The sequence below is a fragment of the Ovis aries genome, chromosome 2 (assembly GCF_016772045.2).
Source record: "Ovis aries strain OAR_USU_Benz2616 breed Rambouillet chromosome 2, ARS-UI_Ramb_v3.0, whole genome shotgun sequence".
NCBI classification, from domain to species: Eukaryota; Metazoa; Chordata; class Mammalia; order Artiodactyla; family Bovidae; genus Ovis; species Ovis aries.
Window position 1 is genome coordinate 115530638 of NC_056055.1, and position 288358 is coordinate 115818995.

A 288358-nucleotide genomic window follows, 5' to 3' on the forward strand; every position below is an offset into this window, starting at 1 on the left:
GTGTATACTTGTCAATCCCAAATGCCCCATCTATCCTGGTGCCCCCACTCTAAACAGTGATAGGCATAAGTTTGTTCTTCAAGCCTGTGAGTCTGTTTCTGTTTTGTAAATATGTTTATTTGTGTTATTTTTATTAGATTATGCAACGGCACCCCACTCCAGTACTCTTGCCTGGAAAATCCCATGGATGGAAGAACCTGGTGGGCTGCAGTCCATGGGGTTGCTAAGAGTCAGACACAACTGAGCGACTTCATTTTCACTTTTCACTTTCATGCATTGGAGAAGGCAATAGCAACTCACTCCAGTGTTCTTGCCTGGAGAATCCCAGGGACGGGAGACCCTGGAGGGCTGCCGTCTATGGGGTTGCACAGAGTCGAACACGACTGAAGTGACTTAGCAGCAGCATATAGTTATATGATATGATATTTGTCTTTCTCTATCTCAGTATGATAATCTATAGGTCCATCCATGTTTCTGTAAATGGCATTATTTTATTGTTTTTAATGGCTGAGAGGTTTTCTATTGTATATGTACCACATCTTTATCCATTCATCTACTGATGGATATTTAGGTTGCTTCTATGTCTTGGCTTTTGGAAACAGTGCTGTAACAAACATTTGGGTGCGTGCATCCTTTCGAAACAAGGTTTTCTCTAAATATATGTCCAGGACAGGCATTGCTAAATAACACAGTAGCTCTTGGAAATGGAGATGGCAACCCACCACAGTATTCTTGCCTGGGAAATCCTATAGACAGAGGAGCTTGGCAAACTACAGTCCATGGGGTTACAAAGAGTCAGATGTGATTTAGCAACTAAATGAAGGTAGCCCTATATTTAGTTTCTTAAGGGAGACCAGAACTGTTTTCTATAGTGGCTGTACCAATTTACATTTCAACCAGAAGATTTCTCTACACACTCTTCAGCATTCATTGTTTGTAGATTTTTTGGATGATGACCGTTCTGGTGTGAGATGTTAGATCATTGTAGTTTTGGTTTGCATTTCTCTAATAATTAATGATGTTGAGAATCTTTTCATGTGCTTCCTGGCCATCTATATATCTTTGGGGAAATGTCTTTTTAGGCCTGTCTCTTATTTGATTGGATTTTTTGTTTGTTTGCTTGTTTTTGATAATGAGACACATGAGCTTCTTGTAAATTTTACAGACAAATCCTTTGTCAATTTTATCATTTGCAAATGTTTTCTCCCATTTTGTAGGTTCTCTTTTCATTTTGTTAATTGTTTCCTTTGCTGTGTGAAAGTTTTTGAATTTAATTAGGTTTCTTTAAAAGATTTTGTTTTTATTTTTGTTGCTCTAGGAGACAACAATATATTTTCTTATATATTTCTACTGTAAAAAAATGTTCTGCTCACATTTTTCTCTAAGAGTTTATAGTATCCAATCCTACATTTAGCTCTTTAATCAATTTTGAGTTTATTTTTGTGTATGGTGTTCAAGACTGTTCTAATTTCATTTTCTTTAACATGCAGTTGTCCAGTTTTCACAGTTCCATTTATTGAAGAGACTGTTTTTCCTACATTGTATAGTCTTGGTTACTTTGTTGTAGATTAATTGGCCATAGGTGGGTAGATTTATTTCTGGACTTTCTATCGTCTTCCATTCATCTGTATTTCTGTTTTTGTGCAAGTATTATACTGTTTTGATGATGTTAGCTTTGAACTGTAGTCTGAAGTCAGTAATTTCTCTTTCATTTATTTGTGCTTTGATCTTTATGATACCTATACATCTACTAACTTCAGGTTTGGATTTCTATTCTTTCTCTTGTTGCTTTAAGTGTAAGCTTAAGTTGTTTATTTGCGATTATTTTGTTTCCTGAGGTAAGATTTTATTGGTACAAATTTCCCTGATAGAAATGTTTTTGCACCATTGCAAACATAGCTTTTGGATCATTATGCTTTTGTTTTCATTTATCTCTAAACATTTTTTGACTTCCTCTTTGGTTTATTCAGTGGTTCATTGGTTGATTAGAAGCATGTTGTATAGCCTCCACAAGGTTGTTTTTTCTTTTGGCATTTTTTCCCTTGCAGTTGATTTCTAATCTCTTAGCTTTGTGGTCAGAAAAGATGCTTGACAGGGCACCCAAAGCCAGTGCTCTAAGACAACCCAGAGGGATAGGGTGGGGAGGGAGGTGGGTTCAGGGTGAGGGGGGACACATGCATACCTGTGACAGATTCATGTTGATATATGCAAAAACCATCACAAAATTATAAAGTAATTATCCTCCAATTAAAATAAATTAATTAATTAAAAAAGAGAACATACTTGATATGATTTCACTTTTAAAAAATTTATTGAGGCCTACTTTGTGTTCCAGCATGTGATCAATGCTAGAGAATGTTCCATGTGTGCTTGAGAAGAATGTATATTCTGAGGATTTCAGATGGAATGCTCTACAAATATTAATTAAATCCATCTGATCTAATGCACCATTTAAAGTCTGTGTTTCCTATTAATATTCCATCTGTATGATCTGTTTGTTGATGAAAGTGGGTTGTTAAAGTTACCCACTATTACTGTGCTACTGTCTCTTCTTTTATCGCTATTATTATTTGCCTTATATATTGAGGTGCTTATATGTTGGCTGTATAGACATTTACAATTGATATATATTCTTGGATTGACCCTTTGATCATCATGTGTCATCCTTCTACTCTTTTAAAAGTATTTCAAAGTCTATTCTGTTTGATTTAAATATTTTTACTCCAACTTTCTTTTGGTTTCTATTTGCATGGAATAACATTTTCCATCCTCTCACTTACCCTGTGGTTGCGTCCCTCTATCTGAAGTGGGTCTCTTATAGACAGCATGCATACAGGTCTTTTTTTATATCCATTCAGCCAATCTACCTCTTTTTCGCTGGAGCATTTAATTCATTTACATTTAAGGTAATCATTTACATATATATATATATATATGTATGTATGTATGTATGTATGTATGTATGTATGAACCGATTGCCATTTTGTTGTTTTGGGTTTGTTTTTGTAGCTTTTTTACCTTTCTTCCTCGTTTGTGATTTGATGACTAACTAGCATTATATTTTGATTCCTTTTTCTTTTTCTGTGTGCATCTATTGTAGATTTTTGTTTTGCAGTTATCATGAGGTTTTGATGTAGCAGTCTTTTATGTAGGTTCTTTTATGTGGCTGGTCTTAATTTCTAACGCATTTTCAATATCGTGCATTTGTGCTCTCCTCTTCTCAAAATTGCTGGTTTTGAGATCATATTTGTGTGTAGACCATTTCCTACATTCACTTTATGGTTTCTTTCTTTATTTTTTTTTATGGTTTCTTTAGTGGTGAGCTTTTTCATTTGTAACTTTCTTGTTTCTAGTGGTGGTCTTTTCAGCTTGGAGAAATTGCTTTAGCATTTGTTGCAAAACTGGTCTCATAGTTCTGGATTTTCTTAACTTTTGCTTGCCTATAATTCATTTGATTTCTCCAATGAATGTGAATGAGAACCTTACTGGGTAGAAAATATTTCATTGTATTGAAGGTAGGTCCTTCTCTTTCATCACTTTATATATATATTGTGCCACTCCCTTCTGGCCTGCAGAATTTCTGCTGAGAAATCAGCTGATAATCTTATGGGAGCTCCCTTGTAACTTAGTTGTTACTTTTTCCTTGTTACTTTTAATAATTCTTAAACTTATTTTTTATTAGTTTGACTGATATATTCCTCCTTGGGTTTATCCTGTCAGGGACTCTGAACTTCTTGCACTTGGGTGACTGTTTCTTTCCAATGTTAGGAGATTTTTAATTTATTACCTCTTCAAATATTTCTCAGGTCCTTTCTATCTCTTCTCTTTTTCTGGTACCCTTGTATGTGAATATTGGTGCATTTAATGATGTCTTAGAGGTCTAATAGACTATCTTCATTTCTTTACATTCTTTTTTTCTTTATTCTATTCTTTGGGAGTGATTTCTAGCATTCTTTCCTTCAGGTCTCTTATCCATTCTTCTGCCTCAATTACTTTGCTTTTAATTCCTTCTATTGTATTTTTAATTTCAGTGTATTTTTCATCTCTGTTAGTTTCTTACTTATTTCTTCTAGGTCTTTATTAAATATTTCTTATATTTTTTTCAGTCTTTGCCTCCATTCTTTTTCTGAGATCTTGAATCATCTTTACTATCATCACTCTGAATTCTCTTTCCTATAAATTGTCTATCTCCACTTCACTTCCCTGGAGAAGGAAATGGCAACCCATTCCTGTATTCTTGCCTGGAGAATCCCATGGACAAAGAAGTCTGGGAAGCTACAGTCCATGGGGTCACAAAGAGTTGGACATAACTGAGTGACTGAACTGCCACTTCACTTAGTCACTCTTCTGATATTTCATTTTGTTCCTTCATCTGAAATATGTACCTCTGCTGTCTCATATTATCTAATTTTCTGTGATTTTGAATCCTATTCTGCAGGCTGCAAGATTGCAGTTTTTCTTGCATCTACTCTCTGTCCTGTGGTAGATAGACTGTATAAGAGGCTTGTACAGGTTTCCTGCTGGCAGGTTCTTGCTGGAGGCAGAAACCTGCTGGCAGGTTCATGGCCCAAGCTGTTCCCCCCCTCCCCCCACTGGAGGGTCAAATCATGCTCAGGAAGACTTCAAGTAGCCTGTTTGCTGATGGGTGCTGTGTTCCCACTCTGTTTGTTGTTTGGCCTGAGGCATCCCAGTATTGTAGCCTACAGCTGTTAAATGGGACTGGGTCTTGAGGAGGCAATGTTGGCCTCTGGGAAGTCTCATGCAAATTAGTATTCACCAAAAGTACCACTGCCAGTGTCTGTCCCTGCTGTGCATCACAATCACCTCCATCCTTCACAGGAGATCCTCTTTTACCAGCAGATAAGTGTGGCCCAGTCTTTTATGTGGTCACTAGTTTTTTTCCCTGAGCCCTGATGCTCACTGGACAATGCATGTGCCCTCCTTGAGTGGAATTTCTGTTTTTTTTTTCTAGTCTTGTGGAATTCCTGTGATTGAACCCTGCTGGGTTTCAAAGCAAGATTCTCTAGGAACTCCTTCTTCCATTACCAGGCCCTCAAGCAGGGAAAACTGATGTGGGACTCAGGACTTTCACTCTGGTTAGAGAACTTTTGTAATATAATCATATTCCAGTTTATGGGTCCCCAACCTGGTGGTATAGGGTTTGAGTTTGTTGTGATTGGGTCCTTCCTACTGTTACACTGTGGCCTCTTCTTTGCCTTTGTATATAAGATATCTTTTTTGGTATGTTCTAGCATTTTTTTTGTCAATAATTTTTCAGTAGTTGCAATTTTGGTGTTTTTGTAAGAAGGGGTTAACTCAAATCTTTCTGACCTGAAATTCTGTTGACCAATCTCCTGAATCACTCTTAATATATATCTCATTTGTAGATAGATTATGGGTAATTTAAATTGGAGAAAATTGGTAAAATTTTAGAGAATTTTCATTATACACAACTATTTCAGTGCTGCCTATAAAAATAAAATTAAAAGATAAAAAAATATCTAATGGCTAACATAAGAATTTCCTTAATTTAAATCAAATAAGATTTGGAAAGCACTGTCATGTTCTTGGTGTTAGGGAAATTAAATGGAGATAGTCTTGTTCTGTCTACAGAAGTAGAGGAACAGAATTCTGATTGATTTATGGCACTACCTGGACTACACGCCTGCCTGTAAGCACACCAGTTGTTACCAGGAAGTCTATAGCTCTTTAGATAAGAAAGGGAACCTTGGAATTTCTTAAGCCCCTGGGAACCTGGCCAGTCCCCAGAGTTTAGGACCTCTATGGCTCACCAAATGAAGCAAACAGCATTGTAAAAATTAAAGAAAAAACAGTTGTATTTTTTGCATGAAAACAGTTGAAAATATCCATCTGTGGCCTGGGATTATAAGTGGGAACCCTCCAAATCTGCAATTTGAAGTCTCACCAGTACAATGGACACAATGCCCAAGACCTTTTCCCAACTGGGACTCCAGATTGCTCTTATATGGGACTTCCTAGTGCTGTTCAAATCTGGATGTAGGTGTCAGCCCAGTTTTGTGATGTATAGGCTTTAGTTCTCTCTACTGTTTCTATTTATTTTCTTTTCATGACTGTATATTGAAATTAAGTTAAATAGTCTTCTATTAAAAATTGAAGCTATTTATGTGTGCATAACAAGTGGTTTATTTGATCACTGAATACTTTAAATCTAAAACAAGAATAAAACTTTTGGCAAAGCATTCAACATCCCTGAAATGGCTCTTATCAGTTCAGTTCAGTTCAGTTCAGTCTCTCAGTCATGTCCTACTCTTTGTGACTCCATGAATCACAGCATGCCAGGCCTCCCTGTCCATCACCAACTCCTGGAGCTCACTCAGACTCATATCCATCGAGTCAGTGATGCCATCCAGCCATCTCATCCTCTGTCGTCCCCTTCTCCTACTGCCCCCAATCCCTCCCAGCATCAGTCTTTTCCAATGAGTCAATTCTTCACATGCGGTGGCCAAAGTACTGGAGTTTTAGCTTTAGCATCATTCCTTCCAAGGAAATCCCAAGGCTGATCTCCTTCAGAATGGACTGGTTGGATCTCCTTGCAGTCCAAGGTATTCTCAAGAGTCTTCTCCAACACCACAGTTCAAAAGCATCAATTCTTCGGCACTCAGTCTTCTTCACAGTCCAACTCTCACATCCGTACATGACCACAGGAAAAACCATAGCCTTGACTAGACGGATCTTAGTTGGCAAAGTAATTTCTCTGCTTTTGAATATGCTATCTAGGTTGGTCATAACTTTTCTTCCAAGGAGTAAGCATCTTTTAATTTCATGGCTGTAGTCACCATCTGCAGTGATTTTGGAACCCCCCAAAAATGAAGTCTGACACTGTTTCCACTGTTTACCCATCTATTTCCCATGAAGTGATGGGACCGGATGCCATGATCTTAGTTTTCTCTTATAGATGCTACCGAAAACATTAGAATAATTAATGTTGATCAGGTTGATTAACAGAAACAAACAAACAAACAAACAAAAAAACTGTAGGGAAAGTCTAGAGACTTTTTCCCCAACAAACAAGAACTCTTAGAGAGACTTATCCAAAATAAATAAAGAATCTTAGATGGTTATTTAAAATGTGATAAATAAAACAAACACTTAAGAGATTAAAGCACAAGGTTTTGATATTACAGTACTAAAATTGCAATGGTCCAAAAGGGACCCCCTACTGGTCCCCAACATTAAAGGCCAAACAGGTCAGCTCAAGCCATTCATAGCTTAAATATATATGTATACTTATATATTTTATATTTATATATTTTATATATTCACATATTATATATATTAAATATTTATATAATATATATTATATACATATTTATTGTAAATATGTATATATATTTAAAGGGTAAAGAGAAAAATAAAATTACACTGAGACACCTGACCATCAAGTATTTGAGGCAACAATCAGGCCAAGTAATCAAAACTGGTAACTCAACTTGAGTTCCTTGGCTCAAGCCCTCTGTGGGGATCCCAGAGCTTTTTATATAAAAATAGATAAAATGGAAATAAAAAGAAAGAAAAGCTTCCAAGATTTCTCCTGTGATGTGAAAAATTGTTCACTGGGTCCTAAAGAAAACTAAAGTTTATAGTATAAAAGTTGACAGAATTGAGATTTTATATGTATGAAAGAAAAGTGAAGTCGCTCAGTCATGTCTGACTCTTTGTGACTCCATAAATAATATTTATAATCATTTATAATTATTAGAATAATTAGAATATTTCTACTTAATTAGAAATAATTAATTTCAAGTAATTATAATTAATATTTTAAACCATAATTAGAATAATATTTATATAATTTAATATTAATTTAGAATTCTAAAAAAATAATTATTTTTAAAAGTTAACTTAAAATAATCTCTCCAGATACTTGGTAGCTTGAAACTCTAGAGTTTTGCTAAAAGAAGTTAAAAGATAAATGTTTTTGAATAGTTAGGTCATTTCCAAAGAAAATAAGATACTGGAACATTAATTGCTAAATAAGCTTACATTTTTCTACTTAAAATAGGGAAACTAAAGATGTTTGGGTTTATTAGATACATGTCTTGTACTACAGTGAAGAAATAAATGTTTTGTATTTCATGGGGCTGTCTCATGGGATGTTCCAATCAGGAAATGATGCTATGAAAAACAGTTTACAATTACTTATTGCTTGTCTGTTTTTGCGGGAGATTAAGGTTTTTATAAGTTAAATTTGTAATATGTGTCTAAAGCTACTAGGAATAACAAAGGAACTTTTCCACATGCAAGGCAATTAGGATGAGCTATTTCAACAAAAGTATGTATGAGGAGTGAAAATATATTTTGCTAAGGAAAAATAATTTGTCCTAGAGCTGATTATTTTGAGTGTCCCTATTTTTAGGGACAAACTAATATAGATACAGAAAGTGATAGAAGACTGTGAAAAAGAAACCTTGAGAAAAGTTTTATGCATGATCAGGATTAGCTAAATTTATACTGAATTTAATTAAGTGAATGTATTTTGTGGTTAAAAGAAAGTTGAGGCTTCCAGTTCAAGAATGGAGGAATAGAAGGATGTTTGCTCATCTCCTCTTGCAAGAACACCAAATTTTCAATTAGCAACTTTGAACAACCATTGACAAGAGGACACTGAAACCCACCAAAAAAAGATACCCTATGTTCAAAGACAAAGAAGCCACAGCGAGATGGTAGGAGGGGTACAATTACAATCAAATCAAATCCCATACCCGCTGGGTGGGTGACCCACAGACTGGAGAATGATAATGCCAAAGAAGTTTTTACACTACTGTGAAGGTTCTGAACTCCACATCAGGCTTCCCAGCCTGGGGATCCTACAAAGGGATGGGAATCCCCAAGGAATGGCCTTGAGGGCCAGCAGGATGACTGAGGGAAACAGAGACTCCAGTCTTGGAGGGCAAAAATACAATTTTGAGCACACCAAGACCCAGAGGAGAGGAGCAGTGACCCAACAGGAGACTGAACCAAAAGTACCTATTAATATTGGAAGGCCTCCTGTGGAGGCATGGGTCAGCAGGGGCTCACCACAGGCATGGGTGTACTGGAAGGTCCCCCTTGGCATAAATCCTCTTGGAGTTCACCATTAATCCTACCATAGAGCCCACAGACCCCAGGGCTGGGTCGCCTCAAGCTAATCAACTAGGGAGGGATTGCAACCCCACCCATCACAGATAATTGAATTAAAGCTTTACTGAGCTAGTCCCTGTTGTTTTCCTCTATTTCTTTGCATTGATCACTGAAGAAGTCTTTCTTATCTCTTCTTGCTATTCTTTGGAACTCTGCATTCAGATGCTTATATCTTTCCTTTTCTCCTTTGCTTTTCTCCTGTCTTCTTTTCACAGCTATTTGTAAGGCCTCCCCAGACAGCCATTTTGCTTTTTTTCATTTCTTTTCCATGGGGATAGTCTTGATCCCTGTCTCCTGTACAATGTCACGAACCTCAGTCCATAGTTCATCAGGCACTCTATCTATCAGATCTAGGCCCTTAAATCTATTTCTCACTTCACTGTATACTCATAAGGGATTTGATTGAGGTCACACCTGAATGGTCTAGCGGTTTTCCCTACTTTCTTCAATTTAAGTCTGAATTTGGCAATAAGGAGTTCATGACCTGAGCCACAGTCAGGTCCTGGTCTTGTTTTTGTTGACTGTATAGAGCTTCTTCATCATTGGCTGCAAAGAATATAATCAATCTGATTTCAGTGTTGACCATCTGGTGATGCCCATGTGTAGAGTCTTCTCTTGTGTTGTTGGAAGAGGGTGTTTCCTATGACCAGTGCATTTTCTTGGCAAAACTCTATTAGTGTTTGCCCTGCTTCATTCCGCATTCCAAGGCCAAATTTGCCTGTTACTCCAGGTGTTTCTTGACTTCCTACTTTTGCATTCCAGTCCCCTATAATGAAAAGGACATCTTTTTGGGGTGTTAGTTCTAAAATATCTTGTAGGTCTTCATAAAATGATTCAACCAGTTTCTTCAGCGTTACTGGTTGGGGCATAGACTTGGATAACTGTCATATTGAATGGTTTTCCCTGGAGATGAACAGAGATCATTCTGTCGTTTTGAGATTGCATCCAAGTACTGCATTTTGGACTCTTTTGTTGACCATGATGGCTACTCCATTTCTCCTGAGGGATTCCTGCCCCCAGTAGTAGATGTAATGGTCATCTGAGTTAAATTCACCCGTTTCAGTCCATTTTAGTTTACTGATACCTAGAATGTCGACATTCACCCTTGCCATCTCTTGTTTGACCACTTCCAATTTGCCTTGATTCATGGACCTGACATTCCAGGTTCCTATGCAATGGTGCTCTTTACAGCATGGGATCTTGCTTCTATCACCAGTCACATCCACAACTGGGTATTGTTTTTGCTTTGGTTCCATCCCCCATTCTTTCTGGAGTTATTTCTCCACTGATCTCCAGTAGCATATTGGGCACCTAATGACCTGGGGAGTTCCTCTTTTGGTATCCTATCATTTTGCCTTTTCCTACTGTTCATGGGGTTCTTAAGGCAAGAATACTGAAGTGGCTTGCCATTCCTTTCTCCAGTGGACCACATTCTGTCAGGCCTCTCCACCATGACCCACCCATCTTGGGTTGCCCTGCAGGCATGGCTTAGTTTCATTGAGTTAGACAAGGCTGTGGTTCTAGTGTGATTAGATTGACTAGTTTTCTGTGAGTATGGTTTCAGTGTGTCTACCCTCTGATGCCCTCTTGCATCTTACCCAAGTAGCATCTTACTTGGGTTTCTCTTACCTTGGCATGGGGTATCTCTTCACAGCTGCTCCAGCAAAGCACAGCTGCTGTTCCTTACCTTGGACAAGGGGTATTGCCTTACTGCCACCGTTCATGACCTTCAACATGGTATAGCTCCTCTAGGCCCTTCTGTGCCTGCGCAGCCACCACTCCTCGGGTTGCTCCTCCTAGCCGCTGGCCCTGGCCTCGGGCATGGGTAGCTGCTCCCAGCTGCTGCCCCTGGCCTCGGGCTCGGGGTGGCTCCTCAAGGTCACCACCACTGGCCTCGGGCACGAGGTGGCTTCTCCTGGCTGCCCCTGATTTCAGACACGGGGTGTCTCCTCCCAGCTGCCACTGGCCTTGGACGCAGGTTAGCTCCTCCTGGCTGCCGCCCTGACCTCGGACACGGGGTGTCTCTTCCCAGCCGCTTCTACCTTGGACGCGGTGTAGCTACTCTCAGCTGCCGCCCCTGACCTCGGACAAGGAGTATCTCCTCCCGGCCGCCGCCCCTGACTTCAGACGTGGGGTAGCTCCTCTCGGCCGTTCCTGAGCTGTCACAGCCTGGCACTCTAGGCCACTGCCTCTGACCTCGGACGTGGGGTAGCTCCTCTCCGCCGGGCTTAGTGGGAAAGACTAGTGATCTCTTCAAAAAATTAGAGATACCAAGGGAACATTTCATGCAAAGATAGGCTCAATAAAGGACAGAAATGGTCTGGACCTAACAGAAGCAGAAGATATTAAGAAGAGCTGGCAAGAATACACGGAAGAATGGTACAAAAAAGGTCTTTACGACCCAGATAATCATGATGATGTGATCACTCATCTAGAGCCAGACATCTTGGAATGTGAAGTCAAGTGGGCCTTAGGAAGCATCACTATGAACAAAGCTAGTGGAGGTGATGAAATTCCAGTTGAGCTATTTCAAATCCTGAAAGATGATGCTGTGAAAGTGCTGCACTCAATATGCCAGCAGATTTGGAAAACTCAGCAGTGGCTACAGGACTGGAAAAAGGTCAGTTTTCATTCCAATCCCAAAGAAAGGCAATGCCAAAGAATGCTCAAACTACCGCACAATTGCACTCATCTCACATGCTAGTAAAGTTATGCTGAGAATTCTCCAAGCCAGACTTCAGCAATACGTGAACTGTGAACTCCCTGATGTTCAAGCTGGTTTTAGAAAAGGCAGAGGAACCAAAGATCAAATTGCCAACATCTACTGGATCATGAAAAAAGGAAGAGAGTTCCAGAAAAACATCTATTTCTGCTTTACTGACTATGCCAAAGCCTTTGACTGTGTGGATCACAATAAACTGTGGAAAATTCTGAAAGAGATGGGATTACCAGACCACCTGACCTGCCTCTTCAGAAATCTGTATGCAGGTTAGGAAGCAACAGTTAGAACTGGACGTGGAACAACAGACTGGTTCCAAATAGGAAAAGGAGTACATCAAGGCTGTATATTGTCACCCTGCTTATTTAACTTATATGCAGAGTACATCATGAGAAACGCTGGACTGGAAGAAACACAAGCTGGAATCAAGATTGCTGGGAGAAATATCAAAAACCTCAGATATGCAGATGACACCACCCTTATGGCAGAAAGTGAAGAGGAACTAAAAAACCTCTTGATGAAAGTGAAAGAGGAGAGCAAAAAAGTTGGCTTAAAGCTCAACATTCAGAAAACGAAAATCATGGCATCTGGCCCCATCACTCCATGGGAAATAGATGGGGAAACAGTGGAAACAGTGTCAGACTTTATTTTGGGGGACTCCAAAATCACCGCAGATGGTGATTGCAGCCATGAAATTAAAAGATGCTTACTCCTTGGAAGAAAAGTTATGAGCAACCTAGATAGTGTATTCAAAAGCAGAGACATTACTTTGTCTACTAAGATCAGTCTAGTCAAGGCTATGGTTTTTCCTGTAGTCATGTATGGATGTGAGAGTTGGACTGTGAAGAAGGCTGAGCACTGAAGAATTGATGCGTTTGAACTGTGGTGTTGGAGAAGACTCTTGAAATTCCCTTGGACTGCAAGGAGATCCAACCAGTCAATTCTGAACAGATCAGCCCTGGGATTTCTTTGGACGGAATGATGCTAAAGCTGAAGCTCCAGTACTTTGGCCACCTCATGCAAAGAGTTGCCTCCTTGGAAAAGACTGATGCTGGGAGGGATTGGGGGCAGGAGGAGAAGGGGACAACAGAGTATGAGATGGCTGGATGGCATCACAGACTAGATGGACATGAGTTTGAGTGAACTCCGGGAGATGGTGATGGACAGGGAGGCCTGGCGTGCTGCAATTCATGGGGTCACAAAGAGTCAGACACAACTGAGCGACTGAACTGAACTGAACTGAGCTAGTCCCTAGTATCAAGAATCTTACACAAGCTTCTTAGTTTCATCCATCAGAGTGCAGACAGAAGCAAGAATAAGCAGTCTGACAATGGCTAAAACAGAAAACTATGTTACAGAAAGTTAAGCACTGTGTAAAAGCAAAAATTGTGTCCCAGATGAAGGGACAAGATAAAATCCCAGAAAAACAACTAAATGAATTAGAGATAGCATATCTTCCAGAAAAAGAATTCAGAATAATGATAGTGAAGATGACCCAGGATCTCTGGAAAGAATGTAGGCAAAGATTGAGAAGATTCAAGAAATGATTACGAAAGATCTACAAGAACTAAAGAACAAACAAGCAGAGATGAATAACACACTAAAAGGAATCAATAGCAGAATCATTGAGGCAGAAGAACGGATAAATGACTTGGAGAACAGAATATTGGAAATCATTGCCACAGAATAGAATACAGAAAAAAGAATGTAAAAAATGAAGACAGCTTAAGAGACCTCTGGGACAACATTAAACACATAAGCACTCACATTATAGTCCCAGAAGAAGAAAGGAGAGAGACAGGACGTGAGAAAATATTTGAAATGATAATAGCTTGGGACACAATGGGAAACAGGAAGTTCAGGAAATTTGCCTGGATGTGGGAAAGGAAATAGTTAACCAAGTCCAGGAAGCATGGAGAATGCTAGGAAGATATTTAAATCAGCTGATAAATCAAAGGAGGAACACACCGAGACATACAGTAATCAAACTCACAAAAATTAAAGACAGAGATAAAATATTAAGAGCAACAAATAACATACAAAAGAACTCCTATCAGACTATCAGCTTATTTCTCAACAGAAACCAGAAGGGAATGGCATGATATATTTAAAGTGATGAAAGAGAAGAACCTACAGCCAAGAATACTCTACCCAGCAAGACTCTCCTTCAGATCTAATAGAGAATCAAAAGCTTTCCAAACAAGCAAAAGTTAAGAGAATGCAGCACCACCAAACCAGCTTTACAACAAAGGCTAAAGGAAATTCTCTAAGCAGGAAACATGAGAAAAGGAAAAGACCTACAGAAATAAACCCAAAACAACTAAAAAAATGGTAATAGGAGCATACATATTGATAATTACCTTATATGTAAATGGATTAAATGCACCAGCCAAAATACATAGATTAGCTGGGTTGATGAAAACATGTGTTTGTATGTTCTCCCACTTACCACGTCACTCTGCCTGACACCCCAAATTTTATGTAATTATTTTATATTGTTAAGATACTCATGTTCCCATTATGGCTTGGAATTGTAATTATCTTTAATTATTTGTCTGGCTACTGACTGTGAAAAATGATAAACATCTTTTACTGTTGTGATTATGTAACTATTAATCACTTAATACCGTTGTATCATGATTGGTCAAAAGAAACAATAGAAGCATAGATCACCAAAACTAGGATTTAATAGACAAACCTATAATCATTTTTTAAAAGCCAGATGCATATCAGAATTATCTTGAAATTTTTTGAAAAGTGCAAATGCTCAGATATTGCTTCTTTCTCCAGAGCTCCAGAAGTTTTTAGTAAGCAGTCATGTTTAAAAGCAACTAGAATATATTATGATGTTTTAATTTTATCTAGTTTATTTCACCTTTTCTATTTCATATTCAGTGCACCCATTTCATTTAGTTTATGTCCTCTACTTTCTTCATCTCTTCTTTTTTAATTTTGATATTATTTCTCAAGACTTTATCAAGTGTAGTAGAAAAGCTTTTGCATATATATTATATAAATATGTTTATAATACATATATTATAGAAAGTATAAATTTTTGCCTAACTAAAAAAATTATGACATTTTGATTCCACTTGTTTGACTAAATATGAATAGAATGCTAGATTTCTAACTAAAAATAGATATGCAACAGGCAACAAAGGTTTACTGTATAACATATGAAACTATAGTCAATACCTTCTAATTTATGATAGAAAAAATTTCAAAAGTAATATATGTATATTTATACAACTGAATCACCTTGCTGTGCACTTAAAACATTATAAGTCAACTATACTTAAATTATATATATATGTGTGTGTGTGTGTGTGTGTGTGTGTGTGTGTGTGTGTGTGAAAAACCATAACATTGACTAGATGGGGCTTTGTTGGCAAAATAATGTCTCTGCTTTTCAATATGCAGTCTAGATTGGTCATAACTTTCCTTCCAAGGAGTAACCATCTTTTAATTTCATGGCTGAAATCACCATTTGCAGTGATTTTAGAGCCCCCCAAAATAAAGTCTGACACTGTTTCCACAGTTTCCCCATCTATTTCCCATGAAGTGATGGGAACAGATGCCATGATCTTCATTTTCTGAATGTTGAGCTTTAAGCCAACTTTTTCACTCTCCTCTTTCACTTTCATCAAGAGGCTTTTTAGTTCCTCTTCACTTTCTGCCATAAGGGTGGTGTCATCTGCATATCTGAGGTTTTTGATATTTCTCCCAGCAATCTTGATTCCAGCTTGTGTTTCTTCCAGTCCAGCGTTTCTCATGATGTACTCTGCATATAAGTTAAATAAGCAGGGTGACAATATACAGCCTTGACGTACTCCTTTTCCTATTTGGAACCAGTCTGTTGTTCCATGTCCAATTCCAACTGTTGCTTCCTCACCTGCATATGGGTTTCTCAAGAGGCAGGTCAGGTGGTCTGGTATTCCCATTTCTTTCAGAATTTTCCACAGTTGATTGTGATCCACACAGTGAAAGCCTTTGGCATAGTCAATAAAGCAGAAATTGATGTTTTTCTGGAACTCTCTTGCTTTTTCCATGATCCAGCAGATGTTGGCAATTTGATCTCTGGTTCTTCTGCCTTTTCTAAAGCCAGCTTGAACATCTGGAGTACATGGTGCACGTATTTCTGAAGCCTGGCTTGGAGAATTTTGAGCATTACTTTATTAGCATGTGAGACGAGTGCAATTGTATGCTACTTTGAGCATTCATTGGCATTGCCTTTCTTTGGGATTGGAATGAAAACTGACGTTTTCCAGTCCTGTGGCCAGTGCTGAGTTTTCCAAATTTGCTGGCATATTGAGTGCAGCACTTTCACAGCATCATCTTTCAGGATTTGAAATAGTTCAACTAGAATTCCGTCACCTCCACTAGCTTTGTTTGTAGTGATGCTGTCTAAAACCACTTGACTTCATATTCTATGATATCTTGCTCGAGGTGAGTAATCGCACCATCGTGATTATCTTGGTCATCAAGCTCTTTTTTTTTTTTTTTTTTTACAGTTCTTCTGTGTATTCTTGCCACCTCCTCTTAGTACCTTCTGCTTCTGTAAGGTTCATATCATTTCTGTCCTTTATCGAGCCCATCTTTGCATGAAATATTCCCTTTGTATCTCTAATTTTCTTGAAAAGATCTCTAGTTTTCCCCATTCTGTTCTTTTCCTTTGTTTCTTTGCATTGATTGCTGAAAAAGGCTTTCTTATCTCTTCTTGCTATTCTTTGGAACTCTGCATTCAGATGCTTATATCTTTCCTTTTCTCCTTTGCTTTTCACTTCTCTTCTTTTCACAGCTATTTGTAAGGCCTCCCCAGACAGCCATTTTGCTTTTTGCATTTCTTTTCCATGGGGATGGTCTTGATCCCTGTCTCCTGTACAAGTCACGAATCTCCATCCATAGTTCATCTGGCACTGTATCAGATCTAGTCCCTTAAATTTTTTCTCACTTCCACTGTATAATCATAAGGGATTTGATCTAGGTCATAGTTGAATGGTCCAGTGGTTTTCCCAAGTTTCTTCAATTTAAGTCTGAATTTGGCAATAAGGATTTCATGATCTGAGCCACAGTCAGCTTCCGGTCTTGTTTTTGCTGACTGTATAGAGCTTCTCCATCTTTGGCTGCAAAGAATATAATCAATCTGATTTCGGTGTTGACCATCTGGTGATGCCCATGTGTAGAGTCTTCTCTTGTGTTGTTGGAAGAAGGTGTTTGCTATGACCAGTGTATTCTCTTGGAAAAACTCTATTAGCCTTTGCCCTGCTTCATTCCATATTCCAAGGCCAAATTTGCCTGTTACCCCAGGCCTGTTTCTTGACTTCTTACTTTTGCATTCCAGTCCACTAAAATGAAAGGGACATCTTTTTGGGGTGTTAGTTCTAAAAGGTCTTGTAGGTCCTCATAGAACAGTTCAACTTCAGCTTCTTCAGCATTACTGTTGGGGTATAGACTCAGATTACTGTGATATTGAAGGTTTGCCTTGGAAATGAACAGAGATCATTTTGTCCTTTTAGAGATTGCATCCAAGTACTGCATTTCAGACTCTTGTTGACCATTATGGCTACTGCATTTCCTCTAAGGGATTCCTGCCCACAGTAGTAGATATAATGCTTATCTGAGTTAAATTCTTCCATTCCAGTCCATTTTAGTTCGCTGATTCCTAGAATGTTGATGTTCACTCTTGCCATCTCTTGTTTGACTACTTCCACTCACTCCTCCAAGTTAAAGAGCAGTGGCTGCATTTTGCTGGAGCAGCCGTGAAGAGATACCCCACGCCCAAGGTAAGAGTAACTCAACTAAGATGGTAGATTTTGCAAGAGGGCATCGGAGGGCAGACACACTGAAACCATAACCACAGAAAACTAGTCAATCTAATCATACTAGGACCACAGCCTTGTCTAACTCAATGAAACTAAGCCATGCCGAGTGGGGCCACCACAACGGGTGGGCATGATGGAGAGTTTTGACACAATGTGGTCCACTGGAGAAGGGAATGGCAAACCACTTCAGTATTCTTGCCTTGAGAACCACATGAACAGTATGAAAAGGCAAAATGATCAGATACTGAAAGAGGAACTCCCCAGGTCAATAGGTGCCCAATATGCTAGTGGAGATCAGTGAAGAAATAACTCCAGAAAGAATGAAGGGATGGAGTTAAAGCAAAAACAATATGCAGTTTGGGATGTGGCTGGTGATAGAAGCAATATCCGATGCTATAAAGAGCAATATTGCATAGGAACCTGGAATGTCAGGTCCATGAATCAAGGCAAATTGGGAGTGGTCAAACAGGAGATGGCAAGAGTGAACATTGACATTCTAGGAATCAGCAAACTAAAGTGGACTGGAATGGGTGAATTTAACTAAGATGACCATTATATCTACTACTGTGGGCAGGAATCCCTTAGAGGAAATGCAGTAGCCATCATGGTCAACAAAAGAGTCCGAAATACAGTATTTGGATGCAATCTCAAAAACTATAGGATGATCTCTGTTCGTTTCCAAGGCAAACCATTCAATATCACAGTAATCCAAGTCTATGCCCCAACCAGTAACACTGAAGAAGCTGAAATTGAATGGTTCTATGAAGACCTACAAGACCTTTTAGAACTAACACCCCCAAAAGATGTCCTTTTCATTATAGGGGACTGGAATGCAAAAGTAGGAAGTCAAGAAACACCTGGAGTAACAGGCAAGTTTGGCCTTGGAATACAGAGTGAAGCAGGGCAAAGACAAATAGAGCTTTGCCAAAAGAATGCACTAGTCATAGCAAACACCCTCTTAAATAACAAAAGAGAAGACTCTACACATGGACATCACCATATGGTCAACACCAAAATCAGATTGATTATATTCTTTGCAGCCAAAGATGGAGAAATTCTATACAGTCAACAAAAACAAGACTAGGAGCTGACTGTGGCTCAGATCATGAACTCCTTATTGCCAAATTCAGACTTAAAAAAAGAAAGTAAGGAAAACCACTAGACCATTCAGGTATGACCTAAATCAAACTCCTTATCATTATACAGTGGAAGTGAGAAATAGATTTAAGTGACTAGACCTGGTAGATAGAGTGCCTGATGAACCATGGGCAGAGGTTCGTGACACTGTACAGGAGACAGGAATCAAGACCATCCCCATGGAAAAGAAATGCAAAAAAAGAAAAATGGCTGTCTGGGGAGGCCCTACAAATAGCTATGAAAAGAAGAGAAGCAAAAAGCAAAGGAGAAAAGGAAAGATATAAGCATCTGAATGCAGAGTTCCAGAGAATAGCAAGAAGAGATAAGAAAGCCTTCTTCAATGATCAGTGCAAAGAAATAGAGGGAAACAAGAGAAAGACTAGAGATCTCTTCAAGAAAATGAGATATACCAAGGGAACTTTTCATTCAAAGATGGACTCATTAAAGGACAGAAATGGTATGGACCTAACAGAAGCAGAAGATATTAAGAAGATGTGGCAAGAATACACAGAAGAACTGTAGAAAAAAAGATCTTCACGACCAAGATAATCATGATGGCGTGATCACGCACCTACAACCTGACATCCTGGAATGTGAAGTCACGTGGGCCTTAGAAAGCATCACTAAGAACAAAGCTAGTGGAGGTGATGGAATTCTAGTTGAGCTCTTTCAAATCTTGAAAGATGATGCTGTGAAAGTGCTGCACTCAATATGCCCGCAAATTTGGAATACTCAGCAGTGGCCACAGGACTGGAAAAGGTCAGTTTTCATTCCAATCCCAAAGAAAGGCAATACCAAAGTGCTCAAAGTATCGCACAATTGCACTCATCTCACATGCTAGTAAAGTAATGCTCAAAATTCTCCAGGCCAGGCTTCAGCAATATGTGAACTGTGAACTTCCAGATGTTCATACAGTTTTTAGAAAAGGCAGAGGAACCAGAGATCAAACTGACAACATCTGCTGGATCATGGAAAAGGAAGAGAGTTCCAGAAAAACATCTATTTCTGCTTTATTGACTATGCCAAAGGCTTTCTCTGTGTGGATCACAATAAACTGTGAAAAATTCTGAAAGAGATGGGAATACCAGACCACCTGACCTGCCTCTTGAGAAAACCATTTACAGTGAGGAAGCAACAGTTAGAACTGGACATGGAACAACAGACTGGTTCCAAATAGGAAAAGGAGTACGTCAAGGCTGTATATTGTCACCCTGCTTATTTAACTTATATGCAGAGTACATCATGAGAAATGCTGGACTGGAAGAAGCAAAGGTGGAATCAAGATTGCTGGGAGAAATATCAAAAACCTCAGATAGGCAGATGACACCACCATTATGACAGAAAGTGAAGAGGAACTAAAGAGCCTCTTGATGAAAACGAAAGAGGAGAGTGAAAAAGTTGGCTTAAAGCTCAACATTCAGAAAACGAAGATCATGGCATCTGTTCCCATCACTTCATGGGAAATAGATGGGGAAACAGTGGAAACAGTGTCAGATTTTATTTTTTGGGCACCAAAATCACTGCAGATGGTGATTGCAGCCATAAAATTAAAAGACGCTTACTCCTTGGAAGAAAAGTTATGACCAACCTAGAGAGCATATTCAAAAGTAGAGACTTTACTTTGCCAACAAAGGTCCGTCTAGTCAAGGCTATGGTTTTTCCTGTGATCATGTATGGATATGAGAGTTGGACTGTGAAAAAAACTGAGTTCTGGAGAACTGATACTTTTGCACTGTGGTGTTGGAGAAGACTCTTGAGAGTCCCTTGGACTGCAGTGAATTCCAACCTGTCCATTCTGAAGGAGCTCAGCCCTGGGATTTCTTTGGAGGGAATGATGCTGAAGCTGAAACTCAGTATTTTGGCCACCTCATGAGAAGAGTTGACCCATTGGAATGGTTTTGATGCTGCTTGGCATTGGGGGCAGGAGGAGAAGGAGACAACAGAGGATGAAATGGCTGGATGACATCGCTGACTTGATGGAGATGAGTCTGAGTGAACTCTGGAAGTTGTTGATGGACAGGGAGGCCTGGTGTTCTGCGATTTGTGGGGTTGCAAACAGTCGGACACAGCTGAGAGACTGAACTGAACTGAACTGAATTTGCCTTGATTCATGGATCTGACATTCCAGGTTCTTATGCAATATTGCTCTTTACAGCATCTGACCTTTCTTCTATCACCAGTCACATCCACTGCTCGGTATTGTTTTTGCTTTGGTTCTATCCCTTAGTTCTTTTTTGAGTTATTTCTCCACTGATCTCCAGTAGCAATTTCGGCACCTACCGACTCGGGGAGTTCCCCTTTCAGTATCCTATCATTTTGCCTTTTCATGCTGTTCATGGGGTTCTCAAGGCAAGAACACTGAAGTGGTTTGCCATTTCCTTCTCCAGTGGACCACATTCTGTCACACCTCTCTGCCGTGACCCACCGGTTTTGAGTGGCTCCACAGGGCATGGCTTAATTTCTTTGAGTTAGACAAGGCTGTCGTCTGTGTGATTAGACTGATTAGTTTTCTGCAATTATGGTTTGTGCGTCTGCCCTCTGATGGCTCTCACCACACCTACTGTCTTACTTGGGCTTCTCTTACCTTGGACGTGGGTATCTCTTCACGGCTGCTCCAGCAAAGTGCGACTTCTACTCCTTACCTTTGACGAGGGGTATCTCCTCACAGCCACCCCTCCTGAACTTGAACGTAGAGTAGCTCCTCTGGCTCTCTTGCACCCGCGCAGCCACCGCTCCTTGGACATGGGATAGGTTCTCTCAGCCTCTGCCCTTGACCTTGGGTGAACCTTCTTTGCGGTCCATCACAGTGATCTGTATTTATTTATTTGAAATCTTCATCAGATTAGTTGAGTGGATGAATATTACCTCATGTGTTTTAAAACCTTTTTGATATTATTAACAGACTTCTCAAATATCAAATTCTAACTAAACATTTTTTAGACTCCAGCTAACTCTGGGATATTTCAAAGGAACCCTGAGACATCTCAGGGAGGAATAGTAAGCCAGTTAGGTTTATTTGATATGTTAAATTACTTGAGAAACATTGTCAAGTGACTGAAGATGAAATTTACATTATAGTATATGGGTAAATGCCATTAACATAGTTATTTCAAAATTTATATGAAATTACTGTTATTAGTGTTACCAGTATCAGTCATACTATAGTTTCTTAAAATGTATGTCATAGAAATAACCAAGTTTTGTGCCAATTGCATCATAATCAAATTCTTTAACCATACCCTTTTAAGTTTTACCCTTTATAGACAATCATTATTTTACATTGAGGCTTTTTTAAAATTAATATCTTCAAGAAAATTCATAAAAGGATTAAAAAAACCAGATATGAGTTTCTAATAGTTTTTAGATCATACCACTAAAATGGGAAAACCTGATGACTTCATCCAAATCAATAAGGATTAATTAATTACATGAGACTGAGTGAATTGATAAATATGATTTTAACTTTCACTTTTTATAGAAATATACTGGTTTTTAATCTTTGTTTTCCAAAAAGACCTTTCCCCTTATGCTATGACCTATGACAAATTGATAATGTATACCTTTCTGAAAAAGATGAAATATTTATGTTCCTCTTTACTCGATCCTTTCGAAAACTGGCTTCTTTAACTGGCTGTCCTGCGGACTTCATGGCTTATTGCAACTGGATAACAACTAGTTATACAAATTTTTATTTTAATTTGTTCTTTGTTTCCAAATAGCTTATCCTTTATGACTCTATGCTATACTATGACTTCATTAATGCTACTAGCTGTGTTACTTATATTGTGTTTATTTTATAAGATTGTTCCCTCTTAAAATACCCAGTGTCAAAACAGGCCTCCAACAACATTGATAATGGCTAAACAGGATCACATTTATGACTCTTTATAACATAATTATAATTTATATATGTGTTACAATTATATATACATATATATGTATTACAATTATGTTGTATAGAGTCATAAATATGATCTTGTTTCTATCCATTCCACTTCCAAAGGAGAAAGAGGTAATTTCTGTGATAGGTCTTTGCCCTTTACCCAAAGGTGACAGAGTCTGAGATAATCCTGTTTTTTCTTTTGTTAATCATTTACTTGCAACCTGCCTTCTGCCTATAAAAAGTTTCCATTTTCTACAACCCCTCAGAGTGCCTTTCTATTTACTAAATGGGATACTGCCCAAATCATGAATCATTGAATAAAATCAATTTGAGTTTTAAGTTCATTTAGTTAAAATTTCCTTTTTAACATAAAAAATATGTTTTTGGACCAATATATGTTTCTCATGTATATGAGAAATGTCTTTATCCACAGTTCCTGGCTCACAGCTTCCAAAACTCTTAGAATTTCCTAAGTGATAAAAACAATGGGACTGTTGTCAAACCCAAGTTCATGTTCCCAATTAACAGTGAGGTCAAGTAAACCAAAAATCTCAGAGTTTGGAGCAGAGAGAGGCTTATTTGAGCAGGGTCAAACAAGGAGAATGGGCAGTTCATGCTTAAAAGAACTGAACTCCCTGTTGCTCCTCAGGGAAAATATTTTAAAAGCCAATTTTTGGGTGAAGGCTCTAGGGTACATCTCTTCTTTTTTATTGGTTTGGGGTAAGGTAACAGGATGGTGTTTCAGGAATCTTAGTCATCAACTTTCTGTTTCCAAATAGTCTGAGGTTTAGTGCTTATGCTCACTCTGAAGTTACCATCTTTCACCTGGATGGGAAACCTAGTTTCTGCTGAACAACTTAAAGATATGCATCAGATAGTAATACATATCCCCCAGGAGGAATTAGAGCTGTTTTATCACTGTAATTTTTCCTTGGTTGTGCCTTCCCTCCCTTCTCCCTACTAATTAGTGACTGTTTGAATTCCCCCTTTGGAACTTCAGGAAGTTTTAGGAGACTGAAACCTTTTACCACAAACAACAAACAAGGGATATGGAAAGGTTTTTGTATCTGGGAGGGCCCTGTAGAGCTCTTTGAGGTTTTAATCCACTCTTTTCTTTGATATTCCTCAATCTTCATGGAAAATAGATGTGGGACTAGAGAAGGAATGACCTTTTGGATAGAAAAAATAATCATAAACTCAGCAGAGAAACTTAATTTTAGAAGACTGGGCTTTAAGGGGACTCGGATTTAAGGGAACTAATTTTCACCAGTATGGCATCATTCTCAACATGTGCTTTTGAACAAATTATTTCTTCTGTGCTCTAAGTCCTTGTCTTTCGTTTCTATTTGGAAAAATCTTTCAAAACCATGCTTTGTCAGTAATTCTTCTTTAAAGACTACAGCTTTTCTACAGATAATCTTACAGAATACGGAGTATGCTAAATATGCTCTGCTAGTCACCACAACCTAGAGGGAGGGCTCTGACCATACATCTAAACTTTACAACCTGCCCCACTAATAAAGTGTATTATACACAACTTTCATTACCAGTGTATCACAAATGTTATATTGCATTACAATGATAGAAACCTCTGACTATGTTTTTGTGATGTGTAAGACTCTTTGACAAGTGCATTTTAGAAAGAGAGAACTTACAATCACCTAACTCCCCATGTCTGCCTCAAAATATACCCAATACTCTTCCTCTTCCTCTGTTAAATATGCTAGAAACAAGAAAAAGTTGCTTAAGTCCTTATTCTAGGAGATATTGACTCTTAGGAAATATAGGATATAAAATCAAATAATCAAATCCATTATGATTATGAAACAGGAATCCAAGTTCATATTCACGGAGCTGAAGAATGAACTTCACAGATATGCAGACATTCACGGTAGCAAGCAAACAAAATTTATTTCAGAGAGAAGAAAAGTACAAAGATCTCACCCTAGACACTGAGAGGGGGGTGAAGTGCCCCAAAAGGTGGGACTTAACAGCAGTTTATGTCATTACTAGTATTGATTTGTACACTTTTGATTGGTTCTTACTTTTTTTCAACATATGTCATTTCTAACAAATCACCTTAAAAGTCAGAATGTTTAACTTGACATCCTTATAGCTTCTTTTGATCCTCAGATTCTTAGTTGTCCTATACATTAAATCACCATGCCACAACATTTTCCCATGAATACCAGCCATTTTACAATGGACCAGATGTATGGGCTAAAGATTAAGGATCACCAGTTGCTTTTCCCTTGGGCATATGGAAAGGTATATGGAGCAGAAGTTAATTACTACCCTTTCCTGGATCTGAGTGCTGATAATTTATCAGTCCAGGAGCACATTCCTCTGAGAGCCAGAAACTTGGGACAAAGGGTATAGTTTTAGGTTAATGGAGCAGGAAGTTTATTGAAACAGGCTGAGATCTCAGAGTTCCTACACTAATGCCTAACAATTTCTACCTCAATTATATAGTGGAGGTGACAAATAGATTCAAAGGATTAGATCTGGTAGACAGAATACCTGAAAAACTATGAATGGAGATTCATAACATTTAACAAGTGGCAGTGACAAAAATTATCCCAAAGAAAAAGAGACACAAGAGGCAAAGTGATTGTCTGAGAAGCCTTTATGAATAGCTTGAGGAAAGAAGAGGAGTGAAAGACAAAGGAAAAAGGGAAAGATATACCCAACTGAATGCAGAGTTCCAAAGAATAGCAAGGAAATATAAGAAGGCCTGTTAAAATGAATACTGTGAAGATATAGAAGAAAATGATAGAATGGAAAAGACTAGAGATCTCTTCAAGAAAATGGAACTATCAAGGCAACATTTCAAGTATGGACATGACAAAGGACAGAAACAGTAAGGATCTGAAAGAAGCAGAAAAGATTAAGAAGTGACAAGAATACATAGAAGAACTAAACAAGCAGTGTCTTAATGGCTCAGTAACCACAATGGTGGTCAGTCACCTAGAGCAGGACATCCTAGAGTGTGAAGTCAATTGGGCCTTATGAAGCATTACTGTGAACAAAGCTACTGGAGGTGATGGAATTCCAGCTGAGCTATTTCAAATCCTAAAAAATGATGCTGTTAAAGTGTTGTACTCAATATGCCAGCAAATTTGGAAATCTAACAGTGGCCACACGACTGGAAGAGGTCAGTTTTCATTCCAATCCCCCAAAAGGGAAATGCCATGTTCAAGATACCATACAGTTGCACTTATTTCACTTGATAGCAAGGTTATGTTAAAAATCCTTCAAGCAAGGCTTCAGTAGTATAGGAACTGAGAACTCCCAGACGTACAAGCTGGGTTTCAAAAAGGCAGAGTAACCAGAGATCAAATTGCCAACATCTATTGGATCATGAAGAAAGCAAAGGAATTCCAGAAAAATACCTACTTCTGCTTCATTGACTATACTAAAGCCTTTGACTGTGTGGATCACAAAAAACTGAAAAATTATTGAATAGATGGGAGTACCAGACCACCTTACCTGTCTCCTGAGAAATATGTGTGCTGGTTAAGAAGCAAAACTTGAACTGAACATGGAACAACTAACTGCTTCAAAATTGCAAAAGGAATATGACAAGGCTGTATATTGTCACTTTGCTTATTTAACTTATATGCAGAGTACATCATGTGAAATCCCTTGGCTGGAAGAATAGCAAACTGAAATCAAGATTGCTGGGAGATATGCAGATGATATCACTCTAATGGAAGAAAGTGAAGAGGAACTAAAGGGTTTCTTGATGAGGTTAAAAGAGGAGAGTGAAAAATTTGCTTGAAACTCAAATTCAAAAAACTAAGATTATGGCATCTAGTCCCATCACTCCATGGCAAATGAGTCAGTGATAGTCGCTCAGTCATGTCTGACTCTTTGCAACCCCATGGACTGCTAGGTTCCTCTGTCCATGGAATTCTCCAGGCAATAATACTGGACAGGGTTTCAGGGTGGAAAAATGGAAGTAGTGATAGATTTTATTTTCTGGGCTCCATAATCACTGTGGATGTTGATTGTGTCCATGAATAAAAGATACTTGCTCCCTGGAAGGAAAATTCTGACAAAACTTTTCAACATAAACGTCTGTATAGTCAAAGTTATGCTTTTTTCCAGTAATCATGTACGGGTATGAGAGCTAGATCATAAAGAAGGCTGAGCACCAAAAAATTGATCCTTTCAAATTGTGCCGGAAAAGACTCTTGACAGTCCCCTGGACTGCAAGGAGATCAAACCAGTCAATTTCAAAGGAAATCAGCCTGAATATTCATTGGAAAGACTTGCTGAAGCCAAAACTCCAGTTCTTTGTCACCGTGTACAAAAAGCCAACACATTAAAAAGATCCTAATACTGGAAATCAAGACTGAAGGCAAAAGAAGGGAAAGTCATAGGATAAGATGATTACATAGCATCACTGTCTCAATAGACATGATTCTGAGCAAATTCTAGGAGATAGTGAAGGAGAGGGGAGCCTGGCATGCTACAGTCCATGGGACTGCAAAGTCGGATAAGGCTTAGTGGCTGAACAACAAACAACAGAAGACTGTGAGCAGGCTAAAATAGCCCACTTACACCATCCAGGCCCACTTGTGACCCCTCAGCTTACCACCAATTAAAAGTTACTGTTATTAACTCTTCCTGATACAAATCAGTTGCCTGCCTTACAAGGTTCCAGCCTGAATCCCCGCCCATTTACCATTTCTGAAACTCAGTCAGGGTGATTTCCCTTACTGTAGCTGGTTTAACAAACTTAGATTTGCATGATCCGTAGGTTTTATGGTTGTCTTTGGGGAAGATAACATCAAAAATAGGAAATAATATTTTACATTGTCAAGTAGCCATCAAAACACAGAACCTTGTGAAGCCCAGGCCTGCCTGAGGCAACATCAATAAAGTTCCCTTTCAATGGACTCTTCATCAACTATTCATGTGTCTGACTGTGTCTGAAAAGTTTTTGAGGGCCACGGAAGCATCTCCATAACAAACCTTGTTACAGTGTGATTTGTATCAGTGTTTTCAAGAAGCAATTGAATGACTATGTAACCCTGAATAGCATCAAAACAGCTTGGATATTTCTGCTTCTTGTAATACTGTGTCATCAAAAACATCATTTGGCATGGAAACAACCTAGATGTCCATCAGCAGACGAATGGATAAGAAAGCTGTGGTACATATACACAATGGAGTATTACTCAGCCATTAAAAAGAATACATTTGAATCAGTTCTGATGAGATGGATGAAACTGGAGCCGATTATACAGAGTGAAGTAAGCCAGGAAGAAAAACACCAATATAGTATACTAACACATATATATGGAATTTAGAAAGATGGCAATGATGACCCTGTATGCAAGAGAGCAAAAAAGACACAGATGTGTATAACGGAGTTTTGGACTCAGAGGGAGAGGGAGAGGGTGGGATGATTTGGGAGAATGGCATTGCAACATGTATACTATCATGTAAGAATCGAATCGCCAGTCTATGTCTGACGCAGGATACAGCATGCTTGGGGCTGGTGCACAGTGATGACCCAGAGAGGTGATATGGGGAGGGAGGTGGGAAGGGGTTCATGTTTGGGAATGCATGTACACCCGTGGTGGATTCATGTCAATGTATGGCAAAACCAATACAGTATTGTAAAGTAAAATAAAGTAAAAATAAAAAATTAAAAACAAAAAACAAAAACACCATTTGGGAATTACCTGTGATCAAATGGTTAGGACTCAGTATTCTCACTGTAAGGGTCCTGAGTTTGATCCCTAGTTGGTGAACTAAGATCCCTCAAGCTGTGAGGTGTGGCCAAAAAAAAAAAAAAAACAAAATAAGAAGAAAAAAAGAAAAACTTCATAACGTGTTAGTTGTTTAAACAATTCAACAGGTAGTATTAGTTTTTTTTTTTTTTTTTAAAAACTAATACAAAAGGAAGAGAAATTAACACTATGTAGCAAGAGGTATTGGTTTTAAGAGTTCACTGATAGGTGAATTATGAAAACTGAGAGAAAGGAAAAGTTTAAGAGAGCTCAAAGTAAGCTTTGTAACTCTTCTGATACCAGTGAATGATTCTGCTACCAATTCAAATGTGTGTTGTGGGGCTAGTATCTCTCCTTACCTCCTGGGTGTCCTGTAATTCTTGTTGTAAATAATAAGACACTTAAAGGTGAAATGGCTCTAAGGCATTTTTCAAGAACTGAGAACAAAAGATCTCTTGAAACCAAGTCCCCCTAAAGCCAAGTTCCTCTGCTCAGTTTATGTTTAATTCAAGCAGTTAATAATTAGAGAAGCAAGAAAGTACAGAAACAAAGGAACAGCAGTCAAGAGATAACAGTTCAACCATAAAGGACTCACAGGACTCCTAGTTCCTCCTTTTTTATAGGTAAAAATGTGACACATATACTTGAGTTATTTTCCAGAAAGTAAGACCCCCAACAAGATGGAGGATGGTGACTATATGCTAGCCACAAGGATGTAGATTCCACATTAGTTAGAACTAGAAGGTTGATGACTAAGATTCTGAAGCACCACCCTGTTCTCTCACCACCAATCAGTCAGAGGAAAGTCCATGAGCTGATCATACACCCTGAAACCCTCGCTTCTAATGTTGTCTTTAAAAAATCTTTCCTTGTTGTACAGCAGAAACCAACACAGCATTATAAAGCAATTATCTTCCAAATTAAAAAAAAAAAAAAGAAAAAAAGAAAAACAAAACAAAACAAAACAAAGAAACTCTTCCCTGAAAGTCTCTGGGGGTTTGGGTCTTTTGAATGCTAGCTACCCATTCTCCTGACTTGGTCTTGCAATAAATGCTGTACTTTCCTTCACCAAAACCCAGTGTCAATAGATTGGCTTTACTGCATGTCAGCTGATTGGACCTGAGCTCAGTTCAGCAACATTGGAAAGAGAAAATACATTTTGACTAAAATAGAGCAGAAGATTGAGCAGAAATGTTGGGCTTCTCAGCACAGGTATCAACTTTAACCTGTGGTTACTGTTGAGGTTGCTGAATTCAGAAGACTCTTGTTGAGTCACAGAAGTGTGACCCTCGAGTGGAAAAGCATGTTTCTGCATTAGAACCCATAGAAATTAGAGCCTGGACCAGCTTGTTTTTGAGTGTGTTTGGTCATTATATCCCCCTGAGAAAAGAGGGCCTTAAAAGGGCAGAGTCATGTCTGGTGGCAGAAAAGCCCAGTTGCCTCCTGGGCCTGAGGGGGTATTCTAACCATGCATAGAAAGAAGTAGAGAAGTGGCAACAGTAAAATCTTTAAGCAAAGGTATCCTGAAGGACTGTATATATATTTATATATAATTTGGGATGGTCTGGCATTACTAACTCAACTGGCAGACCTCTGTCAGAGGAAAAAAAATTAACCAACAGTCAATCTAAGAAAGAAATGGACAATTTTATTCACATCACCCTTATGCTTATGACTTGAGAGCACATTAGAGGTCAGAGCACAGTTATATAAGTTTTTGAGACACAAGGTTATACATCAAAGTAACACACTGACAGTTTACATAGTCTAATAAGAAAGTAGTGGGCTTCCCTTTTGGCTCAGCTGGTAAAGAATTCACCTGCAATGTGGATGATCTGGGTTCGATCCCTGAATTGGAAAGGTCCCCTGGAGAAGGGAAAGGTTACCCACTTCATTATTCTGGCCTGGAGAATTCCTTGGGCTGTTTAGTCCATGGGGTCACAAAGAGTTTGACACGACTGAGTGACCTTCACTTTCACTTTCAGTGGGTCATCATGACCTCTTACATGATTGAGAAAGGAATGCTATCTCTTAAGGAGTCCCCTTGCTGGCAACAGAAAAAAATACTTGCTCTTTTTGGTGAGCAGGCATTCCTGTATCTTCTTAAGGAATCTAGTTAATGTGTAATGCAGATGCACAATGTGCTCTAAAGGGGAGAGGTTGGTGGCTAAAATGGGAGAGAAGATTTTATGTCAAATTTTTCTTGTCCTAACAATTTTTTCTTCACCTCTCTTAGGATCATTTCTCCTTTAGTGTATTTTATTTTATTTTATTAAAATTTTAAAATTTTATAAAGGAGCAGAATTGATTAATAATGTTGAAATTGTCTCAGGTGTACCGCAATGTGATTTAATTATACATACATATGCATGTAATTTTTTCAAATTATTTTCCCATGTAGGTTATTACAGAGTAATGAGAAGCTTCTTGTGCTATACAGTAGGTCCTTGTTGATTATCTACTTCAAACATAATAGAGTGTACATGTCAATGCTAAACTCTCAGTCTGTCCCACCCCATTATTCTTTCCTAGGTAACCATAAGTTTGTTTTCTGTGTCTGCTTCTGTTTTGTAGATAAGATCATTTGTATCATTTTTTTTTAGCTTCTGCTTGTGAGAAATATGATATATTTCCCTTTCTGTCTGACTTACTTCATTTAGTATAATAATCTCTAAGTCTATCCCTGCTGCTGCCAATGGCATTATTTTTTTTAATGACTGAGTAATATTCCATTGTCCATATGTACCATTTCTTCTTTATCCATTCCTCTCTTGATAGACATTTAGGATGCTTCCAGTTCTTTTCCATGGTGTCTGGAAACAGCACTGCAATGAATATTGGAGTGCACAGATCCTTTTGAACCACGTTATGCCCATGAATGGGATTGCCGGATCATAAGATAGTTCTATATTCAGTTTCTTAGGGAAACTATATACCCTTCTCCATAGTGGCTGCATCAATTCATGTTCCCACCAACAGTGTAGGAGAGTACTCTTTTCTCCACACTCCAGCATTTATTGTCTGTAGACTTTTTGATGTTAGCCATTCTGATGGTTTGAGGTGATACAGCATAGATTTGATATGCATTTCTCTAACAATCAGCAACATTGAGCATTTTTCATGTGCCTGTTGGTCATCTGTATATCTTCCTTGGAGCCCCCAGCTCCATCTTAGAGAGCTCTCTTAGAAATATGGACTCCATGGTGATTTTCCTTTCACATGTGGCATCAGGGATTCAATACTAGCAGAATTCAGGTAACATCTATTTTAGGAACGTGTGTACTTTGCATAGGGACATATTTTCTGTTGTTCTTTTAGGATGTTCTGGGAGTGGCTCTTAATTTGATCTAAAAATTGATTACATAGTGGAGCAGAATTTGCAACCCCAAAATATCTCTTTGATTTGTCAATTATTTCAACTTGGTTGTTTTCTTTTCTTTTGGCTATGCTGGATCTTCTTTGCTGCCTGAGCTTTTCTTTAGTTGCAGCAAGTTGGGGTTAATCTGTAGTCGCTATGCACAGGCTTCTCATTGCAGGGGCTTCTCTTGTTATGGAGCATGGGCTCTAGGGGCATGTGGGCTTCAGTAGCTGCTGTTCCCAGGCTTCAGAGCACAGGCTCAATAGTGGTCACACATGGGCTTAGTTGCTCTGTGGTATGTGGGATCTTCCTGGATGAGGTATCGAGCCCATGTTTCCTGCACTGACAGGTGAATTCTTTGCCACTGAGCCACCAGGGAAACTCTGGTTATGTTCTAAGAAACAGTAGACACAGGACAAACAAGTATGAGTTACTCCTTTGAAGGATCTCCCAGGTGGCGCTAGTGGTAAAGAATCCACTTGCCAATGCAAGAGACATAACAGCCTCGGGTTCAATCCCTGAGTTGGAAAGATCCCTGGAGAAGGGCATAGTAACCCACTTTAGTATTCTTGCCTGGAGAACCCCATGGACAAAAGAGCCTGGCAGGCTACAGTCCATTGAGTTACAAAGAATCAGGCATGAATGAAGCAACTTGTAGGCATGTACTCCTTTGTAAGAAATATTCATATCTGTAAGTGAAGTCTCTATGTGTAAGGGTGTCTCCCTCTCTACAGACATAAGAGGAGGATGACTGACTCTCTAGAAACTCATATCAATGGAGAAGGCAATGACCTGGTTCTGCAAGACAACCTTATTCAATGTTTTTTATTTACAACCTTGTTTATCATGCTTTTTTGGTTACCTCCCAGAACCAACTCTCCCCACCCTCAACATCCTCTTTTGTTTCTAGCTGAGGATGGTATTTAAGGTGAGAGCTTTGGTTATTTTGTTGAATTACTCAGTTTTGCTGTTTGATTTTGATTTGTTAACCAATCTCATGTTTATTTTAATTCTTAAACCAGTGAAAAGAATGTAGAAGAGTAGGGAAAAATTTCTTCTTCCCCAACAATTATGTATAGATGCATATATAGTCTATGTGTGTGTAAATATTGTATATATATATGTGTGTATGTGTGTGTGTACATATATATGTATATATTTTTAAACATTTAGACAGATATGATTTTATCATATACATTACTTTACAATGGATTAACATTTTAAAGTAAACATTGATTAAATAAATGAGTTAACTGCAATGCTCTTATTGGATGATTCCCATAAGATTATTAGAAGACCTGTTGTTTAATGAAGATCTATAAAAATACCTTTGAAATCTTTAGTTGACCTTCCACTTGCCTGAAAGATTTTTATGAAACAAAACACGAGATCACTGTGAGATTTTAAAGGAAAAAAAAATGCTAATTCTAACTTGGAATTGACCTGTCTCAGACATTTCATACTTTGAAAATTACTTGTCCTCCAGGAAGTACATGAATAAGGAACAACTTATTTGTTTTTAAAAACTGCAAGTCCTAACTCATTTGAATTTAACAGTTAAAATTTTTTTCTCATCTCTGCCTTTGGCATTTTGTCATAGGTCATGTAAAGAAGCTGAGTAAAACTTTTGATTTTTTTGTAGAAATCTCCATAGTTAGGTCATTGGGTTTATTAAGAACACCTCCTATTTTATATATTTTCACTATCAACTATGTTGTCAGAGTTTCTGCTGCCACATAACAAAGATTCCCTTTCTTCCAGTTCCAGTTATAATTACTTTATGTTGCTTTAACCCTCACTGCCACCTATCTGAGGCCCTCAGGTTTACATTAACAGTCTACACAATGCCCTTCCAGCATCCACTCACCATTTCACATTTGGGTAAAGAAACCTTATCAGTTACCTATTGTTTTGTAACAAATCACCCCAAGCTCAGTGACTTTAAAAAGCAGTTTTTATTATATATAAAGAACATTCCATCTGAAAGCATCAGAATACATATTCTTTACAAGGGCAAATGGAATATTCTGCAGGACAGATCACACAGTAGGCCACAGAAGGCTCATTAAATTGAAGAAAACTGAAATCATATCAAGAATATTTTCTTATCACAACAGTATGGGACTAGAAATCAAATTAAAAGAACAAAAATACAAGAAATACAAAGACACAGATGTTAAACAATATGCTGCTAAACAACCAATAGGGGAATACTGAAGAAATCAAAGAGAAAATTTAAAAAAAACACCTAGAGACCAATGAAAATGACAACATGATGATATAAAACCTATGGATCAGAGCAAAAAGAGTTCTAAGATGGAAGTTTATAGGGATATAAGCTTATTTATATTATAATATATTATATTATATATATAACATATATGTAATATATATATATTGCTTATTTAACTTATATGCAGAGTGCATCATGAGAACTGCGGGGCTGGAAGAAACACAAGCTGGAGTCAAGATTGCCGAGTGAAATCTCAATAACCTCAGATGTGCAGATGACACCACCCTTATGGCAGAATGTGAAGAGGAACTAAAAAGCCTCTTGATGAAAGTGAAAGTGGAGAGTGAAAAGTTGGCTTAAAGCTCAGCATTCAGAAAACGAAGATCATGGCATCTGGTCCCATCACTTCATGGGAAATCAGTTCAGTTCAGTTCAGTTCAGTTCAGCCACTCAGTTGTGTCCGACTTTTTGCGACCCCATGAATTGCAGCACGCCTGGCCTCCCTGTTCATCACCAAGTCCCAGAGTTCATTCAGGCTCATGTCCATCGAGTCCGTGATGTCATCCAGCCATCTCATCCTTGGGGGTCCCTTTCTCCTAGCCCCCAATCCCTCTCATCATCAGAGTCTTTTCCTATAAGTCAACTCTTCAAATGAGGTGGCCAAAGTACTGGAGTTTCAGCTTTAGCATCATTCCCTCCAAAGAAATTCCAGGGTTGATCTCCTTCAAAATGGACTGGTTGGATCTCCTTGCAGTCCAAGGGACTCTCAAGAGTCTTCTCCAACACCACAGTTCAAAAGCATCGATTCTTCATGCTCAGCCTTCTGCACAGTCCAACTCTCACATCCATACATGACCACAGGAAAAACAATAGCCTTGAATAAACGAATCTTAGTAGACAAAGTAATGTCCCTGCTTTTGTATATGCTGTCTAGGTTGGTCATAACTTTTCTTCCAAGGAGTAAGTGTCTTTTAATTTCATGGCTGCAATCACCATCTGCAGTGATTTTGGAGCCCCCCCCAAATAAAGTCTGACACTGTTTCCACTGTTTCCCCATCTATTTCCCATGAAGTGATGGGAACAGATGCCATGATCTTCGTTTTCTGAATGTTGAGCTTTAAGCCAACTTTTTCACTCTCCTCTTTCACTTTCATCAAGAGGCTTTTTAGCTCCTCTTTACTTTCTGCCATAAGGGTGGTGTCATCTGCATATCTGAGGTTATTGATATTTCTCCCAGCAATCTTGATTCCAGCTTGTGTTTCTTCCAGTCCAGCGTTTCTCATGATGTATTCTACATATAAGTTAAATAAGCAGGGTGACAATATACAGCCTTGACGTACACCTTTTCCTATTTGGAACCAGTCTGTTGTTCCATGTCCAGTTCTAACTGTTGCTTCCTGACCCGCATACAGATTTCTCAAGAGGCAGGTTAGGTGGTCTGGTATTCCCATCTCTTGAAGAATTTTCCATAGTTTATTTGGATCCACACAGTCAAAGGCTTTGGCATAGTCAATAAAGCAGAAATAGATGGTTTTCTGGAACACTCTTGCTTTTTCCATGATCCAGCAGATGTTGGCAATTTGATCTCTGGCTCCTCTGCCTTTTCTAAAACCAGCTTGAACATCAGGAAGTCCACGGTTCACGTATTGCTGAAGCCTAGCTTGGAGAATTTTGAGCATTATTTTACTAGCATGCGGATGAGTGCAATTGTGTGGTAGTTTGAGCATTCTTTGGCATTGCCTTTCTTTGGGATTGGAATGAAAACTGCCCTTTTCCAGTTCTGTGGCCACTGCTGAATTTTCCAAATTTATTGGCATATTGAGTGCAGCACTTTCACAGCATCATCTGTGAGGATTTGAAATTGCTGTACTGGAATTCCATCACCTTCACTAGCTTTGTTCGTAGTGATGCTTTCTAAGGCCCACTTGACTTCACATTCCAGGATGTCTGGCTCTAGATGAGTGATCACATCATCATGATTATCTGGGTCATGAAGATATTTTTTGTACAGTTCTTCTGTGTATTCTTGCCACCTCTTCTTAACATCTTATGCTTCTGTTAGGTCCAGACCATTTCTGTCCTTTATTGAGCCCATCTTTGCATGAAATGTTCCCTTGGTATCTCTAATTTTCTTGAAGAGATCTCTAGTCTTTCCCATTCTGTTGTTTTCCTCGATTTGGGGAAACACTGAAAACAGTGTCAGACTTTAGTTTTTTGGGCTCCAAAATCACTGCAGATGGTGACTGCAGCCATGAAATTAAGATACTTACTCCTTGGAAGAAAAGTTATGACCAACCTAGATAGCATATTCAGAAGCAGAGATATTATTTTGCCAAGAAAGGTCTGTCCAGTCAAGGCTATGGTTTTTCCAATGGTCATGTACGGATGTGAGAGTTGGACTGTGAAGAAAGCTGAGTGCTGGAGAATTGATGCTTTTGAACTATGGTGTTGGAGAAGACTCTTGAGAGTCCCTTGGACTGCAAGGAGATCCAACCAGTCCATTTTGAAGGAGATCAGCCCTGGGATTTCTTTGGAAGGATGGATGCTAAAGCTGAAACTCCAATGCTTTGGCCATCTCATGCAAAGAATTGACTCTTTGGAAAAGGCTTTGATGCTGGGAGGGATTGGGGGCAGGAGAAGAAGGGGATGACAGAGGATGAGATGGCTGGATGGCATCACTGACTCGATGGACATGAGTCTGAGTGAACTCCGGGAGTTGGTGATGGGCAGGGAGGCCTGGCATGCTGCGATTCATGGGGTTGCAAAGAGTAGGACACGACTAAGTGACTGAATTGAACTGAACCTTACCCTAGTAAATAAGAAAAATAACAAATAAACAACTCTTACACCTAAAGGGTATAGGGAAAGAATAACAAGAAAGCCCAACATTAATGGAAAAATAAATCATAAATATCAAAACAGAAATAAATTAAACACACACACATATTCACACACAGAGGAGAAAAAAAATAAATGCAACTAAAAGCTAGTTCTTTAAAAGGATAAACAGATGTGATAAATCTTTAGCCAGATTCAAAAAAAAAATAAATAAATAAAGGGAGGGGATAGGACACAAATCAATAAAATCAAAAATGAAAGAGGAAAAGTTACAATAGACTCTACACAAATACAAAGATGATAAGAGACTAACATGAAGATATGTATGCACAGCAAAATGGACAGCTTTGACAAAACTGACAAATTCTTAGAAACGTACAAGATTGAACCAGGAAGAAATATTAAAATATATGAATGGGCAAATTACCAGTAATAATATTGAATCAATAATTTAAAAACTATGTTCCAACCAGTAATATTGAAGAAGTTGAAGCTGAACAGTTCTATGAAGACCTAAAAGACCTTCTAGAAATAACAGACAAAAAAGATGTCTTTTTCATTGGAGAGAACTGGAATGCAAAGTAGGAAGTCAAGAGATATCTGGAGATACAAGAAATACCAAGCAAACTTGGCCTTGGAGTACAAAATGAAGTGCAGAAAAAGCTAACAGAGTTTTGCCAAGAGGATTCACTGATCATAGCAAACACCCTTTTCCAACAACACATGAGAAGACTCTACACGGACATCACCAGATGGTCAATACTGAAATGAGATTGATTATATGCTTTGCAGCCAAAGATGGAGGAGCTCTATACAGTCAGCAAAAACAAGACTGGGAGCTGCCCATGGCTCAGATCATGAATTCCTTGTCACCAAATTCAGACTTAAATTGAAGAAAGTAGGGCAAACCACTAGACCATTCAGGTATGACCTAAATCAAATCCTTTACAATTATACAGTGGAAGTGACAAATAGACTCAAGGGATTAGATTTGATAGACAGAGTGCCTGAAGAACTATTGACAGAGGTTCATGACATTGTATAGGAGGCAGTGTTCAAGACTATCGCCAAGAAAAATAAATGACAAAAGGAAAAATGGTTGTCTGAGGAGGTCTTACAAATAGCTGAGAAAAGAAGAGAAGCAAAGGCAAAGGAGAAAAGGAAATATACACCCATCTGAATGCAGAGTTCCAAAGAATAGCAAGGAGAGATAAGAAAGCCTTCCTCGGTGATCAGTGCAAAGAAATAGAGGACAACAATAGAATGGGAAAGACTAGAGATCTTGTCAAGAAAATTAGAGATACCAAGGGAACATTTCATGCAAAGATGGGCTCAATAAAGGACAGAACGATATGGACTTAACAGAAGCAGAAGATATTAAGCAGAGGTGGCAAGAATACACAGAAGTATACAAAAAGATCTCCATGACCCAGATAACCATGATCACTCACCTAGAGCCAGACATCCTGGAATGCAAAGTCAAGTGAGCTTTAGGAAGCATCAGTACAAATAAAGCTAGTGGAGGTGATGAAATTCCAGTTTAGCTATTTCAAATCCTAAAAGATGATGCTGTGAAAGTGAAGCACTCAATATGCCAGCAAGTTTGGAAAACTCAGCAGTGGCCACAGGACTGGAAAAGGTCAGTTTTCATTCCAATCCCAAAGAAAAGCAATGCCAAGTAATGTTTAAAGTACCACACAATTGCACTCATCTCACATGGTAACAAAGTAATGCTCAAAATTCTCCAACCCAGGTTTCAACAGTATGTGAACCATGAACTTCCAGATGTTCAAGGCAGATTTGGAAAAGGAAGAGGTACCAGAGATCAAATTGCCAACATCCATTGGATCATCAAAAAAAATCAGAATTCCAGAAAAACATTTGCTTCTGCTTTATTGACTATGCCAAAGTCTTTGACTGTGTGGATCACAACAAACTGGAAATTTCTTCAAGATATGGGAATAGCCTAACATGGCAGAGGAATAAGACAGGGAGGCCACTTTCTCTCCCATAAATTCATCAAAAGTTCATCTGAATGCTGAGCACTTCCACAAAACAACCTCTGAACACTGGCAGAGGACACCAGGCACCCAGAAAGGCAGCTCATTCTTTTGGAAAGGAGGTAGGACAAAATATAAAAGACAAAAAGAGACACAAAATAGTTAGGGATGGAGACCCTTCCTGGGGAGGGAGTGATGAAGGAGGAGAAGCGTCTGAACATCAGGAAACCCTCTCACCGGCTGGTCTGTGGGGAGTTTTCAAATTTCAGAGGGCAACATAACCGGCAGAAGAAACAAACAAACAAACCAGAGAATAAGCACCTAACTGCAACTCCCAGTGGAGAAGTAGCCCAGACACTCGCATCTGCACCAGTAAGCAGGGATAGTACAAGGTGGCACAGGTTGCATGCTTAGGGTAAGGACAAGGCCTGAATGTCTTGAGGCCAATCTGAGGGAGCTAACATGAGATAGCAACACAAACTGTGAGACAGACAGAGAGAGAGGAAAGAAACAGAGAGAGAGAGAGAGAGAGAGAGAGAGAGAGAGAGAGAGAGAGAGAGAGAGAGAGAGAGAACTTTCCCTCAAAAAGCTCTAACCTAAGGTGCAGCCTGACCCACTCATAGAACAAAGGATTGAGTGGACACCAAAGGAGAGCTAGCCAGCTGCGGACTGGCCCATCCCCCAACTAGAGGCAGAGAGGCAGGTGTGCGACAACCAGAGCCAGAAGATAAGGGGCACTCTCAGCCCCAGAGACTGCATCCTCCACCAAACTGTGAGCAGTCTCCCAGTTGCTAACCAAGTCTTCCTGGGATTCTGGATGGTTGACATCCTCTAGGAGGGTCGCAGCCAGAGATCACCTCCCCAGAGGAGACACATGACACCTGAGACGGTGCTCTCATGGCTCACCCAGGAGACTGAGCAGCGGGGACTGGGGAGGTGATTAAGGTGCACAGTCCCAGGTGCACGCTAAGCACCTGGTCACGTGAGCTGCTCAGATGTAGGAAGGGGAAAAAAACCCACGCCCAACTGAGTCTGTGCCTTTTTGGACTACCTGAGAAGCTTAGACCTGGGAAGTACACAAAATGCAGGGCCGGCTTTGGACAGTTCTCCTGCAGAGCAACTTGGAGCCTGAGTTAGACCAGAAAAGCACATGCTGCTGTGAGCTGGGGCAAACCCAGTGTGGTCCATACACTGCAAGCACTCCCCACAAAAGCCAGTGATTTGTGTTTGCAGTGTTCCCCTCTCCCCACTGCACAACTGAACAAGTGAGCCTTAATAAGTGACCACCTTCACCCCATTGTGTCAAGGTGGAAATTAGACACTGGAAAGACTTGCAAACAGATGAAGCCAAAATAAACAAAGAAGGAACCACTCTGAAAGTGACAGGTGCAACAGATAAAACCTTGTGGTTAACACTGACTAAGCATTGTATTGACTAAGCACTGGAAAGGGCCTATAGAACTTAAGAAGAAGTACAAGCTGGAACAAAGAACTATCTGAAACTGAACTGACCCCATACTGCCCACAACAACTCCAGAGAAATTCCTAGGTATATTTTTACTATTATAATTTTTAACTAAAAAAATTAAGTTGTTTATTACTCCTTTAATTTTCATCTTTATAACCTACTATTACCTTGCCGAAAAAGACCTGGTTTTAAAGTAAATTTCATATACATTTTTATATTTTTTGTGATTGATTTTGTTTTGGTGTTTTTTTTTTAATTAATGAATTTATTTTAAATGGAGGGTAATCACTTTATAATATTGCAGTGGTTTTTGCCATACGTTGACATGAATCAACCATGGGTGTACATGGGTTTCCCATCCTGAACCCCCTTCCCACCTCCATTCCCATCCCATCCCTTAGGGTCATCCCAGCGCACCAGCCCTGAGCAACCTGTCTCATGCATTGAACCTGGACTGGTGATCTATTTCACATATGGTAATATACATGTTTCAATGCTGTTCTCTCAAATCATCCACCCTCACCTTCTCCCACAGAGTCCAAAAGTCTCTTCTTTACAATCTGTGTCTCTTTTGCTGTCTTGCATATAGGGTCATTGTTACCATCTTTCTAAATTCAATATATATGCATTAATATACTATATTGGTGTTTTTCTTTCTGATTCACTTCATTCTGTATAATAGTCTCCAGTTTCATCTACCTCATTAGAACTGATTCAAATACATTCTTTTTAATACCTGAGTAGTATTCCATTATGTATATGTACCACAGCTTTCTTATCCATTCATCTGCCTATAGACATCTAGGTTGCTTCCATGTCCTGGCTATTGTAAACAGCACTGCAATGAACATTGGAGTACATGTGTTTATTTCGATTATGGCTTCCTTAGTGTGTATGCTCAGCAGTGGGATTGCTGAGTCACATGGCAGTTTTATTTCCAGTTTTTTTTTTTTTTTTAAGGAATCTCCACATTGTTCTCCATAGTGGCTGTACAAATTTGCATTTCCACCAACAGTAATCAGAAAGCCTACAAACAATAAATGCTGGAGACGGTGCAGAGAAAAGGGAACCTCCTTACACTGTTTTGTATTTTTAATATTGTATTTCTGAGAGTCTAACCTCTACTCTATATTTTTAATCTTTGCTTTTTGGTATTTGTTATCAATTTTGTACCTTTAAGAATCTAGTCTTCAGTATCCATTTTCACTTGGGATGTGAATACTGGCTTGATTGCTCTCTCCCCTTATGACTCTCCCTTTTCTTCCCCAGGTCACTTCTATTCCCTCCCCACCCTTTCTCTTCTCTACTTAGCTCTGTGAATCTCTCTGGGTGTTCTGGGCTGTGGAGAACACCTAGGAAACTGATTACTGGCTACATTGGTCTCTCCTCTTTTGACTTCCCCTCTTCTCCTTCTGGTCACCTCTATCTCCCACCTCCCTCTTCTCTTCTCTATGTACATCCATGAACCACTTTGGGTGTTCTAGACTGTGGAGAGCACAGAGGAAATTGATTATGGGCTAGATCACTCTCTCCCCCCCGACTCCCCCTCTTCTCCTCCTGGTCACCTCTATCTCCCTCCTCCCTCTTCTCTTCTCCATGTAACTTTGTGAACCTCTCTGGATTTCCCTCACTGTGGATAATTTTTTCACCATTAACCTAGATTTTTATCATCTGTGATGGATGGATGGCTAAGTCTAGAGGCTACTGAAAGAATAAGAGTGAAAGTCAGAAACAGGAGGCTTAAATACAAAATTGAGACCACTAGAGAACTCCTGATTCCAGGGAATATTAATAGAGAAGAGCTCATCCAACAGCCTCCATACCTACACTGAAACCAAGCTCCCCCCAAGAGTCAACAAGTTCCAGAGCAAGACATACCATACTAATTCCCCAGCAAGACAAGAGCACAGCCTGAGCACAGGCTGCCCAAAGCCATGCCAAAACCACACCCTAAAACTCACTACTGGGCTCTTCATTGCACTCCAGAGAGAAAAGATCCAGTTCCACCCACCAGAACACAGATGCAAGTTTCCCTAACCAGAAAACCTTGACAAGCCACTAGTCCTACCCCCCTACACACAGAGTAAAATCCATAATAAGGAGGAACCACAAACTTCCATTCTACATAAAGGTCACCTCAAACACAGCAATCTAAACAAAATGAAAAGGGAAACAGGCAAAGGTGTATGATAAATGCTGACCAAACCAAACCAAAGAGGAGGAGATAGGGAGTCTACCTGAAAAAGAATTCAGAATAATCATTGTAAAGATGATCCAAGATCTTGAAAACAAAATGGAGTTACAGATAAATAGACTAGAGACAAGGGTTGAGAAGATGCAAGGAATGTTTAATAAGGACCTAAAAGAAATAAAAAAGAATCAATCAATAATGAAGAACACAATAACTGAGATTAAAAGAACTGTTGGAGGGAACCAACAGTAGAATAACTGAGGCAGAAGATAGGATAAATGAGGTGGAAGATAGAGTGGTGGAAATAAATGAAGGAGAGAAGGAAAAAGAAAAAAGAATGAAAAGAAATGTGAACAATCTCAGAGAGCTCTGGAACAATGTTCAGTTCAGTTAGTTCAGTCACTCAGTCATGTTCAACTCTTTGTGACCCCATGAATCGCAGCATGCCAAGCCTCCCTGTCCATCACCATCTCCCAGAGTTCACTCAGACTCACGTACATAGAGTCCGTGATGCCATCCAGCCATCTCATCCTCTGTCGTTTCCTTCTTCTCCTGCCCCCAATCCCTCCCAGCATCAGAGTCTTTTCCAACTCTTCAAATGAGGTGGCCAAAGTATTGGAGTTTCAGCTTTAGCATTATTCATTCCAAAGAAATCCCAGGACTGATCTCCTTCAGAATGGACTGGTTGGATCTCCTTGCAGTCCAAGGGACTCTCAAGAGTCTTCTCCAACACCACAGTTCAAAAGCATCAATTCGTCAGTGCTCAGCCTTCTTCACAGTCCGACTCTCACATCCATACATGACCACGGGAAAAACCATAGCCTTGACTAGACGGACCTTAGTCAGCAAAGTAATGTCTCTGCTTTTGAATATGCTATCTAGGTTGGTCATAACTTTTCTTCCAAGGAGTAAGCGTCTTTTAATTTAATGGCTGCAGTCACCATCTGCAGTGATTTTGGAGCCCCCCAAAATAAAGCCTGACACTGTTTCCACTGTTTCCCCTGTCTCCCCATCTATTTCCCATGAAATGATGGGACTGGATGCCATGATTTTCGTTTTCTGAATGTTGAGCTTTAAGCCAACTTTTCCACTCCCCTCTTTCACTTTCATCAAGAGGCTTTTTAGCTCCTCTTTACTTTCTGCCATAAGGGTGGTGTCATCTGCATATCTGAGGTTATTGATATTTCTCCCAGCAATCTTGATTCCAGCTTGTGTTTCTTCCAGTCCAGCGTTTCTCATGATGTACTCTGCACAGAAGTTAAATAAGCAGGGTGACAATATACAGCCCTGACGTACACTTTTTCCTATTTGGAACCAGTCTGTTGTTCCATGTCCAGTTCTAACTGTTGCTTCTTGACCTGCATACAGATTTCTCAAGAGGCAGGTCAGGTGGTCTGGTATTCCCATCTTTTGAAGAATTTTCCATAGTTTATTGTGATCCACACAGTCAAAGGCTTTGGCATAGTCAATAAAGCAGAAAGAGATGTTTTTCTGGAACTCTCTTGCTTTTTCGATGAGCCAGCAGATGTTGGCAATTTGATCTCTGGTTCCTCTACCTTTTCTAAAACCAGCTTGAACATCTGGAAGTTCATGGTTCACGTTTGCTGAAGCCTGGCTTGGAGAATTTTGAGCATTACTTTACTAGCATGTGAGATGAGTGCAATTGTGCTGTAGTTGGAGCATTCTTTGTCATTGCCTTTCTTTGGGATTGGAATGAAAACTGACCTTTTCCAGTCCTGTGGCAACTGCTGAGTTTTCCAAATTTGCTGGCATATTGAGTGCAGCACTTTTAGATCATCATCTTTCAGGATCTGTAATAGCTCAACTGGAATTCCATCACCTCCACTAGCTTTGTTTGTAATGATGCTTTCTAAGGCCCACTTGACTTCACATTCCAGGATGTCTGGCTCTAGATGTGTGATCACACCATCGTGATTATCTGGATTGTGAAGATCTTTTTGTACAGTTCTTCTGTGTGTTCTTGCCACTTCTTCATAGGTGTCTCAGAAGAAGACAAAATGAAAGGCCATGAGAAAATATTTGAGGAGATAATAGCTGAAAAGTTCTCTAAAATGGGGAAGGAAATAGCCACCCAATTCCAAGAAACCCAGAGAGTCTCAAATAGGATAAACCCAAGGCAAAATACCCCAAGACACAGATTAATCAAATTAATGACGATCAAACACAAAGAGCAAATATTAAAAGCAGCAAGGGAAAAGCAAGAAATTACACACAAGAAGATCCCTGTAAGGATAGCAACTGATCTTTCAATAGAAACTCTTCAGGCCAGAAGGAAATGGCAGGACATACTTAAAGTGATGAAAGAGAAAAGCCTACAACCCAGATTGCTATACCCAGCAAGGATCTCATTCAAATATGAAGGAGAAATCAAAAGCTTTACAGACGAGCAAAAACTCAGAGAATTCAGCACCACCAAACCAGCTCTTCAACAAATGCTGGAGGATTTTCTCTAGACAGGAAAGACAGAAAAGGTTTATAAACTCAAACCCAAAACAACAAAATAAATGGCAATGAAATCATACTTATCAATAATTACCTTAAATGTAAATGGGCTGAATGCTCCAACTAAAAGACAAAGACTGGCTGAATGGATACAAAAACAAAACCCCCTATATATGTTGTTTACAAGAGACCAACCTTGAAACACGGGACACATACAGACTGAAAGTGAAGGGCTGGAAAAAGACATTTCACACAAATGGAGACCAAAAGAAACCAGGAGTAGCAATACTCATATCAGATAAAATAGACTTTAAAACAAAGGCTGTGAAAAGAGACAAAGAAGGACACTACATAATGATCAAAGGATTAATCCAAGAAGATATAACAATTATAAATATATATGCACCCAACATAGGAACACTGCAATATGTAAGGCAAATACTAATTAACAGTAACACAATAATAGTGGGAGACTTTAAGGCCCCACTTGTACCTATGGATAGATCAACCAAGAGGAAAAGCAGCAAGGAAACATAAACTTTAAATGATACAAGGGACCAGTTAGACCAATTAGACCTAATGAATTTCACCTTTTTCTCAAGTGCTCATGGAACATTCTCCAGGGTAGATCACATCCAGGGCCATAAATCTAGCCTTGGTAAATTTAAAGAAAAAAATTGAAATCATTTCAAGCACCATTTTTTATTATAAAGCAGTAAGATTAGATGTCAATTACAGGAAAAAGTAACTATTAAAAATACAAACATATGGAGGCTAAACAACACACTTCTGAATAATCAACAAACCACAGAAGAAATAAAAAAGGAAATCAAAATATGTATAGAAATGAATGAAAATGAAAGCACAACAACACAAAACCTATGGGATTCAGTAAAAGCAGTGCTAAGGGGAAGGTTCATAGCTATACAAGCCATTGTGTTTGTATATATATATATATACAGGAACGGCGCTCAGTCGTGTCCAACTCTTTGCGACCCCATGGACTATAGTCTACCAGGGTCCTCTGTCCATGGGATTTTCCAGGCAATAGTACTAGAGTGGATTGCCATTTCCTTCTCCAGAGGATCTTCCCGACCCAGGGATCAAACTCGGGTCTCCTTCATTGTAGACAGACGCTTTACCGTCTGAGCCATCAGGGAAGTCCATATATATATATATATATATATATATATATATATATATATATATGATTGAGGACAGGAGGAGAAGGGGATGACAGAGGATGAGATGGCTGGCTGGCATCACTGACTTGATGGATGTGAATCTGAGTGAACTCCGGGAGTTGGTGATGGACAGGGAAGCTGCAATTCATGGGGTTGCAAAGAGTTGGACAGGACTGAGCAACAGAACTGAACTGAAAGATATATATATATAGAGAGAGAGTCACTTTACATATATATACACGTATATATGTATATACATATTGTATGTATACATATGTATATATTGTATGTGTGTATATATATACATATATATACATACACATATACATACACATAATGGTTTTAAATTGAAGCTACCAAATTTATTGTTAGCAACATAATTCCTGAATTGTGTTTAGGATTTCCTTGTAGTTTCTTATTTTATTTTTATTTTGTAATTGAGGTATACTTGTTGTGACTATTATATGTTATAAGTGTACAATATAGTATTTCACAGTTTTTAAAATATTGGCTATCTTTCCTGTGTTGTACAATATACCCATGTAGATTATTTTATCCATAATAGTTTGTAGCTCTGAACCCTCTACCTCCAATGTTGCCCCTCCTGCCTTCCTTTTCCCCACTGGAAATCACTAGTTTGTCCTCTATGTCTGTGAGTCAGCTTTTTTGTTGCTATAGTCGCTATTTTGTTGTTTTTTATTTTTTAGATTGCACATATAAGGGATATCATATAGTACTCATCTTTCTCTTTCTGATTTATATCACTTAGCTTAATACCTTCTTAGTCCATCCATGATGGACTATATATATACATACATATATATATATGTATAATATAAGAAAAAAGTGACAATTTTAATGACATTAGGTAGCACAATTTTCAGCAAAAGATAAAATATACAAAAATTAGATCAAATGTTTATAAAATTAACTTGAAAATATATAAAATGTAACAAGATTTGTTTATGTTGGCTTCTCAGCCTAAGGTTTTTTTTTTTTCTTTTTCTTTTTTTCCCTCTCTGGCGATAAGGGTGTCCTTCTAACTTCAGATTCAAGGAGTGTACCTTTCATATGAGAGAGTTATTTTTTTGCTTTTTTTTTTTTTTAAAGAAAAGCCCGTTAATTGGAAAAGTTGCAGTTGAAATTACTTCATTTTAAAGACCACATGAATGTAGACATTGAAAAGTGCTCACAAACAGTGCCCAATTCCCCAACTTGTTTCCTAAGTGCAGAGCAGGAGTGTTAGGCAGCCTGCTCTCCATCCTTCCCCCTTCTTTCCTCCTTGTACCTGCCCTCATGTTGGCCATTTCTTGTGTAACTTTAATTCAAAATAATCAATATGTGATTAAGGCACATTTTGAGGTTACCTACTTTGGGCCATAACAAGTGTAAGTCAAATAATTATGCTATATGCCTTAAAATTATACAGCACTGTAAGTCAGTTAAAACTGTATGGAAGATAGAAAAAAGATGGAGTGGAGGTGGTCTCTGAAAATGATGTCCTGTCCCCATCAAATGTTGAGACACCTAGGCAAACAGAAACCCAGAAACCCAGAAATTATTGGAATCTGTGATATGTGTTCTTTTAGTAAAATTAGTAAATTTAGTAAAATTGATAATTCCCTTCCTGTAAAAATGGTGGTTAGTTGGAATTGTTTCGTTTGTTTTGTTTTTGCTTTTGGCATATCTGTAGAAAGGGAAAAGTGTTTCATAGCAAAGTCTGGAGAGAAAGTAAAAGATGTGAGAATAGAGACCTTTTCACTAGCCTAGGGCTGAGCAGGGAAGATGGGAAGCCCATTTTGATGAGACCATGTGAGGTGGCACAGGAAGCACCCGTGATGTGTGTGCCTGGCCCAGAGGCAGGTAAGGGGTGTGAAAAGATTGTTAAGACTGTGGGTATCATCTTCTAGGGTCCTCCTTAGGTAGGTTCTCTGTCTCTAGAAGCATTAGCTGTGAAGGCTGGCCCCTTGGGATCCTCATCCTTGCTAATCTTCCCTGTGTTACTATCCATGGCAACACCAGAAGCCCCATCAAGAAGGCTGGGGCATCAGCCTTTCCTCTTCATTTTTCTTCAGTTCAGTTCAGTTCAGTCGCTCAGTCATGTCCAACTCTTTGCAACCCCATGAATCGCAGCACGCCAGGCTTCCCTGTCCATCACCATCTCCCGGAGTTCACTCAGATTCATGCCCATCGATTCAGTGACGCCATCCAGCCATCTCATACTCTGTTGTCCCCTTCTCCTCCTGCCCCCAATCCCTCCCAGAATCAGAGTCTTTTCCAATGAGTCAACACTTCGCATGAAGTGGCCAAAGTATTGGAGTTTCAGCTTTAGCATCATTCCTTCCAAAAGCATTCCAGGGCTGATCTCCTTCAGAATGGACTGGCTGGATCTCCTTGCAGTCCAAGGGACTCTCAAGAGTCTTCTCCAACACCACAGTTCAAAAGCATCAATTCTTCACAGTCCAACTCTCACATCCATACAAGACCACAGGAAAAACCATAGCCTTGACTAGACGGACCTTAGTCGGCAAAGTAATGTCTCTGCTTTTGAATATGTTATCTAGGTTGGTCATAACTTTTCTTCCAAGGAGTAAGCATCTTTTAATTTCATGGCTGCAGTCACTATCTGCAGTGATTTTGGAGTCCAAAAAAATAGTCTGACACTGTTTCCACTGTTTCCCCATCTATTTCCCATGAAGTGATGGGACCGGATACCATGATCTTTGTTTTTTGAATGTTGAGCTTTAAGCCAACTTTTTCACTCTCCACTTTCACTTTCATTTTTCTTAGGAGACAGAAACCAGCCCTGAGATGGGGAGCCCTGCAGATGAGAGGAAGAGGCTCCATTCAACTGACCAGTAGCCCTTCAGGCTGTCTTCAGGAACTCTTCCAACTCCTGGACTGACACCTGGACACTGTTCCATGGACTCCATAAATGTCAGACTGAAAGCCCACAGTAAATTTGAAGGAGGTTGCTGGGCATTTGGTTACACAGCTATCAAAGCTGTTGAAGAAAATGGCACAGATAAATCTTCATGCATCTCTTTGAAACCCACCCACCTAATGTTATGATAATGTTCCTTTACATTCTTTCTAAAAGACCACAAAGGAATATCAAAGGAGGAATGACACTTTGGGAAGAGAGTTCTGTGCCTCTTCAATACCAAATAACTGTGTTCACTTTGTATTGCCATAAACTGTTATATCTAGTTTAATAAATCTCAGTTGATTTGAATCAACAGATTGGTTCTAAATTGGGAAAGGAGTATGTCAAGGCTGTATATTGTCACCCTGCTTATTTAACTTATATGCAGAGTACATCATGCAAAATGCTGGGCTGGCTGAAGTGTAAGGTGGAATCAAGATTGCTGGGAGAAATATCAATAACCTCAGAAATGCAGATGACACCACCCTTATGGAAAAAAGGAAGAGGAACTGAAGAGTCTCTTGATGAAAGTGAAAGAGGAGAGTGAAAAAGTTGGCTTAAAACTCAACATTCATAAAGCAAAGATCATGGCATCTGGTCCCATCACTTCATGGCAAATAGATGGGGGAAAAATGGAAACAACGACAGACTTTATTTTCTTGGGTTCCAAAATCACTGCAGATGGTGACCACAGCCATGAAATTAAAAGACCCTTGCTCTTTGGAAGAAAAGCTATGGCCAACCTAGACAGCATATTAAAAAGCAGAGATTAACAACAAAGGTCTGTTTTGTCAAAGATATTGTTTTCCTAGTCATGTATGGATGTAAGTGTTGGACCAAAAAGAATGCTGAGCACCGAAGAATTGATACTTTTGAATTGTGGTGTTGGAGAAGACTCTTGAGAGTCCCTTGGACAGCAAGGAGATCCAACCAGTCCATCCTAAAGAAAATCAGTCCTGAATATTCATTGAAAGGACTGATGCTGAAGCTGAAGCTCCAGTAATCTGGCCACCTGATGCTAAGAAGTGACTCCTTGGAAAAGACCCTGATGCTGGGAAAGATTTAAGGCAGGAGGAGAAGGGTACAACAGACGATGAGATGGTTGGACAGCATCACTGACTCGATGGATATGAGTTTGAGCAATCTCCAGGAGTTGGTGTTGGACAGGGAGGCCTGGTGTACTGCAGTCCATGAGATTGCAAAGAGTCTGACATGACCATGTGACTGAACTGAAACTGGTTATTTGTAGGTATAGAAAAGCAGAAATGTTCAGACTATTATGCTGGATAGCACTGCTCATGACACTAACCTCCCTCCTAAGCCCTTCTTTCGCTCTCATACCAAGCGGAGGAGAACACCTCTATTTGGAAGGCAGTTTGTTTTAATGATGCTTCTTAGGGACAGTAATAAGACAGAAAGTTTGGTTTAAAAGCACTTCTAGTGCTTCATCCTTCCTCATAAGTCATAGCAGGAAAGAGTTCAAAATTGGTTGGAAGAGTATGGCCATCAAGAGGCAGATTTTCAAAAATGGCACAACTGTGAGTTTGGACAAATGCTTAATAATGTCTTCTCTCCAAGAAAAGGCTAATAGTATCACTTCTTTGGCTACAGAGTAGGAATTTTTCCTCAGGATACTGACATAGTGAAGGTCAGTCTCCTGATGTATGGTCTTCCTTAGCATTAACTCTGCTGTCCTGTCAGGCTCAAGGAGGGAAGGAGCTCTTTATATGGCCATACTGTAACTCAATGAGGTCTGTTGTCCCTGGGAACTTCACATGAACTCCTCCTGTAGTTTCAATGTCTCTTGAAATGAGATGCTCTGTAGATTTCTCTGCTGCATGATCAGAGATGCCAAAAATAGCATATGCACTGAAGAACCGAATCTGGTGTAAACTATTTGCACCTTGTAGTGCTCTCTGACGACCCACAGGTTGTGATCCATGGAATCTCAGCCCTTAGCATCAGGCTCAAGCTCCTGAAATGGGAGAGGACATCCACCACACTGGCTGCCTCACATAGTCAGTAGCCAGCCTTTGAGAGCCTAGGGTGAGGACGCACAGGCAAAGAAATCAAAATCTTCAAGATAATGGAAAGAAACTCAAGATCTCATGGAGAACGTGCTATGACAGAGGTACACATAGAGAAGGCCAGGGGAGAAGGAGCAGATTGTGCTGAGAATGTCTGGGGCTGAATTGACGCTAATCCACTTCTCAGGCTTTGGAAATTTTTTCAGTTGTCTTTCTCCTAAAGTTTTGATGATGAAGAAATTTCTATCTAGAAATTCCCTCTTAGTACCTTTACAATATTAAAGTTCAAGAAATGATTGAAGAGAAAGTATGCTTTAGCAAGACAACATTATAGTATCTTAAGAAGCCCCTTATCCTGAGTGTTTTACTTGTGGGGCTCAGAATTACTCTACTTTGGAAAATGCTCATTGATTCAAGAGGAGCACTGAGCATCAAGCATCATGTACAGCTGCTTTCCTGTGATGGAGGGTGTCGGGGAAAGCTAGGAAAATGAAACCGTAAGACTAGGATAAAATTCATCCTTCACATCCTGAACCCCTGTGGAGCTTACCAGATCCAGGACACACTCAGATGCTATGAGTTCAGTCATTGTTGCCAGAACTTTATCAGGGATTATAACTCCAGTACCCCTGTGTCATCAGTACATCATCCCTTACCTACAATCAAATTGACTCAAGATGCTGGGATGATGTATTGTATTTAAAATGAAAGTCATATATTTCAGTGGCATCAGACCAAATGAAGAAGTGATTACCAACCCACCTACCTATTTAAGGCATACAACACACAATGAACATCAGAGGCTGCTGCTAGTGATGGCAGAACCACTGCAAATGGAGAATTTTCATGTATTCCTAGATTCTTATGTTTGCAATTTATTTTTACCAGGTTCCATCTTTAAGTATAGATTAATTTATGGATGTAGCTGAAATGCATACAGATATATTTATTTAAATAAACTTTTATTTTAGAATAGTTTTAGATTTACAGAAAAATGTCAGTTTCTTAATACCTCACACTCAGCTTCCATTTCTATTAACACTTCACATTAATACAACACATTTGTCACAATTGGTGAACCAATCCTGAGGTATAATAACCAACTAAAGTACATACTTTATTCAGATTTTCTTAGTTTTTACCTAATCTCCTTTTTCTGTATCAGAATCTCATTTATGATATAAATTGTCATAGTTCCTTGATCCCCTGGGCTATAAAAATGTCTCACATGTTCCTTGTTTTTGATGACCTTGACAAATTTGAGGAGTACTGGGCAGGTATTGTGTAGAACGTCCTTCAAATGGATTTTTCTTATAAACTTTTTTTCATGATTAGGCTGAGTGATGGATTTGAGGGGATGGATTTGAGGGAGGAAAATCTAGGTATGATATAATTCTCATTATATCATGCTGCTGCTGCTGTTGCTGCTGCCTCTAAGTCGCTTCAGTCATGCCCGACTCTCTGCGACCCCATAGATGGCAGCCCGCCAGACCCCCCTGTCCATGGGATTCTCCAGGTAAGAGTACTGGAGTGGGGTGCCATTATATCATACCTAGAAGAAATTCTATCAGGACTTCCCTAGTAGTACAGTGACTAAGACTCTCCTCCCAATGCAGGGGACCTGGGTCAATCTCTGCCCAGGTAACTAGATTTCACATGCCACAACTACGTGTTCCATGCTGCATGCAACTAAATATCCCACATGCCAAGATCAGGGTCGAAGATTCTGCATCATGAAACTAAGTCTGGCACAGTCAAATAAGTAAGTAAATAAATAAATAAATACTTTAAAATAGTTATTAGAGTATCAACTACAGGACCATTACACAAGAAAGCAGAAGGAATAAATCACACTGCAAATATAAGTTCAATTCAGTTCAGTCACTCAGTCGTGTCCAGCTCTTTGTGACCCTGCAGCACGCCAGGCCTCCCTGTCATTCACCAACTCCCGGAGCTTAATCAAACTCATGTCCATCGAGTCAGTGATGACATCCAACCACCTCATCCTCTGTCATCCCTTTCTCCTCCTGCCTTCAATCTTTCCCAGCATCAAGGTCTTTTCCAATGAGTCAGTTCTTCGCATCAGGTGGGCAAAATACTGGAGTTTCAGCTTCAGCATCAGTTCTTCCAATGAATATTCAGGACTGATTTCCTTTAGGATGGACTGGTTGGACCTCCTTGCAGTCCAAGGGACTCTCAAGAGTCTTCCTCAACACCACAGTTCAAAAGCATCAGTTATTCTGTGCTCAGCTTTTTTTCTAGTCCAAGTCTCACATCCATACATGACTACTGGAAAAACCATAGTCTTGACCAGACAGACCTTCATTGGCAAAGTAATGTCTCTGCTTTTAAACATGCTGCCTAGGTTGGTCATAGCTTTTCTTCTGAGGAGTGAGTGTCTTTTAATTTCATGGCCGCATCCATCATCTGCAGTGATTTTGGAGCCCCCCCCCCCAATAGTCTGTCTCTGTTTCCGTTATTTCTCCATCTATTCACCATGAAATGATGGGACCAGATGCCATGACCTTAGTTTTTTGAATGTTGAGTTTTAAAGCCAATCTTTTCACTCTCTTCTTTCACTTTCATCAAGAGGCTCCTTAGTTCTTCTTCACTCTCCACCACTAAAGTGGTACTATTTGCATATCTGAGACTGTTGATATTTCTCCTGGCAATCTTAATTCCAGCTTATGCTTCATTCAGCCCAGCATTTCACATGATGTACTCTGCATATAAGTTAAATAATCAGGGTGAAAAAATACAGCCTTGAAGTACTCCTTTTCCAATTTGGAACCAGTCTGTTGTTCCATGTCCAGTTCTAACTGTTGCTTCCTGACCTGCATATAGGTTTCTGAAGAGGCAGGTCAGGTGGTCTGGTATCCCCATCTCTTTAAGAATTTTCCAGTTTGTTGTGACCCACAGAGACAAAGCCTTTGCTGTAGTCAATAAAGCAAAAGCAGATGTTTTTCTCTGGAACTCTCTTACTTTTTCAACGATCTAATGGATGTTGGCAATTTTATTTCTGGTTCCTCTGCCTTTTCTAAATCCAGCTTGAATATCTGGAATTTCATGCTTCACATACTGTTGAAACCTGCCTTGGAGAATTTTGAGCACTACAATTTCAAATATAATTGTATATAAAAAAAGAATAAATATTATTAACATGGCTTACATTAGGAAGAGAGAAATTTCCCCCTCTTTTGATGTTGTTGTTCAGTTGCTCAGTCATGTCTGACTCTTTGCAACCCTCTGGACTACAGCATACCAGGGATTCCTGTCCTTCACCATTTCCTAGTGTTTGCAGAACTTCATGTCCATTGAGTCAGTGATGCCATCCAACCATCTCATCCTCTGTTGTCCCCTTCTTCTCCTGTCTTCAATCTTCCCCAGCATGAGGGTCTTTTCTGATGAGTTGTTTGTTCACATCAGGTGGCCAAAGTATTGCAGCTTCAGCTTCAGCAGCAGTCCTTCCAAAGAATATTCACAGTTGATTTCCTTTAGGAAATCAGAATATTCAGGATTGACTGGCTTGATTTCCTTGCAGTCCAAGGGACTCTCAAGAGTCTTCTTTAACGCCACAGTTCAAAAGCTTCAATTCTTTGGTAGTCAGCTTTCTTCATAGTTCAACTCTCACATGCATACGTGACTACTGGAGAAACCATAGCCTTGACTATACTTTGCCTTAGTTGGCAAAGTAATGTCTCTGCTTCCTAATATGCTGTCTAAGATTGTTATAGCTTTTTTTTCCCAAGGAGTGAGCGTCTTTTAATTTCATGGCTGCAGTCACCATCTGCAGTGATTTTGGCAAGAAAATAAAGTCATCACTGTTTCCACTGTTTCCCCATCTATTTGCCATGAAGTGATGGGACCAGATGCTGTGATCTTAGGTTTCTGAATGTTGAATTTTAAGTCAGCTTTCTCACTCTCCTTACCCCTTCATCAAAAGGCTCTTTAGTTCCTCTTTGCTTTCTGCCATTAGGATAATGTTATCTGCATATCTGATGTTACTGATATTTCTCCCAGCAATCTTGATTCCAGCTTTTGCTTCATCCAACCCATGCTTGAGCTTCATTCCTCCTTAACAATTGTTAATTTCTTGTGGCTGGACTAATAAAAAATTTGACACTAAATAGATTTATCAGAGAAATAGAAATAAATCTTAATCATCTGTACACAGAGGTCCTATAGAAATGAAATTTAAGACATAACCAAATCAAGCAGCTTTTACAATTTTCAAATAAAGAAAGAAAGAATTTGTGATAAATTGACAGGACAAAGTAACTTTGGTTTTGGGAGACCAATTAGTGAGAACTATGAACAGAATTTGGGCTGGGGTAGGCAATTAGAGAAGTAACAAGGTTTGTTTATATAGGCTTTTCAGCCCAAGTTTTTAAATCTTTGGTGATAACGGGATCCTTCTACTTCAAGATGCAACTTTCACATAAGCGATTTATTTCTTGTTTGTAGTGAGACAGAAAGGACAGTCAGAGTCAGAGTATTCCTCTTGTATTGGCTATGTCTTAAGTGACGTAATTCAGAATAATCAGCACACCACTGAGATACATTTTGGGGCAGCCTACCTTGATTCCTGACACTTATCAGTGTCAACTCTGACCTTTTCAGATACTGGTTTCATTCACTTAACAATATGTATTTAACATTCGTCCATGTCTTCATGGCTTGACCACTCATTCATTTTTATGGTTGAGTAACATCCAATTACAGATGGAACTATATATATGATGTGTCACCTGGTTGAGGTGGGTTTGGCAGAGTTTTCTGCTACACAGTTATTCTTATTTCGTCTTCTCCATATTGTTACTTTTCGGAAGGGGTCACTATTTAAACTCCACACTTAGGGGTAGGGATTTACACTCCATCTCTTTGAATAGGAGTATCTGTATTTTTTGCCATTATAGGATGACCCAGGCTCATTATCCCAGTTTTAGAATCAGCCATTTCTCCAAAGATTCCTCATAGAAATCAAGACCTTATCATAAAGTTTGAAGGATGCTACTGGTACATATGTGTTTGTAGGCCTTCTCAGTTGACAGAGCAAGGAAATACATTTATGTACTGACCTACTTATACACATATCTACAAATATATCTAAATGTATCCATTTGATTCTATATTAAGCTCAACAAGAGGTCACACTCATGTCTCCATTATCTAAGGTTCATTCTAGTTTTCTTCCAATGTTAAAACTTTTATCTGTGCAAGAATACAATGATTGGGGCTTCCCAGGTGATGTTAGTGATAAAAAACCTGCCTACGGATGCAGGAGATGTAAGAGATGTGGGCTCAATCCCTAGGTTGGGAGGATTCTCCTGAAGGAGGGTATGACAACCCACTCCAGTATTCTTGCCTGGAGAATTCCATGGACAGAGAAGCCTGGCGAGCTATGGTAAATAGGGTCACAAAGAGTTATACATGACTGAAACGACTTAGCATGCACATGCATGGATTATGAAAAGTGTCTTTTACATTTAGTCGCAAGGTCTACTTATTTCCAAAGTTACTTAGGTCAGAATCTTTCTTTCCCATCCTCTTTAGTAAGGTTATATCGTACACTATAATAGTAAGGAGTTTTGGTCATAGTCTACATTTCATCCTGGGTTTTTCTGACCACCTAAATGTTGTTTTTAAAATTTTCATGTATGAAGCTCCACTCTTTGTGCTACAAAGTTCTAAAGATTTTGACAGATGCATGATGGCATGTTTTTACCAATAGAGCATCATACACAACAGCTTCACTATTCCAAAAAGTCTCTGGTGCTTTACCTAGTCAAACCTCTCTTTTCCCAAAACTGTGGCACCTGCTTATATAGTTTTGCCTTTTCAAGAATGTCTTATAAATAGAACAATAAAGTATATAGCCTCTCCAGAAACTGGCATCTTTCAGGTAACAGTATGCATTTAACCTTTACCCATGCCTTAGTATGATTTGATAGCTCATTCCTTTTTTATTGCTGAATAGCACCCATCTATGGATTGAATCATATGAATAGATGTATCACAGTTTGAATATCCATTCATCTGCTGAATCTTGATGCTTCCAGTTTGGGGAATTATTAATAATGCTGCTGTAAATATTTATATACAGGTGTTTGTGTTTTCAAATCATTTGGGTGAATGAATTTCCAGTAGTGGATTTCTGGATCTTTATGGTAAGATTTTGTTCAGTTTTGTAAAAAAGTGCCAAACTGTCTTAAAATTTTATATTCTAATCAACAATGAATGAGTGTTTCTGTTGCTCTGCATTCTCACTATCAGCTGGTATTGCCAGTTTAAAGAAAAAAATCAGTGAATGGCTCTAAACATATTTTTCTCAGGTGCACATACAATATTTTTAAGGATAGACCATATGTTAGGTCACAAAAGAGTCTTAATAAATTGGAATAGATTAAAATAATGTAAATAATAAATATCACTGTCTTAAAAAATCCCCAGTTGAAATTTCCAATCAAATAGAATGAAAAAAATCAATCACAGAAGGAATCTGGAAGATACAAAGTTTATAGAAATTAAACAACACATTTAAGAAAAATAAAAATTGCATAAATTTTCAGTGTGCAGCATATGTTTACATAAATATATTTAGGTTTCTCAGGTGGCTCAGTGGATAAAGAACCTACCTGAAATGCAGGAGATGCCAAAGATATGGGTTAGATTACTGGGTTGGAAAGATTCCCTATAGGAGGGTACACCAATCCACTCCAGTATTCTTGCCTGGAGAATCCCAGATAGAGGGATAGAGGAGCCTGGCAGGCTACAGTCAATAGGTTGCAAGAGTGGGGCATGACTGAAGTGACTGAGCATAGCACAGCATATAATGATTACTACAGTCAATTTAGTTAATATGTATCTATTTCTTCACATAGTTATCATTCTTTTTATTTTGGTCATGAGAGTACCTGAAGTCTCCCTTTGCATGTTTCCAGTATACAATATAGTTGTATTAATTATAGTCATCATGCTGTACGTTACATAAACTTATTCATCCTACAGAACCTCAACTTTGTACCCTTTGACCAACATATCCCCATTTCACCTACCTCTGTGCTTCTGATTCCACTGTTCTATTCCCTTCTTCTAAAACAGCATACTTTTAAACAAGCAATAGGCCAAAAGAAATCACAAGGGAAATTAGAAAATACCTAGCAACCAATGAAAATGAAAACTTTTAGGATATAGTATAAGCAGGGCTAAGAGGAAAATTTATAGCTGTAGATTCATTTATAAAGTAAAAAGACCTGAAATGAAAACCAAACTTTACACCTAAGGAACTAGCAAAAGAGGAACAAACCCAAAACAATAAGTCAGAGAAGTAGAAATATTATGTAACATCCCTTATACATGGAATCTAAAAAGAAATGATACAAATGAACTTACTTACAAAAGAGAAGGTGTCTCAGATGGTAAAGAATCCATCTGCAATGCAGGAGACCCAGGTTTGACCCCTGGGTCAGGAAGATCCCCTGAAGAAGGAAATGGTTATTCACTCCTGTATTCCTTTCTAGAGAATTCCATGGACAGTGGAGCCTAGCGGTCTGTAGTCCATTGGGTCACAAAATGTTGAACACAGCTAAGCAGCTAACACTTTTACTTTCGCAAAATGGAAAAAACCCTCAGACTTAGAGAATGAATTTATTGTTGGCCAGAGAAAGAATGAGGGAAAGGAATAGTTAAGGAGTTTGAGATAAACATGTACACATTGCTATATTTAAAATGATTAACCAACAAGGATCTACTATATAGCACATGTAACTCTTCGCAATGTTATGTGACAGCCTGGATGGGAGGGGAGTTTGGAGGAGAATGGATACATGTATATATATAACTGAGTTCTTTCCCTGTTCACCTGAAACAATCACAATATTGTTAATTGGCTATACCTCAATACAAAATAAAAAGTTAAAAATGAAAAATAAAATAAGATTTTAAAAGACAAAAAATGAGCAGAAGAAAACAATAAAGATTAGAGGACAGATAAATAAATTACAGATAGAAAAACAATAAAATTAAAAATCGGTTGTCAGAAAAATTTAACAAAGTTGAAAAAGCTGTAGCTATATTGACTCAGAAAAATCAAGAAAGAATACTCAAATTACTAAAATCAGAATGAAAAGTGAAGATATTACTACCAATATTACAGAAATAAAAAGGGTTACAAGAGAGTATTATGAAAAACTATACACCAATAAATTGGACAACCTAGATGAAATGAACAAATTCATACAAACATTCAACCTATTGACATTGAATTATGAAGTAGAAAATCTAAATAAAGCTATAGCTCATAAGGATATTGACATAATTACAAAACAGTAAAAATATCCTGCATGCACAAAAAGCCCTGGACAAGATAGCATTGTTAATGAATTCTGCCGAATCAAACCTGTAGAGAGGTAATACTTGATGCCCGTTAAGATGAATTTTTTTTTTTTAAAGAAGATAAGTATTGGCAAAGCCTGTGACTGTTTGGATCACAATAAACTGTGGAAAATTCTGAAAGAGATGGGAATACCAGATCACCTGACCTACCTCTTGAGAAATCTGTATGCAGGTCAGGAAGCAACAGTTAGAACTAGACATGGAACAACAGACTGGTTCCAAATATGAAAAGGAGTACATCAAGGCTGCATATTGTCACCCTGCTTATTGAACTTCTATGCAGAGTACATCATGAGAAATGCTGGACTGGAAGAAGCACAAGCTGGAATCAAGATTGCCGGGAGAAATATCAGTAACCTCAGATATGCAGATGACACCACCCTTATGGAAGAAAGTGAAGAGGAACTAAAAACCCTCTTGATGAAAGTGAAAGAGGAGAGTAAAAAAGTTGGCTTAAAGCTCAACATTCAGAAAACGAAGATCATGGCATCTGGTCCCATCACTTCATGAAAAATAGATGAGGAAACAGTGGCTGACTTATTTTGGGGGGCTCCAAAATCACTGCAGATGGTGACTGCAGCCATGAAATTAAAAGATGCTTACTCCTTGAAAGAAAACTTATGACCAACCTAGATAGCATATTGAAAAGCAGAGACATTACTTTGCCAACAAAGGTCTGTCTAGTCAAGGCTATGGTTTTCCAAGTGGTCATGTATGGATGTGAAAGTTGGACTGTGAAGAAAGCTGAGCACCAAAGAATGGATGCTTTTGAACTGTGGTGTTGGAGAAGACTCTTGAGAGTCTCTTGGACTGCAAGGAGATCCAACCAATCCATCCTAAAGGAGATCAGGCCTGGATGTTCATTGGAAGGACTGATGCTGAACTGAAACTCCAATACTTTGGCCACCTTATGCGAAGAATTGACTCACTGGAAAAGACCCTGATGCTGGGGGGGATAGGGGGCAGGAGTAGAAGGGGACGCCAGAGGATGAGATGGCTCGACGACATCACCAACTTGACGGACATGAGTTTGCGTAAACTCTGTGAGTTGATGATGGACAGGAAGGCCTGGCATGCTGCGATTCATGTGGTCACAAAGAGTCAGACATGACTGAGCGGTTGAAGTGAACTGAACTGAACTGAACTGAACTGAAGTATTGGCAAGGATGTGGAGAAATTTGAACCTTGGTCCATTACTGATGGAATGTAAAATGGTGCAGCCATTGTGGAAAACAGTTAAGCAGTTCCTCAAAAAGTTCAACCATTTGATTGAATTACCATTTGATCCAGCAATTCCACTGCTAGCATGTATCCCAAATCATTGAAAGCCAGGTTTCAACCAGATAATTATACTAATGTTCAGAGCAGCATTATTCACAATAGACAAAATGTGAAAATAACCCAAGTTATTCATCATTAGTAGAATGGATAAACAAAATTTAGTATGCACATGCAATGAAATAGTCTTCATCGTTAAAAAGAAATTCTGATACATATTACAATATGAATAAGCCCTAAAAGCATTATGCTAAGTGAAGTAGTATAGCATATGTGTATGCTTATTTGTGTCCCACTTTTTGTGATCCCATGGACTATAGCCCTGCAGGCTCCTCTGTCCATGGGATTCCCTAGGCAAGAATACTGGGGTGGGTTGCCATTTCCTCCTACTGGGAATCTTCCTCACCCAGGGATCAAACCCACATCAGCAGCATCTCCTACATTGCAGGCAGATTCTTTACCACTGAGCCACAGGAGAAGCCCACTAAGTGAAGTCAGCAAGATACAAGAGGACAGCAAATGGTATGATTCCACATCTGTGAGGTTCTTAGAATATATAAATTCAAAGGTACAAAAATAAAAATAGAGATGACCAGGCCTGAGGTAGTGGGGGGCTCAGAGTTACTATTTTATGGGTATAGTTGCTGTTTAGGGTGATGAAAACATTCTATAATGGACAGTGGTGATAGTTGTGAATGTACTTAATGCCCCTGAATTGTAATTGGTTAAAATAGTAAATAGCAAATTTTGTGTTACATATATAGAAAACAATAAAAAATGAAGAGAAACTCTCTAACACCTCCCAAGTGATGCTAACTTTCAGCAGGGTTGATAACTACTGGTTCTGATCCTTGATACCTCTTCACCAATAGATAACTCTCCTTTAAATGAGGCTCTACACATTTCACTCTTAGTGTGGTGGTATAGATGGTGGATTTAAATGTATTTGGTACCTATGTCCCTTGGGCACACATGACTTAACTTCTTTAAGAATCAATTCTCTCATCTGTAAAATTAGAGTGTTCCACAAATTTTTTTAATTTAATAAAATTATATAGGAAGCTTATATGACAACTGATTCACATAAGGGTGATGATGAAGTTTCCCGAAATCAAAGGTTGGGATTGTATGGTTAAAAAGGAACTTAGAGCAATTGTTCTCACGTTTGAGCAGCACCAGAATCACCTGGAGGCTTGTTAAAATATATTCTTAGGTCTGGGTTCAGGACTAATTCTAACAAGTAATTATCTCAGGTGATATTAATGTTGCTTGTCTAAGATCCACACTTTGAGAATCATGGATTTGGTGCTATCACTGAGATCTCCATCCCTTGAATAACCCAATGCATCCTCATAGATCCTGATCCAAGAACCTAATTTTAAAAGCGGTTCCCTATTTTATTAGAGACAATACTGCTTGGCCTGTCAGACATATATAATCTTGACATTTAGAATTTATCAATCATCTCAAAAATGCATATGCATATTAAGCAAAGTAGTCAGAATTTGAACTAAGTTTAAAACTAATTCTAAAAGTTTGTATTTTAAAATTCAGTAGTTTGAATAATGAAATTTCAGAAAACCTAGAGGATTATGTAAGCATGCTTTGGGAGAACAAGCCAGTGAAAAACCACTTCTGTAGACTGTGGGTCTTGCTTTAGCTATTAGAACCTCTGCTATCTCTGATGGTGAATGAGCATCTGAATCAGACTTCCTGCCAGATGTCCTTGTCATAGCTTTCTATAACACCAACTTGGACTATGAAAAAATGTTAACAGAACAAGCATTTGAAGATGCACTATCATCAGAAACCAGTGGATCTAAGGAATGACTGAAGCCCCTTTCCTGTAAAAGACAGGAAAGAAAAAAGTGAATTTAGATTTTGAGGATTGAAACGCCTGCTTATGGGCTGGGGAAACAGAAACAAAGAACAAAGAAAAGGGAGAACTGAAACGGAAAACAGGGCTCTGAAGGGCCCTCCTGGATACAAAAGCCCCATTTCTTTTTTTGAAGTAAAAGGCTTTAGTCTCCTAGCTTTACCTGAGTTTCAAAGTGCAGACTCAAGCAGTTACTAACTACGGTAGTAAGGGAAGGCAGGAAGAAAGGAAATGCTGCCAAGAAACAATACTGCAGTGATAAAACAAAGTCCTTGAGTCCCTCTGCAAAGGATGTAATAACAATCTGAAACTACCTTTGAGTTCTCCTGCAGGAACTAAGGCTCCCACCCAGATGGAGGACGGTGACCACCTGCTGAGACACCAGACTGGTCGGAACCAGAAGACTGGTGATTGAGATTCCTGGAACACTACCCTGTTACCTCACCAACAACCAATTAGAAGAAAGTCAGGCATTTTGCTGCCCTCACCCCAAACTCTTCCTTGAAAACCATCAGGGAGTACAGGTTTTTTGAGAATGAGCCACTCATTCTCCTTGCCTGGCCCTAGCAATATTCTTTCCTCTGCTCCAACCTCAAACCTTTAGGTTTCTTTGATCTCACTGCACTGGGCACACAAACTTGGCTTTGGCAGCACTGTATTTCTCCCTCCTTAGACCCCATTAGGAGAGGCAGTCTTCTACAAAGTTACTCTAATTCCACTTGAGGATCTCTAAAATCAGTTAAGCCTATTCAAGTGGCATCCCATGCAGCCTCATTGGTATGCCACTCTAGCCAAGAGTGCTGGGCACTGTGTATGGCAGATAAATTATGTATACTGGGGCTCAGAGAACATTTAGCATGCCTGAAGCAGTGTGCATTTTGAAAGAAAGTCATTTTGATTCTGTGATATATTATAGATCCACAGCCTTCACAGGACTCAGGGCCCCCATGCTGATGTCTGAGAGTTGTTGGAGTGTGACTGTAAGGTGTGACTGTAGCCCTCTGCCCCAGGTCCTATGGCCATTGCCCTCAAATCCTCAACCCAGAGTGGGAGGCTGCTCTGACATTTGTCCCTCCTTGTTATATCTTTAGGTTTCAGCTCATTCTTTTGCCTTGGAATATGCTAACTTCCCAAGCTCTAAGTTGAAGTTCAGTTAGTTGAAGTTCAGCCTCTCCCTCTGAGCCACCTTCTCAGTCAATCTGATCTCAATAGCTCACTCTGCTCTCTGCACTACAAGACTCTCTGCAGGACTCCCCATCATGGAATCTTCCATTTATGGCACCAAGCTATTCTGCACAGGTGGGGACTTCTATAGGGAAAGTCATCCATAGAAATGAGCCAAATCACTCCTGGAGAATGTAATGCCTTGAAATCGCCAATACATCTTAAGGTTTCATACAATAGTCCCTTTGCCAGGAATGCCACTTCTTTCCTTCATTATCTGGGGAAATTCAGGCATTCCTTTCAGAGTCCATTACAGCTGAATCCTCCACTGTGCTTTCCCCATTCTTCTTATCTGTTTTCACAACAACCACCACCCCTGCCACCTCCACCCCTGAATACATATACACACATACAATATAAACAATATTTCAGGTGGACATGCACTGGGTCTGGAAAACACAATCATTGCATGAGTCACTTCCACAGTAATGATTTCTCTGTCACTAGGCTCCTAAATTCTAGAGGCACAGAATACGGTACTTTTCTTTCTTCATCACTGGCCTCTAGCATGGTGCCTGGTGCTGGGAAGTTGTACAAGAAGCTATCATCTTGATTTTGTGAAGATGTGGTTTATTCTAAAGATCATGCTTACACAAGTGGTAATGGCTGAAGGCTGTGGAAGAACCAGGGGCTTGAAATTTGAACAACTTGACTTCAGTGTTGACTTTATTAAAGACCTTACCAGATGAACTGACATTGACTTCTGAACCCAAGCCATCTGAACTCCTAGGTCACTGGAAGGAACAAGTCAGCATAACTTAGTACACGAGTCTTGTCTAATTAACAAGATAAATGTAAACTGCTCTGAACTGTGCAGATATATTATCTGGAAGAAAGCATTTACTTTTCAAATCACTCTTACTTAACATTTAATTTTAATTATCCTAAAAAGCTCTGTAATAGTTAGATATGGAAACTGTACACAAAGAAACATGTACAACCTAAAAGTTGGAAGCTGTGTTTTGTTCTAGTCATTACTGAGGACTGTAGCCTGGGACACAGCCTTTCAGATCACTCCTAGGAACACTTCTGAAGAGGAAAGGGAGGGGCCAGGATATATGAGAGTTTTTGCTAAAAACAAAAAGCAAGTCAATATAAACAGATTACTGCTAATTACAAAAAGAATAGGCATCTCAAGTTAATGATTTTAACATTTTTCTGTGTATGTGAAGATGCCAGAATCTGGGTTTATTGAAATTATTCCTTAGATGTGTATCTTAACTATCTAGGGGCAGTATCCTGTTTTCCTCCATCCTGATTTCCCCTCAGGGTGCACCATCGAGGGCAGCTGACGGCTTGATGATGGACAACAGTCATTGTTTACTGGAATGACAGGCAATACTTTTTTGTCCCCATACCTAGGGCTTTCCTGGTGGCATGCAGGACATCTGGGTCTAATCTCTGGGTCAGGAAGATCCCCTGGAGAAGGGAATGGCAACCAACTTCAGTATTCTTTCCTGGGGAATTCCATGGACAAAGAAGCCTGTGGGCTATAGTCCATGGGGTCACAGAGTTGGACACAACTGAGTGACTAACACTTTCACCTGAGAACTGTAACCAATGGCTTTCTTGTTTTCAATATTAAACAGTATTGGACCAAGCAAACATAATTCAGCACTTTGCTTTGAAAAGCACTTGCTCTTGGAAAATAAGACTGGAAGTTACACAAAATAGATTACTTATCAAAACTAACTTCTTGATACATCAATATTCACTTTAAGACCCTCGTCTATCTGTGACTGCTAACTTAAATCTATTTGCAAAAATTCTTTCTAGTACCTACCAGTTTCTTTCCTTGAATGGCTTGTGTTAAAGTGATCTGACTCTTATCCTAAAAACTTATAATTATCCCACTGGGTTTCTCTTTTTGAGATGTTCCTAGAATTCTTTCAAGGTGGTGTTCTCCTTTACTGCGATAAATTAATAAACTTAACTTTGCTTGATCTGAAGACTCTCCAATGGTTTTAGGGGCAGCTCTCAGCTGTCAGCCTTTGGTTCAAGTGAGTAAAAATGCTATACTTATTCAGATGTCACATGATATGCTCAGCTCTCTAAAAATCACTTTAGATGACAGAGAGGAAGAACCTCTAGGTTCTTCTGGTCGTTCTAAGAAATAAATTGCCATGAGGCAGATTAACAGAAGAAAATCATACAAAAGTTCAATGACATGTTTACATGAGAGAAGCCCAGGAAAACTGAGTAACTCACCTAAATGGCCAAAATCCGCACTTTAAATTCCATCTTCAGCTAAAGACAAAAGAGTACATTGTGGGAAGGGTTTGGGACTTCAAAGGGGAGAAAGGCAATTGACATGGAGATAGAAAAGCAAGGGTTTTGTAGATGAATATTTGTTGGGCCACACAGAGACAGCTTGAGACACAGAGAGAAATGTTAACAGACAGACTTTGGTGAGTTCCTCCCTGTCTGCACAGCCAGTTTATACTGTAGTTTTCTATGGGGATAGCTTCCTGGAACAGACCCTTTACCTATACATTCATTTAGGCAGTTAGGGGGGATTTCAAAGTTTCTTCCTTAGTCTTTTGGGCCTTGATTATTCTCATTTCTAAATAATCCACCCTCCAAAGAGACATTTTGGGGTGGCAAATGTTGCTCCCTTACCAAGATCAGTATGTAAACAAATTAAGAAACAAAACCCAGCCAAACAAGAACAAAACCATTAAGTAGGAAAAAAAAAAATAATAATAGTAAGATTCACATATCGTATTCATGGTTTTACTCACCAGGGAGAAAATATCTTTATTTTCCTTCAAGACAGTTTGCTCCTGTTTTCAGTGTAATTCTAACAGCATTGGTTGCTTACATCAAATTAAAAACTGCCAAGCTTTTAAGGAAGTGTAGAAATAGAGTCTCTACTCAGAACCAGAAAGCAAGGGACTGTATGCCTTGTATCTTGCTTTGAGGACCACCTGCCCATTTCTGGGGTATCTGTGAAGGTGTTTCTGGAAGAAATTAGCATTTGAGTCAGTAAAGAGAGTTAGGAAAAACAACCTCACCAATGTCTTTCAATCTGTTGAGAGTCCAAATAGAACAAAAAAGCAAAGGAAGGACCAATTCCCCCTCTCTCTTTTTGACCTGGGATGTCCATCTCGTCCTGCCCTTAGACTGAATTACACCATCAGCAACTAGAATTGCAAATTGTGCAAAGGGTGAAACCCCAACAACTTGTGGTCACTCCATTTTACCAGTGCCTGGGTACCCATGCTCCCACTGGGCCATGCTGGGTGTAGATCCTCAAATACTCAGGAGGCCCTTTTCTCCTTTCCTTTCCAACTTCACCATCTGCTGAATGCTCACCTGCTTCTGTGAAAATGCAGTGACCTTCTCAGTTCTATAGTCCCTTCCTGATGTGGCTTATTGTTTCTTCCTTAGTGTTCTCTCATATCTGTCTTCATTGACTCACCAGGGACACTAGAGATACTCATTTCCTCATGTGTCCAGTGCATGCTTTCAGAGTCAGCTCCTTGTCAAGTCCGTGCTAGTGATGACTGTCCATTCTAGGAATGAGTGAAAGAGGTAGAAATTAAGTAAGAAAACAACAAAAAAATATGATTGTAATGTGTGAGGAAGAACCCAATGCTATGAATATAAACTGATGTGGTGGTGGCTGAGGGGTGGACAGGGTGATTATCTACTGTAAGATTGATTATCAGGGAAATTCCACTTCTTGGTCTCTCGGTCTCACTGCAGTGTGCGCTCCAACTATGTAGGAGGGTGGGATGAAACCAGACATGTTGGCAAAGCAGGAGAAAAGGTCTCCACGTGGCTGGCCAGAAGATCTTATGAGGGCAGAGAGTCCTAAAACAGGTCTTAAAAATACCTGTTCTACATTGCACTGTCTAAACTCCCATCATAATGCCTAGTTATTTGGTTTTTCAGTAAAAGGTATGACTATCTCAATGCCTCATGTACTCAAATCATTAACATTTAGACTTATGCAGTAGAAACATCCTTGCAAACAAATGCCTAGGGACTGGCAATCACAAGCAGGGATCCAGCACTGAAGCCCCAGTTGTTCTATGACTCCAAGTTTGCATCAGGCAAAGCCAGGAAAATGAGCATATTGTGGTTAAGCAGATGACTTGACTCTTTCATTTAAAGGTTATAGACTTTTGCTTGCAACTCTAAAACTTGGATTAAAGTAAGTAAGTATCTAACTCAGGTTTTCAAAAAGCAGAGCCTGAAACAAAAATCTGCATAAAGGTAGTTCTTTTGGGAAGAAATATCAGGTAGCAAGAGAAAGAAGCAGAGGGAGGGCAATAGGGAAAGCCAATATAAGGAAGCATTATAAATTCGGCCATGACCACCATCAACTGAGGCTCAACTCACCGGTCTTCTGTGTAAACTTTTGCTGTGATTGTCCACTTGGGGGACAAATGGGTCCACTGGTTCTCACCTACCATTGGTGAGTTCCAAGGTAAGTGAATGCCATAGTGCAAGAGCTTAAGAACTAATTCAAATTCTGCCTCTGCCTCTGCCTCTACCATATACTACCAGTACAAACTTTAGTTTATAAGTTATTTAAAGCCTCTGTGTGTCTATTTCCTCACAGCCAAATGGACAAATTATAGCTATGTATTGATTTGATGTGAGTATAAAACAGAACAATAGTGTAAAGTACCTGAAATCATGCCCAGCATGTCTAAGAGGCTTTATCCCATTTCAGTTGTCTGGTTGGTGTTTCCCAACCTTTCCTAAGGACTCATCTGAGAGCTTGTTAAAAATTCAGATCCCTAGGTCTTTACCCGGCAGAGGTTCTGAGATCAAAATTTCCTTAGAGCTACTTTTGCAGTCTTACTTGAAAAGAGCTTGCTGCGGGGTGTGCGTGTATGTGTGAGTGTGATTTGCTCCTTTGTCTTGAAAGAGGAGAATAGAAAAGCCTTCTAAGGAGTTGAGATTTCCAGGATATATTCATTCTGGTTAGTCAAAGTCAATATAGAATTCATTATATAAAAAACACACACACACACACACACACAAAAAAAAAAAAAAAAAAACCTTTTCTCTCAAAATTTGGAATGCCCAGGAATTTGGTCTCTAAATTATCAGCAAGTCATGGGTGATTGGAGCAGGATAAGATTCAGCTAGAATCTGAAGCCAAAAGGATAAATGAAAATAAATGTATGTCTTTCCTCAGATGAGGTCACAAGCTAATCTAGAAGAAAAGACAACAGTCTAGGAAGAAATAAGAAATGGATCAGCAGGAATGTCAGGCATGACCCTCTTCATGGGAGATGGATAGGGACATACAACGATGACCCACTGTTTGGTTCTCATCTCTATGGTCACCTCTGCCTGGGATGCAGGTGTTTGAAGAGACTGTCTATGCTTCTTGATCTCTCCTCACCATGCCTGGAAAACTGAGAATTTTCTTTGGGAAAATTTTGCCCTGGTAATGAGAGGCTGAGGTACCTGGAGTAACAAGCAAGTTTGATCTTGGAGTATAAAATGAAACAGAACAAAAGCTAAGAGAATTGTATCAAGAGAACACACCTGTTATAGCAAGCCCCCTTTTCCAACAACACAAGAGAGGACTCTACAAATGGTCATCTCCAAATGATCAGTACTGAAATCAGATTGAATATATTCTTGCAGTCAAAGATGGAGAAGTTCTGTATAGTCAGGAAAAAAACAAGACCTGGAGCTGACTGTGGCTCAGATCATCAGCTGCTTACTACAAAATTCAGGCTTAGATTAAAGAAAGTAGAGAAAACCACTAGGCCATTCAGGTAAGACCTACATCAGATTCCTTATGATTATACACTGGAGGTGTTGAAAAGATACAAGGGATTAGATCTGGCAGATGGACCACCTGAAGAACTATCAACAGAAGTTTCTAACACTATATGGGAGGCAGTGACCAAAACCATCCCAAAGAAAAAGAGATACAGAAGGCAAAGTGATGATCTGAGGAGGCTTTACAAATAGTTGAGAAAAGTAGAAAAGCAAAAGGCAAAGGAGAAAGGCATATATACCCACGTGAATGCAGAGTACTAGAGAATAGCAAGGAGAGATAAGAAGGCCTTCTTAAATGAACAATGCAAAGAAATAGAGGAAAACAATAGACTGGAAAACACTAGAGATCTCGTCAAGAAAATTGGAGATATCAAGGGAAATTTTCATATAAGGATGGGCATAACAGAGGACAGAAATGATAAAGACCTAACAGAAGCATAAGAGATGAAGAAGAGATGGCAGGAATAAACAAAAGAACTATAAAAAAGAAGATCTTAATGACCCATATAACCATGATGGTGTGGTCAGTCACCTAGAGCCAGACATCCTGGAATATGAAGTCACGTGGGCCTTAGGAAGCATTACTAAGAATAAATTAGTGGAGGTGATGGAAGTCCAGCTGAGCTATTTAAAATCATAAAGCATGATATAGCTTAAAGTGCTGCACTCAATATGTCAGTATATTTGGAACTCAGCAGTGACCACAGGAATGGAAAAAGTGAGTTTTCATTCCAATTCCAAAGAAAGGCCATGCCAAAGATTGTTCAAACTACTGTACAATTGCACTAATTTAAAAAAAAAAAACACACACACACACAACCAAAAACTGGAAAATTCTTAAAAAGATGGGAGTACCAGGCCGCTTTACCTGCCTCCTGAGAAACCTGTATACCAGTCAAGGAGCAGCAGTTAAAACCAGACATGGAACAATGAACTGGTTCAAAACTGAGAAAGAAATACAACAAAGCTGTAGATTGTCACCCTGCTTGTTTAACTTACATGCAGAGTACATCATAAGACATGCTGGGCTGGATGAATCACAAATTTAAATCAATATTGGCAGGAGAAATATCAACAACATCAGATATGCAGATGAAATCACTAATGGCAGAAAGTGAAGAGGAACTAAAGAGATTCTTGATGAGCGTGAAAGAGGAGAGTGAAAAAGCTGGCTTAAAATTCAACATTAAAAAAACTAAGATCATGGCATCTGATCCCATCACTTTATGGAAAATAGAAGAGAAAAAAGTAGAAGCAGTGACAGGTTTTATTCTCTCAAGCTTCAAAATCACTGTGTATGGTGGCTGCAGCTGTTAAATTAAAAGACATTTACTCCTAGAAGGAAACCTATAATAAACCATTTAGTGTATTAAAAAGCAGAGACATCACTTTGTCTGCAAAGGTCTATAGAGTCAAAGCTCTGGTTTTTCCAGTAGTCATGTATGGATGTGAGAGCTGGGCCACAAAGAAGGCTGAATGTTGATGAATCATGAATTGATGATTTTGGAATTGTGGTGCTGGAGAAGACTCTTGAGAATCCCCTGGGCAACAAGGAGATCAAACTAGTCAATCTGAACGGAAATCAGTCCTGGATATTCATTGAAGGACTGATACTGAAGCTGAAACCCCAATACTTTGGCCACCTGATGTGAAGAGCCAACTCATTGGAAAAAACACTGTTGCTGGGAAAGATTGAAGGCAAAAGAGAAGAGGGTGGGAGAGGATAAGATGGTTAGATAGTATCATTAACAAAATGGACATGAATTTGAGAATACTCTAGGACATGGTGAAGGGCAGGGAAGGCTGGCGTGCTCCAACCTATAGGGTCACAAAGAGTCGGACATGACTTGGTGACTGAACAAAAGCAACAAATGAGAGGCTATGTAATTCCAGCTAACATGCTGGGCAGCTCTGCAGGGAGTTTCAGGACCCCTGGAGGTTTATGCAGGTGAAAGAAGAAGATAGCAGTACAGGCACCTGCAGTGAGTGATCCTGCCCCAGAAGGACACTACAGGTAGTCTTCCCCTGAAAGGGGCAGGCCTCACAAGGTTTCCACATTAGTGGAGGAGAGACTTGGGATGCAGGGTGTTGCTTCTGCCTCACCTGTTACAGCTCAGGCTGTGGATCTGCCTCCTGCTTTTGTGCCAGCCTAAATTCCTCTTTCTTAAGTCAGCTAGTTAGCCTTCTTCACATCCTCTCCTTTACCTCCCTATCTCCATCTCCTTAACTCTCCTCCTCCTCACACATCCTTCCCACCCACCCTCCAATGTGGGTCTTCTCTCAACATCTTCCCCATGGGTCTTCTCACCCAGCCCCAGTGAAGTCATGCCACCCATCTGATCCTGAAAACTTTTGGTTTGATGTGTGCTATGTGCCTTGACCACCCACTTTTCCTGATACAGCTCTGTTTCTGATAACTCTGCCCAGCTTGATCTGAACTCAGGCCTGAACATATCTCTTGTCTGAGAAATGTGGAGTGTTTGCATCACCTACTTCCTGGCCTCCCTGTGAAAGATGCTAGGATTGGACAGGAGACTTGCAAGGCAAACAGGAGTTAGTCTATACACGTGACACCCTTGGGAGGCGCTGGCAGTTCAGGAGTCCTGCAAAGCATATAGGAGCTTGGTTGGGTAGATGACATCACTAGGAGGTGCTAGTAGTCCAAGCTGTTAAATCCAACCAGGCCCAGGAAACATGGGGATTTCCAAGAAGAATGCTAGCACAAAGCCCTGATGTGGAATGAAACCTGACACACGGTATGTGATCCTGAAATCAAGCAGGATCCTGTGGGGGTCCTAGGTATGGAAGCCTTTAGTTACTAATCAGGGAAGGGAAGGGATACTGAGATGAAGGAGAGCAGCCAAGAAACAACAGTGCAGTCAAGAGGCAGGGTCCTGGCTCCCCTTTAAGGGATACACATAACAATATCTTTGAACTCTTTGCAGAACTGAGAAAGAAAGAAAGTGTTAGTTGCTGAGTCATTTCCAATTCTGTGAACCCATAGACTGTAGCCCACCAGGCTCCTCTGTCCATGGATTCTCTAAGCAAGAATATTGGAATCGGTAAATGGGTAACCTTTCCCTTCTCCAGGGGAACTTCCCAATCCAGGGATCAGACCCAGGTGTCCTGCATTGCAGACAGATTCTTTACCATCGGAGACACCAGGGAAGCCTTTACAGAACTAATATCTCTAACAAATGGAAGATATTTGCATTCCTCATTCCAGAGAAGACCATCTGAGGCCAGATTCAAAGAGTGCAGTCCCTTCACACACTCTAATCCTTATCAGAAAACCTGCCCTTAAACCACTGCTATAAAATTCTTCATGAAATATGACTGGGTTGGGACACACAGTTTTGAAGGACACACACTTTTTACTTTCCTTGATAAAAACAATTTAGCAATTCTTTTCTGTTTCACCCAAGCCTCTGTCTTTGAGACTTGATTCAGTACCAGTGCACAGAGGTTGAGTTCTCAATACCAGTCCCTGAAAGAAGACTGGCAGAAACAAAACCCCAGGACTAGAGTGAAGGCTATCAGGTAGGACAGATAAAATACAGAAGGCCTAGCTAAATTTGAAGTTTAGAGTAACAGTGGATACATTTGTGTATAATTATGCCTCATGCAGTTCTTAGGTGATATTTATAGTGATGGGCAGAATAAAGCCACCAAGGAGATATCCTAATCCTCAGAAAACTGTGAATGTGTTCAAAAGGGAATTAAGATTGCTAATAAACCTAAAACAAGAGCATTATATGGGTTAACTTAGTGAGACCAGTGAAATCACAAGGAATAGGGGAAGAAGGAAGCAGAATAGTCAGTGTCAGAATGATGCATGGTGAAAAAGGATCAACTGGTTGTGCTTTGAAGATGGATAAAGAGCCACAGGACAAGGAATGCTGGCAGCCCTTAGAATTTGGAAAAAGCATATAGATGGATTCTCCTCCAAGGCCTACAGACAGGAACACAGTCTTGCTGACACCCTGATCTTAGCCAAGGAGACCCATTACAATCTTCTAGCCTCCAGAACTGTGACATAATAAATGTCAGTTCCTGTAAGCCAGTAAGTCTATAGTAATTTGTTGCAGTATTAATGGAAAACTATCATGCTTATACATTTTTAAAAAGTTGTTTATTTTAAATTTAAATTAAATTGGTTGACTTGTATTTTATCTGACAACTCTAACGAAAACCCTAGTAAACATCTGTCAGGGAGGAAGAAATTTTCCTCTGTCCATCTAGGTTTTCTAGCTGGTCTAAGAATTAAATTGACATGAGACAGATGAAAAGGAGGAAATCAAACAACATTTAACAACATATATACATGGGCTTCCCACATGGTAAAGAACCCTCCTGTCAGTGCAGGCGACATAAAAGACTTGGGTTAGATCCCTGGGTTGGGAAGATCCCCTGGAGGAGGGCACAGCAACCCACTCCAATATTGTTGCCTAGAGAATCATATGGACAGAGGAGCCTGGCAATCTATGTTCCATAGGGTTGCAAAAAGTTGGACGTGACTGAAGCCACTTTGCACAGCACATACATGGGAGAGACCCAGAAAAATTGAGCAATTCACCAAAGTGGCCAAAACCCTCACCTTATATACCAGCTTCAGCTAAAGACAAGAGGATGTTGAGGGTGGGAAGATTCAGTTCTGGAAGGTGAACAAGAAAAGACAGTAAATAAGGATGATTGCGATGCAGATATAAGTCACTGCTTTCTCCACTGATAGGGTAGAGATCTGGTCATCTTACTTCTCTTCTAGTTATGACAAAGGAGACTCCCTGTCTTTGGAGCTTTCCCTTACAAGTGTAAACTTTCATACAAAAGAGTAATCGGTTTTCAGGGTTTTCCCCATGTCTCTTTTTTAAATTTTTTAAAGAAAATAGCCAGCTTAAAACAATTAATATGCCAAAGAAGCATTTGGGGATAATAAATTCTACACACTGAATTTGGGCCAGAGACTAGGTGAAAAACCCTGTCGGGGGCAGTAAGTCTGTGTGGTGGGGGTTAGGCAGGAGCCCCAGTGTTCTTATTTATAGAAAGGAGACAATATAAATTTATTTATTTCAATTGGAGGTTTATTACTTTACAATGAAATAAATTTACATTAAAAATAAAATTAAATTTAAAAAAGGGGGAAATAGCAAAAATGTTGATAAGAAAGGTGTTCATATTCTGTCCCATGGGTGTCTCCCGAGTACATTTTATGATAAACTTTGGAAAAAAATTGTTATGTCCCTATCCCCTCATCTGTCCTGATAAAAACTGAGCAGGACACTGTGGGGCCCTCAGTACACAAAAACCCTTCTCTGTCCCCTGTCTTTTGTTTGTAGGAATAAGGCTTCAGACTCCTAGACCTTCCTGAATTCCAAAGGACAGATCGAACAGTTACTAGATAGGTAAGTGAGGGAAGGCGGAAACAAAGGAAGAGCAGTCAAGAGACAATAGTGGGTCCTAGTTCCTCCTCAAGTATTTTACATAACAATATACCTTTGAGCAGTAAGTAAGGCCCCACCAAGTAAAGAGAATAGTAACTTCAGACTGAGCACATGATTTGTGGAAAACCACCAATCAATCAGAGGAAAGTCACACTCCTGCAGCCCTCACCTCAGATGTTGCCTTTGAAAACTCTGCCTGAAAGCCATTGAAGAGTTCAGATATTTTGGCATCAGCCATTATTCTCCTTGCTTGACCTTGCGATCAATGTTTCTCTGCTCCAAATTCTAACACTTTGGTTTGCCAGGCCTCACTGTGTATTTGGGTACACAGACTTGTGTTCAGTAACACAAGGCTGGGGGAAGTGTCAACTGAAACACACACACACACACACACACACACAACATGAGAGTTGTAAGTTAAATTTTATTGGTAATAAATGAGGACAATAGCTCAGGAGATAGGTTCTCAGAAAGCTCTGAGGAACTGTTCAGGAGAGGAGGGGGAAGGTTAGTATACATGTGATTTTGGTGAAGGGAGATAAGCATACTCAAGCACACATTTTGGCAGATGCTTGCTGCAAATCATGAAGAATAAATGTCTCCATTAATGATTTTAGTGCATTTATAGATATGAAAAAATGCAATAAATTGAGCTCATACAATCTCCTCCTGAAAATATCTTAATATCTGAAAATTTGTTCTGACAGTTTTTCCCAGAGCACAGAGTACTTCATTCCTGAACTCCACCCTGAACATCTTTCAGGGTGTTTTAAAAGTCAGTGACTGCAATAGTTAGTGACCTCATCTTTGTAGAGGTGTTAAAGCAGGCAGGTAGCCAGATATGAGCAGAGAAATGAGGGCAGGGATCAGGTAGCAGAAAACCACACATTGTGTGAAAAGTGGGGGGGTCCCTGGGCGAAGAAAGGCAGGAACCTTCGGACAGACACGAAATCATACATTTTGAGTGATAAGTGTTCTGGAGGCAGATAAAGAAAGGTGGGAAAATGTAGGAAGGAATCTCTGGTGTTTGAATGTAACCTTTAGCTCATTATGCTCTTATAATGCAATTAGCCTTGCAGATAAGAAGCAACCATTATGCACTGAGGCCATGACACTTCCCTTCAAGGTTCGGTTCAGTTCAGTTCAGTCGCTCAGTTGTGTCTGGCTCTTTGCGACCCCATAAATCGCAGCATGCCAGGCCTCCATCACCAACTCCCGGAGTTCACTCAGACTCACGTCCATAGAGTCCGTGAGGCCATCCAGCCATCTCATCTTCGGTCGTCCACTTCTTCTCCTGCCCCCAATCCCTCCCAGCATCAGAGTCTTTTCGAATGAGTCAACTCTTCTCATGAGGTGGCCAAAGTACTGGAGTTTCAGCTTTAGCATCATTCCTTCCAAAGAAATCCCAGGGCTGATCTCCTTCAGAATGGTCTGGTTGGATCTCCTTGCAGTCCAAGGGACTCTCAAGAGACTTCTCCAACACCACAGTTCAAAAGCACAAGGTTAGATAAGGACAAAAATCCCTCCCCACCTTGGAAAGGTGGAGCTGGTATGAAAATCAGAAGAGTCCTAGTCCAAGGCCACAGATGCAAGGCCTTGCACCAAGGCCATAGAGACAGAGCCCAGAACCAAGGTCATCTCTGGAACTGACTGAGCCTCACTGTAACCATTGCCAAAAGCCTCCCTGATCCTTACCATGCAGCGTCCTGGCCCTAAATTGGGCAAAAATGCCCACCCCAGTACTTACCCTATAATGTTCTAACCAATCACCTAATGCCACACTTACAGCAACAGTTTTCTTTGTTTTTAGACTAAAAAAATTGCCTACAAACCCATGGAAAGTATTGGCTCTCTCCTGAGTCAGTCCACTGTTCCAACAATGTCCTATTGGCTTTCTCTATCAGGTGGTTGGCCCACTGTGCTCACAACACCCACATTATCTCTGTTCTTTATTTTTAATTAACTCACTCCTTTCTGCAGTACTGTGTCTGGAAATTCTTTTCCAACCTGTGCTCATGTTGCCATGACAAATATGACCCCAAACCTTTCCCTCCCCAATGAGTATCCCTTCATTTGTAAGTCCACTTAAAATAGTCACAACCTAGAAGTTGTTTTATTTGGTGGGAATTTTTAGAACTTCAAACACGGGAGACAGCATTTCAAGTAACCTTGAAAGAACTGAGCAACCTCTGGGGAGGCAGGTGAGGGGGGAGGAGTAAGTTTATAAAGAAGTTTGCAGCAAGGGGCAGGTAATCTGAACACCAAAAGATTATTGTTAATTAAGGAAAATCAGATATCTCAAGTTAATGAATTTAGCACTTTTCTCTGTATGGGAAGATGCAAGAGTCTGGACTTACTGAAGTCATTCCTTTCATATGTATCTCAGCTATCTTGGGCCAGCATCCTGCAATTTAATTATTCATATCCCTAGTTCCTCGTTCACCATAGGGAATGGCTGTAGCTTGTGGTAGCAGCTCAATGGCTGCTGGATAGCAGGTATTGTTCTTCCTGTGTTCAGAAATTCACATTTGGTGGGTTGAAATTACAGATGGCTATAACATCCTTGTATTTTGATATGGCAGGAAATACTCCATTTCACATGTATGTCCCACAGGACTGGCTTGCCAAGAAACTCAGCTCAGCTACTCATCTGTTTGTCCGCTCTCCCTTTGAGAGCATGAAAATGAAAGTGAGGTCTCTCAGTCGTGTCCGACTCTTTGCGACCCCATGGACTGTAGCCCACCAGGCTCCTCCATCCATGGGATTCTCCAGGCAAGAATACTGGAGTGGGTTTCCATTTTTTTGCTCAAGTAAATCCTCACTTTACTTTCTTGACCTCCCTGTCTTGCTTCTGAATTCTTTCTGCAATGAGACAAGAACCTTTCCTGCATGTGAACTGAAGCAGATGACAAGTTAGAAATTTTTAGTTGGCAGAAGGGTCTCACTACTTTGCCTTGGCTTGACTCTCCTGAATTTTCAGATGAGGGTTAGGGGTGTGGCATAGTCAGGTACAGCACGGTGAGGTGCTGGCAAGAGGTGGTGTGTTTTGTGGGAAGTTATGTTACTTCATGAGAAATAGATGGGGAAACAGTGGAAACAGTGTCAGACTTTATTTTGGGGCCAAAATCACTGCAGATTGTGACTGCAGCCATGAAATTAAAAGGCACTTTCTCCTTGGAAGGACAGTTATGACCAACCTAGATAGCATATTGAAAAGCAGAGACATTACCAACAACGGTCTGTCTAGTCAAGGCTATGGTTTTTCCTGTGGTCATGTATGGATGTGAGAGTTGGACTGTGAAGAAAGCTGAGTGGCAAAGAATTGATGCACTTGCACTGTGGTGTTGGAGAAGACTCTTGAGAGTCCCTTGGACTGCAAGGAGATCCAACCAGTCCATCCTAAAGGAGATCAGCCCTGGGTGTTCTTTGGAAGGACTTATGCTAAAGCTGAAACTCCAGTACTTTGGCCACCTCATGGGAAGAGTTGACTCATTGGAAAAGACTCTGCTGCTGGGAGGGATTGGGGGCAGGAGGAAAAGGGGACAACAGAGGATGAGATGGCTGGATGGCATCACCGACTCAATGGATGTGAGTCTGAGTGAACTCCAGGACTTGGTGATGGACAGGGAGGCCTGGCGTGCTGCAATTCATGGGGTTGCAAAAAGTCGGACACGCCTGAGTGACTGAACTGAAATGAACTGATGTTACTTCCAATATATCAACTGTGGGTAGACCTCACACCCAGAATTCTACTGCCAGGAAAATACTAAGGGCCTTCCAAAACATCTCACAGACCTCTAACTGCAAGACACAATTAATGAGGTCCTTCCCACTAAGGCACCCTATGATTTGTGGTGTCATATACTGCCCTCGATGTTCCTTCTGACTTTCTCTAAACCACATATAAGAGGCCAAGGATGAGTTGCCCAAGGCTGAGAGCATATCTGCTACAAACTGCAAATGGAAGAGGGGCTTTACAGGGAAGCAATATTCCTTTCTCATGGATCCTATTGCTAGAAGACTTCTGAATACTAACCCTCAAAACAGCTTCAGGCAATGCTAATCCTGCTCCCAACCAGTTCTTATCAAGAAATCTGTTGGATAAAATGCAGGAGGAAACTGCAGCTTGTGGGAGCTGACTTCTACTTTCTGTTATAGTGAAAGCCAGAGCAGCTCTCTCCTTTCTCCCTTTCCTTCTTGGGGTCCTTGACTCTGAGGCTGAATTTACATACAAAATGGCTGTTAAACCAAGAACAAATACCAGGAAATTCAGCAGTGGTTTCTCAGGACTTTACATTAATAGGCCTGGCAGCAAACTTTTATTTACATAATTAAACTGTGGGAGAGTTAATGTGGCCCAGGGCCTCACATACCTTCAGAGGTACCCCTTAGAAGTCCTATCCAGGCCTCATCTGTTCCTCCTGACAAAATAAAACATGTCGCTAATATGATTATGCAGAAGGTGTTCCGCTAACCTTGTTTTCAAGCTTAAATCTTACCAAGCCTTTCACTTCTCTTACTAAAGTGCCAGGATTGCTAACATGCCATGTTCAGTCCTCTGCCCATTTTCCTTGATCCATCTTCCCTCTCCCTTCCTGATTTTCTGTTCTGGCTTCACAAGCACACCACACCCTTTCTTTTGGATTAATGACTGCAGCCTGTTACCTCTGCTGTGTACTTGGAATGTGAATGTTTGTTCAGTACCAGCCTCTCAGTCCACCCCTTGTTCCTGGCCAAGTTCACTACTATTGATCCTTTGGATTCTGGCTGAGCTGTAAGCGCCCCTAGGAAGTGGTGGGCTACTCCTGTGAGTTAAGACTCCCTCCTTAATGCTTACAAAGTACTTTGCGTGCCTCATTCCTGACACTGGTCATCCCCTCATGGGACTGGATTATTTTCTTGGTTGCCTTCCTCTTCTCCCTGACAGGAAGCAGTTTGAGGGAATGGATGCTCACTCTTGTGTTTCACTCAAATTCATACGGAATAATAGTAGATTGTTCCTTCTGCTGGAACACACCACTCTCAGATGCCCAGAAAAGAAGGGATAATCATTTAGATCAAATGAACTATCTGATAAGTAGGTGATGGATATTCATCTACAAATTTTGGTGAGTAGATGATATATATGTTTTTCTCACTGAGTTTTCAATTTATTGCACAATCCTACAGCAAGGGCACTCTTCCTACAGAACTTCTGTCCTTCTTTTCTCTTCTTTCCCTTCCCCTGGGCTGCAGTGCTGGGCACAGAGATGGTCTGGCTTTCTTCCCTTTACTTTTTAGTGCTCACTCTGCAAGGCTGAGACAGGATCCCACAACTGACCTTCGCTGTTTTGCAATAGGCTTGCAGTGGTCCCTTCTCTCCAGTCACCAAGGTCATCAGTGCTCTGTGCTCTACCATCACCAGTGTCAAAACCTGGAGTTCCCTATCTGTGATTAAAGCAGCCTCCTGGGCAATGTTAACACCCTCTGAGAATGTGTTGGCTTGGCTCCTTCTCAGACAAAATGGCATTGCAGTTACCTGCCCTGGGCAGGCAGCTGTGGAGCTTGGGTCACTGTAGCCCCTTTGCCTGGCCTATGACTGCCCTGCTGCTGATGCCCTGTGATTGGGGTCATCTCTAAGGCCTCCAGAGTCAGGCACAGTGGGGTTATATTGGGTTTCTTCCAGGTAGTCACTAAGGAGAAGGTCCAGATGCCCAGGAATCCCACCAAGGCTCCTGTTCCCTTCTCCATGGATCTCTATGGCCGGTGTCAAGAGGGTCACAGTGAAGAAACAAGCAAGGAAGGGAAGACAGAAAGTGAAACAAGAGCTGCTCCCCTCCCTTCCTGAAAGCTCAAGGACTTATAATTGGAAGACTCTCTTTGACAAGTATGTGGTGGAGATTCCTCCATCAAACAAGAGACTGGATGGGATGATTTTAACAGTCTCAGTGCCAGGGAGAGCATTAATACAATTCCTCCATGAACACCTTAAAACACATTGTTTTACACAGTTGTACAGGTATTTCTGAAGAAGAAATTCCTAGAAATGGAACTGGGTATGCTCATTTCCCATTTTGATACCTACCAACTGCACATTTATACACACACTCTCATACATGTTGTACATGCACACCAATAACACGTGGCAGTTATGAGCTCAAATGAATAAAGATCTTTCTAGCAAAACTGTTCCTCAGTAGAATGGACTGCCTGGATTGCAGCAAATGCTCACATGCTTGGATGATGAGACTACCATAAAGGGAATTTCAACGTGGGCTACAACAGTCAGAATAGCTGGCATCCAAGGGACACCTGACACTTACCTGTGGAAAACTCTGAACATCACCAGGACCTTTCCCTGAGTGGAGTTCCCAGCAGCAGTTCATTTGGCCATGAGCCTTTTGGATAGGGACAGAGTAACGGTAGAAAACAGGTGATTAAATAGTTAATTCCACTAAGGGATCAAGAATAAAGAAAAAATCATGAAACCCATGTATGTTCATGATTACTCAGGAAAGCAAGTTTGCTTAACAACAAAACCAAACAAGCTTGCTAAGCAAGAAAACCATGCAATGGAAGCACAAGACATGCCCCAAAACAATAAACAATGATGGAATGAGACCCACATGCTGCCCAGTGAGCTCAGTAAGTTAATGATCCCTAGGACATGCTTCTCTGCACACAGTAAGAGCAAAAATAAAGGAAAGTGACATTATACTGAAACGTGAGATGATTTACCAATTTTAGTGTATTCTACCACCTTTCTGTTAATTTGAATAGTACCGTAACAGTCCTTATTTGACCATGTAGGGACAAGAAATTTTCCCCACCTGACATAGAGGAAGAACTGATGATGGAGGCTTGCTATTTGTTCAAAAATGAGGAATAAGGTGGACTTTCCCCCCTCCCACTTTTTCCTTTGATTATAAAACCATAGCCCACCAAGTCCTCAGGACAACATCCTCTTGCCTGCCTGCTTGCAAGCTTCACAAGCATTCTACTCTAATAAATCCCTTCTTATCTATTGCTTTGCTTCTAGCTAAACTCTTTCTGACTGAAAAATAAAGACCCATAGCTCCTCAGAGCCTTTCTCACCACCCCCTCCCATGCATTTCTGTGGTTTCACTTTGGGAGACAGTGAATTTTCCAGACCAGCCTCAGAGAACATGGGGCAGGAGAGAGGAGTTGTAGGGCAAGGTTATGCCCCCACCCCAACCCAAATCCCCTTTCTCAAGTCTCTGCATTGCTTTTCTGCTAGAATCTGTTCATTCTCTCCTCAAACTGAGGCTTATCCGCTGTGATTTCAGCCAAGAGGGCCAGAGCACTGTTTGTGACTGTGCTGGCTATCTCAGGAAATAAATAAGGTTTTTTTTTTTTTTTTTTTCTCAATAGTCAAGAAGGCATCCTGTGAAGCTGGAGGGGGTACACTTGAAAGGCCAGAAGAAAGTTTCAAGACTTGGATGGAGTCCTATGAATACCTCAGGGAAAGGAGCCTGTTGGCTCTAGGGTCTCAAAAGCCTTGTAGTCTGTCTGGCATGCTTCTCATAGCCTATGACTGCTGGGCCAACATTGTGACATCAGAGGAGGATGGGGAATGTAGGTGGCATGCTATGGATACCATTCAAATATGTTTGCACTTGGCAGCCATCTCTCCTTTTGTCTTGGTCTGGGCAAAGTCATCACTCTGTTTCCTATGCTGTTGTCACTGCAGGTTCCCAAAGGTGGCATTGGACATGTCCACTATACTGTAGGAAGCTGAATAATACAGCAACAGGGCCTGAGTTTACTGTTGTCTTTGATCAGGTCAAGTCTGCCACTGGTTGTTGGACTTCTAATAAGCACAGAACCAAGCAAAGAAGAAGTTGTAGCTGAGATCCCCTCTAGCACCTCCACCATGACCTACCCATCCTGTACAGCCACAGTTCTTCTTCCAGTCTTTTGTGATACACCCTCCCCAAACTGCACACTCAGGATAGGACCAAGAGCCCGTTTTCCAATATGTACACCAAATACAAGGCCAAAGATGCAATTTGAAGCCAATGATTAGGTTAAATCTCAGAAGGAATAAATGTAAAGAAAATTCTCCCATCCTTCATCATTTGGAGCTTGGACTAAGGACAGGAAGTGGACACAGGAAGCAGAGGAGGGGAGAGTTCAGGGAGATATTTGGGGCTGAATTGTGCCACCCCCATTTATATGTTGAAGTTCTAATCCCCAGGACCTTGTATTGGGGCTGTATTTAGATATAGGGACTTTATTATTATTATTTTTTAATTTTCTTATTTATTTTAATTGAAAGTTAATTACTTTACAATATTGTGGTGGTTTTTGTCATACATTCACATCAATCAGCCATGGGTGTACATGTGTTCCTCATCCTGACCCTCCCTCCCACCTCTCTCCCCATCCCATTCCTCAGGGTCACCCCAGTGCACCATCCCTGAGCACCCTGTCTCATACATTGAACCTGGACGGGCAATCTATTTCACATATGATAATAGACATGTTTCAGTGCTACTCTCTCAAATCATTCCACCCTTGCCCTCTCCCACAGAGTCCAACAGTCTGTTCTTTACATCTGTGTCTCTTTTGCTGTCTCGCATATAGGGTCATTGTTACCATCTTTCTAAATTCCATATACATGTGTTAGTATACTGTATTGGTGTTTTGCTTTCTTTTTTTTTTTAAGAGACATAATTTTTATTTTACTTTTTAAAATTTAAATTTATTTATTTTAATTGGAGGCTAATTACTTTACAATATTGTATTGGTTTTGCCATACATCAACATGAATCTGCCATAGGTGTACACGTGTTCCCCATCCTGAACCCCCCCTCCCACTTCCCTCCCCATACCATCCCTCTGGGTCATCCCAGTGCACCAGCCCCAAGCATCCTGTATCCTGCATCGAACTTGGACTGGTGATTCATTTCTTATATGATATTATACATGTTTCAATGCTATTCTTCCAAATCATCCCACCCTCTCCCTCTCCCACAGAGTCCAAAAGACTGTTCTATACATCTGTGTCTCTTTTGTTGTCTCACATACAGGGTTATCGTTATCATCTTTCTAAATTCCATATATATGTGTTAGTATACTGTATTGCTGTTTTTCTTTCTGGCTTACTTCACTCTGTATAATCAGCTCCACTTTCATCCGCATCATTAGAACTGATTCAAATGCATTGTTTTTAATAGCTGAGTAATACTCCAGTGTGTATATGTACCCACAGCTCTCTTATCCATTCATCTGCTGATGGACATCTAGGTTGCTTCCATGTACTGGCTATTGTAAACAGTGCTGTGATGATCATTGGGGTACACATGTCTCTATCAGTTCTGGTTTCCTCATTGTGTGTGCCCAGCAGTGGGATTGCTGGGTCATATGGCAGTTCTATTTCCAGCTTTTAAGGAATCTCCACAGTATTCTCCATAGTGGCTGTACTAGTTTGCATTCCCACCAACAATGTAAGAGGGTTCCTTGTTCTCTGCACCCTCTCCAGCATTTATTGTTAGTAGACTTTTTGATAGCAACCATTGTGACTGGCATCAGATGGTACCCCATTGTGGTTTTGATTTGCATTTCTCTGATAATAAGTGATGTTGAGCATGTTTTCATGCGTTTGTTAGCCATCTGTTTGCCATCTTTGGAGAAATGTTTAGTTCTTTGGCCCATTTTTTTGACTGGGTCATTTATTTTTCTGGGATTGAGCTGCAGGAGCTGCTTGTATATTTTTGAGGTTAATTCTAGGTCAGTTGCTTCATTTGCTATTATTTTCTCCCATTCTGAAGGCTGTCTTTTCACCTTGATGTTTCCTTCATTGTGCAAAAGCTTTTAAGTTTAATTAGGTCCCATTTATTTATTTTTGCTTTTATTTTCATTACTCTGGGAGGTGGGTCATAAAGGATACTGCTATGATTTATGCCAGAGAGTGTTTTGCCTATGTTTTCCTCTAGGAGTTTTATAATTTCTGGTCTTACATTTAGATATTTAATCCATTTTGAGTTTATTTTTTGTGTATGGTGTTAGAAAGTTGTCTAGTTTCATTCTTTTAGAAGTGGTTGACCAGTTTTCCCAGCATCACTTGTTAAAGAGATTGTCTTTTCTCCTTTGTATATTCTTGCCTCCTTTGTCAAAGATAAGGTGTCCATAGGTGTGTGGATTTATCTCTAGGCTTTCTATTTTGCTCCACTGGTCTACGTTTCTGTCTTTGTGCCAGTACCATACTGTCTTGATGACTGTGGCTTTGTAGTAGAGCCTGAAGTCAGGCAGATTGATTCCTCCAGTTCTATTCTTCTTTCTCAAGATTGTTTTGGGTATTTGAGGTTTTTTGTATTTCCATACAAATTGTGAAATTATTTGTTCTAGCTCTCTGAAAAATATCCTTGGTAGCTCAATAGGGATTTCATTGAATATATAGATTGCTTTGGGTAGTATACTCATTTTCACTATATTGATTCTTCCTCCATGAACATGGTATATTTCATCAGTGTTTTAGAGTTTTCTATATATAGGTCTTTTGTTTCTTTAGGTAGATTTATTCCTAAATATCTTATTCTTTTCGTTGCAATGGTGAATGGAGTTGTTTCCTTAATTTTTCTTTCTGTTTCCTCATTGTTAGTGTATAGGAATGCAAGGGATTTCTGTGTGTTGATTTTATATCCTGCAACTTTACTATATTAATTGATTAGCTCTAGTAATTTTCTGATGAATCTTTACGGTTTTCTATTTAGAGGGTCATGTCATCAGCAAAAAGTGAGAGTTTTACTTCTTATTTTCCAATCTGGATCCATTTTATTTATTTTTCTGCTCTGATTGCTGTGGCTAAAACTTCCAAAACTATGCTGAATAGTAGTGGTGAGAGTGGACACCCTTGTCTTGTTCCTGATTTTAGGGGAAATGCTGTCAATTTTTCACCATTGAAGATAGTGTTTGCTGTGGGTTTGTCATATATAGCTTTTCTTATGTTGAGGTATGTTCCTTCTATGCCTGCTTCCTGGAGGTTTTTTTTTTTTTATCATAAATGGATGTGGAATTCTGTAAAAGGATTTCTCTGCATCTATTGAGATAATCATATGGTTTTTATCTTTCAATTTGGTAGTGTGGTATATCACATTGTGATTTTGATTTGTGAATATTGAAGAATCCTTGCATCTCTGGGATAAAGCCCACTTGATCATGATGTATGATCTTTTAAATATGTTATTGGATTCTGTTTCCTATAATTTTGTTAAGGATTTTCACATCTATGTTCAGCAGTGATATTGGCCTGTAGTTTTCTTTTTTTGTGGCATCTTTGTCTGGTTTTGGTATTAGGGTGATGGTAGCCTCTTAGAATGAGTTTGGAAGTTTACCTTCCTCTGCAAATTTTTGGAAGATTTGAGTAGGATAGGTGTTAGCTCTTCTCTAAATTTTTGGTAGAATTCAGCGTGAAGCCATCTAGTCCTGGGCTTTTGTTTGTTGGAAGATTTCTGATTACAGTTTCAATTTCTGTGCTTGTGATGGGTCTGATAAGATTTTCTATTTCTTCCTGGTTCACTTTTGGAAAGTTATACTTTTCTAAGAATTTATCCATTTCTTCCAAGTTGTCCATTTTATTGTCATATAAATGCCGATAGTAGTCTCCTATGACCCTCTGTATTTCTGTGTTTTCCGTTGTGATTTCTCTATTTTCATTCCTAATCTTATTGATTTGATTCTTCTCCCTTTGTTTCTTGATGAGTCTGTCAAGTGGTTTGTCAATTTTATTTATCTTCTCAAAGAACCAGTTTTAGCTTTGTTGATTTTGGCTATGGTCTCATTTTTTTTTTTTTTTTCCGTTTTTTTTCTGCCCTAATTTTTATATATCTTTCCTTCTACTAACCCTTGGGTGCTTCATTTCTTCTTTTTCCAGTTGCTTTAGGTGTAGTGTTAGGTTATTTATTTGATTGCTCTCCTGTTTCTTGAGATAGGTTTGTATTGCTCTGAAACTTCTGCTTAGCACTGCTTTTACTGAATCCCATAGGTTTGGGGTTGTTGTGTTTTCATTTTCACTCGTTGCTATGCATATTTTGATGTCTTTTTTGATTTCTTCTGTGATTTGTTGGTTATTCAAAAGTGTGTTGTTTAGCATTCATATGTTTGTATTTTTAACAGTTTTCTTCCTGTTCAGTTCAGTTCAGTTCCGTCGCTCAGTCCTGTCTGACTCTTTGCGATCCCATGAATCACAGCAAACCAGGCCTCCCTGTCCAGCACCAACTCCTGGAGTTCACTCAGACTCACGTCCATCGAGTCAGTGATGCCATCCAGCCATCTCATCCTCTGTCGTCCCCTTCTCCTCCTGCCCCCAATCCCTCCCAGCATCAGAGTCTTTTCCAATGAGTCAATTCTTCAAATGAGGTGGCCCAAGTACTGGAGTTTCAGCTTTAGCATCATTCCTTCCAATGAACACTCAGGACTGATCTCCTTCAGAATGGATTGGTTGGATCTCCTTGCAGTCCAAGGGATGCTCAAGAGTCTTCTCCAACACTGCAGTTCGAAAGCATCAATTCTTCGGTGCTCAGCCTTCTTCACAGTCCAACTTTTACATCCATACATGACCACTGGAAAAACCATAGCCTTGACTAGACGGACGTTTGTTGGCAAAGTAATGTCTCTGTTTTTGAATATGCTATCTAGGTTGGTCACAACTTTTCTTCCAAAGAGTAAGCGTCTTTTAATTTAATGGCTGCAGTCACCATCTGAAGTGATTTTGGAGGCTCCCCCCTCAAAAAAAAGTCTGACACTATTTCCAGTATGTCCCCTTCCATTTCCTATGAAGTGATGGGACCAGATGCCATGATTTTTTGTTTTCTGAATGTTGAGCTTGAAGCCAACTTTTTCACTCTCCTCTTTCACTTTAATCAAGAGGCCTTTTAGTTCCTCTTCACTTTCTGCCATAAGGGTGGTGCCATCTGCATATCTGAGGTTATTGATATTTCTCCCGGCAATCTTGATTCCAGCTTGTGTTTCTTCCAGTCCAGCGTTTCTCATGATGTACTCTGCATAGAAGTTAAATAAGCAGGGTGACAATATACAGCCTTGACGTACTCCTTTTCCTATTTGGAACCAGTCTGTTGTTCCATGTCCAGTTCTAACTGTTGCTTCCTGACCTGCATACAGATTTCTCAAGAGGCAGGTCAGGTGGTCTTCTATTCCCATCTCTTTCAGAATTTTTCACAGTTTATTGTGATCCACACAGTCAAAGCCTTTGGCATAGTCAATAAAGCAGAAATTGATGTTTTCCTGGAACTCTCGTTCTTTTTCCATGATCCAGTGGATATTGTCAATTTGATCTCTGGTTCCTCTGCCTTTTCTAAAACCAGCTTGAACATCAGGAAGTTCACGGTTCACATATTGTTGAAGCCTGTCTTGGAGAATTTTGAGCATTACTTTACTAACATGTGAGATGATTCCTATTGTGTGGTAGTTTGAGTACTCTTTTGCATTGCTTTTCTCTGGGATTGGAATGAAAACTGACCTTTTCCAGTCCTGTGGCCACTGCTGAGTTTTCCAAATTTATTGGCATATTGAGTGCAGCACTTTCACAGCATCATCTTTCAGGATTTGAAATAGCTCAACTGGAATGCCATCACCTCCACTAGCTTTGTTCATAGTGATGCTTTCTAAGGCCCCCTTGACTTCACATTCCAGGATGTCTGGCTCTAAATAAGTGATCACACCATCGTGATTATCTTGGTCATGAAGATCTTCTTTGTACAATTCTTCTGTGTATTCTTGCCACCTCTTCTTAATATCTTCTGCTTCTGTTAGGTCCAGACCATTTCTGTCCTTTATTTTGCCCATCTTTGCATGAAATGTTCCCTTGGTGTCTCTACTTTTCTTGAAGAGATCTCTAGTCTTTCCCATTCTGTTCTTTTCCTTTATTTCTTTGCATTGATCGCTGAAGAAGGCTTTCTTATCTCTTCTTGCTATTCTTTGGAACTCTGCATTCAGATGCTTATATCTTTCCTTTTCTCCTTTATTTTTTGCCTGTCTTCTTTTCACAGCTATTTTTAAGACCTCCCCAGACAGCCATTTTGCCTTTTTGCATTTCATTTCTATGGGGATGGTCTTGATATCTGTCTCCTGTACAATGTCACGGAGCTCATTCCATAGTTCATCAGACACTCTATCTATTAGATCTAGGCCCTTAAATGTATTTCTCACTTCCGCTGTATAATCATAAGGGATTTGATTTAAGTCAAACCTGAATGGTCTAGTGGTTTTCCCTACTTTCTTAATTTTCAGTCTGAATTTGGTAATAAGGAATTCATGATCTGAGCCACAGTCAGAGTCTTCCTGTAGTTGACATCTAATCTCACTGTATTGTGATCAGAAAAGATGCTTTAAATGATTTCAATTTTTTTTTTTTTAATTTACCAAGGCTAGATTTATGGCCCAGGATGTGATCTATCCTCGAGAAGGTTCCATGTGCATTTGAGAAGAGGGTGAATTTCATTGTTTTAGGGTGAAATGTTCTATAGATATCAATTAGGTCTAATTGTTTCATTTTATCATTTAATATTTGTGTTTCCTTGCTAATTTTCTGTTTAGTTTATCTATCCATAGGTGTGAGTCAGGTATTAAAGTCTTCCACTATTGCTGTGTTTATAATTGTTGTATCTTCTTCTTGGATTAATCTTTTGATAATTATGTAGTGTCCTTCTTTGTCTCTTTTCACAGCTTTTATTTCATAGTCTATTTTATCTGACATGAGTATTGCTACTTCTGCTTTCTTTTGGTCTCCATTTGTATGAAATATCTTTTTCCAGCGCTTTGCTTTCAGTCTGTATGTGTTCCTTGTTTTGAGGTGGGTCTCCTGTAGAGAGCATATATAGAGGTCTTGTTTTTGTATACATTCAGCAAGTCTTTGTCTTTTGGTTGGGGCATTCAACCCATTTTCATTTAAGGTAATTATTGATAAGTAGTATCCCGTTGCCATTTACTTTGTTGTTTTGGGTTTGAGTTTATACATCTTTTCTGTGCTTTCTGTCTAGAGAAGTTCCTTTAGCATTTGTTGAAGAGCTGGTTGGTGGTGCTAAATTCTCTGAGCTTTTGCTTGTCTGTAAAACTTTGATTTCTCCTTTATATTTGAATGATATCCTTGCTGAGTACAATAATCTGGGTTATAAGTTTTTCTCTTTCATTGCTTTAAGTATGTCCTTCCATTCCCTTGTGGCTTGAAGAGTTTCTATTGAAAATTCAGCTGTTATCCTTATGGGGATCCCCTTGTGGGTTATTTGTTGTTTTTCCTTTGCTGCTTTTAATATTTGTTCTTTGTGTTTGATCTTTGTTAATTTGATTAATATGTGTCTTGGCGTGTTTTGCCTTGAGTTTATCCTGTTTGGGACTCTCTGGTTTTCTTGGACTTGGGTGGCTATTTCCTTCCCCATTTTAGGGAAGTTTTCAACTATTATCTCCTCAAATATTTCCTCATGGCCTTTCTTTTTATCTTCTTCTTCTGGGACTCCTATGATTCAAATGTTGGCACATTTAACATTTTCCCAGAGGTCTCTGAGGTTCTCCTCATTTCTTTAAATTCTTCTTTCTTTCTCCCTCTCTGCTTCATTTATTTCCACCATTTTATCTTCCACCTCACTATTCTATTTTCTGCCTCAGTTCTACTGTTGGTTCCCTCCAAAGTGCTTTTGATCTCAGTTATTGCATTATTCATTATTGATTGACTCTTTTATATTTCTTTTAGGTCCTTGTTAAACTTTTCTTGCATCTTCTCAATCCTTGTCTCCAGACTATTTACCTATTACTCCATTTGGTTTTCAAAATTTTGGGTCATTTTTATTATCATTAATCTGAATTCTTTTTCATGTAGACTCCCAATATTCTCCTCTTTTTTTTTTTGGTTTGGTGGGCTTTTATCACGTTCCTTTACCTGTTGAATATTTTTCTGCCTTTTTATCTTGTTTAGGTTGCTGTGTTTGGGGTGACTTTTCTGTAGAATGGAAGTTTGTGATTCCTCTTTATTGTGGAGGTTCCTCCCTGTGGATGTGGTTGGATGAGTGGCTTGTCAAGGTTTCCTGGTTAGGGAAGCTTGCATTGGTGCTCTGGTGAGTGGAGCTGGATCTCTTCTCTCTGGAGTTCAAAAAAGTGTCCAGTAGTGAGTTTTGAGGTGTCTATGGGTTAGGTGTGACTTTTGGCTGTATTTTTGTGCTCAGGGTTATGTTCCTGCTTTATTGGAGAATTAGCTTGGTATGTCTTGCTGTAAAAGTTGTTGGCTCTTGGGTGGAACTTTGTTTCAGTGTAGATATGGAGGCTTTTGGATGAGCTCTTGTCGATTAATGTTCCCTGGGAATAGGAGTTTTCTGGTGTTCTCAAGTTTTGCATTTAAGCCTCCTCCCTCTGGATTTTATTTATTCTTACAGTGGCCTCAAGACTTCTCCATCCATACAGCACTGATGATATAACATCTAGGTTAATGGTGAAAGATTCTCCACAGTGGGGGATACCTAGAGAGTTTCACAAAGTTGCATGGAGAGGAGAAGAGGGAGAAGGGAGATAAATGTGACCAGGAGAAGACGAGGGGGAATCAAAAAAGGAGAGAGCAATCTAGCCAGTAATTATTTCCCTATTTGCTCTCCACAGTCTGGAACACTCAGAGAGGTTCATGGATTTCCATAGAGAAGAGAAGAGGAAGGAGGGAGATAGAGGTAACCAGGAGGAGAGGAGGGAGAGTCAAAAGGAGAGAGACCAGTCTAGCCTGTGATCAGTTCCCTAAGTGTTCTCCACAGCCTGGAACATCCTGAGATTCACAGAGTTAAGTAGGGAAGAGAAGGGGACGGAGGAGATAGAGGTGACCTGGGGGAGAAAAAGGCAAGTCAAAAGGGAAGAGAGCAATCAAGCCAGTAATCACATTCCAAAGTAAAAATGGGTACTGAAGATTGGATTTTTAAGGGTACAGAATTGGTAACAAATACCAAAAAGCACAGATTAAAAATCTAGAGTAGAGATTAGACTCTCAAAAATACAATATTTTTAAAAAAATCTCAAAAGTTATAAAAAACATATGAAATTTTCTTTTAAAATAAGGGTCTTTTTTTCAAGGTAATAGATCTTTTAAATGAAAATTTAAGGAGTAATAAAGAACTTAAAAATTTTAAAAAATTAAAAAATGATAATAGTAAAATATACCTAGGAATATCTCTGGAGTTATTGAGGACAGTGTGGGGTCAGTTCAGTTTCAGATCGTTCCTTGTTCCAGCTTATACTTCTCAAAGTCTATATGTCCCTTCATATGTAGCCAGTGTTAACTACAGGGTTTTAATCTGTTGTACCTGTCACTTCCAAAGCAGTTCCCTCTTCTTTGTTTATTTTGGCTTCCTCTGTTTGCAAGTCTCTTCAGTATCTAACCTCTGCCCTGACACAAGGGGGTGAAGGCGGTCATTTATTTAGGCTCACTTGTTCAGTTGTGCTGCAGGGAGAGAGGAACACTGCAAACACAAATCACTGATGTATGTGGGGAGTGCACACAGTGTCTGGGCCACACTGGGTTTGGCCCCACTCACGGTGTGTGTGCTTTCCTGGTCTATACTGATCAGGCTCCAGGTTGCTCTGCAGGGGAACTGTCTAAAGTGGGCCCTGGGTTATGTGCATTTCCCAGGTCTAAGCTGCTCAGGTTCAGGTTCTCAGGTACTCCACAAAGGCACAGACTCTGTTGGGCCTCCGTTTTGTGCCCTTCCCAGGTCTGAGCAGCTCAGCCGACCAGGTGCTTGGCAAGTGCACATTCCTCAGATGCGGCGGTGTGTCTTATCACCTCTGCAGTCCCAGCCTCTCGGCTTCCTGGGTGAGCAACAGGAGCACAGTCTCAGGTGTGTTGTGTGTCTCCTCTGGGGAGCTGATCTCTGGCTACAACCTTCCTGGTGAATGTCAACTGTCCAGGATCCCAGGAAGACTTGGTTAACAACTGGGAACTTGTTTGCAGTTTGGTAGGGGATGACGTCTCTGGGGCTGATTTTGCCCCATCTGGCTCTGGCTGTCACCCGCCTGCCTCCCTGCCTCTGGCGGGGGGTTGGCTGGTGTACTGCTGGCTAGCTCTCCTCTGGCATTCACTCAGTCCTTTGTTCTGTGAGTGGGCCAGCAGTACCTTAGGTTAGAGCTTTTCCCAGGAAAGTTCTTTCTCTCTCTCTCTCTTTTTCTTTCTTTCTTTCTTTTTTTCCCTCTCTGGGTATCCCACGGTTTGGGTTCCTGTCTCAGGTTAGCTCCCTCAGATTGCCCTCAGGGCATTCAGGCCCCATCCTTACCCTAAACAATGCAGCCTGTGCCTCCCTGTTCAGCCTCCTCTTGCTGGTGGTGGACGCGAGTGTCTGGGCTACTTCTCCACTGGGAGTTGCAGTTAGATGTGTAATTTGTGGGTTTTATTAATTTTTTTTCTTTCCAGTTATGTTGCCCTCTGAGATTCCAAAACTCCCCACAGACCCACTAGTGAGAGGATTTCTGGGTGTTTGGAAACTTCTCTTTTACGACTTCCTCCCCTGGACAGGTCTCCTTCCTTAACTCTTTTATCCCTCTTTTTATCTTTTATATTTTGTCCTATTTCCTTTTGAAGACAATGGGCTGCCTTTCTGGGTGCCTGGTGTCCTCCACCAGCATTCAGAAGTTGTTTTGTGGTATTTGCTCAGCGTTCAAATGATCTTTCAATGAATTTGTGGAGGAGAAAGTGGTCTACCCATCCTATTCCTCAGCCATCTTAGCTCTGCTTCATAGGGACTTTAAAGAGGTGATTATATTAAAGGATTTCTTCCTAATTCAAGAGATAAAACAAGATTAAGATGCAATCATGCAAAGAAAGACCATGTGAGGACACAGACAGAAGATAGCCATCTGACAGGAGATCCTGAGAGAAACTAACCTTGCTGGCCAGCACCTTGATCCAGCACATCTACCTTCCAGAACTGTGAGGAAGTAAATTCCTGTTGTTTAAGTTACCCAGTCTGTGGTATTTATTTTGGTTGCTGCTGCTGCTGCTGCTAAGTCCCTTCAGTTGTGTTCGACTCTGTGCGACTCCATAGACGGCAGCCCACCAGGCTCCCCTGTCCCTGGGATTCTCCAGACAAGAACACTGGAGTGGGTTGCCATTTCCTTCTCCAATGCATGAAAGTGAAAAGTGAAAGTGAAGTCTCTCAGTCGTGTCTGACTCTTTGCGACCCCATGGACTGCAGCCTACCAGGCTCCTCCGTCCATGGGATTTTCCAGGCAAGAATACTGGAGTGGGTTGCCATTGGCTTCTCCGATTTATTTTGGTGGTCAGGTCAGAGGTAGTTAATACGGGTGGGGGAATGAAAAGGAGACACAGTCAAGGAAGTCAAACGGGTTTCAATTCATGGAGGAGGCAGTGGTTGGTACAAATCCCATTTGGATTAGGCACAGGGCATCACTAGCAAATCCTGTGGTTCCCACCCCCACACCATTGTCTGGTTTTTCTAAAAAGAAATGTCCTATACATTTTACTCACTCTCCAGTTTTTGGAATGCAACTCTTCATTATCTCCATTCAGCAGCCAAGGAAACTGAGGTTTATATCTTTTGTGACTTGCCTGTAACTTTGTAAATATTTAGGGCAGATCTCCTGACCCTCTTCTTAAATTCCTGCAAGGCAATTCTCCCAGGTCACTCTGGCCAGAATCAGAGAGATTCTGAAACTCCACAATTACTTCAGGAGCTTGTTTGCAGCAAGTTAGCTCAGTTGGTAAAGAATCTTCCTGCAATGCAGGAGACCCAGGTTAGATTCCTGGGTCAGGATGATCTGCTGGAGAAGGGATAAGCTACCCACTCCAGTATTCTTGGGCTTCCCTTGTGGCTCAGCTGGTAAAGAATCCACCTGGAATGCAGGAGACCTAGGTTTGCTCCCTGGGTTGGGAAGATACCCTGGAGAAGGGAAAGGCTACCCACTCCAGTATTCTGGACTGGAGAATTCCATCGACTGTATAGTCCTTTGGATCACAAAGTGTCAGACACGACTGAAAGACTTTCACTTTCATTTTCTTTCACTTTCAACTCTGGGCTGATAGAAGCAAAGTGAAATACAAGCTAGATTGTCATAGATGGATAGACACAGGGTCTCCTCAGCAGATGGCCTGGCAATCCTAATTGGCAAGCACTTTTGATAAGCCAGCTGAGGATGGCAGCCTCAGGCTGGAGCTCTTGTTCTTGGTGATAGAAGCCAGATTCTCTGCCAGCACAGAGGGAGAGAGTAGGGATGCAGAGGACAAGACTCTCAGGAGAAACAGAGTGACTGAAGACAGTGGATGGAGGCAAAAGCTTCCACTGCAAATGTCACTATGGCATGTGAGTTATTTCAAACCGAGAGCCATCAAAGCCCAAAAGACTCTGGAAGAAACTTTGAACTTCTCCCTAATGCCTAGAAGAATATACCTTTAGGACCTGTTCCAGGAAGTGAGTTATCGGCATAGGGTCACTATAATGTGAACTAGGTGTGCAGACTGGGAGGAACCCAGCAAATCTGTTTGTTAAGAGTCCTCTCTGTGTCCCACTGTATCTGATGGCCCAGTAAACATTTGTTTACCAAACATTTGTTTTCCTATTTTTATGTCACAGTCCCAAACCACTTTTCTTTTCACTGGAAAAGACTTTGATGCTGGAAAAGATTGAAGGCAAAAGGAGAAGAGGGTGGCAGAGGATGAGTTGGTTAGATAGCACCACTGACTCAATGGACATGAATCACAGCAAACTCTGGGAGATAGTGAAGAACAGGCAAGCCTGGCTTACTACAGACTACAGGATTGCAGAGATTCAGCCATGACTTAGTGACTGAACAACAGCAACCCAAACCCCTGATGCAATATTCTTTTCTGTCTTTAGCCACGGGTGATTTTTAAGATGAGGATTTCAGCCATTTTGGTGAATTATTCAGCTTTCCTGTGTTTCTCCCATGTGTGTGTGTGTGTGCATGCTACATCATTTCTGTCATGGCTAACTCTTTGGAACCCTGTGGAGTGTAGCCTGCCAGGCTTCTCTATCCATGGGATTCTCCAGGCAAGAATACTGGAATGGGTTGTCATTTCCTTCTCCAATGCATGCATGCATGCTAAGTCGCTCCAGTTGTGACCAACTCTGTGCGACCCTATGGACAGTAGTCCACCAAACACCTCTGTCCATGGGATTCTCTAGGCAAGAATACTGGAGTGGGTTACCTTTCCTTCTCCTTTAGCAATTTGTGTGGAGGTCTCTAATGGTTAGAACAGTTGGTGTGTGTGTCTGTGTGTGTGTGTGTGTGTGTATGCACACACATATGTTTTGTTTCAGGACTGGTGGAAACTCCAAGAAGAGGATGGAAAGTTGAGATTTTGATTAAAGACAAACCAGTGACACAGAAGCAGAGACACCAATTCTGTAAGCTCCCTCCTCTCTCCAGGGCACCTTATCTGAATGTACCCCATCCCCCATAATCCTACAACACTGACACATCTTGCCCAGTTGCCCTGACTTGGGCTTCCTCCTTGGCATGGCCATATCATGTGCCTGCTTCTCCATATTTCCTTCCCTGGGATCAAACTTTCTTCAGAAGATCTACTGTCCATTTGTTGGTCTAACCACTACCTTAGTTTGACAATCATTTCATAAACCTTCTCAAAATGCCTTTTCTCACCTGGACACACATCCTCCACCCCTAGTCACCCCCAAGACTTTGTTTCTATCTAGTTTCCTCCTTGGGTCAGTGGCAGCATTTTAGAATGGTTCCACCTTTCACTTCTTGTGGAAGCCAGAGCAAAAGCCTGGGATTGCAGAAGTGGGGTTGGGGTTGTTAGCAAGAGCAAAGATTCTTGTTCTGTGTGTGTGTGACTGGAGGAATCCTGCAACTTTCTGCCTTGGAGAGGGCAGGGTCTTGGAAAGCCCCTTGAATCATGGATTAGAGCTGGGTCAAGACTTGTAGGTGAGTTGTTCGGGTGCTCTGGGGATGTGTGTAAGGTGGGGGATGACCACTTAACCACAGTAGATGCACTGTTTGGGAACAACATTTTAAGGAGTCAAACTTATTCCCTGTGAAAGATGGCAATTCAAACACATTATATCTGAAAAGAAAAAGTGCGCAAAAATAAGATAAAAACTTGAAACAGGAACAGGAAGAGTTCTCTGTTTGCTTTTTTTCCCTTTCAGAATTACCAGTATAAATGATCCCTTTTTACATTACAAACTAGTGTTGACATATAGAAACTTAATTGTGTATTTGTTGTGACAAAATGATACTCATAACTGATAGAACTGCAGAGTTTAATTGGGAAGGGAGAATCAAATATCACCTGTGTTAAGCTGAATGAAAACCAGTTGTAAATACTGACCTCAACTTAGGGAGAAGCTGCACTTGCTGCACTTAGCCTTAGGCTGGGTCTTTTGGCCAGTGGAGCTCACTCCTTCCTTTCTTCAAGTGGAACTAGTGTCTGCCTGCTATCCACACACCCAATGGGTGGCAGTCTTTCTCTCAGACCTCTTCTGTAAATGCCACCTCCAACCCTCTGCATTTTGCAAGGCTTCTAGACCCTTTTCTAAAGTTATCCAATTTTCTCAAGCTCCACCTACCTCCATGAGGAGGTGAGACTGAGGAGAAAAAGGAGAAAGTACAGGATCTTTGTACCAAAATCCTTTACTAGTTTCCTTGTGCAGCATCAATTAACCTCATTTACTTGCCTCTACTTATATGCAGGTCAGGAAGCAACAGTTAGAACTGGACATAGAACAACAGACTAGTTCCAAATAGGAAAAGGAGTACGTCAAGGCTGTATATTGTCATCCTGCTTATTTAACTTCTATGCAGAGTACATCATGAGAAACGCTGGACTGGAAGAAACACAAGCTGGAATCAAGATTGCCAAGAGAAATATCAATAACCTCAGATATGCAGATGGCACCACCCTATGGCAGAAAGTGAAGAGGAGCTAAAAAGCCTCTTGATGAAAGTGAAAGAGGAGGGTGAAAAAGTTGGCTCAAAGCTCAACATTCAGAAAACTAAAATCATGGCATCTGGTCCCATCACTTCATGGGAAATAGATGGGGAAACAGTGGAAACAGAGTCAGACTTTATTTCTTGGGGCTCCAAATCAATGCAGATGGTGATTGCAGCCATGAAATTAAAAGACACTTACTCTTTGGAAGGAAAGTTATGACCAACCTAGATAGCATATTCAAAAGCAGAGACATTACTTTGCCAGCAAAGGTTGGTCTAGTCAAGGCTATTGTTTTTCCAGTAGTCATGTATGGATGTGAGAGTTGGACTGTGAAGAGAGCTGAGCAGCAAAGAATTGATGCACTTGCACTGTGGTGTTGGAGAAGACTCTTGAGAGTCCCTTGGACTGCAAGGAGATCCAACCAGTCCATTCTAAAGGAGATTAGCCCTGGGTGTTCTTTGGAAGGAATGACGCTAAAGCTGAAACTCCAGTACTTTGGCCACCTCATTCGAAGAGTTGACTCACTGGAAAAGACTCTGATGCTGGGAGGGATTGGGGACAGGAGGAGAAGGGGACGACAGAGGATGAGATGGCTGGATGGCATCATCGACTTGATGGTCATGAGTTTGAGTGAACTTCAGTAGTTGATGATGGACAGGGAGGCCTGGCATGCTGTGATTCATGGGGTCGCAGAGTCAGACACGACTGAGAGACCGAACTGAACTGAACTAAAGATGTGAAGAACAACGCTTATTCTAAGGGATATTTTTATGATTAAATGAGTTTATAATAATATAAATTTCTCATCTTAGATGTATCCCTTCTTTTTTATAGAGTACTTTATAGGGCGTTCATGCACATATGCCATATCTTATCACTTTATTCATTCATATTCCCCAAATTTACCTGTGTGTGCTTTTTTTTCTGGGGGGCGGAGGGGAGGGCACAGTTTGCAGGCTGTGAGATATTCGTTCTCTGACCAAGGATTGAACCTGTGCCCCCAGAGCTGGGAGCTGGGAGTCTTAACCACTGGATTGCCAAGAAAGTTGGTTTACTATTTAGAAAGGCAAGATGCTGCCTTTTTCATCTGTATCTTCACAGTACTACAGGTCTTACTGTAAAATGCAATTGGTTTTAGTTGTCCTGGGCTAGCCATCCCACTTGACTCCACCCTCTTTCCTGCCCCTTAGAAAATGATCTCACCAAAACATTGACTTCATTACAGTGGGTTTATATTAATTAACTAATATAAAGCATTAATCCTAATTAATTAATGTAAAGCATGATTAATCCTAAAGCATGCTCAAACTTTCAGGAGAGTAAAGGCAAGTTCTTGACCTTGTGGTTTCCATAGACCAGTCACACACAGGATAGTCCTGACAGGGTGTCTGATGAATAGGAAAGAGGTGACACTCTTCATCTGAGTTTTTCTCATATATTCATCTGGTGCACAACAATCATATCTGGATTTAAAAAATGTCAGTCTTGAAAGGTAAACCAGTGGGTTGACAACCAGGAGACTTGGGTTTTCACTGAGTTATCACCTAACCTCCAATGAGGGTGTACTTGCCTAACATTGTGGGTATGAATTCATCACATTTCTTCTCTAATAACTCAAAATCCTCCTGTGAAATGAGGGGGTGGTCCTGCACCCTCAATGACCTTTGAGCAAATCATGCCATGCCTTAGTTTGTTAAAATGGAACATATGAACTATGTTTCCCTCTTGTCAAACATCTGGTCTTTTTCTTCATGTATTTTGCTTTTGGTGACTCATATTACTGAAAGATATCATTTCACGTTTTACTTCAGAAGTTTAGTTTTGCTTTCCTCTCATAAGTCTAACATTTGGCAACTGTCCTAGCATCATCTACTGGGACACACAGCTTTCCCCACTGATTTGTAATGACACTACTGCCATAGATCAAGTTTTTGTCTATGTGCAAGACTATTTCCACCCTCTCTATCTAATTATATTATTATTTCTGCTTCTGCTGAGCTTTTTAAAAAAATTATTATTGCTTTATAGCAAATCTTGACTCTAACACAGTATTCAATTTTTTATAATTCTTTTGTTAAAGTCATCCTTGATCTTCTTTGGCATTTGAAATTTTACATACATATTAAGATCAGCTAGCAAATTTCAGAAACAAATCCGTTGGGATTCAGGTTAGATTTACATTGAATTTTAAAATTAGTTTTGGGAGAACTGACATGTTTAAACTATTGAATTTTGGTATATTAGCATGATATAGCTCTTAGATTATTCAACTTTTTCTTTTGCCATTCAATTAACTTGTAATTTTTATACAAAAATGACTTGCTTATAATTATATAAACCCATTTTATATTAAATTATTTTATACTTTTTAATATAACATTTCTTTGCTATTATGATGTGCATCACTAGATGGTCAACCAAAATCAGATTGACTATATTCCTTGCAGCCAAAGATGGAGAAACTCTATACAGTCAGCAAAAACAAGACCAGGAGCTGACTGTGGCTCAGATCATGATCCCCTTATTGCCAAATTCAGACTTAAATTGAAAAAGGTAAGAAAAAACACTAGAAAATTCAAGTATGACCTAAATCAAATCCCTCCCAATTATACAGTGGAAGTGAGAAATAGGTTTAAGGGACTAGATCTCATAGAGAGAGTGCCTGATGAACTATGGATAGAGGTTCATGACATTGTACAGGAGACAGGGATTGAGACCATCCGCAAGAAAAAGTAATGCAAAAAAGCAAAATGGCTGTCTGCAGAGGCCTTACAAATAGCTGTGAAATGAAGAGAAGTGAAAAGCAAAGGAGAAAAGGAAAGATATACCCATTAAATGCAGACTTCCAAAGAATAGCAAGAAGAGATAAAGAAAGCCTTCCTTAGTGATCAATGCAAAGAAATAGAGGAAAACAATAGAATGGGAAAGATGAGAGACCTCTTCAAGAAAATTAGAGACACCAAGGGAACATTTCATGCACAGATGGGCTCAATAAAGGAAAGAAATGGTATGGGCCTAACAGAAGCAGAAGATATTAAGAAAAGATAGCTAGAATACACAGAAGAACTGTACAAAAAGATCTTCATGACCCAGATAATCATGATGGTGTGATCAATCATCTAGAGCCAGACATCCTGAAATGTGAAGTCAAGTGGGCCTTAGAAAGCATCACTAGGAACAAAGCTAGTGGAGGTGATGGAATTCCAGTTGAGCTATTTCAAATCCTAAAAGGTGATGTTGTGAAAGTACTGCATTCAATATACAAGCAAATTTGGAAATCTCAGTAGTGACCACAAGACTGGAAAAGATCAGCTTTCATTCCAATCCTAAAGAAAGGCAATGCCAAAGAATGCTCAAACTACTGCACAACTGCACTCATTTCACATGCTAGTAAAGTAATGCTCAAAATTCTCCAAGTCAGGCTTCAACAATACATGAACCATGAACTTCCAAATGATCAAGCTGGTTTTAGAAAAGGCAGAGGAACCAGAGATCAAATTGCCAACATCTGCTGGATCATGGAAAAGCAAGAGAGTTCCAGAAAAACATCTACTTCTGCATTATTGATTATGCCAAAGCCTTTGCTGTGTGGATCACAGTAAACTGTGGAACATTCTGAAAGAAATGGGAATACCAGACCACCTGACCTACCTCTTGAGAAATCTGCATGCAGGTCAGGAAGAAACAGTTAGAACTGGACATGGAACAACAGATTGGTTCCAAATAGGAAAAGGAGTACATCAAGGCTGTATATTGTCACCCTGCTTATTTTACTTATATGCAGAGTACATAATGAGAAACGCTGGGTTGGATGAAGTTTAAGCTGGAATCAAGATTGCTGGGAGAAATATCAGTAACCTCAGGTATGCAGATGATACCACCCTTATGGCAGAAAGTGAAGAGCTAAAGAGCTTCTTGATGAAAGTGAAAGAGGAGAGTGAAAATGTTGGCTTAAAATTCAACACTCAGAAAACAAATATCATGGCATCTGGTCCCATCATTTCATGTGAAATAGATGGGGAAACAGCAGAGAAAGTGGCAGACTATTTTCTGGGGCTCCAAAATCACTGCAGATGGTGACTGCAGCCATGAAATTAAAAGGCACTTAATCCTTAGAAGGAAAGTTATGACCACCCTAGACTGCATGCTATAAAGCAGAGACATTGCTTTGCCAACAAATGTCCATCTAGTCAAGACTGGTTTTTCCAGTAGTCACATGGATGTGAGAGTTGGAGTGTAAGGAAAGCAGAGTGACAAAGAATTAAATCTTTTGAACTGTGTTGTTGGAGAAGACTCTAGAGAGTCTCTTGGACTGCAGGGACATCCAACCAGTTCATCCTAAGGGAAATTAGTCCTGAATAGTCTTTGCAAGGATTGATGTTGAAGCTGAAACTCCAATACTTAGGCCACCTGATGCAAAGAGCTGACTCATTTGAAAAGACCCTGATGCTGGGAATGATTGAGAGCAGGAGGAAAAGGGGATGACAGAGGATGAGATGGTTGAATTGCATCACTGACTCAATGGACATGAGTTGAGTAAACTCTGGGAGTTGGTGATGGGCAGGGAGGCCTAGCGTGCTGAAGTCCATGTGGTGGCCCAAAGTGGGACATGACTGGGTGACTGAACTGAACTGAACTTATGTTTAGCCTATTGTTGCTATTGTTCATTTGCTAAGTCATATCTGCCTCTTTATGACCCCATGGACCACGGAATACTAGGTTTTCCTGGCCTCCTCCATCTCTCAGAATTTGCTCAAGTTCATGTTCATTGAGTCAGTGATGCTATATAACCACCTCATCATCTACTGCCCTCTTCTCCTCCTGCCCTCAATCTTTCCCCAAATCAGGGTCTTTTCCAGTGAGTCAGCTATTCACATCAGGTGGCCCAGGTATTGGAGCTTCAGCTGCAGCATCAGTCTTTTCAATGAATATTCAGGAATGATTTCCTTTCGGATTGACTGGTTTGATGTCCATGCTGTCCATAGGAGTCTCAAGAATCTTCTCCAGTATCAGAATTCAAAAGCATCAATTCTTTGACATTCAGTTTTCTTTATGGTCCAACTGTCACATCTATATATGACTACTACAAAAATCATAGCTTTGACTATATGGACCTTTGTTGGCAAAGTGATGTCTTTGCTTTCTAATACACTTTCTAGGCTTGTCATAGCTTTCCTTCCAAGAAGCAAGTGCCTTCTTATTTCATGGATGCAGTCACTGTCCACAGTTATTTTGTAGCCCAAGAAAAGAAAACTTGTCACTGCTTCTACTTTTTCCATTTTTATTTGCCATGAAATGATGGGGCCACCACTTGGGAAGATCACCTGGAGAAGGGAAAGGCTACCCACTCTAGTACTCTTACCTGGATAATTCCATGGTCTCTATAGTCCATGGGGTTGCAAAGACTTGGATATGACTGAGCAACTTTCACTTTACCAGTATAGGAAATTAGTGCAATTGTCTGATAGTCTGAACCTTCTTTAGCCCTACCGTTCTTTTGGACTGGAATGAAAACTGATCTTTTCCAGTTCTGCGGCCACTGCTGAGTTTTCCAAGTGTACTAGCATATTGAGAGCAGCGCTTCAACAGCATCATCTTTTAGGATTTTAAATAGCTCAGCTAGAATTCCATCACCTCCACTATCTTTGTTGTAATTCTTCCTAAGGCCTTATTGGCTTCACACTCCAGGATATCTGGCTTTAGGTGAGGGACCACACCATGGTGGATATTTGGGTCATTAAGAATGTTACTGTATAGCTCATTTGTGTATTCTTGTCATCTCTTCTTAATTTTTTCTGCCTCTGTTAGATCCTTACCATTTCTGTACTGTATTGTGCCCATCCTTGCAAGAAATGTTTTCTCGATAGCTCCAATTTTCTTGAAGAGATCTCTAGTCTTTCCATTCTATTGTTTTCATCTATTTCTTTGCATTGTTCCTTTAGACTGACTTTTTAAAAATCTAACCTTGTTATTCTGCAGATTTCTGCACTCGGATGCATATATCTTTTCCTTTCTCCTTTGCTTTTCTCTTCTCTTCTTTCCTCAGCTATTTGTAAAACCTACTCAGCCCTACTCAGTGGCTCAGATGGTAAAGCATCTGTCTGCAATGCAGGAGACCCGGGTTCGATCCCTGGGTTGGGAAGATTCCCTGGAGAAGGAAATGGCAGCCCACTCCAATATTCTTGCCTGTAAAATCCCATGGACTGTGGAGCCTGGTAGGTTCGCGTACACGGGGTCACAAAGAGTCGGACACGACTGAATGACTTCACTTCACTCAGACAACCACTTTCCTTCTGGCATTTCTTTCCTTCTTCTTCTTCTTCTTTTTTCTTTATGATGATTTTATTCAGTGCCTCTGTACAGTGTAAGGAACTTCTGTCCGTGGTTCTTCAGGCAGTCTGTCTACCAGATCTAATCCCTAGAATCTATTTGCCACCTCCACTGTATAATCATAAGGGATTTATTTAGGCCATACCTGAATGGCGTAGTGGTTTTCCCTACTTTGTTTAATCTAAGCCTGAATTTTGCAGTAAGCAGCTGATGATCTGAGCCACTGTCAGCTCCAGGTCTTGTTTTTGCTGACTGTATAGAGTCTTCTCCATCTTTGGCTTCAAAGAATATAATCAATCTGATTTTGGTATTGACCATTTGGTAATGTCCATGTGCAGAGTCATCTCTTGTGTTTTTGGGAAATGGTGTTTGCTATGACCAATGCAAAACTTGGCAAAATTCTGCCAGCTTTTGCCCTGCTTCATTTTGTACTCCAAGGCCAAACTTGCCTGTTACTCCAGGTAACTCTTGACGTCCTACCTTTGCATTCCAATCCCCTATGATGAAAAGGATATCTGTCTTTGACGTTAGTTCTAGAAGGTCTTGTAAGTCTTCATGGAACTGGTCAACTTCAACTTCTTTGGCATGAGTGGTTGGATAGACTTGAATTACTGTGATATTGAGTAGTTTGCTTTGGAAGTGAACCAAAATCATTCTGTTGTTTTTGAGAATACACCCAAGTCCTGCATTTCTTTTGTTGACTGTGAGGGATTCTCCATTTATTGCCTAGACTAGTTATTAGAAATGTTATTAAATTTTGTATCCATCTTACATCCATCAATTGACTCAAATTAGATTTAGCAATTAATAACCTTTCTTGGATTTTCTAAGTAAGTGACTAGAATATTTCTGCCTTTTGTTGTTTGTTTATTTTATTTGACCTCATGGTGATCATGGCTTCCATGTTGAAGGGAAAGTTTTAAATGGTCAACAATTATATTAAGTGTTTGCTATAGATTATTTTTTATCAAACTAGGAAATTTCATTTTTTTCTTACTTCCTTAAATTGTTTATTTATAAACCATAAATAATATATGGTAATATTGATTAAATCTTTTCTATTAGATTATTTTCCTTGATTATATGTACACCTGTGACTGATTCATGTTAATGTATGGCAGAAACCACCATGATTGTAAAGTAATTAACCTCCAATTAAAATAAATAAATTAAAGAAATGTATGTTGAAAACAATCACAATATTGTAGTTATCCTCCAATCAAAATTAATGAATATATTAACAGATTTTCTCTAATTTATTTAAACTACTATGTAACATCTTTATAGCATACACTTTTTATGCATTTACATGCATTTTTAACATTTTTGTAAACGTGTCTTACAATTATAGCCTGTTAGACTACTTGAGAGGCTTTCCTGGTGGCTCAGAGGTTAAAGTGTCTGCCTCCAATGCGGGAGACCTGGGTTCGATCCCTGGGTTGGGAAGACCCCCTGGAGAAGGAAATGGCAACCCACTCCAGTATTCTTGCCTGGAGAATCCCATGGACGGAGGAGCCTGGTAAGGCTACAGTCCACGGGGTCGCAAAGAGTCGGACATGACTGAGCGACTTCACTTACTTACTTATTTAGACTACTTGAATGGAGAAGTTTTTCTTTCTTAGTGGTAGATTAAATTTGATGTGAATTTTATTCAACAGCATTTTATATTAAGTGAGCTGCATTTTAGGTTTTCTAATATTTAACTATTTAACAGTTTTGGTATAAACCCACCTTAATATAATTTATTTGGTGTCTTTGTATTTATTTCATTATATAGGACTATAATTTTTGCTTACTTCTACCTACCTTATTTTATTGTATTGTATTTCATTGAAATATAACATAATTTTCAGATGTATGACATAATGGTTAGATATTTGTATGTATTGCAAAATGATCACCATAAGTCTACTTAGCATCCATCATCATATGTGTTGTGTGCGCTGTGTGTTCAGTGGCTCAGTCATGGCCAATTGAACCCCAGTCTCTTGCATTGGCAGGTTGATTTTTTACCACTGCGCCACCTGGGAAGCATGCATCTATCAACGGCCATGTGAAAAGAGGAAACCTTGATGTTTCAGACAACATGGATGAATCTTTGGGGCATTATGCTCAGTGAACTAAGTCAAAGACAAATGCCATATGATTTCATTTATATGTCAGAATCCCTGACAATATGCTGGATGTTTGAGCACAGTGAGTCCAAGCTAACTGTGTGTCACAGCCATTACAGAGCTGACTGCTTATATGATCAAGCTAATATGATCTCATTTACATATGGACTCTTCAAAAAATAAATAAATAAACTAGCTCATTGATACAAAGAACAGATTGGTGGTTGCCCAAAGCAGTGGCAGGGAATGGGGGAAGGGCAGCTAAATGGGTGAAGGGGGTTAAAACAAACTTCCTGTTACAAAATAAGTAAGTCCTGAGGATGTAAGGTGTAGCATGTTGAAAATAATTAATGTGTATGTTAGTTGCTCAGTCGTGTCTGACTCTTTGCAACCCTGTGGACTGTAGCCTGCCAGGCTCCTCTGTCAATGGAATTTTCCAGGCAAGAATACTGGAGTATGTTACCATTTCCTTCTCCAGGGGAATCTTCCTGACCCAGGGCTCATCCTGAATCTCCTGCATTGCTGGCAGATTCTTTATCATCTGAGCCACCAGGGAAGCCCCCAGTAGTTAATAATACAGTATTATGTATTTGAAAGTTGCTATAGTTACAAGTTTTTCCCTTTTGTGATGAGAATGTTAAAGATTTCCTGTTAGCAACTTTCAAATATATAATATTGTGTTATTAACTATTGTCAAGATACTGCACCTTACATCCCCTCATGTGTTTCTTATCTGTCAAGGTTTTTTTTTTAACCTAACAAAGTGTTCATGTTATAACTTATAAATTAAGTGGTATGAAATAGTTCACTTATCTTATGATTTAAAAATCACTCTATAGTTATAGCTCTATTTTCTTCTGAGTATTTTATTTCTATTTTTTAATATTTAGAGTTTGTCCATGCTATTAGTTCTTAAAATAGTATATACTTTTGTTTTTCATGATCTTCTCTATCACTATTTCTTTATTTTATATCTTGTAAATTTTAACCTATCAACTTTTTCATTGTTCTGCAGTTTAAGTTTTATGTTCTGTTCTTTTTCTGATCTCTTGTTTTGCAAGTTTGGATAATCTTTTTCTTTTCTAATATATACAACTCAACTAGTCCTTAGACTTTGACTATCTATTGTTCAGTTTTTACTAATTGGTAATTTTCATTAAGGTTTTTTTATTTCACAAATATATGTGTTTTTCACATTTCTGAGGAAATGTGAAGGCTACTTTGTGCTGTTTCTTGCTTATTTGTCCTTGATTTATATGTTACAACAAGAAAAAATATAGTGTAAATGATTTGATATCTGGTTATCCTTGCTCTGCATGTGGTCTATTTTTTATTTTTTAAATTTTTATTTATTTTTTAAAATTTTAATTGGAGGCTAATTACTTTACAATATTGTGGTAGTTTTTGCCATACATTCACATCAATCAGCCATGGGTGTACATGTGTTCCTCATCCTGACTCTCCCTCCCACCTCCCTCCCCATCCCATCTCTCAGGGTCATCCCAGTACACCAGCCCTGAGCAGCCTGTCTCATGCATTGAACCTGGACTGGACATCTGTTTCGCATATGATTATATACATGTTTCAATGCTATTCTCGCAAACCATCCCACCCTCACCGTCTCCCACAGAGTCCAACAGTCTGTTCTTTACATCTGTGTCTCTTTTGTTGTCTCACATACAGGGTTATCTTTACCATCTTTCTAAATTCCATATATATGCATTAATGTACTGTATTGGTGTTTTTCTTTCTTACTTACTTCCCTTTATATAATAGGCTTCAATTTCATCCACCTCATTAGAACTAATTCAAATGCATTCTTTTTAACGGCTGAGTAATACTCCATTGTGTATATGTACCACAGCTTCCTTATCCATTCATCTGCCGATGGACATCTAGGTTGCTTTCATGTCATGGCTATTGTAAACAGTGCTGTGATGAACATTGGGGTACACGTGTCTCTTTCAGTTCTGGTTTCCTCAGTGTATAATGCCCGGCAGTGGGATTACTGGGTCATATGGCAGTTCTATTTCCAGCTTTTGAAGGAATTTCCACATTGTTCTCCACAGTGGCTATACTACTTTGCATCCCCACCAACAGTGTAAGAGAGTTCCTTGGTCTCTGCACCTTCTCCAGCATTTCTTGTTTGTAGACATTTTGATAGCAGCCATTCTGACCAGCGTGAGATGTTAGCTAAATTTTTTAAAATGAAGCATTAAAAAAATTATTGTTTGTGACATTCCGCATGTCTTATATTATTCTATATTTCTACTGATTTTTAAAATAATATTGAGTGCTCAGATTCTAAGAGATGAGTTAAACATTAACACCTATGTTTTTAGATTACTCAATTTATCCTTGTAATTTTGTGTGTTTTACCTTTATATACTTTAAAACTATCTTAGGCTTTGGGTTGCTATAGTTTTCCAGTGAATTCATTCATCATTTTTATGTTCAAAATAATTTTTCTCAGTAACAATTGTCTTTTGCTTTAAAACATATTTTATTAAACCATTTTAATTAATGCTTTTCCTGATATATCTTTTTATATTCATTTCTTATCTTTTCTTAATGTTTAATATTTGTGAGTTAATCTAAGCATTGTTTAAAGGTTAAAGTAGTCACAAGGGAGTGAAATGATGAAATTCTGATATCCTTACCCCAGAATCATGATGGTGATTATATCTCCTGTCTTCCCGTCACCCAACTTGTCTCAGAAATTATGATGGATAGTAAAAATTGTAGACTCCTCAGTTGAGTTTTGAAGAACTATCATAACATAGCCAAACTTATCATAACATAATCTATATTAAAAAAAATTTTTTTTGCTACTGTTTTTTTCAAAACACTTTTTGACCCATAAACAAGCATCCTTGACAATATGCTAGATATTTGATTACAGTGAGTCCAAGGTAACAGGGTCACAGCCATTACAGACCCCACTGGCGGATTCTTTCTTTGTGTGGTCTGTGCTCAGTTGCTTCAGTTGTGTCCGACTCTTCAACGCCATGGACCATAGCCCACCAGGCTCCTCTATCCATGGGTTTTCCCAGACAGAACACTGGTGTGGGTTGGCATTTTTTCTCCAGGGGATCTTCTCAAACCAGGAATGGAAGCCTTGTCTTCTGTGTCTCCTGCTTTGTAGGCAGAATTTTTGCCCAGAGCCATAGGGGAAGCCTGATTCTCTCTGTCCCCGTAACCAAATGTTACTCTTCCCTTCACATTTCTTGAATTAGTTTCCCTGTTATTTTGCCTCCACCCTCTGCAAACCCCAACATTCCACCTACCTACTTCACAGAATGCTGAACTGGAATTGTCCATCATGAGCCTCTAACATTTTGTCTTATGGATGGGGAAATGGAGACTCTGGCAGGGAAAGAGGATGGCTCGGGTTGATTAGAGCCCGAGCTCTAATTCCCGAGCTCACGATTCCAACTCTGCCTGTGGTATACACACTGTATCTTTCTTCATTGTTTTCTGCCACTAGCAAACTTCTATTGTGTAATTGTGTGTGGGTTTTTTAATTGTTTTCCAAGGATGCTGTTGTGGATAAGGAACAGCTTTCTCTGCCTCTCCATGTTCACAGTGCCCTGTAGATATAGATCATTATTTGCTTTTCATAGGTTTTTGCCTTGTCTCCTGCTTTCCACAATGAGATACTGAGGACTATCAGAGGCAGAGCCTTGGGCTTGGTTGTATTTTCCCAGCTCCCATCTTAGCAGCCCTTACCTAGAAGTGGTGGCTACAGTAAATATTTGTTGATTTGAAGAGCTAGTGCAATTCATTTCCTCTCCTCCTCCACTTCTGCATTTAGACGGCTTTCTTTTCCCAGGGTGCCCTGCCTTCATTACGACTGCAGGGTTTCACAGAAATGCTGTTGTCTCTGTACCAAGACAGCACAAAGCCTTGGGGAAACCACTTCAGTGATGAATACACCCAGAGACACTTCAAAATTGCCATCCCAAATATTTTAAAAATTCTCCAAATTATTAATCAAGATATAACTTTTAATGCTTCTTTTTCAATATCCCACATAAATTATATTCTTTCCTTTGTTGTTATTAAAGAAATCTCTCCTGGTTCATTTCTGAGCCTGACATGTTCTGCATATAAAATTAATAGCTGGAATTTTTTAATAGTCATCAAGATTATGGCTGTGCTCTTGCATTTTCTTTTGCCCTTCTTTCTCAGCTTGAGTCATTTTGCCTCTTCTTCCAAACTTGGCAGACAAGGGCTTCTCCAAATGTAGACTCTGAATTATTAATGATGCTCAGGCCACCAACAGTGCCCACACAGCTTGTGCACAGCTCATTCTGAAAGGATGTACCAAATCATTAAATGCTGGCTGCCCTCTATAAACCCTGGGACCACACACATCTAGAGATGTTATTTTACTAAATTATTTCCCTACTGCTAGTTTTTAGATTATTTAGGCTTGGTTCAGTTACACTTATTTTAACATACATTTGTTAGCCACAAATTGTCCCAGGAGATTGGGTCAAAAGTTGTGTTCTCAGCAGCTCTCATAAATTAATGAGAAAGGCACGCATACAAACAACAAGGTCAGGGCATAAAGAGTATCAAATACAGAGGGAAGGTCAGTTGCTCAGAATATAGGAAGAGAAGACTCCTTGGAGAAGAAATGATTTCATCTGCTTCTGGAAAGAAGAGAACCTGGAGAATGATGGGAAAGTGTTGGGTTAGAGGGCATTTCAGACAAAGGGAAGGCTATAAGCGATATCAGTTCAGTTCAGTTCAGTCGCTCAGTCGCGTCCGACTCTTTGCGACCCCATGAATTGCAGCACACCAGGCCTCTGTGTCCATCACCAACTCCCGGAGTTCACTCAAGCTAATGTCCATCAAGTTGGTGATGCCATCCAGCCATCTTATCCTCTGTCGTCCCTTCTCCTCCTGCCCCCAATCCCTCCAAGCATCAGAGTCTTTTCCAATGAGTTAACTCTTCGCATGAGGTGGCCAAAGTACTGAAGTTTCAGCTTTAGCATCAGTCCTTCCGAAGAACACCCAGGACTGATCTCCTTTAGGATGGACTAGTTGGATCTCCTTGCAGTCCAGGGACTCTCAAGAGTCTTCTCCAACACCACAGTTCAAAAGCATCAATTCTTCAGCGCTCAGCTTTCTTCACAGTCCAACTCTCACATCCATACATGACCACTGGAAAAACCATATCCTTGACTAGATGGACCTTTGTTGGCATAGTAATGTCTCTGCTTTTGAATAAGTAATATAGCCCATGTGAAAGCAAGTGATGAATATTAAATATGAAGCCCAAAGTTGCCAGGACAAGGGGGATGTTTCATAGTGCAACACAGGAATCCTTTCCATCAGGAAGGGGTGTCTCAGGTTAGGTTCACTCAGGGTGTTCCTTTAACTATAACAAAGTGAACACAGTAAATACCTGCTTACTACTGTTAGAGCAAAATTGTATGCATAAGTGAGAAAATTCAGGACAAGAAACACCTTGATAAGTCAGGGCTGAGCCCTTTTAAGAGTGACAAACAGCCAGTTTGGTGGCTTCTCTCTCTAGTTGTGACAAATGGTGGACACAAGGCAGTATTAATTCTGCAAGACCCTAGGAAGAGCTTGGTCCTTGGCAACATGGGTTATACTCTTAAAAATTACTCCAAACTTAATCAACTTTATGACAGGAGGCTGTGACTGTATATTTTTAATCTAAACATTACTAGAACCATGTAAAATGGAAATGAAAATTCAGTGCAGAGCTGTGGGCAATTGCAGAACCTGATGATACAAAAGAAAAAGATGCAGAGCAGACTAGACAGTCTTCTCTTAGACACATTTAGATAAGCGTTTGCATCAGCTTTTCCCTTAGAAGCAGTGGAAAGTGTCTGTTCAAACACACTTGATGTCTTTGTCCTTCAAAGTTCTGTTCAAGAAAATCTCACTCAAATTGGATTGATTTTGTTTGCTGGGATAACTGAATAGTCCAAAGTCAAGCAATGCTTGGTTATGTCTGGATCAGGCTCCATGATGGGTCAGATGTCTTTCATCTCCTACCTGCTAGTCTCAGTCTCCTGAGTCTCCTCTGGGGCTCTGTGCTGACATCCCTCACTTGTTATGTCCAGAAGAAAGAGCCTCTGTTTCCAGCAGTTCCAGCTGAGGCCCACACATCACTCTTCTTGGCCCTGACTGGGACATGTGCACACCCCAGGAACAAACACTGTGGTAAATGAGATAGATTAATGGGATCAAGGGGCTTGCTGAAGAAAAATTAGAGTGCTAGGAGGGAAGATGGGTACTGGATGGCCATAGACTCACTCAGACAATGCACAGCAATCAGGTGACATTTTAAGACCCATCTGAAATCTCACCTCTTTTTGGGAAACCCTGTCTTACTCATTCTGCAGCATTTATCTCTTCATCTGTTGCAACTCTCTTTCCGCAACTGAACCAGGTGCTCCTTCAGAGTTTGCACCCACTTTTGCAGGGTTCCAGACCAAGAACAGGGTATGCTGAGGTGAAAGACATAGACTTGGGGTACACACAAGTATACTATATATATGCTAGGGACATGCACTTGTTGGTAGTATTTTTTCATTGATTCTTTTTTATCTTTTTTTATTTTTTAGAGTTATAAATGATTATAAAATTGCATTAGTTTTAGGTATAGATATTAATGATTTGATCACACTACTAATTTTACCAATACTTATAATATATGTATAATTTATTGTAGGTCATTGTTTTTGTTGTTCAGTCACTAAGACATGCCTGACTCTTTATGAACTCATGGACTGCAGCATGCCAGTCTTCACCATCTCCCAGAGTTTGTTTAAACTCATGTCCATTGAGTTGGTGATGCCATCTAACCATCTCATCTTCTACTGTCCCCTTCTCCTCAATCATTCCCAGCATCAGGGTCTTTTCCAATGAATTGGCTATTCAAATCAGATGGCCAAAGTAATGTACCTTCAGCTTCAGCATCAGTCCTTCTAATGAATATTCAGGGTTGAATTCCTTTAGGATTGACTGATTTGATCTTGCAGCCCAAGGGACTTTCAGGAGTCTTCTCCAGCACCACAATTTAAAAGCATCAATTCTTCAATGCTTAGCCTTCTTTATGGTTCAACCCTTTTGTGCCCAGGAGCACCACAGGGGATTGCTTAGTTTCACTAGGAGGACTCACTGATGAGATCCTAAGCCAAGCACCTAGATTAACTTGGACCTTGATGTTATTGATCTGGTTATCTTCTATTAAGAAACACTTATAATTAAGATGCTAATAATAAATTGAAAAATAAGAGATGAGTTGCACATGTTAAGGAGGCTGTGGCCACTCTTCATATTCCTCCTGGGTCTGGAGTTGTGGACACATTGTTAAAACACTTGTCAATGAAGCCCACTGAGTTCATTGCTAATGTGAATTATAATCCTTACCCTCTTCAGAACATATGCCCTCCATGTCAGGGCAAGAACCAAGAAAACATTCTTCATAAAAGAGGAGGAACAGTCACAAAGAGTTCATATCCTTTTATTCAGGTAAGAGAAACATGATAAATAGGAAAACATGTTTTTTGATGGAAAAATATATTTCATTCTTTTTTTTTTTCTGTTCAGAGTAAGGGGTCCAGAATAAATTCATGACTCATAAGTATATTTCTTTTCTAGATTTCTAATGAATCATTGAAGTCTGAGGCCCTACAGGGATTCCACCTTTCCAACACATGGCTTGGGCTTGGAAATACAAATCTTTGGGCTCACCTATGTGTTCTTTTTCTTAAATAAGCCCAAGTTTTGAATGCACACTCCAAGTCAGAATTGAATACATGTGGGGGTGTGGCTGTTGCAAGTCCTCTGCTCAGAACTTAGTATGAAAGAAGGAGAGCATTCACTCAGAACATCACTACAAGAGAGAACATAGTTGCTGGGGAGCCCATCAGGAGACAGTTTGGGCAGACAGGTATGCGTGAGGAAGCCCCACATCTGGGTCCTGTGTGAGGACACATTGGCTGCCTGGACTTCTTGGGGCTCCACATGAAAGGCAGAGGGGAGGCCACAAGAATTCCAGAACCAACTAAATGCCCATCTCCTAGCCTTTCTGGCTGTCTTTGAGCCTCTTAGGTCAAAGTGAGAGTGGAGGAAGACAGCAAACGTTAATTGACCATTCTTATTCCTGGCTGAGGAGGCTAGAGGCAAGTCTCCAAAAGAAACCAAAAGATCCAAATCAAAAAACATTCTCTGTCATCTTGTGTTTATTTACATATTTAGCTGCACCCTGAGTCTTGTGGGATCTTATTTCCCCAATTAGGGATTAAACCCTGGGCCCATGGCTTATCCTCTGCAGAGAGGCAGCCAGCCCCCAGCTATCTTTCTCAGATATTTGGTCATCTTCTCACCAAGTTTTAAGATGCCCATGATAATGTTCTGCTGTTTGTGAATCTGGCCCCTTGTAAGGTATTTGGAAATATTCAAAATTCATTAGAAAGACTGCAGACACAACATAATCAGATTCCCTATTTTTATTTTTTAATCTTTTATTCTTTTTTCTCTTGTAGTGTTATCTCTTTTTAGTTTTTAATTTAACTTTTCTTTCATATTGGAATGTAGATTTCCAATGTTGTGTTAGTTTCAAGAGTACAGCAAAGTGATTCATTTATACATATATCCATTTTTTTAAGATATTTTTCCCATTTAGGTTATTATAGAATATTGAGTTCCCTATGCTACACAGTAGGTCTTTGTTGATTATTTTATATACATTAGTATGTACATTTTACTAAATGGGACAAAGGGGAGGAGGGGTAAATTAGGAGGTTGGGATTAACATATATGACTCCCTGCTTTTATACAGAGGATACCCAGAAGCAGAGTAACCACACATGAGCTCTGGCAGAGCCTGGGTGCAGTTGGTCGGTCTCCAGCTTAGCTTCCCTATTCAGCTCAACCCTGAAGTCTCAGGATAGAGTGAGGGCAGGCATAGGGAGACAGGGAGGGCTAGGATTACAGGTGAGTGTACCTGCCTCCAGCCAGTGCAGACAGAGAAGGGTGAGGCTCTCAGAGCAGAAGCCCCACCCAGCATTTCACCTGTTACATTCCTGCTCACAGCCAGAGTCTTCTGATCTTTCTGAAACTCAGTACTCTCAGGGAAACATGGTTGCTGGGCAAACATTCTTAACTTTATTTGCTCAAAATTATTTGGGCTTCCCAGATGGCGCTTTTTGCCATTTCATGCTTTTCATAGGGTTCTCAAGAAAATAATACTGAGGTGGTTTACCATTTCCTTCTCCAGCAGACCAAGTTTTGTCAGAATTCTCCACCATGACTGCTCCATCTTGGGTGGCCCTATCTGGCCTGGCTCATAGTTTCATTGAGTTAGACAAGACTGTGGTCTATGTGGTCAGTTTGGTTAGTTTTGTGTGATCATGGTTTTCATTTTGTCTGCCCCCAGATGGATAAGGATAAGAGGCTTATGGAAGCTTCCTGATGGGAGAGACTGAGGGGAAAACTGGGTCTTGTTCTGATGGGTGGGGCCATGCTCATTAAATCTTTAACCTGATTTTCTGTTGATGGCCGAGGCTGTGTTCCCTCCCTATTGTCTGACCTGAGGCCAATCTATGGTGGGAGTAATGAAGATAATGGTGACCTCCTTCAAAAGGTCCCATGGACACTGCCACACTCAGTGCCCCTGACTCTGCCCCCAACTCTCATCGACCCACCACTGTGCAAGAGACTCCTGGACATTCACAAGCAAGTCTGGGTTGGTCTCTTGTGGGGTCACTGCTCCTTTCTCCTATAAAGGAGAGTTGGACTATAAAGAAAGCTGAGCACCACAGAATTGATGCTTTTGAACCGTGGTATTGGAGAAGACTCTTGAGAGTCTCTTGGATAGCAAGGAGGTCCAACCAGTCAATCATAAAGGAAATCAGTTCTGAATATACAGTGAAGCTGAAACTCCAATACTCTGGCCACCTGATGTGAAGAACTAACTCATTTGAAAAGATCCTAATGCTGGGAAATATTGAAGCCGGGAGGAGAAGGGGATAACAGAGGATGTGATGGTTGGATAGCATCACTGACTCGATGGACATGAATTTGCTTAAGCTCCAGGATTTGGTGATGGACAGGGAAGCCCGGCATGCTGCAGTCCATGGGATCGTAAAGAGTTAGACACAGATGAGCAACTGAAATGAACTGAGGTAGTGTTTAGTGGTAAAGAATCTGCCTGCCAATGCAGGAAACAAAAGGAGACATGGGTTCTTTCCCTGGAGGTTGGTAAGATCCCCTGGAGAAGGAAATGGAAACCCACTCCAGTATCCTTGCCTGGAAAATCCCATGGATAGAGGAACCTGGTGGGCTATAGTCCTTAGGTTCTCAGAGTCAGACATGACTGAGTGACTTAGCATGGATGCTCGCCAAATGCTCTTGAGAAAATAGTGTCACTTCTGGTGCGTTTTTAGTGGGAACATGTACACATGGAAGAAAGCTACATCTTCCCTCCAGCACCTATTCTGCCTCCATCCCACAGGTCTGCTTCTTCCCCCAAGCTGCTGCTGCTGCTAAGTCACTTCAGCCGTATCCGACTCTCGGTGACCCCATAGACGGCAGCCCACCAGGCTCCCCCATCGCTGAGATTATCCAGGCAAGAACACTGGAGTGAGCTGTCATTTCCTTATCCATCTTCTTCCAGGCACCAGGACTCAAATCTCCTTCGATCTTCTTCATTCAGCTCTACCCTTTTCTAGTTACAGTCAGGCTCTCTTGTGAGTCTTGGCCTCCCATAAGACCCTACATTCCCCTCTCCACGCCCCAACTACCTCTTCTCTTCTCTCTTCCATGGTCTAAACTGTATTCTACCTGGATAGAGGATCATCTCACAGATTTCCCATCTCATTCTGCCTCTCTGTACCCCTTAATGCTGTGGCCAACCTTTATAACATGTAATTTTGATCATGTCATTTAATCTCCCTTATCAAATATATTTATCAGTTTCTCATTGTCTGAATAATCAAGCCAATCTTCACAGTCTCTCATCTCACACAGAGTGCGATTCTCAGGGTCTGCCACCTGGAGGCCATATCCTGTGAGGGCAGGAGGGGAGGACCACAGGCCGGCTTCCAGTCTGCTCTGAGACTTCCATGATGTGTGACTGGTGCAGGTCCCTGACCTCTCTAAACTCAGTGCCCTCATCAATAACACCCACTTTACAGCCAGCCGGCTATCCTCACAGGGACATTGGAGCTGGAAATGCCTCCTCACATGCAGGCAGCCACTCCACAGCCCTGAGCCTTTTCTCCTCCTAACGCAAGTCTCTACTCTGTTCCTGTCCCTTCCCTGTCCTCTAGTCTTACTTGCAAGAACTTCTCAGCATTTGTGCTTTGAAATGTGTCAGGCTGTGTGCCTTTGTCTCATCTTCTCATCTAAAACCCCCTCATTTGCCAAGATCTGATTTCATACTTATGTCTACCTTGGTGACTGCAGGCCAGGCCCCACCCACTGAGGTCATCCTGCAAGCCAGCAGCTCCCTGCCCCACCTTGAGTATTGAGCTGTGTTCCCAGTCTCCTGGCTTAGTATACATATGGACAACAGCTTTGTCTTCCTTCGCTGAAGCAAGGGCAGTGCCTCATTCCTGAGTAGGGGCCAAGTTATCCCCATGGTGTGAGTGCTCTGAAGGAAAGACTGTTCTGTCTCACTTCATCCTAATGTCTGACATGTTGCCTGGGGCTCAGCCAATCCTCACACGATGCTGAAACTGAGTAGCAGGTGGGCCAGGAGGAGTCTGGGGCTTTGCAGACAGCTGACTCCAAACTCCCTCTGCTTCTTCCCAGTTGTGGATAATGACAAGCTGCTAAGTAGCTCTCTGGGCCCCATTTTTGGCTGTTTTTAAACAATAAGGGACTTTGTTATTTTTTGAGCTGCTGGGAAGAATAGTGACATAACCTTGGAGATTAGTGACATAACCTTAGCCCCAGACACAATCCTTAACCCTGTGGGCCCTGCCTCCATGTAGTCACAGCTGCCTGGGGGTGCATGGAAAGGATTCTAGGTCTAGGTCTGGAATACAGGGAAAGTTGGAATGGTGATTCACGTGCCTGGTACCTGCATGTATCAGTTCCCTCTAGAACAACATGCTTTTAACAGCTCAGAAAAATAATGTTTGTGGTTCTTCTCCTGGAGAGAGTGAAGAGAAGCTTGACAAAGTCTCTGTCAGGCTTTCACTCTTGCTTTGAATCTGGGTCTCCCTGTTCTGTGGCCCTGTCATCCCCTGTATCAGAACAAATTGTCCAGTTAATCAGATATGGAAGGAAAGCTAGCAAGGGAACTGGGTCCTGGAGATTGACAAGGAGAGAGACATTTTTCACTTTGCAACTAGTTGCTTTGGCATTTTGTAGACACAGCCTCGGGCTCTCCCAGTTTTGTAACACACACCAGTCCATTAGAAACAGAATTTTTTTGTGTAGTTTATAAAATATTGATTGTCCATCTTCCTTAACATTTTAATTGCATTTCAGAGAGCACTGAGCTGCTGTAAATGTGGGGCAGCCTGGTTTCCATTTGCTCCCAGGGGAATAGGCAATCTGGAGAAGTAAGACTGCAGAAAGCTATCTTATAAATAAACCAGAGGACTTATAAGGAGGACAGCCACACATGGCCTGGTTGGAAAGGAAGCAAGTTAGTTTTGGGGGTACAGGAGAAAAACCAAACCAACTTTCTGGTGTGAAGAGATTCAAGGTATGGCTGAGCACATGTGCTTATTCTCTTATACCTCAAACATATCTAGGCTGCCCAATGCTGTCTAGGTACTTTCTGCTGAGCCCCCTGAGCATAGGGTAGGTGGTGAACCTGGGTCGCCAACTCAGTGGTCATCAGGACAGACCAAGCAGAGGGCAGCAGTCACCACTGGGAAACAGACTCCTGTGAGCCGTGTGTGCCCCACTGGAAGTAGCTGTGGGAGAGAAGCCAGAAGGGCTGACAAGCCTGGGGCTAATGGGGAAGCATAAACCCAGCTCCTGTTTTGTTGGAAGAATATGTGCTGGTGTCTGGGGAGACATGGGTTTCTTATTGTCTACAGGAGGCACCACAATGATGGAAAACCAAAAGCCTCCTGCATCCTTGGAACTGGTTGTGCTTGGAACTGGGCATACATTCTGTTCTCCCGCTATGTCAGCACCATCTCTGGGTTCTAAATGTGCCTCCCCCCACCCCCTAATCCTCACGTCTAAAGCAGACTGCATCAATCCAGTTTTAAATCGTAGCAAAACAAGCCTAGGGTTGTAAATTAAAGACAACTAAGCAGAAGTGTTTCCAGGAGCTGCCCTAAGTGTTCCGAAAGCTTCCCCAGCCCCCTCTGGGCCATGTGGTCTCTCCAGGCTTTGAGGGCAGGAATTGTGGGCTCCATTTACTCCACACTTACATTTTCTGATTTTTTATTTATTTTGTGCTGGTATCTTTTATAGCTGTTTAACTTTTTTTGAGTTGCATGTCTCATCTTTCTATCTGTGTTACAAGTGCCTCAAAGTAGTGATTGAACCAAGAGTTTTAGAATCAACATTAGATCTCAATTCCTGAAAGGGGCTTTTCTCACTCAGTTTTACTTTGTTGTTGAGGGAACTGGCTTGAGAGTTTAAAGGAGTCCCCTGAGGTTACCCAGGGTGTGGGCCATGGCTTCTGTACAGATGAACAATTGTCAACACTGAGTTGCACTGCAAACACAGGTGGTGCCTTGCTTCCATCCTCTGCTTAACAAAATTATTGTCATCTTGTAACTGGGAAAAGTTAATTTTGAACTAATGCTGGATCTGCTTCTGTGACTTTAACTCTCATCCTATCCCTTTCTTGTTGCTGTAGGCATACATAATGGCCTGCCTCAGGGAGATAACCTGAGCAGCTCACCAGTGAATGACTGTAAGGAAGTGAAACTCATTCCCTTGCCATTCTAGGGGACATATGCGAAGACTGAATAGTCTTTTTACTTCGTATCCTCACTCATCCCCATCTTTGATCCTATAAAAAACCTGGCAACCAGCCCCCTGGTTATTTTGGCTATTTTGAGGTGTTAGCTGACTGTTCTTCTCAGTCAGCTGGTCAGCTGGCTCCTAAATGAAGCCCCTTCCTGATCCCAACACCTCCTCTAGAATTCATTGACTTATCTTGTGGTGGGTAGAGCAAGTTTGGACACGGTAACAATCAATAATCCTGTTGTACCCAGTAACACTATGTTCTTGGATTTAATTTTATATATGTCATTACATTCAATGAAGTATTACATATGAAATGAATCTTGCACCAATATTATGCCTTGTCATCTCTACTCTTTCACTGTTTTAAATTTTCCACACATACGTAAACTCCGTGTTGAACAATATTGAAATAGCTTTAGTTTTGTGTATTGAACTTTGTGCTTTCATTGATTATTTTAAATGTGTTGTCAAAACACAAGGGTATGAAGTACCACATAGGTTAGAGCTGCAAGCTGCCCCTTAGGAGAGTCTGGAGGTCTCTCATCTTATGACTGACACACATAGGGGTGGCTGAGTTGCTGTGTGTTGGGACATACTCTGAATCAACTGCCATGTCGAATACAATGTTTACTTAAGGATAAGTCATAAAAATATGCTTATTTGAGGCTGACATTTATATTATTAAAACTTAGCAGTAACTACAGCAGTTGTTTAGGACTTAGACCAACATAAGATTTTTAGAGGTGAAGAAATATTATTGACTTTCTTCAGAATGGTGATAACAAAAAGCAGATCAACTTTTAGTAAGTTTTTTTTTAAATTGTTTTATAGTCCTCTACTGTCACTCCATTATTCTTACTGGAAATCCCATGGACAGTGTAGCCTGGTGGGCTACAGTCCACGGGGTTGCAAAAGAATCGGATACAATTTAGTGACTAAGCAAAAGCAACACCTGACAATGCTATCCTATTACCTACACCTGGAGTAGTCTACCACCATCCACAATAGTTTGGTGCTATTGCTACGGGTTTGTGAAAACAACTATATTTTGCCAGAGACATGGGTATACAAACTCATGTTTCTCCTGGTCTAGCTGTATCTTCCTATCAGGTTCCTTACAGATGGAAAGAGTGATTAGTAAATGAATAATTGTTATGAGGTTTTGAGCCTAACATCCTAAATAGAATCACAGAGAGTGTGGCTGGGCCTCTGGAGGCTTCCTGTCTAGATCAAAGGGGCTCTAGATTTTAGAGTAAAACCCTCTGAATGAACCCTTTTTCAACTACATGGACATGTGTGACTTTTAACTTTGCAGGCCAGGAGCCTACTGACCTTTGCAAAGCAGGTCAGCTGTTGAGAAGAGTGGAGATCAAAGGGAGGGATGTGGAGCAGCTGCCATGTCTGGAGCTTCATCCTTGGGTTCTCAGGTCCCTGAAGCAGTCCTGCACCCTGACCCCAACCACCAATACTGAAGAGGGAGTCAGGCAGAGAGGGGTAAAGTTTTCCAAATGAGAGTTTGGGAAATTGCGTGAAAAATATTTGTACTTAAAGGTTGCAAATGTTGTCACTTCTGTTGTGAAAGTAATCTTTCCTTAAAAAAAAAAAAGTATTACTGTTTTATAAAGAAAAGGAAAACTGGGTATTCTTCTTTCTTCTTCTGGCAGTGCTCAGAGGTTCTCAACTGCAGCTGCAGGTTGGATTCACTTCTTGTGGACTCTGAGATAAATTAGATGTCTGAACCAACTCCAGACTAATTACTATACCAAATGCGTGGCCTAAGATATCACTATCTGTATCTTTAAAGTGCTCCTCAGGTGGTTGCAGTGTGTACTCTGGCTGAGCATGACTGAGATACCCAATAGGAAATGATCTGATAAATCAGACAGCTTCTTTGGAGCCATTCCTGACAATGCCACCCACCACATTCATGTGGCTGGTCGTTGAGGTGCTGAATATGTGAGCTGTGTGCACAAGATAAATAATAAATATTCCATATACAAAGCTGTCAAATACATTACTGCTTAGAGGCAAAGGAATGAATAGACCAAAGAAATTTCAGATAATTAAAAAAAAGTCTGAGGCCCTGATGAAGCACAGAGAACTCAACGCCACTCTGGGGGCACTGGCTTGGACCACACCCTTGATCGTGGTACTGTTTAGCTGAGTGGAGAAAACCTCTTGCAGTTACAGGGGCAGTATCTTTTTTGGCAAATATATCAATAACTTCAGATATGCAGATGACACCACCCTTATGGCAGAAAGTGAAGAGGAACTAAAAAGCCTCTTGATGAAAGTGAAAGAAGAGAGTGAAAAAGTTGCCTTAAAGCTCAACATTCAGAAAACGAAGATCATGGCATCTGGTCCCATCACTTCATGGCAAATAGATGGGGAAACAGTGTCAGACTTTATTTTTGGGGGCTCCAAAATCACTGCAGATGGTGACTGCAGCCATGAAATTAAAAGACACTTACTCCTTGGAAAGAAAGTTATGACCAACCTAAATAGCATATTCAAAAGCAGAGACATTACTTTGCCAAGAAAAGTCCGTCTAGTCAAGGCTATGGTTTTTCCTTGGTCATGTATGGATGTGAGAGTTGGACTGTGAAGAAAGCTGAGCGCAGAAGAATTGATGCTTTTGAACTGTGGTGTTGGAGAAGACTTGTGAGAGTCCCTTGGACTGCAAAGAGATCCAACCAATCGATTCTAAAGGAGATCAGTCCAGGGTGTTCTTTGGAAGGACTGATGTTAAAGCTGAAACTCCAATACTTTGGTCACCTCATGCAAAGAGTTGACTCGTTGGAAACGACTCTGAAGCTGGGAGGGATTGGGAGCAGGAGGAGAAGGGGATGACAGAGGATGAGATTGCTGGATGGCATCACTGACTCGATGGACATGAGTTTGGGTGAACTCCGGGAGTTGGTGATGGACAGGGAGGCCTGGCATGCTGCAATTCATGGGGTCACAAAGAGTCGGACAGAATTCAGCAACTGAACTGCACTGATGGAAGTGAAGATCATACGAGGAACTCTTTTTCCACACTCTTTATTCTTGTGTTGCAGAATGTTGCTGATTCTAAATGAACCCGCTCTTATTCTTTAATTCTCTGTTGAGATCATGTACAATAATTCTTTTTTATCTCTTTGGATAACCACAAAGTTTCATCATTTTTTAAAATGATCTCTTTAAAATTCCTTAGAGTTACCAGGAGCCAAGGTGATCTGAGTATTCCACTTTAGGAGGACTTGCTTTGTTACCTTCTATGAAGTATTGTAGGATCTCCCCTCTCTTGGGAATTTCGAGAAAGCTTTATGCAGTTTAACCAAATAACCTGCTGAAACTGCTCTCAGCTTTTCCTGGGCCATGTTATTGTATGTTACTTTTGCCATTTATGAGTAAAAAGTGCTGTTGTAGCTACGCGTTCCAGGAAACGAACTCACTCAGAAGGACAATGCAGATAGTGGAGTGCAGTTTATTACACTGGCTGGCCCAAGGCAGAGTCTCCTCTTAGCCAAGGACCTCAACCAGTTTTTGTGAAAACCTTATATACCCTAAGTGTTAAACCCACCTCCCTAAATTCCCTGAAACTAGTCTGAACAAAGGAGAAAGAAAGATACAATCAAAGTTAACCCGTGATTCATATGCCTTAAACCTAGGTAGTTAACAATGGACAATTATCAATAAGCTTGTGGTCATTCCCCAATAAGCATAGTAGAATGCATTATTCTTTTCTGTCACACAGATAATTAGGGTATTCTTTTAGGTGATGGAGAGTCCTAAGGCTCTTCCTTCCGGGGGCCTGATTTTCCAGTTGGTATGTTGTTTCCATAGATACTGGGCATATAGCTCAAAATCCACAGTCCTGCCCAAGATGGAGTCCTGCTTTCAAGATAGGCCCTGTTCTGTTTCCTCCTTCAGTGCAACAGATGTTCCACTAATGCCTGAGGTGTCTTTCCTTGGCACATTAATTTGCAATTCAGCAAGATGCGTGTGACAAAGGCCTCTTGCGTCCTTAATCTATGATCAAGCAAGACTATGACAAGTGGCAGCTTGCACTGTCCTGTCACCAGGAAAGAGCCAAAGAGCTTTCCTGGTTAAGATTGGAATTTGGAAATAACAGATGAGTCAAGGCATAAGGGTCTTCACTGAGTTCTGCTCACCACCATCTTGTAAGAGATAGTAATACACAAAGCATTCATGGCTTTATTTCTTCAATAAGCCAAAAACAAAACAAACAAACAAAAAACCCTGAGATAGACTTAATCATGGTAATAACCACCAGAAGCTGTATTTGTGTGATCAGAGCAACAACTCTAACACATCTATGAGAAAAAAAAGATTTCTTCAGGGCAGCACTAATTCTGTTCTAAACAAGAAGCCACTCATCTCTGTTGAACTGGGTTCCACATACAAGCAGTGACATCAGAAGACACCACTTGCCAGAATTGAATATTCTATATTCTAAAATAAAAATTACTCACAGGGACTCCCCTGGTGGTCCAATCATTACGAATCCACACTTCCACTGCAAGGGACATGGTTTCCATCCCTGGTCAGGGAACTAAGATTCTGCATGGCACAAGGTGTGGCCAGGAAAAAAAAAAAAAAATATATATATATATATATATATATATATATATATATATATATAATAAAGAGAACTCGCAAACTATCCATAGCCTGCCACATGAGGAAAACATGGCACACAGAGGTAATACACACAAGCAAGAGGTACACTAACACTTAGGCACGTGTGAGGGCATGGTGCTGGCCTTTAGTTGGGCTGCCATAGGTCTGTGTGTATACTGTATGTCCCTGCTAAAGGATGCTGCCATGCTCAGACCCCTGGAAAAGATGGATTTCATTCTGGGAGATATTGCCTCAGAGGCTAAGGTGAGGTTGGAAGCTGGTGAGAAATTAAGTAGGGATCCAGTTGACAGGTCCAGGAATTTGAAACCATGGGAATGAAAGCAGACTAGAAGAGAAATGCATTCCATCAGATCCAGTAAAGAGAAATTTCACATGGACCATTAAGTGGAAGGTGCCAGCCGTTTCAGTGTGCATGTCTGGACAGAATTCTATTCTGGAGGAAACTGACTTCCCTCCGGGGCTGGCAGCCAATGTGAGTGATGTCACCAGTTGGTTCGCAACGAGGTGACAGTGTAAATCGACTGTGAAGGAGTGGAGACAAGCTTGGGCCAAGGACTGACTGGCGGAGAGGCTGGCGGGGAGAGCTCTCACCCGGGGAGGGAGAGGAGCTGAGTCCTGGGAAGCAGATGGTGGATGGGGCCCCAGGCGACATATTTCAACAGAACAGTATAGCGATATAGCTTCATTTTCAGGACCACTCTGTGAAGAGACGGTTCTGGGAAACAGGTCTACCTCCCAACAGGTCCTCTTGCCTCCTGAGATGTTTTCACAGGAAGACAAATCTTGAGTTCTGGCCCCAAAGTGCTGTAAGAAAAATTTGGTCTCATTACTCTCAGTTCTATTCTTGTGTGTTATCCAAGTGATTAAACACTGTTTTACAGCCTGTGACATCCCAAGCTGACAGCATACATCAAACCTAACCTTGGTACCAGAGTTCCCCATGGTGCAACTCCTGCTCATCTCCAATCTTCTCTGCCAGCTATCCACCCATTGCAGGAAAGCAGTTCACAACAACAAGCTAGATTTCTTTCTACTTCTGCAGGACCACAGGAGCCCCCCCCCCCCACTTGCCCCTTGCCCAGCCAACTCTTATCCAATTATTCCTTGGCTTTTGCCAAGGAAGTTTTCCCTGACACATTTCCCATGGTTGCTGCTCCCAGAGCCCCTTGTGTGAACTTGAAGGCTCCCATCTTAGAATCCTGGTTCCATTTTTTCTTACCGTCCAGACTGAAATTTCCAAAGTAAAGGGCAAATTCTGATTAATTTTAATAATTTTCTTTTTAAGAAATTTTAGCACTTTTTAAGCACTTATTAAGTTCATTGATGTTTAAGTATTTTCTTATTTGTGGTCAAATTTAAGCTATTTTATTTTGGCATTTTTTTCCATTTGCGGTGTGTGAAGTCACTAAAGAAAAACTCAAAAGCCACTCGTTGATCAGAGCTCTAATGACAAGGCATTAAATTATGAAATATACCGATTGTGACCAGTTATAAATACCAGCAGGAAAAGTCAAGAGTGTTCTCTCAGGAACTGTCATTCCTTCATCTTCTGATTCTTAGTTCTACTTAGGGAAGTTAGATGATACTCTTGCAGGCTTTGGAAAGTGTTTGTGATACAAACACAGCTCCTGTAGTCTTCTGTGCCAGATGCACAGCTGAGCTGATCAAGGAGATCCAGCAAAGTGTTCAGGGATCTATAAATCAGGCTCTAGAAGCCAGCTTCTCCAGTTCAGAGGCATTAAAAGAAAGAAGAGAGGGATGCTCTGTTTTTCATCATTGCATTCCTAGACTTGGCTTATAGTCAGATTCAGAGGGTAGCTAACATTTACACTATAATTTATTGCTACATACCATAACCTTGGCATTGTATTCCAAGCTTGGGGAATGGACTCTTTCCTAAACTACAAGTTTCAGGGTTCCTGCAGGGATGCTGGCCCTCTCCCTACACATGGACTAGAAAGTTGCCCACCCAAATCTTGTTAGCAATTATGTGGAAGGAAGCAGCACTTTAATACTCAATGACTTCATCTTTGGCACTGGTTACCTAATTACAGAACCTGTCACTATTACCTAGTGGGAGACATGTTTTCATCTCATTTATCTCAACCATAAGGATAAGGACAAGGAATTTGTCTTATTCATTATTGCATTCTCTTCCATTAGCAGAGGGTAGATGTCTAAGAAATGACAACTATATGAATGAATGAAGTTAGGTCAACATCAGTGATTTTTCAGGGATTTAATGCATATTGATTATAGTTAAATGGTTAATAACTATGGGATAAATAAAATATAAAGGGCTTTGCAAATACCATCTTCATAGCAGAAGGGGAGGAAAGAGGCATTGTTATCTCCATCTATGGATGAGGATGATCTAAGGGTGCATATAATAGGACACAATGTAGCTTTCCTTTGTGTCCAAGCCAGGTCTACCCATGTGATCATTTTCCTCCTCAAAGCCATGCTCATCCCCAGAGAAAACAGTCTGATTGCATACACACATGCACAGCACATATTCCTAAGGCACATCACAGCGTGTTGTGTTTCATTAGTCTTTCTAGGTGGTGAGTTATTTTTAAACACAGACCTTCTTCTATAGTTCCTAGGTAGTCCAGGGTTGGCTCTGGTTGGGCAGGATGTTAGAAGGATTCCTGGAGCCCCCAAGAGGAGGGATTGTGAGACCTGAAACTGTGGTTGGAAAGAGGCACTGAAGGATGGGACATTATACAGCATTATTCTTGTACAACGTGCATTATTTGCTTACTCAACATGGGTATAGGGTGCATATTCTATCACAAAGCACTATTCTAGGGAACTAGTCATTAATAAAATTGTTCCTGAATAAGAGATATTCTACAAGAATTATTTCCAGATATCACTTAATTCTTCTTGACTGATATTATCACAATTCGAAAGCAAAAGGTTCTGAAGTTGGACTAGGTTGAACATCTTGTCAAGGTATCATAGAAAGAAACAAATAGAGTACATTTAAACCTGAACCTTTCTAAAGTTCAAGCTCTAAACATGTCTGCAATTTATGAAAAAAAGAAAAAAAACTTTAATGGATATGCGTTCTGACTAAATGGACAAAAGTTAGTACATCTGATATGATGGCACAATAAAAATAAGTCAAGATGTAAGAGAACTGCTAGAGCTAATCAGCGATACGTATAAGACCAGTGAAACTTGCCACAGGACAGAGAGCTGTTTGGGTGGTCAGCATAGTGTGAAGAGGAAGCCTGAGTGTCTGTGCACTGAGCCTACTGGGTACCTTGTTAGCCTTCAGAAATGACACAGGGCCAACTCAGAAACAGTTCTCTAAAGACATCCCCCTATCTGATGTGGGCTAGACAAGGACAGGGCTGCTTTGAAGGTGTCCTGAGGCTGGAATGTGTCATGGATAGGGTTTTATGGACCTGAAGCTGTAAGAAATGGAAGTAGCAAGTGAATACCAGAGAATCTCATGGGAAAGTCACAGTGTAAAGTTTTCCTTTCAAAGTATTGTATATAGAGAGAAGCCAAGAAATAGAGCCAAATGAGAAGCAGAGTCTTTGGATGAGAAGGGAAATGAAGGAGTAAAAAGCAATATATAAAATTTCTGGACACTATGTTGAGACTATTTATAAATTTTGCACAAAATCAATGAGTAGGCTTTCTGGGGAAAGTTCTTTAGATATAGAAGTGTTGACCATTTGTGGTTTGGCAGGGTAGGCAGGCATGAGCTCCCTTAATATATAAAGCATTGAGGCCTTTGGCAGTTTTAGGGAACCTCTGTACCATGATAGTCAGAGGCATTAGTGATGGTGAGTGGCTCCTGTCACCAGGTAAATGAGCACCTTATACAGGTATGCTGAAGTTCTGGTAAGTGCCACCTCACAGAGCATGACACCTGGGGAATGTAGACTCTGTATTTAAATCATCTGCATAAAAATTTTGCATTCCAAGTCTTATCTGTGTTCTTCTCTTCAAACAAAAACAATCAAAATGCATTTTTTTAAATCCCATGGTAAGGCTACAGTCCATGGGATTGAAAAGAGTTGGACATGACTGAGAGACTAAAAAGCAACAGCAATTATGAACAGCAGAATGGAATCAAACTGACACCTGAGCCCAAGATCATACACAGGTTGCCAGGGAGGGGATTTGTGTGGATGTCTATGTGTGTGTGTGTGTGACAGAGAGAGAAAAATATATTAAAAAAAATACTATTACCACTATGTGAAGTGAATCAACACAGAGCAATCTCTAAGATGATATTTAAAAGAAATAAGCCTAAGTTTCTCCAGGATTAATTGAAATGATATCCTAAGTGAGAATGTTGAAACATTTTATCAGTTTTCCACTAAAATAACTATTGTAAAAGGCAACATTCTATATCACAGTGAGTGCCCATAAAAAATTGAACACTGATGTACAAAATCTCAGAGTTCATCTTAACTCTCAGTATGAATGAAGCAGGTCTTTCCTGTGTGATATTTGCACAATCAATCAAACAACCCAGGAAAACAATTCCCAAATTACAGCAACAGTGTGAGCATTTACTGCAAATTATTTCCTGTAAAATAAAGATAACATAATACCAATACACTAAATTCTCCAATCATAAGACATAGATAGAGTGGCTGCATGGATACAAAAACAAAACCCATCTATATGCTGCCCATATGAGATTAACTTTAGATGGAGAATACACACAGACTAAAAGTGAAGGTATGGAAAAAAACATCCCATGCAAGTGGAGACCAAAAGAAAGCTGGAGTAGCTATACTTATATCAGACAAAATAGACTTTAGAAAGACTGTAATAAGAAACAAACAGAAGCATTGTACAAAAATTAAGGGGTCACTCCAATAAAGCAATATAATACTTATAAACATTTATGCATACAACATAAGAACTTCTAAATATATAAAGCAAATATTAACAGACCTAAAGGGAGAAACTGACAGCAACAATAATAGTAGAGGACTTTAATATCCTGCTTACATCAATAGGTAAATTATCTGGGCAGAAATAACAATAAAGAAACATGACCCTTAATTGACATAATAAAACATATGACCTTAATACACATATGCACAGACAAACACAGATACATACACAGGACATTCATCCAAAAGCAACAGAATACCTATATATAGAAAACTATAAAACACTGATGAAAGAAATCAAAGAGGACACTAATAGATAGAGAAATATACCATGTTCATGGGTCAGAAGGATCAATATAGTGAAAATGAGTATACTACCCAAAGCAATCTATATATTCAATGCAATCCCTATCAAGCTACCAACGGTATTTTTCACAGAACTAGAACAAATAATTTCAAGATTTGTATGGAAATACAAAAAATCTTGAAGCCAAAGCAATCTTGAGAAAGAAGAATGGAACTGGAAGAATCAACTTGCCTGAATTCAGGCTCTACTACAAAGCCACAGTCATCAAGACAGTGTGGTACTGGCACAAAGACAGACATATAGATCAATGGAACAAAATAGAAAGCCCAGAGATAAATCCACACACCTATGGACACATTATCTTTGACAAAGGAGGCAAGAATATACAATGGAGTAAAGACAATCTCTTTAACAAGTGGTGCTGGGAAAACTGGTCAACCACTTGTAAAAGAATGAAACTAGATCACTTTCTAACACCACACACAAAAATAAACTCAAAATGGATTAAAGATCTAAACGTAAGACCAGAAACTATAAAACTCCTAGAGGAGAACATAGGCAAAACACTCTCAGACATAAATCACAGCAGGATCCTCTATGATCCACCTCCCAGAATTCTGGAATAAAAGCAAAAATAAACAAATGGGATCTAATTAAAATTAAAAGCTTCTGCACAACAAAGGAAAATATAAGCAAGGTGAAAAGTCAGCCTTCAGAATGGGAAAAAATAATAGCAAATGAGGCAACTGACAAACAACTAATCTCAAAAATATACAATCAACTTATGCAGCTCAATTCCAGAAAAATAAATGACCCAATCAAAAAATGGGCCAAAGAACTAAATAGACATTTCCCCAAAGAAAACATACGGATGGCTAACAAACACATGAAAAGATGCTCAACATCACTCATTATCAGAGAAATGCAAATCAAAACCACAATGAGGTACCACTTCACACCAGTCAGAATGGCTGTGATCCAAAAGTCTGCAAGCAATAAATGCTGGAGAGGGTGTGGAGAAAAGGGAACCCTCCTACACTGTTGGTGGGAATGCAAACTAGTACAGCCACTATGGAGAACAGTGTGGAGATTCCTTAAAAAATTGCAAATAGAACTGCCTTATGACCCAGCAATCCCACTGCTGGGCATACACACCGAGGAAACCAGAATAGAAAGAAACACATGTACCCCAATGTTCATTGCAGCACTGTTTATAATAGCCAGGACATGGAAGCAACCTAGATGTCCATCAGCAGATGAATGGATAAGGAAGCAGTGGTACATATACACAATGGAGTATTACTCAGCCATTAAAAAGAATTCATTTGAATCAGTTCTAATGAGATGGATGAAAGTGGAGCTGATTATACAGAGTGAAGTAAGCCAGAAAGAAAAACACCAATACAGTATACTAACACATATATATGGAATTTATAAAGACGGTAATGATGACCCTGTATGCGAGACTGCAAGAGACACAGATGTGTAGAGCGGACTTTTGGACTCAGAGGGAGAGGGAGAGGGTGGGATGATTTGGGAGAATGGCATTGAAACATGTATACTCTCATGTAAGAAACGAATCGCCAGTCTATATTCGATGCAGGATACAGGATGCTTGGGGCTGGTGCATGGGATGATCCATAGAGATGATATGGGGTGGGTGGTGGAACTGGGGTTCATGTTTGGGAACTCATGTACACCCGTGGTGGATTCATGTCAATGTATGGCAAAACCAATACAGTATTGTAAAGTAAAATAAAGTAAATATAAAAATAAAAAAACACACACACACAAAAGCAACAGAATATATGTTCTTTTCAAATGCACTTGAAACCTTTTCCAGGATAGATCATATGATAGGCCAAAAAACAAGTGAATAAATTTGAGGATGGAAATTATATCAAGTATATTTTCCCACCACAGTGGTATGAAACCAGAAATTAACTTCAAAGAGAAAACTGAAAAAATCACAAATATGTAAAGACTAAACAACTTGCTAGTGAGCAACCAATTGGTCAAAGAAGAAATCAGAAGAGAAATTTAAAAAATGCCTCAGGACAAACAAAATGGAAATGTACCAAAATATCTCAGGAGAAAAAAAAAATGGAAATGTACCAACATTTGTGGGATGTAGCAAAAAAAAATTCTAAGAGGAAAATTCATAGCAATAAATGCCTATATTATGCATTAGTGATGGGAATATAGAGCAGTGAATTGGCTTTGTAAACAGTTTGGCAGTCGTCAAAAACTAAACTGATAATTAGTCTATGGTCCGGCACTTGTGATATTACAATTATGCTAAAAATAACTAAAATCATATGTTTGCATAAAGACTTATACATTGTGCCATTATTCATGGTAGCCTCAAATACAGATGACCCAAATGTGCATCAAAAAAAGGGCAGATAAAATTTGATGTATCCATACAATGGAAAATTGTTTAGTCATTTAAAAATGAAGTACTGATACATACTGGAACATGAATTAACTTTGACAACATTGAGCTAAATGAAAAATAACAGATACATTAACCACATATTATACAATCCCACTTCCATGAAATATCCATAATAGAAAACCTGTGGGCAGGATTCTCTCAGAAGAAATGGAGTAGCCATCATGGTTAACAAAAGAGTCCAAGATGCAGTACTTGGAAGCAATTTCAAAAACAACAGAATGATCTCTGTCCATCTCCAAGGCAAACCATTCAATACCAGAGCTATCCAAGTTTATGCTCCAACCAGTAACACTGAAGAAGCTGAAGTTGAACGGTTCTATGAAGACCTACAAGACCTTTTAGAACTAACACCCAAAAAAGATGTCCTTTTCATTATAGGGGACTGGAATGCAAAAGTAGGAAGTCAAGAAACACCTGGAGTAACAGGCAAATTTGGCCTTGGAATGTGGAATGAAGCAGGGCAAAGACTAATAGAGTTCTGCCAAGAAAATGCACTGGTCGTAGCAAACACCCTCTTCCAACAACACAAGAGAAGACTGTACGCATGGACATTACCAGATGGTCAACACCAAAATCAGATTGATTATATTCTTTGCAGCCAAAGATGGAGAAGCTCTATACAGTCAACAAAAACAAGACCAGGAGCTGACTGTGGCTCAGATCATGAACTCCTTATTACCAAATTCAGTTGTAAATTGAAGAAAGTAGGGAAAACCGCTAGACCATTCAGGTATGATCTAAATCAAATTCCTTATGATTATACAGTGGAAGTGAGAAATAGATTTAAGGGCCTAGATCAGATAGATAGAGTGCCTGAAGAACTATGGGCGGAGGTTCGTGACATTGTACAGGAGACAGGGATCAAGACCATCCCCATGGAAAAGAAATGCAAAGAAGCAAAATGGCTGTCTGAGGAGGCCTTACAAATAGCTGTGAAAAGAAGAGAGGCGAAAAGCAAAGGAGAAAAGGAAATATATAAACATTTGAATTCAGAGTTCCAGAGAATAGCAAGAAGAGATAAGAAAGCCTTCTTCAGTGATCAATGCAAAGAAATAGAGGAAAAGAACAGAATGGGAAAGACTAGAGATCTCTCCCAGAAATTTAGAGATACCAAGGGAACATTTCATGCAAAGATGGGCTCGATAAATGACAGAAATGGTATGGATCTAACAGAATCAGAAGATATTAAGAAGAGTTGGCAAGAATACAGTGTGAAGAGTGAGAGTGAATTTGCTCAGTCATGTCCGACTCTCAGTGACCACATGGAGTGCAGCCCACCAGGCTCTTCCATCCATGGGACTCTCCAGGCAAGAAGAATACACAGAAGAACTGTACAAAAAAGATCTTCACGACCCAGATAATCATGATGGTGTGATGACTAATCTAGAGCCAGACATCCTGGAATGTGAAGTCAAGTGGGCCTTAGAAAGCATCACTACGAACAAAGCTAGTGGAGGTGATGGAATTCCAGTCGAGCTGTTTCAAATCCTGAAAGATGATGCTGTCAAAGTGCTGCACTCAATATGCCAGCAAATTTGGAATACTCAGCAGTGGCCACAGGACTGGAAAAGGTCAGTTTTCATTCCAATTCCAAAGAAAGGCAATGCCAAAGAATCCTCAAACTACCACACAGTTGCGCTCATCTCACATGTAAGTAAAGTAATGCTCAAAATTCTCCAAGCCAGGCTTTAGCAATATGTGAACCGTGAATTTTCTGATGTTCAAGCTGGTTTTAGAAAAGGCAGAGGAACCAGAGATCAAATTGCCAACATCCGCTGGATCATGGAAAAAGCAGGAGAGTTCCAGAAAAACATCTATTTCTGCTTTATTGACTATGCCAAAGCCTTTGACTGTGTGGATCACAATAAACTGTGAAAAATTCTGAGGGAGATGGGAATACCAGATTGCCAGGGTCCAGCCCCGGTGGATCCAGGGTGATTCGAAGTTGGGGACAGAGTCAGCATCCTTGGAAATAACTTATTTAATTACAGATAGAGGGATTTGAAAATTATCAGAGAAAAGAGGCTGAATAACTTGGTTTACATGGAATACAAATCACCACCTACGTAGGTTGCAGGCATCTTTCTGTTCTCCCAAAGGAGAGGAGGCACTGAGGTCCCACCAGTCCGATCTTAGAAGCCCAGGCAAAATTAGCAGGCTTGGTGAGTACCCATGCACCAGATAGGGATTCGGCCAGAAAATAGTAGGAGAGAAAAAGAGGCTGAATAACTTGGTTTATGTGGGATACCAATAAAATTCCAAGACAAGGAATTTGCACCATCTACGTTGGGCCACCGGTGCCAATTGAATATCGGAAGGTGCCCCTCCTTGGGCTCTTTTTCACGTGGAACTTAAAAACCGGGGCAAGTAAGTAGACATGGCGAGTACCTATGCTCCAGATGGGAATTCAGCCAGAAAAACAGAGAGCAAGAAAGAAGCGACATGGGGGAATCAGTCTTTCCAGAAACTGATCCAATCCCTTTATTTTTAGGTTTGCTTATATACCTTTTGTTATACATAGGGATGAATACACAGTCATGTGGGGGTAAGCAGTCCTGACCTTTATCAAAATCAGGTGCTCTGCATGAAAAAAGGTCTTACGGGTTTTACATCATCTTCTGGCCATGAGGCCTGCTGACATTTTACAACTGTTTCTTTCTGATAACAAAAACCTTATTTTTCCAAGGGTGTTTTTTCTTAAACCAGGCACCACCCTTCAAATAAAGTTGCATTTCTATAGGGTGGGGGTGTAGTGAGTTACAATCAAGAAAGGAATTTATTTAACCCAAGGTTAACATGATTAATCTTAAAGGTTAATACTTATTTCTCCTATATGTTAGTTGTATTCATTATAAGGTCAGGGAACATGGAAATTTAGCAGCAAACATCAGCCCAACAAATGAAAACCCTTCACCAATGTTCCCCTTAAGATCTATTTAGTCTTAAGATAGTGATAAAGTTACATTTTTACATAGCAAAGACACAGTGATTTATAATAAAGTACAGTGATTTATAACAAAAGAGAAAATTCATTAACTCACAAGGTCTAGTATTGCTAACCTTAAAAACTACTATATTTCCTTTTCTATATTCTAAATATATTGATTAATATATTCCCAGGTGCCTAAGAATATGGAGGCCTGGAGGCAATCATTGACTCAACAATGAGAAAAGCCCTATGCTAATTAAGACTCTCAAAATGCTCCAAAACTCTCTGTGCTGTTTATGGTTGAGAGGTAGTACACAATCATGAGCATAGTGGCAGGAGTATGGATAATCCTGTCACACAAGCTAGTTTGCCAGCAGAGAGGTTTGACCTGAGACACCCTTGTCACACTCAGGGCAGGGAATTAGCAGCAATTATTGGCACAACAAATGATAAAAAAACCCTTCACCAATATAATTCCTAACCAACCCACTATACTAATAATTTCTAACTTCCCAAAAGAACTTGCCTTTAGTAAGTCTAAAACATCTCGTGCCTCTCAGGTTGGGAGGCTGTAAACAATCACATGTGGCTAGATAACCTTCAGAGGAGTCCGTAAGTTGAAACACTCTTGTCATGCCCAGGAATTTTTATTGACTTGGAGCTGCAAGCTAACTCCTTCTCCGAGAGAAATGGTGATGGGGAAGAACCCCCTGTAAAGTCAGAGGTGTAGGGGAGAGCATAAAACAGACTCTGGTTTTGGGGGTAGATGCTCGGGAACAGGGGGTTTCCTGAGGCTTGATCATGCTTTTGCATATGCCAAGTCTCCTTCCTCATGACCTTTGCCATGGGCAGAGTTCCTCACACTGGCTCCCAGCACCAGACCACCTGACCTGCCTCTTGAGAAATCTGTATGCAGGTCAGGAAGCAAGAATTAGAACTGGACATGGAACTACAGACTGGTTCCAAATAGGAAAAGGAGTACGTCAAGGCTGTATATTGTCACCCTACTTATTTAACTTCTATGCAGAGTACATCATAAGAAACGTTTCACTGGAAGAAACACAAGCTGGAATCAAGACTGCTGGGAGAAGTATCAATAACCTCAGATATGCAGATGACACCACCCTTATGGCAGGAAGTGAAGAGGAACTAAAAATTCTCTTGATGAAAGTGAAAGAAGAGAGCGGAAAAGTTGGCTTAAAGCTCAACATTAAGAAAACGAAGATCATGGCATCTGGTCCCATCACTTCATGGGAAATAGATGGAGAAACAGTGGAAACAGTATCAGACTTTATTTTGGGGGGCTCCAAAATCACTGCAGATGGTGACTGTAGCCATGAAATTAAAAGATGCTTACTCCTTGGAAGAAAAGTTATGACCAACCTAGATAGCATATTCAAAAGCAGAGACATTACATTGCCGACTAAGGTCCGTCTAGTCAAGGCTATGTTTTTTCCTGTGGTCATGTATGGATGTGAGGCTTGGACTGTGAAGAAGGCAGAATGCCTAAGAATTGATGCTTTTGAACTGTGGTGTTGGAGAAGACTCTTGAGAGTCCCTTGGACTGCAAGGAGATCCAACCAGTCCATTCTGAAGGAGATCAGCCCTGAGATTTCTTTGGAAGGAATGATGTTAAAGTTGAAACTCCAGTACTTTGGCCACCTCATGAGAAGAGTTGACTCATTGGAAAAGACTCTGATGCTGGGAGGGATTGGGGGCAGGAGGAGAAGGGGACGACAGAGGATGAGATGGCTGGATGGCATCACTGACTCGATGGACGTGAGTCTGAGTAATCTCCAGGAGTTGGTTATGGACAGGGAGGCATGGCATGCTGCTATTCATGGGGTCACAAAGAGTTGGACACGACTGAGCGACTGAACTGAACTGAACAGAAACCAGAAGTTGTTGCTGGTTGTCAAGAGATAGGGGAGGGGGAAAATGGGGAGTTATAGTTAATATGTATGAGGCTTCATTTTGTAATGGAGTGGTAAAATATTCTGGAATTAGGTATCGGTGATGGTCAGTCAACCTTGTAAATACACTAGAAAGTACTTAATTTTATACTTATAACACTTGAATTTTTGATAATTTTGATTTGTTAATTATATCTCAAAATGAAAAACCAAAATAGGAGATAAAATGGAAAAGCAAAGATAACTCAGAAAAAAAGACTTCAAAATATTAAGTGAGAAATTATCCCAGTTAATCCAGAATATTCATAAATGGTGTAAACCACCAGTAGAACTCATGGAGATTTCATTGTAGAATAAGAAACTGTGTGGAGAGATAAGATGATGGGGTGTTCTGCTGCTACTGAAAAATCCAGGGGTTACTAGCGGTTGTTCCCATAGATTAGAGAGGAACCTATTCTAAGGACTGATCTGAGACAAGCAGTGAAACTCTGAAAATGTATCCTGTGCTCTGATTTTCTCAAATACAGTCCAAAATATTTCCAGAAGTGCAAGAAATGAGCCAGTATGAAAAATAGTCAAAAGAGAATCCAAACCTAGCAAAATAGGAACAATAGGATTAATAAAAGAGAAGGTTCTAATATAAAGGATGAAACATAAAGGGGAACTGTGGAGATGACCACATAGACAGAATGTTTGAAAACTGGAAAAACTTCCCTGTCCCATCCCTCTGATGAGGCATGGACTCCATCTAAAAGTGAAGAAACCACCTCATTTTTGGTAAGCAACACTAAATGACAAATAAACTTCATGTACTGATATTATCAAACAAATGATGAAAATGATAAAGTTAATAACTGAATTATAATTTAATAGATAATGAAAGCATACCTTAAAATTATGGTTCAGAGTAGATAACCCATGATATAAAAAAAAAGATAAAATTTTAAAAAATATGAAGAGAAGAAAAAAATGCCAAAGATGAGATGTAGAAAATTTTAGAATTTAAATTACTAAGCAAGTCAAGTATATGAAGAAGAGCAGACATGCTAAAAATTGTAAATAAATAAATAAATAAATATATATATATATGCTGCTGCTAAGTTGCTTCAGTCATGTCCAACTCTGTGCAACCCCATAGACAGCAGCCCACCAGGCTCCCCCATCCCTGGGATTCTCCAGGCAAGAATACTGGAGTGGGTTGCCATTTCCTTCTCCGATGCATGAAAGTGAAAAGTGAAAGTGAAGTCCCTCAGTCGTGTCTGACTCTTAGGGACCCCATGGACTGCAGCCTACCAGGCTCTTCCATCCATGGGATTTTCCAGGCAAGAGTACTGGAGTGGGGTGCCATTGCCATACATACATACTAATGAAGAATGAATTAGAAGGAAATGAATAGGTGATAAAAATAAAAGTATAGTAAGGGAATTGGAGGAATAAGACAATGAAAAAATACAGGAAAATAAAATTTTAAATTAGAGAAAATGATAGATGTAGAAGACAAAAGTATATACCATCTATATTTATATCCATATCCAGTATTCCCAAAGGAAAAAAAAGGGGTAAACATAAACCAAAACTATAATTCAAGAAATATTTTATATATGAAATGACATCAGATACTTATTGAAATGCCACACTGTGTAACTGAAAATTAAGGCAGAAAAATCAATCCTGAGATATATTTCAATAAAGTTGTAAGACCTTAAATATGTAGAAAAAACTTTTTTGAAAAATGATGAAAATATTCAATTTACAAGGAAAAAAATGTTATTATCACGCTTCTTGAAAGTAAGATTTCATAAAAGAAAACAATAAAGAAACATATCTAAGATGCAAAGGAGTGAAAATAAGAATCAAGAATGTCATATTCGGTCAAACTGACATGCAAGTATAAAAGCTAAAATTAAATAAGCATGTTATTTTCAGGAGTGCATAGAATTTCTTTTCTTTCCCAGGTGACGCTAGTGGTAAAAAACTTGCCTGCCAATGCAAGAGACAAGAAATAGAGATTTGATCCCTAGATTGAGAAGATTTCCCTGAGCAAGGCATGGCAACCAACTCCATTATTCTTGCCTGGAGAATCTAATGGACAGAGGAGCTTGGCACACTTCAGTCCACATGCACACAAAGAATCAGAAGAATAAGGCTTAGCCAACCAAGAAATCAGGAGAGGGTTTGGATTAAAGTGTGATATTAAATATTAAATATATTTAATTTTAGATCTAAAGCTCAATGATGGTGATAAAGTGGGGAGTAAGGATATCACTTTATAATAATAGAGAAGAGAAAAGGAATATGGCTTGGGGATTACAGTTCACTTCATTATTTATCATACAAAGAGAACCGTAGACAGTACCCAGGGAAACACAGGAGTTCAGGATACTATATGCAAAAATATAAATTTCCTGTTACAGTCACGTTTAAGTACAGTTAAGGACAAACAGAGCTCTTATCCAGAATATATAAAGAACTACAAATCAGCAAACAGAATAGAGACAAACTCATTGAAAAACAGTCAAAATTCTATAAAGACATTATAAAAGAAGACATATAATACATAAAGAGCATATAAAGTTGATCACCTTCATTCAGTTCAGTTCAGTTCAGTCGCTCAGAGATCACCTTCATTAGTCCTGGAGAAATAGAAATTAAATACAAATACAAATTAAAACAATAATTTAATACCACTACACACATACCAGAGAGGCTGAAATGCAAAAGAATTGGCAAGCATTAGAAGAAAGAACATTTGAAGAAATCATAATTGAAGACTGCCCAAATTTCATGAGACACATAAATCTATATACCCAAGAAGCTAAATGAACTTCAAGTAAGATAAACTAGAAGAGATTCACAGAAAGAAACATTGTCATGAAACTTTCTGTTATGGACTGAGTTGGGTCCCCCTTGCCCAAATGATATGTGAAAACCCTAACCCCTAAAATTGGAGAATGTGGCAATAATTGGGGAGAGGGACCTGAAAGATGATTAAACTAAAATGAGGCTGTTTGGGTAGGCCCCGATCTAATCTAACTCATATCCTTATAAGAGAAACAGATTTGAATACATAGAGAAGCAACAAGGATGTACACACAGAGGAAGGACCCTGTGAGAACACATGAGAAGATGGCCATCTGCAAGGTAAAGCAAGAGGCTTCAGGAGTAGCCAATCATGCTGACACCTTGATCTTGGACTTCTAGCTTCCAGAATACGAGAGACTAAATTTTGGTTGTATAAACCACCAAGCCTATTTTGTTATGTCAGCCCTCAAGATTGACACACTATTTCGAGCCAAAGACCAAGATAGAATCTTGAAGATAGAAAAATAAAAATAAGAAAAACAAACAAAAAAATCATACAAAGGATTTTCAAAAATTAACTGCTGATTTCTCTGTAGAAATCAGGGAGGCCAGATAACAAGTTTAAAATACTGAAAGAAAAAAGTCAAATGAAAATTCTATATACAACAAAACTATATTTCAAAAATGATGCAGAAATTAAATCATTCCAGTTAAAAAATGGGAAGAGTTCATCACCAGAAGAACTGTCCTATAAGAAATGATTCAGAGAATCCTTCACTCTGAAGTGAATGAACACTAGATAGTAACTTGTATCTACATGAATAAATAAGACCACCAGAAAGTTGACTACACTGGTAAATATAAAAGACAGTATGCATATGTTTTTGTTTTTATCACTTTTCTGCTATAATTATTATAATTCAAAAAACTGTGGCATAAAGCAATAAATGAGCTTAGAGAGAAAAAGAGGGGGGATATTTTAAGATAAAAAGGTCAATAAATCAGGTAAACATAAAAAATTACAATCATATATGAATATGACTACATGAAACATGAGCTGATAGAAGGATGTGAAGGAAGAAATTGATAATTCAACAACAAAGTTGGAGACTTAAATATCCAACATTGAATAATGGATATAACAACTAAACAGAAAATAGACAATGAAGTAGAATATTTGAACAAAAGTATATAACAACTAGACCTAACACAATTCTATAGAACTTTCACCTCAAAACAGTGAAATACATATTCTTCTTAAGCTTACATGGAATATCCTCTAGGATAGACTATATGCTCAGTTCAGTTCAGTCTCTCAGTCGTGTCCGACTCTTTGAGACCCCATGAATCGCAGCACTCCAGGCCTCCCTGTTCATCACCATCTCCCTGAGTTCACTCAGACTCATGTCCATTGAGTCCGTGATGCCATCTAGCCATCTAATCCTCGGTTGTCCCCTTCTCCTCCTGCCCCCAATCCTTCCCAGCATCAGAGTCTTTTCCAATGAGTCAACTCTTCTCATCATCCCATGTTGAAGGTCAGGAACAGCGGCGGTAAGGAGATACCCCTAGTCCAAGGTAAGGAGCAGCGGCTGTGCTTTGCTGGAGCAGCTGTGAAGAGATACTCCACGCCCAAGGTAAGAGAAACCCAAGTAAGATGGTAGGTGTTGCAAGAGGGCATCAGAGGGCAGACACACTGAAACCATACTCACAGAAAACTAGTCAATCTAATCACACTAGGACCACAGCCTTGTCTAATTCAATGAAACCAAGCCATGCCTGCAGGGCAACCCAAGATGGGTGGGTCATGGTGGAGGGGTCTGACAGAACGTGGTCCACTGGAAAAGGGAATGGCAAGACCATATGCTAGGTTGTAAAATAAACCTGAATAAATTTTAAAATAATTGTACTCATATAAAGACTATTCTTTGACCACATTGGAATTAAATTACATATAAATAACAAAGCAATTTGGAAAATTCACAGAAATATAGGGAAATGTGAAAACTAAACACCATACTTCTAAAATAACTAATGGATTAGAGCAAGAAAATTACAAAATATTTTGATATGAATGAAAACAAGTAAACCACATACACAAATTTAGGGGATGCAGCTAAAGCAGCACTTAGAAAGGAATACTATGAACAATTTTGTGACAATAGTTTAGATTACCTTCATGAAGTGGACACTTTTCCTTGAAAGACACCAACTCCAATCTCTGAATCAAAAATAAATAGAAAATCTGAGTGTCTGTAACAAGCAAAGAGATTGAAATAGTGACCAAACATCCCTTGTAAAGGAAATCCCATAGCTATAGTTTCACAGATGAATTCTATTAAAGTTTTAAAGCAGAAATAATACTGATTAACCACAGATGTTTTCCAAAAATAGAATATTTTTCAAATTATTCTATGAAGCCAATATTATCCAAATACAGAAACTGAATAAAGACCTCTAAAGAAAAGAAATTACTGACTAGAGTTTCTAATGAAGATAAATGCAGAAATCTTCAACAAAGTACTAGTAAATTGAAAATAACAATATATAAGAGAGATTATATATCACAAGTAAGTAAAATTTACTCCAGAAATGTAAGGTTTATTTAACATAGCAAGATCAATCAACCTAATATACCATATTCATAGAATAAAGGACAGAAAACATAAAAAGCAACTCAGTAGACACAGAAAACGTATTTGATAAACACCATTACTCCATGATTAACAAAACAAAATCAAAACTGAAATTCAGCAAATTATAAGGGAGCCTAGTGAAATAAATCTATAAAAACTCATCAACTAACATCGTTTTGATGGTGAGGAATGCTTTCCCCTTCATTTAAGGAAAAAGACAAGGATGACTCTTCTGTTTTTTTTTTTTAATTTTTTTTTTATTTTTTAGTTTTTTATTTTTTAAATTTTAAAATCTTTAATTCTTACATGCATTCCCAAACATGAACCCCCCTCCCACCTCCCTCCCCATAACATCTTTCTGGGTCACCCCATGCACCAGCCCCAAGCATGCTGCATCCTGCGTCAGACATAGACTGGCGATTCAATTCACATGATAGTATACATGTTAGAATGTCATTCTCCCAAATCATCCCACCCTCTCCCTCTCCCTCTGAGTCCAAAAGTCCGTTATACACATCTGTGTCTCTTTCCCTGTCTTGCATACAGGGTCGTCATTGCCATCTTCCTAAATTCCATATATATGTGTTAGTATACTGTATTGGTGTTTTTCTTTCTGGCTTACTTCACTCTGTATAATCGGCTCCAGTTTCATCCATCTCATCAGAACTGATTCAAATGAATTCTTTTTAACGGCTGAGTAATACTCCATTGTGTATATGTACCACAGCTTTCTTATCCATTCATCTGCTGATGGACATCTAGGTTGTTTCCATGTCCTGGCTACTATAAACAGTGCTGCGATGAACATTGGGGTACATGTGTCTCTTTCAATTCTGGTTTCCTCGGTGTGTATGCCCAGCAGTGGGATTGCTGGGTCATAAGGTAGTTCTATTTGCAATTGTTTAAGGAATCTCCACACTGTTCTCCATAGTGGCTGTACTAGTTTGCATTCCCACCAACAGTGTAGGAGGGTTCCCTTTTCTCCACACCCTCTCCAGCATTTATTGCTTGCAGATTTTTGGATCGCAGCCATTCTGACTGGTGTGAAATGGTACCTCATTGTGGTTTTGATTTGCATTTCTCTAATAATGAGTGATGTTGAGCATCTTTTCATGTGTTTGTTAGCCATCCGTATGTCTTCTTTGGAGAAATGTCTATTTAGTTCTTTGGCCCATTTTTGATTGGGTCGTTTATTTTTCTGGAGTTGAGCTGCATAAGTTGCTTGTATATTTTTGAGATTAGTTGTTTGTCAGTTGCTTCATTTGCTATTATTTTCTCCCATTCAGAAGGCTGTCTTTTCACCTTGCTTATATTTTCCTTTGTTGTGCAGAAGCTTTTAATTTTAATTAGATCCCATTTGTTTATTTTTGCTTTTATTTCCAGCATTCTGGGAGGTGGATCATAGAGGATCCTGCTGTGATTTATGTCTGAGAGTGTTTTGCCTATGTTCTCCTCTAGGAGTTTTATAGTTTCTGATCTTACATTTAGATCTTTAATCCATTTTGAGTTTATTTTTGTGTGCGGTGTTAGAAAGTGATCTAGTTTCATTCTTTTACAAGTGGTTGACCAGTTTTCCCAGCACCACTTGTTAAAGAGATTGTCTTTACTCCATTGTATATTCTTGCCTCCTTTGTCAAAGATAAGGTGTCCATATGTGTGTGGATTTATCTCTGGGCTTTCTATTTTGTTCCATTGATCTATATGTCTGTCTTTGTGCCAGTACCATACTGTCTTGATGACTGTGGCTTTGTAGTAGAGCCTGAAGTCAGGCAAGTTGATTCCTCCAGTTCCATTCTTCTTTCTCAAGATTGCTTTGGCTATTCGAGGTTTTTTGTATTTCCATACATATCTTGAAATTATTTGTTCTAGTTCTGTGAAAAATGTGGCTGGTAGCTTGATAGGGATTGCATTGAATTTGTAAATTGCTTTGGGTAGTATACTCATTTTCACTATATTGATTCTTCCAATCCATGAACATGGTATATTTCTCCATCTATTAGTGTCCGCTTTGATTTCTTTCATCAGTGTTTTATAGTTTTCTATATATAGGTCTTTAGTTTCTTTAGGTAGATATATTCCTAAGTATTTTATTCTTTTCGTTGCAATGGTGAATGGAATTGTTTCCTTAATTTCTTTTTCTACTTTCTCATTATTCGTGTATAGGAATGCAAGGGATTTCTGTGTGTTGATTTTATATCCTGCAACTTTACTATATTCATTGATTAGCTCTAGTAATTTTCTGGTGGAGTCTTTAGGGTTTTCCATGTAGAGGATCATGTCATCTGCAAACAGTGAGAGTTTTACTTCTTCTTTTCCAATTTGGATTCCTTTTATTTCTTTGTCTGCTCTGAATGCTGTGGCCAAAACTTCCAGAACTATGTTGAATAGTAGCGGTGAAAGTGGACACCCTTGTCTTGTTCCTGACTTTAGGGAAATGCTTTCAATTTTTCACCATTGAGGATAATGTTTGCTGTGGGTTTGTCATAGATAGCTTTTATTATGTTGAGGTATGTTCCTTCTATTCCTGCTTTCTGGAGAGTTTTTATCATAAATGGATGTTGAATTTTGTCAAAGGCCTTCTCTGCATCTATTGAGATAATCATATGGTTTTATTTTTCAATTTGTTAATGTGGTGAATTACATTGATTGATTTGCGGATATTGAAGAATCCTTGCATCCCTGGGATAAAGCCCACTTGGTCATGGTGTATGATCTTTTTAATGTGTTGTTGGATTCTGATTGCTAGAATTTTGTTGAGGATTTTTGCATCTATGTTCATCAGAGATATTGGCCTGTAGTTTTCTTTTTTGTGACATCTTTGTCAGGTTTTGGTATTAGGGTGATGGTGGCCTCATAGAATGAGTTTGGAAGTTTACCTTCCTCTGCAATTTTCTGGAAGAGTTTGAGGAGGATAGGTGTTAGCTCTTCTCGAAATTTTTGGTAGAATTCAGCTGTGAAGCCATCTGGACCTGGGCTTTTGTTTGCTGGAAGATTTCTGATTGCAGTATCAATTTCCGTGCTTGTGATGGGTCTGTTAAGATTTTCGATTTCTTCCTGGTTCAGTTTTGGAAAATTGTACTTTTCTAAGAATTTGTCCATTTCTTCCACGTTGTCCATTTTATTGGCATACAACTGCTGATAGTAGTCTCTTATGATCCTTTGTATTTCTGTGTTGTCTGTTGTGATCTCTCCATTTTCATTTCTAATTTTATTGATTTGATTTTTCTCTCTTTGCTTCTTGATGAGTCTGGCTAATGGTTTGTCAATTTTATTTATCCTTTCAAAGAACCAGCTTTTGGCTTTGTTGATTTTTGCTATGGTCTCTTTTGTTTCTTTTGCATTTATTTCTGCCCTAATTTTTAAGATTTCTTTCCTTCTACTCACTCTGGGGTTCTCCAACTCTTCCTTTTCTAGTTGCTTTAGTTGTAGAGTTAGGTTATTTATTTGACTTTTTCTTGTTTCTTGAGGTATGCCTGTATTGCTATGAACTTTCCTCTTAGCACTGCTTTTATAGTGTCCCACAGGTTTTGGGTTGTTGTGTTTTCATTTTCATTAGTTTCTATGCATATTTTGATTTCTTTTTGATTTCTTCTGTGATTTGTTGGTTATTCAGAAGTGTGTTGTTCAACCTCCATATGTTAGAATTTTTAATAGTTTTTCTCCTGTAATTGAGATCTAATCTTAATGCATTATGGTCAGAAAAGATGCTTGGAATGATTTCGATTTTTTTGAATTTATCAAGTTTAGATTTATGGCCCAGGATGTGATCTATCCTGGAAAAGGTTCCATGAGCACTTGAAAAAAAGGTGAAATTCGTTATTTTGGGGTGAAATGTCCTATAGATATCAATTAGGTCTAACTGATCTAATGTATCATTTAAAGTTTGCGTTTCTTTGTTAATTTTCTGTTTAGTTGATCTGTCCATAGGTGTGAGTGGGGTATTAAAGTCTCCCACTATTATTGTGTTATTGTTGATTTCCCCTTTCATACTTGTTAGCATTTGTCTTACATATTGTGGTGCTCCTATATTGGGTGCATATATATTTATAATTGTTATATCTTCTTCTTGGATTGTTCCTTTGATCATTATGTAGTGGCCTTCTTTGTCTCTTTTCACAGCCTTTGTTTTAAAGTCTATTTTATCGGATATGAGTATTGCCACTCCTGCTTTCTTTTGGTCTCTATTCGCGTGGTATATCTTTTTCCAGCCCTTCACTTTCAGTCTGTATGTGTCCCTTGTTTTGAGGTGGGTCTCTTGTAAGCAGCATATAGAGGGGTCTTGTTTTTGAATCCATTCGGCCAGTCTTTGTCTTTTGGTTGGGGCGTTCAACCCATTTACGTTTAAGTTAATTATTGATAAGTATGATCCCGTTGCCATTTACTTTATTGTTTTGGGTTCGGGTTTATACACCCTTTCGTGTTTCCTGTCTAGAGGATATCCTTTAGAATTTGTTGGAGAGCTGGTTTGGTGGTGCTGAATTCTCTCAGCTTTTGCTTGTCTGTAAAGCTTTTGATTTCTCCTTCGTATTTGAATGAGATCCTTGCTGGGTACAGTAATCTGGGCTGTAGGTTATTGTCTTTCATCACTTTAAGTATGTCTTGCCATTCCCTCCTGGCCTGAAGAGTTTCTATTGACAGATCAGCTGTTATCCTTATGGGAATCCCCTTGTGTGTTATTTGTTGTTTTTCCCTTGCTGCTTTTAATATTTGTTCTTTGTGTTTGATCTTTGTTAATTTGATTAATATGTGTCTTGGGGTGTTTCGCCTTGGGTTTATCCTATTTGGGACTCTCTGTGTTTCTTGGACTTGGGTGATTATTTCCTTCCCCATTTTAGGGAAGTTTTCAACTATTATCTCCTCAAGGATTTTCTCATGATCTTTCTTTCTGTCTTCTTCTTCTGGGACTCCTATAATTCGAATGTTGGAGCGTTTCATATTGTCCTGGAGGTCTCTGAGATTGTCCTCGTTTCTTTTAATTCGTTTTTCTTGTTTCCTCTCTGATTCATTTATTTCTACCATTCTATCTTCTATTTCACTAATCCTATCTTCTGCCTCTGTTATTCTACTATTTGTTGCCTCCAGAGTGTTTCTGATCTCATTTATTGTGTTATTCATTATATTTTGACTCTTTTTTATTTCTTCTAGGTCCTTGTTAAACCTTTCTTGCATCTTCTCGATCCTTGTCTCTAGGCTATTTATGTGTGTTTCCATTTTGATTTCAAGATTTTGGATCATTTTCACTATCAATATTCAGAATTCCTTCTCCGGTAGATTCCCTACTTCTTCCTCTTTTGTTTGATTTGGTGGGCAACTCTCCTGTTCCTTTACCTGCTGAGTATTCCTCTGTCTCTTCATCTTGGTTATATTGCTGCGTTTGGGGTGGCCTTTTTATATTCTGATAATTTGTGGAGTTCTCTTTATTATGGAGCTTCCTCACTTTGGGTGGGGTTCTATCAGTGGCTTGTCAAGGTTTCCTGGTTAGGGAGGCTTGTGTTGGAGTTTTGGTGGGTGGAGCTGGGTTTCTTCTCTCTGGAGTGCAGTGGAGTGACCCGTAATGGGTTATGAGACATCAAAGGTATTGGGATAATTTTGAGCTGCCTGTATATTGAGGCTCAGGGGAGTGTTCCTGTGTTGCTGGAGAATTTGCGTGGTATGTCTTGTTTTGGAACTTGTTGGCCCTTGGGTGGAGCTTGGTTTCAGTGTAGGTATGAAGGCTTTGATGAGCTCCTATTGCTTAATGTTCCCTGAATTCAAGAGTTCTCTAATGTTTTCAGGCTTTGGGTTTAAGCTTCCTGCTTCTGGTTTTCAGTTTTATTTTCACAGTAGCCTCTAGACTTCTCCATCTATACAGCACCGATGATAAAACATCTAGGTTAAAGATGAAAAGTTTCTCCACCTTGAGGGACACTCAGAGAGGTTCACTGAGTTACAAGGAGAAGAGAAGATGGAGGGGTAGTTAGAGGTAACTGGAATGAGATGTGGTGAGATCAAGAGAGGAGAGAGCAAGCTAGCCAGTAGTCACTTCCTTATGTGCGCTCTATAGTCTGGACCGCTCAGAGGTATTTACAGAGTTATACGGGGAAGAGGAGAGGGAGGAAGTAGACAGAGGTGACCAGGAGGATAAGAGAGAGGAATGAGTAGGAGAGAGACAAATCCTGCCAGTAACCAGTTCCTTAGGTGTTCTCTACCGTCTGGAACACACAGAGATTCACAGAGTTGGATAGAGAAGAGATGGGGGAGAAAAGAGACAGAGGCCACCTGGTGGAGAAAAAGGAGAGGCCAGAGGAGGAGAGAGTGGACAAGCCAGTAATCTCGCTCTCAGGTAAACTTGGGTAGTGAAGTTTGGGTTTTTAAATGTACAAAATTGACAACAAAGATTAAAAATCTGGAGTAGAGGTTGGATTTTCAAAGATACAATATTAAAGAAAAGCAGAAGGAAAAAGGAAGAAAGAAAAAAAGAATTATTAAAAACAAACAAACAAAAACAAACAAAACAAAACACCAACAAGCATCCAAAGAGTATATATGGTGTTTGCCTTAAAAAAAAAAAGTCTTTTTTTAAAAAAATAGTAATACTAGGTTATAGAAATAAAAATTAGAGGAGAAATAGAAGATTTAACAATTTTAAAAAAGCTCGGAAAAAAGAAAAAAAAAAGCAAAAGGCAAAAAAAAAGAGAATGATTTTAAAAATATTAAAAATTAAAAATATATCTGGCTCTTCTCTGATGTTATGGGCCGTGTGGGCTCACTTCCAAGGTGGTTCCCTCTGTTTAACTTCTTCTGTTTGCTGGTTTTAGGCTCACTAGTTCAGTCGCGCTGTGGGGAGGGGGATGCTGCAAACAAATAGCACTGTCGTGTGTACACAGTATCTCTGCCCCGCTTGACCTGTCCTTCCTCGCGGCGCACAAACCGCTCCGGCTCTACGATGCTCAGCCGGGAACCGTCTGGGGCCGGCCCTAGGCTGCGTGCACTTCCCCGGTCCAAGCCGCTCAGGTTCGGCCCTCAGGCAGCCCTCAGAGGCACAAATGCGGCTGGGACTGCGCTTTGTGCCCTTCCCAGGTCCGAGTAGCTCAGGAGTTTGGCGAGCGCAATCGCCGCGGCTTGTCACCTTTTCCGCCGCTGCCGCTCAGCTCTCTGGGTGGACCGCTGGCGCACCCCGTGAGGCAGACTGTGACTGTCCAGCACCCCCAGAAGTCTTAGCAAAGGAGCCTGCTTGCAGTTAGGTAAGTAAAGTCTCTCCGGGTCTGCAATTGCCCCTTTCCAGTCCTTACGGCTCTGGCTGCCTGTCCCCGGCGGGGAATGGTCTGCAGCCGGCTTTTTCTGTTCCGTCCTTTGTTCTGTGCTGGGTCCTGGCGGTGTCTTATGTTCGAGCTTTTCGCGTGGTAGCTATCCCACAGTCTGGTTTGCTAGCCCAAGTTAGATCGTTCTGGTTGCGCGTGGGGCGTTCCTGCCCGATTCTTGCAAAGCTCTGCAGCCCGCGCCTCCCGCGCGTCCCTGCCCTGCCCCCACTTCCCAATGGCAGATGCAGGCGTCTGTGCTGCTTTTCCGCTGGGGGAGTTACTGGTGGGCTTGTAATCTCTTGGTTTTAATTATTTCTTTATTTTTCCTTCCTGTTATGTTGCCCTCTGTGTTTCCAAGGCTCGCCACAGACTCGGCAGGGAGAGTGTTTCCTGGTGTTTGGAAACCTCTCTTCTTAAAATTCCCTTCCCGGGACGGGCTTCCCTTCCCGGGACGGAGCTCCCTCCCCACCTCCTTTGTCTCCTTTTTCGTCTTTTATATTTTTTCCTACCTGATTTTGAAGACAATGGTCTGCTTTTCTGGTTGCCTGATGTCCTCTGCCAGCCTACAGAAGTTGTTTTGCGGAGTTTGCTCGGCGTTGAAATGTTCTTTTGAGGAATTTGTGAGGGAGAACGTGATCTTCCCGTCCTATTCCTCCGCCATCTTTCCCTCCCTCCTGTTTTTTTTTTTTAATTTTTTTTTTTTTGGAAATTGTAGCCATAATAATTAGGGAAGAAAATTAATAAATGACATTTACATTGGGAAGGAAGGAGTAAAACTTTCTATATTCCCAGAACACATGATTTCATACATACATAAAACTATAAGTGAAAGTCCAACTCTATGCAACCCAATGGACTATACAGTCCATGGAATTCTCCAGGCCAGAATCCTGGAGTGGGTAGCCATTACCTTCTCCAGGGGATCTTCCCAACCCAGGGATCGAATCCATATCTCCTGCATTGCAGGCAGATTCTTTACCAGCTGAGCTACCAGGGAAGCTCATATAGAACCATAAGGAATACACAAAATACTAAAACTAATAAGGAAGTCCAGCAAGGTGGCAGGATACAAGATCAATATGCAGAAACAAGTAGTATTCTATACACTAAAAGTAAACAATCTGAAAATTAGTTAAGAAAACTATTTCACTTATATTTTTATCACAGAGAATAAGTAATTAGGAATAGATTTAACAAAAATTGCAAGAGCTTTACACTCAGAAATACAAAGCATCATTTAAGAAATTGAAAATCTGAATAAATGGAAAGACTTTCAATGTTCATAGATAAGTTTGATATTGTTAACTTGGAACTACTTCCCAAACTGACATACAGATTCAGTTCAATTCAAAAGTTTCTGTTTATGGAAGCTAACAAATTAATCCTAAAATTCATGCAGAAATACAAAAGATCCAGAATTACATGATCTTGGAAAAATAAACTTGGAGGGCTCATATTTTCTGATTTTAGAACCAACAGTAAATCTATAGTTACTGTGTTACTGGCATAAGGCTGTAAACAAATATCTGCGGAGTATAAATGAGAATTTGGAAATAAATACTTAAATGTATGATCAACTACTTTTCTGCAAGAAGGCCAATATATTTCTGGGGGAAAAATATTCTCTTAACAAATGGTGCTGGGACAACTGCAAGCCACATGCAAAGAGAGGATCTGAAGCTCTACTCACATGTACAGAAAAATTAACACAAATTAACCAGAGACCTAAAGTTAAGAGCACTATAAAACTTTTAGAATAGCAAATAAGATTTCAACTTTATGTACTTTGATTTGGCATTTAAACTTAGATACAATACTAAAGCAAACATAGATTAGAAAAATGAGACTTTATCAAAAATTTAAAGCTGTTTTGCTTCAATTAATGCTATCAAGATTCTAATAAAATAGCAAAAAGAATAAGAAAAAAATCAACAAATCATTTATCTGATCAGAGACTTCTATTCAGAATAAATAATGGACTCTTAAACTTCAATAATAATTTACTGCTAATGATTAGTAGCAAACCAAGACACCTACTGCTGTAGAAGAGAATGGCAAAACACTTCAGCATTATTATCTTGAGAACCCCATGAATACTATGAAAACGTAAAAGATATGACACTGAAAGATAAACTCCCCAGGTCAGTAGGTGACCAGTATACTACTGGAGAATAGCAGAAAAAATAGCTACAGAAGGAATGAAGAGCCTGAACCAAACCAGAAATGATGCCCACTTGTGGATGTGTGGATGTGTCTGGTGGTGAAAGTCCAATGTTGTAAAGGACAATACTGCATAGGAACCTGGAATGTTAGGTCCATGAATCAAGGTAAATTGGAAATGGTCAAACAGGAGATAATAAAGAGTGAACATCAACAATTTAGGAATCAGTGAACTAGAATGGACCAGAATGGGTGAATTCAATTCTGATGATCATTATATTTACTACCGTGGGCAGGAATCTCTTAGAAGAAATGGAGTAGCCCTCTTAGTCAACAAAAGATCCCAAATGCAGTACATTGGTACAATCTCAAAAATGACAGAATGATCTGTTAATTTCTAAGGCATACCATTAAATATCACAGTAATCCAAGTCTATACCCCAACTACTAATACCGAAGAAGCTGAATTTGAATTTGAATGGTTCTATGAAGACCTACAAGACCCTCTAGAACTAACAGCAAAAAAAAAAAAAAAAGTCCTTTTCATCATAGGGAATTGGAATGCAAAAGTAGGAAGTCAACAGATACCTGGAGTAACAGGTAACTTTGGCCTTGGATTACAAAAAGAAGCAGGGCAGAGGCTAATAGAGTTTTGCTAAGGGAATGTCCTGGTCACCCTCGTCCAACAACAGAAGAGAAGGTATCACACGATGGTCAATAGTGAAATCAGATTGATTATATTCTTTGCAGCCATAGATGGAAACTCTACAGTCAGCCGAAACATGACTGTGGTTGAATCATGAATTCATTATTGCAAAATTCAGACTTAAATTGAAGAAAGTAGGGAAAACCACTAGACCATTCAATCAGTTCAGTCACTCAGTCATGTATGACTCTTTGTGATCCCGTGGACTGCAGCATACCAGGCTTCCCTGTCCATCACCAACTCATGGAGCTTACTCAAAGTCATGTCCATCAAGTTGGTGATGCCATCCAACCATCTCATCCTCTGTCATCCCCTTCTCCTTCTGCCTTCAATCTTTCCCACATCAGAATCTTTTCCAATGAGTCAGTTCTTTGTATCAGGTGGCCAAAGTATTGGAGCTTCAGCTTCAGCATCGTCCTTCCAATGAATATTCAGGACTGACTTCCTTTAGGATTGACTGGTTTGATCTCCTTGCAGTCCAAAGTACCATTCAGGTATGACCTAAATCAAATAACTTACAATTATACAGTGGAAGTGACAAATAGACTCGGGATTAGAAATAATAGACTGCCTGAAGAACTATGGATGAAGGTTTGTAACATCGTATAGGAGGCGGTGATCAAAACCATCCACAAGATAAAGAAATGTAAACGGGTGTTTGAGGAGGCCTTACAAACAGCTGAGAAAAGAAGAGAAATGAAAGGCAAAGGAAAAAGGAAAGATACACCTATCTGAATGCAGAATTCTAAAGAATAGCAAGGAGAGACAAGAAAGCCTTCTGAAATGAACAGTGCAAAGAAATAGAGGAAAACAACAGAATGGGAAGACTAAAGATCTCATCAAGAAAATTACAGATACCAAGGGAACATATCATGCAAGGATGGGCATAATAAAGGATAGAAACATAATGTTCCTAACTGAAACAGAAGATATTAAGAAGAAGTGGCAAGCATATATAAAAGTATACAAAAAAGAGCTTCATGATCCAGATAACCATGATGGTATGATCACTCAGATAGACACAGACATCTTGGAGTGCAAAGTCAAGTGGGCCTTAGGAAGCATCACAATAACCAAAGCTAGTGGAGGTGATGGAATTCCAGTTGAGCTATTTCAAATCCTAAAAGATCATGCTGTCAAAGTGCTGCACTCAATATTCCAGCAAATTTGGAGAACACAACAGTAATCACAGGACTGGATTTATCCATTTCATTCTAATCCCAAAGAAAGGCAATACCAAAGAATGTTCAAACTACTGCACAATTGCACTCATTTCACATGATAGCAAAGTAATGCTCAAAATCCTCTAAGCTAGGTTTCAAGAGTATGTGGACTGAGAGCTTCCAGATGTACAAACTGGATTTTAAAAATGCAGAGGAACCAGAGATTAATTTGCCAACATCCGTTGGATCATAAAAAAAGCAACCAGAGCGTTCCAGGAAAACATCTATGTCTGCTTCATTGACTACACTAAAGCCTTTGAACATGTGTGTCACAACAAATTGTGAAAAAATCTTAAAGAGATGGGAATACCAGACTATCTTACCTGCCTCCTGAGAACCCTGTATGGAGGTCAAGAAGCATCAGTTATAACCAGATACGGAACAATGGACTGGTTCCAAATTGGGAAAGGATTATGTCAAGGCTGTATACTGTCACCCTGCTTATTTAACTTATATGCAGAGTATATCATGCAAAATGCTGGGCTGGTTGAAGCAAAAGCTGGAATCAAAATTGCTGGGAGAAATATCAATAACCTCAAATATGCAGATGACACCACCTTTATGACAGAAAGCAAAGAGGAACTAAAGAGCCTCTTGAGGAAAGTGAAAGAGGAGAGTGAAAAACCTGGCTTAAAACTCAACATTCAAAAAACTAAGATCATGGTATCCAGTCCCATCACTTCATGGCAAATAGATGAGGAAAAAATGGAAAGAATGACAGAGTTTATTTTCTTGGGCTCCAAAATCATTGCAGATGGTGATTGCAGACACAAAATTAAAAGACACTTGCTCCTTGGAAGAAAAGCTATGACTCACCTAAACAGCATGTTAAAAAGTGGAGACATTACTTTGCCAAATGGTCCATATAGTCAAAGCTTTGGTTTTTCCAGTAGTCATGTATGGATGTGAGGCTTTGGATCATAAAGAAGACTGAGCATAGAAGAATTGATGCTTTTGAACTGTGGTGTTGGAGAAGATCCTTGAGAGTCCCTTTAACTGTAAGAAGCTCAAAGAAATCAATGCTATAGGAAATCAATCCTGAATATTCATTGGAGGGACTCATGCTTAGGCCGAAGCTCCAATACTTTGGCCACCTGATACAAAGAGCTGACTCATTGGGAAATACCCTGATGCTGGAAAAGATTGAAGACATGAGGAAAAGGGGATAACAGAGGATGAGATGGTTGGATAGTATTACCAATTCAATGGACACGAATTTGAGCAAGCTCCAAGGACATGGTGAAGGACAGGGAAGCTTGGTGTGCTGTTATCCATAGTGTCACAAAGAGTCAGACACGACTGAATGACTGAACAACAACAAAGACATCTACCATGCAGAGGAGAAAAACAGGCCTTAGAGTGGATGTACAGGTGTGCTAGAAAGCCAAAGTCTTCTGGTGATCCTGGCCATGGCACAGATTAAGGCCAAAGGAATGAGTCAGAGATGAGTTTACAGGGATTTATATTCCCTAGAGTTAAGTTATCATAGCCAACTCTAGGCCATTCCCATCAGTTGTTTATATAATCAGCATTTTTTTACTTAATTTTTCTTTAAATATAACTTAAAAAAATATCATTAAAAAGGGGAGATTTGAGTATGTATTTCTCCAAAATAGGAATATAAATGACCAGTAAGCAAATGAAAAGATGATAAACATCGTTAGTTATTAGATAAATAAAAAGAAAACCATATTAAGCTTCCATTCACTTGTGGTAAGGTGGCTACAGTAAAAAGGTATACAATGACAAATTTTTGTGAGGATGTGTAAAAATTAGGACCATTACTCATTGCTTTTGGGAATATAAAATAGTACATCTATTTTGGAAAATAGTGGTATTTCTTCAAAATATTAAAGATTGAGTTATCATATGACTGAACAATTCAACTAAAAACCTACAATCACACAAAATCTTTTGCACAATTGTTTCTAGTGAGAATATTTGGTAAAGCCCCAAATAGAAGTAACCAAAATGCCTATAAACCAATTAATGGATGAATAAAATGAGACATATCCATGATAAAAGTTCTGATCAACCCAATTTCATTTGGAAAGGGTTTTCCTACATCACCAAGCAACGCTCTGATATCAGATGGATGTCCTACCATTCAGCTCAATTCTTACACAACCTACATGGCGGTAGCATCAGATCCCACAAGTTAAGGGCTCAGTACCACAAGATTGCCCTGTGCTTCTAATGTGTGTGAAGTCACTCAGTCATGCCTGACTCTTTGTGACCCCATGAACTGTAGCCTACCAGGCTCCTTCGTCCATGGGATTCTTCAGGCAAGGATACTGGAGTGGGTTGCCATTGCCTTCTCCAGGGGATCTCCCTGACCCAGGGATTGAACCTGGGTCTCTTGCATTGAAGGCAGATGCTTTACCCTCTGAGCCACCAGGGAAGCCCTAATAGGATGCTTCTAATACCAACCACACACACAAAAAGGTGTTACCTGTGTGACTGACTGAGCAGCTATAGACTGGAGTTTCAACCACTCTCTCCTTGGGTTTGATTAATTTGCTGGAGTGGTTCACAGAACTCAGAGAAACATTTTACTTAGTAGATCACTGATTTATTATTAAACGCTGTAACTCAGCAACAGCCAGATGAAAGAGACACAGAAAGCAAGGTTCAAGGAAATGGCTTGGAGCTCCCATGGTCTCTTAGTGCACACTATTCTCCCCAAATCTCCATGGATTCAAGCACCCAGAAGCTCTCTGAGTTCAATCCTTTTAAGATTTTTTTTTTTTGGAGGCTTTATTAGATAGGCAGACTTGGTTAAATCACTGGCCACTGATGCTTAAACTCAGTCCTTATTCTTAGTTGCTCAAAGAATAAAAAGCGACTGCATTAATGTAACAAAAAGCACATTTAGGTTTTAGTAGCTCTGTGCTGTAAAGGGGATGAAGGCCAAATATGTGTTTCCTATTTTAAATCATAATATCACATGTACAAAGGAATTGTCAAGGAAAAGAAATGGAGCACGGATACATACTCTGACATGGATGAACCTTGTAAACAAACATAAGTGAAAGGAGCCAGTCATAAAAGACCACATATTATATGATTCCATTTTTATGCATTGTCTATAATAGAGAATTCTAGGAAAATATAAAGCAGATTAATGGTTTTCCTGGATTGGAGGGAAAGATTTAGGAGTATTTGCTAAAAGGTTCAGAGTTTTATTACCTCAAAAGGTGATGAAAGTATTCTAACATTAAATAGTGGTAAAGGTCGCACAATTCTTTGAGTGTACTAAACATCCATAAACTGTATAATTTAAAATGGAGAATTTTTGGTACATGAATACAGATGTCATTTAAAAAATTAGATTGTCTACTTTTGGAATTTAAATTCAGTTTAGATACTAAAAGATCTAAAAAAAATCATGATTTGAAGTCAGGTCAAGAGGTCCAAGGGCTTCCCAGGTGACTCATAGGTAAAGAATCTGGCTACCAATGTAGGAGAAGCAGGAGACACAGATTGGATTGCATTAAGAAGATCCACAGGTGGATGAAATGGCAACCCACTCCAGTATTCTTGCCTGGAAAATCCCATTACAGAGATTTTCCCATTACGTTTTCCCAGAAAATCCCATTACTGGCAGTCTACAGTCCACGGGGTCACAAAGAGTCAGACATGACAGTACACAAGCATGCCAGAAGTCCAATAACCACCTCTTTGTATCCATCAGTAGATAACTAGGCTTGTGGTCCACCTCTCAGAAGCAGGCTTCCCCTTATGTGCCACTTGCACCCTCAGGCTCTAAGGTCTACAAAGTCAGGGACTCTATATGTATATTTTTGTATTTGTCATCCTGTACTTAACATGTAGGATGGTGCCAGGCATGCAGAGATTGGTCATATATACTCATTAAATAAATGTCTTTTCTCTCACTCACTCATCCCACCTATACATATGTATACAAAGTATTATACATGTACTAGTCTTTGTATATCACATATACAAAGGAATTGTCAAGGAAAAGAAATGAAGCACTGATACATGCTATGACATGGATGAACCTTGTAAACAAACATAACTGACAGAAGCCAGTCATAAAAGACCACATATTATATGATTCCATTTTATGCATTTTCTGTAATAGACAATTCTAGTAAAAGTTAAAGTAGATTAATGTAGATTAATAAACTAGATGAAAGTAGATTTTCCTGAATTAGTAGTAACCAGTCCTCCTCCAGTGAATCTTCTCAATGCAATCCAATTTCTGTCTCCTGCTTTTCTTACATTGGTAGGTAGATTCTTTACCTATGAGTCACCTGGGAAGCCCTTGGACCTCTTGACCTGACTTCAAATCATGATTTTTTTTTTTTAATCTTTCAGTGTTTTAAATTGAATTTATTTTTCTTTTTTTTAAAAAAAATATTTATTTTAATTGGAGGCTAACTACTTTACAATACTGTATTGGTTTTGCTATGCATCAACATGAATCCACCACAAGTGTACATGTGTACCCAGTCCTGAAGCCCCCTCCCACCTCCCTCCCCATACCATCCCTCTGGGTCATCTCAGTGCACCAGCCTCAAGCAGCCTGTATCCTGCATCAAACATGGACTGGCGATTCGTTTCTTATATGATATTATACATTTTCAATGCCATTCTCCCAAATCATCCCACCCTCACCCTCTCCCACAGAGTCCAAAGACTGTTTTATACATCTGTGTCTCTTTTGCTGTCTCACATACAGGGTTATCATTACCATCTTTCTAAATTCCATATATATGTGTTAGTATACTGTATTGGTGTTTTTCTTTCTGGCTTACTTCACTCTGTATAATCGGCTCCAGTTTCATCCACCTCATTAGAACTGATTAAAATGTATTCTTTTTAGTGGCTGAGTAATACTCCATTGTGTATATGTACCACTGCTTCCTTATCCATTCATCTGCTGATGGACATCTAGGTGGCTTCCATGTCCTGGCTATTATAAACAGTGCTGCGGTGAACATCGGGGGTACGTGTGTCTCTTTCAGTTCTGGTTTCCTTAGTGTGTATGCCCAGAAGTGGGGTTGCTGGGTCGTATGGAAGTTTTATTTCCAGTTTTTTAAGGAATCCCCACACTGTTCTCCATAGTGGCTGTAGTAGTTTGCATTCCCACCAACAGTGTAAGAGGGTTCCCTTTTCTCCACACCCTTTTCAGCATTTATTGCTTGCAGACTTTTAAATCACAGCCATTCTGACTGGAATGAAATGGTACCTCATTGTGGTTTTGATTTGCATTTCTCTGATAATGAGCGATGTTGAACATCTTTTCATGTGTTTGTTAGCCATCTGTATGTTTTCTTTGGAGAAATGTCTGTTTAGTTCTTTAGCCCATTTTTTGATAGGGTCGTTTATTTTTCTGGAATTGAGCTGCATAAGTTGCTTGTAGATTTTTGAGATTAGTCCTTTGTCAGTTCCTTCATTTGCTATTATTTTCTCCCATTCTGAAGGCTGTCTTTTCACCTTGCTTATAGTTTCTTTTGTTGTGCAGAAGCTTTTAATTTTAATTAGATCCATTTGTTTATTTTTGCTTTTATTTTCAATATTCTGGGAGGTGGATCATAGAGGATCCTGCTGTGATTTATGTCTGAGAGTGTTTTGCCTATGTTCTCCTCTAGGAGTTATATAGTTTCTGGCCTTACATTTAGATCTTTATTCCATTTTGAGTTTATTTTTGTGTATGGTGTTAGAAGTGTTCTAGTTTCATTTTTTTTTTTTTTTACAAGTGGTTGACCAGTTTTCCCAGCACAATTTGTTAAAGAGATTGTCTTTTCTTCGTTGTATATTCTTGCCTCCTTTGTGGAAGATAAGGTGTCCATAGGTGCGTGGATTTATCTCTGGGCTTTCTATTTTGTTCCATTGATCCATATTTCTGTCTTTTTGTCAGTACGATACTGTCTTGATGATTGTGGCTTTGTAGTAGAGCCTGAAGTCAGGCAGGTTGATTCCTCCAGTTCCATTCTTCTTTCTCAAGATTGCTTTGGCTATTCGAGGTTTTTTGTATTTCCATACAAGCTGTGAAATTATTTGTTCTAGTTCTGTGAAAAATACCGTTGGTAGCTTGATAGGGATTGCATTGAATCTATAGATTTCTTTGTGTAATATACTCATTTTCATTATATTGATTCTTCTGATCCATGAACGTGGTATATTTCCCCATCTATTAGTGTCCTCTTTGATTTCTTTCACCAGTGTTTTATAGTTTTCTATATATAGGTCTTTAGTTTCTTTAGGTAGATATATTCCTAAGTATTGTATTCTTTTCATTGCAATGGTGAATGGAATTGTTTCCTTAATTTCTCTTTCTATTTTCTCATTATTAGTGTATAGGAATGCAAGAGATTTTTGTGTGTTGATTTTATATCCTGCAACTTTTCTGTATTAATTGATTAGTTCTAGTATTTTCTGGTGGGGTCTTCAGGGTTTTCTATATAGAGGATCATGTCACCTACAAACAGTGTATTGAATTTAAATTCCATAAATAGCCAACTTATTTTTAAAAATGATGTCTGTATTCACATACCAAAAATTCTCCATTTTAAATTGTATAATTTATGGTTGTTTAGTATACTCACAGAGTTATGCAACCTTTACCACTACTTAAAGTTAGAATCCTTTCATCACCTTTTGAGATAATAAAACTCAGAGCCCTTTCCTGGATTAGTAGTAACCCAAGCTATCTACATGTATGGATGTGAGAGGTGGACTGTGAAGAAAGCTGAGCACCGAAGAATTGATGCTTTTGAACTGTGGTGTTGGTTGGAGAAGACTCTTGAGAGTCCCTTCGACTGCAAGGAGATCCAACTAGTCCATTCTGAAGGAGATCAGCCCTGGGATTTCTTTGGTAGGAATGATACTAAAGCTGAAACTCCAGTACTTTGGCCACCTCATTGAAGATCTGACTCATTGGAAAAGACTCTGATGCTGGGAGGGAATGGAGGCAGGAGGAGAAGGGATGACAGAGGATGAGATGGCTGGATGGCATCACCAACTATATGGACGTGAGTCTGAGTGAACTCCAGGAGTTGGTGATGAACAGGGAGGCCTGGCGTGATGCGATTCATGGGGTCACAAAGAGTCGGACATGACTGAGTGACTGAACTGAACTGAACTGAAGCTATCTACCAGGCAGGAGAGGAGAAAAAACAAACAAACAAACAAACAAACAAAAAAAAACACTAGGTCACAAAGCACAAGCCAGAAATGATTCGGAATCCAAAGTCCTTTGGTGAGTCTCAGACAAAGGCATCAGAAATGAGTCAGAAATGAATTTACTTGGGACTTTCGGTTCCAAGATTTCAGCTACCCTAGCCACATTTAGGCCACTTCCACTATCAACACTTATTATTTAATTTTACTTTAAATGTACATTTAAATGATGTTGCTCTTCTCAATGAAAAGAAGGGAACATACTTTCCCCCCACCCCTGGAATCAATTGGTACCATCAAATGGTACTTATCCATCCTCCCTAGGGAGAAGAAATTTAACATCAGTAGAAAAACCTTTTAAAATCTGTTTTATTTTTCCATCAATCAAGTGTCCATTTTATACTACACTGCAATGTTTTAAATCTCTTTCATTCTTGGACCATATCAAACTGGGAGAAATTATAAAACTGACTCACTCAAGATACCAACAGATATATTCATCCTGTTTTACAAGTTCAGAATGCAAATAAAAAAGAATAGTTTTTTTTCCCTCAATAAAGTGGTGTTTTCAACAGAGGGCTATGGTTCAGTTCAGTTCATTTCAGTTGCTCAGTCATGTCCAACTCTCTGTGACCCAATAGATTGTAGCATGACAGTTATCTCTGTCCTTCACCATCTCTTGGAGCATGCTCAAACTTGTGACCATTGAGTCAGTGATGCCATCCAACCAACTCATCCTCTGTGGTCCTCTTCTCCTCTCACCTTCAATCTTTCCTAGCATCAGGGTCTTTTCCAATGAGTCAGTTCTTCATATCAGGTGGTCAAAGTATTGGAGCTTCAGGTTCAGAATCAGTCCTTCCAATGAATATTCAGGACTGATTCCTTTAGGATTGACTGGTTTGATCTCCTTGCAGTCCAAAGGACTCTCAAGAGTCTTCTTGAACACCACTTCAAAAGCATCAATTCTTTGGCACTCAGCTTTCTTTATAGTCCAACTCTCACATCTATATATTACTACTGGAAAAACCATAGCTTTGACTATATGGACCTCTCTTGACAAAACAATGTCTCTGAGTTTTAATATGCTGTCTAGGCTGATCATTGCTTTCCTTCCAAGGAGCAAGTATCTTTTAATTTTGTGGCTGCAGTTAACATTTGCAGTGATTTTGGAGCCCAAGAAAATAAAGTCTGTTACTGTTTCCATTGTTTCCCTATCTATTTGCCATGAAGTGATGGGACTGAATGCCATGATCTTCATTTTTCAATGTTGAGGTTTAAGCCACCTTTTTCACTCTCCCCTTTCACTTTCATCAAGAGGGTCTTTATTTCCCTTAGCTTTCTGCCATAAGGGTGGTGCTATCTGCACCTCTGAGGTTATTGATATTTCTCCCGGCAATCTTGGTTCCAGCTTGTTTCATCCAGCCTGGCATTTTTCATGATGTACTCTGCACAGAAGTTAAATAAGCAGGGTGTATACAGCCTTGACATACTCCTTTCCCAATTTGGAACCAGTCTGTTGTTCCATGTCCAGTTCTAACTGTTGTTTCTTGATCTGTATACAGGTCTCTTAGGAGGCAGGTGAAGTGGTTTGGTATTCCTGTCTCTTTAAGAATTTTCCACAGTTTGTTGTGATCCACAAAGTCAAAGGCTTTGTTTTCAACAGAAGGCTGTGGTTACTTACTAAATTAAAGAAAATGCAAGAAGCATGAAAATGCAGTGTTGGTCATAGAACAGAAGTAAGACCAAGCAAAGTGAGAGGCCAGAGAGGTTGTTTTGGGCCTAGAGCTTATAGGCACTTTGGAATAGGGATCATTCACTCTGCGCCTCTTCGAACCTCCAGTGTCCTGAGTCCACCCTGAGAGATCTTTACCTGAGTGTGCTTGGTGACCTCCCACATTGCCACTTTGGCTATTACATGTGGTGCCAACTTTCTTCCTTCGCCATATTCTAATTCAGTCCCTATTTCTGAGTTCCTGTTTTCCCAAGGCACTTCTGGATGACAGTTAGCTACTGAGTTGATATGACACCTCTTCCTTCAGGAAAGCCATTATCTTTTAGAAAAGAACTCCAGCACTTCTGATCAGTAGGTGACAGTGGATTGCAGTACTTGATGTCAACAGGGCTTTCACCACACCTGGAAAGTGGAGTGTGATTAATCACCACTGTCTGCAGTGAATGCTGGGATTGAGAGAATGCTACATGTTTGTCATATGTGATGCATCCCAATGCTCTCGTTTAAAGCTAAACTCACTTTACACAGGAAGGCGCCCCTCACATACTCCATAGCAGTCACAGTGGTACTTGCGGCTGTTCAGACTGCATTGCCTTTCAAGAGTCCATATTGTTCCTCAAAGACAGCAAACACTTTCAGACCCCAAGATTTTGCCCCTGCTCATCCTCCAGCCTGTCTTTCCTTGTTCAAATATTAGTTTCCAGTGAGACCTTCTCTGAAAACTTTTGTAAAACTATTACCTCTCCTCTCCCATCCTTATTCCTTCTCCATGGAGCTTACCATCAAGTGATCCACCATATTACTCACTGATGTTACTGGTCTGTCTTCCTACCCAGTGTATTGACATTTTGGGGATGTGGTGGTTTGTCTGATTTCTTCTGTGTTGTTTTCCCAGTGCTAGAGTATTGTCTAGCACAGAGTGGTCCCACACTATTTACCTGTTGAATAAAATAGTGAACTGACTATTAAACTGGCTTTCTCCCTCTTCCCCCATAGAGTCCCCACATTTTACATTTTTCTTTATTTTTGGCTTTGATTTTTGTTCTTTTTCTGTGCCTTTGTGTTTCCTTTCCTTTTGTTTTTCTGACTGCTTGAATTTTACCTATGTCTGTTACATTATTGAAGTTTTAGCACATTTGTAAGGAGTGCTGAGAGGGTGTTTTGGAGCATGCCCTTTATGGAAATTTATCTAATGTTGTTCTCACAATAAGACTGAAGTTTTGAGTTTTGGAAAGGAAGACCACAGAGGCATATCACATTCCAAGGGTCTATCCTAAGAGCTTGATTTACCACTATTGATGTTAAACTTGATCACAGGGCTGAAGGTTTCTTCATTAGCTTTCTCTACTGTAAAATTATTCTTCTCCTCACCCCCTTCTGTACTGAAATCTCTGATAGATAGTCACTCTGTCTTCACAACACACATTTAAGGGGACAGTGACACTCCACATAATTGAGAGGGGAGCATTACATACATTGTTTGGAGACTTCTTCTGCACAGGAAATTAGACTGTCCTCCTTTATGTTTATTCAATAATGTAGTTAAATGAGTATGGACTGGTGTATGTTTATTTTTCACTTTGGTCTAAAATAATATACTACTTTATTTATTGAGTTACTCAGATTGTTCCAGCTTTGGCCACTTGGAGTTCTTTCAGTTGAATCCTGTGTCCCATTGACTTTCTTCACTAATGTGAGCTTGAATTTATTTTATTATTTTTTTTCCTGCTTACTTCCTTAGTCTGATTCTACAAGCTGCTCCAAGCCAATTTTTTTCTTCTTACTTCCTTAGTCTGATTCTACAAGCTGCTCCAGATATATTCTCTGCCTCAGCCCTGAAATCCGTCATTTTTCCAGAGAGTTCTGATTTCTTTGATAGAAGATCTACAGTAAAGGTGCAAATACTAGTTGTATTCATACTAATGGGGTATGTATGGTTGCCACTAGGCCCTCTCAGTTGACATAGCAAGCAAAAATGTGTGCATATACTATCCAATGTATGCATACACTATCCAATGTGTGCATACATATCTATAGATGTTTTAGTATGAGTCTATTTGTACCTATATCAAGTGAAATGTGAACTGATACTGACACATCCAAACACAATATAGTATCACACTGATCATTTTGAAACAAGAGGGAAAGGGGCAGACCAAAACTTCTGAAAGAATGACACAGCCCAGGTATACAACATAAGCTGATTAGAATCAAATGGGTCCAAGATGGCAGTCAAGTCAACTTTGACTAGAACTTGACTCTCAGTCAGTAAGCTACATGACACATCCAGAGGCACCATGACAGTTCCAAAGCAATATCAAAAGACCTTCTCTCCTGCTTCCCCTAAACATTTGGATTAATCCTCCCACTCATTAGCCTATAAAATTACCCAGCCCATAAAAGCTAACCATGACATATTTTGAGGCTGCCAGAGTTGCCATCTGCAATGGCTCACACTCTGTCTGTGGAATGTGTTTTGTTTCTCATTGAATTCTTTCTGTGATGAGACATTAAGGAACCGAGCTTCATTAGGTCCTAAAACCAAGTACCATGGTTTTGGCTGGGTTTGAGTTCCAGCTATGTGGGTTAGAGTCCCAAACTTGGCTTTGAATAGGTTTGAGTCCAAATCTGAGGAAAATGATTTCAATTCTAGCCTCTTGCTTATTTGTAATCTTCCACTTCCAAAGTAAGAAATCCTCTCACAGTCTGTCAATCATTTATATCAACTCTAGCACACATGATAAAACGGCTCTTCTCCCAATTTCAGATGTGGAGTTGCTTCATCACCATCAAGATGCTCTGGACTTCAGCTGGATATCCTGCAATCAGCTCAATTCTGATACTATCTACCTGTGGAGAACATCAGTTCCCATGTGTTAAGGGCTCAGTCCTACAAGATTGTCCCTGTAAAGTGTTAGAGCTGTTACTGAGTCCAAGTGTGTTCTGCTCAATGCATGACAGGCCAATAAATCCAGGAAACGAGGTGTAGAGGCAAAGGATACAACTTTATTTGGAGAGCCAGCTGACAGAGAAGATGGCAGACTAACATCTTAAAATAACCATCTTGTCAGAGTCTGGAAGCCAAGTTCTTTTACAGGACCAGAGGGAGGAGCAATGAGGAACTAAAGTCGGAAGGCAAAATAGAGAGGGAGAGGCAGTGGGGAAGTAAAGTGAAGATTTTCAGTGTTATGAAACATCTCTGTGAAGGGCAAACCTTTGGAAGAGGTATGTTAATCTCCTTTTTCTTACAGTCATTCACATGTCTGTGCTTAGTTGCTCAGTCGTGTCTGACTTTGCAACCCAATGGATTGTAACCTGCTAGACTCTTCTGTCCCTGGGAATTTTCCAGGCAAGAATACTGGATTGGGTTGCCATGCCCTCTTCCAGGGGATCTTCCCAACCCAGGGATCGAACTCAGGTCTCCTGCATTGCAGGCAGATTCTTTACCAGCTGAGCTACCAGGGAAGCCCCTTTCACAGATAGGCAGGGTCAGATTATCTATGAGCTGAACAAAGGAACTTTAGTTTACAGTCAGGCAGAGGGGTAGGGTGCAGAGTGTATAATTATAATACAAAAACAATGGAAAGCAAGTTAACAAACAAAACAAAACAAAACAAAACAAAAAAACAGTTTCTAACATGGAACCAGAATTGGCTTCTTCTCTGCAAAAGAGCTGCTCACAGAACACAGAGAAACACTATACTTATAGATCAATAACTTGCTAATAAAAGAACATAATTCAGGAATAGCCAGATGAAAGGTGCTGTCTTCTAAGAGAGTACACTTTTCTTCTGTGAGGACATCAAAATTGCAACTAGCTGCTGAAAAATCATTGACAGGAGGATGTGGGAACCCACTAAAAAAAGATACCCTACATTCAAGGACAAAGGAGAAGCTACAAGACTGTAGGAGAAGGTGGCAATCACATTAAAATAAAACCTCATACCCACCAGAGACTCTTGGAGGACACAAACAAAATCTAGAACACACCAGGAACCAGAAGAAGGGAGCAGTGACTCCTGCAAGAGACTGAGCCTGATTTTCCTATGAGTGTTTGAGGGTCTCCTGCAGAGGCATCAGTAAGCACAGGCCTGCCATGGGGACAGGAACACTGGTAGCAACAGTCCTGGGAGGTGCAGCATATTGGCATAAGTCCTCTTGGAGGAGGTCACCATTATCCCTACCATAGAGCTGCCAAGTGAGTGATCTGCAAACTGGAGAACAGTTATAATGAAGACGCTCTCACACTGTTGTGAGGTTCTAGGCTCCACATCAGACTTCTCAACTTGGGAATCCAGCAAAAAGACTGGGAATCCCCGGGTAATTTGACTTTGAAGGTCAGTAGGATTTGATTATAGAACTTTTACAAGACTGGGGGAAACAGAAACACTAGGAAGGCACAAACAAAACTTTGTGTAGACCAGGACACAGGGGGAAAGGAGGGTGACCCACAAAAGACTGAGTCAGACTTGTCTATGAGTGTTTGATGGTCTTCTGTGGATGCATGGGTCACAGAAGTGGCCTGCTGCAGGGTCAGGAGCATTGGCAACAGCAGTAATGAGAGGTCCATGATGGCATAACTCCTTTTGGAGGTCACCTTTCACCTTACTATAGAATCTGCATACTCCAGGACTAGGCAGCCACAGGCCAGTCAACTAACAAAGAGTCAGTACAGCTGCACCCATCAACAGAAAACTTGATTAAAGATTTACCGAGTATAGCCCTGCCCACAAGATCAGGATGCAGTCTATTCCATAGCCAGCCCTTCCCATCAAGAAGCTGGCGCAAGCCTCTTATACGAACCAAGAAATATAATTGCATTCTCTCCAGAACAAAAACTACCATCACAGAAAACTAACCAGAATAATCGCATGGATCACAGTCTTGTGTAATTCAATGAAACTATGAACCATGCCGTGCAGGGTCACCCAAGGCAGATGAGTCATGATGGAGAGTTCTGACAAAAGGTCAGAAGAAATGGGATGGAGAAGAAATGGCAAACCTATTCAGTATTCTTGCCTTGAGAACCCCATGAACAGTATAAAAATGCTCCAATATGCTATTGAGAAAGAGCAGAGAAATATCTCCAGAAAGAATGAAGAGGCTGGACTAAAGCAGAAGTGAAAATCTATTGTGGATTTGTCTGGTGGTAAAAGTAAAATCTGATGATATAAAAAACAATACTACATAGGAACCCTGAATCTTAGGTCTGGGAATCAAGGTAAATTGGATATGGCAAGAATGAACATTTGCATTTTAAGAATCAGTGAACTAAAATGGATGGGAATGGGTGAATTTAATTCAGATGACCACTGTATTTACTCCTGTGGGCAACAGTCCCTTAGGAGAAATGGATTAGCCCTCATAGTCAACAAAGAGTCAAAAATGAAGTAGTTGGGTGCAATCCAAAAATGACAGAATGATCTCTGTTCATTTCCAAGCCAAGCCATTCAATATCACAGTAATCCAAGTCTATGCCCCAAGCAGTAATGTTGAAGAAGGGAAAGTCACTAAGTCGTGTCCGACTCTTTGCGACCCCATGGACTATAGCCTACCAGGCTTCTTAGTCCATGGTATTTTCAGGCAAGAGTACTGGAGTGAGCTGCCATTTCCTTCTCCAGGGGATCTTCCCGACCCAGGGATCGAACCCGGGTCTCCCGCATTGTAGGCAGACGCTTTACCCACTGAGCCACCAATGTTGAAGAAGCTGAAGTCAAATGGTTCTATGAAGACTTACAGGACTTTCTAGAACTAACAGCAAAAGGATGTTCTTTTCATCACAAGGGATTGAAATGCAAAAGTTGGAAGTCAAGAGATTCCTAAAGAAACAACAAGTTTAGCCTTGAGGTACAAAATGAAACAGGGCAAAGGTTAATAGAGTTTTCTCAAGAGAACAGTCTGGTCACAGCAAACACCCTACCGCAACAAAACATAAGACAACTCTACATATGGACATCACCAGATGATCAATGCTGAAATCCAATTGATTATATTCTTTGCAGCCAGAGATGGAGAAACTATTCAGTCAGCAAAAACAAGACCTGGAGCTGACTGTGGCTTAGATCATGAACTCCTTATTGCAAAATTCAGACTTAAATTGAAGAAAGTCGAGAAAGGCCTGGGCCTTTCAGGTATGACCTAAATCAAATCCCTATGATTATACAGTAGAGGTGATAAATAGGTTCAAGGGATTAGAACTGATAGACAGAGTGCCTAAAGAACTATGGATGGAGGTTCATAACATTGTATCGGGGGCAGTGACCAAAACTATCCCAAAGAGATAAGAAATGTAAGAAGGAAACTGGTTGTTGGAGGAGGTCTTACAAATAGCTGAGAAAAGGACAGAAATGAAAACCAAAGGAGAAAGGGAAGGATATAACCAACTAAATGCTGATTTCCAGAGGATAGCAAAACAAAGCAAAGAAATAGAGGAAACCAATAGAATGGGAAAGGCTAGGGATGTCTTGAAGAAAATTGGAGATATCAGGGGAATAATTCATGCAAAGATGGGCGCAATAAAGGACAGAAGCAGCAAAGATCTAACAGAAGCAGAGATATTACGAAGGGGTGGAAAGAACACACAAAAATAATGATCTCAGATATCCTGAAGTGTGAAGTCAAGTGGGCCTTAGAAGTATTACTATGGACAAAGCTAGTGGAGGTGATAGAATTGCAGATGAGCTATTTAAAATCCTAAAAGATGATGCTGTGAAAGTGCTGCACTCAATATGCCAGCAAATTTGAAAAACTCAGCAGTGGCCACAGGACTGGAAAACGTCAGTTTTCATTCCAATCCCAAAGAAAGGCAATGTCGAAGAATGTTCTAACTACCACGCACTTTTTTCTTATTTCACAAGTTAGCAAGCAAGGTATTGCTAAAAATCCTTCAAGCTAGGCTTCACCAGTGGGTGAATGAAGAACTTCCAGATGTTCAAGTTGGATTTAGAAAAGGCAGAGGAACCAGAGATCAAATTGCTAACATCTGTTCAATCATAGAGAAAGCAAAGGAATTCCAGGAAAAAAAATACACTTATGCTTCATTGACTATAAGAAAGCATTTTACTGTGCAGAACGAACTGTCAAAAATTCTGAAAGATGTGGGAATTCTAGACCATCTTATCTGCATCCAGAGAAATCTGTATGAAGGTCAAGAAGCATCAGTTAGGACTAGACATGGAACAAGAGACTCGTTCAAAATTGTGAAAGGAGTACATCAAGGGTGTATATTGTCACCCTGTTTATTTAACTTACATGCAAATTTCAGTTCAGTCACCCAGTCATGTCCGAATCTGTGACCCCATGGACTGCAGCATGCCAGGTTTCCCTGTCCATCACCGACTCCTGGAGCTTGCTCAAACTCATGTCCATCAAGTCGGTGAAAGTATATCATGTGAAATGCCAGGCTGGATGAAATTCAAGCTGGAATCAAGATGGCTATAAGCAATATCAGCAACCTCAGATATGCAGATGATACCATCCTAATGGAAGAAAATGAAAAGGAGCTAAAGAGCCCCTTGATGAAGGTGAAAGAGGGGAGTGGAAAAGCTAGTTTAAAACTCAACATTCAAAAAAAAAAAATCATGGCATTCAGTCCCATCACTTCATGGCAAATAGATGAGGAAAAAGTGGAAACAGCTTTTTTTCCCCAAAAAACAACAGTGACAAACTTTATTTTCTTGGATCCAAAACCACTGCAGACAGTGATTACTGCTATGAAATTAAAACACACTTGCTCCTTGGAAGGAAAACTATGACAATCCTATATAGTATATTAAAAAGCAGAGACATTACTTTTCAAAGGTCTGTATAGTGAAAGCTATGGTTTTTCCAGTAGTCATGTATGGATGTGAGAGTTGGACCATAAAGAAGGCTGAGTGCTTAAGAATTGATACTTTTGAACTGTGATGTTTTAGGAGACTCTTGAGAGTCCCTTGGACAGAAAGGAGATCAAACCAGTCAATCCTAAAGGAAATCAACATTGAATATTCATTGGAAGGACTGGTGCTGAAGTTGAAGCTTCCATACTTTGGCCACCTAATGGGAGAACTGACTCACTGGAAAATACCCTGATCCTGGGAAAGACTAAGAGCAGGAGGAGAAGGGGATGGCAGAGAATGAGGTGGTTGGATGGCACCACTGACTTAATGGACATGAGCTTGAGCAAACTCTGGAAGATAGAGAAGAATAGGGAAGCCAGGCATGCTGCAGTCCATGTCTTCATGAACAACTGGATACTACAAAGAATTGGACTCATTTTATTATTATTATTATTTTACTTTTTTCTTTATTTTTTTCATCTTTTTTTAAAAATTATTTTTACCTTATTTTACTTTACAATACTGTATTGGTTTTGCCATACATTGGCATGAATCCACAATGGGTGTACATGAGTTCCCAATCCTGAACCCCCCCATCCCACCTCCCACCCCATATCATCTCTCTGGATCATCCCCGTGCACCTGCCCCAAGCATCCTGTATCCTGCATCCAATATAGACTGACGATTCGTTTCTTACATGATAGTATACATGTTTCAGCACCATTCTCCCAAATCATCCCACCCTCTCCCTCTCCCTCTCCCTCAGAGTCCAAAAGTCCATTCTATACATCTGTGTCTCTTTTGCTGTCTCACATACAGGGTTATCATTACTATCTTTCTAAATTCCATATATATATTGTATTGGTGTTTTTCTTTCTGGCTTACTTCACTCTGTATAAAGAACTGGATATTACAAAGAACTGGACTCATTTTAAAGGTTAGTTAAGTCAACACCTTTTCCCAACTTCCCTTCAGTAAGGATGCATCATACATTTGTAAAACAGTTTGATTCAGTTGGCTATCTGTATCCCACCCTGGATTCCCCAAATCATTCCTAAATGATTTTTAAATTTGTACACATCAAGTTTCATTATTTGTGCTACAAATTCTATGAGTTTTGACAAAAGCATCTTGTCATCTATCTGTCTATTCTCATGGTATCAAACAGAATCAGACAGTATTGTACTATACAGTGGCAATTCACTCCTTTATTCTTGCCTAGGATATTCCATGGACAAGGGAGCCTGGTGGGCTACAGTCCATGAAGTTGCAAAAGAGTCAAACACAACTGAGCAACTGAGCTCATACAGATGCTATACAGATATATGTGCTTTCCCAATAAATTGCTTGTCTTTTCTCAAAATCACTTCTTCCAGATAATTAGCTTTTAGTTTTAATAAAGTATTACACATCTAATTATTATTTTATGGATTATATTTTAGTGTTTTTTCTAGAAGCTCAATACCAAATCCAAAGTCATATAGATTTTTTTTGTGTTTTATGCAGGAAAGTTTATGTTTGCATTTTACCTTTAGATGTATGATTCATTTTCAGTTCATATTTGCATAAGGGTCTGTGTCAAGGTTTATTTTATTAATATTTGCAGTTTTTATATATAGATCCAATGAATAATTTGTTAGATTTAGACTTGAGCACTACTTTTTCTGACACTATTATAAAAATTAATGTTTCTTTAATCTCAGAATCTGGTTACTTATTACTAATATACAGGAAAGCAACTAAGTTTTGTATATTGACCTTGCATCCCACAAATTTGTTATACTAGCTTATTATTTCCAGGAAGTTTTTGTAGATTCCCTGGGGCTTTCTATATGGCCTATAACATTACCAAGGAATAAATGCAGTTTTCTTTTGTCCTTTTCAATCTATGTTTCCTTTATTTCTCTCTCTTGGCTTATTACTCTAAATAGGACTTCTGGGACAATGTTGAATTGGCCTGGTGACATAAGACATCCTGTCTTCCTCCCTGTCTTAGGAGAGAAAGTATTCAGTTGCGGATCTTTGAATATGATGTTAGCTCTATGTTTTCACATATTCCTTTATTAACTTAGAGCCTTTTTTAAACGTATGTTTTTAAAAGTTGGTTTTATTATTATTATTAATTCATGCAGAGTATTTATAGAATTATTCAATGAAACTCTCTGGGCTTTGAAAAATTATAATTATTAATCCCATTTCTTTAATAGTATTTATATATATTATACTTAATAGATAGTCAAGTTATTCATAGTTATTCAATAGTTATTAATTTCTCCTGGAATAGGTTTTAGTTGTGTGACTCTTTTTAGGAATTGGTCTGTTTCATCTAAGTTTTCAAATTTGTGACCAAGAAACTGTTCATGCTATTGTTTTATTAGTTGCTGTTGTGTCTGATTCTTTTGTGACCCCCATGTACTGTAGCCTGCCAGGCTCTTCATTCAATGGGATTTCCTGGGCAAGAATATTGGAGTGGGTTGCCATTTCTTTCTCCAGGAGATATTCCTGACCCAGAGATCAAGCTCATATCTCCTGCATTGGCAGGTGGATTCTTTACGACTGAGCCTCCTGGTTATTCCAAAATTGTTCATAATGTTCCCTTTTTATCGGTTTAGTGCCCATGGAATCAGTGATGATGGAATCCTCTTTCATTCCTGATACTAGTAACTTATGCTTTATCTCTTTTTCTCTTGATTAGATAAGCAAGAGGATTTTCAATGTTATTGTTCTTTAAAAAAAAAAAACAAACTAGTGTTTGGTTTTGTTGCTTTTCTATTTGTTGTTGTTGCTTTATTTCCAATTGCACTCATTTTTCTTCTAGTTTTAATTATTTTCTTTCTTCTGAATGTTGAAATTTAATTTCCTTATTTTTTCTCTTATATCTTGAAGTAGAAGCTCAGGTAATTGATATTCTATTTTTTATTTTCTAATGTCAGAGAGAAAGAAAATTTCAGCTACCTTTCCAGGTACTTCTGGCTGGTCTAAGAACTAAATTGGCATAAGGCAGATAAGAGAAAGTTAAATAATATTTATATAATATGTATTCTTGGAAGAAATTCAAATAACTGAGTAACTAACCAAAATGACTGAAAGCTTTGCCTTAAATGCCATCTTCAACTGAAGACAAAAGAGGATATTTGGTGCAGGGGTTTGTGACTTCTGAAGGGGAGGAAGGTAATTCACATGGAGATGGAAAAGCAAATGTTTGATTAAAAAAAAACCTCTTCAGAGCCATCAGAGACAATTAGACACAAAGAAGAATTTTAACAAACAGACTTTGCTAGATTCCTTTCTGTTTATAAATCTAGCTTATTCTCTTGTTACCTATGGTAATAGCTCTCTTCCTGGTACAGGCCCTCTATCAATAATTACATTCTTTAAACAGGAGGAAGGTCAAAAAGTTTCTTCCTGAGTCTTTTGGGCCTTGTCTGTTTCAGCTCAAAATAATCCACATGTCATAGCGACATTTTAGAGTGGCAAGTTTTTCTCACTTACACTAATATAATGAACTTAATGGCATAAATATTTCTTTCAGTATTGTTCTAGCTGCCCTTTCTCCAATTCTGATGAGTTGCATTTTTGTTTTGTTTAAAATATTTTCAAATTTCTCTCAAATGTGTGTTAATCTCCAAGTATTAAGGTAGTTTCCAGCTTTCTTTTTGCTATTGACTTCTTTTTCTTTCTTTTTTGCTATTGACTTCTAATTTTCATTGTCATCTAAGAATATACTCTGTATGGTTTTGAAACAGGAGGAAACTGAGCAGGGCACAACCTTTAAAAGAGTGGCATAGCCATAGGACTATCGTGACATAGTGACAAAATATGTTTAGAAGTAGCTAGGTCTAAGATGAGCTTCCCAGGGGGTGTTAGTGATAAATAACATGCCTGGCAATGCAGGAGATGTAACAGACGTGGGTTCGATCCCTGGGTTATGAAGATCCTCTATAGGAGGACATGGTAAACCCACTCCAGTATTCTTGCCTGGAGAATCCCATAGACAGAGGACCCTGGAAGTCTATAGTTCATGGGGTCACAAAGAATCAGACACAACTGAAGTGACTTCTCATGCACATATCTAAGATGGTGAAAGAGTTGACTTCCAGTAGACCTTGACCCTCATTATATATTCATTATAATACATTAGCTAAATGACATATCCAGAAGGACTCATGATTGTTTTGAGATTGACCATAATAGGTCAAATAGTGGGTGTGGCCCAATTCCTGGAAATCCCCCAAATAATTGAAATAATCCTCCCACTTAAATTATCCTATGAAATTACCCAACCCAGGAAAACTATCCATGCCATATTCCAGAGCTTCTCACTTTCTGAGATGGCCCTGCTCTGTCTGTGGAATCTATTTCTCTCTAAATAAAGCAAATTCTTACCTATTACTTCATCTCCAAATTCTCTCATGACAAGGAAAGAACCTTAAATTCTCGGGAAACAATTTCTATTATCTTAAATTTGGGTGTTTTTTGTGATCCAGCATATGGTCTATGTTGGGGCTTCACAGGGTGGTACTAGTGGTAAAGAACTTGTGTGCCAATGCAGGAGATGTGGGTAGTATCCCTGGGTAAGGAAGATCCCCTGGAGGGGTCATGGCAGCCCACTCCAGTATTTTTGACTGGAAAATCCCATGGACAGAGGAACTTGGTGAGCTACAGTCCATAGGATCACAAAGAGTCAGACATGACTGAAGTGACTTAGCATGCATGGTCTACCTTGTTGAACTTTCCATGTTAGCTTCACAAAAATGCGCATTTTGCTGTTGTTATATGACCTCCTCTATAAGTGTCAATTAGATTGTGTCAATTAGTGTTGTTCATCTATATCCTCATAGGTTTTTTCTTATTATTTTTGTCTGACTTTCTGTATATTAATGAGAGACATGTTGAAATAACCAGCTATCACAGAAGATTTGTCTGATTTTCCTTTCACTTCTGTCAGTAATTTTTCACTCATTTGTATGCTCTTTTGTTAAATACATACACATTTAGGATCAATGTTTTGTTTTTCTTAGAAAACTGATTCTTCATAATTAAACAATGTCACTCTTTAATCCTGATAATTTTCCTTGTTCTGAAGTCTGCTTTGTCTAAACAATAGAGCTACTACAGCTCTCTCTTGATTAAATGTTAGCAGGGCAAATGTTATTTTTAACCTGACTCACTTTGTTTAAAATGGGATTCTTATACTAACATATAGTTGGGTTTATTTTTTTTTAATCTACTCTGAATTTCTCTCTGTTTTAATTGGCATACTTATAGCATTTACAGTTTAAGTGACTATTGATGTAGTTAGATCAATATCTCCCTTCTTGTAACTATTTTCTATTCACTAAATTTGTTCTTTGTTTCTTTTCCCCTCCTTTTCTGCCTTCTTCTGTTTGGGGCATTTTATATGACTCCACTTTGTCTCCTGGCAAATGTCATTTATACTTTAAAAATAACAATTTTCTTAGAGTTTATTCTGTAAATTCTTAACTAACCCCAGTAAGCCTTCAAATTAAAAGACTATACCATTAACTGTGTAGTATAGTTGTCTTACAGTTACAATTTTCCCCTTCCATCTCCTGGGATATTGCTGTCATTCATTTTACTTATTCATGTACTAAATTATCCAATACATTATCACTATTCTTGCTTTAATCAATCAGTTATCTTTTAGATCAATTAAGATTAAAAAACAATAACAATTTACTTTATCTTCATTTATTCCTTCTCTGATGCTCTTCCTTGCTTTATGTAGATTCAAGTTTCTATTCTATATAATTTTTCTTCTTTTTGAAAGCTTATTTAACTTTTTTAAGGTTTTATTTATTTATTTAAATTTATTTATTTTAATTGGAGGTTAATTACTTTACAATATTGTATTGGTTTTGCCATACATCAACATGAATCTGCCACAGGTGTACACGCGTTCCCACCTCCCTCCTCAGACCATCTCTCTGGATCATCCCAGTGCACCAGCCTCAAGTATCCTGTATCCTGCATCGGACCTGGATTGGTGATTCATTTCTTATATGATACTATACATGTTTCAATGCCATTCTCCCAAATTATCCCACCCTCTCCCTCTCCCACAGAGTCCAAAAGACTGTTCTATACATCTGTGTCTCTTTTGCTGTTTCACACACAGGGTTATTGTCACCATCTTCCTAAATTCCATATATATGTGTTAGTATACTGTAAAAAGATCTTCACGACCCATATAATTACGATGGTGTGATCACTCATCTAGAGCCAGACATCCTGGAATGTGAAGTCAAGTGGGCCTTAGAAAGCATCACTACCGCACAATTGCACTTACCTCACATGCTAGTAAAGTAATGCTCAAAATTCTCCAAGCCAGGCTTCAGCAATACATGAACCGTGAACTTACAGATGTTCAAGCTGGTTTTAGAAAAGGTAGAGGAACCAGAGGTCAAATTGCCAACATCTGCTGGATAATCGAAAAAGCAAGAGAGTTCCAGGAACACATTTATTTCTGCTTTATTGACTATGCCAAAGCCTTTGTTTGGATCACAATAAACTGTGGAAAATTCTGAAAGATATGGGAACACCAGACCACCTGACCTACCTCCTGAGGAATCTATATGCAGGTCAGGAAGCAACAGTTAGAACTGGACATGGAACAACAGACTGGTTCCAAATAGGAAAAGGAGTACGTCAAGGCTGTATATTGTCACCCTGCTTACTTAACTTATATGCAGAGTACATCATGAGAATCGCTGGACTGGAAGAAACACAAGCTAGAATCAAGATTGCCGGGAGAAATATCAACAACCTCAGATATGCAGATGACACCATCCTTATGGCAGAAAGTGAAGAGGAACTAAAAAGCCTCTTGATGAAAGTGAAAGAGGAGAGTGAAAAAGTTGGCTTAAAGCTCAACATTCAGAAAATGAAGATCATGGCATCTGGTCCCATCACTTCATGGGAAATAAATGGGGAAACAGTGGAAATACTGTCAGATTTTATTTTTCTGGGCTCCAAAATCGCTGCAGATGGTGACTGCAGCCATGAAATTAAAAGACACTTACTCCTTGGAAGAAAAGTTATGACCAACCTAGATAGCATATTCAAAAGCAGAGACATTACTTTGCCAACTAAGGTCCGTCTAGTCAAGGCTATGGTTTTCCAGTAGTCATGTATGGATGTGAGAGCTGGACTGTGAACAAGGCTGAGCGCCAAAGAATTGATGCTTTTGAACTGTGGTGTTGGAGAAAACTCCTGAGAGTCCCTTGGACTGCAAGGAGATCCAACCATTCTGAAGGAGATCAGCTCTGGGGTTTGTTTGGAAGGAATGATGCTAAAGCTGAAACTCCAGTACTTTGGCCACCTCATGAGAAGTGTTGACTCATTGGAAAAGACTCTGATGCTGGGAGGGATTGGGGGCAGGAGGAGAAGGGGACGACAGAAGATGAGATGGATGGATGGCATCACTGACTCGATGGACATGAGTCTGAGTGAACTGTGGGAGTTGGTGATGGACAGGGAGGCCTGGCATGCTGTGATTCATGGTGTCTCAAAGAGTCAGACACAACTGAGCGACTGAACTGAACTGATACTGTTTTGGACTGAATTGATACAGTATTGAACTAATACTGTTTTTCTTTCTGGCTTACTTCACTCTGTATAATTGGCTCCAGTTTCATCCACCTCATTAGAACTGATTCAAATGCATTCTTTTTAACGGCTGAGTAATACTCCATTGTGTATATGTACCACAGCTTTCTTATCCATTCATCTGCTGATGGACATCTAGGTTGTTTCCATGTCCTGGCTATTATAAACAGTGCTGCGATGCACATTGGGGTACATGTGTCTCTTTCAATTCTGGTTTCCTCGGTGTGTATGCCCAGAAGTGGGATTGCTGGGTCATAAGGTAGTTCTATTTGCAATTTTTTAAGGAATCTCCACACTGTTCTCCATAGTGGCTGTACTAGTTTGCATTCCCACCAACAGTGTAGGAGGGTTCCCTTTTCTCCACACCCTCTCCAGCATTTATTGCTTGCAGATTTTTGGATCGCAGCCATTCTGACTGGTGTGAAGTGGTACCTCATTGTGGTTTTGATTTGCATTTCTCTAATAATGAGTGATATTGAGCATCTTTTCATGTGTTTGTTAGCCATCCGTATGTCTTCTTTGGAGAAATGTCAATTTAGTTCTTTGGCCCATTTTTTGATTGGGTCGTTTATTTTTCTGGAATTGAGCTGCATAAGTTGCTTGTATATTTTTGAGATTAGTTGTTTGTCAGTTGCTTCATTTGCTATTATTTTCTCCCATTCAGAAGGCTGTCTTTTCACCTTGCTTATATTTTCCTTTGTTGTGCAGAAGCTTTTAATTTTAATTAGATCCCATTTGTTTATTTTTGCTTTTATTTCCAGAATTTTGGGAGGTGGATCATAGAGGATCCTGCTGTGATTTATGTCTGAGAGTGTTTTGCCTATGTTCTCCTCTAGGAGTTTTATAGTTTCTGATCTTACATTTAGATCTTTAATCCATTTTGAGTTTATTTTTGTGTGCGGTGTTAGGAAGTGATCTAGTTTCATTCTTTTACAAGTGGTTGACCAGTTTTCCCAGCACCACTTGTTAAAGAGATTGTCTTTATTCCATTGTATATTCTTGCCTCTTTTGTCAAAGATAAGGTGTCCATATGTGTGTGGATTTATCTCTGGGCTTTCTATTTTGTTCCATTGATCTATATGTCTGTCTTTGTGCCAGTACCATACTGTCTTGATGACTGTGGGTTTGTAGTAGAGCCTGAAGTCAGGCAAGTTGATTCCTCCAGTTCCATTCTTCTTTCTCAAGATTGCTTTGGCTATTCGAAGTTTTTTGTATTTCCATACAAATCTTGAAATTATTTGTTCTAGTTCTGTGAAAAATGTGGCTGATAGCTTGATAGGGATTGCATTGAATTTGTAAATTGCTTTGGGTAGTATACTCATTTTCACTATATTGATTCTTCCAATCCATGAACATGGTATATTTCTCCATCTATTAGTGTCCTCTTTGATTTCTTTCATCAGTGTTTTATAGTTTTCTATATATAGGTCTTTAATTTCTTTAGGTAGATATATTCCTAAGTATTTTATTCTTTTCATTGCAATGGTGAATGGAATTGTTTCCTTAATTTCTTTTTCTACTTTCTCATTATTCGTGTATAGGAATGCAAGGGATTTCTGTGTTATGCATTTTTAAAAATTATTATTAGAATGGATGAGAGTAGGTAAAAACATGAGGGGAGCCGTAAGACTTCAGCACTGATCTCAGTCAGTCATTTCAGTCACTTAGTCGTGTCCAGCTCTTTGCAACACCATGGACTGCAACATGCCAGGCCTCTCTGTCCATCACCAACTTCCGGAGCTTGCTCAAACTCATGTCCATCAAGTCGGTGATGCCATCCAACCATCTCATCCTCTGTCATCCCCTTCTCCTCCTGCCTTCAATCTTTCCCAGCATCAGAGTCTTTTCCAATGAGTCAATTCTTCACATCAGGTGGCCAAAATACTGGAGTTTCAGCTTCAACATCAGTCCTTCCAATGAAAACCCAGGACTGATCTCCTTTAGGATGGACTGGTTAGATTTCCTTGAAGTCCAAGGGACTCTCAAGTTTTCTCCAACACCATAGTTCAAAAGCATCAGTCCTTCAGTGCTCAACTTTCTTTATAATCCAACTCACATCCATACATGACTAATGGAAAACCATAGTTTTGACTAGATGGACCTTTGTTGGCAAAGTAATGTCTCTGCTTTTTAATATGCTTTCTAGGTTGGCCATAGCTTTTCTTGCAAAGAGCAAGCATCTTTTAATCTAATGGCTGCAGTCACCATCTGCAGTGATTTTGGAGCCCCCAAAGTAAGGTCTCTCACTGTTTCTCTTGCTTCCCCATCTATTTGCCATAAAGTGATGGGACTGGATGCCATGATCCTAGTTTTCTGAATGTTGAGTTTTAAGTCAACATTTTCACTCTCCTCTTTCACTTTTATCAAGTGGCTCATCAGATACTCCTTGCTTTCTGCTATAAGGGTGGTGTCATCTGCATAATCGATACTCCCAGCAATCTTAATTCCAGCTTGTGCTTCATCCAGCTGGCATTTCTCATGATGTACTCTGCATATAAGTTAAATAAGCAGGGTGACAGTGTACATACTTGATGTACTCCTTTCCCAACTGGAAACCAGTGTGTTGTTCCATGTCCAATTCTAACCGTTGCTTCTTGATGAGCATATAGATTTTTCAGCAGGCAGGTGAGGTGGTCTGGTATTCCCTTTTCTTGAAGAATTTTCCACAGTTTGTTGTGATCCACACAGTCAATGGCTTTTGCATAGTCAATAAATCATAAGTAGATGTTTTTCAGGAACTCTTTTGCTTTTTTGAAGATCCAACAGATGTTGGCAACTTGATTTCTGGTTCCTCTGCCTTTTCTAAATCCAGCTTGAACATCTGGAAGTTCACAGTTCACGTGTTCTTGAAGCCTGGCTTGGAGAATTTTGAACATTACTTTGCTAGAATGTGAGATGTGTGCAATTTTGTCATAGTTTGAACATTCTTTGGTATTGCCATTCTTTGGGATTGGAATGAAAACTGACCTTTTCCAGTCCTGTGGTCACTGCTGAGTTTTCCAAATTTGCTGGAATACTGAGTGCAGCACTTTCACAACATCATCTTTTAGGATTTGAATTACTTTAACTGGAGTTCCATCACTTCCGCTAGCTTTGTTCATAGTGATGCTTCCTAAGGCCCACTTGACTGATTTACCGTCACATTATAAACCTGTCTACTAAAACACTCCCTTTTGGATCCTGAACACCGAGCCAGGAGACACAAGTCCTTATCCACTTATTTTACATTTCTTCTCAAGGAACACATTTTCCCAGAATATATGCAGATATTTTAACTTTTAGCTCAATATCCATTATATATATTCCCCATCCAATCCCTTGGCACAGTATCTCCAAGAAGTAAGTTCTAACATTTTGAGGACTCTTCACTTAATGCTCTCTTCACTTTCATTTTCCACAGAGTTCTGACGAGATTATATCTACAATCTCCTTTGTATATTACCTTGGTCCAGTCCACGTAATTTTTAGGACTTTTAGGAATATTTGGGAAAGCGTCTGTTTTAATGCCCCACCCTTATGTGCTCAACCTCCCGTTTAGCTACTAATTACTGGTTCCTTAATTTCTCCAAGTCTCACTATACTTACTTACAAAGTGATATGGTCACACTTATCCAGTGGAATGAATTAAATGAGGTCACGTATATAGAGCATTCAGTACCACGCTTGAAAAGTCATGCCACACGTGTTCAAATGAAAATGCTTTCAGTCTTACCATCTCTCTTCTAATAGACAATATTCTCTGAGTAGAGTTAACAACAATAGAAATAGAGGAAATAGAGAAATATATATGGGATAGATTTTTTTGAATAGCTCATCAGTAAATTTGAACTTTATCAAGTAGCAAACAGAAAACTCTTTTGAATGGAAGAGGGATTAGAGAAGCCCATATGAACATGAAACTTCAGCTTAACAGATAGAGTGACTTCTATGTTTTGGATACCTCAGTTTTGGGTGTATTGTCTTAGTACTCACAACAATACAAAGAGATGAGCATGCACACGTCTGTGTGTTTGTGTGTGTGTGTGTGTGTGTGTGTGTGTGTGATGTCATATTACTTTGCTTACATCCTCACTGTCTATTTCTGTGTAACAAACTGGTCTAAAACTCAGAGGCTAAGAATAATGAGCATTTACTATGCCTCCCAAGTCAATGAGGTTGCTGGGTGGTTCCTCTGGTCTCTTGTGTCTAAACTCAGTGGCAGACTGAGCAAACATGTCTGCTACTCTTGGCTGGGCTCACTCACATATGGTCCAGAATGACTCAGCTGGGACAAGTTGGTCTTCTCTGTGAAACTTTTCTGTGTATATGTCTCACCTCCCATTTATCTGGTTGGATTTGGAAGAATTCTGTTATTGTTGATTAATAGCAATGGCAGAGAAGCAAGCAAAAAATGAAATACATAAGCACTTTGTTAATAATTTTCTTGTGTCAGTCTTGATACCATCACTCCTTTTGTCAAAACAACTTACACGGTTTTGCTTATAATCAGATATTATAAAATTACATAAACAAACATGCAGATACCAGAAGACCATTAATGAGATCAACTAAGCACAATTATTAAAAGGAGAAACTGAAACCCTCTGAACCCCAAATCTATAGATAATATCCCCATACAACACAGATTCTTTGTACATATTTCTTTACATTCTGAAATGAATGGTTGTGTGCTAAGTCGCTTCAGTCATGTCTGACTCTTTGTGACCCTATGGACTATAGCCTGCCAGGCTCCTCTGTCCATGGGGTTCTCCTGGACAGGACACTGGAGTGGGTTGCCATTTCCTCCTCCAGGAGATCTTCCTGACCCAGGGATCAAGCCTGCATCTTTGACAATTCCACCCAGAGACTGGGCTGCTTAGAAAAATCAGAAACCCAACTCTGACAGGCTGACAAGTTAAGAAGGACACTTGCTTACCTTCTCCCTGAGTCTTGATACAGCAATACAACTCTAGAAACCTAGTCATAATTTCATTTATTGTCTTACTTCCCTGAGACACATTACAATAGTCTCACATGTATAGAACACATCTACATCTTAAAGACCATCTGAGCAGTCTGAAACACAACTCAGACTGAAGCCCACTCTTGGATTTCACAAGATGGCAGCTGGAAGCAAATGACATTAACTGAATTCCTTTAGATGGGTTAAAAAGAAATCTTGTCTCTCAGGTAGGTAAAAATTAATGAGACATTCAGGATGCTTTTAGTCTATGTAGCAATGGTGGGGTTTCTCTGGAGACTGTAATATTTAAAGTTACATTTTATTACTAAACCTTGTAGAGGATCTGCAAATTACATTTGCTTAATTCCACAGCTGTGAAATGTCAGCCACTTGATGTCTTTGAATATTACCTTCAGCTGACTTTGAAAATTTGGAGGATCTTGCTTCCTTTTCTCCAGTGTTTAACTTTTCAACCAAAAAGTGGCAATGGGAAAAACACCCCTGATAATACAAGCCAGGTCTGATACAGAAGCCATTCTTTTTAGAATTCTTGGAGCTTAATTTCCAGGCAGCCTTTCCCCAGAGCAGTTTGATTTGCATGTGAAACTTTTGTTTCTGTAATTTACTTTGTTCCTTTAAAGTGACTTAAGATTTGATAGAAGGTCTGTTCCTCAGTGAGGATGAATAGTTGTCCAATTTTCTTAATTAACAGTTAACAAACTTTTATGAAGCTCAGAGTCTGAAGCAGACATTCTGACACCTGTAAGGATTTGGAAATGAGTAGAATATGTCCCAACCTGGGCAAAGCCATCTTATGGGATCTGGATGCCAGATTCTTTTAGAGATTAGAGATGGGGGTGTTGAAGAGACAAAATAAAAAGGCCATTAATCTTGCAAATATCTCCTAGAATGGCAAAGCTCAGGCAGGGGATGGGTTAATTTCTTCCTTCCTGCTATCTACATGTGGACAGGGTTCTGAACAAAGGCACTTTATTTTAACAGGCAGAGGGGCAGGATGAAGGTCATTATTATGATTATAATAATAAAAGCAATGAAAATCAAGTCAAAGAAACTGTGAAGTCAGAATTGACTTTTCTACCTACCACTTCTGAGGCCTCACTCCCAGGGACAGGCCCGGTGAGTCATGAGTGAATGTGACGAGGTGAACCCACCAGCTCTTGACAGAGCTCCTGGGAGCCAGACCAGGTCCCCAGACTGCCTTACTTGTGCTTTGCAGAAATGCCCTCCTCTGTCGTCCACCCAGTTCATAACTTCCCACTTCTCCTTGGAGATCTGGCCCAGGTGTCAGCTTCCTTGGCAGATTGACCCCATGGTCATCCCTTGAGGGTGGGCAACTCCCTCCCAGAGTTCAGAGAGCTTTCAAAACCTTTTTCATCACAGACTCCAGCGCAAGGCCAGGCTGTAATGAGGAAGCAGCCAGGAGGCTCTTCTCACATTTGTAGTTAAGAGCCTGGTATAAAACATGTCATTGGTGATGAAAAGTGTATGTAAAATTCAATCATGGAGCAATTCATAGTTTTTACTTTCTTTTCCTTTCCTAGGCTCTACACAGAGACCACATTGCACCTATTACTTCATCCTTATTTCTAATATAGAAACTGGCACAGACTAGGGCCTGATAAATGCAGATAAAGACATTAATGAGTTAATTAATAATGAAAATATATTCTTTGCAATTATATTGTTAGAGTAGTTCCCTTTGGGTTCAAAGATTCCTTTCTTCTAAGGAAAGCTTTCACGGTTTATAAGATGCCTTCAGAGTCTCTGCAGGTGATAAAGATGAGAAGAACATCTCCAGCTACAGGTGAAAATTTTCTGAGCTCCTCCAGGGGGTCAGAGTTCTGGATTCCACACCTTCTCTCTTTCTAAAACCAGCATATGGGGTTGTCCCTTTCTGTGTTTGGGGCTGTGTCCTCCACAGATGGACAGCTGTCTCCAGCAAGCAGAGCCCAGTATATCTTGGTAACTGACACCCACTGGGGCTCTATACTATGCACCTCAGCCAGCTCTGTGTCAGGCAGGGCAAGATCACACCTGTGCCAGCAGGCTGGCACTGCAATCTGTGAGGCTCCATGTTGTGAGGAGCATTCATTCTCTTCTTCCCTTGTGGACAGACACAGCACCGTGATGTCTAACTAAGAAAAGTTTGATATTTAAAAAATATATTCATTTCTCTGAGATGGAAGCAACACTGAGAGGCAAATCTCCCTTCTATAACCTCTTCTGCCTCACTTGCATGCATGCTAAACTGTTTCAGTCATGTTCGACTCTTTGTAACTCCATGGACTGTAGCCCGTATGGCTTCTCTGTCCATGGGATTCTCCAGGAAAGAATACTGGAGTGGATTGCCATGCCTTCCTCCAGGGGATCTTCCCAATCCAGGGATCAAACTTGCATCTTTTACATTTTCTGCATTGGTAGGTGTATTCTTTACCACTAGAGTCACCTGGGAAGTCCCTTCTGCCTCATAACTTTTATCAAACTAAAAATTAGAGAAAAAAGCAGAAACAGAGTCTGATATTGTAGTCTTTACCAGTAGTTCTGCCTCTGGGGGTTGTGGACCACTTAGCCTGCCTGTGCTAAGGCTGCTTACTGGGTGTTAAAGTGGTTTGGGGTGTGATATGAGTGAGCTCAAATCTATGCCTGTGGAAGTCTGATTTTTAATTGGGATACAAGGCACTAAGTACTTTAAAGTCCAGTTTGTCCTAAACCCACAGCCTAGGGAAGGTGTTCCAGGAGAGTGGCTGCCAGTGCCCTGTCCAAACTTTACCCACCCCCCAATATACCTGGGGCCCTGCACTGGGTCAGTGAGTGGAACACAGAGAATCAAAACTAACTGCATGGGGAAAGCATGATAAACTCCAGAGCTTATAGAAAGTGCTCAGATATGAACCCTCCTGCTGGGAGCCAGCATGGGAGATCCAATCCATGACAAGGTCATGCAGAGAGACCTGACGGGCAAGGCGAGTCAGGTCTCAAGGGGTCCTCTGCCTGAGCATCTACCCCGAAAGCAAAATTGTCTGTTTACTGTCTGCTATACTATACTTTTCTGACATTACAGGGGGCTATCCCTGACCACCTTTCTCTGGAAAAAGTTAACTTAGAGCTCCAGTTAACAATCTCCTACATATAAAAAGAATGTCTTGGCTTAAACCCCTCTGATAGCTTTCTAACTTACCTGACTGGTCTGTCCAGATTTTTACAAATATACTTGTGAATTGTTTACAGCCCTCAACTGTGAGAGTCACGAAGCTTAAAGAATCTTAAAGATATAGAGCCCCCTTTTTTAAAGAGCTAAAAATTATATTGGTGATGGGTTTCACTGTTGAGTCAATGACTGCTGCCAGGCCTCCATATTCTTTATCTTTTAGGCACCTGGAGGATATTAATCAATGTAATTGGGATATAGAAAAGGGAATATAGTAGTTTTGATGTTAGCAATACTAGACTTTTGAGTTAATTAATTTTCTCTTTGTTATAAATCACTGTACTCCCCTTTCTTTGTTATAAATTGTTGTGTCCTTGTTATGTAAGAATGTAACTTTATTTAGTGCTTTCTGAGAATGGCACCAGACTTTGGGAAGAACAACACTTTTAAGATTTTCTGGTTGACAGACCCTTATCAGAAAAGGGCCATAAAATGTTAATTGGCCCTCTGGCCAGAAGATGATGTAAATCACCTAAGTCTTGTGTATGCAGCTAGGTATGCAGAAAGAAAGCCTGGTCTTGATAAGTGTCAGGGCTGCTGACCCTGCATAACTTTGTATTATCCATTGATCTCTATGTACAACCGAAAGTATAAAAAGCTTTCCCTAACAATAAAGGATGGACCAGTTTCTCAGACCAGCTTCTCGAACTGGTTTCTTGGAAATCTGGCTCCCCCCATGTCGAATCTCTCTCTCTCTCTTTCTCCCTCTCCCTCTCTCTCCTTTTCAGGCTGAATTCCCATCTGGGGCATGGAGGCTCTCCGAGTCTACTTACTTGCCCTGGCTTCTAAGACCCACGCGAGAGGGAGCCCACAGCGGGGCACCCTCCACTATTCAAGTGGGCACTGGTGGCCTAACGTAGACTGTGCAAGTTCCTTGTCTTGGAACTTTATTGCTTTTCCACATAAATCAAGTTATTCAGCCTCTTTTCTCCATCAATTTTCCTACTACACTATTTTTTCCTAATCTCTTTATATTTCTAAATAAGTTTTTCCTCGCCTACTCTGTCCACCTTTCGAATTACCCTGGATCCACCAGGGCTGGACCCTGGCACCCTCCCACCTCTCCTGGCTAGGGGCAACAGTATGAGCTTTCTTCTGCACATAAGGGACTGCACCCTCTGTTCAGCTCAGTTCAGTTCAGTCAGTCAGTCGTGTCCGACTCTTTGCGACCCCATGAATTGCAGTATGCCAGGCCTCCCTGTCCATCACCATCTCCCAGAGTTCACTCAAACTCACGTCCATTGAGTCCGTAGGCCCTGCAAATCTTCCTGGCATAGAACCACCATGAAACACATCCTGAGCCCCTATTCTCACTGAAGAGGCACAGCAACCCTCTGGGGGATGAGTCCCCTTCTAGCCTAGGGGTCTGGCTCAACAGCACCCACAATATACAGACCCCCAGTCCCTCCAGAGTGGGCACTTGAGGAAGACACTCCAAGTATCCAAAGAGACGGAACCTCAATAAATGTGTGAAGTTAATACCTAAACTACTGCTTCATGACAACATTTATGAGGTGTGGAGTTCTCTGTATGGGGCTAAGCCCCAGCCTCACTTTCAGTGATTTAGTTATCTTAACAGCCCCACAGGGCAGGTGATTCTAGCTCTGTTTTAGAACTAAGAAGCTCAGATTTAGAAATGCTCTGTGATTTGCCTAAGGTTATTCAGCTAACAATAAGAGCAAAGCAAAGTTGGGCTGAGCCTGCCTCCTCTGAAGCTGCGTTCTTTCCTAAAATGCAACCCAGTGACTCCAAATGGGCTTCTGCCTGCCCGCTGTGAGTTGAGGCTGGACACATGGTCTAGGAGATGTGAAGAAATGACATGTTTTCATTACACTGTTAACATAGGACACACACTTTCTGTTAAGCAAAGACAGAAAACGATTCCTTTGGTCTGCATAGCAGCTTAGAAAATACTTTAGGAAAGTCAATTTTGCTGAATTTATGAATCAAAAAATAAAAGATGATGCAGATGAACAGGATTTTTTAATGTGGGTGCAGATGAACAGGATAACAGAGTGCAAAGGGCAAATCTCCATAAACTCAATGAGAACCCAATGACACAAATCCTTGCATCTTACATGAGAAGAGCACATAGACAGCCAATGTGTTTTCACCACATGAGTACCATCCAAACCAGGCCATGTCAGCCTTACTGAGAATATATACCTCCTATCAGCTTCCTTCTAAGTCCTTGGTGGGTGTGGGAGGAAGAGACCATGTGTCTGACCCAGCTCTTGGGAGTGACGGGCACCCAGTGGGTATGGCAGGAGAATAAGCTGTGGTCAGAGTTCCCTCTGCTAACTCCAACCTCTCTCTAGCTCCTGATATTTACAATATTTCATCAGATACAATGATTTCTTCAATGAGATGAACTATTGCTAATTATCTATGACACAAATCTTATTTTCAATTATAGGAGGCAGTGCCCATTGCGTTCCACTTTGTATTAGTCAGCTTGGGCTGCAGTAACAAAACAAACAGACAAACAAAACCATTGTTTAAGGAGGCTTAAAAAATGGACTTTTATTTCTCACATTTCTTGTTATTTGTTTCTCAGTTGCTAAGTCATATCCAACTCTATGCCACCCCATGGACTGCAGCACGCCAAGCTTTCTTGTCCTTTACAGTCTCCTGAAATTTGCTCAGACTCATGTCCATTGAGTCCATGATGCCATACAACCATCTCATTCTCTGTCCTGCCTTTCTCCTCCTGCCCTCAGTCTTTCCCAACATCAGGGTCTTTTCCAGTGAGTTAGCTCTTTGCATCAGGTGTCCAAAGTATTGGAGATTCAGCTACAGCATCAGTCCTTCCAATAAATATTCAGGGTTTATTTCCTTTAGGATTGACTTGTTTGATCTCCTTACAGTCTAAGAAATTCTCAAGAGTCTTCTCCAATACCACAGCTCAAAAGCATTGATTCTTTGGTGCTCAGCCTTCTTTATGGTCCAACTATCACATTCACACATGACTACTGGAAAAACCGTAGTTTTGACCATAGAAACCTTTGTTGGCAAATGATGTTTAATATGCTGTCTAGATTGGTCATAACTTTTATTCCAAGGAGTAAGCATCTTTTAATTTCATGGATACAATCATCATCTGCAATGATTTTGGAGCCAAAGAAGATGAAATCTGCCACTATTTCCATTTTTTCCTCATCTATTTGCCATGAAGTGATGGGACTGGATGCCATGATCTTAGGTTTTTGAAACTCACAGTCCCAGAGGGTAGGAAAGCCAAAATCAAGGGGCTGGCAGATTTGGTTTCTGATGAAGTGTCTTTTCTTGGTTTATGGATGGCTGCCTTTTCACGGTGTCCTGACACAGTGAGAGGAGAGAAGGCAGAAGGAAGAGGAGGGAAGAGGAAGAAAAGAGAAGAGAATATGTTGAGAGAAGAGAGGAGGGGTGTAGGATGGAAGGTGAGCTCTCTGGTGTTACTTGTTACCAGGACACTAATCCTATCAGATCAGGGCCTCACCTGTATGATCTCATTTAGCCTTAATTGCCTTCTTAGAGGCCCTATCTCCAAATACAGTTATACTTTATCGCTTCTACAAATGAACTTCATAGGGATACGTGTTCAAAACACCCTCTTAGGGGCATAGAGTCTGGAGTTCCATGGTTTTCTTTAAATTCCACCTTTCCCCATTAAACCTGGGGGACCTTGGTCAAGTTACTGAACTTCTCTAGTCTTATTTCTCATCTTTAAAACAGGGATAATAGTAGTTCTACCTCTGGGATTGTTATGAGGATTAAACTACACAATTTATGGAAGTGTTTGGAATGGACCTGGTGTATGTGTAAGCTATTACTATTACTCTTTAAAACTACATGTTATAAAATGTTCTAAAATCTTACTATTGTATTTCCTCACCTATTGAAAAATGAAAAAAGTCAAAGTGTTAGTTGTTCATGCGTGTCTGAGACTTTGCGACCCCATGTAGCCTGCAAGGCTCCTCTGTCCATGGAATTTTCCAGTCAAGAATGCTGGAGTGTGTAACCACTTCCTTCTTCAGGAGATCTTTCTGATCTGGGGATCAAACCTGGTCTCTTGCATTGCAGGAAGAGTCACCAGGGAAACACTCGCTGACTATGGAACATAAATTCATAAAATGCATCAACTAAGAGATATTCTTTAAGGTCAGTAATGACAACGACTTGCTATTGCTGAGGGCTCCCCATTCCACAGATTGTGGTGCAATCCTTATGGCCCTTATCTCACATAGTCTGCACAACTCCTGAGATCCTATTCTTAACTCTGTCGGACAGAAGTGACAGCTGCCATCACAGAGGGCCAGTGATTCTCTCAAAGTTACTCAGCTATAAAGGGAAGATTCTGGGTACAATTTCTCAAACCCTATACCTTTTACTGTTAATTGTATTGTAATACAACATAATGTAAGACTTATTTTCTACAAGTTATCAGTTTCCTCAGTAAAAGTTGTATCTGGTTTGTACCTCCAGTCCCTATGCTGTGCTGTGAAAAAAACTCACTCCAGGCAAGTGTAATCCAGGGTGACCAGTGAAACCTCAGCATGACAAGGTTTATCAAGCCTGGGTGGGGGGGCGGGGCATGCCCTGTGACTGCAGAGATGGCAGGAGGCTGCTTGGAGAGAGCCACTCCAGATGAACCACAAAGCAGAGCTGGAGGGAGGCAGTTAGGGGAGGAACTCCGGAGCATATCGCTTAGATGTGTGACATTTTTTCTGCATACTTACTTCAACTTCATGAAGTTTTAGGGCACCTGCCACAGGCCAGGTGCCCTGCTGGACGTCAGTGATAAAATACTACCACAGGAGCACAACTGTCCATGTAGTCTTTACAGAGGCACAGTCCAGTGGGAGAGTTGGATTTGGGGATGTTATTAAAATACGAGGTGGAGTTGAAACAGGGAGCTCTCCAGAGCAACCTGCATGAGATCAGGACCGTGGGCTTCCTGGAGGCTTGGCATCGAGCTGATCACAGTCAGAGGGGACAATGGGTGAGGGATGAGCATTCCAAGAAGGGGCATAGCTGATCTGAGGCCAGAGACAGCTCACTGCTGAGTGTTTGGGGAACCCACGCTTTATTGTCTAGACAACAAGAGGGCTTGGAGACTGGCCAGAGATGGGAGAGTTACACCCTGCCTCTGATTTTCAGCCTCTGGCTGTGTAGTTGGACTTTTCACAAGAGCAGGGATCCAGGGAGGCCAGCTGGCTGGAGACACTAACGGTCAGCTTCAGACAGATTGTGGTGAGGTTGGTTAGGTGTCTGAAACCTGGAGCTACAGAAACTATTTCCACTCTGAAGGAGAGCTAGTTCTCGGGCTACCTGTCTGTTTCCTTCTGCTGCTGATTCCCCAGGGTTTTCATTATATGGTGGACATTGGCAGTGTGGATCCTACTCTTGACATCTGGCTTCCACGAAATCTGATTATTTTTGGGTGCAGCCTGTACAGTAGCCCCCCCCCCCTCCACGCATACCACCTGCCAACACACTCCAACCTACTATAGCCTAAGGCTCCAAGAACAAGCACTGGCTATAGATCTCTGTGTTGGTATTTTGGACTTGGGAATTAGAAAACCAAATCACTCCTCTCCTGAAGTGGAAATAAAACATAACTATTGTTGGCAGCTCTATTTTTACATTTTTGGTGTTGTAGAGAAAGGTAATCTCAAGTGAGTGAAAATTAGAATGGTATCCACAGCCTGCAAAGATGAGAATTAGACTGTGACACAGTGATATCAGCCCTGACACTGAAGCTTGGGACTGTCATCTTCCAGTGGAGAACCTTCCCTTCTCTTTGTAGTTTGTTGTAGTTTAGTGTTTTAGCTAAGTTTTATCTGATTCTTTGTGACCCCATGGACTGTAGCCCACCAGGTTCCTCTGTCCTTGGAATTTTCCAGGCAAAAACAGTGGAGTGGGTTGCCATTTCCTTCTCTATTCCATGGCTTCCTTGTTGATTTTGTGAGCCAATGCCTCCTCTTTATAGTTAAGTCCAGTGAAAGGTCTGTAGAAGTTTTTTGGGTTTTAGTCCATTTATATATTGTGTTCACAAACACATAATCGTGATTGTAGTCTTGCCTAGGATTAACGGTCACATGGCACAGACTAGATTCAAATTTAGACAATTTGACCATTCATACAGCAGATTTGTATTCATAACTGCTATAATTAGCAGCCTGCAAATTTCAATGATTTACTCTCATGAAGTTTCACTCTCACCCATGCCAATGTGGATGTCCCTAGATAGGCAGATCAAAAGTTCTCACATCTAATATTTAACAGCCTCAGCCTGAGAATGGTTCACATCATCACCACTGGCACTACTCCAGCAAGAACCAGTGATGTGATTACACCTGAATGAAAAGAGAGCTGGGAGGTTAAGTGTTTGGATAGGCAGTTCTGCTCTAGCCACAGTTAGCACAGGAGGGGAGCATTGATTATTGGTATCTTTCCTGTCTTTACCACAGATCCCATTCAATCCACCAGGGTTCAGAGGAAAGACAAAGGGATTGAGCTCTCCAGAATCCTGAGATTGACATGAGGAACAAGTCAGGTGATGTTGGGTCACTGTGTAGAGAAGGAGAAGCAAACCCCATTGCATCATAAGCATCTGGACACAGGCAAAGATTTTCTTTGCCATGTACATGACCTTGGTCTCCAAGGTACTAGGTGGCAGGAATATGGGGTCTGGTGCGCACCTTCAAGCACCGCCTAACTCTATGCTTTTTTCCCTGTGAATGAGAGTCAGGGAAGGAAGCAACAAGTAAATATGGGGAGAAGTCAATCACAATAAATTATAGAGCACGGAATCAGTCATAGACCTGATAGTCATGGACCCTGCCTTCTAAACCTGGGGGTGAGAATAACAGGCCAACGGTTGATCTTTTATCTTCTAGCTTGTTGGTCATGTGATATTACAATAAATAGGCATTTTAACCCCTAATTAGAGGCCCGCTGTGCCTCATTTATGGAATCTTAGAAGAAATACTGTAGGAACCCAGGGTATACTTTTGGGTACGGTAGCAGCATGGGGTATCACATGAGCTTTCCAAGGTGGAGTGAATGGACTCGTGCAGACTTCAGAGGCATATCCAAGACCTGGCAACTGCCCCTAACACACCTATTTGTACACACATGCACACACAGGCACACACACACTACAGTCTGCTTTGGACCTATATAGAAATAAACGCCTGGCCCCTAGGGTTGCAAGCATGCCTCATAATATATGTGAAAAGAATAAAATTAGCTTGCAGGACATTTCCTGTTTTCTTTTCAGAAGAATGATGTGAGTCCTGCTCTGATGATCTCTGAAATGGTTCTTTACCTTGAAACAACATTAAAGTCATTACTGTCTGAGAATCTAGGAGTCTGTTTACAATATAATTAGCATGGTAATCAAAGGCAGTCAATGAAACACAAAAAACCAATTACTTGTGGCTTTAAACTGTTCGCCATTAAATAATAAAACTAGAAACAACAAATCCTGTTTTCCTAGTAAACTCTCAGTCACACTGTCTTTGTGAGGCTTTGCGGTTAAAAAAATAATAATAATCAATTCATCACTGTCTGAGACTTTAGCTTATTATAGACATCTGCTGATGGCAAAAAGCCAAGACCACTATTACAAAGTTTCCACTAAAGCAAAGACATTTTTATGCTATTCACAAGGAAGAAAGGTTGATTTATTTATGTCTGGGGTAAATATCTCTGTATGTTTTTCCTTTCTGCCAGATTTTGACTTCTGAACTATTCATAAAAATAATTGGCAGCATTCAGTCAAGAGCTGATGGGTCTCCATTTCAATGTCTCCTTAGATATCCTGCCTTGAGTCGAGCCTGATCTTGTGGACCGGCAAGGGTGAGTGTGCAGGCAAAAGCCTCTCTAGGTCCAGATCACTCACAGTGATGGGGCCAGCTGGGTGGGGGACCTCACCAGAAACTGCTCCTGCACAGGGCTGGGAAGAGGACGGCAGGTGCCTAAGGGGCCTTCCTGCAGACTGGTAAGATGCAGCGGGTACACAGTGTGGTCATTCAGCTCTGCTGGCAAAACCAATGGCACCCTTTTGGTGGCTGGTATATTCCTCGCTCCAGTGAGAGAGGAGAATTGCTTCCAATCATCAGTGGAAAGGACATGATCAGAGAGAGTGGTGAAGTTGCTTGTTGATGTCCCCAGCAAATAAGATACTGACTCCATATCCCACACTCTTTCCACTCCATCAGATACCCTTCGGACCTGATCTGAGAGTGCTGTTCTGCTGGATGGTTACTTTCTGGAGAGGAGAGACTGTCAGTAACTCATCTCCCGAGAAAGCATCCATAGCAAGAAAAATATAGCTCAGAATGTTCCATCAGCCATCAGAAGGTGACAGTCATCTTTTCCTAGTTCTAACTTTGATATATCTGCATTATGCTCCCTTGTTGGATTTACTTTACTTCAATTACCCAGATCATTTGCTCTTTTTTTTTTTTTTTTTAATACTGTAGATGGAAGCCTGGCTTTTAGTTAGGTTGCTAAGTTTTTGTTTATCCTGTTGCCCCATCTAGAATTCAACATCCATAATACTTTAAACAGATCATAATTACATCAACACCAACCACTCATTACTGGACACTAGTTTTATAAATGGGAGTGCTGGAGGTAGGTAATTCAGATTACTGGCTATGTCTTCCACCAAAAAGATTGATCTCCTTAAACCAACACATCTTGCTTGATTTTACTAACATATATTAGGACTTTCATTTGCATTAATTTTAATTTATAAACATGCTATATATATTAACCCATGCTAAACCAAAGTTGACTTTCCTTCCCTCACTCTGGGAAATAAAAACAAAATAGAAACTTCAACAAAATGAAAAGCTTAATTTTACCTTGATTGACAAATGATTTTACTTTGGAGTTGTATTATTATCTTAAAAAATTAGATGCAGAGAATAAGGAGACTGGCTTTTTTATCATTATTTTTTTTTTTTGCCCTGAAAACGAACAAAACATCTACAAACTGATATCCTTCATGAACATATAGTCAAAAATTCTAAACAAAATTTTTATCAGATGGAATCCAACACTATAGTACAAGGATCCTTACCTCATACTATATGCAACATTTAACTCAAAGTGGATCATACACCTAATGTAAAACCTATATTATGAAACTTCTACAAGACAACAAAAAAGAAAAAAAAAATGTGTGACCTTGGATATTAGCAACGACACCAAAGGCACAATCTATGGAGTATTGGAGAAATGCAAATTAAAACCACAAGTCACCGTAAGTATAATTAGATTAAATCAGAAAGTCTGACCATATGTATTAGTTATGAGAATGTACAGGAACCAGAACTCTGCTGGTGGAAGTGTAAGGAAAAAAAGGAAGGCAGGAAGGAAGGAAGGAGGGAAGGAGGGGAAGAAGGAAATGGTACAACAATCCTGGGAAAGTTTGGCAGCTTCCTAAAATATACACCTGCTAAATGATCCAGGTTTCATCCTCAGATATTTGGCATCTTGAAAATTACTGGTTTATATATTTGGTCTGATTTTTTGTGGTGGTGTTGTCATTAGCTTTTTTTTTCCCCCATGCAGGAGGGTTTCTGTTTCACTATTCCAGCTACGTATAAGTCTGCAAGCAGTTTTTAGAGATGGAGCTTTATCAGTAAGTACCCAAACACTTTAACAAAACTGCCACCAGGGGCTTCCCATTGGCCACCAAATCCACACTTGTATATCCCCTGCTGGCTAATTCTGTGTACTTTTCTGTTATCCTCAATGTCTGAGGTCATCTCCAGTTCCTAAAAGGATCTAGTCATAGTCCTGGAATTTCATATTAGTGACTGCACTTCAGTTTGATTAAAATGAGCTCATGCTTTATACCAAGCTCTATAGAATATACTGGGAACAGAGAGAATTTCATCACAGTTCTCAGTATGGAGAAGAGCCATGTCATCCATGTCAACCATGAAATTCTAGGTCAGTCTGGATGTGAGAAAAAGCATTCCATCAAGTCTTTAGGGTTTCAGCCTCTCAACATGTGCCTAACTCTACTTTAAGCTATACGTTCATAGCATTCCAGCCTACTGGTTCTGCAACTCTATAACACCAAAATCAGACCAGAAGACCATCTCAGGTATCTCAACATCAACTCTATAAGTAGATACTATTAGTCACATTTTATGTAAGATGAAACTGATACTTAGAAAATTTAAAGACTGCTTCATAATCATTCTTTTAAGCATTGGTAAGATAAAATTAAGTAAAAAGTAACATATTTCTATCCTATACAATATCTGTTTTTACATCACTTACTGCAGATCCAAAGTACAAAACACAGGGCCTAAAACATATCAGGTGTGTGATCTGTGCAAATTATAGTAATACTAGCAGTGAAACCAAGTGGATGGAAAAAATGTATTTGTGCCCATAAATCCCACAGTTGTTGATGTTGTTCAGGAGCTCAGTCAAGTCCAACTCTTTGTGACCCCACGAACACAGCATGTCAGATTTTCTTGTCCTTCACTATCTCCCTGAGTTTGTTCAGATTCTTGTCCACTGTGTCAATGATGCCATCCAGTCATCTCATCCTCTGTCTCATCCCCTTCTCTTCTTGCCCTCAACCTTTCCCAGAATCAGGGTCTTTTCCACTGAGTCAGTTCTTCATGTCAGGTGTCCAAAATATTGGAGCTTCAGCTTCAGCTTCAGCTTCAGCATCAGTCCTTTCAAAGAATATTCAGGACTGATTTCCTTTAGGATTGACTGGTTTGATATCTTTGAAGTCCAAAGGACTCTCAAGAGTCTTCTCCAACACCACAGCTCAAAGACATCAATTCTTTGGTGTTCAACTTTCTTTATGGTACAACTCTCACATCCATACATGATTAGGAAAAACCACTGCTTTGACTAGATGGACAATTGTTGGCAAAGTAATGGCTCTGTTTTTTAATATGCTGTCTAGGTTTGTCATTGCTTTTCTTCCAAGAAGCAAGCATTTTTCAATTTCATGAAAGCACTCACCATCTGCAGTGATTTTGCAGATCAAAAAAAAAAAAAAAAAGTCTCTCACTGTTTCCCCATCTATTTGCCATGAAGTGATGGGACCAGATGCCATTATCTTAGTCTTTTGAATGTTGAGTTTTAAGCCAGCTTTTTCACTCTCCTCTTCCACTTTCTTCAAAAGTCTCCTTAGTTCCTCTTTACTTTCTCCCATAAGGGTGATGTCATCTGCATATCTGAGGTTATTGATATTTCTCCCAGCAATCTTGATTCCAATTTATGCTTCATCCAGCCCAGCGTTTTTCATGATGTACTCTGCATAGAAGTTAAATAAGCAGGGTGACAATATACAGCCCTGACTTACTCCTTTTCCTATTTGGAAACTGTCTGTTGGTCCATGTCTGGTTCTAACTGTTGCTTCTTGACCTGCTTACAGATTTCTCAAGAGAGAGATAAGTTGCTCTGGTATTCCTATCTCTTTAAGAATTTTCCACATTTTGTTGTGATCTACACAGTTTAAGGCTTTGGCATAGTCAGTAAAGCAGAAGTAGATAATTTTCTGGAACTCTCTTGCTTTTTCGATGATCCAACAGATGTTGGCGATTTGATCTCTGGTTCCTCTGCCTTTTCTAAATCCAGCTTGAACATCTGAAAGTTCTCAGTTCACGTATTGTTGAAGCCTCACTTAGAGAATGAGTGTGAGATGAGTGCAATTGGGTGGTAGTTTAAGCATTCTTTGGCATTGCATTTCTTTGAGATTGGAATGAAAACTGACATTTTCCAGTCCCATGGCCACTGCTGTTTTCCAAATTTGCTGGCATATTGAGTGCAGCACTTCAACAGCATTATCTTTTAGGGTTTGAAGTAGCTTAGCTGGAATTCCATCACATCCACTAGCTTTGCTCATAGTGATGCCTCCTAAGTCCCACTTGACTTTACACTCCAAGATGTCTGGTTCTAGGTGAGTGATCACACTTTCATATTTATCTGCCTCATTAAGATTTTTTATATAGTTCTTCGGTGTATTCTTGCTACCTATTCTTAATATCTTCTGCCATACCATTTCTCTCCTTTATTGTGCCCATCTTTGCATGAAATGTTCACTTGGTATCTCTAATTTTCTTGAGGAGATCTCTAATCTTTCCCATTCTATTGCTCTCCTCTGTTTCTTTGCATTTTCTCTTAAGAAAGCTTTTTTATCTCTTCTTGCTATTTTTTGGAACCCTGCACTCAGATGGGTATATCTTTCCTTTACCAACCCATATTTTTTATATAGTGGTCCCCATCTTGGGGCTTCCTGGCTGAAACATAACTTTGCTTCTCTATGAAAGCATTTTATGTATAGCAAGATTACCATGTTTATAGTCCTCCAAAGAAAGCAGAAAGCCACCTACCAGTCTGAGTAATGCATGATAAAACAGTTTTCCAGCCACTTATATTACATATTCAGATAAGCACTACAAATAATTCAAGGCTAATTTATAAGTTTCTTGGGAGGGTTTTGTAAAATCACTGAAGATCTCCACCATTGAAGATCAAGCCACATAACTTAGATGATTTATTTCAGGAATTCATAAGTAGTATAAAATAATGCAGTGTTTGTGTATGTGTGTATGTGTATTCTTCCAAATGTCACAAGACCCATACAGTTATTTATGCCACTGTCTTTCACCAGTAACAGTTCCTCAGGATAGTAGGCAAAGGTCTCAGAGTTCCAGAAGCAAGTTTATAAGGGCGCATGGTCCCACATCAGTCTACATGCTGGTAGGGACAAAGTCACAGCAGTCGAGCCCCAGCCCAGCTTCCTCTGAGCTCAGACCATGCTACATTTTCTGGGACTTTGTTCTCAACCTTCAAAGTGTTTTTTTTTTTTTTTTTTTTTTCCCACAGACCTCTCTTCACTTGGATCTGCAAGGTTATTTCCGGCCAGTGTGTTCTCTCCTTTTCTCCCCACTGATTTCCAGAGATTGTTCTCATTGACTCCCCTTCAAGGCACCTGGCAGCCAAATCCTGCAAATGGTCTTCAGAAAAAAGGCTGAGAGCTCCCTGCTCACCTACTCAGAGAACCAGCAGTATCAGAGCAGTGCTTACAGATGAATGCCCTGCAGAGTGGGCATGTTGGGACACTCCTAAATCCTAGAGAGTCACTCTCACTGGTGGTGGGTTGTGGCAACAACATAAGAACCTCTGGAGCAGTGCTGGAGCAGAATTCTCTGAAAGAACAGAGGCAATCACATGAGAATGCCCATGAACTCTGAAATGAGGGGGCAGGATGTCACCAGTGCTGCAGTTTTGTAACAAAATTCTGCAGCTTGGCACTTTCCAAAGCCACAGGACAACCTCCTGTGAAGGAGGAGAGTGAAGAGCCCAGGAGTTGAACTAAAACACAAAATAAACTGGGAGTCTTGGTTAAGTCTCCTTGTCCTGTATAGTATGTGGCTCAAATAGACCTTTGTGTTCTTGTCTATTCTTGGTTGTACATACAGAATCTGGGTTGGGATCCTTTACTATATTAAGAAGGTACTTATGTAGCAAGATCCCAAACTGGACCTTAAAAGGGAGTACATTGATAGGCCAAGGGAAGACTATTTTCAGTGTCTGAAAGATGGCAGGGAGAAGGATAAAAGGCTCAAGGTACAGGGAGACTGGTCTAGCAGCCCAGGCAGAGGCAAATCATACTCCCTGCCCATGCTCCCTGTGTATTTGGGCTGGGATTCATAGAGTGCAGTGACTTAATTTCTGCTAAAAACTAAAAGGGACACAAGGCCCTGAGTGGTGAGACCCTGAGACCCTGCCTACAAAGGGAGAAATCTTTACCATAGAACACTGAGGGCTACTCTGGGTAGAAGATAACAACAGTAATTTGGAAGTAGAGGACACATGATCATGTATGAGGCTTTCCTTTGTGACTCCTATATGGCATCAGTCAGTCAGTTCAGTAGCTCAGTCATGTCCCCCTCTTTGTGACTCCATGGACTGCAGCATGACAGGTCTCTCTGTCCATCACCAACTCTTGAGCTTGCTCAAACTCATGTCCATAGAGTCAGTGATACCATCCAACCATCTCATCCTCTGCCATCCCCTTCTCCTCCTGCCTTCAATCTTTCCCAACATCAGGGTCTTTTCCAATGAGTCAGTTCTTCACATCCAGTGGCCAAAATTTTGGGGTTTCAGCTTAAATATCAGTCTTTCCAATGAATGTTCAGGATGGATTTCCTTTAGGATTGATTCGTTTGATCTCCTTTCAGTCCAAGGGACTCTGAAGAGTCTTCTCCAACATCAGTTCAAAAGCATCAGTTCTTCAGTGCTCAGCTTTCTTTGTAGTCCAACTCTCACGTCCATACATGATTACTGGAAAAACCATAGTTTTGACTAGATGGAATAGCATGAGTCTTTGCAAGTCTCAAGGATTTAGGGAGAACAAGTGAAGGGAAGAGTTAGGAACAATGTGAATCTGACCAACTCAGGGAGATTGTTCTTCAGTACAGTCTTCTCTTAATTGTCAAACACATTCTGTCCTTGACAACATATTGGTGCACAGAGCATAGGCTTGGGGATTATACAGATATGGGGCTGGGTACCTGAACCATTTAGTTAACTTCTCTCAGCTTCAGTTTCTTCATCATTAATATAGGAATAATAGCTGCTTCTCAAAAGTGTCATAAGGAATGAAGCATTCATGCATGTGCAGAGTTTAACTCATCCCTTTGGTGCTCACCCTAGGTTCAGTAAATGCTCACAGGAAAAAAAAAAAATGAATGAAGCATTCTTTGAAAGTCCCTGTTTGTTATACTAGAATTAATCTTTCTCATTCTGCACTGACATTTCCTATAAGATTCATGGGCTTGACTGGGTTGCTGGGTAAAAGGAAGTGAAATTACAGTGACTTGAAGGTCATTGTAAAGGTCCCTCCATAGTGTTTAAGTCAACATAAAGTGATCCCCACCATGCGTGGTAAGCCTCTGGGCTTTGCCTGAGAGCCTGGCTGAGCAGTGAAGCAGAACAAGAAAAGTTATACAGAATGATCCTGGCTCTGCCTAGAAGGGGTCTGTAATCATGCACACGTGATTAGATACTGCACAGGTGGATGGCAGATACTTTTCAGACAGGTCGATAAAGCAGAGTTTGCTTCTATTATGATCACTTACATAAGACTATTTCAGTCATGCACTGTCTGCATTTCAGATTACATAAATATACCCATTTAGGCACCAAGGTTATGCTGGATTCATTCTTGCATCCCATGGTTACTCACTGGTGCTAATCTTTACTGGATATTGTAATGATATCTGGGGATAAAACATTGAGTAAGCACCATTCCTGTCCTTTCTTCCAGTGATGAAAAAAGTGAAAACATGAAAGTGTTAGTCACTCAATGGTGTCCAACTCTTTACAACCCCATGAACTGTAGCCCACCAGGCTCCTCTGTCCATGGAATTCTCCAGGCGAGAATATGGGAGTGGGTAGCTATTCCCTTTTTCCAGGGGATTTTCCTGACTCAAAGATTGAACCCAGTTCTCCTGCATTGCAGGCAGATATGAGCCACCAGGGAAGCCCTCTTCAGTTAATGGGAACAGACAATTACAGCAGAGTGAGGTGAATGGTGGAGGGAATGCCTTTGTGCTAAGTCCATACAAGGACCACAGGGGACTTCAAAAACTGAGGTCACAACTGCACTGAGGTCAGAAAGACAAGTAGGAACTGGGCAGATGGAAAAGGGAGAAATGGGAAGCTCTTTGTGCAATCATTCCAGATGTTCAAGTTGGGTTTAGAAATGTAAAGAACCAGAGATCCAATTGCCAGTGTCTGCTGGATCATAGAGATAGGAAGGAAATTCCAGAAAAACATCTACCTCCGTTTCATTGACTATACCAAAGCCTTTGACTGTGTGGATCATAAAAATTGTGGGAAAATCTTAGAGATGGAAATACCAGACCATCTTACCTGTCTCCTGCGAAACCTGTATGTGGGCCAAAAAGCAACAGTTAGAACCTTGTATGGAACAAACTGACTGGTTCAGGATTGAGCAAGGAATATGACAAGGCTATTTATTGTCATCCTGTTTATTTAACTTATATGCAGATGACAATTTGCAAAATGCCAGGCTGGATGAGTTACAAGCTAGAGTTAAGAATGCCAGGAGAAATTTCGATAACCTCAGATATGTGGATGATACCACTCTAATGGCAGAAAGCAAAGAGGAAATAAAGAGCCTCTTATGAGGGTGAAGGAGGAGAGTGAAAAAGTCAGCTTAAAACTCACTATTAAGAAAATGGTATCTGGTCCCATCACTTCGTGACAAATAGAAGGGGAAAAGGAAGCAGTGACAGATTTCCTCTTCTTGGGCTCTAAACACTGTGGATGGTGACTGCAGCCGTGAAATTAGAAGACCATTTCTTCTTGGCAGGAAAGATATGACAAACCTAGATAGTGTGTTAAAAAGCAAAGACATCACTTTGCCTACAAAGGACTGTATAGTCAAGGTTATGATCTTTCCAGTAGTAATGTATGGATGTGAGAGTTGGACAGTAAAGAAGACAGAGTGCTAAAGAATTGATACTTTTGAACTGCGGTGCTGGAGAAGACTCTTGAGACTCCCTTGGAAAGCAAGGAAATCAAACCAGTCTATCTGAAAGGAAATCAACCTTTCTTTGGAAGGACTGATGCTTAAGCTTAAAGTCCAACACTTTGGCAACCTGATGTGAAGAGCTGACTCATTGGAAAAGACCCTGATGCTGGGAAAGATTAAAGGCAGAAGGAAAAAGGGGGTGACAGAGGATGAGATGGTTGGATGACATCACTGATTCAATGGACATGAACTTGGGCAAACTCTGAGAGATGAGGCACAGGGAAGCCTGGCATGCTGCAGTCCATGGGGTCGTAAAGAGTCCGACATGACTTGGTGACTGAAAAAACAATCGTTCAGTAATTACTGGTTTAGCACTTCTCTGTTGTCCTGTGCTCCAATTACAAAATGATGAATAAGACAGAACCTTTGTCCAAGGAGACAGTGAAGGCATGGACTCACAGGAGCTTCTAAAGGGGAAGTGGAAGTTGCTAAAGGATGACCATTCTATCTCTAACCTGGTTGGCAGGGGGAGGGTGGAGGTGTATTGGGAACATCTTAAAATGAGACTTGAATGTTTCGCAGGAGTTAGGTGGTGTATGTGAACAGAATAGCATTTCAGGCAGAAGGGAGAGCATATGTGAAGGATGAGAAATTAGAAAAATGTTGGCACTTTCAAGGAAGTGAAATAATTTCAGCCCATGTAGAGCCTGGAAAGTGGAAGGAGAGGTGAGAATGGAGAAGTGAGCAGGGCCTGGTCATGCCAGGCTATGGGACTCAGGTTAGACAGGATGGACAGTTGGAAACATTTTAAGGGTGACCATAACATTTAGATTTCAGACTGAGAAAAAGAAGCACTTTCGGTTATGATATGGAGGATGGATTGGAAGTAGGGCAGGAAATTACTCTCCTCTTAGAACAGGTCTGGTGAGACCAGGGGAGCTGAGAATCCACTTAAGAGTTAGTAACTCAGACAATGCTGCTGTGAGCATCAGGAGAGGCAGAAAAAATTGAGATTACAAATGAGTTATATAGGCAACATGGTAGATTGTTTTTCTCAGAAGGTTAAAGCAAGTTTTGTAACCTAAAGTTGCATATCAAAAATTCTTTCTGATCAATAGGGTAAATTCTTCCTCACCTAACAAATTGCTTGCTCTCAGAAGGAAGAGGGTCCTGACTTCCTGGACAAAGTAGGTAATATTGGCACCAACTGCCCACCCACCACCTCTCCTTCTAACTTTTCTCCCATTGCAAGACTTTCTTGAGGCCCCACGTGGGTACAACAATCAGGAGATGGCTTGAGATCATGACTGCCCTCAACATCAGGTTTTCAGTGGTTAGTTCCACAGAATAACTCATAAAAGATTAAATTATCATCAGATATCATGTCAGCTGCTGAAAGAACCAACAAATAAGTCCCAACACTGGTGAAATTCAGGCCTCTGTGTGCTTCTCCCTCCAGCTCCTGATGATCAGAACAAGGCAAGTGGCCAGGACACCATCTTCCAGAGATGCTGCAGTGAAGCAGGGCTCACCAATCTCTTCAGTGAAGCAGGGCCCACTGTTTTTTAAGCTCTTTATGCTCAGGACTTGATCAACTTAGAGTTCTTTCCAGTTCCTATGGTCATTTACACCAAAACATATTCCTCACAGAGATTGTTGGAAATGTCCATTCCCAGCCATGTTCATTACTTTTACAAGTGGGCAGTGGATTGTAGCCCCATGTGATGTAAGTCAGTTCCACATCTGGACCTTACAGCTCTCCCACCTATACTCTAGCCATTTCTTCTTCAATGATGAGGAAAACACTGGGTTCCCTTTTCAAGGTGTGAATAGGGAACAAGGGTCCCACCTAACACCTTTGGACTTTGCTTAAGTGAGGAATAAGTCTTTTCTTTGTTAAACCAATGGAGTTTGAGGTTTTACTGCAGCAGAGTACATCCAGCCTATAATATATTCAGCTTGACTCTTACATCTTTTGTGAAGAAAACGCTCATCAGCAATTTTGAAAGTGCCCATAGTCAGGCTGCATCTGCTCTCTATGCCCCATCTGGAAAAGGACATGATTGTAAAGAAAACTTCTTGACCTCATACAGGACACTTAGAAAGTAAAATCACAATACTTGGATTTTTTTGGATATGATGATGGAGAGGGGCAGAGATAATGATATACTGCTAGATGGCAGTGTATTGGAGATAGGAAAATTGAGAGGCAGAGCATGTTGTATTCTGATTTGTTTCGTTTTGATTTTGTGTAAAGTGAGAAGAAATAGTCAATTCTGTGTTGGATTTGCTGATTTTAAGGTACCTGTGGACATCCAAGTTGAGAATCCAGGGGAAATTTGACACACCTACTGAAAACTTGGCTGGAGTGGTGACTGCATGGTGCTGGAGTGATTGTGAGGAGATACCCCATGGCCGAGGGCAGAGAAGCCCCAGCAAGATGGTAGGAGGGGCAAAATCATGTTTAGAATCAAACCCCATACCTGCCAGAGACCCTCAGAGGGCTCAAACAAACCTTGTGAACACCAGGACCCAGAGAACCCACAGAGACTGAGACAGAACTGAGTTTGAGTGTCTCTTGGGGAGGTATGGATCAACAGTGGACTGATGCAGGGGCAGGGGCTCTGCGTAAAGTAGACCCAGGTATGGCATAAGCCCTTTTTGAGGAGGCCCCGATTAACTCCACCACAGAACTGCCAGCACTTATACAAGACTGGGGAAACAGATTCTTGGACGGCACAAACAGAAATTTGTGTGCACAAGGGCCCAGGATAATGGAGCAGTGGCCCCACAAGAGACTGACCCAGACTTGCCTAGAGTGTTGAGGAGCCTCTGATGGAGTCTTGGGTCAGTGGAGGCCTGCTGCAGGGTTGGGGGCACTGAGTGTAGCAGTGTATGCATGAGACCATAGTCTGGCCTCAGGTAAATAACAGGGAGGGAGTGCAGACTTACCCATCAAAAGAAAATTGGATTAAAGACTTACTGAACATGGCCCCACCCATCAGAACAAAACCCAGTTTCCCCCTCAGTCAGTATCTCCCATCAGGACACTTCCACACACCTATTATCTTTCTCCATCAGAGTCTAGACAGACTAAAAACTACAATCACAGAAAACTAACTAATCTGATTACACAGACCAAAGCCTTGTATAACTCAATGAAACTGAGCCAGCCAGGTACTGCCACCCAAGATGGATGGGTCCTGGTAGAGAGTTCTGATAAAATGTGGTCCACTGGAGAAGGGAATGGCAAATCACTTCAGTATTCTTGCCTTGAGAACTTCATGAACAGTATGAAAATGCAAAAACATAAGATACTGAAAGATGAACTCCCCGGGTCAGCAGTGCCCAAAATGCTACTGGAGATCAGTGGAGAAATAACTCCAGAAAGAATGAAGAGACAGAGCCAAAGCAAAAACAACACACAGTTGTGGATATGACTGCTGATGGAAGTAAAGTCAGATGTTGTAAAGAGCAATATTGCATAGGAAACTGGAATGTTTCCTATGAATCAAGGTCCATGAATCAAGGCAAATTGTAAGTGGCCAAACAGGAGATGGCAAGAGTAATGACATAGAAATTTTAGGAATCAGAGGACTAAAATGGACTAGAATGGGTGAATTTAACTCAGATGGTCATTGTATCTACTACTATGGGTAGAAGAAATGGAGTAGCCATCATGGTCAACAAAAGAGTTCAGAATGCAGTACTTGGATGCAGTCTTAAAAATGACAGAATGATCTCTGTTCATTTCCAAGGCAAACTATTCAATATCATAGTAATACAAATCTCTGACCTGACCAGTAATGCTGAAGAAGCTGAAGTTGAACTGTTCTATGAAGACCTACAAAACCTTCTAGAACTAACACACCAAAAGGATGCCCTTTTCATTATAGGATACTGAAATGCAAAATAGGAAGTCAAGAAATACCTGGAATAACAGGCAACTTTTGCCTTTGGGTACAAAATGAAGCAGGGCAAAGGATTATAGAGTTTTGCCAAGAGAGCACACTGGTCATAGGAAACACCTTCTTCCAACAAAACAAGAGAAACCTTTACACATGGACATCACCAGATGGTCAATATGGAAATCAATTGATTATATTCTTTGCAGCCAAAGATGGAGAAGCTCCATCAGTTCATTTCAGCTCAGTCGGTCAAGTGTGTCCGACTCTTTGTGATCCCATGAACTGCAGCACGCCAGGCCTCCCTGTCCATCACCAACTCCTGGAGTTCACCCAAACTTATGTCCATCGAGTCGGCAATGCCGTCTAGCCATCTCATCCTCTGTCATCCCCTTCTCCTCCTGCCTCCAATCCCCCACAGCATCAGAGTCTTTTCCAATGAGTTAACTCTTTGCATGAGGTGGCCAAAATATTGGAGTTTCAGCTTTAGCATCATTCCTTCCAAAGAAATCCCAGAACTGATCTCCTTTAGAATGGACTGGTTGGATCACCTTGCAGTCCAAGGGACTCTCAAGAGTCTTCTCCATCACCACAGTTCAAAAGCATCAATTCTTTGGTGCTCAGTTTTCTTCACGGTCCAACTTTCACATCCATACATGATCACTGGAAAAACCATAGCCTTGACTAAACGTACCTTTGTTGGCAAAGTAGTGTCTCTGCTTTTGAATATGCTATTTAGGTTGGTCATAACTTTCCTTCCAAGGAGTAAGGAGAAGCTCTATACAGTCAGCAAAAACAAGACCAGGAGCTGACTGTAGCTCAGTTCAGATCATGAACTCCTGATTGCCAAATTAATACTTAGCTTGAAGAAAGTAGGAAAAACCACTGGACCATTCAGGTATGACCTAAATCAATGCCTTATGATTATACAGTGGAACTGAGATATGAATTCAAAGGATTAGATCTGATAGACAGAGTGCCTGAAGAACTATGGATGGAGGTTCATGACATTGTACAAGGGGCAGGGATCAAGATCATCCCCAAGAAAAAAGAAATGCAAAAAAGCAAAATTGTTGTTGGAGGAGGACTTACAAATAGCTGTGAAAAGAAGAATAACAAAAGGTAAAGGAAAAAAGGAAAGATATAGCCATTTGAATGCAGAGTTCCAAAGAACAGCAAGGAGAGATAAGAAAGCCTTCCTGAGTGATCAGTGCAAAGAAATAGAAGAAAACGATAGAATGGGAAAGATTAGAGATCTTGTCAGAAAATTCGAGATACCAAGGGAATATTTCATGCAAAGATGGGCACAATAAAGGAAAGAAATGGTATGGACCTAACAGAAGCAGAAGATATTAAGACGATTGGTCAAGAATACACAGACGAACTACAAAAAAAAAAAAAAAAAAAAAAAAAAAAGATCTTTAAGACTCAGATAATCACAAGGGTGTGATCACTCACCTAGAGCCAGACATCCTAGAATGCAAACTCAAGTGGGCCTTCAGAAGCATCACTACAAACAAAGCTAGTGGAGGTGATGGAATTCCAGTTGAGCTATTTCAAGTTCTAAAAGATGATGCCATGAAAGTGCTGCACTCAATATTCCAGCAAATTTGGAAAATTCAGCAGTGGCCACAGGACTGGAAAAGGTCAGTTTCTATTCCAATCCCAAGTAAAGGCAACACCAAAGAATGCTCAAACTACTGCACAATTGCACTCATCTCACACGCTAGCCAAGTGATGCTCAAAATTCTCCAAGCCGGGCTTAGAGAGCTGTAAACTTCCAGATGTTCAAGTTGGATTTAGAAAAGGCAGAGGAACCAGAGATCAAATTGCCAACATCTGCTGGGTCATCAGAAAAGCAAGAGAGTTCCAGAAACACACACACACACACACACACACACACAAAACATCTACTTCTGCTTTATTAACTATGGCACAGCCTTGGACTATGTGGATCACAACAAACTGTGGAAAATTTTTCAAGAGATGGGAACACCAGACCACCCAACCTGCCTCTTGAGAAATCTGTATGCAGTTCAGGAAGCAACAGTTATAACTAGATATGGAATAACAGACTGATTCCAAATCAGGAAAGGGGTACATCAATGATATATATTGTCACCCTACTTGTTTAGCTTATATACAGCGTACATCATGAGAAATGCTGGGCTGGATGAAGCTGAAACTGAAATCAAGATTGCTGAAAGAAATATCAATAAACTCAGATATGCAGATGACACCACCCTTATGGCAGAAAGTGAAGAACCAAAGAGCCTCTTGATGAAAGCGAAAAAGGAGAGTGAAAAGGTTGGCTTAAAACTCAACATTCAGATATGGCATCTGGTCTCATCACTTCTTGGCAAAGGATGGGGAAAGAATGGAAACAATGACAGACTTTATTTTTGAGGGGCCAAAATCACTGCAGATGGTGACTGTAGGCATGAAACTAAAAGATGCTTTCTCCTTGGAAGAAAAGCTATGACCAAACTAGACAGCATATTAAAAAGCAGAGATGTTATTTTGTCAACAAAGGTCCGTCTAGTCAAAGCTATGGCTTTTCAGTAGTCATGTATGGATGTGAGATTTGGACTATAAAGAGAGCTGAGCGCCAAGGGATTGATGCTTTTGAACTGTGGTGTTGGAGAAGACTCTTGAGAGTCCCTTGGACTGCAAGGTGATCCAACAAGTCCATCCTAAAGGAAATCAATTCTGAATATTCATTGGAAGGACTGATGCTGAAGCTGAAACTCCAATACTCTGGCCACCTGATGCAAAAAAGTGACTCATTTGAAAAGCCCCTGACGCTAGGAAAGATTGATGGTGGGAGGAGAAGGGGAAGACAGAGGAGATGGTTGGATGGCTTCACTATCTCAGTGTACATGAGTCTGAGTAAACTCCGTGAGTTGGTGATGGAGAGGGAGGTCTGGCATGCTGCAACCCATCGGGCTGCAAAGAGTGGGACACAACTGAACTGAACTGAACCTGAAACTTAGAAGAGAAATCAACTGGAATTACAGATTTTCAAGTCATCAGTATATAAATTGAAGTCTTGAGAGTAAATTAGCTCATCCAGAGGGAAGATGGAAAATAAAGCAAAACATACTAAGATCAGATCCCACAGGAATATTCACACTAAGCAAGCAGTTTCTGTGCAGAGGCGCAAAAGAGGCAGAGGTGTCTGTGGAGAAACAAGGCAGTGTAGTATCAAAGGAGCCAAGGAAATATGGAGGACAGGGACAATGGTGCTGCGTGATGCTGGGATTCTCCTGGGATAAGAACCAAAATGTGCTGGTGAGACCTGCAGTGAAGAATCCACTTCTATCCCCGGCAGCAGTTTGAGTAGAGGGATGGGGCTGGAGGTCCTTGCTGAGTACGTGAGAGGAGATGGGATGCATATAGTGAGTACAGAGAAGTCTAAGAGTATGACCACAAAAGATGATATTGATGAGATAGTATAAAGATGTGTGATTGGAGCAGATTTTCTTTTTTTAAAATAAGGGTATGTTTTTCTCCACACCCTCTCCAGCATTTATTGCTTGCAGACTTTTGGATCGCAGCCATTCTGACTGGTGTGAAGTGGCACCTCATTGTGGTTTTGATTTGCATTTCTCTAATAATGAGTGATATTGAGCATCTTTTCATGTGTTTGTTAGCCATCTGTATGTCTTCTTTGGAGAAATGTCTATTTAGTTCTTTGGTTCGTTTTTTGATTGGGTCGCTTATTTTTCTGGACTTGAGCTGCATAAGTTGCTTCTATATTTTTGAGATTAGTCGTTTGTCAGTTGCTTCATTTGCTATTATTTTCTCCCATTCCAAAGGCTGTCTTTTCACCTTGCTTATATTTTCCTTTGTTGTGCAGAAGCTTTTAATTTTAATTAGATCCCATTTGTTAATTTTTGCTTTTATTTCCAGAATTCTGGGAGGTAGATCATAGAGGATCCTGCTGTGATTTATGTCAGAGAGTGTTTTGCCTATGTTCTCCTCTAGGAGTTTTATAGTTTCTGGTCTTACGTTTAGATCTTTAATCCATTTTGAGTTTATTTTTGTGTGTGGTGTTAGAAAGTGATCTAGTTTCATTCTTTCATCACAGCACTGTTTATAATAGCCAGGACATGAAAACAACCTGGATGTCCATCAGCAGATGAATGGATAAGAAAGCTGTGGTACATATACACAATGGAGTATTACTCAGCCGTTAAAAAGAATACATTTGAATCAGTTCTAATGAGATGGATGAAACTGGAGCCGATTATACAGAGTGAAGAAAGCCAGAAAGAAAAACAGCAATACAGTATACTAATACATATATATGGAATTTAGAAAGATGGTAATGATGACCCTGTATGCAAGACAGCAAAAGAGACACAGATGTGTATAGTGGACTTTAGGACTCTGAGGGAGAGGGAGAGGGTGGGATGATTTGGGAGAATGGCATTGAAACATGTATACTATCATGTAAGAAACGAATCACCAGTCTATGTTCGATGCAGGATATGGGATGCTTGGGGCTGGTGCACGGGGATGATCCATAGAGATATGGGGTGGGTGGTGGGAGATGGGGTTCATGTTTGGGAACTCATGTACACCCGTGGTGGATTCATGTCAATATATGGCAAAACCAATACAGTATTGTAAAGTAAAATAAAGTAAAAATAAAAATTAAAAAAAATAAATTAAGAAAATAAATAAAAATTAATAAGGGTATGTTAACATGCTGAGAGGAAGGGGTCAGAAGGAGGGGAAAGGATGATAACACAACTCTATTTCTGAGAGTAGACAGAGAGGTTGGAATTCAGAGGCGGAAATATCTTCTGATCAGACAGGCTGGAGGAAGGGTGAATTAAGAGGCTCTGCTCTAGATATTTTTGTGATGGTTGCAGGAAGTTTAGAAAATTCCCAGTGAGTGGATTCTGTTTTCTTAGTGAAAAAAGTTGTCTGCTGGGAGAGGAGGTAAGATGAAGAGGGGCCTTTAGAAATTTGCTAAGACCTTTGTGGAAAGTTGGAAAAGATGGCATTTTAGGGAATTACAGAAGTCCTATTCTCTCAATTTAGGCTGGAGACCATAAATTTAAGTGGTAACCATTTATTCAGTTTTCTGTTATTTTCTCAAATAATACTTAGTAATATATTTGCAAAGGTCAAAACAGCAGATGTAGAAGTGATTTAGGATTGGAGTTTTGTCGAGTGGGTGTGAATAATGGAGAGAATGGTAAAGAAGATGAGATTTCAGGAAAAAAAAAAGTTTTTTTTTTTCATCCAAGGGATGACCTTGGAGTGCAAGAAAGACAGAGAAGAGAATGAATGTACAGTTTTACTATTTTATGGATAGATAGAAATGGTGTAAGTGGTCTTGGTCTATCAATAGAATGGATCTCTGGGGAGGTAATGCCTGGCACTTTGAGGGCAGGTGGGAATGGCTGTCCAAGACAAAACTTGTTTGGTGTTCCAGTTCTAAGGAAGCACCATCACTTTCTCTCAAGATTTCTCATTATATCAGGTGTTAGGTTTTTTTTTTTTTTCCTTTATAATAATTCAAAGAATTTTTTTTTCTTGATCATGTAAGAGACAAATTTGCTGTTGCAAATTTTAGAAAATTAGACTCTGATTCATTATCTGTTCCATTCATCTATCCATCCTTCACTATGACTGAGTGCTCATTTGGCTCTAAACACTGCACTGAGACTAGAAATGGAGACTATGGGCATGTCCTCTGCCCTTGAAGTCACTGTTGACAGTGACATCTGGCTGCTGTTCTTGGGCTTCCCTGTGTAACATTACATTCTCCAAATGCCTTATCACTCTACAGCATCCTCCCTCCACAGGCCATCATCATGCCTGTCTCTCTACATGACAGCATATGTTTTCTGCCATTTTATTACAAAAGGTAAAGTTATAATTCTTCAGTTCAGTTTAGTCACTTAGTCATGTCCGACTCTTTGCAACCCCATGGACTGCAGCACACCAGGCTTCCCTGTCCATCACCAACTGCCTGAGTTTACCCAAACTCATGTCCATTGAGTTGGTGATGCCAGGTAGCCAAAGTATTGGAGTTTCAGCTTCAACATCAATCCTTCCAATGAACACCCAGGATTGGTATCTTTTAGGAAGAACTGGTTGGATCTCCTTGCAGTCCAAGGGACTCTCAAGAGTCTTTTCCAACACCACAGCTCAAAAGCATCAATTCTTCAGTGCTCAGCTTTCTTTGACTCCAAAATCATTGCAGAAGGTGACTGCAGTCATTAAATTAAAAGGCACTTTCTCCTTGGAAGGAAAGTTATGACCAACCTAGACAGCATATTCAAAAGCAGAGACATTACTTTGCCAAGAAAGGTCCGTCTATTCAAGGCTATGTTTTTTTCCAGTAGTCATGTATGGATGCGAGAGTTGAACTGTAAAGGAAGCTGAGTGCCGAAGAATTGATGCTTTTGGACTGTGGTGTTGGAAAAGACTCTTGAGAGTCCCTTGGACTGCAAGGAGATCCAACCAGTCCATCTTAAAGGAAATCAATTCTGAATATTCATTGGAAGGACTGATGCTGAAGCTGAAACTCCAATACTTTGGCCCCTAGATGGGAAGAACTGACTCATTTGGAAAGACCCTGATGCTGGGAAAGATTTAAGGTGGGAAGAGAAGGGGAAGACAGAGGATATGGTTGGATGACATCACTGTCTCAGTGGAAATGAGTCTGAGTAAACTCATGAATTGGTGGTGGACAGAGAGCCGTGACATGCTGCAGTCCATGGGGTTGCAAAGAGTGGGACACGACTGAGCTACTGAAGTGAACTGAACTGATAGATTATTTAGGAAGCCTAGATAGGTAATTGGCACTGCTAAACCACCTCAGTTAGCAGTTCAGTGGGGCATGTTCCTCACAGCAGCCACAGAAGCCCATGCTCACCACTGTTGCCAGCTGGGCAGATGATAAGTTAGAGTCTCATCTAACTTATTATGTAATTAGAGTTTCATCTCCTCAACTGGCCTTGAAGCACAGAACTGTGGCCTGAGAGACAACTGCCAGGGACTTGTCTGAGGTGGAGTATAAAAGACACATGTTCCAGAGCCACTGCATTGTTACCTATATCTACAAAAAGCACAGCTGACAACCTCTGTGCACACTAATATCTGTACCCTTGAGATCCTTTATTGAGAAGACAAGAGATCTGAGATTCAGACCTATGTTCCATGTGAGGAGAGAGCAAATTAGCCAAGAAGGTGTGTTCAGGTTCTCTTGCCCCACATTTTGTAAATAATGACTATATAACAGCTGAGATCACTTGTAGCACTGTGCATGCACACCACGAGGGACTCTCTTGGTCACAAACTACTTTCTGTAGGGGTATGTCAACTCCACCTAAAAAGCAGAGGCATCTACTGCTGTGTCACAGCTGTGTCTGTTGGGCCAGCTATGAGAGGAGAGAATATAGTGTGCCTACTGCTATGGCTACCACGTCAACCAGGAGAGAATACTGTTATGACTGCTAACTCAGCCAAGAGAGGCTAAATGTGTCTGCAGTTCCTACAGCTCCTTGAGTCTCCTTCCAGACTCTTACCTCATGCCTTGCCTCCCCTGTGTTCAGCAAACATGCAGTGTGAACAGCGAGACAATCGGTGTCTCCAATAGGATGAAGAGCAATACATTTGGCCATTCCCATGTGCATGTAGTTTGGGATTCGTCGCCTTTCTCTACTAAGACTTCTTTTCTCTTGATGGCTATCAATACTTCCCTGACTTTTTCTGCAGTAGTCTTTGGAAGGACCACTGAGGTAGAGCATGGGATGGATACTGGAAACTGGAGAGGACTGTTGAAATCCTGAGCCTCAGGGAAGTGTAAGCCTGTGCCTAATGTGAGTGACTGACTCTTTGTCTAGAACTTCAGGTGAATCTTTAGTTAGTTTTAGGAGTATCCTATGGGCAATTAATCCTTCTGGTAAAAGGCACAATCTTTGGACAAACTGAAAATAAGCTACATCATTGCAAGTTATTGTTAGGGCTTTGACAAAAGCAGTAGTGTGATGCTAAGCAGTGGAAGGGCTGTCCCAGAATGGAATCACCTTCCTGGAGATTGGGAAGCTGCTCTCACTGGACTAGGTAAGGCAGAGAGTGGATAATCTTCCTCAAGAAAGCTTGGAAGATTCCTGACTTTTAGGCCAATGACTTCCAGTTCCCTCCAATTTATACTTTATGTTCTATGACCCTATAAATAAGTTAGTTGGCCACACAGTGAAAGTCTTACCTTATACTATAATTTGCTATAAATATTTCATTGATAATAGTGCACAAAAGAACTCAAAGCTTTCTTTAATCTAAATACAAATCTCACTGGGAATCACTAGGTTATAAGGAACCTTGTATTTTCATAGAGTTAAAAGGAAAAACAGATGTTACCCTGACAGCATAGTAATTTTTTTTAAAATTTTTTTATTGAAGGATAATCACTTTACAGAATTTTGTTTTCTGTCAAAGCTCGACATGAATCAGCCATAGGTATACATATATCCCCTCCCTTTTGAACCTCCTTCACATTTCTCTCCCCATCCCACCCTTCTAGATTGATACAGAGCCCCTGTTTGAATTTCTTGAGCCATATGACAAATTCCAATTGGCTATCTATTTTACACATGGTAATACAAGTTTCCATGTTACTCTTTCCATACATTTCACCCTCTCCTCCCCTCTCCTCATGTCCATAAGTCTATTCTCTATGTCTGTTTCTCCATTGCTGCCCTGTAAATAAATTATTCAGTACCATTTTTATAGATTCTGTATATATGTGTTAGAATATGATATTTACCTTTCTCTTTCTCACTTACTTCATTCTGTATAGGTTCTAGGTTCATACACCTTATTAAAACTGACTCAAATCTGTTCCTTTTTATGGCTAAGTAGTATTCCATTGTGCATATGTACCAGAACATCTTTATCCATTCTTCTGTCGATGGACGTCTAAGTTGCTTCCGTGTTCTAGCTATTGCAATTAGTGCTGCAAGGAACAATGGGATACACGTGTCTTTTTGCAATTTTGGTATCCTTGGGGTATATGCCTAGGAGTGGGATTGCTGAATCATATGGTGGTTTTATTCCTAGTTTTTTAAGGAATCTCCATACCATCTTCCATAGTGGATGTATCAATTTACATTCCACCAACAGTGCAAGAGTGTCCCCTTATCTCCACAACCTCTTCAGCATTTATTGTTTGTAGACTTTTTGATGATGGCCATTCTAACCAGTCTGAGGCGATATCTCATTGTTGTTTTGATTTGCATTTGTCTAATAATGAGTGATGTAACACAGGCGTGGTAGACAAGTGGTAAGGCATCAGTCTCATAATAATGAGTGATGTCGAGCATCTTTTCATGTGTTTGTTAGCAATCTGTATGTCTTCTTTGGAGAAATGTCGGTTTAGGTCTTTTCCCCACTTTTTGATTCGGTTGTTTGTTTTTCTGGTATTGAGTTGTATGAGCTGCTTGTATATTTTGGAAATTAATCCTACATCCGTTTTTTCATTTGCTATTATTTTCTCCCATTCTGAGGGTTGTTTTTTCACCTTGCTTATAGTTTCCCTTGCTGTGCAGAAGCTTTTAAGGTTAGTCAGGTTCCACTTGCTTACTTTTGTTTTTATTTCGATTACTCTAGTAGGTGGGTTGTAGAGGATCATGCTTTGCTTTATGTCATGGAGTGTTCTGCCTATGTTTTCTTCTAAAAGTTTTATAGTTTCTGGTCTTACATTTAGGTCTTTAATCCATTTTGAGTTTATCTCTGTGCGTGGTGTTGGGAAGTGATCTAATTTCATTCTTTTACATGTAGCTGTCCAGTTTTCCCAGCACCATTTATTGAAGAGGCTGTTTTTGCCCATTGTATATTATTGCCTGCTTTGTCAAAAATAAAATATCCATAGGTGCATGGGTTCATTTCTGGGCTTTCTATCTTATTCCATTGGTCTACATTTCTTTTTCTTTTTTTCTTTTTTTTGTGCCAGTACCATACTGTCTTGATGACTGTAGTTTGCAGTATAATCTGAAATCAGGAAGGTTGATCCCTCCAGCTCCATTCTTCTTTCTTAAGACTGCTTTGGCTATTCGGGGTATTTTTTCCGTATGAATTGTGGATTTTTTGTTCTAGTTCTGTTAAAATTGTCATTGGTAATTTGATAGGGATAGCATTGAATCTGTAGGTTGCATTTTGTAATACAGTCATTTTCACAATATTGATTCTTCCTACCCAGTAACATGGAATATCTCTCCATCTGTTTATGTTGTCTTTGATTTCTTTCATCAGTGTCTTATAATTTTCTGTGTACAGTTCTTTTGTCTCCTTGGGTGAGTTTATTCCTAGATATGTAATTAGTTTTGTTGCCAAGGTGAATGGGATTGATTCCTTAATTTCTCTTTCTGATTTTTCAATGTTGGTATATTTGCTTATCATATATGGCCTTTCCTATGCTGAGGTAGGTTCCTTCTATGCCTATTTTTTGAAGAGTTTTAATCATAACCATGCTGAATTTTGTCAAAGGTTTTTTTCTGCATCTACTGAAATTATTATATGGTTTTTAATCTTTCTGTTTGTTAATATGGTGTGTCACATTGATTGATTTGTGAATATTGTAGAATCCTTGCATCCCTGGAATAAATCCAACTTGATCATGTTGTATAAGCTTTTCAATGTGTTGCCAAATTCTGCTTGCTAAAATTTTGTTGAGGAATTTTGCATATATGTTCATCAGTGATATTGGCCTGTAGTTTTCTTTTTTGTGTGTGTTGTCTTTGTCTAGTTTTGGTATCAGGGTGATGGTGGCTTCATAGATTGAGTTTGGAAGTGTTTCTTCCTCTGCAATTTTTTGGAAGAGTTTGAGAAAAATAGATCTTAGCTCTTCTCTAAATGTTTGCTAGACTTCTGCAAAGCCATCTGGTCCTGGGCTTTTGTTTTTTGGGAGATTTTTGGTCACAGCTTCAATTTCAGTACTTGAAATTGGATTGTTCATAATTTATAATTCTTCTGGATTCAGTCTTGGAAGATTGAACTTTTCTAAGTATCTGTCCATTTCTTCAAGGTTATCCCTTTTATTGCCATGTAATTGTTCACAATAGTTTCACAATCCTTTGTATTTCTGTATTGTCTCTTGCAACTTCTCCTTTTTCATTTCTAATTTTGTTGATTTAATTCTCCTCTCATTATTTTCTTGACAGTTCTGGCTAAAGGTTTGCCAATTTTGTTTATTTTCTCAAAGAACCGGCTTTTCATTTCATCAATCTTTGCTATTGTTTCTTTCATTTCTTTGTCACGTATTTCTGCTCTGATCTTTGTGATTTCTTTCCTTCTACTAAATTTGGTGATTTTTGTTCTTCTTTTTCCCATTGTTTTAGGTGTAAAGTTAGGTTGTCTATTCAATATTTCTCTTGTTTCTTGAGGTATGATTGTATTGCTATGTACTTCCCTCTTAAAACTGCTTTTGTTGCATTCCATAGGTTTTGAGTTGTGTTTTCATTGTTATTTGTTTCTAGAAATGTTTAGATTTCCCTTCTGATTTCTTCAGGAATCTATTGGTTATTTAGAAATGTGTTGTTTAATCTCCATGTGTTTGTATTTCTTAGTTTTTTTTTTTAAACTGATATCTAGTCTTATAGCATTGTGATCAGGGAAGATGCTTGATATGATTTCAGTTTTCTTAAACTTACTGAGGCTCAATTTGTGACCCAAGATGTGGTCTATTCTGGAGGATGTTCTATGTGCACTTGAGAAGAAGGTATATTATTTTACATTTGGATCAGTGTCCCGAAGATATAAATGAGATCAGTCTCATCTAATTTATCATTTAAGACTTGTGTTTCCATATTAATTTTCTGTTTTAATGATCTGTCCATTAGTGTGAGTGGAGTGTTAACATCTCCTACTATTACTGTGTTACCATCAATTTCTCCTTTTATGTCTGTTAGTGTTTGTCTTATGTATTGAGGTGCTCCTATGTTGGGTGCATAGATATTTGCAATTGTTATGTCTTCCCTTTGGATTGATCCCTTGATCATTATGTAGTGTCCTTCCTTATCTCTTGTAATATTCTTATTTTAAGGTCTATTTTGTTTGATATGAGGATTGTTATTCCAGCTTTCTTTTCTTTCCCATTTGCATGGGATATATTTTTCTAGCCTCTCACATTCAGTCTATATGTCTTTAGATCTGAAGTGGGTTTCTTGTAGACATCATATATATATATGGGTCTTGTTTTTAAATCCATTCAGCCAGTTTGTGCCTTTTCATTGGAGCATTTAATCCATTTACATTTAAAGTAATTATTGATTTATATGTTCCTATTGCCATTTTCTTAATTGTTTGGGGTTGATTTTGTAGATCTTTTTCTTCTCTTGTATTTTTTTAACTATATAAGTCTCCTTAACATTTGTTATAAAACTGGTTTGGTGGTATGAATTCTCTTAACTTTTGCTTGTCTGAGAAGCTTTTTATTTCCCCATCAATTTTGAACAAGATCCTTGCTGGGTATAGTAATCCTGGTTGGTTGTAGATTCTTCCCTTCCAATACTTTAAATATATTCTGCCATTCCCTTCTGGCTTGCAGAGTTTTTGCTGAAAGGTCAGCTGTTACACATATGGGGTTTCCCTTGTATGTTCCTTGTACTTCTCCCTTGCTGCTTTTAATATTCTTTCTTTGTATTTAGTCTTTGTTAGTCTGATTAGTATGTATCTTGATGTGTTTATCTTTGAGTTTATCCTATATGGGACTCTTTGCGCCTCTTGGACTTGACTATTTCTTTTTCCATGTTGGGGAAATTTTCAACTATAATCTTCAAAAATTTTCTCATACCCTTTCTTTTTCTCTTCTTCTTCTGGGACCCCTATAGTTCAAATGTTAGTGTATTTGATATTGTCCCAGAGATCTTTGAGAGTATCCTTGGTTCTTTTCATTCTTCTTACCTTATTCTGCTTTTCAGAAGTTACTCCACCATTTTATCCTCCAGCACACTGATTCGTTCTTGTTTCAGATGTTTTGCTATTGATTCTTTCTAGAGTATTTTTAATATCAGTAACTGTTGTTTGTCTCTGTAGGTTTATTCTTTAATTTTTCTAGGTCTTTGTTAATTAATCATGTATTTTCTCCGTTTTGTTTTCAAGGTTTTTGATCATCTTTACTATCATTCTGAATTCTTTCTGGGTAGTCTGCTTATTTTATCTTCATTTATTTGGATTTCTGTGTTTCTAGTTTTTTTCTTAATTTGTGTAGTATTTCTCTGCCTTTTTGTTATTTTGTTTTTTAAGTTATTGTGTTTCCAGCCTCCTTTTCCCAGGCCTCAAGGTTGAATTCTTTCTTCTTTTTGGTTTCTTCCCTGCTAAGGTTGGTCCAGTGGTTAGTGTAAGCTGTGTATAGGGTGGGGTTTGAGCTGAGTTTTTTGTTTGTTTGTTTTTCCTCTGATGGGCGAGGCTGAATGAGATGATAATCCTGTCTGCTGAATATTTGGCCTGTATTTTTGTTTTGCGTGTTGTTTATATGAGGTGTCCTACTCGTATAGGTGCTGCTGGTGGCTGAGTGATGCCACGTTTTGTATTCAGGTGGCTTTCTTTGCGTGCGTTCTCACTATCTGATACTCCGTAGGGTTGGTTTTCTGGTAGTCTAGGGTCCTGTAGTCAGTACTGCCACACCAAAGGCTCAGGGCTTGATCGCTGGTCAAGAATGAAGAGTCCACAAGTGTTTTGTTATAGCATTAAGTGAGATTAAAACAAATACCCAAAAATGAGAAATCAAAGATGAGCCCCAGGCAAATGGAAGTTACAAAATCAGGCAAATAATAATTAAAATAATGGAATATTCTCATATACATATACACCCATAACCAATGGTCTTGATCCCTGTCTCCTGTACAATGTCATGAACCTCTGTGCATAGTTCATCAGGCTCTCTGTCTATCAGATCTAGGCCCTTAAATCTATTTCTCACTTCCACTGTATAATCATAAGGGATTTGATTTAGGTCATACCTGAATGGTCTAATGGTTTTCCCCACTTTCTTCAATTTAAGTCTGAATTTGGCAATAAGGAGTTCATGATCTCAGCCACAGTCACCTCCTAGTCTTGTTTTTCCTGACTGTATAGAGCTTCTTGAGAGGAAAGGAAAAAAAGAAAAGAGAATAAATATGCAAAGTTAAATAGAGGTAGATACAAAAATGTATATACATTAAAGATTAGCTGCAATGGGGAAAGAACAGTAGAAAAAAGCAATCAAAGGAATAAATGCAGAAAAAATAATAATAGGTTTAAAAGTTTAAAAAAAAAAAAAAAGAGAAAGAGAGAAAAAAAGAAAACTCCACAGAACTGCAAAAGCTCAACATAGACCCAGAGGTTTATAACAACAATAAAAAATGTGACCAAAACAAAAAAAAGCTCAAAAGCTTAATTAGATTTCATAGTGCCAATAAAACTGACAACTACAACAGGGGGGTGAGGGGAGAAAAAAAAAAAAAAAGAAAGAAAGAAATCCAAAAGAATCTACAGAATAGGTCAAAACATAAGCCTAATACATGTTTTTCTTGAGTCACTGCTGTAAGGGTCCTTTCCCTCACTGGGAGTCACAGCCCACCTCACTTCCCTATGATGCTCTCCAACACGGTGCTGATTTCTGGACCTTCTGTGGGAGCAGCTCAGATTCTAATCTGGTCCTACTTCTGTGTGTTCTTGCCTCCAATGGCCACAGCTATCAGAACTACTGTGCTTTCTTTTGATGGGACTCTCAATGACCTTTTATATATTCCAAAAACACAGAATCTACCTAGATGATCATGTGGGTTTAATCTGCTGCTTGTACAGCTCATGGAAATGTTTGGTCTTCTTCCTTAACCACACTGCCCCTGGGTTTCAATTGTGGTTTTATTTCCACCTCTGCATGTAGTTCATCCACTGGGGTTTTCTCCTGAGGCTTCCCTGGAGGGCTTGGGTTTGCCCCTGTGAGGGCCAGATGTGGAGGTGGTGCAGCTGCTTAGGTCACACAGGTTCTGACAGCACCAGGTACTCAGGAGAGTTGGCAGCTAGGGCAGCAGGAAATATAGTGCTCTAGAAGGATATGGCAACCAGTATTGGCTAATACGCTCCAGTATTCTTGCCTGGAGAACACCCCTGACAGATAAGCCTGGCAGGCCACAGTCTACAGGGTCTCAAATAGTTGGACATGACTGAAGCGACCCTGTGCACACAGATGCAAGACTTTTTTGCTTGTGGCAGCTCTGCCTCAGTGAGAGTTGAGCATGAAGGTGGAACAGCTACTTGGCTTGTGAGGACACCAAGTGTGCAGGAACACGGACTGCCTCCACCACAGGAGTTATGGCCCTATCAAGTCGTGTTTTGAGCCTCTTGCAGCTGGCAATCAGAAGGCCTCTTTGGCCAGTCTTTTCTCTGCAGCTCCTCCTGTTCAGGCACTGAGAGGGCTCCCTTACCTGGGGTCGTTCTCTGTTGTTCAGTGCATCAGGCACATAGAGAGGCTTCTCCAGCTGGGGTCCTACTCTGTAGTTCAGTGTGTCTGGCTTTTAATGGGCCAGCCTCTTCATTATTTAGCTGCCAGTGGGATGCTGGCTATATGGGGAGAGAGAGGCTTTGATGATGGCTCTACCCTCTGTGTGTGACTCAGCTGTATCGCCTTGCTTCCATGACTGCCTGGCTTTCCTCCACAGGCATTTCCCACCGCAATCTCCTCCCTAACATCCCCTCAATCAGTTTCTCCTCAGTCAACAGCAGCCCTTGCCTTGGGATTGCTCCACAATCTCCAGCTCCCAGCCACTGTGCTTTACAGGGGACCTGCGTCCCTACCTGGGGTGTGTATGGCTGCAGCAAGGACTGTCTTATTTCTCATTCCATTTAGGCTGCCACAAATCAGCTCTTTCACTGTCAGCCTTAAATGTTTCTCCTCTGATTCCGACAATTGATCTGATGTGGGGATTGGACCCCTGTTTCTGTTCCCCCACCCACCAAGGGCAGGTTCAGTCCTACTAAAACTCCTGTTCCCGCCCCCCCCCCCCCCCCCCAGTTGCTTCATCCTACCAAGTTTTGTGTAGTTCGATATATTCTTTTCCACTGGTCAGGTACTCCTGTCTGCTCTCAGCTGGTGTTCTGCATGCACTTCTGTGTCTGAAGGTGTATTCCTGATGTATCCATCTAGAGAGATGTGCTCCATGTCCACCTACTCCTCTGCCATCTTGTTCTTTCAAGGACCATAGTGCATTTTTAAAAAGTCTTTTTGTAGAAGCTTATGTAAAACAAAAGAGCCTTTTGTTTCCCTCATGACAGTTCTTACCATTCTCTGGGTGACAGAAAACCAGTAGTTCCTGCCCCAGAGCACACAAACTTGAATAGGCAGGGCAAAGTGGGGACAAGAGTTGATTTAACAAGTTTAAATGAGCCTGTGGAAAGGTGCATCAGGGTATAGAGCCTAAAAAACTGGTCTTCTTCAGACAGAACCACTGAGGCCCAGAGTGGGGCAGGGTTTGGGCTTCAGTGGCACAGCTGCTTATTCAGTGTCGCTGCATGGCTCTTTCCATGAGGACTGAGGAGGAGACCCAGTGTTTTTCTAAGGTGATCCCAGAGTGATTCTACAAAATTCAGTATTTGCTATTCATTTACGTCATATTGGAATACCCTTTACCTCATCTTGGGCATAAACCAGTGTATAAATGGCAGGAAAAAATGTTGGCTATGTAGGGTATAGTGCTCTTAATGACCCATACAACCTTGATGGTGTCAACACTCACCTAGAGCCAGACATCTTAGAATATGAAGTCAAGTGGGCCTTAGGAAATATTACTATGAACAAAGCTAGTGGAGCTGATAGAATTATAGCTGAGCTATTTTAGATCCTAAAGGATGATGCTATTAAAGTGCTGCACTCAATACACCAGCAAATTTGGAAAACTCAGCAGTGGCCACAGGACTGGAAAAGATCAGTTTTCATTCCAATCCCAAAGAAAGACAATGCCAAAGAATGTTCTAACTATCACACAATCAGACTCAATTCACAAGCTAAAAAGCTAATTCTCTAAATCCTTCAAGCTAGGCTTCAACAGTACATGAACTGAGACATTTCAGATTTAGGTCTGGATTTAAGCTGGATTTAGAAAAGGCAGAGGAACAAGAGATCAAGTTGCCAACATACACTGGATCATAGAAAAAGTAAGAAGATTAAAAAAAAAATTCTGCTTCATTGACTATGTCTTTGACTGTGTAGATCACAACAAACTGTGGAAAATACTTAAAGAGTGAAACTACCAGACCGGCTTACCTGCCTCCTGAGAAACTTGTATGCAAGTCAAGAAGCAACAGTTAGGACCAGACATGGAACAATGGACTGGTTCCTAATTGGGAAAGGAGTATATGTCAAGGCTATATATTGTCACTCTGCTTATCCAACTTATATGCAGAGTTTATCATGTGAGATGCCAGGCTGGATGAATCCAGCTGAAATCAAGAATTCTGGGAGAAATATCAATAACGTCAAATACGCAGATGACACTGAGAATGTTAACAGCTTCTGTAGGGAGACCAGAGATCCCCAATGGGCAGGAGGAAATAAACTGCAAGTGACAGACTTTTCCCTTTTCTGTTGATGACACCTGGTTCTGCAGTAACTTAACTTTTCTCAAACTTTGAGCAAACCAATGTGTTTTTCTTATGGAAATGCTTTTCTTAAGATATGTTAATGAAACTATTTATTTGCTTTGGAATCTGCCTTTCTTCAAGTTGGCTTCAGTTCTGCCTAAGACTAATTTGTTTTTTCTTTTCTCAAACCTTGGGCTGATAATGGCTAAACAAACTAGTATTTATGTCAATTGTTTATGGCCTGGGATGACACACCTTTTGCCATTCTATTTCAAAAATGCATATTGTGGGAGAAAGGCCTGGTGAAACTCTCTCAGACTAGAGGTTTCTCTCTTATCTGATTAACAGCTTGCTAATAGATATAAAGGGGCTTCCCTGATAGCTCAGTTAAAACACCTTGCTAAAAACTAGCAAGAAGGCACTCTTTCTGTCTCCTTCTGAGGGCTATGTCAGAAGCTTTCCCTATTTCTATTATACTTTAATAAAACGTTGCTACACAAAAAGCTCCAAGTAGTCACATCTCATCTCTGGCCCCAGATAGAAATCCTCTCCTCTGGAGGTCATGATTCCCAGCATAGCACCTACTTCACAACCACAACATTTCAACACCCACCCTTATGGCAGAAAGCAAAAAAGCATCAAAGAGCCCCTTGATGAAGGTGAAAGAGGCAAGTGAAAAAGCTGGTTTAAAACTCAACATTCAAAAAAAAAAATTAAGATCATGGCATCTGGTCCCATCACTTCATGGCAAATATACAGGGAAACAATGGAAACAGTGACAGACTTTATTTTCTTGGGCTCCAGTGTCACTGTGGATGATGACTGCAACCATGAAATTAGAAGAGGCTTGCTCCTAGGAAGAAAAGGTATCACAAACCTGAACAGTGTATTAAAAAGCAGAGACATCATTTTGCTGACAAAGGTCCATATAGTCAAAGATATGGTTTTTCAAGTAGTTATGTATGGATGTGAGAGTTGGACCATAAAGAACTGATGCTTTTGAACTGTGGTCCTGGAAAAGAATCTTGAGTCCTCTGGACTGCAAGGGAATCAAACCAGTCAATCCCAGAGGAAATCAACCCTGAATATGCAGTGGAAGGACTGATGCTGAAGCTGAAGCTCCAATACTTTGGCTACCTAATATGAAGAGCTGACTCATTGGAAAAGATCCACATGCTGGGAAAGATTGAGAGCATGAGAAGGAATAAACAGAGGATGAGATGGTTGGATGATATCATCAGCTCAATGGACATGAGTTTGAGCAAATTCAGGGAGATAGAAAAGGATAGAAAAGTCTGGTGTGCTACAGTCCATGGGGTTGCAGAGTCAGACCTGACTGAGCGACTGAACAACAACATGTGTGGTTTGTAAATTATATCTTAGAGCTTTCACTTGAAGAAGAATACAAAGAAAAACTCACTGAAATTTCCCAAGATGTGGCAATGAGTAAACAGAATGCATTTACTATATTTAATAAAAAAATAGTAATTTAATTCAAGGCAATAAAGTAAAATTAGGCATTTAAAATAAGCTGATAATTTAAATAATCCACCAGAGCTTACCAAGTTCTAAATTTTGTATAATAATGGAATTTTAGAGGCCTTTTGATATATACCTTATCAGACAAGAATGGGAGTTCTTAAAATAACTTTCCTGCTAACAAAGAAAACAAGAATAATTTCCACTGCAAACTAGGAATATAAGACTTACATGACTTGATTTTAAAAAAAGATCTATAAATACCTATAGCTAATTCATACTTAATGATGAGAAGCTGTCTGATTTTCACCTAAAACTGAGAATAAAGTAAGAATGTTTCTTCTCTCCTTACCTAGTCAGCATTGTACTGAAAGTCATAGTGGATGCAAAACGAACAAAACCAGAAACAAAGAAAAGGTACACAGACTGAAGAGAAACAAAACTGTACTTGTTCTCAGATTATTATCTATGTAAATAATTCCAAAGAATCAACAAAAAACTTCTGGAATTAGTGTTATAATCCTAGGTTACAGGATATAAGCATAACATAGTATTGCAAGTTGCTTAGTTTTGTCTGACTGTCTGCAACCCCATGGACTGTAGTTACCAGGCTCCTCTGTCCATTGGATTCTCCAGGCAAGAATACTGGAGTGGGTTGCCATTCCCTTCTCCAGGGGGTCTTTCTAACCCAGGGATCGAATCCAAGTCTCCTACATTGCAGGCAGATTTTTTACTAACTGAGCCACCAGAGAAGCCCACAAGCATAATAGGCATTAAGTCAATTGCTTTCTTATGTACCAGCAATGAATAATACAAATTTGAAATTACTATTTAATTTCATTTACATTATACTTAGGCATAACTAGCAATTCATGTATAAAATCTATTTGAAGAAAACTAACAAGTCTGATGACAGTAAATAAATATGTGAATAAATGGAGATATGCTCCATGTCCATGGATAAAAAGACTCAATATTGTCAAGATGTCCTTTTTTTTCTCCACCATGATCTAAAGATCAATGTGATTCTAATAAAAGTCCATAAAGCTATTTTGTAGATATTGGCAAACTTTTCTGAACTTTATATGGAGAGGCAAAACACCCAGAATAGCCAACAAAATATTGAATAAAAAGGGCTAAGTCAGAGGACTGACACTACTCAACAACAATTCAGACAGTGTGATATTGGCCAAAGAGTAAACAAAAGATAAATGAACCAGAATGAGATCCCTGAAATAGACCCATATGAAAATAGTCAACTAACCTGTGAGAAAGGAGTAAAGCTAATTCACTAGAGAAAGGCTTGTTTTCAAAAAATGATGCTAGAGCAACTGGACATCCCAATGCTAAAGAAAAGGAGAAAAAAAAAAATCCAGACACAGACTTTGTACATTTTACAAAAATGAACTCAAAATGGATGATAGACAAATGCAAAACATACATCTATGAAACTTGTAGCATACAAGATAAAACCTATGTGACTGTGGGTATGTGATGGCTTTTTAGATACAACACCAAAGGCATAACGCTTGAATGAAAAAAATTGATAGCTTGGACCAATTAAATTGAAAAACTCTTGAACTGTGAAAGAGATTGTTAAGTAAATGAAAAGACAAACCATTGACAAAGAGAACAAGTTTGTAAAACATATATCAGATAAAGGACTGGTACCTAGCATATGCAAAGAAGTTCTGAAACTCAATAAAAAAGCAAATAACGCAGTTACAAAATGGGCAAATGATGTGGACTTTACTAAAGAAGATATCCATATGACAGATAATCACATGGAAAGATCAGTTCAGTCCCTCAGTCGTGTCTGACTCTTTGAGACTCCATGAATCGCAGCACACCAGGCCTCCCTGTCCATCACCAACTCCCGGAGTTCACTCAGACTCATGTCCATCGAGTCAGTGATGCCATCCAGCCATCTCATCCTCTGTCGTCCCCTTCTCCTCCTGCCCCCAATTTCTCCCAGCATCAGTCTTTTCCAATGAGTCAACTCTTCGCATGAGGTGGCCAAAGTACTGGAGTTTCAGCTTTAGCATCATTCCTTCCAAAGCAATCCCAGGGCTGATCTCCTTCAGAATGGACTGGTTTGATCTCCTTGCAGTCCAAGGGACCCTCAAGAGTCTTCTCGAACACCTCAGTTCAAATGCATCAATTCTTCAACGCTCAGCCTTCTTCACAGTCCAACTCTCACATCCATATATGACTACTGGAAAAACCATAGCCTTGACTAGACAGACCTTAGTCAGCAAAGTAATATCTCTGCTTTTGAATATGCTGTCTAGGTTGGTCATAACTTTTCTTCCAAGGAGTAAGCGTCTTTTAATTTCATGGCTGCAGTCACCATCTGCAGTGATTTTGGAGCCCCCCAAAATAAAGTCTGACACTGTTTCCACTATTTCCCCATATGTTATCAGAGAATAGAAAATTAAAATAATAATGTCACACAACTGCACATCTAATTTTAGAATGGCTAACACCCAAAATACTGATGACCACAAATGCTTTTATTCATTACTGATAAGAATTCAAAATAATACAGCCACCATGGAAGACAAAACTAAGCAGACTCTCACCCTATGATCCTGAAATTATCCTTTGTACTACACAAATAAGTTAAAAAAGAAAAACTTGTGTCAGTACTGCAAAGTTACCACGATCAAAACACTATGTATTGGCACAAAAACAGATATATGTATCAATCGAAGAGAATAGAGAATCCAGAAATAAACCCATGCATCTATGGTCTATTAATCTTCAACAAAGTCAGTCTCTTTAGCAAGCACTTTTAGGAAAGCTGGAGAGCTGCATGTAAATCAATGAAGTTAGAACACAACCTTACACCATATACAAAAATAAACTTAAAATAGCTTAAAGACTTAAATATAAGACATAGCACCATAAAACTCTTGGAAGAGAACATAAGCAAAGCATTTTCTGACATAAATTGCAACTGTGTTTTCATAAGTCAGTCTCCCAAGGCAAAATAAATATAAGCAAAAATAAACAAATGGAACTTAATCAAACATAAGCTTTTGCATAACAAAGGAAACCATAAACAAAATAAAGAGATAGTCTATGGACTACTTGGGGAAGATATTTCCAAACAATGTGACCAAAAAGGGCTTAATATCCAAAACACAAATATCTCACACAGCTCAAGATAAAAAGTTTTTAAAAATCCATTCAAAAAATGAGCAGAAGACATACAGACATTTACTCCAGAGGACATCCAGATAGCCAAGAGGCACATAAAATGATGCTCAACATTGCGAATTATTAGAGAAATGCAAATCAAGTCTTAAAGTGAGCTATCACCTCACACTAGTCAGAATGGCCATCATCAAAATGTCAATGAATAATCAATACCAGAGAGGGTCTGGAGAAAAGGGAACCCTCCTATGCTTTTGGTGGGAACGTAAATTGGTATAGCCACTGTGCAGACCAGTATGGAGGTTCCTTAAAATATTAAAAATAGAGTTACAATATGATTCATCAATCCTGCTCCTGTGCTTATATCCAGGAAAGATGCAAACTCTAATTTGAAAAGATGCATACATCCCAATATTCATATCATGACTATTTACAATAGCCAAGACATAGAAGCAATTTAAGTTTTCAAGAACAGATGAATGACTAAAGAAGATGTGATACATACATACAATGGGGTAACCCTCAGCCATAAAAGAGGATGAAACATTTGCAGAAACATGGATGGACCTGAAAATTATTGTACTAAGTGAAGTAAGTCAGACAAAGACAAATATTATATGATATGACTTACATGGAATCTAAAAAACAACAATATAAATAACATTTACAAAATAGAAAAAAAAAACTCAGAGAGAAAACAAACTTATGTTTACAAAACTGGAAAGGAGCAAGGGATAAATTAGGAGTTCAGGATTAACAAATACATACTACTGCTGCTGCTGCTGCTGCTGCTGCTAAGTCGCTTCAGTCTTGTCCGACTCTGTGCGACCCCATAGACGGCAGCCCACCAGGCTCCCCTGTCCCTGGGATTCTCCAGGCGAGAATACTGGAGTGGGTTGCCGTTTCCTTCTCCAATGCATGAAACTGAAAAGTGAAAGTAAAGTCGCTCAGTCACGTCCGACTCCTAGTGACCCCATGGACTGCAGCCTACCAGGCTACTCCATCCATGGGATTTTCTAGACAAGAGTACTGGAGTGGGGTGTCATTGCCTCCTCCAAACAAATACATACTACTATATATAAAATAGGTTAACAAGGTCCTATTGTATATTACAGGGAAATATATTAATGATCTTGTAATAATCTATAATGGAAAAAATATATACAAAACAAATTTATATATTTATATATGCACATATAAATGTATATATACATATTTTATACAAGTTTGCCTTTGTATAAAATATATATACAAATATAAAAATATATGTATAAATATATATTTTATAAGCAGTGAAGTTCCATCAGTCATTTCCAACTCTTTGCAACCCTATGGACTATACAGTCCATGGAATTCTCCAGGCCAGAATACTGGATTGGGTAGCTGTTTCCTTCTCCAGGGGGTCTTTCCAACCCAGGGATCAAAGTCAGGTCTCCCCATTACAGGCAGATTCTTTACCAGCTGAGCTACCATGGATGCCTGCATATATGAAATATATATTTATATATGTGCTGTGTGCTCTGATAGGTTGCTTTAGTCATGTTTGACTCTTTGTGACCCTATAGACTATAGCCCACCAGGCTCCCTCATTCATGGGATTCTCCAGGCAAGAATACTGGAGTGGGTTACCAAGCACTCCTCCAGGGGATCTTCCTGACAGGGATCAAACCTGTCTCTAAAATCTCTTGCATTGATCAGCAGTTGGATTCATTAACACTAGCATCACTTGGGAAGCCTATCTATCTATCTACAGATGATCAGTACTGAAATCAGATTGATTGTGTTCCTTAGGCAAAAGATGAAGAAGCTCTATAATACAGGTAGCAAAAACAAGACCAGGAGCTGACTGTGGCTCAGATCATGAATTTCTTTTTATCAAATTCAGGCTTAAATTGAAGAAAGTAGGGAAAACCACTAGACCATTCAGGTATGACTTAAAGCAAATCCCTTACAGTTATACAGTGGAAGTGAGAAATAGATTCAGGGGATTAGATCTGATAGATACAGTGCCTGAAGAACTGTGGACGGAGGTTCATGACATAGTACAGGAGGCAGGGAAAGAAATGTCCAAGAAAAAGAAATGCAAAAAGCAAAATAGTTGTCTGAGAAGGCCTTATAAATAGCTGTGAAAAGAAGAGATGCAAAATACACAGAAGAACTGTACAAAAAAGTCTTCATGACCCAGATAATACCAATGCTGTGATCACTCACCTAGAGCCAGACGTCCTGGAATGTGAAGTCAAGTGGGCCTTAGGAAGCATCACTACAAACAAAGCTAGTGGAGGTTATGGAATTCAGTTGAGCTATTACAAATCCTAAAAGATGATGTTATGAAAGTGCTGCACTCAATATGCCAGCAAATTTGAAAATCTCAGCACTGGCCACAGGACTGGAAAAGGTCAATTTTCATTCCAATCCCAAAGAAAAGCACTGCCAAAGAATGCTCAAACTACCACACAATTGCACTCATCTCACACGCTAGTAAAGGAATGCTCAAAATTCTCCAAGCCAGGGTTCAACAGTACATGAATTGTGAACAACCAGATGTTCAAGCTGGATTTAGAAGAGGCAGAAGAAATAGAGATCAAATTGCCAACATCCACTGGATCATTGAAAAAGCAAGAGAGTTCCAGAAAACATCTATTTCTGCTTTATTGAATATGTCAAAGCCTTTGATTGTGTGGATCACAATAAACTGTAGAAAATTCTGAAAGAGATGGGAATACCAGACCACCTGACCTGCCTCTTGAGAAATCTGTATTCAGGTCAAGAAGCAACAGTTAGAACTCGACATGGAAAAACAGACTGGTTCAAAATAGGTAAAGGAGTGCATCAAGGCTGCATATTGTCACGCTGCTTATTTTTAATTACATGCAGAGTACATCATGAGAAAACACGGGGCTGGAAGAAGCACAAGCTGGAATCACGATTGCTGGGAGAAATATCAATAACCTCAGATATGCAGATGACACCACTCCTATGACAGAAAGTGAAGAACTAATGAGTCTCTTGATGAAAGTGAATGGGGAGAGTGAAAAAGCTGGTTTAAACCTCAACATTCAAAAACAAAGATCATGGCATTCAGTCCCATCGCTTCAAGGCAAATAGATGAGGAAACAATGGAAATAATGACAGGCTTATTTTTGGGGCTTCAAAATAATTGCAGATGGTGACTGCAGCCATGGAATTAAAAGACATTTTCTCCTTGGAAGAAAAGTTATGACCAACCTAGACAGCATATTAAAAAGCAGAGACATTTCTTTGCCAGAAAGGTCCTTCTAGTCAAAGCTATGGTTTTTCTGGTAGTCATATAAGGGTGTAAGAGTTGGGCTATAAAGAGAGCTGAGTGCTGAAGAAGTGATGGTTTTGAACTGTGGTATTGGAGAAGACTCTTGAGAGTCCCTTGGACTGCAAGGAAATAAAACCAGTCCATCCTAAAGGAAATCAGTCCTGAACATTCATTGAAAGGACATATGCTGAAGCTGAAACTCCAATACTTCAGCCACATGATGTGAATAACTGACTCATTTGAAAAGACCCTGTTGCTTGGAGAGGTTGAAGACAGGAGGAGAAGGGGAGTGCTGAGGATGAGATGGTTGGATGGCATCACAGACTCTATGGACATGAGTTTGAGTAAGCTCCGGGAGTTGGTGATGGACAGGGAGGCCTGATGTGCTGCAGTCCATGGAGTGGCAAGGAGTTGGATATGATTGAGTGACTGAACTGAACTGATACACATATGTATAAGTACATATATATAAACACACATATGTAGATATATACATATAAAATACATGTAAATTTATATATGCTGCTAAGTCGCTTCAATCGTGTCCCACTCTGTGCAACCCCATAGACGGCAGCCCATAAGGCTCCTCCATCCCTGGGATTCTCCAGGCACGAACACTGGATTGGGTTTCCATTTCCTTCTCCAACACATGAAAGTGAATACATGAACCGTGAACTCCCTGACGTTCAAGCTGGTTTTAGAAAAGGCAGAGGAACCAGAGATCAAATTGCCAAAATCCGCTGGATCATGGAAAAAGCAAGAGAGTTCCAGAAAAACATCTATTTCTGCATTATTGATTATGCCAAAGCCTTTAACTGTGCGGATCACAATAAACTGTGGAAAATTCTGAGAGAGATGGGAATACCAGAGCACCTAACCTGCCTCTTGAGAAATCTGTATGCAGGTCAGGAAGCAACAGTTAGAACTGAACATGGAGCAACAGACTGGTTTCAAATAGGAAAAGGAGTATGTCAAGGCTGTATATTGTCACCCTGCTTATTTAACTTCTATGCAGAGTACATCATGAGAAATGCTGGGCTGGAAGAAGCACAGGCTGGAATCAAGATTGACGGGAGAAATATCAATAACGTCAGATATGCAGATGACATCACCCTTATGGCACAAGTGAAGAGGAACTAAAAAGCCTCTTGATGAAAGTGAAAGAGGAGAGCGAAAAAGTTAGCTTAAAGCTCAACATTCAGAAAATGAAGACCATGGCATCCGGTCCCATCACTTCATGGGAAATAGAAGGGAAAACAGTAGAAACAGTGTCAGACTTTTTTTGGGGGAGGGCTCCAAAATCATTGCAGATGGTGACTGCAGCCATGAAATTAAAAGACACTCACTCCTTGGAAGAAAAGTTATGACCAACCTAGATAGTATATTCAAAAGCAAAGACATTACTTTGCCGACTAAGGTCCATCTAGTCAAGGCTATGGTTTTTCCTGTGGTCATGTATGGATGCGAGAGTCGGACTCTGAAGAAGGCTGAGCACCGAAGAATTGATGCTTTTGAACTGTGGTGTTGGAGAAGACTCTTGAGAGTCCCTTGGACTGCAAGGAGATCCAACCGGTCCATTCTGAAGGAGATCAACCCTGGGATTTCTTTGGAGGGAATGATGCTAAAGCTGAAACTTCAGTACTTTGGCCACCTCATGCGAAGAGTTGACTCATTGGAAAAGACTCTGATGCTGGGAGGGTTTGGGGGCAGGAGGAGAAGGGGACGACAGAGGATGAGATGGCTGGATGGCATCACGGATTCAATGGACCTGAGTCTGAGTGAACTCCAGGAGATGGTGGTGGACAGGGAGGCCTGGCGTGCTGTGATTCATGGGGTCATAAAGAGTCGGACACGACTGAACGACTGAACTGAACTGAATTGCAGTCAGTCAGTCGTGTCTGACTCTTCACGACCCCATGGACTGCATCCTACCAGGCTCCTCTGTCCATGGGATTTGCCAGGCACGGGTACTGGAGTGGGTTGCCATTGCCTTCTCTGGAAATTTATATATACGTATATATCCATATCCATATATATATATATCCAGTTATATATATATCCATATCCATATATATATATATATGGTTATATATATATATATAACTGAATCATCTTGGTTTACACTAGAAACAGACACAACATTGTAAATCAAGTATACTTCAATAAAACCAACAAAAATCTTGTATCTACAGAAAAACTTGCACACAAATGTTTATAGAGGCTTGCTTAAAGTTGCCCCACATTTAGAAGCAACCAAGATATCCTTCGAAAAGTAAAGTGGTAAATTGTTGTGCAACCCAAACTGGAGTATTAGTAATTAAACAGAAATAAACTATCAAGCCACACACACACACATACAAAACATGGAGGAAACTTAAATTCATTAAGTGACTGAAGTCAATATGATAATGTTACATACTGCATAATTCCAAATATACGACATTCTGAAAAAGGCAAAATGTCTTTTTGGGGCTATTGGCTGTTAGTTCTTTAAGATGTGCTTTATCAGGTTGAGAAAATTTTCTTTAACTAAATGCTTTTTTTTTTTTTTATCATGAAAAGGTTTTGGATGTTAAAATTATTTTTCTGCATCTAGTATGATAATCATGTTGTTTTTTTCTATTTTGTTGAGTTTATGGGGGAAATTACATTAATTGACTTTTGGGTGATAAATCAACCTTGCTTTCCCAGGAAAAATTCTGCCTGGACATGTCATATAGAAATGTTTATATGTTGCTGGTTTGCTAAACTTTTAAAATGAGAATATTGTGTTGGTATCATAAGAAATATTAGTCTATAGGAGCTCTTTTTGTTAAAACTTTAAAATTTGACTTAAACTAAATTGTCATATAAAAATAGGAGGTGAAAAGTTTCAAACATTACCAGTAACACTATGACAAAAATCAACTGATTAAGAAGGGAAACCATGGCTCTGCTTTGTATAAATTAAGGTAATTGTAGAATAAATCAAGATAATTATAGAGTCACATGCAGTGTAAGGTATAATACAGAGAGCTTCCTTATAAACTGTGTCCAGTTTGTCCCAAAGGCAAAATCATTGCAATACTATAATATAATATGACAACCAGGATATTTACCCTCACACAATTCACTGATCTTATTCAGATTTCCCAGTGTGTGTGTGCATATGCATGTGCATGTGTGTTAAATCCTATATTTTTATCATCTATGTATGTTTGCATAGCCATTACCACAATCATGATAGTGAAGAGCTCCAGCACCATAATGATTCCTCTTCCTGCCTTCTATAACCATACCTACTTCTATCTCCATTGCTAAGCCACGTCATAAATCTTCCCTTCTAAGATTTTTACATTTCAAAAGTATGTCATTTTTTAATGTAACTTACTTTTTCACTTAACATAATTTATTGGCTCTTCATCCATGTAATCAATATATAGTTATTTTTTAATTGATGAGTAGTAGTCTATGTAGTATATATATATATATATATATATATATATCAATTTATTTGACTATTCAGACATCTGAGTTAATTCTATTTTTTGGTTAATAAAAGTAAAGTTGATATGAACATTTATGTGCAGTTTTTTTTTGTGTGGAAACATAAATTTTAATTTCTCTGGGATAAATGCCCAGTTGTATAATTTTTGTGAGACTCAGTTTATCTTTTTAAATTAAATCTGTTTTATGAAACATACTTTTGTTGTCATATCTGGGAACTCTTTGTCAGGGCCAAATTTCAAAGATTTTCTGCTTTTGTTTTCCTAAAAGTTTTATGTTTACATTTATATTTTGGTTCTTTTTGAGGTATTTTTGTATAAGACAATAGATTTATTTTGAGGGTTTTTGTTGGTGTGTTTGTTCTTTTTCATCCCCTGTGGATGTCCAATTATTCCTCTCTCTGTTGGAAAAGCTATATCTCCTTCATTGAATTGGTTCTACATATTTGTCAAAGATAAGCTCAATTCATATTTATGTGAATTTATTTTCTAGGTTTTTCATTCTATTGATCAATGTCAATATTGTGATACCAATATAGCAAGTCTTAACATTGGGTAGAATAATTCCTATCACTTTATTCTTGGTCAAGATTGTTTAGCTATTCTAAATGTCTCTTCATTTAATATTTAGAATAAACGAGTATACTTGCAAATATTTTAAGATATTAATATGAATTGAACTTTTCATTCAGTTTGGGAAGAGCTGACATATTTACTATTTTGAGTCTACCAAACCATGAACACCGTATTTGCAGTTATTTACATATTTATTTCATTTACCAATATTTTGCTATTTTAGCAAGTAGATGTATGTTTTGTTAGTGTATTATAAGTATTTCATTTTATTTATCAATTTAAAAATGTATTATGGTTTAAATTTCTATCTGCAAATGTTCACTGTTAATATATAGACATGTGATTGGTGTGTGTGTGTGTGTGTGTGTGTGTGTGTGTGTATTTTATATCCTGTCAATCTTGCTAGACACATTTATTAGTTCTAGGAGGTTTTTGCTGATTTATTGAAATATCTATGTAGACAGTGATGCCATTTTCAAATAGAGATAATTTTGTACTTGTGTTCCATTTACTATTATTATTATTGGATTTATGTCTGCCATTTTGCTGTTTGTTTTCTATGTGGCCCATGCCTCTTTTAAATTTCTCTTTCTCTTTTTTTTGCATTCTTTTCTTTAAGTGAACATTTTCTTGTGTAATATTTGAATGTCTAATGAGTTTTTACTTTATAATTTTAGGACTTTTTAAATGGTTGTCCTAAGACTTACAAGATATATATTATCAGGATCTATCATTTATTTTCATTATTTTAATTTCAGTGGTTTTGAAAAAAACTAACAATTTATTCCTCTCTAACTGTATTCACTTTTCCTTTTTTTTCTGTGCTTTTTCTTGCTTAACTACTTTGTTTAATGTATGTTACAGGTTATTTAATAGGTAATTATAATTATTGTTGTATTTAAATGTGTTTGTTATAGCAATAGAAATAAAGAATATACATGTATAAAGGTATATAGATAGATAGATAGATAATAGAAAATTAGTAATATTCTCTTCATTTCTTAACTAAGACTTGTGTTACTTTCAGGTATCTTTTCTTTACTCCAGTATAACTTTGGCTCCGTTCTTCTTCGTTTGTGCTGTTATTGTCTAATATATTGTATTACTACATGACATAGGTGCACAATGCAATAATATACACATTATTTTATGAAATTAAATCTGTTAAGAAAATAAATATGAGATTATACTATCTTTTATGGTTTTCTATTAATATGTAATTACCTTAATAGCATTCTTTTTTTGTTGTTTTTAGTGTGGATGCAAATTGCTCTTTTGTGTCACTTGTTTCAGTTTGAAGAATTTCCCCTATATTTCCTTTAAGGCAAGAAATCTCTTGAATTTTGTTTATGTCATATGTTAGTTAATGCAGACTGCCCTAACAAAAATACCATAGGCTGGGAGGCTGAACAATGGAATTTTTCTCATAGTTCTGGAGCTTAGAAGTCTTAGATTGAGGTCTGATTGGGTTGGCTTCTAGAGAGAGTTTCCTCTCTACTTTGCAGTTGGTCATCTTGCTGTATCTTCATATGGCACATTTCAGGTGGCTTTGATCTTTGGCAAGCCTGTAATTGGTCTACATGGTACAATCAAGTCACTGGAGCATTACTTTGGATGACAAACTTTATTAATTTTTTTCTCTCTCTTTAATTTAATTATCATAAAGCTTTTGACAAAAATGCATTAATATTTTGGGAATAATAATACAATAATTCCCTAGTTACTGGAGAAGGCTTAAAAAAAAAAAGGAATGCAGATGGAAATATGACAGGCTTTATTAGGATGGCAGAATGGTTGGATGACATTTGTCAGCTAAGAATGAAGAATTTGCCTTCTCTCCAGTCTCGTGCATCATACTCTGAGACCTGGAAATGTCATTCTGATATCTGTACCTGACTATATACCCTCAGGGTATATAAGCAAAATCTTGCACAATAATGGGATTAAGTGAGATTCAGAGTCAAGACAATTGGAATTCTGCAAGAAATAGACATAGGGATGATAAAATAGATGGTTAGAATCACAGAGTCTGAAAAATAGAAGAAAGAATGACCATTTATCACATTAGATTTCTAAATTTTTCATCCAAATTAACATTTTTAAAGAGAAGATTTAAATGGAGCCCCAATGTATAAACGCTCTGGTAGCGTGGAGTTGAAGAAAGCCCTGCACTCTGACCCGCCAGTACCGGCCACAGTGGTCACCAGGACGACACTGCCCGTCTTCGGGCTGTTGTGAATCCAATGTGAAAATCTAATCTGATTCAGCATTTTTCTGTGTAAGTGAAACACAGGGGGTGGCCCCAATGAGGAACAAGTGGTAGAAGATACTCTATCTTTTATTGAGTCTTCCTGACTCAGCTACTGGACAAAACCCTATATGTAATATATCAGGTCCACCATTGGCAATTACAAAACTTTTATGTAGGCCATTTCATCTGGGTGTATTTGAAGTAGAAACTGAACATTTTATTTGCCATAACATAGGTTGCATTCAGCAACATACCTCCTCTCCTGATCCATCAAGCCAATTATCGGCTGGAGAGAATGAGGTACATTAGAAAGTAGGGCTAACACTTTCTTTGGCTGCATCCTCAACCTCCAGACCCTGAAGAAAAACCTTTTTGGCTGCTCTTTGTAATGCTGGTATTCAGCCACAGAAAGAGAGTGCCATTGTCTTCCCACTTCTCTCTGGTATCTGATGTAACCTCTTTGAGATGCAATCTATAGCCTGCCAAGGGATCCACTGAGGCTTGGGAATTGACATTGCAGCAGTGACGAGAAAGTAGTTTACTGGGCCAGTGGACTTGTTGGAGGAACTGGTGAGAAGTTTGTGTCTACAGCTAGTGAACTCCCAGATGATGCCAAGTCAGTTGAAGTGAGCCTCTAAGAATGCCATCTTGGCAGATAAATGGTCCACAAGCCCATCCAGCTATAGCTGGCATCATCAGAGTTCATCAGGTACAGGAGGACAAGGCATGCCACCTGGAGGCCAGAAGATATCAAGGAAAGCCCATCAGGATTCCTTTCCTCTCCATCAATCCTCACACCACCATGATGGTATGGAAGGCCCTCTGCCTCATAAAACTAGACACTTTCTTAAGAAAAGATTCAGGAAGAAGAGATGAAACCTGGGACACTGGACATTTGTGTTTCAAGAAAACTTGAACAGTGAGATTGCACATTATATTTCACTAAACTTTAAATTGTGAAAAAACTAGAAGCAAATATTTGACATTTTATTAACCATCAGGTGGAAGTTTGCACTTTGGCTAGAAGGAAAACAGTCCCTTTTCAGAGTAGCTACACCTGGTCTGGAAGAACAGTAAGGCCAAAGGCCTTCTGAAGTCTAATGATCATTGGAGAGATATAGGCCAGGTAGAAAGGGCATTTTCACAAGAGTACTGCTGCCATCTCCATGAAGAAGCCTACCAGATAAAGGAGAGAATCAAGTTTCATACCTATTCTTCTCAATCCCACCCCACTTTGGTTCAGAAGCTTTCATGGTAGAAATGCTGCCAAATGAATCTAAAGAGGCTTGATGGCTGACACTCAAAGAGACAGTTATATCTGTAGCTTCTTCCTCTTGTTCAGTGGTTAATCTCTAGTTTATAGAAGCGCTCTCAGGAGTTGAAAGAAAGAGACCAACACATATGAAGGATGCTGCAGTTTCTGATGCAGTAATCTAATAAGTCATGTTTGTTCTTTCTTTCTGTCCTTTCTGTAGGCTCTTGTTCAATTATTTACTTTTAACTATCCTCCTGCATATACCTCACCCAGTCAGCAATTGTCATGTCATTATTTCATGGGGAACATCAGCTGAGCTTTCACAAAGACCCCCAAATAGTTCAAGTGTTAAAAAAAAAAAAAAGAGGCAAACATGAAATCCTTCCCATCATGACAAGCTCAGCCCAGGAGGAGATGCAGACACAATATGAGATGACCATGAACAAAGTGTGGAAGCTCCTGCAGGGGATACCTCCACTGGGACTGGTTTCCCCTCCATGGAGAATTCCATGGACATTATAGTCCATGGGGTCACAAAGAGTCAAACACAACGGAGCGACTTTCACTTCACCACTTCACCATGAGCATGAGGGATAGTGGAAGACATTTTGACAAATATTTTCCACTTCAGGAACCCAGTAAGTTCAGTTCCGTTCAGTCGCTCAGTCATGTCCGACTCTTTGCAGACCCATGAATTGCAGCTCACAAGGCCCCCCCGTCCATCATCATCTCCCAGAGATCTCTCAAACTCATGTCCATCGAGTCGGTGATGCCATCAGCCATCTCATCTTCTGTCATCTGCCTCTGGTCCTGCCACCAATCCCTCCCAGCATCAGAGTCTTTTCCAATCAGCCAACTCTTCGCATGAGGTGGCCAAAGTACTGGAGTTTCAGCTTTAGCATCATTCCCTCCAAAGAATACCAAGGGCTGATCTCCTCTAGAATGGCCTGGTTGGATCTCCTTGCAGTCCAGTGGACTCTCAAGAGTCTTCTCCAACACCACACTTCAAAAGCATCAATTCTTTGGTGCTCAGCTTCTTCACAATCCAACTTTCAAATCCGTACATGACTACTGGAAAAACAATAGCCTTGACTAGATGGACCTTAGTCGGCAAAGTAATGTCTCTTTTTGAATAGGCTATCTAGGTTGGTCATAACTTTTCTTCCAACGAGTAAGCATCTTTTAATTTCATGGCTGCAATCACCATCTGCAGTGATTTTGGAGCCCAAAAAATGAAGTCTGACACTGTTTCCACTGTTTTCCCTTCTATTTCCCATGAAGTGATGGGACCAGATGCCATGATCTTCATTTTCTGAATGTTGAGCTTTAAGCCAACTTTTTCACTCTCCACTTTCACTTTCATCAAGAGGCTTTTTAGTTCCTCTTCACTTTCTGCCATAAGGGTGGTGTCATCTGCATATCTGAGGTTATTGATATTTCTCCCAGCAATCTTGATTCCAGCCTGTGCTTCTTCCAGCCCAGCATTTCTCATGATGTACTCTGCATAGAAGTTAAATAAGCAGGGTAACAATATAGAGCCTTGACGTACTCCTTTTCCTATTTGGAACCAGTCTGTTGTTCCATGTCCAGTTCTAACTGTTGCTTCCTGACCTGCATATAGGTTTCTCAAGAGGCAGGTCAGATTGTCTGGTATTCCCATCTCTCTCAGAATTTTCCACAGTTTATTGTGATCCACACAGTCAAAGGCTTTGGCATAGTCAATAAAGCGGATATAGACGTTTTTCTGGAACTCTTTTGCTTTTTTGATGATCCAGCGGATGTTGGCAATTTGATCTCTGGTTCCTCTGCCTTTTCTAAAACCAGCTTGAACATCTGGAAGTTCATGATTCACGTATTGCTCAATCCTGGCTTGGAGAATTTTGAGCATTACTTTACTAGCGTGTGACATGAGTATAATTGTGCGGTAGTTTGAGCATTTTTTGGCATTGCCTTTCTTGGGGATTGCAATAAAGACTGACCTTTTCCAGTCCTGTGGCCACTGCTGAGTTTTCCAGATTTGCTGGCATATTGAGTGCAGCACTTTTACAGCATCATCTTTCAGGATTTGAAATAGCTCAACTGGAATTTCATCACCTCCACTACCTTTGTTCATAGTGATGCTTTCTAAGGCCCACTTGACTTCACATTCCAGGATATCTGGCTCTAGGTGAGTGATCACACCATCATGGTTATCTGGGTCATGACGGTCTTTTTTGTATAGTTCTTCTGTGTATTCTTGCCACCTTTTCTGAATATCTTCTGCTTCTGTTAGGTCCATACCATTTCTGTACTATATCGAGCCCATCTTTGCATGAAATGTTCCCTTGGTGTCTGTAATTTTCTTGACAAGATCTCTAGTCTTTCCCATTTTGTTGTTTTCCTCTATTTCTTTGCACTGATAGCTAAGGAAGGCTTTCTTATTTCTTCTTGCTATTCTTTGGAACTCTGCATTCAGATGCTTGTATCTTTCCTTTTCTCCTTTGATTTTGGCTTCTCTTCTTTTCACAGCTATTTGTAAGGCTTCCCCAGACAGTCATTTTGCTTTTTTGCATTTCTTTTCCATGAAGATGGTCTTGATCCCTGTCTCCTGTAGAACGTCACGAACCTCATTCCATAGTTCATCAGGCACTCTTATCTATCAGATCCTGTCCCTTAAATCTATTTCTCCCACTGTATAATCACAAGGGATTTGATTTAAGTCATACCCGAATGGTCTAGTGGTTTTCCCTACTTTGTTCAATTTCAGTCTAAATTTGGCAATAAGGTTTTCATGATCTGAGCCACAGTCAGCTCCCGGTCTTGCTTTTGCTGACTGTATAGAGTTTCTGCAAGGAATATAATCAATCTGATTTCAATGTTGACCATCTGGTGATGTCCATGTGTAGAGTCTTCTCTTGTGTTGTTAGAAGAGGGTGTTTGCTCTTACCAGTGCATTTTCTTGGCAAAATTCTATTAGCCTTTGCCCCGCTTCATTCTGTATTCCAAGGCCAGATTTTCCTGTTACTCCAGGTGTTTCTTGACTTCGTACTTTTGCATTCCAGTCCCCTATAATGAAAACGACATCTTTTTCGGGTGTTAGTTCTAAAAGGTCCAAACCTAAATACAAATGTTTGGTGAAAGGATGTGTGGGTGGCTCTTCAAACTGCTAGATGATCTAGGAAAGATGGGAGTTCAAGAGGAAGCTTCAGCAACCTAACTGTTTGTTAACAGACCAAAAGATAAAGAAAATGTGGTACATATATACAATGGAATCTTACTCAACCATAAAAATGAATGAAACTGAAATATTTGTAGAGACATGCATGGACCTAGAGACTGTCATACAGAGTGAAGTAAATCAGAAAAAGAAAATAAAATATTATATATTACTGCATATATGTGGACTCTAGAAAAATGGTACTGATGAAACCTATTTGCAGTACAGGAATAGAGACACAGATGTAGAGATAAAACATGAACACCAAGTGGGAAGAGAGAAGTGTGGAATGAATTGGAAGATTGAGATTGACATATGTACACAATTAATACTATGTATAAAATATATAACTAATTATAACTTACTGTATAGCACAAGAAACTTTACTAAATACTCTGTGGTGACCTATATGGGAAGGTAATCCAAAAAAGAGGGCATAAATGTATATGTGTAGATGATTCATTTTACTGTACAATAGAAACTAACATTGTAAAGCAACTATGCTTCAATAAAGATTAATTTTTAAAAAGAGGAAGCTTCAGGAATATTTCCTTAAACCAGATCATGACCAGTCTGAAAAAGGAAATGATGGTGCTGCCATCAAGCATTAGAAGCTTCATTAATTCATTTCCTCACTCATTCATACATTCAAGAAGATGTACTTGGACACCCACTGTGGGCAGGCAGTTTCAGTCTCTGAAGATTAACCAGGGTGTGCAACCACAGTTTGACCACTAATTGTCATAAGACAACAGTCCTGTTTGACTGTTAGTGCTACCACTGCCAGTTTTCTGTCCATTCTCTTTGGACTCATAGTCTTATGAAGCCAAGGATGTGGCTGGCAAAGTCTTCAAGGGAAATTTAGAGACCAAATAGGTAGCATTTTTCTTCTTCTTTAAAGGGAGTTGTGTCTGCAATTCACCTGGACTCAACAACTGGAGGATCACTCAACTACAAAACAAGGTTTCGTTCCTGTTCCTACAAAACGAAAGGCAAACAACCACCAGGAAATATGTCACTGCATGATAGACATTAAGGGGATTAAACCTTGCAGGATGAGCGGTGGTGTCAGGTAGTGAAGGAGGCCAGTAGGAGCAAGTTTCTGTGCAGAGGAAAACATCCGAGTCAGGCAGAGAGCAATGGGCCTTCAGATGGTTCAACTTATCTGCAGCATCATCAGCATCATCATTTTTAAACAATTACAAGTAAAACAAAGGATTTAATTGTGCCTTTATTTACTGCTTTTCTGTCATTCTTTCTGCATGCATGTCCAGAATTTCTGACCCTTATAATTATTTTTCTGCTTGAAGAACTTCTTTCAGCATTTCTTGTAATGATATCCCTCAGTGTTTAATCATCTGCTAAAATCTCTATTTTTACTTCACATTTAGAATTATGTGTCATTTTTTTCCTTTCATCACTATGTATTTCATTCTGTTCTTCTTACTTGCCTGGTTTCTTATAAAAAGTCCACTGTAATTCTTGTCTTTGTTTCTCTATAGCTGAAACTTTATTCTCCTGGCTTCCTTTAAGATTTTTCTCTTTGTCTTTTGTCTTCTACAATTCAAGTATAATTTATGCCTAGGTATGATTTTATTTTTTAAATTTATCCTGCTCAGTGTTCTCTGAGCTTAACTATCTGATTAAACCTCAGTCTTTTGATATCTATCATTAATTTCTGAAAGTTCTCAGCCATTAATATGTCAAACATTTTTGACATGTTAATATTCTCCTTCTTGCATCCCTATTATGATATGTTACACCTTCTTGAAACTGTCACACAATTCTTGGGTGTTCTGTTCTGTGGTTTTCATTTTTTTTCTCTTGGGTGCTTCAGTTTGGGAAGTTTCTATTTTCCTGTCTTTAATTTCATTGATTCTGCCCTTGCTGTGTCAAGTTTTCTCATAAGCCCATCAAACACATTTTTCATTTGGCTTACTATGAGTGCGATACCTAGCATTCTCTTTTGATTTATTTTCCTGGGATTTCCATCTCTCTGCAAACATTGCCCATCTATTTGTTCTTTCACTTGGGTACTTTTTTTTTTTTTTCATTAGAGCCCTTAACAGACATCATAGTAAGTTAAAATTCTCTGGCAATTTCAACATCTGTATCATATATGAGCCCGGTTCTGATGATAGCTTGTATCTCTTCACTCTGTCTTTTTTTTTTTTTTTTTCATTGCTTTTTAAATGATTTTCACAATTCTTGATTGAAAGCTGGATACAATGTATCAGGTTACAGGAATTTTTATAACAGGGTGAGAATTTAAGTTATAGGAATTGGGCATATTTAATGTTTGCTGTAGCTATAGTGTCAGAGTCTACAAATCCCTCTGCTATCTCTGTTTATATGTCTCCTCTTGGTTTAGGGACTTATCTTTGTGCTATTCCTCTGAGTAAGTTTGTGTCTTACAGTACTTTCATTCTGTAATGCACTGTTATTATGCTGGAAGCTTGTTGGTTTGGCCATAAGGTGTGGGGCTGGGGAATATTCTAATCGTCACATGAGGTCTCTGTTACTCCATGGGCCTGTTGCTCATTAGTGTGGCCTTTAAAAGTGTCTCTGATGCTCCATTTCCAATTTATATCCTTAAATTTTGATCCCCTATTGAGTATGTTTATTTTTATTTTTTCCTAGGTGAGACAAAACCTGGAAGGGACTGGTTTGGGTTAGAATTCCACACCCTGGTCCACTGGATTCAGGTTTGGTGTTGTCCTCTGGTCATTCCTGTTTACCACATCCCTGGCCACCAGAGCCATAAGGGGATCTTCTGGGTTTCTCCCTGGAAGGACCTAGTTAGGTTTCTGGAGGTACATCCTGGGAAAATGATACCCCACACCTGGACTGTAAGGGCCGCCCTCAGAATTTTCTCACTATATTATTAGTGTGCACTCATCCGTCAGCACTGTCATGGTTACTAGTCAGGTAAGTATCTTGTCAGTTTCGTCAGTGACTTCTTGTCAAGGTAAACAGTCTTGGGTGCGCTTTCTCTCTCTTGACCCTACAGATTTCAGGGTAGAGTGTCTTATACCTTCGGGTCTCTAATGGACCCAAGAAAAATTGTTGACTTACGATTGTTCCACGTTTTTCCTGTTGTAAGGACTAAAGTAATGGCTTCCAAGTTCTTTCCTTGTTGAGGCCACTATGAAAAGTCCAGTCATCATCATTTTAACCAGAGGTATGTCACTGTGGAGGACTGAGGGAGGTATCTTCTAGTGGGGTTGGCTGGAGTGAAGATAATCTACTTTTTCTGCTTTTCCCCTCAGGACTAGGGAAAGTCTCACCAGGACCATCACAGCTGACTTAAAGTAATCATACTAGTAGTCAGAAAAAACTGCACCTCTCAATTAATCCAGCATTAGGATTAAGAAGGAAACAGAACATTAGGAAAGAAATAGAACAGAAGCAGGAATTTGCCCTCAGCAACTGATGAATTGTCTCAAGATTTCCAGGGCAGTCATGGAAAGTGAGATGTTCTAGGTTTTGAAATCAGACAAGTTTAGATTATTAATAATAGCTGTTTCTTTCACTCTGTAGTTTTCCTTCATAGTCATAATTTCCTCATTTTTAACCAGAGGGTAGCAATACAGAATTTATAAGTCGCTGCAGGGATTAAATGAGGTCATTTAGTTAATGTCCTCAACCAGATCCTGCCACCTGGTCAAGACTTGTTGATCTGAAGCCACTAGCATCTGACTGTGCCTTCTCTCCACTGGAGCCCCCCCCCCCCCCCCCCCAGCCTGAGCATTTTAACTGCTGGAGAATGGGGACACAGGCACTTGACCCTGACTTGGCCAATGCCTTCTGCTCTACTCCTTGTGTTTTCTGAGTCTGTGACACAAACCTGGCACATGGCGGGTTAGCTCCAAGTTCAGGCAAGTGCTTTACTTCTTAATTAATAAAGGCAAAGTGAAGTTGCTCAGTCATGTCTGACTCTTAGCGACCCCATGGACTGCAGCCTACCAGGTTTCTCCAAACCTCCTGTTAAATTACTGACAGATAAAATGCCTCAGTGCTTTTTATTCATTACTCACTTCTAATTGTTCTAAATTGTTTCTTAATTAGATTCTGTCCAGTGGAGATTGAATGTGAAAGAACAGGACACAGGGTGGACCTCCAGGGAAAGCATCTCTCAGGGATGGTGTTTGTCATTAGAACCAAATGCTGTATCTGAAGGTCTTAGTTTCTTGCCAGGCCCACCTTTCCAAGCCCTGAAGAAAACACCATCTCTCCAGGGCTCTCAGTAAGGACAGTCTGCAGTCTATAAGGAGCAAATATTCCTAGGAGACTGCCAGTCTTGAGCAAGAATTCTCTGTTGGGGAAGTGTTAATAGAACCAGACAGTGTCTGCCCTGACAATTTTGTCTTCTTGGTGGTCCTGTCGTTCAGAAGATGCTTTCCCCAACCCCTTTGCAACCTAAAGGCTTCATCTTCCTCCCTCCCCTAGTGGAATGTGACCCAGACAAGGCATTGCTTTTGGTCCCTTATCCTTCCCTTTGCATTATGGATCCTATTTTTGCCAGGGGACTAAAGATTCTTCTTACAAGTCTCTTCTTTTATTAAAAATGAAAGGTATTTCTCTTGCAGAAATGCAAGCTATCACTTTGATAGCATGCAACAAAGATCTAGAAAATTATAGTCATTATCTCTATTTCTGAGAATTTGATCTAAGAAAATAATGCAGACAAAGCTTAAGCTGAAAAATACTGTTATGGGTTGCATGTGTCCTGCCAAAACTCATTTGAATTTCTAAATCTCAGTAACCCAGTAAGTGATCTTATTTGGGGCAGAGTTTTTAAAGAGATAATTTAAATGAGGAAACTAGGGGCTCTAACATTATAACTACTGTCCTTATAACAAGGAGAAATTTAGACACAGAAATAAGCACACAAAGATGATGTGAAGAGACACAGGGAAGAGATGGGCAGCATCTATAAGTCAAGAAGAGAGGCCTAAACGAAAAGATTCCATGTGGGTTGGGATAAGTTTTCTGAAATCAGTTTGGCTAAAAATTGAAGAACTTTAACTTTTCTGTGATCTATGGGCTAATATATCAATTTCTAGCTTATTCTTAGAAAATAATTCTAGTTTCTAACAAAAGTCTTTGGTATATGATTTTTTGGTATAGATGGTTCATAATAGAAAAGCAAATAGGAGCAACACAAATGCCCATAGTAAGAAAACTATTATATAACTTCTGATATGCTTGTATAATTATGTATTACTAAACAATTAGAAATGTTTTTAAGACTACATTTCATACAATAAGAATGCATTGGCTATTTTATAAAATTAAAGCCACTAAATGTATTTTTAAATAAATGAACCAAGATTTTATACAAATTATCTTTAATTATAATAATGTGTTACATTTGTTATTTCTTATAAAATTTGAAATTAAAATACATAATTAATTATATGCTGTGAATAATTTAATACTTTTTGAAAAAACAAGCACTGTAAAGCATCATTAAGAACATGTAATAATGTGTGGGATGTGCAGGTGGATGTGAGCCTTTCCAATATTCCTAAAATAAATTACGAATGTGGTTGACTGCATTTAATTCACCTTTCTGGACCCCAAATAAAACTATGGATGTTTCACTGGGGAATGAGATTTATAGGCAGAAGAGGCAGTAATATTCAATAGAGTGCAAATCAGAGAAGAGCAAAGCTTTAGTTTACCCACTCTAGAGAGGCAGTAGATAGGCTATGTCAATCAAGGCAGGAAGGCGTATAGGACATGCAGACAGGACTCAGTGAGTGAGCATTAGCTGACATATTTTCAGCTGAAAATGTGAAATAAAAAAGTGTAGGAGGCTGGACCTGGACTAGATCGATGATAACTCTGTGAAACAGGATCAAATGCTTTGCTAGCTCACTTTTAAGGAAGAATTAAAGTGTCCTACAGAGGAGAAGTTCTCAAATCTTTTAGTCTTGGATTACCTTTATTCTCTCAAAATTACCTTACACACCCAAGACCTTGTCTTTTGGAATTTTCTATATTAGACATGAAAACTGACATACACTAATATCTTTATTATTCATTTAAAATAATAACAAACCCATTTGATAGAAAAAATTAATTCTGTTTTATAAATATTAACTAAAATTCTTTTTTTTTTTAAATTTTAAAATCTTTAATTCTTACATGCATTCCCAAACATGAACCCCCCTCCCACCTCCCTCCCCATAACATCTTTCTGGGTCATCTTAAAAAGAGAAAAATAGTGAGAAAACTGGCATTGTTTTACTTTTTAAAAAATCTCTTTACTGTCTGGCTTAATAGAAGATGGCTTTATCCATTCTTCTGTTGATGGACATTTAGGTTGCTTTCATATTTCATTGTAAATACTGCTGCAAAGAATATTGAGGTGCATGTATCTTTTCAAAGTATGGTTTTTTCCAGGTATAGCTCATGAGTGGGATTACTGGATTATATGGCATTAATACCTCTATTTCTAGTCTATTTATCTTACTTTTTTAATGGATAAAGCTGTCGTATATACTGTGCTGTGTGTTCAGACACTTCAGTCATGTCTCTTTGCAGCCCTATGGACTGTAGCCTGCCAGGCTCTTCTGTCCTTGGGATTCTCCAGGCAATAATACTAGACTGGGTTGCCATGCCTTCCTCCAGGGAATCTTCCCAACCCAGGGATCAAACCCACATCTCCTGCATCTCCAGCAATGTGTGGATTCTTTACCTGCTGAGCCACCTGGGAAGCCCACAATGGAATATTACTCAGCATTAAAAATGAAATAATACCATTTATAGCGACATGGATGGACACAGAGATTGTTATACTGAGTGAAGTAAGTCAGATGAAGATAAATATCAGTATGATATTGCTTTTATGTGGAATCTAAAATAAAAAAGAGTACAAATAAACTAATCTGCAAAACAGAAATAGAGTGACAAATGTAGGAAATAAACTTAGGGTTACTGGGGGGGGATGGAGGAGGGATAAATTGGGAGATAGAGATTGGCATATATTAATATACACAACTATGTATAAAATAGATAACTGATAAGGATCTATTGTATAGCACAGGGAACTGTACTCAATACTTTGTAATGGCCTCAATACTTTAAGAACTCAATACTTTAGTTCTTCTTTTTAGTTCTTGTTCACTTTCTGACATAAGGGTGGTATCATCTGCAAATCTGAGGTTACTGATATTTCTCCCAGCAATCTTGATTCCAGCTTGTGCTTCATCCAGCCTGGCATTAACATGATGTACTTTGCATATAAGTTAAATAAGCAGAGTGACAATATACAGCCTTAACTTACTTCTTTTCCTATTTGCAACCAGTCTGTTTCATGTTCAGTTCTAACTGTTGCTTCCTGATCTGCATACACATTTCTCAAGAAGCAGGTAAGGTCATCTGGTAGTTCCATATATTGAAGAATTTTCCACAGTTTCTTGTGATCCACACAATCCAAGGCATTGGCATAGTCAGAAAAGCAGAAGTAGATGTTTTCTTCTGGAATTCTCTTGCTTTCTCGATGATCCAGCAGATGTTGATAATTTGATCTATGGTTCCTTTGCCTTTTCTAAATCCAGCTTGAGCATCTGGAAGTTCATGATTCACGTACTGTTGAAGCTTAACTTGGAGAATTTTGAGAATTATTTTACTGCCATGTGAGATGAGTGCAATGGTGTGGTAGTCTGAGCATTTTTTGGCATTGCCTTTCTTTGGAATTGGAATGAAAAGTAACCTTTTCCAGTCCTGTGGCCACTGCTGAGTTTTCCAAATTTGCTGGCATATTGAGTACAACACCTTCAGAGCATCATCTTTTAGGATTTGAAATAACTCAACTGGAATTCCATCACCTTCACAAGCTTTGTTTGTAGTGATGCTTCCTAAGGCCCACTTGACTTCACATTCCAGATTGTCTGGCTCTAGGTGACTGATCATACCATCGTAGTTATCTGAGTCTTAAAGATTTTTTTTTGTATAGGTCTTCTGTGTATTCTTGCCACCTCTTCTTAATATCTTCTGCTTCTGTTAGTTCCATGTCATTTCTGTCCTTTATCGAGCCCATCTTTGCATGAAATACTCCCTTGGTATCTTAAATTTTCTTGAAGAGATCTCTAGTCTTTCCCATTCTATTGTTTTCCTCTATTTATTTGCACTGTTCACTGAAGAAGGCTTTCTTATCTCTCCTTGCTATTCTTTCGAACTCTGCATTCAAATGGTATATCTTCCCTTTTCTCCTTTGCTTTTCACTTCGTGTCTTTTCACAGATATTTCTAAGGCCTCCTCAGACTACCAATTTTCTTTTTGCATTTCCTCTTCTTGGGGATGGTCTTGATCACTGCCTCCAGTACAATGTCACGAACCTCCGTCCATAGACCTGCAGACACTCTGTCTATCAGATCTAATCCCTTGAATCTTTTTCTTACTTCCACTGTATAATCACAAAGGATTTGATTTAGGTCATACCTGAATGGTCTAGTGATTTTCCCTACTTTCTTCAGTATAAGTCTGAATTTGGCAATAAGGAATACATGATCTGAGCCACAGTCATATTTCCCCATTTTGTTTTTGCTGACTGTATAGAGCATCTCCTACTTTGGCTGCGGAGAATATAATCAATCTGATTTCAGTGTTGACCATCTGGTGATGTCTGTGTGTAGAGTCTTCCCTTGTGTTGTTGGAAGAGGGTGTTTGCAATGACCAGTGTGTTCTCTTGGCAGGACTCTATTAGCCTTTGTCCTGCTTCATTCTGTACTCCAAGGCCAAATTTGCCCGTTACTCCAGGTATTTCTTGACTTCGTACTTTTGCATTCCAGTCCCCTATGATGAAAAGGACATTTTTTTGGCTGTTAGTTCTAGAAGGTCTTGTAGGTCTTCATAGAACTGCTTAATTTCAGCTTCTTTAACATTGCTGGTTGGGGCATAGAGTTGTATTACTGTGATATTGAATGATTTGCCTTGGAAACAAACAGAGATCATTCTATCATTTTTAAGATTGCAACCAAGTACTGCATTTGAGACTCTTTTACTGACTGATAGCTACTCTTTTTCTTCTAAGGGATTCTTGCCCACAGTAGTAGATAAAATGGTCATCTGAATTAAAATTTCCCTTCCACTTTAGTTCACTGATTCCTAAAATGTTGATGTTCACTCTTGCCATCTCCTGTTTGGCCACTTCTAATTTACCTTGATTCATTGACTTAACACTTCAGATTCCTATGCAATATTGTTCTTTATAACATCTAACTTTATTTCCATCACCAGTCAGATCCACAGCTGGGCATTGCCTTTGCTTTGGCTCCATCTCTTCATTCTTTGTGGAGTTATTTCTCTACTGATCTCCAGTAGCATATTGGGCACCTACCAACCTGGAGAGTTCCTCTTTCAGTGTCCTATCTTTTTGCCTTTTGATAATGTTCATGGGGTTCTCAAGGTAAGAATACTGAAGTGGTTTACCATTCCCTTCTCCAGTGGACCACGTTTTGTCACAAGTCTCCACCATGACCCATCTGTCTTGGGTTGCCCTATATGGCATGGCTCATAGTTTCATTGAGTTAGACAAGTCTGTGGTCCATATGACCAGTTTGATTAGTTTCTGTGACCGCTTTCATTCTGTCCACCCTCTGATGGAAAACAATAAGAAGGTTGTTGAAGCTTCCTGATAGAAAACCTTACTGAAGTATTCGTAAAGTTTCCTGGACCAAAGTTTGATAACCAATAGCTATTGCCAAAGCTGAAATAATTGATTTTAGGCTGCTAATAACCCAATCTACATTCTATGCAGTGTGTTCAGTCATCCCTAAGGAATTCTTCCTTTATTTTTCCCCAGCACATGAAATCAGTGAATCAGTGATGGCTCTTGGAAGCAAAAGGTATGCTCCAGATGAAAAACATTAAAAATAGGAAACAAATCCTATTCTCTATACAATAAAAGAAGCATCAGAATGTACATTCCAACATGTGAAGATGGAGCACCTGCTGCAGCAGGGATAGAGATTCTGGCTCAGAGTCAGTGCTGTCACAAGCAGGGGGCCTACACTGAGACACCCTACAGTTGTGTAACTGGTGACGGCCAGCATCTGCAAAAGACTGAGAACCACAGCAATCACCCACTGAGCACTGGAGTATGTTTGTGTGGGCTTGGAGTGTTGTTGGAATTGTGACCTGAGTAGCTGGCATCACCCTTGAGTTTGAGGTGTCCTCACCCCCAGAAGATGGGCTCTGACAAATGCCCTGGTGCAGTCTGTGAAGTGCCTCCATAGCAGTCATGGAGGTGGGTAGGTTGGGGAAGGGCTGCCTGTGGTAGAGGGAGCAGCAAGAAAGCATGGATGCTCTAATACAAAGACAAGCAGATGTTCAGGATCTTCCAGCCTTTGTTGAAAATTGCACTATGAAACCTCATCTCCATAGTCCATCAGAAGTAATCATTTGTTCTACAAATACATACTGATCAACAGTCATATGCCAATGCTGATAAAGTATGATTCATTCAACTATTCTCCTATGATAAAAATTTAGATAGACCTTCTTTTTGCTGATTCCTATAATCCTCACTAAAATTAACATCTTCGCAAAAATTAAAAAAAAAATTGTTGACATTGGCTATTTACAAAGCATGAATGAACTATTTCAAAATTTTACATACGTTTTAAAAATCTAAGTCTCACAGCTTTCTTTGGGCTGATATTATCATTTGTGCATATTTGTGTAAACATATTCACCAGAATTCTTGGTGTAAGGGAACTGCTTAATGTATGAAGAGTGCATATTTTAAGTTTTGTTGAATTTGGCAAATTGTCTTCAAGATATTTGTATAAATTTACTTTCGTACAAAGTATATCATTTAATTTACACAAATCTACACTTCTGCCAATAGTAGGTGATAGCACCAATTTTTCCTGCTAATATTGAGTTGATATAAGTATTCTTTTTAGTTTTAGTCTATCCAATCAGAAAAATCTTGTTATTGTTGCTGTTCAGTCATTCAGTCATGTCTACCTCTGCGACCCCATGGACTGCAGCACTCCAGGCTTCCCTGTCCTTCACCATCCCCTGGAGCTTGCTCAAACTCAAGTCCATTGAGTCAGTGATGCATCTCATTCTCTGTCGTCCCCTTCCTCCTGTCTTCAATCTTTCCCAGCATCAGGGTTTTTTCTAATCAGTCGGCCCTTGGTATCAGGTGGCCAAAGCAGTGGAGCTTCAGATTAAATATCAGCCCTTACAAAAAAAATTAGGTTTGATTTCGCTTAGAATTGATTGATTTGATCTCCTTAGAGTCCAAAGACTCTCAAGAGAATAATATTACTCTGGTTTAAATTTTTATTTAAATATTTTCTTTTAGTAAAGTTGTATTGTTTTAGATGTTTATTGGGCATGTGTGTTTATATATATGTAAATTATGTGTTCATAACCACTATCAGATCCTCTTTTTCTTTTTCAGTGTTGTGTGGATACTTCCTATATACCATAAATATTAATTCTTTGTTCATAACATATGTTTCCAATATTTTCCCCATGCTGTCTCTAAACTATTTATATAATGCCTTTTAAAGTACCAAATGTTTTAATATTTATGAAATCAAATCTTGTAGCCTTTTTCTTTAGTGGTGTCTGATCAAGATCTGTTTCATGTTTAGTGTTTTTAGATAATTTTCAATTTATTTTTCATTTATATTTTACTTTTCTAAAAAGATTATTTTATATTTGGGGAAACCCATATTTTAAATATTCATGAATCCATCCACAGCTTTTAAGAATCCTCTTGAATATTGCCAGTCAGAGAGATTGATGTCACTAACAGTGTCATATACTAGAAACTGTTGGCTATACACATACTCTTTTTCCACACAGCTCCTAGGAGAGAGGTGGAGTTCCCTCCCTGCTTCCCCAGGTAAGCACCACTATGATCCTTATCTCCAAGAAGGTTTAGCAAGAAGTGGAGAACAATGCCTTCATTAAGTGACCATTTGCTAGGGGAGAGGCATGTAAGTATTCCATGAACACATCGTTTAAACCTTCTAGTTGGCCAGGCATAATGGAAAGGAATTTCACTTAAGATGTCACATACTCCCAGCATAGTCCAGCCGAAGCATTAGAGGAGACCAGCAAAGAAGCCTCCATGGGCATAGTTCCTTAGGAACCAAGCAGAGGCTTTGGAATCATGATTAATGGTTTTTTCCTGTTAAAATAGACAACAGTATGATGTCCTCCTTGCCCTTGCTGCACTTCTTCACCCCTACCTGGCTGTGGTGACATTTCTGCACTTTTTACAGTTTGCTTACTTCTCCAGTTAAAAGAACTTAATGCCCCTCATGATTTAGGATTTAAGAGCTCTCACTGTGCAGCTTATCCATGAATACATCAGTTGAGGAGAAAAAGCAACATAAGCCTTTCCACCAAAGGAGGCTCCATTCACAGAGAACCTGCAGCATCAGCTAGGCATTCAGAAAGACAAGGGGATAAATGGAAGTAATTTACTTTCAGGAGCTTTTCATCAGATATAGGTGGGTTACAGGAAACTTTTCTCAAGCTATTTCTTTCAACCGGAGGCTTGGAAATTTCAAATCTTGCTTATGTAGTTTTCATTCCAATTCCAAAGAAAGGCAATGCAAAAGAATGCTCAAACTACCGCACAATTGCACTCATCTCACATGCTAGTAAAGTAACGCTCAAAATTCTCCAAGCCAGACTTCAGAAATACGTGAACCGTGAACTCCCTGATGTTCAAGCTGGTTTTAGAAAAGGCAGAGGAACCAGAGATCAAATTGCTGGATCATGGAAAAGGCAAGAGAGTTCCAGAAAAGCATCTATTTATGCTTTATTGACTATGCCAAAGCCTTTGATTGTGTGGATCACAATAAACTGTGGAAAATTCTTCAAGAGATGGGTATACCAGAGCACCTAACCTGCCTCTTGAGAAACCTGTATGCAGGTCAGGAAGCAACAGTTAGAACTGGACGTGGAACAACAGACTGGTTCCAAATAGGAAAAGGAGTACGTCAAGGCTGTATATTGTCACCCGGCTTATTTAACTTCTATGCAGAGTACATCATGAGAAATGTTGGACTGGAAGAAACACAAGCTGGAATCAAGATTGCCGGGAGAAATATCAATAACCTCAGATATGAAAATGACACCACTCTTATGGCAGAAAGTGAAGAGGAGCTAAAAGCCTCTTGATGAAAGTGAAAGAGTAGAGTGAAAGAGTTGGCTTAAAGCTCAACATTCAGAAAACGAAGATCATGGCATCTGGTCCCATCACTTCATGGGAAATAGATGGGAAACAGTGGAAACAGTGTCAGACTTTATTTTTTGGGGCTCCAAAATCATGCAGATGGTGATTGCAGACATGAAATTAAAAGATGTATACTCCTTGGAAGAAAAGTTATGATCAATCTAGACAGCGTATTCAAAAGCAGAGACATTACTTTGCCGACTAAGGTCCACTTAGTCAAGACTATGGGTTTTCCTGTGGTCACGTATGGATGTGAGAGTTGGACTGTGAAGAAGGCTGAGCACTGAAGAATTGATGCGTTCAAACTGTGGTGTTGGAGAAGACTCTTGAGAGTCCTCTGGACTGCAAGGAGATCCAACCAGTCCATTCTAAAGGAGATCAACCCTGGCATTTCTTTGGAAGAAATGATGCTAACACTGAAGCTCCAGTACTTTGGCCACCTCATGCGAAGGGTTGACTCATTGGAAAAGACTCTGATGCTGGGAGAGATGGGGGCAGGAGGAGAAGGGGACTACCGAGGATGAGATGGCTGGATGGCATTATCGACTCCATGGAAGTGAGTCTCAGTGAACTCCAGGAGATGATGATGGACAGGGAGGCCTGGCGTGCTGCAATTCATGGGGTCGCAAAGAGTCAGACACGACTGAGCGACTGAACTGAACTGATGTAGTGATGAGGTTCTTGTGGAACTGGAGTGAAATGGATAAGCCAGAATTCACTATAAGTAGTAGCTGAGTTATGAATTTGAACTGAGGATGGGTAGTGGAAATGTGGGGTCAGGGAAAGCTATAGAGACCAGAAGCCTGTCTGTGTAGAGGAAGACTGATGGTGTTCTCCACCCTCATTTGTGTCTAAGCTACTACCTTGCTCTTTTCATTGTTTAATTTCATTTTTAAATAATTTTAGATCTCTAGGGGAGTTGTGATAATACTTATATTTCTTGTATACCATCCTTCCCTTACATTAGTATCTTATAGAATCATGATACATTTACCAAAACCAAAATAATTACATCAGTTTAGCACTATAAGCTGAACTACAGACTTTATATTTCACCATTTTTTGCACTAATGTTTATTTCTCTGTTACATCATTCAATCCCCACAGTATGCTGCATTTAATGATTATGTCTCCTTAGTTTTCTCTTATCTGTGATTCCACCCCACCCCCACCACCAATTGCTCCTTTTTTTTTTCATAACCTTGCCACTTTTGAAAAATACTTGTCAGATATACTTATAGAATCTATCTTAATTTGGGATTGTTGGATACCTTCTTCTAATGAGACCTGTACCTTCCCATCTTATCACATCAGGGAGTACATGTCAACATGATTTTCCACTAGTGATGTTCATGTTGATCTCTGGGTTAGGGTAGTTTCTGCCAGGTTTTCCACTATAAACCTGTCAAGTTATTTTTCCATTTCCACAATATACCTCAGGGGTTCTCAACTAGGAGTGATTTTATTACCTAGGACATACTCAGTAACATCTGAAGACCTGTTGTCACAGATGAATGAGGGAGCTATTGGCACCTAGAGATGCTAGCACAGTAATTAAGTATTTTGCAGGAGATACTGAGGCTGTGAAAAAAATCCTTATTTCTCCTTAAAGTACTACCCAATAATTTTAGCATTCATCAAATTGCCTGGAGCAATGATTACTGTGCTGTAATAGTAATTTTCTACCTCCCTCATTTCTTCTGCATTTATTATTCCTGACTCTCTTTAATTAGCTTTTCATGTAGCCATAATTCAAGTTAAAAAGTGAATACATTTCCTGTGTCACTAGTAGAGTTGGCTTAAAATACATATTCTTGCCTTTTTCATTTATACCTTACATATACATCCATTCATTTATTTTAATTGAAGTATATTGATTTACAATATAATTATAAATTGATTTACAATATTATATTGTTTTTATATGTACAACATAGTGATTCAATATTTTTATAGATTATACTTAATTTAAAGTTATTACAAACTAATAGCAGTGTTTCCCTGTGCTGGACAATAGATCTTTGTTGCTTATATATTTTACACATAGTCATTGTATCTCTGAATCCTCTAGCCCCATTTTGACCCACCCTCTTCTCTCTACTCACTGTTGTTGTTCAGTCGCTCAGTCATGTCCAACTTTTTTCGACCCCATGGACTGCAGCATGCCAGTCCTCCCTGTCTCTCACCATCTCCTTGAGTTTGCTCAAACTTATGTTCATTGAGTTGGTGATGCCATCCAACCATCTCATCCTCTGTCATCTCTTCTCCTTCTGCCATCAGTTTTTTCCAGCATCAAGGTATTTTCTAATGAGTCAGTTCTTCCCTTCAAGTGGCCAAAGTATTGAAGTGTCAGTTTAAGCAGCAGTCCAGTCAATGAATATTCATGGTTGATTTCCTTTAGGATTTAATCTCCTTGCAGTCCAAAGGACTCTCAAGACTATTCTCCAACACAGTTCAAAAGCATCAATTCTTTGGCACTCAGGCTTCTTTATGGTCCAGCTCTCACATCCATACATGACTACTGGAAAAAACAAAGCTTTGACATTGTCAGCTAAGTAATGCCTCTGCTTTTAATATGTTGTCTAGGTTGGTCATAGATTTTCTTCCAAGGAGAAAGTGTCTTTTAATTTCATAGCTGCAGTAACCATCTGCAGTGATTTTGGAACCTCCCAAAATAAAGTCTGCCACTGTTTCCACTGTTTCCCCACCTATTTGCAGTGAAGTGATGGGAATGGATGCCATGATTTTAGTTTTCTGAATGTTGAGCTTTCAGTTCAGTTCAGTCACTCAGTCATGTGCAACTCTTTGCTACCACATGGACTGCAGCACGCCAGGCCTCCCTGTCCATCACCGACTCCTGGAGTTTACTCAAGCTCATGTCCATTGAGTCAGTAATGCCATCAAATCATCTCATCCTCTGTCATCCCCTTCTCCTTCTACCTTCAATCTTTCCCAGCATCAGGATCTTTTCAAATGAGTCAGCTCTGTATCAGGTGGCCAAAGTATTGGAGTTTCAGCTTCAATATCAGTCCTTCCAATGAACCTTCAAGACTGATTTCCTTTGGGATGGACTGGTCGGATCTCCTTGCAGTCCAAGGGACTCTCAAGAGTCTTCTCTAACACCACAGTTCAAAATCATCAATTATTGGGTACTCAGCTTTCTTTATATTCCAAGTCACAAATCCATACATGACTACCGGAAAAACCATAGCCTTGACTAGGCGGACCTTTGTTGGCTAAGTAATGTCTCTGCTTTTTAATATGTTGTCTAGGTTGGTCAAAACTTTTCTTCCAAAGAGTAAGCATCTTTTTATTTCATGGCTGCATTCACCATCTACAGTGATTTTGGAGTCCAAAACAATAAAGTCTGCCACTGTTTCCCCATCTATTTGCCATGAAGTGAGGGATGGGAAGCCATGACCTTTATTTTATGAATGTTGAACTTTAAGCCAACATTTTCACTCTTCTCTTTCACATTCATCAAGAGGTGCTTTAGTTCTTCTTTGCGTTCTGCCATAAGGGTGCTGTCATCTGTGAATCTGAGGTTACCGCTATTTCTCCCAGCAATCTTGATTCCAGCTTGTGCTTCATCCAGCCTGGCATTAGCATGATGCATATAAGATAAATAAGCAGTGTGACAACATACAGCCTTGATGTATTCCTTTTCCTATGTGGAACCAGTCTGTTGCCTGATGTCCAGTTCTAACTGTTGCTTCCTGATTTGCATACAGATTTTTCAAGAGGTAGGTCAGGTGGTCTGGTATTCCCATCTCTTGAAGAATTTTCCACAGTTTATTGTGATCCACACAGCCAAAGGCTTTAGCATAGTCAATAAAGCAGAAGTAGATATTTATCTGGAACTCTCTTGTTTTTGCAATGACCCAGTGGATGCTGGCAATTTGATCTCTGGTTCCTCTGCCTTTTCTAAAACCAGCTTGAACAACTGGATGCTCATGGTTCATGTATTGCTGAAGCCTGGCTTGGAGAATTTTGAGCATAATTTTTCTAGTGTGTGAGATGAGTGCAACTGTGCGGTAGTATGAACATTCTTTGGTGTTGCCTTTCTTTGGGATTGGAATGAAAACTGACCTTTTCCAGTATGTGGTCACTGCTGAGTTTTCCAAATTTGCTGGCATATTGAGTGCAGCACTTTCACAGCATCATCTTTCAGGATTTGAAATAGCTCAAGTGGAATAAATCACCTCCACTAGCTTGGTTCATAGTGATACTTCCTAAAGCTGACTTGACTTCACATTCCAGGATGTCTGGCTCTAGGTTAGTGCTCACACAGTTGTGATTATCTGGGTCATGAAGATCATTTTTGTACAGTTCTTCTGTTATTCTTGCCACCATTATCTTCATTACCTCCACCATAGTTTGGCTGCAGGTAAAAGCAGGAAGGGAATAGAGCTCAACCCATCAACCGAAAATTGAATTAAAGATTTACTGAGCATAGCCCCTCCCATCAGAACAAGACCCAGTATCCCCCTCAGTCAGTCTATCCCATCAGGAAGCTTTCATAAGCCTTTTATCCTTCCCCATCAGAATGTTGAATGGTTCCCCATCAGAAGGTAGACAGACTGAAAACCACTGTCACAAAAACTTCCCAATCTGATCACATGGACCACAGCCTTGTCTAACTCTATGAAACTATGGGCCAGGCCATGTAGGATGGATGGATCATGGTGGAGAGTTCTGACAAAATATGGTCCACTGGAGAAGGGATTGGCAAGCCACTTCAGTATTTCTGCCTTCAGAATCCCATGAACAGTATGAAAAGGCAAAAAGATAGGACAGTGAAAGATAAACTCCCAGGTCTGTAGGTCCCCAATATGCTACTGAACATCAGTGGAGAAATAACTTCAAAAAGAATGAAGAGACCGAGAAAAAGCAAAAACAACACGCAGTTGTAGATGTGACTGGTGATGGAAGCAAGCGCCAATGATGTAAAAAGCAATACTGCATAGGAACTTGGAATGATAGGTCCACGAATCAAGGCAAATTGGAAGTGATCAAATAGGAGATGGCAAGAGTGAATGCCAACATTTTAGGAATCAGTGAACTAAAGTGGATTGGAATGGGTGATTTTAAGTCAGATGACCATTATCTACTACTGTGGGCAAGAATCCCTTAAAAGAAATGGAGTAGCCAGCAACGTCACCAAGAGTCTGAAATGTGGCAATTGGATGCAATCTCAAAAACAACAGAATAATCTGTTTGTTCGTTTCCAAGGTAAACCATTCAATATCATGCTAATCCAAGTCTATGCACTACCATAATGCTGAAGAAGCTAATGTTGAATGGTTCTATGAAGACCTAAGAGGTCTTTTAGAATTAATACCCCAGGAAGATGTCCTTTTCATTATTGGGGTCTGGAATGCAAAAGTAGGAACTCAAGAAATACCTGGAGTAACAGGCAAATTTTGCTTTGGGGTACAGAATGAAGCGTGGCAAAGGTTAAAGATTTCTGTGAAAAGAACACGCTGGTCATAGCAAACAGGAAAAGGAGTACGTCAAGGCTGTATGTTGTCATTCCTCTTATTTAGCTTCTATGCAGAGTACATCATGAGAAACGCTGGGCTGGAAGAAACACAAGCTAGAATCAAGATTGCTGGGAGAAATATCAATAACCTCAGATATGCAGATGACACCACCCTTATGGCAGAAAGTGAAGAGGAACTAAAAAGCCTCTTGATGAAAGTGAAAGTGGAGAGTGAAAAAGTTGGCTTAAAGCTCAATGTTTAGAAAATGACGATCATGGCATCTGGTCCCATCACTTCATGGGAAATAGATGGGGAAACAGTAGAAACAGTGTCAGACTTCATTTTGGGGGGCTCCAAAATCACTGCAGATGGTGACTACAGCCATGAAAGTAAATACGCTTACTCCTTGGAAGAAAAGTTATGAGCAACCTAGATAGCATATTCAAAAGCAGAGACATTACTTTGCCAACAAAGGTCCATCTAGTCAAGACTATGGTTTTTCCTGTTGTCATGTATCAATGTGAGAGTTGGACTGTGAAGAAGCTGAGCCCTGAAAAACTGATACTTTTAAACTGTGGTGTTGGAGAAGACTCTTGAGGGTCCCTTGGACTGCCAGGAGATCCAACCAGTCCATTCTGAAGGAGATCAGCCCTGGGGTTTCTTTAGAAGGAATGATGCTAAAGGTGAAACTCCAGTACTGTGGCCACCTCATGCGAAGAGTTGACTCATTGGAAAAGACTCTGATGCTGGGAAGGATTGGGGGCAGAAGGAGAAGGGGCCGACAGGGGATGAGATGGCTGGATGGCATCACTGACTCGATGGACATGAGTCTGAGTGAACTCCGGGATTTGATGATGGACAGGGAGGCCTGGCGTGCTGCAATTCATGGGGTCGCAGAGTCAGACATGACTGAGTGACTGAACTAAACTGAACTGGTCATAGCAAACACCCTCTTCCAACAATACAGGAGAAAACTCTACACATGGACATCACCAGATGGTCAACACCAAAATCAGATTGATTATATTATTTGCAGTCAAAGATGGAGAAGCTCTATATAGTCAGAAGAAACACTACTGGGAGCTGACTGGCTCAGTTCATGGACTGTTTATTGCCAAATTCAGTTGTAAATTGAAGAAAGTAGGGGATACTGCTAGACCGTTCTGGTATGACCTAAATCAAAGCTCTAATGATTATACAGTGGAAATGACAAATAGATTTAAGAGACTAGATCTGATAGACAGAATGCCTGATGAACTATGGATGGAGGATCATATTGTACAGGAGACAGGGATTAAGATCATCCCCACAAAAGAAATGCAGAAAATTAATGGCTGTCTGAGGAGGCCTTACAATAATAGATGTGAAAAGTGGAGAAGTGAAAAGCCAAAGAGAAAAGGAAAGATATAACCATTTGAATGCCAAGTTCAAAAGAATGGCAAAGAGAGATAGAAAGCCTTCCTGAGGGATCAGTGCAAAGAAATAGAGGAAAAGAATAGAATGGGAAAAACTAGAGATTTCTTCAAGAAACTTAGAGATACCAAGTGAACATTTCATTCAAAGATGGGTTCAATCAAGGACTGAAATGGTATGGACCTAACAGAAGCAGAAGATATTAGGAAGAGGTGGCAAGAATACACAGAAGAACTGTTGAGCTTTAAGCTGACTTTTTCACTCTCCTCTTTCACTTTCATCAAGAGGCTTTTTAGTTCCTCTTCACTTTCTGCCATAAGGGTGGCGTCATCTGCATATCTGACATTATTGATATTTCTCCCTGCAATCTTGATTCCAGCTTATGTTTCTTCCAGTCCAGCGTTTCTCATGATGTCTTCTGCATAGAAGTTAAATAAGCAGGGTGACAACATACAACCTTGACACACTCCTTTTACTATTTGGAACCAGGCTGTCTTTCCATGTTCTGTTCTAACTGTTGCTTCCTGACCTGCATACAGATTTCTCAAGAGGCAAGTCAGGTTGTCTGGTATTCCCAATCTCTTTCAGAACTTTCCACAGTTTATTGTGATCCACACAGTCAAAGGCTATGGCATAGTCAATAAAGCATAAATAGATGTTTTTCTGGAACTCTTTTGCTTTTTCCATGATCCAGCAGATTTTGGCAATTTGATCTCTGGTTCCTCTGCCTTTTCTAAAACCAGCTTGAATATCAGGAAGTTCACAGTTCACATATTGTTGAAGCCTGGCTTGGAGAATTTTGAGCATTACTTTACTAGCGTGTGAGATGAGTGCAATTTTTCAGTAGTTTGAGCATTCTTTTGCATTGCCTTTCTTTGGGATTGGAATGAAAACTGACCTTTTTCCAGTCCTGTGGCCACTGCTGAGTTTTCCAAATTTGCTGGCATATTGAGTGGAGCACTTTCACAGCATCATCTTTCAGGATTTGAAATAGTTCAACTGGAAATCCATCACCTCCACTAGCTTTGTTCGTAGTGATGCTTTCTAAGGCCCACTTGACTTCACATTCCAGGATGTCTGGCTCTAGATGAGTGATCATACCATCGTGATTATCTGGGTCATGAAGATCTTTTTTGTACAGTTCTTCTGTGTATTCTTGCCACCTCTTCTTAATATCTTCTGCTTCTGTTACGTCTCTATTATTTCTGTCCTCTATTGAGCTCATCTTTGCATGAAATGTTCCCTTGATATCTCTAATTTTCTTGAAGAGATCTCTAGTCTTTCCTATTCTCTTGTTTTTCTCTATTTCATGCACTGATCACTGTGGGAGGCTTTCTTATCTCTTCTTGCTATGCTTTGGAATTCTGCATTCAAATGGGTAAATCTGTCCTTTTCTCCTTTGCTTTTTGCTTCTCTTCTTTTCACAGCTATTTGTAAGGCCTCCACAGACAGCCATTTTGCTTTTTTGAATTTCATATATATATATATATATATATATATATATATATATATATGTACATATTCTTGATTCCTGTCTCCTGTTCAATGTCACAAATGTCCATCTGTAGTTCATCAAGCACTCTGTCTATCAGATCTAGTTCCTTAAATCTATTTCCCACTTCCACTGTATGATCATTAGGGATTTGATTTAGGTCATACCTGCGTGGTCTAGTGGTTTTCCCTCTTGTCATTTTTTTAAAAAAATTATTTATTTATTTATTTTGGAGGCTAATTACTTTATAGTATTCTATTGGTTTTGTCATACATTGACAATTTAAATCTGAATTTGCCAAAAAGGAGTTTATGATCTGAGCCACAGTCAGCTCCCGGTCTTTTTTTTTTTTTTGACTGTATAGAGCTTCTCCATCTTTGGCTGCAAAGAATATAATCAATCTGATTTCAGTGTTAACCATCTGGTGCTGTGCATGTATATGAGTCTTCCCTTGTGTTGTTGGAAGAGGGTGTTTGCTCTGACCAGTTTGCTTTCTTTGCAAAACTCTATTAGTCCCCCCTCCCCCGCCTTTTTTTTTAAACAGTTATTTGCCCTGCTTCATTCTGTAATCCAAGGCAAAATTTGCCTATATTACTCCTCGTGTTTCTTGAATTCCTACCTTTGCATTCCAGTTCCTGATAATGAAAAGGATATCTTTTTTGAGCGTTAGTTCTTTAAGGTCTTGTAGGTCTTCATAGAATCATTCAACATCAGTTTCTTCAGCATTACTTGTTGGGGCATAGACTTGGATTACTGTGATATTGAATGGTTTAGCTTGGAAACTAACAGAGGTCATTCTGTCCTTTTTGAGACTGCATCCAAGTACTGTATTTCAGACTCTTTTGTTGACTATGATGGCTACTCCATCTCTTCTAAGAGATTTTTGCCCACAGTAGTAGATAATGGTCATCTGACTTAAAATCACCCATTCCAATCCACTTTAGTTCACTGATTCCTAAAATGTTGGCATTCACCCTTGCCATCTCCTATTTGATCACTTTCAATTTGCCTTGATTCGTGGACCTATCATTCCAAGTTCCTATGCAATATTGCTTTTTACATCATTGGCGCTTGCTTCCATCACCAGTCACATCTACAACTGCGTGTTGTTTTTGCTTTTTCTCGGTCTCTTCATTCTTTTTGAAGTTATTTCTCCACTGATGTTCAGTAGCATATTGGGGACCTACAGACCTGGGAGTTTATCTTTCACTGTCCTATCTTTTTGCCTTTTCATACTGTTCATGGGGTTCTCAAGGCAGGAATACTGAAGTGGCTTGCCAATCCCTTCTCCAGTGGACCACATTTTGTCAGAACTCTCCACCATGACCCATCCATCTTGGGTGGTCCTACATGGCCTGGCTCATAGTTTCATGGAGTTAGACAAGGCTGTGGTCCATGTGATCAGATTTACGAGTTTTTGTGATGGTGGTTTTCAATATGTCTGCCCTCTGATGCCCTCTCTCAGTGCCTACTGTATTACTGGGATTTCTCTGACCTTGGTCATGGGTATCTCCTTATGGCTGGTCCAGTGAAGAGCAGTTGCCACTACTGTCCTTCGCCATGGAGTATCTTCTCTTGGCAGCTTGCTGATCCAGTGCCAGGCACCTGCTGGGCAGTGCTGCAGTGCCTCCTGGCAGCCACTTCATTGTTACATAAATACTGCTAATGGTCTTGACTGTGCCCAAAGCCCTGAAACTTGCGTTCCTAGAAAACTGATGCAACCTGGCTCTCTGCTTCCTTGCCTCCCATTCAAGTGAGTGGACTATCTCTTGTGTATTAGGGTGTCTACTAAGGAACTCAGAAATAATACTCTCTGGATCTGCTTTGTAAATTTCCTCTTCCTTATCCTTCATTTCCTTCTCCACTGTCTCTCCCAGTTTTACTCATAATATATATTATACAGAAGCATTAAGTTCAATCTCTAGATTCTATTTGCTCAGAGGCTGTAACATTAGTGCATAAGATAATGTGTCCCTTGGCTTATGCTGTCCAGAACTGGAAGCTATGGATTGTCCAGCACCTGCTGGATAGATTATATAAAGCACCCTAGAAATGAAATTTTTTTGTTAGCATTTTAACAAAATTGCATGGAAAACCCAAGACTATGTTAAAGAATGCCAATCCCCCTGTATAGTTTTTGTTTTACCTTATAGTTTTTCCATATGTATAATATGCAGAGTAAACTACATGCATTTCCAGCACACCTTGGAAGAAAAGCTATGACAAACTTTGTGCATTAAAAAGCAGACCTTTGCCAACAAAGGTCCATATAGTCAAAGCTATGATTTTTCCAGTAGTCATGTACAGATATGAGAGTTGGAACAGAGAAGGCTAAGCACCAAAGAATTGATGTTTTTGGACTGTGGTGCTGGAGAAAACTCTTGAGAGTCCCTTGGATATCCAGGAGATCAAAACAGTCAGTCTTAAAGGAAATAAACTCTGAATATTCATTGGAAGTGCTGATACTAAAGTTGAAGCTCCAATACTTTGGCCACCTGCTGCAAAGAGCCAACTCATTGGAAAAGACACTGATGCTGGGAAAGATTGAGAGCAGGAGGAGAAGGGGACAACAGAGGATGAGATGGTTGGATGGCATCACTGACTGAATGGACATGAGTTAGAGGAAACTCCTGGAAATTGTGAGGGATAGGGAAGCCTTGCACGCTGCAGTCCATGAGGTTGCAAAGTGTCAGACACTACTGTGCGACTGAAGAATTAACATCCTGTTAATTTTGCCTTTACTCCTGACTGAGCAGTCCCCAAATGAAGGCACAGAAATTTTTACTTCCCTAGATGTTTTCCTCATGGCTTTTCTCTCTCAACTCTCACTCCCCAACCCCCACCTACATGTCATCTCTGTCTAGCTTCCATCACTGTGTGTCTGTTGATATAAAAGTTTAGAGTTTATAAATACTTTATGTGAAAGGAATCAGTATGTATACATCTTATTTCTGGCTTATTTTATTCTATATAATGTTTCTGAGAGTCATTCACACTGTGTAATAATCATTTCTTTTTATTCTGTGATATGTTCCTTGTCATTTGGTATGCCATTGTGTAAATATATGGCATTTTGTTAATCTACTGTCTTTGTTGGACATTTGATTGATTTTCATTTTTTACGATTATAAATTAAACTGCTTAATACATTATTGTATTTTGGTGGAGATGCATTCATTTCTGTTGGAAATTGTTATGGCTCGAATCGTGCTTCCCCTAATTCATTTTGTTGAAGTTCTAACACTCAGTATCTAAGAATGAGATCTTATTTGGAAGTAGGATCATGCAAACATAATTAGTTTAGAGGAAGTTATACTGGAAAAGGGTAGTCCTAATCCCATATGGCCAGTGTCCTTATAGAAAAGAGGGGTTTTAGATACACCTACACACACAGGGGGAATGCCATGAGAAGACTGCAGTGCTTCTACCAAGCAGTGTTGAAAATGTTAGTCACTCAGTCATGTCCAACTCTCTGTGACATCTGTCCATGGGATTCTCCAGGCAAGAATACTGGAATGAGTAGCAATTTTCTTCTCCATCACAGGGAGATCTTCCTATCACAGGGATCAAACCTGGGTCTCCTTAATTGCAGGCAGATTCTTTACCATCTGAGCCACCAGGGAATCCTAACCACCCTGAACACAACTGATCTTGTCTACCAGACAAGGAACTACCTAAAAGCTAGGACAGAGATCTGAAACATCTTTCTTTAGTGCCTTCAGAGGGAGCAATGGTCCTGCTGATACCTTGGTTTCTGACTTCTAGCATCGGGCATGGTGAAATAATACATTTCTGTTTTTTCTGTCATCCAATTTGTGTATTTCTTTATGATAGTTCTAGAATACTAATATAGGTATACACTTAGAAGTAGAATTGCTGAGACACAGGGTAAGAATCAGTTAAACTTTATTGCAAACTTCCAGTTTCCTAAATTGTTACACATTTTACAGTCCCCAAAGCAGTGTACATTTGCTTTATTCTTAGCATTTGGATTATCTGTATTTTTCATTGTGGCCATTCCAGTGAGTGTGTAGTTATTTTTCATAATAGACTTCCTTTTTGCATTTCTCTGGTTAATTAATTAATGTGAGCATCTAATCATATGATTTTGACTGGCCTTATGAATATTTTCTTCATGAAGTTTCTGTTCAAGTTTTTTGTTAATTTTTGAACTCAGTTGTGTTTTCATTGATGTTTCTACATATTTGTCTCTTCTGAATAAAAGTTTTATTATATATATATATACACACACACAGTATATATATCTAATATATTGAATATATATTTTCTCAGTCTATGCCTATTTTTTTCCATATTTTAGGTGATGTATTTGACAAGAAAAACATTAAATTTTGATGAACAGTGAAAAGTGAAAGTAAAGTCGCTCAGTTGTGTCTGACTCTTTGCAACCCCATGGACTGTAGCCTACCAGGCTCCTCTGTCCATGAGACTTTCCAGGCAAGAGTACTGGAGTGGGTCGCCATTTCCTTCTCTAGAGAATCTTCCTGACCCAAGGATCAAACCCAGGTCTCCAGCATTACAGACAGATATTTTTTCCTCTGAACCACCAGGGAAGACCAAAATTTTGATGAAGACAGTTTTATTTTTTTATTCTTCTTTGGTTAATGCTGTTTGTATTTTTTTCTAAGAAATATTTGCTTACTCCAGGACCAGGAAGATATTTTCTTATGTCTTTAAGCAGAACTTTATGGTTTTAACTCTTTTCACATGTAGCTTTATAACTTATTTCAAATTAACTTTTGAGCATAACCAAAATCTCAAGGTTTGCTTTTTTCACTTTTATGTCCAGAAACTGTCCTTTTGGTCAGGTTGGGAGACCCAAAGTTCAGTTCAGTTCAGTCACTCATTCATGTCCAACTATTTGTGATTCCAAGGAGAGCAGCACACCAGGCTTCCCTGACCATCACCAACTCCCAGACCTTACTCAAACTCATGTTCGAGTCGGTGATGCCATCCAACCATCTTATCCTCTGTCGTCCCCTTCTCCTCCTGACTTTAATCTTTGCCAGCCTCAGGGTCTTTTCCAATAAGTCAGTTCTCGCTTCAGGTGGCCAAAGTATTGGAATTTGAGCTTCAGCATCAGTCCTTTCAATGAATATTCAGGGCTAATTTCCCTTAGGATTGATTTGTTTTATCTCCCTGCAGTTCAAGGGACTTCTCCATGTCCCTTGAACCACAGTTCAAAAGCATTAATTCTTCAGAGCTCAGCTTTCTTTATAGTCTAATTCTCACATCCATACATGACTACTGGAAAAATCATAGCTTTGACTAGATGGGCCTTTGCTGGGAAAGTAATGTCTCTGCTTTTTAATATGCTGTTTTGGTTGGTCATAGCTTTTCTTCCAAGGAGTCACTGTCTTTTAATTTCATGGCTGAAGTCACCATCTGCAGTAATTTTGGAGCCCCTCAAAATAAAAAGCCCTAGACTCTGCCAAATGTAAAAGAACTTAAGGAGAGGATTGAGACGCTAAATGTAAAGGGGCTTAAGGAGAGAGTGGAGATGCATTAGGAATACTGTATTTCAGATTCAATCAGAAGATTCAATTAAATTCAGCCACACAGTGGCTGCCAAAATTAAGTTTATTTATAAGTCAATGGCAGAGCATTTGTGAGACAGTGGGAACCATGTAAAGCAGAAGACTGTAGTGAGCCCCTCACTCTGTCTCCATCCCCAAACCAAGGTGCACATGTTACTGCGGCACACAATCTGCCACATCCATTCCTACAAATCACTTGGTGATCTTGTTAGGTTGGATTTGAGATCATGCGAGTAGTGGGGATCTTGTGTCCAACAGCGGGGACAGAAGAAAACAGCCATCTGGGGGTGTTAGCAATGCAGCTGCAGATGCCTATGTGCAAGTGTGTGTGCACACACACATATATGTGCATTCATGTGTATGTACATATGTGTGTATGCATATGTGTGTGAGTGCATGTGTGCTATGTATTCATGTGCACATGTACTTTCCAGAGTATGGGAGAGGCCATGTTGTCAAGTACACTCCCTTACAACTCCAGAACTCCTCCAGTAGAAACGGACTATGTGCTCACTGTGCATCTTCAAAATTTACCTTTTCTTATGTACTTTTGTCTCCTCATTATTTGTCATTTATTCAACATTTTGTTTACTTGTTTTTGTTTTAACTTTCAATGTTTTGGGAGGAAGAGTGGAACATCGTGTATATATATTTTTTTAATTTTAAGAGCTTCCTTTTACCTTCCTTGCCTCCTCTCTGTTCTTCCTCCTTCCTTCTGTCTTCTTCCTTCCTGCCTTTTCTTATCTATTTTTCTCCTTTAAATAGAGAAGAAACTGCTGTTTTATGGAAAGAATATAATTTCAAACTTCACTAAGATTCTAGACTTTAAAAAAGCTAATGTACCTTCCATTTCCCCAATTACCTGTTTGTTCCACTGTCAGATTTTGTTACTTTTCCCTTGGCCAGTCATTCATTCAGCAAATATTCATTGAACATCTTCAATGCGCATCAACAGTTCTAGCCCTTGGGGTGCATCAGTGATCTTTCTTTAAATGTCTGGTTTTCTTGGTTGTCATTTTTAATTTCATATCTAAGAATGAAGCAATAATAAACCTGACTGGGAGCCTGTGCACGTGGGTAGGGATTGTCTACTGGAGTCCTTTACCTTGAAATGAGCAAATAAAGCCTCAGCCAGCCTTACTGAATGGAGGGAAGGTCAGGGCCATAAGTTTGCATGCTTCTCTCAAGTCTTCTAATGACCATATCAGACATTCTAAATCTTGAGCAGCTTGTTCATACCTCTCTACCTGAAGAGAGCTAGTCTGGCTACTGAGATTCCTTTGAGTCTCTTGTTTGTGGGTGATGACATGGTAATAGGAATCTACTACTCCATATAAAAATTTAATTCTCAACTTTCCCAACAACCAATCCTGCAAACGCTCCATAGAGCCAAAACCATTCAGAGTTGAGGACAGTTGGCACCTTTCAGTAATTTTGAACTTTCCCAATCATCCATGTTGCATCTTTTGAACTCTAATTTTTTGTGAACATTCTTTTATCTTCTCTATGTCTTCTTGAACTCAGTTTAATTATCTCTTCTGCAAATGTCATCTTCTTGAGTCTTCTCATTGCCTTGTTTTCATTTAAATGAAATCCTGGGAGGGAGAGAATATAAATGCATGAGGTCAATCTACTACTTGGGACTAAAAGCCTGATTGGAAATTTTTGAATGTGTAGATCAAGTAGAGAAGAAGCAGTGTTTTTACAATATAGAGCTTTCCCAGTTAGAATCATAGCATGCCTTTCTGTTTGTTCAGATATAGTTCATATTTTACATTTTTGGATTATCTTGATATATTTATGAGATTTATTTTTCACATAACTTGTGTTTCTTTTTGCTAGTGTGACTGATGATTTTCCCCCGTAGGCAATTTTGTTGTTGGTTCCTGATGCTACATAAGAAATTTTATTAATACTTATATTAATTTTAATTTGACTTTTTAAATTGAGCTCATATTAATTCAATTAATTTTTCAATTGGTTATCTTATATTTACAAGGTGAACTATCTTAAAAAGTGAAAAGTGAAATTGAAGTCGCTCAGTCATGTCCATCTCTTGGACACGAGATCTCATGGACTGTAACCTACCAGGCTCCTCCATCCATGGGATTTCCCAGTCAAGAATACTGGAGTGGGTTGCCATTTCCTTCTACAGAAGATCTTCGTGGCTCAGGGATTGAACCTGGTCTCCCGCATTGTAGGCAGACTCTTTACCATCTGAGCCACCAGGGAAGTCCTCAAACTATCTTACTGTCTACAAAAAAGATGACAGTTTTATTTTTCCTATGTAATATTAAATCTTATTTGCTTGATAGTTTTGGTTAATACATAGTAAGAGAGCTTTCCGTATGGTCATGACTAATAGCAATGATTGAGGCCATCCTTATCTTAAAACTGTTTCAGATGGATGCCTTCATGTTTTGCCACTAATTTGATGTTTCCTTAGATTTCTTGGAGAAAGTGCGTAAAAGATATTTCCTTCTATTTTTGGTTTACCTGCACTTTTGTTTTTCTTTTCATGGATGCAGGGAGAATTTTGGAAGGTATTATTCACCTTCTATCATGTGCTGTTGCTCAGTTGTGTCCAACTTTTTGAGACTCTATGGACTGTAGGCCCACCAGGCTCCTCTGACCATGGGGATTCTCCAGGTAAGAATACTGGAGTGGGTTGCCATGCCCTCATCCAACTGGTCTACCCAACCCAGGGATCAAACCCAAGTTTGATTTGTTGTGTGATCATATGATTTTTTCCCTCTTTAATTTGATAAAATGCACTAATGATTTAACTATCTTTACTATATCTCAATTTAATTGATCTATTCAAGTTTTCTATTTCTCTTTGAGTTGGTTTTAATTTTCTAAATAGAACATTTATTTTGCATCAGTTTTCAAATTTACATATCAACTAAACATAGTATTTTGTGCTCTTCTATACTTTATTGCCTCTATTTGCGTTCTTGTGGTTCTTCCCCTTCCAAATGGCAGCCATATCATGGTGAAGAGACTTGGTTAACTAAATGAACCTATGAGCCATGCTGTGCAGTCCACCCAAGACAGACAGATCACAGTGAAAGTTCTGAAAAAACATGGTCCACTGGATAAGGAAATGGCAACCCACTCCAGTATTCTTGCCTTGAGAACCGCAATGAACTATAAGAAAAGGCAAAAATATATGACACCAGAAGATGAGCTCCTGAGGTCAGAAGGTGTCCAATATGCTACTGGGGTAGCTATGCTACTGGGATATTACTAATAGCTCTAGAAAGAATGAAGTGGCTGGGCCAAAGCAGAAACAACACTCAGTTGTGGATATGTCTGGTGGTGAAAGTAAAGTCTGATGCTGTAAAGAACAGTATTGCATAGGAAACTGAAATGCTAGGTCTACAAATCAAGGTAAATTGGATGTGGTCAAGTAGGAAATAGCAAGAGTGAACACTGACATTTTAGGAATCAGTGAACTAAAATGGACAGGAACTGACAAATTTAATTCTGTGACCATTATATCTACTACTGTGGAGAAGAAGCCCTTAGAAGAAATGGAATAGTCCTCATAGTCAACAAAAGAGCCCAAAGTTCAGTACTTGAGTGCAATTTCAAAAATGACAGAATGATCCCAGTTCCTTTCCAAGGCAAACCATTCATCACAGTACCCCAAGTCAATACCCCAAATACTGATGCCAAGGAAGCTGAAGTTGACTGGTTCTATGGAAACCTACAGCATCTTCTAGAACTAATACTAAAAAACAATGTCATTTTCTTCATAAAGGGATGGAATGCAAAACTAGTAATTCAAAATGTTCCCAGAATTAAAAAAAAAAAAAAAGTTTGGCTTTGGAGTACAAAATGAAGCAGAGGAAAGGCTAATAGAGTTTTGTTAAGAGAACACACTGTTCATAGCAAACACCCTCTTCTAACAATACAACAGACAACTGTACACATGGACATCACCAGATGATCAGTACTGAAATCAGATTGATTACGTTCTTTGCACCAGAAGATGGAGAAACTATAAAATCAGCAAAACTAAGACCTGGCATTGACTGTAGCTCAGATTATAGCCCATTATTGCAAAATTCAGACTTAAATTGAAGCAAGTAGAGAAAGGCCTAGGCCTTTCAGGTATGACCTAAATCAAATCCCTATGATTATACAGTAGAAGTGAAAAATAGATTCAAGGGAGTATATCTGGAAGACAGAGTGCCTGAAGAACTATGGATGGAGGTTTGTAACATTGTACAGGGAATGGTTTTGGTGACCAAAACCATCCCAAAGAAAAAGAAATGCAAGAGGGCAAAGTGGTTGTCTGAGGAGGCTTTACAAATAGCTGAGGAAAGAAGAGACATGAAAGGCAAAGTAGAAAGGAAAAGATATACCTAACTGAATGTAGAGTTCCAGAAAAAAAGCAACGAGAGATAAAGAGGTTTTATTAAATTAACAATGCAAAGAAGTAGAGAAAAACAATAGAATGGGAGCTAGTGGAGGTGATCGAATTCCAGACGAACTTTTTAAAATCCTAAAAGATGATGCTGTGAAAGTACTGCACTCAATATATTAGCAAATTTGGAAAACTCAGCAATGGTCACAGGACTGGAAAAGGTCAGTTTTAATTCCAATCCCCAAAAAAGGCAATGACAAAGAACGCTCAAAGTATAATACAGTTATGTTCATGTCACATGCTCCAAGTTAATGCTCAAAATCTTCCAAGTTATGCTTCATCAGTGCATGAACTGAGAAATTCCATATTTATAAGCTCAGTTTCGAAAAGACAGAGGAAACAGATTAAATTGGCAACATTTGTTACATCATGGAGAAAGCAAGGGAGTTCCAGAAAAACATATACTTCTGTTTATTTGACTATGTTAAAGCCTTTGACTGTGTGCATCACAACAAATTGTGGAAAATTCTTAGTTATGGTAGTACCAGGCCACCTTACCTATCTCCTGAGTAACCTGTATGCAGGTCAAGAAGTAATAGTTAGAACTGGACATGCAACACAGATTGGTTCAAAATTGGGAAATGAGTACTTTAAGGCTGTCTATAGTACCCCACTCCAGTACTCTTGCCTGGAAAATCCCATGGACGGAGGAACCTGGTAGGCTGCAGTCCATGGGGTCGCTAGAAGTCAGACACAACTGAGCAACTTCACTTTCACTTTTCATTTTCATGCATTGGAGAAGGAAATGGCAACCCACGCCAGTGCTCTTGCCTGGAGAATCTCAGGGACAGGGGAGCCTGGTGGGCTGCCATCTATGGGGTCATACAGAGTCAAACACGACTGAAGCGACTTAGCAGTAGCAGCAGCATTGTCACCCTGCTTATTCAACTTATATGCAGAGTAAATTATATGAATTGATGGGCTAGATAAATCCCAGTTTGGAATCAAGATTGCTGGGAGGAATATCAGCAACCTCAGATATGAAGATGTTACCACTCTAATGACAGAAACTGAAGAGAAACTAAAGAGCCTCTTAAATAGGGTGAAAGAAGAGAGTGAAAAAACCGGTTTGAAACTCAACATTCAAAAAACTAACATTAGGCATTCAGTCACATCACTTCATGGCAAATAGATAGGGAAAAAGGAGAAACTAACAGATTTTCTTTTCTTGGTCTCCCAAATCACTTCAGATAGTGACTGAAGCTATGAAATTTAAAGACACTTGCTCTTTGGAAGGAAGGTTATGACAAATTTAGACAACATAATAAAAAGCAGAGACATCACTTTACAGACAAAATTCTGTATAGTCAAAGCTGTAGTGTTTCCAGTAGTTATATATAGATGTGAGAGTTGGGCTATAAAGAAGGCTGAGTGCCAATGAACTGATGCTTTCAAATTGTGGTGGTGGAAAAGATTCTAGAGGTCCCTTGAATTGCAAAGAAGCCAAACTGGTTAATCTTAAGGGAAATCAACACTGAATATTCATTGGAAGTTCTGATGCTGAAGCTGAAACCCTTTGGCCACCTAAGGTGAAGAAGGGACTCTGCAAAGGCCCTAACGCTGGGAAAGATTAAGAGTGAAAGATGAGGGTGATGGAGGATGAGCTGTTTAGATAGCACCATTGATTCAATGAACATGAATTTGAGCAAACTCTGGAAGATAGTGGAGGACACAGGAGCCTGGCGTGCTGTAGTCTATGGGGTTGCAAAAAGTTGAACATAACTTAGGACTGAACAATGACAACAACAACAATTTACGTTCTTTGTCTCCTTATTCAATTCCAAGTTTTAAATTTAATCCTTCTTTTCAAGTTTTTTTTTAATTACATTTGCTAATTTTATTATATTGGTTTCACAGAATCAGATTTTTGCTTTTTTGATCAAAAATATTATTTTTCTATTATTTTAAAATTAAATTATGCTTTTTAAAATTAATTTCCAGTGTGTCTTACCATATTTTACTCTTCTTGTGTTCCTACATGCTCCTTTCCCACAGCTCACAGGTTTTGAACCTCCTGCCAGGAACAAAGGAGGAAGCACTCAGGTTTTCTTATTCATTTAACCAGATGTTGGGAAGAAATTGAAGGGGGGCAATAGGATTTTCAAGCTGTCATCAGACAAACATTGTACACAGAGTCACCCTCTTTAATAAAGATGCATAGATTTTTGTGTCTCTAAGATAAATGCCCAGAAGTGAATAGTATGTTCAGTTTCATTTTTTAAAAGATGTTGTCAATCTACAAACTCCTTTTCAGAGTAGCTGCAGCATTTCACATAGCAATATACAAGAAATACAATTTCTTTGCAGACTCGCCAGTATTTTTAATTGTCACCATTTTTTTAAACTGCTCTAATAGTCGTACACTGTTAATGTGATCACAATTTTTATCTCCCTAATGATTAGTGATGTTAAACATACTTCCATGTGCTTATTTGTCATCTGAATATGCCTTTTGGTGAAATGTCTCTACATATTTTTTTATTTTTAAATTGGACTGGTTGTTCCTTTAATGTTGAGTTTCTTTCTTATATTTTAGATCTGAGTCCTTTACCAGAAATGCAGTTTGAAATATTTTCAAGTAGCTTGTTGCTGATCTCATTTCTTAGGAGGGCTGTTTGAAGAGGGAAATTTTTAATTTTTATGAAGTCTAATTGTTTGATATGAATATAGACATCTCTTTATTTTGATCCTGCTTGATTTCTTTCATAATTATTTTATATTTGGGGGGATACAAATTCCACATATGTTTTTATAGATTTATACCTAAATATTTCCTTCTTCTTTTTTTGACCCAGTTTTATTTTATTTGTGAGTATAAAAAATGCAGTTGAATTTTTAATGTCAATGTTGCGCTCTATAAGCTTACTGAACTCGCTGATTATTTCCAGAAGTTTTTGTTTGTTTGTAGAATCATTGTCGTGTTATTTCATCCACAAATAAAAACTTTTTTTTTTCTCTTTCTAAACTGCATGTCTTTTATTTTCTTTACCTGTGTTATTATACTGACTGGAATTTCCAGTACAGTATTTAATTACAGTGTTAATAAAAGAGATTCTTGTCTTTTTCTCAGTTTAAAAGGGGTAAAACATTGATCTTTCATCATTAAGTGTGATGTCAGTTGTAGTTCTTTTACAGATGGTCTTCATTAAATTTAGGAACATCCCCTAGATGTTCCACTCTATTTATAGTTTTCTGAGAGTTTTTGAAATCACAAGTGGATGTTAGATTTTGCAAGGTGCTTTTGTGTGTCAACTGATAAGATCACATGGTTTCTCTCTAATTTGTTGACATGGTGACTTGCATTTTCTGATTTTGGAATGCTGAACAACTTTTGTATCTCTGGAATAAAGCCCACTTGGTCATGATGTATGTTGTTTATACATTGTTGGATTCAGTTTTCTAGTATTTTGTTAAGGATTTTTCCACAGCAGTTCAAGAGGAATTTTTTTTTTTTTTCTTTTCTCGTTTCAGTACTGTGTCTGGTTTTCATGCCACTGTACTACTGGCTTATAGAATAAGTTTGGAAATTATACATCTTATTCTATTTTCTGGATGAGATTTATGCAATATTAGTTTTAATTGTTTAAACGTTTGGTATAGTTTGCCTTATGAAGCTCATGGGTCAAGATTTTCTTTTTTTTCTAGAAAAGTATTTCATTATAAATTCAATTTTCTTGATAGCTACGGAGGCATTAAAGTCATTTAGTTCTTATTGGGTGAATAGTGATAGTTAACCTAGGTAACATATTCAGAAGCAGAGACATTACTTTGCCAACAAAGGTCCATCTTGTCAAGGCTACGGTTTTTCCAGTAGTCATGTATGGATGTGAGAGTTGGACTGTGAAGAAAGCTGGGCACCGAAGAATTGATGCTTTTGAACTGTGGTGTTGGAGAAGACTCTTGAGAGTCTCTTGGACTGCAAGGAGACCTAACCAGTCCATTCTAAAGATCAGTCCTGGGTGTTCTTTGGAAGAAATGATACTAAAGCCGAAACTCCAGTACTTTGGCCACCTCATGTGAAGAGTTGACTCATTGGAAAAGACTCTGATGCTGGGAGGGATTGGGGGCAGGAGGAGAAGTGGACAACAGAGGATGAGATGGCTGGGTGGCATCACTGACTTGATGAACGTGAGTCTGAGTGAACTCCGGGTGTTGGTGATGGACAGGGAGGCCTGATGAGCTGCAATTCATGGGGTCTCAAAGATTCAGACACAACTGAGCGACTGAACTGAAACTGAACTGAACTGAAGGTAGATTTTGAGGAATTAGCCCATTTTATCTAAGTATTCAAATTTATAATTAGAGTTGTTTATAGTATTCTATTGTTATCATTTTTTAGACTATGGGATCTGTTGAGGTATCACCAGTTTCATTCTTGATATTGGTGATTTGTGTCTTTTCTCTTTATACATTGTCACTCTTGCTAGAAGTTTGTCAGTGTTATTGATCCCTTCAAAGAACTGACACTTTAATTCATTGACATCCCTGTTGTTTGCTTTAGTTTTAACTGATCTGCTCTTATCTTCATTATTTCTTTGCTTCTCCTTGTTTTTGGTTTACATTGCTCTTCTTTTTCCAGCATCTAAGGAGTCCATGTCCCTGTTATTAATGTTTATATATAATTTCCCAGCCCCAATCACAGGTAATTAAAAAGGTCTTACCTGCTCTCCATTCATAGGCTTGGTGCTCAGCTACTGCAATGCAGCCTCTGAAGGGAGTTGCAGTCAGGACTCTTTCTCTAACTCATGCTCTTTCCTAGCCCAAAAACCACCATTCAGAGGCCTCTTGATTTGGCTCTTCAGCCAACATCTTCCCTAAATCTTCCCTCTCAATCTTCCTCAGGCCTTTGCATCTACAAAACACAGAAGCCTTTTGTTTAGGGCTTCCTTTGGCAATGAGACAATCTGTGTGCGTCATCTATCTGACCTAACGTGGACAACATCCCCTTGGGAAATGTAACAGGAGATGGCCAGGACTTTCTCCAGTGCAGCCTCCTGCTTATATTATTGCAGTTCATAATTAAAAATTACTATTATTTTCATTTTGTTGTTGTCTAAGTTGCTGCTACTACTCTGGCCCCTCTGCTTTCTCTCCAGCTGAGCTGAGTCTTTGACAAACATCAAACAGGAGAGTCAATTAAGCACAATATCATAATGGAAGAGTGAAAAGCTTGAAGATATCATAGGGAACTTTTTGAGAGGGCTAACAGAGAATGTGGGGTATTCTGGAGGGGTACTAGTAAATCATTTGCAAGAGTATGAAAGTTCTACAAGGCACTTTGCCAACAGATCTTGGAAAGTACTAGAGCATCCCAAGGGACACTTTATTAGCCAAGCCAGTGAGTTTTGGGGAGTGCTAATAGAAATCACAGAGTATTGTTGGACAATGCTAAGGAATTGTTTATGTGAGTTATCTGGCTCCCAGGGGGAACTTTTGGTCCTTTTGTTTAGCCTGGAGTTCCTTGGATGAGTTCCTCTTGTAAGTTAACTTAGACATACAACAGAAGAGTTCAAAAAAGTAGAGATGAACTGCCCCAGCACTGCCTTCAGCAATCTGACAGTGGAAACAGAGAGTGGGGAGCCTTCATGAGTTGAGTAACACCAAGCAGTTATCAAACACAGATAAATGCCCTGCCACACAGCAAGTTGTTGAAATTTCAGAAGGGATAAAAGAATGTAGAGCTGTTTGAGATCACTTTGACCAGTGACCCTGAAGAGACCTTAGAGACTTAATTAGATGCTCTTCAGAGATATTTTTGCTAAATTTAGTAAGGGAGAGTGACATAATGTAGAGTGCACTACTAAAATCCCCTACTTCAGAGTGCCCCAGCAGTGGCTGATGCCAGAAAAACAGAAGTCAAGCAGCAGCTGCAAGAGCCTTCTGAGTGCAGAAGTCTGGGCTCTGCTGGAATGAGCCTATGCTATGTTATTCCTGGAGTCCTGTCCGGGAAACAGCTGTCTATCCCAGCTTGGTTCTCCACCTGGCTCTCTACACTTTCCCCTAACCCCAGAAAACTTGTGACCAAAGCTGACCTAAGACGTTATAGAGATTTGTACTTTAGCAAATTCTGTGATTGATAAAGGGGCTGTGTCTTCTGCATCTTCCTATGGACCTCTGGAAAGGTTGGAGAGACCAATTTCTTTTTTTTCAGATCACTCAATTGTTCAGAAAAAAGCAATATTAGTGGTTTGCTAAGACAATGCCCCTCTGTCCTTATGAGAGATCAGAGGCCTTATGCCAGGTTTGAAAGTCCATGGAGAGATATGGAAACTGCACTGCTCAGATCCTTTAGAAACTGCTACACAGATAACACCATCCCTGCCATCAAGATGAGGTGGAAAATAGCTCTCTGCTTTGGAGTCTTAGGTCACCAACACCAGAACACTTGGCCAAGCCTGATTATAGGTAGGTTCTTCTGGGTATCTACAAAACTTTATTGCTATGGCCCCTACTACTGAATTTATTATGGGAATTGTCTATGTACATCCCTCTTTCTCTCCACACCCCCCCCCCCAAGCCTTAGTAGGAATTACTGAAGTTATGACCATTTAGTGTAGTGTAGAGGAGCACTATGAACTTCATAGGCTACTGTTAACAGCCTGGCCATTTGACAAGACACTGGCAAGCCTCAGGCTGACATATACCTGAAAAAAGTGAACATTAAGTACTATAAATTTAATGCTGCTTTTAATGCTCCTCTTAATGCTGCTCTAGTAGTGTTTTGAGGGAAACATTTTGTACATTGTCTTTTTGTTTTCATCCAGATCAATGTAATTTTAATTTCCTTTGGGACAGCTCATGAATAATGGATTACCTAGAAGCGGGCTTTTTACCTTCTAATTATTTGGAAATTCTTCTGTTCTGTTATATTATTGATTTCTAGATTTATAGTCAGATAACTCTGCATGATTTCAGTTTTTTTATTTGCTGAGGTTCGTTTTATGGCCAAGAATATACAGCTGGTCCATGAACAATGTGGGGGTTAGGGCTCCCAACTCTGTGCAGTTGAAACTCTGCTTATAGAGTTCGGCCTCTGTAGCCAGGGCTCCTTATCCATGGATTCAATCAATCATGGACTGTGAAGTACTATAGTATTTATTGGAAAAAAAAAGCAAAAAAACAAAAAATTGCACAATTCAAACCTATGTTCTTCAAGAGTAACTGTGGTCTATTTTTGTTATATGTTCACTGTATTATTGAAAAGACATTTTTGGGGGAGTGTAATGTTCTATAATGTTGATTAGTTCATTTTGGTTGATGGTGTTGAGTTTTCTTATTTACTCGATTTTCTGTCAAGTTGGTCTACCAATTGTTGAGAGAGAGGTGTTGAAGTCTCCAAATGTAATTGTAGATTTGTGTAATTCTCTTGTTTCTCCATTTTTGTTTTGCATAGTTTCTAGATTTGTTGTGGTTTTGGTGCACATACTTTTAGGATTGCTGTGGCTCTTTTGTATGTTGATTGTCATCATTAGGTCTCTCTGTTCAGTTCAGTTCAGTCGCTCAGTGGTGTCCGACTCTTTGCGACCCCATGAATCACAGTACGCCAGGCCTCCCTGTCCATCACCAACTCCCGGAGTTCACTCAGACTCAAGTCCATCGAGTCAGTGATGCCATCCAGCCATCTCATTCTCGGTCGTCCCCTTCTCCTCCTGCCCCCAATCCTTCCCAGTATCAGAGTCTTTTCCAAGGAGTCAACTCTTCACATGAGGTGGCCAAAGTACTGGAGTTTCAGCTTTAGCATCATTCCTTCCAAAGCAATCCCAGGACTGATCTCCTTCAGAATGGACTGGTTGGATCTCCTTGCAGTCCAAGGGACTCCCAAGAGTCTTCTCCAACACCTTTACATACTTTTTTTTTTTTATTTTTGGCTCTGAAGACAAATTTATTTATTAGTATAGTTACTACTACTTTTGGTTGATGTTTGCACAGTATCTTTCTCCATACTTTTGCTTTTAACCTATAAACATCATGGTATTTTAAAGTGTGTTTCTTGTAGACAGTATATGAATTGGTTATATTTTTGTCTTCTTGCCAATTTCTGATTTTTAAGTGCTGTATTTAGACTATTTACATGTAATGCAATCATTTCCTTTTTAGGGCATTGTTTTTGTTGTTCTGTCACTCAGTTGTGTCCAACTCTTTGAGACCTCATGGACTACAGCACGCCAGGCTTCCCTGTCTTTCACTATCTCCATGAGTTTGCTCAAATTCAGGCCCATTGAATCAGTGATCTATTGAAGCATCTCATCCTCTGTTACCTCCTTCTCCTCCTTCCCTCAGTTTTTCCCAGCATTAGGATCTTTTCCAATTAATTGGCTCTTCACATCAGGTGGCCAAAGTATTGGAGCTTCAGCTTCAGTATCAGTCTTTCCAACATATATTCAGGATTGATTTCCTTTAGGATTGATTGGTTTGATCTCCTTGTAGTCCAAGGGACTCTCAAGAGTCTTCTCCAACACCATGGTTCAAAAGTATCAATTCGTCCCCACTCAGCCTTCTTTATGGTCCAACTTTCACATTTGTACATGACTACAGGAAAAACCATACTTCAACTGTACAGACATTTGTCAGCGAAAGAATGTCTTTGCTTTTATAATACACTGTCTAGGTTTGTCATAGCTTTACTTCCAAGGAGAAAGTGTCTTTTAATTTCATGGCTACAGTCACTGACAGCAGTGATTTTGGAGCTCACGAAAGAAAATCTGTTACTGCTTCTACTTGCCTCCCTCCATTTGCCATGAAGTGATGGAAATGGATGCCCTGATCTTGTTTTCTGAATTTCATTGAATTTTTGAAATTATTTGAAGTTTATTAAGTTTTAAGCCAGCTTCTTCATTTTCTTCTTTCAGCCTCATCAGAGGCTCTTCAGTTCCTCTTCAATTTCTGTCATTAGAGTGGTATTATTTTCATATCTGAGGATATTGATTTTCTCCTGGCAATCTTGATTCCAGTTTGTGAGTCATCCAGCCTGGTATTTCACATGATGTACTCTGCATATAAGTTAAATAAGAAGGGTGACGATATACAGCCTTGTTGTACTCCTTTCCCAATTTTGAATCAGTCTATGTTCTATGTCTGGTTGTATTACTTCCTGACCTGGAAACAGGATTTTCATGGGACAGGTAAATTGGCTTGGTATTCCCATGTCTTTAAGGATTTTCCACAGTTTGTTGTGATGTACACAATTAAAGGCTTTAGCATAGTCAATGAAGTAGATTAGATGTTTTTCTGGAACTTCCTATCTTTCTCTATGATCCAACAGATATTGGCAATTTGATTTTTTGTTCCTCTGCCTTTTCTAAATCCAGCTTGCACATTTCGAAGTTCTTAGCTCATATACTGCTGAAGCCTAGCTTGAAGGATTTTGAGCATTCTCTTGGTAGAATGTGAAATAAGTGCAGTTATTGTACAGTAGTTTGAACATTTTATGGCATTTTGAATACTTGTTGACATCGTTCTTCTTTAGGATTAGAATGAAAACTGACCTTTTCCAATCCCAAGTTTTCCAAATTTGCTGGCATATCAAGTACAACACTTTAATGACATCATCTTTTAGGATTTTAAATAACTCACCTGAAATTCCATTACTTCCACTAGCTTTGTTTGTAGTAATGCTTCCTAAGGCCCACTTGACTTCTCACTCTAGGATGTATGGCTCTAGGTGAGTCACCACACCATTGTGGTTATCTGGGTCATTAAGACTTTTTTTTTTTTTTTTTTAATAGTCCTGCGTATTTTTGCCCCCTTCCTTAATCTCCTCTGCTTCTGTTAGGTCCTTTTCATTTCTGTCCTTTATTGTGCATGTCATTGCATGAAATCTTCCTTTGATATTTCTTATTTTCTTGAAGAGATCTCTAGTCTTTCTGATTCTATTGTTTTCCTCTATTTCTTTGCATTTAAGAAGACTTTCTTATCCTTACTTACTATACTTTGGAACTCTGCATTCAGATGGGTGTATCTTTCTGTTTCTCCTTGCCTTTTGCTTCTTCTTTTTTCAGATATTTGATAAAACCTTCTCAGGAAACCATTTTGCCCTCTTGCATTTCCTTTTCTAGGGGATGGTTTTGGTCACTGCCTCCCATACAATGTTATAAACGTAAGTCTGAATTTTGCAATAAGCAGCTCGTGATCTGAGCCAGAGTGAGCTCCCAGTCTTGTTTTTGCTGACTGTATAGAGCTTCTCCATCTTCCGTTGCAAAGAATATAATCAATCTGATTTTGGTTTTGACCATCTTGTGATGTTCATGTATAGAGCTGTCTTGTGTGTTGGAAGAGGGTATTTGCTATGACTAGTTTTGCCTCTTGGCAAAATTCTGTTAGCCTTTGCCCTGCTTCATTTTGTACTCCAAGACCAAACTTGCTTGTTACTCTAGGTATCTCTTGACTTCCTCCCTTTGCATTCCAATCCCCTATGATGAGAAAGACACCTTTTTGTATGTTGATTCTAGAAGGTCTTGTAGGTCTTCAGAGAACCATTCAACTTCAGCGTCTTTAGCATTAGTGGTTGAGGCATAGACTTGGATTACTATGATGTTGAATAGTTTTCCTTGGAAACGAACCAAGGTCATACAATAGACTCTGACAAGCTATGTATATGTAATATGCATATTATTATATATATATATATATCACAAGTCATGTATATGCAATATATATATTTATATATAGATACATACACACATATTATATATCATAACTTATCAGAGTCTATATTTGTTGACATTTTGCTAATTAAAATGGAGTCTAGAATTTTTGTCCCATTAAGCCCCCCATTATAATATAATGATGCTATATATTTCCTCCACTTTTATTGATAAACACATAAGACTACATAATTCTTTTCTAACACAATTTATAAAACTCAAGGGAAAATTTCAAGAAGAAAAACAAAGTCCATTGTATTTATTATTCTTTATACTCTGACTACTTTTCTTTCTTCTTTCTAATATTTTCAGATTCCTATTTTTATTGTTTCCTTTCTGTTCAGAGATATTTCTGTAGGCAGCCTTTTGGTGTAGGGCTTACAATAGCAAATTCTCTTAGTTTCTTTTCACCTGACATTGTTTTGATTTCCCTTTCATTCTAAAGGGTATTTTTACTGGATATAATATCTGGATTGAGAATTTCCTTTTAATTCCTGAAAAATGTGCCACTTCTGACCTCCCTGATTTCTCATGGGAAATGAAGTTTATTTGACTTGATTTTTCCTTACAGTTAATATTTATCATTTTCTGTTTCAAGAATTTTTTCTGCTTAGTTTTCACAAGTTTTACTAAGATGTGTCATAGGATGATTTCCTTAGGTTTATACTGTTTGAAATATGCTCAGGTTCTTGGATATGTAAGTCTATACTTCTGTCAAATTTAGAAAATTTTTGTTCATTATTTATTCAAATAGTTTTTGGCCCTACTTTTGCTTTCCTTTCCTTCTAGAATTCCAATGATATGCACATATATATCTTCTGTTACAGTCTCACAAGTCCCAGAGGCTTTGTTCATCTTTTTGTCCAGGCTATTTGTACATGATTGTTCAAATTGGATAATCTCTGTAATGACAGCTCTAAGTTCCTCTTACTTTCTCCTTTTTGTTGCTCTGTTTACCTCTTATGAAGTTTTGTTTTGATTATTATATATTTCAATTATAAAAGGTGAATTTGTTTCTTCTTTATATCATTTGTTTGCTGAGATTTTCTACTTTATTTATGAGGCTTTCTATTTTTAATTTGTTTCAGGTGTGTTCTCAATTGCTTGTTAAACTTTTTCTATTAGGGCCATTTTAATTTTTGTGAGATAACTCTAACTTCTGTGCCCTTTTAATATGGACATCTGTTTATTCAGTGTGATGTTTTTCTGTTTATTGGGATGATGAGTCATTTTTATTGATAATCTAAGATTTTAGATATTATATTGTATGACTTTGGATCTTATTTAATCTTGTTTTAGCAGTTTTCTTATGACACAGCTTCCTTAGGAGAAGGCAGCTGCTTCCTTATTATTGCCATATGGGAAGTTCAGGTTCACTATTCAGATTGCATTGCCACCATCTGTCATTCTTTGCATCCTGACGTCCCTGGCCAGTTGTCCTATTTACCTTTCAGAGTATTCTTACATTTGTTTTAAGTAGACTCTAGGTTTTTATGAATTCCACTATTACATAATAAGGTCAGTGGCTCATGTTTTCTTGGTGGACCTGGCCCTCAGCATACTGTCTGATAGTAATTTAACAACTACTCCTTTTTTGTTCACTTCATTAATAAATCTATGCTACTGTCTTATAAATTTTCTCATATGTTTTTTCTTTGTTTCTCTCTTACTCTATTTGCAAAAAAAGGAAAAAAAAAACATCCTGATGCAGGTTTTTATGTCTTTATTAAATAAATTCAATTAATATAATTATATTTATAATTAATGTGGTTATTTTGATTATATTTATAATTGATACGATTAGATATATGTGCCTGTGTGCTCAGTCACCCAGTTATGTCTGACTTATTGTGACCCCAAGGACTCCTCTGTCCTTGGAATTTTCCCAGCAAGAATATTGAAATGGGTTGCCATTTCCTCCTCCAGGGAATCTTCCTGACTTAAGAATCCAACACCCACCTCCTGCATCTCTGACACTGCACATTGCAGGCAGAATCTTTACTGCTGAGCCACGGAGGAAGCTTGGTTAGATATATTCCTTTTATTTATTTCACAGTTACCATTTGCAATATTTCTAGTTTGTTTACTTCCTTAAATTTTCTTATTTTTACTAAATTGATCTTTAAAAAATCTTGCTTTCTTTTTTGTAAAATGGTATGTTCTTTTCTTGTCTTGTTTTACCAGTGGTTATCTTGCAGTTTGTTTTGGTTTAAAGATTAATGGCTTTACTTTGTGGGTAAAAATTCCATCATCTTAGGAAAGTGAAATGACAAACCAACTGCCACCATGCAACATTAATTAATGTTTATTAAATATTATTCCAGATGCTACTCAATGAAACTGGTTGAATAATATCTTTAAACTCAATAGTTTAAATGTTAAAATGTTGAAACAAAAATTAAGGAGTGGTCAAAAGATGGCGGAGGAATAGGACGGGAAGACCAATTTCTCCCTCACAAATTCCTCAAAAGAACATTTCAACGCCGAGCAAACTCTACAAAACAACTTCTGTAGGCTGGCAGAGGACATCAGGCAACCAGAAAA